Source organism: Podarcis muralis, chromosome 17 (genome assembly GCF_964188315.1).
Source record: "Podarcis muralis chromosome 17, rPodMur119.hap1.1, whole genome shotgun sequence".
Taxonomy (NCBI): Eukaryota; Metazoa; Chordata; class Lepidosauria; order Squamata; family Lacertidae; genus Podarcis; species Podarcis muralis.
Genome location: NC_135671.1, coordinates 39,091,447 through 39,348,700, shown reverse-complemented (window position 1 = coordinate 39,348,700; position 257,254 = coordinate 39,091,447). Strand labels below are relative to the sequence as shown.

The following is a 257,254-nucleotide window of genomic DNA, read 5'->3' as shown; positions in this document are numbered from 1 at the left end:
TATTAAAGTGTTGCAACAGGGTGCTCACCCCCCCATGCAGGAGGGAGGAGGAACCCAGAACATTGGTGTGCAAGTCCTTATATAGACTTTTGAAATCTGCCCGCCCCCCAGTAGCTCAAGGCCACCCCCCAGTACATCTTACATACATCACTCAAGGGGTGGTCTTCCAGAATACCTGATAATAGTCACTGATTGCATTTACCTGGGCATCCTGGCGATTCTTTTGTGATACTCAGTTCCTGAATCCAGGTCACAGGCTCACCCTATTCATCCACATAGATGCCCTAAAGACAGGTAAGCAAAAGACAATGGAGAGGCTTTCCCTTTTCCTTCCTCCTTGCAAAGAAACATTTGAGGTCAATTTGGGAGAGTCAAAATCAGGACTGTTTTCCTGTACTTTTTCAGACATGTGGTTCATGTTTGCCTGGCACATTTATGAACATTTATTTTACATCTTATACCTTATAATTCTCATAACAATGTGGCTGTGTACACATTACCATTCACTCTCGCTTCAGTGAGCTACCACCACTGGTGTTGGAAGCTGTGTGCACATGACCTTAGCCATAATACATTTCTATCTTGTAGTTTCTTGAGAAATACTCCTGTTTGGTTCATTTATTCTCAAACTAGCTTCCATCCGATTTGAAAACGTAAGCTACATTCACTTTGCAGTTAAGCTGAGGTGTGTACATTGAAAAAAACATTGTGCATGCACAAATGATAGCTTCATGAACAGGAGCTGGGGAGATTGCAGGTGTTGGGAAACCAAACAGGCAATGTGCATCAGGTGAAGACATGCCTGCCCCCTTTCTGGTGTGTACAGCAATGTTCAAATGCAATTTGAAAATGACCTCACTTTGTTTTAACAGCCTGTGTTTCTTCTCCATTCTTTCACAAAACCAAGATTCTAACTGCCCTGAGCGAAAGGAACCACCCAAGCTATATTGCTCTGATCTCTCATTGGATGTTTGTTGCTAACACATCAACAGACTCAAAGACTTACAGTATTTGGTTTAAAGAGCCTGAAACCTAGTTCTCAGTGCCGATGAGCACCCACAAAATAAATTTCTTGCATAAAGAAAGCTTGCATGTCAGGAAGAGGGGCTCTATCTAGCATGGCATTCTCTCTGGCATGCTAATTTTCTATGAGGAGGGATTTATTTATATATCTACACTCCATCATCTGAGCCATTTGGAATTGGAAGTGGTATTTCCAGATACAGGTTTACTACCTCAGTGTGAACTTGTGTTTATATCAGTGCCTAAGAATCCAGACCATAAGGTACGTATATTGTATTAGGCTGTTCAGCGGAATATTGTTTTTGTCTGAGATGGGGCTCTTTTGAACTCTCGGCCCCCATAATGTCATCATCAGAGTCCACTAAAAAGTCAAGAATATACAGTATGTACCTTCTGGCTTCTGGCTATCCAACAGGAAGGACCACTCACACTTCTTGGACTCCACATCCCACACAGCTAGAGGACTCTACTACAGAGATGGGGAGCCTGTGGCCCTCCAGATGCTTTGGGATTCCAACTCCCAGCAATCCCAGCCAGCAGGGCCAGTGGTCAGAGATGATCAGAGCTGTGGCCCAACAACACCAGGAGGGTCGAAAGCTCCTGCATCCCTGCTCTATGATATAGTTTGATGGGAAATAGAATATTTTCATGGTATCATTGTGATTTATTGCCCAGAACTTGTTTTTGTTTTTGTGGTACAGGAAGAACTAGATTACTGGATTCTTGAATGGAAGATGCTGTCTCTGGCTTCCATATTTAACACCCACCACAGGTAACCCTACCATGACTCAAGATGTGGTAACTGCTTCAGGATGTGAACTCTGAGCAGCGGATTAAGAAACATTATTTTGAGCGACTGGGCACCATCTCCATTGAAAGCCCCATTTAAATTAACAGGAACTATAAAAGAGCTTTTCTATTCATTTCAGTGAGAACTGCATCTGGTTTGTGCGCCATTTTGAGGTTCCATACAGGCATCCAAATGCCTCACTCTGTCCTGATCCCCATTTTAACCATGTGACCCTGCTGACTCCCCTTCTCTACTTGCCAGTCGGCTCACACCTGCCCTAATTCTCCTCCCCCTTAAACTGCAGTGAGCTTCACTCAGTCCAAGCTGCTCAGCTGATGGGAGGTGACACCCACCCCCTTGGCCCCAACTAATCCAGGGGATTTTTGGGTCACTCCGGGGGAGTCCGATTAAGGGAAACTGGAAACTTTAATCTCCCGGCCACGGAAAAGGGGGCAGAGCCCTAGGAGGCTGAGGTGGAAAGAGCCACGCAGCAAAGGTCCAGGAGGCAGCGCCAGGGGCACACCGCGGGGACCGGATCCTGACAGGTACCTTGGGTTGTTCAATGGATGTCAGGGTCAGTCACATTTAAGGAGAGGACCATTGAAGCTTGCGCTTTGGGGTAATGCTTTTGGGTGGAAGGGGGTTTCAGTTATATTTGCAGAATGTACATTTGTGTGCAGTACAGTGCATGGGGCATATTTAAATGACTTGCGCAACTGTGCACACTGGGGTGGAAGGACCTTGGTTACTTTTTAATATGCAACATGGTGGACGCAATGAAAATGCTTTGCTTGTGTGTGCAATTGCACTTTACTTCAATGATGACATTTCATGTATATATTTTAGTGTGGAGGGGAAGATTCAAAAATGTCTGTCCTTGGATATATTTGTGATTAAATTATGAAAAAACAAAGCATTTACTGTGGCTACCTGTTGTGCCTTCAGCTATAGGTTCTCCTGATGAATAATCACATGTGCTTTGAAAGAGAGAGGGAGGGGCTCACCCAGGGCTATTTTTCTAGAAAAAGAGGTGCCGGAACTCACCATGAACACCTCCCTTGTTCTCTTATAATGGCAATGGTGCCCACCTGACAGGTGTCAAAACTGAGTTCCAGTGAGTTCCAGCTGAAAAAGCACTGGGCTCACCCCTCCCTGCATGACACCTGTAGTTGGTTCTAGGGAGTGCACACACCCAACACCTTTGATCAATCAGCTCAAAATATAATTGTGCTGCTTATGGGATGTTGTACTCTCTTTTTTTGTGAGCCACCAAGGGATAGAGACCACAAGTGCCTGGCAGACTCTGCTGGTATGCATGTATATGTGTAATCAATCAATCAATCAATCAATCAATCAATCAATGGCCATTACAATACAATATGCACACAAATCACACAGCTGCAAAACAGAAAAAATACACTGCATGCTCAGGTTTCTCTTCAGATCGTATATGTGCAACACCCTCCAGCTTTTGCATATTGTGGAGGTCTCTGCAGCTCATCACCTCTTTCCACAGTATGGTGCTTTTTATTCATAATGTTACTGCACATCCAGACCTCTTGATTATCTTGTTTTCCCAGCCAAAGGTTTTGATTGCTCCATATACCTTCTCTGGCTTTGTCAGTTTCTGACATCTAATGGTGGGGTATAACTACGTGCATGTACCTCTGTCAGCTGTGGAAACCTGGCAGAACCTACAGTTTGAAAGCTAAGTATACTTTGTATAGTTTGGGGCCCATGTCCTTCTGTGCTAGATAAAGTGTGGGGGACTGCAAGTTCGCAAATATGGAGACACATGATACTATTTCTGTGGTTTCGGTTATCAGAAGTATCTGTGGATCCAGCATAGTGGATTTTAAGTGGAATCTGAATGGGGAGGTAGAGTATCTGTTTGAGGACTGTTAGGTGGTGGATTACTTTAACAGTCCTTCAGTAAGAGATCTGGGATCCTGACTTGTAGAACGAGTTGCCAAGAGTATTGCTGTGATGAATCTCGTCTTTTAGTTGGGTCTTGCCCCCAGCTTTCTGGGCTCTCGTCAGGAATTCCGCTAGTTCTGAACTATTTACAGTTAGAAAAAGTTCACTACTAGCAGAACTCGGCCGCGCGCCTGACACTCTTCAGGGGGCAAGGCACCAGGGCAAGGCTTCAACAGGAGGGGCTGGGCAAGGGAGACTCCTTCCCCAGATTCACGTTAGCAACTTGTCCATGTACAGGCTCCTTGTGTTTTGAATTCAAGGCCCTTCCTGGACGGGTTGCTGTTTTTTCCACACAGCCCAGCCCCCATCACTCAGAGAAGATGGGGAGAAATTGGGACTTTATCATCACATACTTTTACCAGAAAATAGGGGGTGCCTTTTGATGGCCCAACTCCCCGATTTCATTACCAGTCAAAGATGAATGAGCTGAGGCAGAAAATCCAGTGAAAGCAAAGCTGATCTTTTATTATCTGTTGCAACAGAGCCCCAGCCCGCCCCCCTTGTCAGGTGAAGGACCCAGAACACAGCAAAAGCATTCTCTTCTTAAAGGTTTGCATCTCCTTTCCGAATAGTCAGAAATAAATCACAATAAGGTGGGGTTACAGTGACTCAGGCAGGCCAAGGTGTGACATTCCTGAGGATTAGACAGTTTTACATGGTTCCAGACACAGTTTACACAAAGCATTTGCATTTGATAAGACAATCTGGATGCTGCGCAGGCATCCTCTGTGCAGAGCATCTGGGCAAACACTGGCAGATTCAGGAACTTCCCCTGATGGCTATCTGCCTATGTGATCTCAGGCAAGGGGATTATGGAGGATTTGCCAAAATGCAAGAGGCAAGAGTTATAAACAATTTTATACATTGTTCCATAGGGAAATTCAGGTTTTCCTTGCTTTAACAGGCTAGAGTGAAAGTATCTGTCGTAAGGATGCACTTATTTCATGTGCATCCTGGGGATGTGGCAGGGCACAGGGTGGCACACAACAGGTGTATAGAGAATGGAAAAGGCGGGGTATGCAATGGGCATTTCTCTAGCAACAATATGCGATTGCAAATAATCAGCCATCACTGTGGATTCCAAAGCTGCATCTCCATTGTATTTATTCATGTAACTGGGAGAGACTGGGGAGAGGTATTCCATTTACAAGGTGATAATCATGAAGATAGAAGGGAATTACAGAGATGTGGGTGGACTTTGAGGGGTTATTGGATATTTACAAAATACAACCACCATTGCCCTCAATGACTGTCTGCTTCTTGGGTGTGCTAAAAGGGGGCGGCACAGCAGAGGCAAAGTTTGAAGCCTATCAGCCTGGTTTATCTAGTGCAGAAGGGTGTTGCTCAATGCTCAAATGACAGGGAAGGCAGGTGGCCCTTGACCCCTTGACCTTCCATGACAGCCCTCTCCAGCTCCTGCTATCAGCAGGCTATGTGGGGCATGACTGGCCCCTCAAGCTATATAGACTGCCTTCACTTTTATTCCCTAATGAGTCCTGTTTCTGTTTCTCTCTCTCTCTCTTTTCTACCCTGGCAATGGCATGAGGGGATGACAGGTAAAGAGCAGAGGGGAAAGTAACTTATCCGTCCCCAGAAACTCAAAGTATTGGAGGTCACATGAAGTCATGAGGCATTCTAAAAGAGTAAGTTATGAGGGGGTTTTTTTACCTTGTTTTATTCCTGGCCCTTACTATTTGTTTAGAACATACACTATATGTCAGGATGTTCCCAGTTTTCAAATCTTGATTTAGCTATGAACTTACCAGGTATCCTTAGGCAAAACCACGTTGATCAGCTCTCCTTCAGTAATATAGCTCATAATGCCAGGCTGCCTTATGGGGCTGGTGTTACGATTATTGAGATAATGTATGTAACATGCTTTGAATAGGTTAACATGTTCAAAGCACGTTTGGCTCTTACTTTTGTGGCCTAAGGTGCAGTCAATTGATTTTCTGAGAACTATAAGGAATAGCTATATCTGATGACATGACAGCCCTGTGAAATAACTCCTCAGTACTCACATATCCTGCTACGAGGGGTTGTTAAATCCCCATCCTTTTTAATGGAAGGTTTTAAAATATATTTTAGACAGGAACTTCTCAAGAGGTACTGGTTAACTGGTTTTGTGTCTTCTGACCTGCTGATTCTGAAGACCCCAATGAGTCATTGTGTTAATGGAAGGAATTCAGGAGGAATGGTCCACAGAGCCCAGTAACCTATCTCTGGCATTTGCTCCAATGGAAGTCATCAGGCAATTTTAGTGATCCATGCCCTGCAGCTGCCATGCAAAAGTGTTTGCATTCAGAGGTTTAGGGTTACCTTGAACACAAAGCTCATCTGTGGTGTTGTGTTCTGCTTTGAGGGTTATCAGACCTACTATTTGCAAGCATTGACATACATTTTTGCTGCCTCCTGCTGGAGGTAATGAAATATGGAGGAGGAAGAGAAAGGGAAGGTTGACTTGCAATTTTACTATCTAAGAGGATAAAATTTTCCCTCCTCCAAATCAGGCACCTGTGGCCAGATGTGCCAGATCTGATGCTGGTGAGAAGGGACTGTTCTCTCATGGAGGTGGAAGTAAATGAGTACATGCACTGCAGTTTGTCAAGCTAACCGTTCATAGCACACCCAATTCCTAATGCACATAAACCAGAGCTCAGAAAGACATTCACATATAACCCAGATGCTCTTCTTTTTGCAGATTTGCCAGCAGTGGCAGAGACAAGGAAGGCTGGACCAGCCAGATGTCACTTCCACAAGGCGAGGGTCTTGACTGTTCTGCAGCAGCTGGTAGTGACACCCCTGATTGCCATCCATAGCTTTTCAGTGTGTCCAATAACCTTGCTCACCTCAGTGGGACAGGAAGAGCAGTCCATGAGCACAACAACTGTTTGTAGTGCAACATTAATTGTACAGACAGGTGGAGCAATGCCAGTTGGGGTATGTAATGTGAGCGCCCTGTACAGAAACCAAATGCCGGATGCAACGAATGGAACTGCAGTGGGACCCTTGCAGGAGTAATGCACACATTGGGCGCATCCTGCTGTGCAGGGCAAAGGGTGTTGCTGCATACAGTAGAAGTGTTCCCTGGAGGTAGAGTGGGTGGTGTGGGCATTGCTCATGGTTACGCTGGTGACACCTGGCTGGAAGACACCGACGAGACCTGGGTGGCTTGGGAGGAACCCGAAACATCCTCCTCCTCACCAAAGGGGCTTTTGCCACAGAAGACAAGCTTCAGCATGCAGGAACGAAACTGAAATGGAGAGAGGGTTAATTAGCAGGGATGTCACAGCCCTAGGGAAGAAGGACACAACAGTTTTCTGAGCCCTAGTCCATACGAGAGAGGTACAGTGCTGAATGCCAGGGTTCCAGCTCTGATTTTCAAACTTAAGGGAAGCCTGTTCACATCTGTTCATCTGCCAAGGAACCCCTGCACATTGCAGAAGATTGTGACACATTTGCCGACCTGTTCCATCACAACAGTGCCCCTCTCAGAGCGCAACCCTGAACCATGCCTAACATTATTCTGTGGCTACACATTGCAGGCGAAGACAGACAGTGGTGCAGAAGCTGTCTTTCAGAGAAACTTCTCAACAATTACTGACCTTCTCATTGTCCACTGTTACTGATACTTTAGGGACAACCTAGCAGGGAACCATAGGGTGCTCCCCAAGTTCAGTGTGAAAATCACAAAGCTCTCTTCAAAACGGAAATGTCTCTAAATACATGTACTGCTATGCATACTCTGTAGGGCAGGTAATTTGACAGAGGGGCACTGAGTGCATATCCTGAGATGATACCAGAGTCCTTGATAAGCTCAGGGAGAAATGTTGACATGTAAGCCAAGTGAGGGATTTTATATTCTTTGCGTGAAGTTCTGGTCATAGGGAGCACAAGTCAACATTCAGGGCAGTGAGGAGAGATTGCCAGAGCCCTAAATGATTCCAGGGAAATCCAACAGAGCATACAAGAGGTATGGGATAATAATAATAATAATAATAATAATAATAATAATAATAATAATAATAATAATAATAATATACCCTGCCCATCTGGCTAGGTTTCCCCAGCCACTCTGGGTGGCTCCCAACAGAATATTAATAAAACGCTAAAATATCAAACATTAAAAACTTCCCTAAACAGGGCTGCCTTGAGATGTCTTCTAACATTCAGATAGTTGTTTGTTTCCTTGACATCTGATGGGAGGGCGTTCCACAGGGCGGGCGCTATTGCTGAGAAGGCCCTCTGCCTGGTTCCCTGTAAGCTAACTTCTCTCAGGGGGGGGGGGGGGACCGCCAGAAGGCCCTTGGAGGTGGACCTCAGTGTCCGGGCTGAACGATGGGGGTAGAGACGCTCCTTCAGGTATACTGGGCCAAGACCCTTTATGGTTTTAAAGGTCAACACCAACACTTTGAATTGTGCCTGGAAATGTACTGGGAGCCAATGTAGGTCTCTCAGGACCGGTGTTATGTGGTCTTGGCCACTCCCAGTCCCCAGCCTAGCTGCTGCATTCTGGATTAGTTGCAGTTTCCGGGTCACCTTCAAAGGTAGCCCCACGTAGAACGCATTGCAGTAGTCTAAGCGGGAGATAACTAGAGCATGCACCACTCTGGCGAGACAGTCCGCAGGCAGGTAGGGTCTCATCCTGCATACCAGATGGAGCTGGTAGACAGCTGCCCTGAACACAGAATTGACCTGTGCCTCCATGGACAGTTGTGAGTCCAAAATGACTCCCAGGCTGCGCACCTGGTTCTTCAGGGGCACAGTTACCCCATTCAGGACCAGGGATAAATGTGTCACTCTCTCTTTCTGCCCAGACCAGCTTGGTTATAGATGTTTCCCGTGCTAACCTGCTTGTTCATGAAGACGTAGATGACAGGGTTATAAACAGAGGAGGCCTTGGAGAAGACAGAGGGGATGGAGGCCAGACGAACGTCAAAAGGTTCTCCACGGTGGGTCACTACCCACAATGCAAAGGAAGCGTATGGCAGCCAGCACACCAGGAAGCCCATCACCATCACCACTACCATCTTGGTCACCTCTCTCTCAGCCTTCTGTGTGGTGGCTGACTGTTCCTGCTGCTTGGCAACCTGATGAGGTGGGGAGATGATTAACCATGAGTGAGAATAACTGAAGCCCAGGCGGCAGAGTGCACACAGTACAGGGTTGCCATATTGATGGAGAAAGAAAATGGAAAACTGCAGCACTGGTGTATTGATTAGGTCTACAGTGAGCAAAGGCACTACCTGAGTGGGTGAAGGGGGTTCAATCTGCCGTAATAAAACACTGGCTATGCTTATCACCACAACCTCTGTCTCTCATGGTGGAGCCTAGTACCCATGGAGTAGATTTCTGAATGCAAGGTCCTAGCTAAGAATCACTACATTGGGAGGGACCTTGTGGTTTATCTGATTGAAACCTGGTTTTTCCTCCATAGAGCCTTGCCAAGTGACGTCATTCTACCTTTTATTTCAACCTTCCATGATCAGAGGTTCCACAACTATCACTGCTTGTGCTCTTACGAGTTCGCTAACATTCGGCCTAAAAATCTTCCCTTCAGTGCAAGTCCATTATTTTCTTACCCTACCTCCTAGTTGATATGGAACATAATCCACTGAGCAGCTTTCCTCTACAAACCCCACTGAAATGAATGGGACTCCTCCCATATTTTTATTCCCAAAACAAATATTAATTCCTCTTCCTACTCCTTCCAGTTCCTTCATATTTTCTTCATTGCACTTTCTGCATTAGCTGATACAGGGGGAAGCAATTCCTTAAAGCAGTGTTTCCCAAAGCACGATGCATGGACCCCTAGAAGTACGCAAACAGAAATTTTAATGTTACTTTAACATTGATTTTTTAGCTGCAGCAGACAATGCAAAGATAAAATAGTATTATTAAAACTAACCCCAAATTATCTTCACCCGAAAGGGGGCTGCTGGTAAGTCTAAGCTCTCATAAGGGGTATGCGATCATTGTAAGTTTGGGAAGTGCTGGTTTAGAAGACTGATGGCAGGAACTGTGCATCTGTACACAGATTTGTACACACTGGTGTGCCTTCATATGTGTGCAGTGCACGAAAGTATGCAGATGTAACTGAACACACGTGTACAGCTGCCATTGCAGCCGAATCTGTTGATGCCTTGCTTGAAAAGTATTGATCAGGGCCCTCAGTGTGCACAGCACTTGGCGCAAAAGTTGGCAGGAGGCGGGGCCTCTTCCCCTGGTAACCACAAGAAGGGGAGGAGAAGCTGACCTTTGGGACGCTCGGTGCGCGCCACTTCAAACACTTGACAAGCGCAGGCATGTGACATCACACACGCAATCTGTGTGCGTGACACCAGTCCCCTCAATCGGCTTTGTAAGTTGGTGTGTATGAGCAGAAGTAGTTGCACCACGCTCAGAAGTTCAGGGCATTCACTGTGGTGGCCCCTAAGGTATAGGATTTCCAGCCCACAAAGGGGCATCCGGCACCTTCCTTGTGTAGGTTCTGCTGCATGCTGAAGATGCATATGACTGTGGCCTTTGACACTGGGGATATATATATTTTTAGACCCCATACCATTCTTGTGACTGTAATTTGTTTAAAACTACTGTTAATAATACATATTTAAATTGCTGAGACCTGCCCTGGGAGATGTTTTTAATTCTGTATATCTAAATTGCTGTAGCCCACTTTGGTGAAGCATGGGTAACAAATCCAAACAATCCATCCATCCATCCATCCATCCATCCATCCATCCATCCATCCATAAAAACAGAGTTTGCATATAACCACCCCAATATACAATGTGCATCATGAATGCACAATGAAAAGAATGTCTCCCCCCACAACAGCCCCAATGACTTCTTTTCTCCACCTGAGGGGGAGTATCAGCTAAGGACATTTTAATTCAGATTGCAGAAGCAGGGTAGATAGTTTACGTTGCCTATTTGTATGAAGTAGTACCAATCCTTATTTGGCTCCCTGGCGACAGTTATTTAGAGATATTCAGTTGTATCCAACATAGCACAAAGTAAGTGTACTGCCAGTTCAAGTATTTGTGTTTGTGCAACGGAGTTTTCTCCGCCTCCCCTCCTCTCATGTGCATCTTAAATCTGTTCTAGGGGTTCCCCCAATCCCCCAAGGAGAGGGGGAGAAGTTCCACTGTGCAAGCACAAACCCTTACACTGATGGGATGTATTTGTTGGATACTGCCCATTAGCTAGACACCTTACATGCATTCACACATTTAATATCACATCTCATTTGGCCCTTAGGCATGTGGCACCTACAGAATTTTACATTAACCTGTGTCTGTGTAGCATGGAGGTCAAGAGCATGTCACTTCAGGAAACAACAGACATGAGTTCAAATCCCCGTCCCGGCAGGGGTTGTAGTCCACCAGAGCCTCCCTGTGGGGAAGCAGGCCAAAGAGGGGCCACACTTGCTTTTAATATACAACAGGGGTCAGCAAACTTTTTCAGCAGGGGACCGGTCCATTGTCCCTCAGACCTTGTGGGGGGCCGGACTATATTTTGAAGAAGGGGGGGGAGAACGAATTCCTATGCCCCACAAATAACCCAGAGATGCATTTTAAATAAAAGAACACATTCTACTCATGTAAAAACACACTGCTATAATAATAATAATTATTATTATTATTATTATTATTATTATTATTATTATTATTATTATTTATTTAGTTATTTATTCCCCACCCATCTGGCCACGCTGATTCCTGGACCGTCCGCGGGCCGGATTTAGAAGGCAGTTGGGCCGGATCCGGTCCCCGGGTCTTAGTTTGCCTACCCCATGTTGGATCTTTAGCTTCTCCCACAAAAAGGATACTTGGCAACAAGACTGGAAAGAGCTAATGCTGGTGGGTGGACTGAGGCATTCCACAGCCGCTTCACCTGTTCTTACCCATCCCTTTCTAGACACTCCTCTTCAGTTTGGACAGTTACACACCTGAGCAGATTTTCACCCTGGTGGTGGTGCTGTCTGCTACCTTTCCTTACTTCTGTGTCTCATCAGAGGGGAGCAGAAGGGAGGAAAGAGGTAGTACTCACTGCCCGCAGGGTTAGAAGAAGACGACCGTAAGAAAAGACGATAACAGACAGGGGCACTCCAAAGCAGAAGGAGAAGAGGAATAGGACATAAGATTCATTGTTCCACTTGTTGTTCGTTGTATACCAATCAGGACCACACGAGCACTGCAGCCCCTCAGGAATATACCTAAGGAAGTTAAACACTTTTCAGCAATAGGTTTCCACTAATAGCAGAGGGTGGCGTTAATTTTACCCTAAATACATTAGGCATGGCAAAGAACTGGTGAGGTACCTCAGGCAGAAGTGGGGGGAACTGTACACAACTCAATTCCATGTAAGGTATAAATTTCCGTCTTAGTGCCTTAACCCAGACTGCCTCTACTCCCATAATCTCAGCTCAGCCTTCCCCTCCCTGACATAACCTTATTCTCCAGCACATACCTGCTCCAGCCAAACAGGGGTGGTACTGAAGCCACCAAGCCAAAGACCCATGTTATCATGCAACCAACAATGGCATGGGTGCCTCTGAAGGTGAAGTTTCCCAGAGGCTTGCAAATGACCAAGTACCGTTCGAAGGCCACAACTGCCAGGGACCATAGGCTCACCATGCCTGGTTGGGAGTAAAAAACAGAGGACAGGATTGTCTAGTCAGCCCCCTAGGCATATGGAAATGCAGATGCAGAAAACAGCCACATACCAATTCCTTGCTTTCCCCAAACCTCAGTCTCTGCTGTCTTATTCACAATGTGCAATTTCCCTTATCCGAGCTGTCTCTGGCTTGCTAACTGACAATGTCACTTCACAGTACCCTGAAATCCTCAGATAGCTCCACATACTCATCCCTTACAATCCTTCAGCTTTCCCAGTCTTGTGTCTTCTTGCTCTCTCATCCACCCACTCATCCTCCTCATTCTTGCCAATGCTACTAAGTTTCAAAAATTTTACTTACCCCCCAATGTGGCAGCAAAGCCCTCTATCTTGCAAGCAAGAGGGCCCATGATGAAGTACATGTGGGAGAAGCTGTAGAAGGCAGTGGTAGATCCAATGCAGACCACCACCAGGTTTGACACAGCAAGGTTGACCAAGATGTAGTTGAGGTGGGAGCGGAGCTTCTTGTACTTGAAAGTGCAGAAGATGGTGAGGATGTTGATGGGTACCCCAAGTACAACCAATAGGAACATGAAGGCAGCCATGCTCATAAAGAGGCCTGGACTACCAAGGTGAGTCTGAGGTACCAGAAAAGGACTTAGAGTTGTGATGTTGGCAACATCCAAGGGCACTGGGATGAAGAAATTTTCCGGGAGGTCATCCTGGGAGTCGGAGCGGGCTTTGTGCATGGTGGGGATTGCAGTGGGGACAATGAGATGGAAAGGATGGGGCTGGGGAGTTGAGAGGGTGGTGGAGTGTCTGCAAAGTAAGATGGATTGAGCGGAGAAAACTGAAAGAGAGGGCCTGCTTGGGAATGGGTGGGAAAGGCAGGTTGAGAGGCAGCTATTTGAGATGGGGCAGAAAGAGAAAGAGAATCCGGCTTCAGTTCACATCCCTTTGCGAGGACGGAGTCACAAGCAGCCGGACGGCTCGGGGTACCATGGCGAGCGGGTAATGAGTCACTGTGTGGTTGTACAGGTTGCCTTTATACCTGAGGGGTCCCGAGGTCTCTTCTTCTATGGCTACAAATTATCTGTGCCCCCCCCCCCGGCATTCCTGTCTTCCTTAATCGTCCTTAAGGCTGGAAAGCCTCAGCTAAGCCAAGCTTATCCTCAAGGACTGCAGAGCAGTTGTAGCCAAAGGGGCAAGGAAAGACAGGTTTAGCTGCCTGACAAGCCGCTTTGAAGGTACTTAATCGGACGGTGGAGCCCGATTAAGGACTCAAAGGGGGAGGAGGGCAGGTCAGATAACAAGACCAGCTAAGAAGCTGAGATGCAGAGTTTGAGGAGAAAATGTGCTCATTTCCTCATTGGGCCCCTCCAGCAGAGGCTCTGCTGGCCCTTCCCAAGCCCAGGCTGCAGTCCCTTGCCATCCTAGATCCAAACTTCCTTCCGTTTGAACTGAGGCACTTCAATGAGGCCAAACCTCCCCTTTGCTACCCCAGCCTAACACTTGGAATGTGTGATCCATTTTTAACTCACCTTGTGAGCTTTTCCCAGAACTGAGACTAGCACTCCATCTGCTCTCAACAGCCCTGTTAAAGTCACACCTATGTTTCTAATTTCTGAAATGCAATGTGAATGACTTCTCCGTTGACACCACTATTTACCTTTGTGCTACTACTTACCAGCCCTGATTCAGCAGAAGGGAAAAACTGAATTAATTCCTATCCTAATTCCATTCCTCTGGTCCTATACAAATCAATGGAGTGGTGAAAGTATCTGATTTTGGCAATTTAATGAACCTATCCCTAGCACATGTACCTCCAATTTGGAACTTCTTCCACTGGCCATTCTTTTCCTGGTCATTGTTTGCCACAATCCTACCTTGAGAGCCACAGTAAAATGTACATACATTTATTGCAGCAGTGCTAATTGTGCTTCGGGGAGATAGCTTGTTTTCACCAAGTATTGCTTGAAATACTACATATATGTATAAAACCAATAAGCCGCTCTACCAGGTGGACAGTCTACAGTATATACGACAGGTTTTTTTTAAAAAATAAAAATGTTCGGTATAAACCAATGGCCTCTAGTCTTTCAGTTTTTATATAAATGTCAATCTGTCTTATTCCTTGCTATTTGTTGCTTTCTTTTCCCACCTGCTTGTTTTCCCTCAATCCTAATAAAAATGTAATAAAAGTAATAAGTAAATAAAATGTAATAAATCAATTAATGGTGGTTATTGATACAACACTCATTAGGTCAGTTGAAAATCATCAGCAATTATTTCCATATTGGTCCCACTTTTATTAAAAAGAGGTACAAAAGAGGTGATCTTCTGGAGGCTTCCTTCCTAGTGCAAATAAGAAGGGGAGCATCTTTGTCAGAATCAGGGGGGTGGGGTTAAAATCCATGTGCTCTTTTTCCTTTTACACCATCCATGTTAATTACATTCATACAAGCTTGGCCCTTAGTATGCTTATATATCCACCCCTAGAACTTGTTCCAGTGACATTGTTGTTGTTTAGTCGTTTAGTCGTGTCTGACTCTTCGTGACCCCCTGGACCAGAGCACGCCAGGCACTCCTGTCTTCCACTGTCTCATGCAGTTTGGTCAGATTCATGTTTGTAGCTTTGAGAACACTGTCCAACCATCTTGTCGTCTGTCGTCCCCTTCTCCTTGTGCCCTCCATCTTTCCCAACATCAGGGTCTTTTCCAGGGAGTCTTCTCTTCTCATGAGGTGGCCAAAGTATTGGAGCCTCAGCTTCATGATCTGTCCTTAGTCACCACTAAATTATAATTAAAAGTAAGTCAGACCATGTACCTATTTGCTTACGTAAAACAGCAGTTGGTTAAAAACAAAAACAAAACCATCCACCACTCCCGCCAGCTGTGCATTGTTATTGATCTGATTGGGTCTCTCCCCACCCCCACCCCCCGGATATTGGAAACTTGCAAAATATCTCTAAATAAAGGAATGGTTAGGAAAAGTTGAGTATGTGTTAATTATGACAAAATGAACTACACACAGGCCTGGTTTGCAGATCACAAACAGTAGACAAAATAAACTATAGTTTAATTTGAATGAGCAGTGTGTTGGTGCAGGCTGCGGCCAATAACATATTATACCAGTTCTGATGGAACCACCCTAGCTGCTGGTTTGCTGTTTGTTCTGACATGCAAAGCTGTAACACAGTTTAGGATTTAGATAACTGATGGGTTGCTTGTCCCTATATACACCTCCCTGTTGGCTACAGAATCATAGAGCTGTAGAGTTGGACGGGACCCTGAGGGTCATATGGTCCAACCCTGTGCAATGCAGGAATCTCAGCTAAAGCATCCATAACAGATGGCCACCCAGCTTCAAAACCTCCAATGATATGTCTGGAAACACCCTCTTATCTACGCCATGTTTACCAAGTATTTGCTGTGGGGCATGAGAGGGCCTTCTCAGTAGTGGGTCCCCAATGATGGAGTACCCTGGCATGTCAGGTTTGACTGGCACCAGTTAAAAGCAAATTTATTTGTCCTGGCTTCTGTTGATGTGGTTAATTTGTTTATGGTGGATATGGGCATGCTTGCCCTGCTGGATCAGTATGACTTGGGTTGAAGGTTCGATGTTTTATTTGATTATATACTTTTGATTTTTCATATTGCACCAAGTTCTGGGATTATTTTAAGGATGAGCAGGCTATAAATTTTTGATAGTAATTATTATACACATATCCTGCCATTCTCTAAAATGCTCAAAATGGATGGTACCCTCAATATTGTGCCTCAATATTGTGCATGTTAGTTTTTTATTTGAAAAATTTACAGCTGTTTCAGACTGAAGTCACTGAAAGGGTGTACTACTACAAATGTATTAGAACAGGGTGGTCAAATTTCAGGTTTTCAAGCTGAGCGTTGTTTTCTCATTTCAACCTGTAGATCCACCGGTTGGAGCCAGGTATTTAAAAAGTACTCAGTGGAGAGGAAATTTAGGAAAAGAGTGCCTCTGATTGCTTGCGGCTCAGGAATTTATTTTCCGTACCAGAACTGAGCTCATATTCCTTTCACACAAAAGTCTGCTCTTCTTTTCTCCCTAAAGCTTTCTTAATTTTAGTGGCCTAATTTGGCAGGGTGGGGTGGCTGTCATTGGAAACCCATGCTGATTAATTGTAAATCACCCAGAGACAACAATCTTCCTTTGCTGCACCCCCTGGATTATAGTCCGGCCTTGGTTTGTTCTATTTAGAAAAGCTGCTTTGGGATTGCACGTGTGTGTGTGTGTGTGTGTGTGTGTGTGTGTTGAAAAGGAGGGGGAGGCAATTTGTAGTGCAGAAACTGAAAGGCAAAGGAAGTGTTAAGCTACTCCGCTACTACTTGGCTCTAAATTCCTCACTCCAAAACTGTAATTAATTTTAAAAGAAAATTAAAATACTTGATTTGCATGTTACATGTAGCTAGCCCCTGCAAATTCTCTATTATTATTTAAATTAATTAGTTATTTGACACTTTTTAAAAAACTTCATAGTGCGTGACATAAGAGTATTGCAGTACAATAAAAACCATACAATCACCCATAAAACAAACCAAGTAAAACAGCAGCAAAAAAAATTACAATCAATATTAAAATAATCCTAATCTGTCAAGCGCATGGGATAAATTTTTACCTGGCACTCAGAGGATGTTAATGGTGGCACCAGGCAGACCTCACTGGGAAGAGAATTCTATAAGTAGGGGCCACAATGGAAAAGGGCCTCTTCCTTCCTGTAACCCTCTGAACCAACCTTGGAGGAAGTACCCAGAGGAGGCCTCAGATAATTGAAGGAACCAGGTTGGTTCCAGCTGTTGGGACCTGCTCTGTATCCCTTGTGTTTATTAAGTAAGGTCTCTGAGGCACAGTAGAATGGAGACTTTTCAATGGTGGTGCCTACACTGTTATTTGTTTATTTAACATAATTAACATAATTTGTATACTGCTTAATTCTTAATGAAACATCTTAAGTGGTTACAGAACGACCTCCATGGGGAAGCCCACTAATCTACTTCATTATCTGCCTCCACTCCACTCCCCAGATTTAAATTGCCGTTTTACTTATTTTATGTAAGTTACATGTTTTTATTTATTTGTTCATTTATTCTACACTGTTTAATTGTATCTGCTCTTTTTTCCCATCATACTTTGAGAAATTTCTCACTGGAACAGAATTTCATAAATGCTGCAGATAAATAAGTCTAAGCAGTGATCCAGGGACAATGTGCAAGGTTAAACTTAAAATTAAGAATAAACTTTAAATAAAGTGTAGAATAGGATAGGGAACTTTGGTAGTGATACGGAAGGAGGAAGGGGGGGGGCAACCATCCTCCCCTCCATCGCTTCCTAGAGGGGCCCGAGGCGATGACCTCGACAGTGCCCAGCTCTGCCTAGAACCCCTCAGCCACCACAGCGTTACACAAGCACCACACTATACCCCTGCCTTATGAATAAAAGGCTCTCTTTCCTATCTTTATACGGGCGAAATAAGCCCCATCTTTCTTATGCCTTCCTCTCGCCCTATTCCTAACGTGGGTAGACCGTATCATATTGTATCCCCATTCGCTATACTGAGCCGCGCTTTAGCCAATCACAGCCATGCATTCGCCCTGCAGAAGCTAGCTCAGGGAGCTACTGCACGCCTCATTTCACTCCTGACAAGCTGCTGACGGCCCCCCACTGCGAGAACAATGGATCCGAAACCAGGGACCTCGTAAAACTGTCAAAATCCTGTTACAATGTATCCATTCCTGCTACAATATATCCGTTCTGTTTCCGATCCTGATCAACGGTACGGGATGGGTCGGAAAGCATAGAAACCTTTGGAAATTGATATAAAATCAACCGTAACTGCGATTTCTTTGCTCTTGGTGTCATTCAACTCAGCTCCTTTTGGACTCCATGATGTGACCCCTACCTCCATAATCCCCGGAACGACAGGACACGTACACAGGAACTTCTTAATCCTGTCAGATCGCTTCGCCTAACCCTTCCTCCGGGCAATATTAGGTGGCAGACGATGCATATCTCTGGCCCATTGTCTTGCCACCACCGGTACTCAATAAATGTTTACCTATGTATATCTCTCGCTCTGCATATTCCCCCGTCCCCTACCTCAAATGTTAATTAATGTAACCCCACCTTTCCTAAATATATTCATGACGTGTGAAATATATTCATGATGTAACCCGTGAAACCCAACCTTCCCATAATGTATTCATGACGTTTCGTGCACTGTATTCTGGGAGTCGGAGGGAACTTTTAAAAGTTTATGTCGCCCCATTCTCGGGGTTCAATCTCGTCTTGAACCTGTTGCGCAATAAACTCGGATCTCCGCATCTTGCTCCTGTTCCCGGCTGAGCTTATTTTCTCCGCTAGGACCCGCGGACTCTGTCCGACGAACCGGGTGTCAGGGCAACTCCGCACCCGGGATTTTTCCGTAACATTTTGGCGCCCGAACAGGGACGGGCGGTTCTCCCGTGTTGCTGACCGGGGGCCCCGAAATCTTCAGCCGGCTCCGGGCCATTTTGTCCGGGAAGACCCTCTGGACCTCCGGCCATCTTCCGGGCGGTAATCAAACGTCCCAGGAGTTCAGCCGGGGAGCAAAGGGACATCCAGCCGGCTTCTTCGATCCCGGGATCTACACGGAAGACGCGTGAGTATAGGAAACCCAGTGCACTGGTGGAAAAGGGGGGTGGAAGTCTCCTGGCAACTGAATTCTCTGCCCTTCTCTCTATCGCTCCTTCTCGCCTGTCCCTTGGTCCAAGTGCTGAGAGAGACCGTGGACTGTCGCTCGGCCCGAACGGGGGGCTCTGAGCTCTATCTCTTTCTCTCCTCAAATTCTCCAGTCAGCCGCACCAACTGAGAGTCCGAAAATAAGACGGAGAGACCCGGCTTGAAAAGACAGCCGACTCTCCGCAACGGACATCTCAGTTGAAAGCAAGGGGTTGGAGTTCTTCTTCCGAACTTCCCGAGCGCCCTTACGGAGGGGGCAGGAAGGGGTCTTGCTTTCCTATCAATTAATCCCAGCCGCACCGGTCGGGCCACGTAACACGTGTATCGTGCGTGAGCCCGCGTCCGATAGCAAGGGGGATTTTCCGTCCGAAACTCTATCAAGGGATCACCCGATCTGACACCGCACGGCGCGGGCGTTCAGTAGGGCCCCTCTTCCGAGATTTGGCGATAGGTAGGAGGTTGCCAGGAGGGGTAGCCTGAGAAGAGTTGGGTGGGACTTGGCAGAGTGGAGAGAAACCCCTAAGAAGTTGAAAAGTAGGAAAGGAAGGAATAAGAAATAGGCAAGAAGAGCTCTCTAAAGAAACCCGCTAGGAAGTTGCTAAGCAGCGAAACCTTCCCAAAAGCCCTATATCCCTAACGATCCCTCTCCCTTCTCTTTACCTAGACACGCGTGAATAAAATGGGTACCCAAGCTTCCAAACATGAGCGGGCTCGCTCCGGGAGGAAGGCTTCTAGGAAGCCATCCGAATCCCAGAGAGACCCCGACTCCCCTCTTGAGTTCGTCATCTCTTATTGGAAATCTATTCCCGGGCACAAATTGCTATCCAGACAGAAGTTAGAAGACCTCTGTACACACACCTGGCCCGCTGGAACTGCCTCCGCTAAACCGGAGTTACGGTGGCCAAAAGGGGGCTCTTTTAATGAAGAACGCCTACAATACCTTAGGAAGTACTTGATGGAAGAAAAACCCCGTCAATTAGAATACTTAACCACCTTTGAGACGGTCAGAGGACTGCTCCATGCCACCAAGAGAGCTACGACCTACCAACTGCCTATTTTAAACCATGGAAGATCGCCTCCGCCCCCTCCGTACGAAGGACACCCAGGGGACGACTCCATGGAGCAAGCGCTCATTCCATTTTACTATAGGCAGACTATTCCACCCGCCCCAAGGGAGGATTCTGATAGCGATGGAGACACAGGAGAACCAAGGGCAAGGGGGGGCACGAGCCCACGAATAACCCGACAGCGAGCTAAAGAAATGCAGAACGCCACCTTAGAAAGCTCTAACCTCCTATCCCTGAGACAGCGAGCCAAAGAAATACTAGAGGCCACCTCAGAATACTCTAGCCTCCTTGAAAAATCAAAAGAGAACCCCGAGAGATCTCAAGAGACCCCAGGGACATCCAAGCAGGCGGACTCAAATCAGACAGACTCCGCAGCTATCCAGATGCCCTTAAGGGCCCTGCCGATCCCACCCCTGCAGCCAGACGGACCCCCTCGGATGGTGTATACTCACCAACCATTCTATACGGCAGACCTGGTAACCTGGTCGAATCAAATGCCGTCTTTAAGAGACGACCCGGACAAATGTCATCGCCAGGTCAGCGCTATTTTCTCAACCCATAAGCCAACCTGGCCAGATGTTCACGTTCTCCTAAACGCCCTTTTCAACGAGGCTGAGAAGGCAGATATTCTGGCAAAGGCCGGAGAGGCAATTGAACTCCCGAACTACCAGGCGGGACGCCCAGAAGGGTTAGAGCCACTTACGGCTCAATGCCTGCGCACCGAGCCGACTTGGGATTACAATACCACCAATGGCATCTGGTGCCTGGACCTGTTCAAATGGGCAATCCTAGACGGCATTAAGGCCGCTGGACAACGTACCGTCAACTGGACGAAGGTCCAGACCGTGTTACAAGGGGCAAGCGAACACCCATCTGATTACTATACCAGGCTGGTCTCAGCCATCAAGACTTGGGGGGGAATCGATCCTGAAAACCCCCAACATGAAGTCATAGTCAAAGGCTTCTTTAAGGACCAAGCCTGCCCCGATATAAGAAAGGCCCTGAACTTACAAATAGGGTATGACGGCAAAAGCATTAGTGAAATCCTCTCCATTGCCAACTCCGTCTATAATTCACGAGATGAGAGGAAGAGAAAGGATCCCAAACCTGAAACCGAACAGATTCTTGCCCTGAGTATGGACGTAAACTCCAACAGGGGCAGGGGCTTCAGCCGAGGAAAGGGAATCCGGGGAGGAGGACCCCCCCATTCCCATAGATCATGGGGACCAGCCATCGGAGCCTGTTATTACTGTCAGGAAGAGGGACATATAAGAAGATTCTGCCCCTACCTCAATAATATGGCTTATGGAGCGCCGCATCCAAATGCGACTTACGGGTACGGGAACCAACCACCCATCACCCATACCCCTCAACCAGCCTCTGCCCCATATAAACCTCAATTACCTCCAAATACATCCACCCAGAACCAAAGACCTTTACCAGGACCAAGGACCCAGATGCCTGCTATAACTCCATCCACCCACCCGTGGACTAACGCCACGGCACCTCCCTTGCACCCACCTAACCAACCCCCTCCTGACGACCAAGAAACCTATTGACAATTAAAAGGGAATCCCGACCAAACCCTAACCATCTGCCCAGTCCTAACATTATCCTCGGAAGACCCATTTTGCACCATACAGATTGACGGCCACCCCTATCAATGCCTATTGGACACTGGAGCCACATATTCTACTTTAACCGATAGCCACCTGAAGCCGGGTCAAGAAACCAGGAAGGTCATGGGTCTGGATGGGATACCCCGCACTTGCCCACTATCACGTCCTACCAAGGTTACTCTCGGACCCCTACTGGCTGAGCATACCTTCCTTCTGACTAGCAGTCCGGTAAACCTCTTAGGGAGAGACTTGCTTTGTAAGCTAAATGCTACGATTAAATGCACTAAGGAAGGCATCTATTTATACATGCCTGAAGAATCCATCCCCGCCTTTCAGGGAATAGTTGAGGAAGCAAAAACAGACAGACAATTCCCGAGCCTACCCCCGGAATTGGAACAGGATTTGCCTTCCTCTTTATGGGGCACCGAATCGACCTCGGTGGGTCTCTTATTATCAGCGGCCCCAGTGAAAATTACCTACAGGACTGACTTACCCTTTCCATGCACAAAACAATATCCCTTACCCAAGGAAGCTATCGAGGGGCTAACTCCTATGATCGAAGACTTCCTCGAGAAGGGGATCCTGGTTCCTTGTGCATCCCCATGCAACACTCCGGTGCTCCCAGTAAAGAAACCATCGGCAGAAGGAGCACCAGTCTGATATCGTTTTGTGCAAGACCTGAGACTCGTGAACCAATTTGTAATACCTCGACATCCAGTAGTGGGCAACCCAAATTCCTTGCTAAACGCCATACCTGCAGAGACTAAGTGGTACACTGCTGCGGACCTCTGCTCCGCCTTCTTTAGCATACCCCTAGACCCGGCCAGCCAATTTCTCTTCGCTTTCACCTGGGGACCCAGTCAGCTAACCTGGACCAGGTTACCCCAGGGGTACGTGGAATCGCCCGCCATCTTTTCGGCCATCCTACACCAAGATTTACAAGATATACACCTCCCTGCTGGCTCCGCCCTCTTGCTTTACGTAGACGACCTCCTCCTTTGTTCCACTAGTGAGGAAGCATGTAAAATGGACACTAAGCACCTCCTGGCTGAACTAGCTAGAAAGGGACATAAGGTTTCGCAAAAAAAAACTGCAGTACTGCAAACAAGAAGTCAAGTACCTCGGGCACATCCTAGGAATAGGCACCCGAAGCTTAGCGACAGACAGGATAGAAGCGGTCACTAAGATTCCCCTCCCCAAGACTAAGAGACAGCTGCGTGGATTCTTAGGAATGGCTGGCTTCTGCAGAGCCTGGATTGCGGGTTAAAGCGAGATAACTAAGCCCCTGTCGGCTATGACCCGCCAGGACCACCCAGACACCCTAGTTTGGGAGGAAGAGGCATACAAGTCCTTTGAACGATTGAAACGGGAACTGAGATCTGCCCCCGCCCTAGGCTTGCCTGATTACAGAGTCCCCTTCAACTTGTTTATCCATGAACAGATGGGGGTAGCTTCGGGGGTATTGACCCAGCCTTTCCGAGACCAAGAGAGACCCGTGGCATACTACAGTCTGCAACTAGACACCACCGCAAAGGGGGCAGTAAGCTGCCTAAGGGCTATAGCTGCTGCAGCGATCCTCCTAGAGAAGGCACAAGAGACGGTGCTGGGGCACGAGATCACCATCCATGTGCCCCATTCCGTCTCCACCCTCTTAACCTTAAAGGGCTGCCATCACTTCTCGAACTCTAGACTAAACAGATACGAAGCCATCCTATTAACTCCATCAAACGTCACCATAAAGCGAGTTAACTCCCTCAACCCAGCCACCCTTCTCCCGCTCCCCGATGATGGGACTCCACACCATGACTGCCACACCATAGTCCGGCAAGCTGAAAAGCCCAGGGAAGACCTGGACCACCTACCTTTAGAGAACCCAGATATAATACTTTATACAGACGGCAGCTCAAAGGTTGTTGAAGGGGAAAGGAAAACAGGGTACTCTGTGGTTACTGATTTCGAAGTCATAGAAGCCAATCCGATAAATCCTCAGTACAGCACCCAGGCTGCAGAATTAATAGCGCTCATACGCGCTTGTGAAATTTGTGAAAACAAACGGGCTACAATCTACATGGACAGCAAGTACTGTTTTGGATTGGTGCATACCACTGGCCAAATTTGGTTACAAAGAGGCTTCCTAACAGCTGCTGGTTCAAAGATTTCACACGCTGCCCTGGTAGAGAGACTACTGACTGCTATCCACCTACCTACCGCGATCGCAGTTGTCCACTGTAAAGTTCACACCCGGGGTAGGGATCCAGTTTCAAGGGGGAATAGGTGAGCAGATAGAGCGGCCCAGTCAGCCGCACTCCGCCCCCCAAACAACGATTTGGAATTTCAAGCTCCACAAATCCCACTTAACATAGATACTACGCAAATTTACAAAGAAGCCCCCGAGGAAGAAAAGACCCTCTGGCGATCGGTGGGTGCAGTTCAACACAATGACGTTTGGGTTCTCCCAGATGGCAGGGCCGTCCTTCCAAAAGCCTGGGTTCCAAAATTGGTAAGGGTCCTCCATCAACAAACACACTGGGGAAAAGGGAGACTGATAGAACACGTTAAGAGGTCCTGGTACGCTCCGGGACTTGCAGTCGCAGCCACAACAGCATCAAAGAACTGCGTTACCTGCAACTCTTATAACCCCAAGCGACAACCCAGAACACCACCGGGAGCTAGACTGTGGGCATTTGTTCCATTTGAGAGTCTACAGTTGGATTTTATCGACCTACCGCACTGTCAAGGATTTAAACATGCACTGATCATAGAGGATAAACTCTCCTCCTGGGTAGAAGGGTTCCCTTGTAGAAAACCCACTGCGTCTGTAGTAGCTAGAGCCCTCCTACAAGACATTATCCCTCGGTTCGGAGTGCCCCGTCGCCTGGATAGCGACAGAGGAACCCACTTCACCGCTCAAATAGTGCAATTAGTGGCCAAAGCCCTACGAATAAAATGGGACCTCCATACACCCTACCACCCACAGTCTTCGGGCCAGGTAGAGCGAATGAACCAAGAAATTAAGACTCAACTAGGGAAACTCTGCAGACTCACCGGACTAAAATGGGTGAATGCACTCCCGCTGGTCCTCCATAATATACGGAGCGCACCAACTGGACCATTGAAATTGTCTCCCTACGAACTTTTATTTGGGAGACCCCCTCCCGTCTATAACACTCAATTCCCGCTCTCAGAACTTGAACTAGGAGAAGCAGAACTTACTAATTATGTCATTCAGCTTCAGACACAGCTACAACGACTCCACCAGTACGCGGCCGTCGAAGGACAAAACCTACCCATCGACGTTCAAGCCCACTCCTTCAATCCGGGTGACTGGATCCTCGTCAAAGTCTATCAGAAGGAACCCCTCCAACCTGCGTGGGAAGGTCCATACCAGATACTTCTGACATCACCAACCGCCGTGAAATTAGGTGAGAAGAATTCGTGGATCCATCACACGAGGTGTAAGTCCTCACCCCCCCCTCAAGAGGCCGAGGAAAACATCGGGGAGGACTTCACCTTTTCAACTCCACCCACTCCACCAACTTCATACATTGACGACGACGACGACCAACAGACCGGACCAGATCGGGGTCAGAATCGGGCCCAACAGACCGGACCAGATCGGGGTCAGAATCGGGCCCAACAGACCGGACCAGATCGGGGTCAGAATCGGGCCCAACAGACCGGACCAGATCGGGGTCAGAATCGGGCCCAACAGACCGGACCAGATCAGGGCCAGAATCGGGCCCAACGGACCAGACCGGAGACCACCTCAACCAACTGGACATCCGAGATCGTCCCCGATCCCAATACCATCCGACTACGCTTGAAACGCACTGACAGCGCGCTTTGACAGCTCCTTTGACAGCTCCACTGACAGCGCGCTTTGACAGCTCCTTTGACAGCTCCTTTGACAGCTCCACTGACAGCGCGCTTTGACAGCTTCGTTGACAGCTCCACTGACAGCGCGCTTTGACAGCTTCTCTGACAGTTCTTCCAACAGCGCATTCCCACGGCCTTCGACCTCCTTATACTCCTATGCTTTCCCATCCCCGGACTCCAACCATGAACTTCTTCATTTTTCTTGTCTACCAGACTTTGACCTACTCCTCAGCCATGCCAACTGATCACTGTACTGGCTTACCCACGGATTACCATTTCCTGGACTATCACCGACTCGAGACGGGTGGAAAGTCAAACCCTGATCGAATGGGGGACTTTGACTTTTGCCTCCCCGAGTCTCGGACATTGCTACGACATTCCCTCGTACCCCGGCTAACTGACAACGAGTATTGGGAACTTTTCATCCGGGACCAAACCCTACACCGAATTGGGTCAGCCGCAGTCACCCTCGACCATTCTTACTACCGCCTCACCTGCAAGAACGGGACCCATTTCCTTTTCGGCAACGGGGAACTCTTGAAACTCTTGAGGAACCCAAATTGGACCGAAATCGAGAAAGGGGGGGCAGCACCATCCTATACCGACGCAACCAATCCCTCCGACAACTTGATTTTCGGATTCCAATGTCTCCTCATGACCCCGGAACCCCGAAAACCCCAACTACAAGGACTTTGCCTAAGAAAGTTCTGCTGCCTTTGGAACCTCGGAGTTACCCACGACTGGAGAGGGGCAGAATACCTAGAGGGTTGGTACCATCCAGCACATCCCTCACGCTCCCCCACGTGGGATAACGTTGGACCTTTGCGATGTGGGGGCATAGCCAAAGACAGGCGCCTCCTAAATACCACCGACCCCCTTCATCCACTCGGCACGGCACCACGGAAACTCGGCGCTGACCCTTCCTTCCCAGGAGAAGATCTCCTTTCCTCCTGGGAACAGAACTCTTATATTAAACTCCTCGGCCAGGTGGCCAAGGAGGCACCCTACCCTGAATGCTGGATCTGCGCCCATGCGCCCAGCCACCTCCAACAGAGCCTTCCCCTCGTTCCGGTCCCAGTTACCATAGAACAATTCCGGTCAGGGGACGTCGCCTCCTGGAACCTGACTGCGTTGAACTTGACCCACCAATACCTTTACCTCACTGGCCCGACAAAGGGTCCACTTTGCCGCACCTTCACCGGGGAAGGGACCTTCATCGGCTCCAGTACCTGTACGTCCAACTTAGAACTTTTATCCACCGGCCATGTCACCATCACGGACATGACGGGATCCAGGACCTTTCTAAACCTCACCCTCGCTTGGGCCGCTGTCATCGGCCACCCTCCAACCTGGCAGCCTCAACCCGCCGACGCTATGCTACTGCAAGCCTTCGCCTCGGGACGAATGGAGTCGTATCTCAGCGGCTTGTTTTGGGTATGCGGTCATCGCGCATATACCTGGGTGAGCCCCCATATGTCCGGATCCTGCTTTGTCGGGTACATCGTTCCCGGCATAAGAGTAGTACCACATCTACCCCCCGGGAGACAGAGAAATAAAAGGGAAGAAAAGCAACTGTCTGACTTATCCGATGTCGCTGCAAACGGGGAAACCGTGGGTCGAGCCCTCTTCCCTGCCTACGGGGCAGGATCCAACCACGTCGACATCCTTCGGCTTACTGACATCCTCCTCAAATTCATGCAGGAGGCAACTGAGATCACGGACTCCCTGATGTCGGAACTGTCTGAGGTGAGACAACTAAGTTTACAGACGAGAATCGCTACGGACATTCTGCTGTCCAGCCAAGGAGGGACGTGCGCCCTAATAGGTACCGAGTGCTGCACATACGTAACTGACCGAACTTTAAACATTACTGGACATTTGAATAACATCCACGAGTTAGCAGGGAGGCTAAACGAGATACAACACGAGGGACTGTCTGACGTCGACTTGTGGGGATGGCTGCCCAAGCTGGGGTGGCTCCGACAGTTGATCAAGGTCATATTGCTCACAATTCTTACTGTTGCCTTTTGCATCTCAGTACTCTGCTGTGCCATACATTGTGTCTCTCCCTGCTGCTCTCTTCTCCGCTTCCCTGCTCAATCCGCTCCTCTTTCCTTTCGAGCCTATTCCCGCTCCCACAACGCTCCTGTCTTCCCTGAATATGTACAAATGAGACATCTGGGAGAAGGGGAGTATGAAATCACAGGGGTATAGGGTGCGGAGAAAGGATTTGCAAGTTCCTACAGAACTTTAATGCAAATCTATCTCCGAATGGGGGACTGATACGGAAGGAGGAAGGGGGGGCAACCATCCTCCCCTCCATCGCTTCCTAGAGGGGCCCGAGGCGATGACCTCGACAGTGCCCAGCTCTGCCTAGAACCCTCAGCCCCCACATCGTTACACAAGCACCACACTATACCCCTGCCTTGCTAATAAAAGGCTCTCTTTCCTATCTCTACTATACCCCTGCCTTGCTAATAAAAGGCTCTCTTTCCTATCTCTATACGGGCGAAATAAGCCCCGATGTTTTCCTATGCCTTCCTCTCGCCCTATTCCTAACGTGGGTAGACCGTATCATACTGTATCCCCATTCACTATACTGAGCCCCGCTTTAGCCAATCACAGCCATGCATTCGCCCTGCAGAAGCTAGCTCAGGGAGCTACTGCACGCCTCATTTCACTCCTGACAAGCTGCTGACGGCCCCCCACTGCGAGAACAATGGATCCGAAACCAGGGACCTCGTAAAACTGTCAAAATCCTGTTACAATGTATCCATTCTTGCTACAATATATCCATTCTGTTTCCGATCCTGATCAACGGTACGGGATGGGTCGGAAAGCATAGAAACCTTTGGAAATTGATATAAAATCAACCGTAACTCCGATTTCTTTGCTCTTGGTGTCATTCAACTCAGCTCCTTTTGGACTCCATGATGTGACCCCTACCTCCATAATCCCCGGAACGACAGGACACGTACACAGGAACTTCTTAATCCTGTCAGATCGCTTCGCCTAACCCTTCCTCCGGGCAATATTAGGTGGCAGACGATGCATATCTCTGGCCCATTGTCTTGCCACCACCGGTACTCAATAAATGTTTACCTATGTATATCTCTCACTCTGCATATTCCCCCGTCCCCTACCTCAAATGTTAATTAATGTAACCCCACCTTTCCTAAATATATTCATGACGTGTGAAATATATTCATGATGTAACCCGTGAAACCCAACCTTCCCATAATGTATTCATGACGTTTCGTGCACTGTATTCTGGGAGTCGGAGGGAACTTTTAAAAGTTTATGTCGCCCCATTCTCGGGGTTCAATCTCGTCTTGAACCTGTTGCGCAATAAACTCGGATCTCCGCATCTTGCTCCTGTTCCCGGCTGAGCTTATTTTCTCCGCTAGGACCCGCGGACTCTGTCCGACGAACCGGGTGTCAGGGCAACTCCGCACCCGGGATTTTTCCGTAACAGTAGAATGGCATTGGCTGGTGCAGAGATGCTCTTGGCAGGTCTAATAACTGGTCTTCTCCCATTTTCTCTCTACTGTACTAGGGTAGCATAGTGATTAGGCTATAATTAGACCTGGTTTTGTTGTTAGTGTAAGAGTTATGTTAAGGTACACTGACAGGATGTGTGCGCATTTTTAGTAAGAGACTGATAAAACATCTCCCCTTGTGTCAGGTGTTTCATTAGCTACAGACTATATACTCTGTACTCGAGAACTTATCTCATGTTCAATGTTTTTTCTGGAATGTCCATTGTTTGTTTCCATGCTCCCCCTTACAACACTGCTTGCTTTGTGAAATATTAATCAATCTTTTAAAATGTAAGTTGCTAAAATGAGACCCTATCCAGTTCCAGTAAAATATATCCCCAATTTGGGGGTGGTTTTTGCAATTGTTTTTGTGGGTGCCTCCAAACACAAAACAGTTAGATAAAATGGATCAATTGCTTCATTTATTTAAAACTAATGCTGCAAGCACGAGAACACCAGATTCAGGTTACCAAGTATGCCATTGTACAGATCATCCTTATCTACTTGCCAGAAATAATTTTATGATATTCCTCAATAAAATGCCTCTCATTATTATGAGTAGTCTGCATGTATGCTGGAGAGCTTATATATTTCAAGGACTGTGTGCTATACCAAGGTGTTTGCACACAGAAATACACTGTAATCTCTCCTATGACTTGGAGTGGGAGGCTTAACCTGCCCTTTCTATTGAGAATCAAACCTGCTTGTATTTGTATCTTCACAGCTCCCTCACTTCCTCTGGATACTGCTGGCCATTCCTTCATTTAGTTAAAAGGGTATTGGAACTTGGGAAAGTAGCATAAAGGCATTTCATCACAGGAGGGGCAGCAAAGTTCTATCTTCCTGCATTTCTGACAGGGCTGTTTATACTACCTTTGCCCCAGCTGGGCCATCCCAGAGACGACATGAGCTCATGAGCCCCAAAATATAAGACATTAGCTGCTATATTGGAATATTTCCAGCCTTGGATTATAGAGGTCAAAGTTTGTGGCTAGAAGCAGTGGCAGCAGGATGCAGGATTTCTCTTGCCGCAGAAAAGGGGAAACAACCACCAAATCCACACCACACACTCTTAAATACAAAAGAGCCTTCACACTCAACCTGTTTCCATAGGGTGTATAGTACAAGCTTGCTGTACATAGTGCAAACATATTCCTTTTTAAAAAATAATTTTATTGTTTATTTAACATACCAGTAATTGTTACAAAACATAAGCAAAATATTACATACATATATATTTATAATAAATAAATAAATAAGCACATATATATGAAAAAAGGAACAAAGGGGGGGGAGAATAAAAGGAAAAAAGAAAAATAAAGAGAAAAAAAGAAGAAAAGTTGGAAGAATTTCTTTCAAATTTATTCTACAAATATCTCAATATGAAAATAATAATAAAATTTCATTGATTGACTTCCATCGCTTACACTGCACTTCCTATATACATTTTAAGCAAGATTGTATTTGTTATTTAGTATTTTTTCCATACAATCTCACACAAATATTCTAATCAATAAGTTTTCTAAATCTCTCATAAATCTATTCTAAACATAACCAATACCTTACATTTAATCCTTGTTTACATAGATAATCATTTAAGCATTTCCATTGTTTCTGGCTTATATTTTTTGTCTTTTGTCTTATCAAATCAGTCAACTTTGCTAATTCCAAGTATTCGCATAATTTATTCAACCATTCTTCTTTGGTTGGAATATAATTTCACAGTACTGACAGGCACCGCGGTGGTTGAGTACAACAGCGAAGACAGTGTAGTTCCATGCTGGAACTGAAGCCAGACCACTGCAGTGGAGGAAGACACTTCTTTATCAAGACCAATTTATGTGAGCATCTCTCATCTCAACCTACCCTTCTCTCCTACCCTTCCTGTACCCACCCTCCATTATTCCATGGCCTACTTTACTGTCCCATTGGCTCTAAGCCAGAGGGGTCAGGTATTAGGCTTAGCATCTTTCCTGAGACCCACAGCATGATCCAGTCCACCCCACCCTTTCCACACTAGGTGAGGAACAGGAAGGGTGCCAACCACAAAATGTAGAACAAGAGGATCTCAGGATTGAGGTCATGGAATTGCCCCCTCTCACTCATGCACACACCCCAAGAAAGAAAAGGATGTAGGGATTTAAAATGTGCAAGGGATAGAGAGGCATTATAGAAAAAGCTATAATAAGAGAGATCTGGTCCGGGGCTGTGTAGCAGGTTGGTAGACTAGGGCTGTGAACTGGGAAAGAAGGACAGTGAACAGGTTGAGAGGAAACACTGATCATGAGGTAAATGGCAGCGCACTGCAAGCCAAAAAATAATGTTAAAATTTAGGCCTCAAAAATTGCTTTAACTCAGACAGAACACAGAGACAACAATTGTCCTACAGTGCATTGACATCCTTTGTTTGCCCACTTTTCGTGGGGAATGCCCAAGATGCCATTGCCAAATCATTGCGTTCCAGCCTTTAATGTTTTCCCTGACTTGATTTGTGTATATTTTTTGTTGTTACTAAAAGTGCAATTTCCTTCAAATTTAAAAGTTTCTGTTTACAGTTTCTGTCTGTCTGTATTTCTTTCTTGTTCACTGTGCCTGGGAAATCAGTTATTATTTCCTCCTTAGTTTGCTTTTGCTCTCCAGAAGGATGCATGCATTAAATCACTGGGTTATTTCATTATAGAAAAGTTGTGCTATTTTGCTATAATGGGAAAAGTTTACTATACAGCGGAAAGGAGCAGCCAAGCATACTAGGACTCAATTTCTTGACTTTAAGAAAGCCGACTTCATAAAATTTAGGGAAGTGCTGGGTGAGATCCCATGGACAGTAATACTAAAAGGAAAGGGAGTTCATGATGGCTGGGAGTTTGTTAAGAGGGAGATAGTAAAAGCACAACTTCAGGCAATACCAATGAGACGGAAACATGGAAGGTGCCTAAAGAAGCCAGGGTGGCTATCTAAAGAACTTTTAACTGAGTTAAGATTAAAAAAGGATGTGTACAAAAAATGGAAAAGGGGGGAAACCACCAAAGAGGAATTCAAACAAATAGCCAGCACGTGTAGACACAAAGTCAGAAAAGCTAAAGCACAGAATGAACTCAGGCTTGCTAGAGAGGTTAAAAGCAACAAAAAAGGCTTTTATGGGTATGTCCGTAGCAAAAGGAAGAACAAAGAAACAGTGGGGTCACTCAGAGGAGAAGATGGTGAAATGCAAACAGGGGACACAGAAAGGGCTGAACTCCTCAATGCCTTCTTTGCCTCAGTCTTCTCCGATAAAGAAAACAATGCCCGACCTGAAGAATTTGGAGCAAATGATTCAGCAGAGGAAACACAGCCCAGAATAACTAAGGAGATAGTACAAGAATACTTGGCTAGTTTAGATGTATTCAAGTCTCCAGGGTCAGATGAACTGCATCCAAGAGTATTAAAAGAACTGGCAGATGTGATCTCAGAACCACTGGCAGTCATCTTTGAGAATTCCTGGAGAACAGGCGAAGTCCCGGCAGACTGGAGGAGGGCAAATGTTGTCCCTATTTTCAAAAAGGGGAAAAGAGAGGACCCAAATAATTATCGCCCAGTCAGTCTGACATCAATACCAGGGAAGATTCTGGAGCAGATCATTAAGCAAACAGTCTGTGAGCACCTAGAAAGGAATGCTGTGATCACCAATAGTCAGCATGGATTTCTGAAAAATAAGTCACGTCAGACTAATCTGATCTCGTTTTTTGACAGAATTACAAGCCTGGTAGATGAAGGGAACGCAGTGGATGTAGCCTACCTTGATTTCAGCAAGGCATTCGATGAGGTGCCCCATGATATTCTTGTAAAGAAGCTGGTAAAATGCAGTCTTGACTATGCTACCACTCAGTGGATTTATAACTGGCTGACTGACCGAACCCAAAGGGTGCTCATCAATGGTTCCTCTTCATCCTGGAGAAGAGTGACTAGTGGGATGCCACAGGGTTCTGTCTTGGGCCCGGTCTTATTCAACATCTTTATCAACGACTTGGATGATGGACTCAAGGGCATCCTGATCAAATTTGCAGATGACACCAAACTGGGAGGGGTGGCTAACCCCCAGAGGACAGGATCACACTTCAAAACGACCTTGACAGATTAGAGAACTGGGCCAAAACAAACAAGATGAACTTTAACAGGGAGAAATGTAAAGTATTGCACTTGGGCAAAAAAAATGAGAGACACAAATACAAGATGGGTGACACCTGGCTTGAGAGCAGTACATGTGAAAAGGATCTAGGAGTCTTGGTTGACCACAAACTTGACATGAGCCAACAGTGTGACGCGGCAGCTAAAAAAGCCAATGCAATTCTGGGCTGCATCAATAGGAGTATAGCATCTAGATCAAGGGAAGTAATAGTGCCACTGTATTCTGCTCTGGTCAGACCTCACCTGGAGTACTGTGTCCAGTTCTGGGCACCACAGTTCAAGAAGGACACTGACAAACTGGAACGTGTCCAGAGGAGGGCAACCAAAATGGTCAAAGGCCTGGAAACGATGCCTTATGAGGAACGGCTAAGGGAGCTGGGCATGTTTAGCCTGGAGAAGAGGAGGTTAAGGGGTGATATGATAGCCATGTTCAAATATATAAAACAGTGTTTCCCAACCTTTTTTGGGCAAAGGCACACTTGTTTCATGAAAAAAATCTCGAGGCACACCACCATTACAGCCCCGTGACGTCAGCGCGCAGCGTCACGCCGGGAGGGACGCACGAAAGTGTAAGTTTCAATTTTTTCCCCTCCCCCTTGCCTTCCTTCTGTGCCAACCGCCAAAAAGCCAAGAAAAAAGCCAAGACTTTAGGGCAGCAGGTCGACACGGAAGAAGCTCCTACCTAAGGACAGGTGCGACGGCCGTGTCCTCTTCTGCCACACTTGGCAGCCCTGCCTCACGGTCGTGACTCCCACCCTGATTTCTCCCCGCAGGTCGAGCGGCACAGGCAGCCCAATGTGTCCAGCCCAGACACAAGCCCCGCTTCCCCACTCTAGATCCTGAATGCGACCAAGTGCTCTGGACTCCCGAGCAGGGTGGGAAAGAGGACTCGCATCTGGTAGCCTCCGGGCTCCTCGCCTGCTCGAGGGATGGCATTGCAGGCAAGCTGCCGGCCGTCGCCATCGCCGCCCCCTCATGCGAGTGGACCTGCCCGGAGTGGTGGGCCGGGGGAGGCTCGCTCTCTGTGGGGATGTGGCCCGCACGCGCGGCCCCGCTTCCTCCTGCCCAGGGCTGAGCTCCTTACCCGCGATCTCGGTCTCGCGCACGCGGATCCCACTTATTCTGAAGCTCGCACCACTAGCCGGGGCTCTCACACCGTGCCAGGGCGAGGCGGCGCGGTCCACTGACGTCATCGCGGCTCGCCTCCGCCCTCGACTTCCCTGTTCTCTCCCCTCCCTCGGGTCGCCGTGGTTACCGAGGACTGCAAGCTGCTCGGGCGAGCGTGGGGCATTAAGTGGGAGAAGGAAAATTAAAATTAAAACTCGCCTGAAGGCCGCCTCTCTGGATACAGTGGTGCCTCGCAAGACGAAATTAATTCGTTCCGCAAGTCTCTTCGTCTTGCGAGTTTTTCGTCTTGCGATGCACGGTTTCCCATAGGAATGCATTGAAAATCAATTAATGCGTTCCTAGGGAAACCGCCTTCAGACCAGGTCCGGGGACAGTCTGTCCCCCGACCTCTTCTGAAGGCTGGGGGGGGGGGACAAGGGCTTTTCTTCCCACCCCCAGCATTTTAAAAAACCCCGGGACAGCGGAGGACTTCTCCGCTGTCCGGGGCGATTTAAAAGCCCCTGGGAAGGCAGGCAGGGGGGACAAAGATTTTCGCCCCCCGCCCGCCTTCAGAAGAGGTCCTGGACCTCTTCCTGGACCTCTTCTGAAGGTGGGCGGGGGCGAAAGTCTTTGCTCCCCCCTGCCTGCCTTCCCGGGAGAGCGGAGAAAGGCAGCGCATTTCTCCGCTGTCCCGGATGGCTTTTGAAGGTCCTTGACCTCTTCTGAAGGCGGGCGGGGGCGAAAGTCTTTGCTCCCCCCTGCCTGCCTTCCCGGGAGAGCGGAGAAAGGCAGCGCGTTTCTCCGCTGTCCCGGACGGCTTTTGAAGGCAGGCTTTTGAAAGCCGTCCGGGACAGCGGAGAAACGCAGCGCGCCCTTGCCGCTGCCCCCCGACTTGGCTGGAAGGCTGGCGGGGGGAGAAGCCTGCTCCTCCCCATCGCCAGCCCCGCAAACTCGGGGGACAGCGGGAGAGGCACAGCGCGCCCTTGCCGCTGCCCCCCGACTTGGCTGGAAGGCTGGCGGGGGGAGAAGCCTGCTCCTCCCCATCGCCAGCCCCGCAAACTCGGGGGACAGTGGGAGAGGCACAGCGCGCCCTTGCCGCTGCCCCCCGACTTGGCTGGAAGGCTGGCGGGGGGAGAAGCCTGCTCCTCCCCATCGCCAGCCCCGCAAACTCGGGGGACAGCGGGAGAGGCACAGCGCGCCCTTGCCGCTCCCCCCCGACTTGGCTGGAAGGCTGGCGGGGGGAGAAGCCTGCTCCTCCCCATCGCCAGCCCCGCAAACTCGGGGGACAGCGGGAGAGGCACAGCGCGCCCTTGCCGCTGCCCCCCGACTTGGCTGGAAGGCTGGCAGGGGGAGAAGCCTGCTCCTTCCCGTCGCCAGCCCTGCAAACTCGGGGGACAGCGGGAGAGGCGCAGCGCGCCATCCCGCTGTCTCCCGACATGGTTTGGAGGCTGGCGGAGGGCTTCCTCCTCCCCCAGCCCCGCAAGCTCCCAGAGCGATGCCAAAGCTGCGCGCAGCTTCGGCATGGCTCTGGGTCCCGTTCTGGGGGAGGGGGAAGCTCGGGCTTCCCCCGCCCCAGCCCCACGCCTGGCGGTGGGGGAATAATTTTTTTACCCTTTATTCCCCCCCCCCCCGCCAATTTTTCCCGCGGCACACCAGGCAACGTCTGGCGGCACACTAGTGTGCCGCGGAACACTGGTTGGGAAACACTGATATAAAATATATATAAAAGGATGTCACATAGAGGAGGGAGAAAGGTTGTTTTCTGCTGCTCCAGAGAAGCGGACACGGAGCAATGGATCCAAACTACAAGAAAGAAGATTCCACCTAAACATTAGGAAGAACTTCCTGACAGTAAGAGCTGTTCGACAGTGGAATTTGCTGCCAAGGAGTGTGGTGGAGTCTCCTTCTTTGGAGGTCTTTAAGCAGAGGCTTGACAACCATATGTCAGGAGTGCTCTGATGGTGTTTCCTGCTTGGCAGGGGGGTTGGACTCGATGGCCCTTGTGGTCTCTTCCAACTCTATGATTCTATGATTCTATGAAAAAGTGAAGGGGAGATAGGAGGAAAGAGACCAGCATTTTAACTAAGACACACCCCTGAGTTCAATAAACAAAAACTAAACAAGGGGTAATTAAAGGATAATGTTCATGTTGCACTGTACACTAAAGTAATAAAATGAGCTGCTCCTGCAATGAGGAAGCTTTCAATTAACATTAAGAAGGGCCATTGTTAAAATGAAACTTATTTGTGAATAGATATTATAGAAGGATATCGACTAGGGGAAAGCTATTGCTGTATAATATGCTATATTTAAAATGCTTGTGTGGAATCTTAATTCTTCTTCCAGCTGACTGTGGTAAGGCAGTCCCTCGCCATCACTAAATGTCTCTTATATGGACCATGGACAGCCTGGATTTCTTTGCTTCTATATACCTATCTAGTAACAAATCTGCAGGAGCTAAAAAGTTTGCACAGCTTGTAAGCAATTAGCCACATAAAAGGCACTTCACCTATTTCCAAAGGTAGGTGCATGTCCTATACTGGAAGTTTTCTTTGAACCAGTGCTTCCCCACCCTGGATGCTCAAGTGGGAGCAGGAGCCAATACTGTTTGGACAACTCTATCTGGTGAGCCAGCTGTGCCCTTACTGGCAAGGAAAAAAACGAAAAGAAAAAAGAAGGGAAAAAAAGCTCAAGAACTTTCATGGTGTCCTGGTTTCTACTTTTTGAAATGGCAGCCCTACCTAGTCACCTCCAGGTTGGACAACTTTATTGCAAACTATATGAAGCTACCCATGAAGATAATTCATACTTTTCAGTTGGTTCAGAATGTGCCCTCCCCTAAATTCTGGCAGGAACCAGGATGTCAGATAACATTACTGTTATCCTTTAACAACTTCACTAGTTACCAGCCTGTTTCTTTGTCAGTTTACAGTGCTGTTATTGTCTCTAAGTAGCCTGAGGCCATGTTTTGACATATGAACTTGTTCATTAACTCCATTTCTCTACAGAGACCCTAATCATTGTTTTCCTGCCACCAGAGGTGTGACAAGTGGACAGGGGGAGGGAGGTGTTATAGCACCTGGACAGTGAAACAGCTTACCTGGCTCCTTCACTTCCTGCATTAAAGCAGGCAACAAAGTCTGTTTTATTCCAGGGTGCTTTTTATAAATTCTGACCCATCTTTCAAAATGGTTTTAATTACTTTTTTTTAGTATTTTATTGGTTGTGTGTGATTGTGTGTTTTTATTGCCTTTACTATGTTGAGAGCTGCCTTCAGTTTACTTCTTGTAAAATTGCAGAGTATTATTATTCACAACAGAAAAATACAGAATGAGAATTCTTTTTTTTTAAACAAATCAATATTAGTCTCATGTCTTTTGAACTGCCCTGTGATCTTCAGATGAAGGATGGTATACATAGCCTCCTCCTCCTCCTCATCTATACATCTTAGGAGTGAAGGACAGTAGAAATTTAGAGGGTGGGGTGCAAAGTCCACGGGGTAACGGCTGTTCTTGAAGGAGCAGGTTGGAATTAAAAGCAGGGCCACCAGCTTTTCTTCCTAGGAGTGACGCTGCACTTTAAACAAATGAACAATAGGCAGATATTCAACAGTTGGAAAAAATTAACATCAGTGTATCTCCATGGTAGGAACAATTTCAGCTGTTGGATTCCTTTCTGTTGCGCAACTATTCAAAGCCCTAGAACTCTGTGAGGAAGTCAAGGGTCTTTATGAACAGGTTTGGACTCCAACAAAGCCCTGCAATAGCTAATAGACTCTAACCTTATTGACTCTGAGGAGAGTGTAGAAGAGGTTGTGGCCAAAGGAGGAGTGGATTATCCTTTTGAATCCCCAGAGAGTGGCAGAGAACATGGGAAGAAATTAAACTTGGGGGATTAGCACACAACAGCTGTCCCGGTCCAATTAAAGCCTAGCTCATCCCTGCTTCACACTTCCAGGAAGGGCAAGGAGGAAACTTAACACAACACAGAGCAGGGCCATTTGCAAAATATAAAGGGCATTCCGTTGCCAAAGGTATTCTGCCAACATTATTGCTGGAAGACAAACGTTATCAGGATACATAGAAATAAAATCCAATTTTTGCAATTTAAATAAAACACTTTTCCATATATTTGCTTAATTTGCACCGTCTTGTTTGCAATAATAATGTTTATAAAATAAAGTTTACTCTCCTAACTGGAGGGAGGAAACAACTCTGATAGATAAACTATCTTTGGGTGCCAGGTGATTATGGCTGATTATGGACTTTTAAATGTGTTGGTAGGATGGGAGTTATTGATTTGTCTTTGTTTGTGTTCTCAGTTTGTATTTTTGTGTTGTGAATGACACTGTGATCTTTGGATGAAGGGTGGTATAAAAGTTTAATTAATTAATTATGTAGCTACTGGGACCAGACAAGAGAGGCCCAATCACCTGCTGCTTACTAGAAGGTCTACTTTGTCTTTGCCTGATATGTACTCTTGGGATTTTACTTTTAATTATATATATGTGTGTATTAAATTTACATTCATCCCACTTCCTGAATTTGTAAAATCTTCAAACTGATTGTTGACATTTATTTTCACTGGGTACACATTTTAAAGCAAAGCCATAAGAGCTATAAACTTGCTTGAGTGTTGAAAGAGGAATGTAAGAATTTGTACAGTGAGTTAATTGTCCAGGGAAGTTCACAACCAGGGCAAGATCCACGTAATACACATTCTGTGCTGCTGGTCTGAAATAATCAGAGATAATTTTAAAAACTGGCATCATTTTTAGCCATCATGGCTCACAATCACGGATAGATTTTAACCCCCCTGACAGCACAATTCTATACAACTATAATCAAAAGTAAACCCCATTGAGTTCAGTGATGTTTATTCTCAGGCAAATGTGTACAGAATTGCACTGTAAATGAATCTAATTCTTTCCTGACCCTTCTATGGTACTGGACACACGAAATCTTGTGGCAATTAATTGCTTTGGTCAACTCACCTTTTATTAATTGTTTTAATGGTGTTTAAAATGTGTTTTAAGCAGCAATCCTGTAAAACTCCTGTGTGCAACACCATCTGAGTGCACAAGTTTTATGGTTTTAACAGTATGAATCTTTTTCTAAATAGAACAGTTGGAGTTTCCAATGTATATTAGTAGGGCTCATGGTGTGTTTACTATTGTTTAGGTTGCTTTGGAATTTTTATATAGCTATGTGAGAATGATTAATTAACTTTTAGAATTAATGCATTTTGTACTTCCTATTACCAGTCAATTTCAACTGCAGTGCAAAATTGCTTTTTCCATTGTCACATCCCACTAATTTATTTTTACTTGTTCTTTAATATGTACAAGCTTATTCTCCCCCTACCCAGCAGACAAAACCAAGTTGGACCCCATTTCCACAAGTACAGACCTGTAACTTAAAAAAAACCAACTGCTTCTGCATTTTGCTCCTTTTAAACTTCCTTTTAAACTTCCTTCACCATGCAACCCACATTTCCTCACTTGCTCTAAGCAATGAGATCTGTGCACATAAGCATTCATTGAAATGCATAATCAGGAATTATTATCAGAATCTAAATGTACATTGAAGTCACATACAGCTTACTCACACTATTGTTTGATATGAAATATTTCATCCAATTTATCCTGTGATAATCCAATTTATACTGTGATATCCAATTTATCTTTGAAACTGTGAGGAAACACCCCTTGCTCCTAATGTAAACTACAGTGGTACCTTGGGTTACAGACGCTTCAGGTTACAGACTCCGCTAACCCAGCAATAGTACCTTGGGTTAAGAACTTTGCTTCAGGATGAGAACAGAAATCGCACGACGGCGGCACGGCAGCAGCGGGAGACCCCATTAGCTAAAGTGGTGTTTCACGTTAAGAACAGTTTCAGGTTAAGAACAAACCTCCGGAACAAATTAAGTACGTAACCAGAGGTACCACTGTATCTGATATGGATTTGAAGAAAGTGAACCTTTCCTAATTTTATCTCTTGGAGGAGCAAGCTAACTCCTTTATGACTTTGCTTAAAATGTGAATTATATAGTCACCCACTTTATTTTATTTATTTATTTTTCCAGAATATGATATAGTTCTAATTGCAATTTGAATATTCAGAGTGGATACTCAGTTCTATTTGCACAGTTGAATTTCTCTAAGGCCTCTGCATCTCTGTATAGCTCTATCAAAGTCAGCAGCTATAATGGAATAACAGTGCCCTCTGCTGCAGTGTTAGCTTTTCAGAAGGCAAACTATACATTTGCACATAAAGAACTTGCAATGAAGCAGTAATGATGGTGATGGTGATCACAAATTAAAATCTGCCTTGTGAGGCTACAGGTTTAAATAGGGAAGGGAAATGGTAGAAAGCAGGGTCTGCTTAATTCTTTCTCTGCTGGCTGTTTTTCCTTCTCAGTATCTGTTTCCAGATATATGATAACCCTAAGTATGCATTAGGACTCCTGTAAGGGGAAAGAGAGTGTGGTGTGGGTTAATTTTGAATGGAAAGAGAGTTGGCAGGGAATGGGTTAAGCACCTTCTTCCTCTAATCGCTCTACAGTCTCCCAAGTTTCATTAAAAACCAACACGGTACAGTTAATGTGAATCTTAACAATGCAGTTGACCTGGGCTCAGATTTGGACCCTTATGACAGACAACGGAGAAAACTGGGGACAGGAGCCACTGCTAGAGAGAGCCCTGGAAATACTGGCCCTGTACAATATTTGTGTATTAGGCAAAATTGCATTAAAATGTGTATATTAGGATAATTTCACCTTAAAATGTGGATTTTTATGAGGATTAAAGAAATAATAAAGTATGCAAAGTGATGTGTAAAGGTGAACCAAAATTGAGAAAAATTAGAAAGTGAAACCAAAATTGACATATACCCATTCACAGCTGGGGACAGCAGGAGACTCCCAAACCCTAAAGCAGTAAATGTTTAAGAAATAGAATGTGGTCTCTTTAAGTTACAACTGTTTCCCTCTAGAATGGAAAGCTGGAGACAACCCTTTGTCTTCAAACCTAAACAGCTGGGAGGGAAACCTTCCTGGCTTCTTGATTCCCTGAGTGTCCCTCCAGCATTCAGTCCCTTATTTTTATTTATATTATTTAATAAAATCTATATCTGCGGGTATAGGGTGGTATATTATTATTATTATTATTATTATTATTATTATTATTATTATTATATATTGTTTAAAAACCTCAAAGTGGTTTACAAAAGATAAAACAGCAAAATCAAGAAAAAATTACTTATTCTCGGAGCTGGGCCATTTTGCAACCTGAGGCAAAACTCCCAGTGCCTCTGCACTATGCCCTGCCATCACCTCCTGCTACTTGTCTGCTGGGCACTCATGGCTCCCCTCAGCCAGGTGCCCAGCACCTGCAACTGCCAGGTGCTCAAGTCTCCTCTTACTCCTCTGCTCTATGGTCACCCCACCCCCTGTCCACCATGGCCCTATGTTCTATGCTATGACTGTTTCAGAGTTGTGGGTGGAGTTGTTTAATTGTATTTTTATTTGCTATAACCCACCCTGGAAACTTCTGGTGAAGGCTAGGTAAAATACATAATAAAAAACAAACAAACAAACAAAAAACAAACTTGAATCTGTGTAAAGAAACCAAATAATGTTGACTCTATATCCCCAAAATTCATCTTTTCTCTCCTTCCTGAATTACTGTATACACATAGTCTAAACTGATGAGTGCAATGCATTCGAGAAAATTTAGTGGCCACAGCTTTAAAATCTGCCACTATAAATTGGTGATTGAATACTGGTGTATAACCACTTCCTAATTTTTGATTTACTACAGTCAAGTTTATTGTTGTTACTATTTATAAAAATATATATGTACACTGTCAGCATCCTTTATTTCCTGTTGTAAAATATTTTTAGGTTGAGATATACTGCTTGGTTGTGTTTCTTTCCACTATAGACTGGTACATACAAACCGATTCAAAACATAACAGAACGTAACCCCCACGTAAGTGGGGGGACACCTGTACTGTCAGGCTTCACTCTTGGAAGCCTTATAAGAAGCTGCTGCAGGAGCAACATCATGGGAGGGGGGTTTCTAGGACCAAGGTATAACTGTGAAGCTCTTTTGTTATTTTTGCTATTAAATGCCACATGCTGTTTAAGTAATGCTGTTATATTTATAGTATTGAAATGTGCATGTTTGTATGTTATTATATATTTATTTTGCTAAGTAATTATGAAATTGTTGTGTTATTGTTTTGCTATGTTATGATATTGTTACTATGTTATTGCTTTGCTATGCCATTATGAAACTGTTTTGTAGTGTTTGTTTGAAATGTATCCCTGTTTCTTTGTTGTAAGCCGCTTTGAGCATTTTTGGTGTGGAAAAGTGGCATACAAATAAAATGAATGAATGGATGGTTTCTCTGATTCTCCCCCCCCCCCCGCGCTGCCCCAATGTGAGTTCAGTTTTCACATTTCCAAATCAGTTTGCATTTTAAAAAAAATGTTCTCCAGCACTGTGATTGCAAATTTCCATGCAATTTTGCCTAACATACAAATGTTTGCTTAGCAATTTCCTTCAGAATGGTATGTTATTTTAAGCAATATATGCACTTTTACAGACATTTTACATCAGTGTATGCATTTTTGTAAACCCTCCTTGGCTGAATAACTGCACTGCCAAATTTGAAGAAATCTGAATTTTGAGAGATAGCTGGAGTTCGGTTTTCATATTGTTTCAGAGTTTGTGGATTAGATAAGTTTGCTTTTAAATGTTAATTGAATCAAATTTCATCCCTATATAATTTAGAATGGGGGTGTCAGAGAGAACCAAACATATACAATACAAGTTAAGATAGAGAGATGGTTTTGCTTATTTTTAAACTCAAAATATATCAAAATTGTAGGAAGCCCCATGTATCTATAGACAAAAATGATATTTAAAACAAATAAATGGAAAATAAACAAATAACTTTTTAAAAAGTAATTTTAATACGTCACAACAAAAATAAAATATAATATGGAAAGTTTTGTGTGTGGCGATAGTTATTATTCTCTCTGCTGCTGGAGTGATGACTACTGGAACAATCCTAACCGTATCTGCTTCTATTAAGTAGGATTAGGACTGTAGCCTAAAAAACTCAAGAAAGTGGATAAGATTATATCTTATAATAAGATTTTAGGCTGCAATTTAAAAAAATAATAATTGCCCAAATGTAAAATGCCAATGTATTTAAGACATGTTACTGATCAGGAAAATTAATACTTACGGTGATCACATATAGATAGTTAAATGAATGAATGAATGAATGCAAACCTATGATCAAATAAATTTATCTGAGACACAATATCCAGTGTATGGTAAGAAAATGCTTTTAAAGTAAATAAATAAAGTTTTATTAATTTCCATTATACAGTATAACAGCAGTTATAAAAAAGAAAAAGAAAATCCCAATTTACCCCCTTCCTCACTCTAGGACAGATCAGGCTATTTCTGTCCAGTCTGTGATTTCAGTGGTTGCCATTCTTCAGGGTTATCAATAAAGTATTTTATAATAGGATGTCATATTTCAACAAAATTGTCTTCAACATTTGTGTTTTTCAATGCACAAAATCTCTTTGTTATTTTTTCTGATATAGCAATTGACCATACATTCTGTGTATAGTGAGAAAATACTGAAACCATAATTATGATATTAACATGATTGAAAACCAACCTTTGAGATTTGTTTAACTTTCTATGCTTAAAATGGTATGCCTATGTTGAATGGGGCCTGTTTATTAAAAATAATCCTATTGATTTTAATAGAATTAACAATATGCTCTCCATTTTTTCCCCTTAACAAGAAAAATATCACACACATAGCAGCACTATCCCCGCCCCCCGAAAGCTTGTGCCCAAATTCCCTAGCTGCTTTTTGAATTGTGGGAGTTAAAGAACAATGTTGGGCTTCTATTTGGGCATCTTCCGAGAAAAGAAACTAAAAAAATGAGTGTGTACCGTTACTAAATTAAAAAAAAATAAAAAATAGGGACAATCAGTGGTACTGTATCAAATGACTGTATTCTTTTAATACTGGGAAAGCAAAGGCTACTGTATCAATTTGCCAGTTATATTACAGTGGCTGTTAAATTCATTTACACAGAAGTTTGTTTGTTTGTTTGTTCTTTTATTTTTTTAAACATATTTTAATATTTCACACACACGCACACACATTGAATATGCAAAAAAGGGGGAAAACCACATGCATACATAAAAAAAGAAAAAGAAAGACAAGTACCTCCAAAACAAACATTTTCAATTACACTTCTATGTAATTGAATTACAAGCTGTCTCTTTACGCAGAAGTTTGGAAGACATCAACTATACTAAGAAGAACACAATTATTACAAAATTGTGAGATTATGCCATAATGGATAAATTGTCTGATTATAAGAACACAAGAAAAAACTCCAAAACCAAAACATTATGCTGGTCAATATTGGTTTACTCTAATCAGACTGTGGAAACCTATGCATGTCTACTCTGAAGCAAGACCCACTGAGTTTAATGAGACTTACTCCCAGGTGAGTATAGGATTGCTGCCTATTACTGTAAAACCCAATCTACATTTTTCCCTTTGAAATGCTGTCAGCTCCTTTTTCCTAATCTTCCATGTATAAATCTTGTGATTATGTCTGAATATTGCTTACATAGGTTTTATAGGCTGCTCACTTCTTACCTGTAATTAGTACTGGAGTTTAGTATTTTACTGAGTTGATTTTAAAAATAATAGTATTATGTCTTCCTCTGCTAGTGCTTATTTTAGTGTAATACTTTTGTGTTCTGAGGTTTTTGTTAAATATGTTAAGTATATTTTTTCAAAGGTGTCTACAGTGGGTTTCAGCCATTAAAGGCACCCCATAAATACTTAAAAGATATTATCATTGGAAATTTTAATATTTACTATTTTATTTTTATGGAATAAATATAAAATTATAGCTCTTTATGGTTTGTTCACCCCACTCTCTCACACATTCAATATAAGGAACACAAAAATGTTAGTAGTTAATCTTAAGGATAACATGCATTATTATTTTATTTCTACATAATAAAATTTTATATTCCTCATGGATGTAGTTTTGTTCGCATAGGAAGTTGCCTTACACAGTCTCAGACTATTGTTCCATTTAACTCGGCATTGTTTATCCTGGCTGGCAGTGGCAGTCCTGTGTTTTGGAAACGTCAGTTTAACTTCCTGGTTGACCCTTCATTTATGTGGTCCTCACTGCTGATATCAATTTAACCTCTTTATAGATATATTGCTTACTTTTTTTTAGTATTTTACTAAAGGTTTTAAATAGCAAGAGTCAAAAGGTTGTTGCAATAATACTTTTAGGGGAGAAATAATTTATAACAGCTTTACTAGTTAACTATCAGAGCAATTAGGATGAGAAAATAACAAAAGCATATTCTAAACCTTATCTAGATTGTAGTGTTTCAGATCATTCTAATCTGTTGATAGTGCAGCTCAACTTCTTGTGGGCTCAGTAACTTTATTTTTTTTAAAAAAAATGATATTTATTAATTTTCAAACAATTTCAACACAACACTACAAGAAAAAAGAAAAAAGAAAAAAAGAACAATACAAATGCAATACAAAAACGCTACATACAAAACAAAACAAAAACAAACAAAAACAATTTAAAAACACCTCAAACATTTTCAATATCCTATCTTTCATTCGCTTATTTCCAACGACCTCCTCACACCTCCCTTTTTGTATTCCACTTCTATTTATTGTTTCAGCAATTCCTTTCCATCTTCCTCTGTTTTCTATCCTATAATTATCTTAACACATTCTTGCCTTATTTTTTCCTTTAATTTTCTATTAATCTATTCATACTTAATTCCTTGTAACATTTCTACTAAAGCCATATAACTTCATTCCAACATTCTTCTAACATTCATTAATATTACCATATTTCTATAAATAGTCATTAAACTTTTTCCTGTCTTCTTCCCCCGACTCTTCTCCCTGGTCCCGGGTCTTGCCAGTCATTTCCGCCAATTCCATTGGGCTCAGTAACTTTATAACACTCTCCATCTTGACTTGTCCAGATTCCAGCCTATTGATGTTTCCTATTTGCCAGTCTCACTTATATTCCAGCTACTACACCCAACTTCTTAGCTGATCAAAAGAGCATTAGAACGTGGCTTAGTTTCTGGTTCCCCTCTGTTAAGTTTCAGTCTCCTTCAGAGCAGATTCAGATCTTTGAACCACCTAGCAGGAATAGCTTTTAACTGCAAGGCAATCAGTTTATAAATAAAACCAAACACAGAATAAGTAAAAAGTTTCATTCATTTTCCCCCCAGTTACTGTTGATTGTAATTAGCTTCTTATTATTTTAAATACCTGTTTTAAATGTTTTGAATAAATATTTTTAGTATTTTATTTTATATTTTTGTAAATGGTTTAGAGGTTTTGTTACAGTCAAGTGGTATATATATATTTGTTAAATAAATAAAGTAAAAATGCATCTCACCCGTGAGCTGGCATTCTGTGGCCACTAAGCATGCTCAGTCTTACTGAACTCTTTAGGCTTCTCCCCAAACTTGCCCCCCCTAATTTTTTGTTTGCACTTTTGCAAACTTTGATGTTCTCTCAAGCCTGCTGATACCTCACTCTTGTGTGTGCATGATGCTATTTTTATTACCTAAGGATCAACAATTTGAGAATTGAATTTCCCATTTGTATATAGGATATGACCACCAAAGAGTACATGCATGTATGGAGCCACTAGACTGAAGTGACTGCATTGTACAAATACATTATTTGTTTTATACACATTTATATCTTCTTCAGTACATGTTATGAAAGACTATAGATTGGAAGACATTTGATAGGAAATTATTTTTCTTTTAAAATTTCTATGTAAGAGAAGGATGAGTTTTAGAAAAATAAAAGAGAGAACATTTAAATGTTGTAAGTTGGGCCTAGTCTATGAAATAGGGTATTGTATAAATTAAAATAAATTTTAAAATATGAAAGGCAATTCCTTTGATTTGTGTAGAGACAAGGCAGCATTGCTGCACTTGTGCATGCTCATATTACAGACAACCATTGTGTGATCAAGTTGACATATTGTGTCTACTGACTGACCCAGGAGTGTTTATACAGCAAAGGTGGATGAGAGAATGTGGCTCCAATCTTAGTGAGGTCACGTTGAGAAAAACAGAGGCACTGGCATGTTTGTGGTCACACATGACTCTGCAGTAAACTTTTTGAGAATTGGTCAACTTTGGTATCGTAATGAAAATGGGTTGTAACTGCTTTTCTGGAAAGCTTGTTGTATGTTTTAACAACTGCATGAGAGTCTAGAATTCAACAGGGGAGGCTTTTTCTGGAAAGTATGTACATAGAGGGGAGAAACTCACCTGCTGGATTGTTGTTTTGTCTGTTTTGTTAAGGGTTCAAAAGCCTTGTAAAAAAGAAATGTTGGTAACACGGTTGCAAGGCCATTAGGTAAGGAGTGGGCAGGCTTGGTGGCAAACTGTTGAAGTACTGAGTTGAAAACACTAGGAACAGAAGTAACTAATCTGGTGCTTGTTATTCATCTGTTTTAAAAATAATAATATACACCCCTCTGATAACTAGAAGTGGCAACCCTACTGTGAACCACTATGTGAGTTTAAGTGGCTGCTACAACTAGATTCTGAAGTCTTACTGCGGAACATGTGAAAAGCTTTATCCTTTAGTCTCACTGAAGGGGACAGAAAAGAGACCGAGTGTGTAGAACTGCTTTTATATATAGACTTAAAGGTCAGCACAGTCTTGATTCACCTGGGACATTCCCATTTTTTTGTGTGAATCCCTGGCAAATTGTCTCATGAAAGTACTGGGATTTATGGCTGTATAGAAGCTGGTGCCACATTCTAACTACTTGGCAGAAGCTGCAAAGGGAGCAATTAAAACTTATTTTATTGTTTTTATTCCACTTCTGCCTGAAAGGCACTAGGGGCAGATGCAACTATAGTTAATACACATGGCAAGTCACGGGGATGGGAGCTTACTCTTGTTTTCCATACTTTTTTTTCTTTTTCAAGTCCTGGTCATGACTGCATGCTTCGCTGAAGTGAGGCTCAGGCAAGGAGCTGTCCACCATGGGATGCTACTATCATCCTGGCCAGATTGCCTACTGCTGGCAGCATTATGCAAGCCCTTCACCATCCCTGCCACTGAGTTTTCTTTCCCCTCCTTTTCCTGCAAAAGGAACAAAAATTTGTGGCATATAAAATACTGTAATATCAAATGTATTATGGCATAAGGATAAATGCATTTCTTGTTTGTTTGTGCTGACTAACCCTTTGTAAGATAGTGAATACATTTTTGGATCAAACAATATGTATAAGGTTTTGATTTTGAAGGATTCCTTCCCTCACACATTCTCACTTTTGCATGCACATTCTTCCTTTACCCTTCTTCCTGTGTGGGATGAACTTATGTGGGGCTGTTTTGATATTTCTACTTTGTTTTGGATCATAGAATTATAGTTAGAAGGTTGTCAATTAAAATTAAGTAGATAAGGTTTGTGTCACATGACATTCTTGGAAAACCCATGTGGCTTCTTGTAAACAATCCTCATAGAGTGATTGCTTAATAATCTGTTGTATAATTTTGGTTGGTGTCAACATCTGGCTGACTGTTGTGTATTTTCCTGGATCTGCCTTTCCCTCATTTTTTAAGATAGCCCTACAACTTAGTTCAGTGTAAATTGTGTTGTTGATCTCAAAATACTTGAAGTTTAGCTATAGTGGTTATGTATGAAGTCTAAGTTACACTGCTACCGCAACTCTGCCAATAATTCAAAGAGCTTGAAGCTGCAACCCTATACATGTCTATTGAAAAGTAAGTCTGATTGGGTTCAATGAGAATTACGGTACTTCCAATTATGTGAGTTTAGGATTGCAGTCTAAATTAAACTTTACAAGTGAATTTCATTGTAACGATTGTAATACTTTTAATGTATGTCCTATAACTACTAATTCACCACGGCAGTCAGAAGTTTGATGCCACATAATAAACAGATCAATTTTTTAAGACAAATACATTTATTTCAAACCATAATTTTATAAATATATTTGTTCATCACTACAAAGGATTAAATAAGTAAATTTTACTGTATGAGTAGTTTCAATACTTTTACCAGTGAATATATACTAGTATATAAGGAAGCAACAAGCACAGCCTCTGGATCTTGATGCAAAAATAAGGGTTTTATAAATACAGATGCACCCCTATTTTCCTCTTTGGCAACAGCTTCCAGAGGGATACCTGTATTTCATCTGTTTACCAAAGGAAAACTTAAGCTACCACATGGTTGTTATTTTCAACTTTGAAATGTTAGAGGGCATGCATAGATTTTCTCTGCATTCTCCATCTATAATTGTAACATGGTTATTTCCCCCTTGAGATCTGTGAGCAAAGTCATGCTACATCTGCAGCACAGCACAGAGCAAGGTCCATATACTTATCTGTGTTGAATCTGTTCCTGGCAATCATGATATTGCAGATGCTGTGCTCAAGATACTTGGGCCTGAGCGGCTGTTTTGACTGTTTTGGTTGTTAACAAAAATTGCTTCCATGATATAATAATTTTCTTTCAGATGCTTGGAACATATCAGGCATGGCAGTTGGCTTGCATTCATGTTGTAAGGAGTAGAAAATACGTTGAGACTGTGTTGCTATTTTACTAGAAGACAAGAGTACAATATTTTGAGGGAAGATTTAATGTGTTGGTGCTGCTGTTTCAACATGATAGCTGGGCACTTATCTTTGACTACCTGTACATTTCAGGAACCATAGAAAGGCTTTAAATGAGTGACCGAATTAGTGGGGAGGGATGGAGGAAGGTGGACTTAGCGTGGCGATATAGTGAGTAACTGAGGAAGAGCCTCAGTACAACCGTGCCAGAAGACCTTGGTGTTCTAGGCTACACACATGGCCAGACTGATACATTTTTGCACCTGAGGTGAACCACAAAGCTCTACTTCGGGATCCGCTGCTCCTGTGGATTCTGCCCTCATGGCTGGGCCAACCTGGCTGCACCCACATTCCAGCGGGCCTGGTGGTCCTCCTGGGGTGAGTAATGGCTGCAGAAACATGACCTTGGTAGAACTCGATGGGCACATTCAAGACCAAGTAACAGGCATGGTCTTGGCACCCATTCTCAGGATTTGGAAGGTGCTTTGCCCTGAGAAGGCCAGGATCCTCCGTACCCACACAGAAAGGGGAGGGACCGCCGAGGCACTTCGAGAAAAGGGAAAGGAAAAAACCGTTAGATCCGTTACATTTCAAAAAGCCTTTTACCCGCAACTCTGCACCGCCCTCTTCGTCAGTGAATGATGAACCAACGGGCCTATCATTAGGCAGACAACATTCACGAACCAATCAGAGGCAGCGCGGGCACCTGTCCCCCACCCACTTTTTTATCGTAGTTACTGACAGCACTTCCCGCCAATTCTAACGGCCGCCGGGAACAGGGCAGCCTCGCCCGTGTAGAAGAGCACCGGCCAATAGCTCCGTGAAGGTACCCTGAGTGATGGGAATCGGCATCCAATTGCAGCGAAGAGGGCGGGGTCTGGCTCTCCGGGTTTCCTCTCCGGCTCGGTTTCCCCCCTCCCCCCCCCCGCGGGTTTTTCGCTGCGAAGAAAATGGCGGCGGCGCCGAGCGGAGATGAGGAGAGACTGTGAGTGAGCCGGGGAGAGGGGGTGGGGAAGAGCCGGGCCGGACCATCACACCACTTGCGCAGGGGGCTCGGGCGGGACCATGGCCAGCGCCGGGGAGGGCGGCGCGGCGGGGCTGCGGCCGCTGGCTCCTCTCGGCTGGCAGTCGCTCCTCCTCCCCTTTCCCTCTGCGCGCCCAGGGCCTCGAGTGCGTCACAGCGATCCCCTCTGCCCAGTAATGGGAGGGGCGAGGAGGAGGGCGCGGGGCGCGCCCCCGGAGGGGGGCAGGGGAGGGGCTGGCGTGGGGCGCGCGCTTGAGGTCAGAGGTGACCTGTGCCCGCTCCCTGCTGGCATCTGCCAGCCTGGCCCCTCATCCTGCATCCCTGCCGTGGCCCTCTTGCTTTGGCAGGTGCCTTGCCCGAGCGCCTCATGCCAAGTTGCCCAGCCCGCCCTGGGTCTTCAGGTGATGGGGACACCTGGCAGCCTGCTTCTGAGGCCCACTTTATCTCCATCTCTCACTCCGCTTGCTTCTACCCCATCGTTGCCGACAGAGAGTGGGCAGCGCAGTGGGCAGAGTGCGCGTGTCCCTGTAGGCTGTGTGTGGTATGGTGGTTTGGGCCTCCTTCAGCGTAAGCTGGTGCCTCTGCCCATTTTCTTCACTTTCTTTTTCTGGGTTGTGCAGCAAGGAGGATTGGGCTCCATCCCAAGTGCCATGGTGCCCAGTGTGTGTGTGTGTGTGTGTGTGTGTGTGTTGCTTGACTCACCTGTGCATTTCCACTGGGCAAAGCGGTGGTGAGGATTGGGGTTAACAAGTTCAAACCTCCTCACTGCATCACGCCGAAAGTGAGGCAGGGCAAGGAAACAACAGGGTTGGTGGCTGATGGCTTGCTATGGGTTGGGGGTTGGCTCTACTGGGCCCTGTCCTTTGTGCCACACCACTCAAAGAGAAAGAGTAAGCACCTTGGTAGGGCCTTCTAGATGGCTGACAACGAACTGGAAGCAGACATGAACTTTGCTTACAGCCATGACTTGCCCAATCTCCCTGGTCTCCTTTCCCAGAGCTGGTGGATGAGTAAGGGCAGTGGCTGCTCCCCTACACCCTTACTCAGGGTGGTACAGAAGTAGCTGCTGTCTGTCTTCACTGCCCTCAGAGAGAGAATATGCAAGCAAGAGTAGATGGTAGCTGCTTGCAAGAGTAGTGATTGCCTTCAGACTATCACCATCATTGCTTTTGCTCTGGGAAGCTCAACCTCAGGGTAAGAAGCTTCTTTGGTCCATCAGTGTTATTGTATTCGGCATGACATAGTCAGTATGGCCAGTGATCAGGGATGGTAGGAATTGTAGTCCAGCAACATGGGGAGCACAGGTTCCCGATCCCTGATCCACCCACTTATTTCCTCTCTCCTTAGGGTAGGTGTGGAGAATTGGGCCCAATGCATCTTCCCAGAATGAATGAGCAACCAGAAACGATTGTGTTTTTTACAAGCACAACTGCCAACTCTGCTTACTTGCTTGCTCTCCCTCTTTTTTGGGTGGCACAGTTGGGCTACCTGGGCTGAATTTCAGCTACACCACCAGTAGAAAGATAACTGATGCAGAACTTGCCCTATCTATGATGTCCTTTTGAGTGCTGGATCCAGTCCTATGTCCTGTACCACTGACAGCGTGAGCATGTTCATGTTTGGTCAGCGGCAGCAGCTCACACTGCCTGACTTGGCAGTATCCAGCCTTCCCACCATGCTGCTTAAACAGAGAGTGTGAGCAAGCAGAATGATTGGGAGGTGGTTGCTTCTGCCTTCTGTGGTTGTGCACACACTTTTGGCAGCCCTGTTGGCTCCAGTTCTCCCTGCTGTGTAGTCCAGAAAGAAAGGGCAAGTGGACATCTTCTTGTTCACATAAACTTTTTCGTTGGGCTGCCCAGCAGACTTGGCCCTTACTGTTGCACCTTCCAGAGAGAGAGAGGAGGAAGTAATTGGAGGCAGAGGCAGCGGTTCATTGGTTGAGGGTCGAACCAACTGTGCATGTACTTATTAAACACAAACTTTCCAGTCCGTTTTGAAAATTGGGTGAGGGAGTTAACTTTTAATACTAAAAGCATTTGGGTGATGAGAATTAACTCTCTTCCCCTGCTTTACCTCTCCTTGCCACGTATCTTAAAGATTTTTTCTTTCCTAGCCCATTCCCAATATAGCAAGTTTGCTGATTGGGAGAAAAAGTCAAAGCAATGAAGCCCAGTGAGGTAGGGACAGCGCGTGGTTTGAATTTTGTTCCCATTCCACTTGCACATTTTTTGGTATTAAAAATAAATTCCTCCACGCTTGCTTTATAGCCAGACTGGCAAACACGTATTTCAAAAACACATGGGCATCTGTTTTGGCCCTTGTTAGCTTATGTTTGTGGCCTGGCCTGTACCACTTGTCCTCTGCCTCTGAGCGGGAAGGGGAAAGTAGGTGTCACTCTATTTATGGTAACTGTCATTTTCTTTGTACTTTGATGTTGTCAATCCTCAGATGTCATGATTACCAATTCTTTATCAATTATTTGATGTCCTCTAATGTTAGCTGTCTTGTGTGATCACAACATTTCAGTCACAAAACAACTATACGCAGTCTGTAGGTATATGGAGAGGGATAAAAACGGGTCTTCATCCTTTTTCCTTTTCCTTTTTTTTTGCCTTCACCGCTTGTGCTTTGGGAGTAGGGGAAAAATATCACTAATGATTTTATCCTGAATAACTTTTGAAAGGAATTGTGTTGTTCACATAAGTTATTTAACACTTATTATCTGCTTCTGTTATGTATTGGCTTTGCAGGTATTATCCTATCCTTGCTTAAATTGGCCACAATTTTTTTAAAAAATCCTAGTTGTCAAACTATTTATTTGCAACTTTTCCAGCCCAGTCCATAATATCCCTGCTTGCTCTTTGTAAACCAGGTTCCCAGTGCTATTGCAGTTTTGGTTGATAGTTGCTTCTCCAATTACATCCTCTCCTAGCTCAAGACAACTGAGTGCGCTTATGTCAGACATTGGAGTGGTACAATCATGTTTGTCACCTTCACCCTTATGGATTAGGTGGCATTTCCATCCTTCTACTCATAAAACCTTATAAGCACTGCAGTGCATCTGCTTCATGTTGTGCATATATTCCAAACATAAGTTGGCTATGAATGTTTGCTGCTTCCTTGTGTTAAAAGATCTGCCCCACCTTATCTCGCATAAATCTCTGTACAGTGCTACAAATGTATGTCCTGGAGCCTTTGTTTACTGCATGGTGAAGATTTGGGTGTGAAACAAAAGGTGTGGCTTCTAGTAGGTTGTTCATATAATTCATTTGATATATATCAGGAGTTTTGTGTTTCTAGCCAAGTTTTGCAGAGAGAAACTTGAAAACGTAAAAACTTCAAGCACTTTTCACAAGTGAGGCAGAGGTCATAAGTTTGGGGGAGTTATTTTCAGAGTAGGCTTTTTGTGAAATGTTAATTTAAATTTTGTGTGAGACCTTGTCTATCCAGGTATTGAATCTTAATACCATGTTTCACATCTAACTTGTCTAAAGAACTCAGTTTTACACAGGTATGTTAGTGTTGATGTGGGAAAAACTCTGCTCTCCCATAGGGTTGTAGCTACTCCCAAAGTAAAATACCAGTGCCCTGGGGGACATGATAGATTAAGATCATGAAATTGCTGTGTTGTGAACACTAATAATATGCACGCTTGCAGTGTCATAGGAAGGTGCATAAAATACAAAATATTTGTGACTCATTTTCTGCTGAGCATGCCTCTGGTAGAAATTAGAGGTGGGTGGGGCACTGGGGGTACTCTTCTTCCTCCCCCCCCCCCAAGAATTTCAGTTTCAGTTCTTCTACCTTTAACAGCTGCTTAGCAGGTCCCTTGTTTCTCTTTCTATTTGTTTGCAATTATGTTATTGGGCCACCCATTCTCAATTAAGTGATGTCTCAAACTGTTGCTTCTTTGGTTTATGTTTGTATTTGTTTATTAAAAAGCACTTACAATATTGGTGCTATTTATCTGGTTGGAAATTTATTGTTTATTTGAGGATTTCTAGCCTACTCTTCATTAGAATAATTCTAGAGTGGTAGTAGAATATAAAATATAATTACATGATAAAACCAAATTTAGATAAAAACAATATAACCTTAAAACAACAGCAACAAACAGGTTCTGCAAGGGCAAGTGTATCCATCTCCACCAAAGACTTGAGCAAATAAATGTGTTTTAACTGGTGCTGCAAATGCATCAGGATCAACCCCAGTTAAACTGGAGAGAGGTTTCTATAATTGGGATGTTATTATTGAAAACATCATCTGACATGTTGCTGTGAAACAAATGTTTGGCCTATATGGCACTGTTAAGAGGGTGCCCCCCTTTGGATTTTTTTGGGGGGAACACCCTTTGGCTCTGTTTGGTGATACTCTGCTTCCTAGTGAACATTGTACTGGCAAATTGTTGAAGTGGGTGCTCCTTCACTTGCATCTGATTTGTCAGTGCTAGCAGAATTTGATGGATGGATTTCTCTGCCTGTAAACTCTCCACAGAGGTTGCCTGTACTACATACCGTATTTTTCGTCCTATAGGGCGCACCGGCCCATAGGACGCATCTTGTTTTTTTTGGGGGGGGGAATGAATAAAAAAAATTATTCCCCCCCCCCAGCCGCGGCTGCCGCCCCAAGCCTTGCGTACACCTGCCCGAAGCACGGGGCGCCCTCCAGAGGGCTCCCCATGCTTCGGGCTGCAGACTGCTGCCCGCAAGCCTTGTGAGCCCGCGGGAACTCCTGCCGGGCTTGCAAGGCTTGCGGATAGCTTCCTGAAGCCTGGAGAGCGAGAGGGGTCGGTGCGCACCGATGCCTCTCGCTCTCCAGGCTTCAGCGAAAGCCTGCATTCGCCCCATAGGACGCACACACATTTCCCCTTCATTTTTGGAGGGGGGAAGTGCGTCCTATGGGGCGAAAAATACGGTACCCATCATCTATAGGAATAACTCCTTGCAGGACCCTCCTGGTGATCCCAGGGTGTCTGTTCGTAGAGGCAGTGTGTTTCCCCCATCCCTAAATACGCTGAATTTACTCAGAGGTCATATGTACACAAAAGGTGTAAGGAGAAGGATGAAGGATGATCTTCAACCATTTTGCCCCTTTACTTGAAGTAGGGAAAAATAGCAAGAGGATTGTTTAATTAATTAATTAATTAATTACATTTTCACACCACCCTACATCTGAGGATCATAGGGCAGAATATAAAAATACAAAATACATAACAAAGTAATAAACAAAAACAATATACCCTGCACACATATAGGATTATTCCTAAGTGATGTCCTGTTGTCATCCTGTCATCTTTGGTGTCTTATACCAGTCTTTTATTTTTGAGATTGAGCTTTCCAGACCCTACATACGCTGTCATGTGTGTGCTCCCTGGGTTGACTGATAGCCTGCTGTAGATTGAGGAGACTTCTAGAGCAGAGAACTTTCAAATACTACTCTTTAATTCCATAGTATCAAATCTGGGATTGGAAAAATCAAGATTGCCCAGAGGCCTAAGTAATCTGATGATAAGTTACAGTTCTGTTCAGATTCTTGGAATGAATGTTATGAATATGCCAAATTTATGTCAGTTCCTTTTGTCTCAGCCCTACGACATGGAAATATGACTAATATATCTATCTATCTATCTATCTATCTATCTATCTATCTATCTATCTTTATATTAAATACTGTGTCTTGAGATAAATTAGCAAAGAATCAATTTTTGTGGAAAACTGGGCTATTGGTTTAATCATGGAGTTGTTAATGATTTGTGTAAAATCTAGTTGTGTTGTCATAATGATGGCAGTATATGGCTTCAGTCATGGACCCACAATTACAATTCCTCAGTCACATCCACAAATGCCTCATACTTGGTGTGATCCAGATATCAAAGAAGAGCTGGCTGTGATTGCAGATGACCAAGAATCTTACGTTGCTCATTTAGAAGCTGCAGTTGTGGGAAACTGTATATGTGCCTTTTACACGAAGAGCTGCTTATATAATTTACAACAACAGTGTATCTGTAATTGTGTCTTCCTATATCTAAGTGTGAATTAGGTGACCAGTTTATTTTTCTCATCCCACTTCCTTTTGACTCGCCCCATCCCCACCCTTTGTTTCTAAGTCAAATATATTGGTCCAGTCTCTTGTAGCTAATATAGCCATTTCTCTTATTGTAGTATGAAGACTGTAGTATGAGGGTTGTACCTTTCCACTGGAGCATCATTTAAGACGCAAAGTAATTTTTCAGTTGCTGAGCTAAAATATGTGACAAAGACAAGTACAGACAAGTGGATTTAAAACATATTGAGCACTGTTTTCACATGTGTATTAAATTGGTGTCTGTGTAGAAATATGTTGAGTAACACAGAAGGTAACACAGCAATGTTAAATATTTGAAGGAGAATATAAACTATTTCAGCAAATAAAGGGTATAATGTAAGGTACTTGGTCTTACAATAAAACCAGTTGTCATATACTATTGCATGTAATGCTAAACCATGGTCAAGCACAAATCGCAGTGAGACCCTACTGTTGTTGTCCTCTGGCATAGCTATGAGGGGATTTTGGAAGCTTCCATTTCTCTTTTAGATTAAGCGCAGTTCAGCATTATGCCTGAACCTTAAATTGTTATTAATCTTAACTATAAGTGAAAGCAAGCCAGCTTTGTAAACAATGGTTTGAGGTTAACTTATTTCTTCTAACCCAGGGCGGTCCAACTTTTGATACCAAGTGGACCGCAAGAGTACTTGGACACGCACACTGCCTTGTCATGTGAGGGGGAGCGGGGCCAAAATTTGACACCCACACACCCAGCCCATGCCCTGCCCTCCCAAAGCTGTCTAAGCGAGGAAGCCGGCTTTGGGAAGGAGTAGTGAGGCACTGGCAGCATCCTAGAGCCCTCCCAACTCCTTCCCAAAGCTGGCAAAGTGCTAATTAGGCTTTGGGAAGGAGGTTGAAGGACCCTAGGACCTTGCCAGAGCCCTCAAACCTCCTTCCCCAATCCCAGCACCTTGCTTAATGGCTTTGGGAAGACAGCACAAGGGCTGGGGGGGTGACATATGTTGCTGAGGGCCACACATTGAGGGCCACATGTTAGACCACCCTGCTCTAACCACAGTTAAAACTTCATTTTTCTTGGATTTGATGTCATAGCAAGCTGCGGGTAATCTAAAACAGAAGCTAAAGCTTCTTCAGTCTTCATGGTTGTACGTGAGGATGGGGTGGAATGTGCACAAGCCTGAGATTCACTGTGACCTGCTCTTATAACACTAAACTTTGGCGACTGAGGTAAATTCCATTGCACAGTTCCCTCGCACAATTGGATGTACCGAGACTATGATCTATCTGCCATAGCATATATGGTAACACTTAAGAAATCAAACCAAATCTTTCGGAATTTGGATTTTGACAAATGTTTAATAAGTGAAAGAGTGAGTGCAGGCAATATATAGAGATTCACTTACAGTAACTCTTTAATAATGGAATCAAAGTTGTGGTCTTATCCCTTAAGGATGCCCACAGGGGGTTGAAACGGTTCAGGCCAAACTTGAGTGCTTGATTTAGACCTGAAGGCATTGAATGTAAACGTTTTCCTGTAAACACTAATGATCAGATTCATAGCTTTGTCCGTAGGCCATGAGATTGTAGATTTCATCCTTAGTGGGTGTAACCCCAAACAATACTCATATCCCCCCCAGCATTGTGCCCCTCTGCTCCATGACAAAGTTGGCATGAATAATAATAATAATAATAATAATAATAATAATAATTTTTATTTATACCCTACCCTCCCCGGCCAGAGCCGGGCTCAGGGCGGCTAATAGGGGAGGGAAGAATTAAAATACAGTTTAAAATGCAGCCTCATTTTAATAATATCCCATAGATCAAAACCATAAGGGGAAGGAAACATAAGGGTCAGACTGAGTCCAAACCAAAGGCCAGGCAGAACAGCTCTGTCTTGCAGGCCCTGTAGAAAGATGTCAAGTCCCGCAGGGCCCTAGTCTCATGTAACAGAGCGTTCCACCAAGTCAGGGCCAGTACTGAAAAGGCCCTGGCCCTAGTTGAGACCAATCTAACCACCTTGCGACTTGGGACCTCCAAAATGTTGTTATTTGTGGACCTTAAGGTCCTCCCCGGGGCATACCAGGAGAGGCGGTCCCATAGGTACGTGGGTCCTAGGCTGCAATGGGCTTTAAAGGTCAAAACCTGCACCTTAAACTCACAATTAACTATTGTGAGGCATGATGTTCTTCTCTGTAAACACACACACACACCCACACACACACCCACACACCCACACACCTTTAATTGTTTCCTGTACACATCACTAGGTGAATAGAGCCTGAAATACAAAATATGCAAGCAGAATGTTTCTTCTAGGCTAGCAGTTTGCCTTTTTACTAGATGACTACCAATTACTGACCAGCATGAATTTTTTTCATTTTAGTTGCTAATGTTAGTGTTGTCAAAAACACCTCTGGCATCTGAGTCAGCATTTCAGCATGACCTACTGACAATCCTTGTTTCTGGAAAGTGTATAAGCACCCAACATTGCTTTGTGAGCCTTAGGCATGAACTTGCTAGGTAGCCTTAAGCAAACCACTATACTCTCCATCCCAGCTCCATGTTGGAATAATACCAGCCTACCATATGGCTGGCGGTTCGAATCCCTGCGATGGGGTGAGCTCCTGTCGCTCAGTCCCTGCTCCTGCCAACCTAGCGGTTCGAAAGCACCTCAAAGTGCAAGTAGATAAATAGGTACTGCTCCGGTGGGAAGGTAAACGGCGTTTCCGTGCGCTGCTCTGGTTCGCCAGAAGCGGCTTAGTCATGCTAGCCACATGACCTAGAAGCTGTGCGCCGGCTCCCTCGGCCAATAAAACGAGATGAGCGCCACAACCCCAGAGTCGGCCACGACTGGACCTAATGGTCAGAGGTCCCTTTACCTTTACCATATAGGATTGTTGAATGTGTTACTAAGGTAATGGGTATGAAAAGCTTTGAACACTCAAAAAGGAGCACTACATCAACGCTTATTGGCAAGTTATGATGAGAGAATACCGGGCATCTTTTTGCATTGTGTCTTTCAAAAGTTAATTATTCAGGCAAGATATTACACTTTTGTAGATCTATAAAAATGTTGGCTCAAGGCAGACATGCTTCATTATTGTTAGAATTAACCAGTGGCGTAGCGTGGGGGGTGCAGGGGGGGCCGGCCGCACCGGGCTCAACATCTGGGGTTAGGGCAAATCCACGGGTTAGGGGGCGCAAATTCACGGGTTAGGGGGCGCAAATTACTTGCCTTGCCCCGAGTGCTGACAACCCACGCTACGCCACTGGAATTAACCACAGTTGGCTACCTTAAAAGTAGGATCAACATGCATATCTTGCAGAGAGTGGAAACTCGGGAATTTCTTTTGAATTCTTTGCCAATATGAATCTCTCACAGTTCTGCAGAAATGAGTAGCCTTTAATTGGTCACGCCTCCCAAAAGCACCACTTTTTTTGCTAACAGCCCTGCGATGATAATAATGGGTGAACTGTATCCCCTGCCCTTTTATCTTGTAGAGTTAAATGTGTGTTTGGATACATTTGTCTTTCACAGGTAGTTCAAGAAACTTAGTTTGCAAACAGTGCAGTATTAACTGCCTCTGTTCATCTGAAGGGTTACTCCTCCCTGAGTTAAAACAATAATAAATATCTACAAGTAAGCACAATTGTGTTATCAGTGACCGAGAAAAATGTTGTATCTGCTGACAAAAATGCAGCTGATAAGAAATCTGGTTGATCTCTCTTGAGCAGGGAGTTCCAAAGAGCACAACAGAAGTTACCAAACTCCATGCTCCCAGTATTGTATTTTGGTGAAAGCAGGGCCTTCCCACTTGCTTGAGAGGCTGGGGAAAATATTCAAGCAAAGGTATTCCCTAAGGTACACAGAGCCTAGGCCACCTACGACTTTAAAGATAATAACTGGCATTCAGAAGCAGGGGCGGAGGAAGGGAGTGCAGTGGGGGCACGCTGCCCCAAATGTCACCAATGAGGGGGGTGACAAAATGCCGGGTGGCACTCACCGCCGGGCCTGCAGCCCACCTGAGCTCTCCTGGGAGTGACGTAGTGGCTTGGGCGCCCGCAGGCTCCGCGCTGCCCTAAACGGTCCACCCACCGCCTCCCGCAGAGTGTTCTCTGCAAATGAGCATAAAGAGGTGCAATTGTGTTTTCCTCAATAAAGATGAGAGGGGAAACAAATATTTTTTTAAAGCAAGACTGACTATGAGTGAAGGGACCATGTAGCAAGACAAAAAATACAAGACAAGCAGTGTGGAAAGGTGGGACATCACCAGCTACCCCACAGAACTTGCCTCCTAGCAGGTACAGCAATACTTCCAGTCTACACAGGAGCTGCAGTTCCAGTCAAAGACAAAAAAAATTGCCACAAAGCGGGTTTAGTTTTTTTTTTTTAAAGGAAAGGAAGGGAGAGAGGGCAATGTAGAAAACACAGTAATGCAATGGTTTGGAAGCAATGCCTCCTTATTATATATCAATTAGTCATCAAATACAAAAATGCCTCTAGGCAATTTACATACACAATTTAAAATTATTTTATTTAATCATAGTAAAGTCTTATCATACGGTAACTTACCTAAGAACTGCAATGATTCAATTTCCTTTATTGATTATGATGGTGAAACTTTTATTTATTGTTGTTAACATTTCTTTTCTGAATATAATAAAAGTAGTTGTTAAATTTATTATTATTATTATTATTATTATTATTATTATTATTATTATTACCATGATGTTCCGTGATGACCTAATGAATTAATGGAATCAATTTCAGAGTAAAATAGTTGCATGGAAGCAAACTATTGTGTCAAAAAGAAAGAAAAACAAAAAAAAACAACAACAAAAAATGGTGAAATCACACTGACTAAAAAAAAGGAAATGTGTAATTAAAGGGCATTAAGTGACAGACAACAGCAAAAGACTAACTGACTAAAGGACATATTTCAAACAGGTCGCGTTTACTGATTTAGAAATTTATGGAGCTTAATTATGAGTAAAAACGCTTATGATTTTAAACAAATGAGCAAGCATTGAAGTATTTCAATGGTACTGCATGAACATTGCCTCAGTGGTGTTAAGGGGACCTAGTGTGAAAGGGACCATGCTGTCTATGGCTTGCTTTCATTAAAAGATGGGGTACAAAATTCCATACAAGCTGAAGTCTTTGAACTGCCTTAAAGGGTAGGCCCATGTAGAGTGTGTTGTGATAGTCCATTGGGAGGCTAATAATGCATGTAATGACAGACACTGACTAAAAGCATGGGAATAACTAGGGACTGGATGTCGCTGGCATTCTGCCCAAGGCACAGGCATGCCTTGTTCTGCCGGGATTCTACATTATTGAGTTTTCAGGGATCTGTTCTAAACATGCTCATTATGTTTGTTTGCCTACTGCTTCATCTGCTTGTTTAGGCTACTATGTTCTTAATGCCTTCTGGAGAAGGAAAAGCTCCAAAGCTTAGCAGCATCAATAAAAAATTCCCAGTAGAGGGGATGGCAAGGTATGTGTTTTCTTTGGGCAACAAGGTGGCATTTTGTTGTTGCAACTTGGAGTGTCTCTGAGTCCAATAATTTGTTAACAGCATAACTTGTGGTAAGGGTGGCTTGATTGGCATACAAGTTCTGTGGTTGTTTTTAATGGCAGCTTCAGCTGCAAAGCACCTGCCCCTTTCCTTTTTATCTTCCTTTTCCTCATGCCACACAATTTCCTGTTGCTTTTAGAGTTAGATTACTATTGCATGCTACCCCAATCTCCAAGTGGTATGAGATTCCAGGGGTTCCAGGCACTTAGCCAAGGTCTGTGCTTCCTTTTTAAAATGAGGCACGGTGTACTGTGGTGTCTTTATAATAGTTCGTTTATTTATACATATATACAACCTAGCCATCTGTCATGGATAGTTTAGTTGAGATTCCTTAGGGATGTGGGTGGCGCTGTGGTCTAAACTACTGAGCCTCTTGGATTTGCTGATTGGAAGGTCAGCGGTTCAAATCCACAGAACGGTGGTGAACTCCCATTACTCTGTCCCAGCTTCTGCCAACCTAGCAGTTCGAAAACACATCAGTGCAAGTAGATAAATAGGTACCGCTGTGGTGGGAAGGTAAACAGTGTTTCCGTGCACTCTGGTACTTGTCGCGGTGTCCTGCTGCACCAGAAGTGGTTTAGTTATGCTGGCCACATGACACAGAAAGCTGTCTGTGGACAAATACCTGCTCCCTCCTTCTTTAAAACCTGGACTTGAATAGGTTGCAGCTTAGAGGCTGGCTCCGACTTTAGACTCTTGTTAGCATCCATCTGTTTCAAGAGAAAATGGAGAGCACCTTCACAGGGGAAGTCAAACCATTGTGTTAGCAACACTGAAGTGACATCCCTGGGGCACAAGCCTGGACTTTAGACTAGTGATGGGAAAATCCCCATGTCCCTAAAATACCCATTGAGTCAATCACCCATCTCCTACTACCCTTCTGAGAAAAAACCCATCCCACCCTCCCACTATATATAAGGGTCTGGTGACTTCTGTTTCAGTGTATCTGAAGAAGTATGTATGCACACAAAAGCTTATACCCAGAACAAACTTAGTTGGTCTCTAAGGTGCTACTGGACAATTTTTTATTTATTTCGACTGCATCAGACCAACACGGCTACCTACCTAAATGTCCCTAAAATGTTAATGTTAGAAACTAAAATACTGATTCAAGTGCCTGTTGAGAGCTTGCTCGCTATGGCAGCACATATACTAAAATTGGAACGATACAGAGAAGATGAGCATGGTCCCTGTGCAAGTGCCTGGTGAGAGCTAGTGTGGTAAGGCATGTACAGTGGTACCTCGGGTTAAGAACTTAATTCGTTCTGGAGGTCCGTTCTTAACCTGAAACTGTTCTTAACCTGAAGCACCACTTTAGCTAATGGGGCCTCCTGCTGCTGCCGCGCCGCCGGAGCACGATTTCTGTTCTCATCCTGAAGCAAAGTTCTTAACCCGAGGTACTATTTCTGGGTTAGCGGAGTCTGTAACCTGAAGCGTCTGTAACCTGAGGTACCACTGTAATAGGAAAACTCTATGTGATGTTGCAGATCCTACAGATCCCCACAGAATTTCCCCAATCAAGTAGCAAAAGATGGATCTAAAGAACATACAGGAGGCTACAAGGTTCAGGAAGAAAAGACAAATATGTAAGTGTTCACATGCAGAAATGGTTTATGTGTATGGTAGAGATATGACTGTGAACAGTGTTAAGGGTTTAGGGAAAGAAAGGGGGGTGTCCAAGGGCAAGTGAGGCAGAATAAAGCGAACAGGAAAGGGAGCTATGTGTCATCTTTAAGGCCATATTTCCAATTTAGCAAATTTTACTAGTTTGAAACATTTGTTCAGCTCTTTTAAACTTTCCTGTGCTAGATAAAGGCAGTTTCCCAAGGCCTAGTAAGAGCTTGGAGCCAAAGGCTGCATTAACCCAGAGGTTATTTTTTAAAATACAGTGGTCCTGGCCTACTGAGCCCCCTATACAGTGGTACCTTGGGTTACATACACTTCAGGTTACATATTGTCAGGGGTTCAGGAGCAGAGGGACAGGAGAGGGAGGAAGTAGAGACCGAGGGAGAGGAATCTGAGGGAGAAGTCAGCGAGGGTAGCCATCCGAGGTCTCTAAGTCTCTCCAGTGAATCAGAGGATTCACAGAAAGGGGCCCCAGTGGTCAGAGCCAGGGGGTTGCCAGAGGGAACACCCCAGGAAGGAGGGGCCAGAGGGGACTCAGAGAGCAGCAGCTGGAAATCGGGACCAACTTTCCCACCGGAGAGCAGTAAGGGGGAGGAGTCCCAAACATCGGCAGCAGGCAGCCTTCCGTCAGCGGAAGGACATGAGTCAGGGTTAGCCACGCCTGCATCAGAGAGCGAGGTAACGGTCAAAAGGAAGGTCAGGGGCAGCGCGCGCGCGCCAAGTTCAAACGTACAGGAGGGGGGCGCAATGGGCAGTCCGGAGAGAGAGCCGGGTCCCAAAGCCCGCCGGAGAGAAGGGGAGGAGTCCGAAGGGTCCGCTTCCGAGGCATCCCGGAAAGAAGGCACCCAGGGGGGTAGTAGGACCCAGAGGAGGAAGGAGAAACGTAGAAGGTGGAGTAAGGCTAGAGTCTTAAGCTGGTGTACAGGGGGCGGAGACTCAGACGAGGCTTCGCTGGTCTAGGGTTTAGACGTAGAGACGCACGCTAGTGTTTGGAAATGGAAACTAAATGCCAATAAAGACTTCTGTACAGTTCTAATGGCTAGCGTTGGTCTTCTGTGAGCTGAGACCGGGAGGCAGGCTCTGACAGTAAGCCTCGTCTCAAGTTACCATCGGTTTTCTGCGCCTCAAGCATCGCTAAGGAAGCGAGGCAGGGAGGGTGGAAGACTGGTGCCTTGCGAGCTCACAAGAGTCAGGCAAGATGACTACAGAACAGAAAATAGCTTCCCTGCAAGAAGCGGTGACGCTACTCAACGCTGAAATAATCGCATCCAGGAAGAGAGAGGAAGAAGCGGCAGCTGCATGCAGAGATCTTCAAGCCAGGTTGGAAGGGCTTGTAAAGCAGGGGATCCCAGCACCCAGGTCCGAGGGGATCGGTTTGGGGAAGAGAGGAGGCAGCATTGTATCTCATTTTGATGGGGATTTGCAGCAGTACCCCAATTTCCGAGCAGATGTGCTGTTTGCGCTGCAGCTGCTGGAAAGAGACTTTAGAGATGAGAGGGAAAAAGTGGGGTTTATTTTGTCTCATTTGCATGGGGACGCGAAATCATGGCTGCGCAACCTGTGGAGAGATAAGGATGCAGCGCTCCAAAGCGCAGATGCGTTCATTAAGGCGATGGACTCCTGTTTCTTATCCAAAATAGACCTGGACATTGCCCGGAGGGACATATTTGGGCTAAGACAAGGGAAAGCCAGCGTAAGGCAGTATCATTCCCGGTTTTTTGCATTGGTCAACGCGCTGAATTGGGATAAGGATTCTCCGCCGGTTAGAGACCTTTTTTGGGAGGGTCTGAATGCACAGATCAAGGATGAGATGGCAAGGGGAGAGAGACCCACCACCACTCAGCAAGTGGTTGAAAGAGCGTTGTCTATTGGGGTGAGGCAGGAAGAACGTCCGTGGAGCAAAGAAGAAGGGCGTTGGGGACGTTCACCAGCGAGAGTGCCCTCCTTCTTGCCCAGAGAGGCAGCGCGTGCGCAGTCCACGCCTCCACAGGGAGGGGGCGAGGAGCAGATGGAGATTGGCGGTGCTAGGGCTCACTCAGCTACCAGAGCCTTAACGCCGGGAGCAGTAAAATCGAAGCTGCCTAGAAGGAACAGGAAGTGTTATATATGTGAGAGTGCAGAGCACATGGCGAAAGAGTGTCCCCAGAGGAGTTTCAAGCACACTGCAGCTTCAGTGACAGTATTGGAAACAACTCAGCAGAGAGCACCACAGCAGGGAAACGACCAGGTCTGGCTGGAAGAGGAGGCACTGGGGCCCAGCCAGACGAGTCAGTGAGGAAGTCCCCAGAGATTTTGCAGCCCACAGACCCCCTCCCGCCCAAGCCAGTGGTGCAGCTAACCGCATCGCTTCAGCTGCCCGATGGACTCACCTTAGAAGTGCCTATTACAATTGACTCTGGCAGTAACGCAGACTTTATAGGATTGGAGTTCATTCAACAACACAACGTAGCATTGCTGCCAGCCACACTGCCCCTGAAGGTTGTCACGGTGGATGGCAGGGAACTGCTAGGGGGGCAGGTGGTGCAGCAGACGCCGCCTATGGTGATGCAAATTGGGAATCACCGGGAAGTCATCAGTTTCAATGTCACCCAGCTGTCCGACACGCCTATAGTATTAGGCATGAGTTGGCTGCACAGGCACAGCCCAGCATTGGCGTGGTACCAGCGCCACCTGACTTTTGGCTCCTCCTACTGTGCAGAACACTGCATTATACCCAGCCCGGAAGGGGAAGAGGAGGACCCGCAGTTGCAGTTGGGCACGCTGCAAGCAGTACCCCACAAGTATGCGGAGTTTTTGGAGGTGTTCTGCGAGAAGGAGGCGGACAAGCTACCCCCTCACAGACCCTATGATTGCAAGATTGACCTCCTGCCGGGGGCGACGCTGCCCACTGGAAAACTGTACTCCATGTCTGAGGATGAACTGCAAGAACTCAGGGAGTTCATAGATCACAATTTGAAGCGTGGGTTCATCCGGGAGTCGAAAGCGGTGGGAGGCAGTCCCGTATTCTTTGTGAAGAAGCGGGATACGCCCCAAAAAAGATTGGTGGTGGACTTCAGAATCTTGAATTCGAAAACCAAGCCCTCAGCCTTCCCCATGCCCAAGATAGACGACTTGCTCGCGACGGTGCGGAAAGGACGCGTTTTTACCAAGCTGGATCTACGTGGCGCGTACAACCTGATTCGCATGCGCGAAGGAGACGAGTGGAAGACGGCCATGTTCACGCCACTGGGCACCTACGAATACAGAGTTATGCCCTTCGGATTACAAAATGGCTCTCACACTTTCCAAGCCTTTATGCATCACGTGCTGGCGGGGCTCCTTTACAAGAAGTGCGTATGCTTCCTGGACGACATCCTGATTTTTTCAGAATCGCGAGAGGCGCACGAGAGGGATGTCAGGGAAGTTCTGCAGAGACTGAAGGAGCACAGGCTGTACGCCAAACTGGAGAAGTGCCAGTTCGACGTGACGGAGGTGGATTTCCTGGGCTACAAGTTGTCGGACAAGGGGCTCGCCATGGACAGCGCCAAGGTTCGCGCAGTTTTGGACTGGAAGAGCCCACGCAATCGGAAGGAAGTCCAGCGGTTTGTCGGCTTTGCCAACTTTTACCGCAAGTTCATCAAGGGATTTGCCATGCAGACAGCAGCCATCACCGACACGCTCAGCTCCAAGAAGAAGAAATTCATCTGGACGGAGCAAGCGGAGCAGTCCTTTCAGAAACTCAAGCGTCTCTTCGCGTCCGAAGAGCAGCTGCTGCATGTGAATCCCAGCAGACCCATGAGGGTGGAGACGGACGCCTCAGACAGAGCCGTGGGAGCTGTCCTGTTGCAACAAGACCAGCAGGGGGACTGGAGGCCGTGCGCCTTCTACTCGAGGAAGCTCAGCAAGTCGGAGCAGAATTACACTATCTGGGACAGGGAGTTGCTAGCCATACATGCAGCATTCAAGGCATGGAGGCACTTCCTCATCGGAGCCAGACATACAGTGCAGGTCCACACGGACCACAAGAATCTGGAGTACTGGCGCACGGCTAGGTTCCTCAACCAGAGACACATTAGATGGGCAGAGTTCTTCGCGGACTTCGACTTCAAGATAGAGTACATCCCAGGCGACAACAACGTGATGGCGGATGCATTGTCCAGAAAGCCGCAATACCTGGAGGAGGCGGCACCGTCGGCGGCCAAGCACATTTTCGCACCGGAAGCGTGGGCATGCGCGTCAGCAACCGTGGACCTGGACGCCGTACGTCGCGCGCTGCGGGAAGACCCTTTCGCACAGGCCAAGATGGAGGAGGTGCACAGGGGCACAGCGAGGGCCGACGAGTTCCAGATCCGCGATGGGTTGCTCCTCCACAAGGGAGCACTCTACGTGCCGGGAGACGACCTCCGCGCAAGGGTCCTGCAGCAGCTACACGACGCTCCCACCGCAGGGCACTTTGGCAAAGAAAAGACTGTCGAGCTCGTAGCCAGAGACTTTTGGTGGCCCAAGATGCGGGGGGAAGTAGCGGATTACGTCTCGAGATGTGACACCTGCCAAAGGGCCAAGTCAGTTCACAGACCGCCGGCGGGTTTGCTGGAACCGCTGCAGACACCGTCGGAACCGTGGGAGAGGGTGGCCCTGGACTTCGTCACGGATCTGCCCAGCTCGAGGGGAAAGACAGCAGTGCTAGTGGTGGTGGACATGTTTACTAAGATGGCACACTTCATTCCGTGTGCGAAGGTAGCCACGGCAGAGCAGACCGCCAAACTGTTCATAGACCACGTGTTCAAGGTCCACGGTCTGCCACGGTCTATTCTTTCCGACCGGGGGCGACAGTTCATCTCGAACTTCTGGCAGAAGCTGATGGGCATTCTGAACGTCAAAGTCAATTTGGCGTCGGCGAGACACCCGCAGACCAACGGACAAGCGGAGAGGGTCAACGCCGTCATGCAGCAGTACCTAAGATGCTACGCCAACCAGCAGCCCACGACATGGGTGGACTACCTGCCGCTCGCCGAGTTCGCTTACAACAACACGAAGCACGTGTCGACGGGGGTGACGCCGTTCTTCGCCAACAACGGGAGGCATCCCAGAACCTTCCCGGGTTTAGAGAGAGTGGGGGAGGGGGAGCCACAGGCAGCGGAAGCCTTAGCGTCAGAGTTGCAGGAAGTCCACGAACAGCTCAGGAGGCAGCTAGAACTAGCAAAGCACGCATACAAGGTGCAGGCCGACAGACACAGAAGAGTTGGGGAAGACATACAGGTGGGTGACTGGGTCTGGCTAGCAGCGCAAGCAGTGCCGACCAGATCATTAGCTAAGAAGAAGTTAGGACATAAGCAGCTAGGACCTTACCAAGTCCAGGCGCAGGTCAATCCAGTGGCCTTCCGGTTGGCTCTTCCGGAGGGTTCCAGAATGCATCCGGTGTTCCATAGATCGGTGCTCACGCCCTACAAAGCACCTCATAGGTTTCAGGAGCCAGACACAGCACCAGACCAGAGCAGTGAAGGGCACAGAGTGAGGGGGCCGCCTAGGAAGGGACACATCAATGAGGTCACAGAGATTTTGGACTCCAGATGGGGGGAAGAGGGAGTAGAATATTTCCTAGCCAGAGAGGGTACCCCGGCCAGTGCCAACAGCTGGGTACCGGACTATGCCTTGGAGGAACCGCTGCTCAAAGAGGAGTTTCATGCCCTCTTCCCGCACAGGCCCATGCCAGCAGAGTATTTCGATGACTGGCTTTTCACACCCACTCTTTCAGCCAGCACATTCCTGGGGTTCGACTCGGACGAGGAACAGGTGCCAGTCCCCAGCTCTCAGGTGGGTTCGCCACCGGGGTCTGCCTCAGACCACTCGTATTGGTGGGACGATCAACCAGAGGAGCAGTGGCGCAGGAAGTGGCTGAGGGGTCCTTGGATGGGACCACCCGAAGAGGGGGAGAGGGGCGAGACGGACATGGACGTGTTGGGGGACAACGTGGGGTTCGAGCATGAAGACAGAGAGATGGAAGCAGAGGAGAGCGACGTTGACGAGTACATGGGGGATGAACTGTATCCGGCAAGCACCCCCGCGACGACGGAGCACCCAGTACCCGCACCGGAAGGAGGGGAGGGGGGAAGGGGGGGCTTCGAGGGGGGGATGGATGTCAGGGGTTCAGGAGCAGAGGGACAGGAGAGGGAGGAAGTAGAGACCGAGGGAGAGGAATCTGAGGGAGAAGTCAGCGAGGGTAGCCATCCGAGGTCTCTAAGTCTCTCCAGTGAATCAGAGGATTCACAGAAAGGGGCCCCAGTGGTCAGAGCCAGGGGGTTGCCAGAGGGAACACCCCAGGAAGGAGGGGCCAGAGGGGACTCAGAGAGCAGCAGCTGGAAATCGGGACCAACTTTCCCACCGGAGAGCAGTAAGGGGGAGGAGTCCCAAACATCGGCAGCAGGCAGCCTTCCGTCAGCGGAAGGACATGAGTCAGGGTTAGCCACGCCTGCATCAGAGAGCGAGGTAACGGTCAAAAGGAAGGTCAGGGGCAGCGCGCGCGCGCCAAGTTCAAACGTACAGGAGGGGGGCGCAATGGGCAGTCCGGAGAGAGAGCCGGGTCCCAAAGCCCGCCGGAGAGAAGGGGAGGAGTCCGAAGGGTCCGCTTCCGAGGCATCCCGGAAAGAAGGCACCCAGGGGGGTAGTAGGACCCAGAGGAGGAAGGAGAAACGTAGAAGGTGGAGTAAGGCTAGAGTCTTAAGCTGGTGTACAGGGGGCGGAGACTCAGACGAGGCTTCGCTGGTCTAGGGTTTAGACGTAGAGACGCACGCTAGTGTTTGGAAATGGAAACTAAATGCCAATAAAGACTTCTGTACAGTTCTAATGGCTAGCGTTGGTCTTCTGTGAGCTGAGACCGGGAGGCAGGCTCTGACACATATGCTTCAGGTTAAGAACAGTTTCAGGTTAAGAACGGACCTCCGGAATGAATTACGGTAAGTACTTAACCCGAGGTACCACTGTACATTGTAGCTTAAAGATGCCTATTTTTCTGCATATATAGACATTGGCATTTGTTACTGGCAAAAAAGATGTTTGATAGTTTCCTAGATACCCCAGTGTGGGTGGGGGGAAGTATATGTAACTGGGCCTAAATTGCAGTTCATTTTTAAAGGGCATCATTTCTCAGAAGTGGATGATGCCATAGGCTTCCAGTGTTGTTTTTCACGTTTATAGGTGAAAACCCTTTAGTGCCACTCTTTGGGCATTATTGGTCAGAAGCTTGTTAATGCTGTAGCAGCGACCATTGGTTTATATTTTTGGAAAAGTATGCTTTGGGCCACTAGAATTGGAAGTGATGTTCTCTTGTTGATGAGGAAGAAGACGGTACTGTGAGGCCTGGGAAGCAGGCGAAGAGCTGCTTAAAAGCAAGTTGTAAAGCTGGCTGTGCAAGGGTGCTTGATAAACCAGGCTTTCTGTTGGCTTTGGCAACGTTGTGTGGATTGTATTTTTGCAAGCTGACTAGATCCTTAACAATTTCTCCTCTGTACTATGTACCAAGCTTCCAGCTTTGGTGTCTGTTTATTTGAAAAGATCATACTGTGCTGTAGTGCAGTTTGCAGCTTCTATTGCTGTGCCATCTGTATCATTCTGGTTCTCTGCCTCTCTCCCTGCACAACTGCATCACAAAACACAGTGTAACCATTTGTTAAGAACTTAGAAAAAAACACATTTGAGGATTAGTTTAAATGTTTTAAACTAATGATGGGTGGACTGATGGGAGACTAACAGAGAATCAATATTCAAAAGAAACTAAGGGGTGCCGCAATATCTCTGTTTGCTGTGGAATTGAGGGCCACACACAACATGATGGAGTTAGCCATGTTTTTTCATCCATCGGTTGGCATCAAAACAGGCATGGAGGGAGATGAACTCTTATCCTGCTCAAACTCTTGTCATTTCAAGTCGTTTGTCTCCTCAGCTATTCAGTGTGATGTGGTAAGGTTTGCAAAAGTTGCTTTCTCATGTCCCTGCACCTTTCTTGATGTTGAAAGCAGTCAGCCCCCCCCCCCCGCCCCCAACAGTGGATGCTCCTGTTGTGCTTGGTTAGATGGGTCTCCTTGACAAACAGTTTGGGAGCTAATAGTATAATGTCTTCAGGGCTGCTTTTCATGCTAGTTCTAAAATACATGGTGGTGCCCTCAAGTGTTCCCTATCCGTTGTTGAGAAAAGGTATGAATATTCCAAAGAGAGGAAATTAAAGCTGATGAACCACTTGAGTGGCTTGTCCGACAACTGTCCATCTTCTAAAACAGATTTATATTACCATTTGAGCTTTACAGGTACAGGTGTGCCTATATGGAAATAATGTATCAATTGGTCCTATGTGGTAGTTAGTTACGGTTGAAGCTGTTCTGCAAGTGATTAAATGCTTTAATCTTCTTTCTGTGAGGATGTGAATTGGCATTTTGTAATTGCAACAAGCTGTGTCATGGGTTAAAGCTGAAATCAAAGAAGTGAAAATTCAGAGCAATCTTCTTCTTCAAGCCTCATTTTTAAAAAATCTGGTGCTGTATAATCTGGTGCGCCTTCCCTGGCATAAAAAGTGTTTTGATTTTTAAAATACGTCTTAGTCAAACAATATATTTATATCTATATATCTATATCTATATAAATCTACCTATATATGTGGGAGGGGAAGAAAATGATATGATGCAAACATACGTTTTAAATGTTTCTTCTTACAATTGAACCTGCCACAAAAAAATCATGATGTTACCAATGCTGGCCCGTGGCCCTACAGCCCTGATGCTGAGGCTTTTATAGAGGTAGATGCAGATCAAAAGGGGCTTGCCAACAGAAGGTGAACACTGAAAATCTTGAAAAGAAGTGGTTTGCAAAAAGGGAATGAGCTGGTGTGCAGATGCAGAAGAAATTGGAAATGAAACTCTGCAAGCTTATATATATGCACACACTTCCTGGCCCTTCTACAGCTGAAGCACTGTGTGCATTACTGAAAGGATGTTCAAACACCCACAACCAAAATATGAAAAGTAGCTGTTGTGGGTTCCAGGATGCTGTGTCAGAACCTCTAGCCTAAGGTTGTGTCCATACTCCTGTTTACTGTGTACTCAGTTCTTTTCCAGTGCTGGGTTTTAAATGCATAAGTATCCTGTACTTTTTAATAAAATACTACTGTTTGATGCATTATTTCTCAAAGCAGCTTCACATGGATGGGAGTCCTGAAGCCATTCACACTTTGGCTAGAGACAAATTAGGATCACCTTTGCATGGAACATTCTCCCCCCTTGACATGTACAAAGGAATGAAGCTGTGTTGATGTGAGCATCTGGGGGGAAGTGCTGTGAAAGGCCTGGGGGCAGGCACAACTTATTGGCTCTAAGGCAGAAATGTGAACACATCCTCAGTTCCAGCTTTGTGAAAACTGTTGATTGATCTCTGGCTTCAGTTAACAAGTTGCTGTTGAACCCCTTTTTATGTCAGTGAAAGTATCGTATTTTGAGTTTAGTCAATTAAATAGTGTTGTGCTGACCTGTGGTTCCTGTCATAAATCGGCCTTTTTCATGAGTAGCCACGTTATAGTTTGAATTATGGAAGTGATTTGCAGAAAGACTCCCACACCTTCTGTAGAAGCAAATAGGATATAAAAAAGCTTCCCTCAGTGGGGGGGGGGGCACATCACACTAAACTCATATTGACACTAGAAACAGAATTTGTAAAGCACTTTCATCTCCCATTATAAGTGTTTGGGGGTTTAATAATATAGATTTTTGTGGGGGTGGGGGAAGGGCAGGGTTTTTATATTCGGCTTCTGCAGATGTAGTTATTGAGGCTTTGCAACTTTTGACTGGTTTGTTTGTTTGTTTGTTTGTTTTAAAGTAGTTTAGGCTACTTTTAAAAAGTAGTATTCAGGGCACAATCCTACACTCAAGTTTTGTTGGCTTAGCAACTACAGTGGTACCTCTGGTTGCGCACGGGATCCATTCCGGAGCTCCGGTTGGATCCCGAGGTGTGCGTATCCCAGTGTTTCCCAACCTTTTTTGGGCAAAGGCACACTTGTTTCATGAAAAAAATCTCGAGGCACACCACCATGCCAGATGGGGAAAGGTCACTTTTTACTTATGTAAAAAAAAATAAAAAAATAGTAACAGCATAGAAGGTAATGGCTATCTCTTTGATGTCTTATGGGAGGGCATTCCACAGGGCGGGCGCCACTACCGAGAAGGCCCTCTGCCTGGTTCCCTGTAACCTCACTTTTCACAGTGAGGGAATTGCCAGAAGGCCCTTGGCACTGGATCTCAGTGTCTGGGCTGAACGATGGTGGCGGAGACGCTACTTCAGGTATACTGGACCGAAACCGCTTAGGGCTTTAAAGGTCAGCACCAACACTTTGAATTGTGCTCGGAAAGGTACTGGGAGCCAATGTAGGTCTTTCAAGACTGTCGTTACGTGGTCTCGGCGGCAGGTAGCAGCGCTCACAGCTTACGGACTGCACCGTGTAACAGGTGTCTGGCCCAGCAGCCTAAGGCGGACAAGCCACTGAAACAGGCATTCAGAATCCATTCATTTCATAAAACCTGCAGGGCTCAATCTCTGTGTTTGTGTATGTGTGTGTTTCTGTTTTGCCCAAGGGTCTGGGGGTGGGAGAGAGCTCTTTAGCATGATGCTTTTAAAACAATTAAATTATCAACAAACAAACCTGATGATACGAATAGCAACGTCAGGTGCTACCGGGGGGGGGGGGGAGGGGGCCTACTCGGAAGTAAATACTGCGTCCAGGCGCAATTAGCGCTGATTTAAGGTGCACCAAGACTGCCTAAAAACCTCACCAAAGATATGCAACAAAGCGCTTCGTTGCAGAGGGGAGAGTTTGTGCACCGTGGAGGCTGGAGGGCTTCTATTCTACATGCGGGGGTTGGGGGGGCGAGGAAAATGTGCTCCGTGGGGGGGGCGGGGAAGGCAAGAAAAGGAGCTGAGCTCTAACTATAGGCTCCCACGCTTGAGCAGGCCCGACTCGGTGGGGCGGACCACCCTCTCTCCTGGAGGAGGAGGAGGAAGAGGAGGAGGAGATTCCCATCCACGGCGTGGCCTCCCGCGCTCCTGAACGGGAAATCTCTGCCGACCAAGACTCTCCGCGAGGCAGCTCCTCCCTTCCTGCCTTGAGCCGCCGCCAGCCGCGCCCCCCTCCCCAGTTATCTGCTGCCTGCCAAGCCCCGCCCCTCTTCATTGTCCTCGCCTTCTGTTTATTCCCCTTCCTCCATCCCTCGCTTTTCCCCCTCTCTTTCCTTTTTTTAAAAAAATATTTTCTCTTCCCCTTCTTTTTTTTCCACCCTTTCTTTTTTCTCTTTCTCCCCCCCCTCCCCCCCCTCCTGGGTTAAAGGATTTGAGCAATGGGTCTGGAGGTGGAGCTCGTCGGAGGATTAGCCCGACTCGCCCGCCTCCCTCCCACGGCACACTAGGCAACGTCCGGCGGCACACTAGTGTGCCGCGGAACACCGGTTGGGAAACACTGGCGTATCCGGAGGTGCCGCTTCTGCACATGCACGCGGCACGGTTTAGTGCTTCTGTGCATGCACACGTGGTAAACCCCAGAAAAATACTTCTGGGTTTGCTGCGCACGTATCCCGAAGGATACGTAACTGGAGGTGAACGTACAAGTAGAGGTACCACTGTATGGGATTTGTCAGAAACTCTGCTGTGAAATGCAGAGATTGCCATCCTAAAAGGAATGGGTGGGATGTAGGCATCACAGAGGAAAGGCATACTCACAGCTGCTTATTGACTGTGATGTGCAGGGGGTGGGGAAATAACAGCCCCTATTTGCTAACTCAGCACTGGATATGGCATGGGTAGGCAAACTAAGACCCGGGGGCCGGATCCGGCCCAATTACCTTCTAAATCTGGCCTTCAGATGGTCAGGGAATCAGCGTGTTTTTACATGAGTAGAATGTATCCCTTTATTTAAAATGTATCTCTGGGCTGGGTTATTTGTGGGGCCTGCCTGGTGTTTTTACATGAGTAGAATGTGTACTTTTATTTAAAATGCATCTCTGGGTTATTCGTGGGACATAGGAATTCGTTCACCCCCCCAAAAAAAATATAGTCTGCCCCCCCCCAAGGTCTGAGGGACAGTGGACCGGCCCCCTGCTGGAAAAGATTGCTGACTCCTGGGATATGGTGTAACCCAACACTTTGTCCCGGTGCACCACCACCAGTACACAAACCCACATGCAGTTATATATGACCCCATGTCATGCACTCTTAGAGCTCACAAGAGGGAACTTTGGTGATTGGAAACAGAGAGTGAAAGGGCACTTCTTACATAAAGAACTTCTGTGAGGCCTGGCAATGAGCCGTGCTGGGATCCTACATGGCAGAGCTGGCCTATCAATCTGTGTAGCTCTTCCCCTGACTGGCTCAGTTTCCAAGTGTGGGGTCGTGCCTTTTCTTTGAACCTGGGGATCCCTGCCCAGGCAGGGCTCCTACAGGCTCTGGACTCCTGTTACCTATGACTGGGTCTTGTGGCTGGGCACTGACAGTTCCCTATGATATGTGTATTTCCTGTCTGCTGTTGTGGCTGAGTGATTAGGGAGCTGTTCAGTGTGGGTTTGAGTGCATGCTCTTTTTCCCCCTCAACATTTTTTTAACCAGTCACGTAAAAGGTGAGTAGGGACATTTGTTCCCTTCCCCCTGGTGGCCTTGCGATACCATTTCCTACTTCCCACAGCAGGAGGGCTATGTGGGCTCTTTGAACTGTGGTGGGAGCTGTGTTGCATGGGCTGTCCTTTCCTTTGGTGTCTTGTGCTCCAAATGGTGGTTGTAAGCAGCATAAGAGAGTGTAACCACATAGTGGTTCCTGGCTGAGCTCCTAAAAGTGTTGGAGTGAGGGTGCTGTACTGTTGTTTTGTGGAGCTTTGCAAATGAGCCCAGACAAGTTGCAAGCCTCAGTATGGGAAAAATATAAAGATTTATTACAGGGGTCGGAAACCTAAGGCCCAGGGGCCACAAGTGACCCACGGGGGGTCGTTTAACCAGCCCATGAGCTGCCCCCCAACTGAGCCGCCTGCAGTTTGTGCTTCCACATTAGCAGTGGAGGATGAACTTACTTGTTCCTTCTTTGCTACTAGCCTACCCATTTCTTCACTTGCATGCAATTCTTTTTTCTTTTTTCTTTTTATTAGTTTTCTTACTTGATGAACAAACACAGACAATAAAATAAACCAAAATAGTAAAATGACAACATCAAACAAAAAAGGAAAAAAATACAAAAAGCATACATACAACCATAAATAGATAAATTATTACATACGGACTTATGTCACCCTATTCTTTAATCTCAATTCCTTTTCTTCTCTAATAGGCTTCCGTCCTCAATGTGGGTTTATTTTGTATATTTTTTAAATTGATCCTTTTATCCTTTCTTCATTTCTGCTGTTTTCAGCATACAATACTTGTAATCCATGTTGTGTTTTGCGAAAATTAATCAAAGCAAATCCAGGTTTTGACTTGGGGACACAGTTTTTTAAATAATCTCTGTAAATTTCCCATTCCTTTTGGAATTTTTGGTTAGACTGTCTCCTAATCGCATCTGTCATTTTTGCCAATTCCAGATATTCAAATAATTTATCCTGCCATTCCCTTTTTGTTGGTACTATTTCACTTTTCCAATTTCTAGCTATTAATATTCTTGCTGCCATTGTAGCATATAAGAATATTCTCTTTTTTTCATTTGGGATATCTGAATCTAAGATGCCCAAAAGGAAAGCTTCTGGTTTCTTTATAAAGGTTTGCTTAAACATTTTTTTCAACTCCTCATATATAATATCCCAGAAGTTCTTAATTTTTTTGCAACCCCACCACATGTGAAACAGTGTCCCTTCTGCCTGTTTACACCTCCAGCAAGTGTTAGAGCTTGTTTTATACATTTTAGATAGTTTTCTGGGAGTTATATACCACCTGTAGAACATCTTCAACAGATTTTCCTTTAGTGTATAACAGACCGTAAATTTCCATTCTCTATTCCAGAATCTTTCCCATGCCGATAGTTGGATATTTTTGCCAAAATCTTTTGCCTACTTAATCATTACTTATTTCACCTCTTCATCTTTCATCCCCCATTCTAAGCCTATACATTCTAGAAATTATTCTTTTCTTATTTTGTATTCGTTCTTTATCTATTTTTGATTCTTCCATTGGAAAACCTTTTTTATCGTCTTTCTTGAATATCTCTATTGATACAAAATTAAAAAATTCCTTCCAGTAGCACCTTAGAGACCAACTAAGTTTGTTATTGGTACAGTGGTACCTCAGGTTAAGTACTTAATTCGTTCCAGAGATCTGTACATAACCTGAAACTGTTCTTAACCTGAAGCACCACTTTAGCTAATGGGGCCTCCTGCTGCTGCTGCTGCTGCTCCGCCGGAGCATGATTTCTGTTCTCATCCTGAAGCAAAGTTCTTAACCTGAAGCGCTATTTCTGGGTTAGTGGAGTCTGTAACCTGAAGCGTATGTAACCCGAGGTACATAATAAAGATTCATAATAAAGTTATAATAAAGTTTCAGGTCTGGCAGTGCAAGTCCTCCTCTGTTTTTGCCGTCTATTAATAATTTATGTTTAATTCTAGGTTTTTTGTATTGACAAAGAAACTTCGAAAGGTCTTTCTGCCATGACTTGAAACATCCTGAACCCCCAGTCACTGGGATCATCTGAAACAAAAACATCATCTTAGGGAGCACATTCATTTTTACTGTGGATACTCTTCCCCAGAGCGATAGGTTCAGCCTATTCCATATTTCTAAGTCCTTTTTGATTTCTTATAATTATCTTTAAATAGATTACTGTTTTTATTTTTTAACCAAATTCCCAAATATTTAGCCTTGTTAACTATTGTTAATCCCGAATATATTTGCAGTTGTTTTTTCTCTTATGCAGACATATTTTTTGCTAGCATTTTGTTTTTGTTTATTTTTAATCCCGCCACCTTTCCAAATTTAGAAATTCTATCTAATATTTTTAATACGCTTTCTGCTGGAATTTTGGTAAATATTACCAAATCATCTGCAAAGGCCTTTATTTTATATGATTTACTTCCTACTACTATTCCTTTTATTTCTGGGTCTTTCCTTATTGCAATCGCTAATGTTTCTGATACCATAATAAACGATAGAGGTGACAAAGGGCAGCCTTGCCTAGTCTCTTTCTTTATGTTGAAATCTTCTGTTATTTCATTATTCCTAATCAGCTTTCCCCTTCATGGATCACTGCCTTGCCGTGGCGAAGGGGCTTGAAGAACTCAGAGAAGCTATGAACTATGCCGAGAAGGGCATAGGGAGAAGGGCAATGACAGGCCTAGACAGCATCTTGAGAAGTAGAGACGTCACCTTGCCAACAAAGGTCCGTATAGTTAAAGCCATGGTTTTCCCAGTAGTGATGTATGGAAGTGAGAGCTGGACCATAAAGAAGGCTGATCGCCGAAGAATTGATGCTTTTGAATTCTGGTGCTGGAGAAGACTCTTGAGAGTCCCATAGGCTGCAAGAAGATCAAACGCATCCATTCTTAAGGAAATCAGCCCTGAGTGCTCACTGGAAGGACAGATCATGAAGCTGAGGCTCCAGTACTTTGGCCACCTCATGAGAAGAGAAGACTCCCTGGAGAAGACACTGATGCTGGGAAAGATGGAGGGCACAAAGGGAAGGGGGCGACAGAGGACGAGATGGTTGGATAGTGTTTTCGAGGTTACCAGCATGAGTTTGACCAAACTGCGGGAGGTAGTGGAGGACAGAGGTGCCTGGCGTGCTCTGGTCCATGGGGTCACGAAGTCGGACACGACTAAACGACTAAACAACAACAACAACAATAATCAGCTTTGCTCTCTGATTTTGATATAATACCTCAAGGCCTCTGCTGAAAGTTTTCCCAAAGCCTGTAGTTTCTATAGTTTTTTCCTATAACTCCAAGATATATGCAATTCTTGGTCACCTCTGGCTAGCAAGTCAGTTATTAAATACAAGGTGGGTTTTGTAGGTCTTGTGTGTGTTGATGCTGAAGCCCAGGGTAGGAGTCTTGTTAGAATAAATTATAAACTCAAATAAAAAAGCAGCCAGTGCTTGGCAGGGCCTCCTGGCCAGCTTTGCCTTCAGAGGCCCAGTGCAGGTGTACTCGGCTGCGCCCCCCCCCCCCCGACGAGCCTTCATTGGCTCCCATCAGGCATGGGTGGTATGTGGGCATTGTTGCTGGCACAGTCCCTGACTGGTGGACATTGGCTGTGTTTTCAGGGATGCTTAGACCATGGCTACCCATTTTGTATAGTATTGTCTGGTGGAGTGTTTCCCCCCACAAAAAATCCTCAGGTAACCCTGTACAGTGGTACATCAGGTTACATACGCTTCAGGTTACAGACTCCGCTAACCCAGAAATAGTACCTTGGGTTAAGAACTTTGCTTCAGGATGAGAACAGAAATCGCGCGGCAGTGGCGCGGCAGCAGCGGGAGGCCCCATTAGCTAAAGTGGTGCTTCAGTTTCAGGTTAAGAACAGACCTCCGGAACGAATTAAGTACATAACCAGAGGTACCACTGTATAGTTGTTCCAGTTCTGCTGATATTGTGGTTGTGTTACCCCCTCCCCCCAAAAAAACCCAGTGCTTCACATAATTGGTGTATAGAATTGCTTTGTCAGACTTCCACGTCCTATAGATTTTTAAAAGTTTTTTTTTAAAAAAAAATTCCTTAATGTCTAACTTTGGGTGGTACTTAACCCAAGGTACCACTATAGAATGAAAGTTGTTGGAAAAACACATATTTGAGATGTGCGTCTAATCTTGCCTGCCTCTTCACTACTTAAAAACCCATTTTGACTTTGACATAGAAGGAAGCATTGAACAATGTTGCACTTTTTCCTATAAGACAATCTTTTTGAAGAATGTGTAAGGAATATAGGCTTCACAGTGGCTTTAGGGTAAAAAAAGGTAAAACGATGTGGTTCTAGGAGATTTTCCCTCTACAGCGGTGGTGGAGGGGCCCTAGTTATAAAGCAATTTGTATTTCCTGTTTCACCTGCATCAGTAGCAGAGATCTGCTAGTCACTGAAGTTTGCTTTGCAGCACTATTGATATGATGACACAGCTTCTAAATCTGGGCTGTACTCTTGATGGGCGGAAACATTTGTCCAGGCTGCATTGTTTTTATGTGCAGAAGTTTTACAGCATGTTTGTGTGGCTGGATAAAGAAATGAGTTGCTGTGGTGCCTTAGAGGCTAACATGTCCATTGTATGAGAGGCTTCTGTAGGCATATTAAAGAGGCGTATGTATTTGGTTTTAGTGTATTCTGAGTGGATAAATGGACAACATCTGAACTATCAGGAAAAAGGTATCAATTAGCTTATCAGCACTGTGTATGTGTTATTTTTAAAAGTGAGCTGAAACATGCAAATAAAGAATGTCTGTACAGTGGTACCTCTGGATACGAAGGGGATCCGTTCTGGAGCCCCATTTGCATCCTGAAGTAAACATAACACGTGACTGTGCGTCTGCGCATGCACGGGTCACGTCTCACCGCTTCCGCGCATGCGCGTGACGTCATTTTGAGCGTCTACGCATGCACGAGCCGTGAAACCTGGAAGTAATGCGCTCCATTACTTCCAGGTCGCCGTGGAGCGCAACCCAAAAATACTTAACTTGAAGCTACTTTAACCTGAGGTATGACTGTATACATTTGCTTCATTCACATGATTATGCTTTTGTCAGCTAAGCAGAGCACTGAAGCTTTTCCTCCTGACCACTAGACCACTCCTGACCTGTTCAGCACCTTCTGGCTTTGGAGATTTCAGTAGACATTGTGCAGTTTTCAAGCAAATCTTCTCAGGTATATGTTTAAGAACTTAGCTTTTAAAACAAGACTGCAGCAAAAAGTTGAGCTTCTCAGAATGTTGGATTCTGCAGGCAATATTGAAATCTGTAGCCTTAGTTATACCTGCACAAAATATACACAAACCCTGTTCATTGCACTATACCTGTCCTTTTCCCAAGTGGTCCCCTGGAGCAACCTTCATACTCAGGTTTCCTGTGAACAATCATTGGTCTGGTTTGCATTCTTTTTTGCACCAGCGTGGAAGAGCTATTACTAAATATACACATCATTTATTATTTTTTATGTGAAGCATGGCAGTATGGGTTTTGTTAAAAGTAGTACTTTTGTGTCGAGAAGAAAGCAAAACTCATCAGACAGCACCAAGTTGTAGCAATATTAGAGGTATGAGGCTGTTAATAAGGTATGTAGCCTCAAAGGCTACCCTAAAGTCAGCTAATTTCCATGTCACTTCATCTTCTCTGATCTTCTGCACTTGAGTTACTTGTAGAACTGCTTACCATGATCTGAATTTAATAATAAAAAATGATGAAGGCTTTCTGTATGTGCCTCTTCATGGCAGACATGGTAATGCTGAGCTGTTAACATTTGCATTGATATCTAAAGGAGAGGCATTAATCTTTCCCCATTATGGTTTTGGTTATGATAAGGATTTGCAGGAGTTCGCCTTCTGCTTAAAACTGTAATTTGGAAAAGTGGCCCCACTTCCAGCCCTCCTCTGTCTGAGAGAAGAAGCTAGCTTTAATGGACATTCACAGATGGAGCTCCCCAACAAGTGACACTGTGCTCTGTTGTCTGTATATTTAAAGCCTCCCCCCCCCCCCCTGTTTATGCCTTACAAGGATAGAACAGCCTTCTCCAGCCTGGAACCCCTCCAGTTGCAGTTGGACTCCTACTCCCATCTGCCCCAGCCTACGTGGCCAATGATCAGGAATGGTGGAAGCTGAGGTCCAAAAAATCTGAGGTTACCAGGTTTGGGATGGCTGATATAGAATGTATCTACAGGGGACGCTTGGGTTGTGAACGTGATCCGTGTGGGTTGCGATTCAGTGCTTCTGCACATGTGCAAAGCACAATTTAGTGGTTCTGCGCATGCGCGAGTGCCAAAACCCGGAAGTAACCCATTCTAGTACTTCCGTGTTTCAGCGTGTCCATAAACCAAAAATGTGCAACCTGAAGCATCTGTAACCCAAGGTATGACTGTATTGGTGTTACACAGCTGTACCTTAAGAGCCAGCAGCTATTTTTTAAAAACGAGTCATGTTTTTGAACTGCTCAGAGGGCTAGCAGCATTGATTCTGCATAATGATTATCCTATGACCCCAAAGCAAAGGGCTCTCTAAACCATGTGTTGGCAAACTAAGGCCCGGGGGGTTGGATCTGGCCCAATCGCCTTCTAAATCCGGCCTGCGGACAGTCCGGGAATCAGTGTGTTTTTACATGAGTAGAATGTGTCCTTTTATTTAAAATGCATCTCTGGGTTATTTGTGGGGCATAGGAATTCGTTTTCCAAAATATAGTCTAGCCCCCCCCCCCCCAAGGTCTGAGAGACAGTGGACTGGCCCCCTGCTGAAAAAGTTTGCTGGCCCCTGCTCTAAACCCTTTCTTCTTCACACAGACAATAGCAGAGGCTTTGGAAGATCCCTCTTCACTAGCTCTGGGTGCAGGCAAACACTTCCGAAGTCATCATTTCCTCACCCCCACTCCATTCCTCTTCCTTGTTATATTTGTCAGACTTCTTTCTTTATGTGCCTTGTCAACAAATGTCACCCCTTATACACCCAAATGTTCTGCTGGAGAGGGCTACCAGCAGGATGCCATCTCAGTAGAAGCTAGTATGTTCTGTACAATGTAGGAAACAGACCTTTAATGTGGCACCACCTCCCCTTTGGAATTTACACACACACATCCCTGACAGGCATTGTCCTCATTATCTTTTCAGTGCCTGTTGGAGATGTTCATCTTCCAACAAGCCTTTTACATAGAGATGTTTATGCCAGTCTTTATCTATATTGGACTAGAAACTGAATTTACATTTTTTTTTAATTGTTAATTGCTTTGGGGTGTTTCATGGGAAGCAATTCATAAATAAAATGAAAGAAATATAATTATTGTGACTTGCTTTGACAGCAGAAGAAAGCTTTATGCATGAACTGAGTGGAATGTTGGAGACATCATCCAGTCAGTATTAATGGTGAAGTATGTCTTAAAGGTAAAGGGACCCCTGACCATTAGGTCCAGTTGTGGCCGACTCTGGAGTTGCGGCGCTCATCTCGCTTTACTGGCCGAGGGAGCCGGCGTACAGTTTCAGGGTCATGTGGCCAGCATGGCTAAGCCGCTTCTGGCGAACCAGAGCAGCGCACGGAAAAGCCATTTACCTTCCCGCCAGAGCGGTACCTATTTATCTACTTGCACTTTGAGGTGCTTTCGAACTGCTAGGTTGGCAGGAGCAGGGACTGAGGAACGGGAGCTCACCTGTTGGCAGGAGCAGGGACTGAGCAATGGGAGTCGTTGGCTCTGTGGTTTAACCCACAGTGCCACCCGCGTCCCTTGAAGTATGTCTTAGATATGTTTACTCCTCCACTTAAGCCAGGGCACAAGCAAACGGGAATGGGAAGCTGAGGTGCATGAGGGAAAGAATTCTGACGCTGTGCACACAAGTCCCGGCTTTCTGCAGATTTGAAGGCAGCATTTCAGAGCTGTTATTGCCTATGATGTGCACATTCCTTTTTGGTGCCTTGCCATGGTCTCTGACCAAACCAGCTCTGAGTTTTCATAGTGTTCAGATTTGTACTCTGAAAAATCCAAAGCCAGCCCCTGAAAGCCAATGCGTATTGTAGCAACATAGCTCCGTATGTTTTGGTCTGATTGTCATGAGCCCCTTTATAAATGCACATGTTGGACGTTGGTGCTGTAGGTTTCGTTGTTTATAAGTGGAAGTGTTGGCATATTGCGGACATACATGGTCAAGGGACTTTTAAAAAAGAAGAAAAATTCAATACCACCTGTTTTCCAGGAATACCATCATTCAAAAACATTTTTAAAAGGTTATTTTTTTAAATAAAATAGAGTATAAAAGAGACTGCTTGCAATCATGTCTAATCAGTATTGTCACTCCAATGAGTTGGCTGTAGTTGGAAATTGAGGTAGGGAACTCATCTCTCCCCACCCCAAAAAATGCAGGCTTTCCTTGCCAACACTGTTTTGTACTGTTATCAAACTAAACAATTCTGAGAGGTTTTTTCTGGTTTTTGTTTTTGAATTTTGTAAACTTCAGTCAGTGAATAGATTAAAATAAATGTTTACGGTGAAAATTGAAAAGATGCTGCAGAGCTTTGATTGGATCGCTTGTCTCTTTTAATATTATTTATTAAACAACCAAATGAGGGATCTGATTGGAGCAAAGGAGGGATTTTAATGCTTTCTACACAGTTTTACTAACACACTTTACAGAACACAATAATAAAAACATAATAATAAAATAACCATAAAATAATCATAAAAACAGTGCCCCCCCCCATTTAACAGACCATAGATTATAGAATGGCCAAAGGCATGGGTAAAGAGGAATGTTTTTGCCTAGCACCTAAGACATACGATGATGGTGCTAGGCAAGTCTTTTTGGGAAGAGCGTTCCACAGATGGGGAGCCACCGCAGAAAAGACCCGTTCTTGTGTTGCCACCCTCCAAACCTCCCGGGGACATAGAAAAGTGCCTCAGATGACAAGAACAGAGTCTGGGTCAGTTTGTATGGGGGGAGAGATAGTCCTTAAGGTATTGAGGTCCTGAGCTGTGTAAGGCTTTATAGGTCAACACTAGCACTTTGCATTGGGCCCAGAAACTTACGGCAGCCAGTGCAACTGGGCCCGTAAATAGCAAGCCCCCTGTAGCTGTTTTCAGGGGGAGGGGTATTTAGATTTGTTAAATGACACATGGAAGGAGGATCAAGCCCTGCTATTCCAATTCAGTTTGCCTCTCACCCCAATGATTTTGTTTTTAAAAAAGGAGATCAAATCATGGATCTTCAATTTCTTTTGCCTTAAACAAAGTAGCTAATTGGTGGGACTGAAAATTAAGGGTGTATTTGTTTTTATTTGTTCGTTTTAGTTCTGTAGGTTTCCTCCAAATAACGGAATGAGAAAATAATATTGTTTGAACTTTTCTTGTCTCAATAGTGTTTCTTTCTAGTAATACCTTCAGTATCTTAGAAGAGGCACGGCACTGAGATTATGGTAATATGCAAATTATTTTCCTTGTTTTGTTTATAATTATATGTTTGCAGATTTTTAGAGTGTAATCTACTTTGAGCTTCCCATCTGGATGCAGAGCGCAAACAGGATAAACAATGTACATCTGAGTGTAATGAATTGATCTGTGAAAGGGCAAGACAGTAAATTTAAACACTTAAACTGCTTGACAGCCCTAATTATTATTTCTGTTTATTTATTTATCTATTGCTATTGGTGTATTTGGTGCTTTACATATGATCTCTTGTTTGAGGTGAGTGCAAGGGCACGTGCCGTGATACCATGGGAGTCATCTTGCAGAAATAACTGTAATCTGTTTGACAGACCCTCAGTTGCTATTTGTAATATGGAATCAGAATTATAGAGCCCTTTGCTTGTGCTGTAGAGCCAGTAGCTGAGGTTCATGATACATGAAAGGTTATGTCAAATCTTCTGAAGAGAAGGAGGGTGCTATAGACAGTTGTGTGCTTCCGACTCAGATGCTTTCTCTAGCATGAGCCAAGATGCATGGAAAGTGAAAAGAAGAGGTACCTTTGGGTGTGTGGGTGTGCTAGTGGCCAGATAAGAATATTTGGGGGGGGGGGGTTGAACCTTGAACTCAAGTTGCCTATCCATTCTCCATTGTAACTGCGCTCCACCCCAAACAACTAGATTCTCTCCTGTTGTGAAGCCACCACTTTTCTCCTGTTTCTGTGACTTAAGAAATCAGGTAACCCAAACTACATGTACATTTGATAAGAAGTTTTGAACTGTTCTGACGTGTCTCTGTATAATATACCTATTTGTTAATTTGCTGGAGACTTTTGTCTATAAAGGGACTAACAAATGTAATTAATATTAATAAATAATAATAATGATGATGATGATGATGATGATGATTTATTGACTGCATGTATTACACATGTATTACACATTCTTGTGTAATTTGTATACTTTATGATCAAGTGAAGTACCCCTATGTGCACATACATAGAATAGATACAAATGATGCTATTAGCAGTCTACACAGTTGAATTTACTTACCTAGGTGACAAGCATTCCCGAAGCGGGTACATAGGTAAGCTAAATAAAATAAAATAAATTGAGGCATATTCTAACTTATTTTGAATGGGTCTGCTCTTCACTATTGATACTTGTTGTCCAATCCAGCTGGGTGGATGAGTGAGCTCACTCTCTTTGCTTAATAAGGAGAAAAATAATAATTAAAAAATTGGATTTCATATATATATAGGGTCAGTCATTTTCTCTTAGCCTAAGCTAGTAACCTAGTAACCTTAGCCTAGTCACTGACGGGCTGCCCTTCTCCCTCCTTATTCAACATCTTTATCAACGACTTGGATGATGGACTCAAGGGCATCCTGATCAAATTTGCAGATGACACCAAACTGGGAGGGGTGGCTAACACCCCAGAGGACAGGATCACACTTCAAAACGACCTTGACAGATTAGAGAACTGGGCCAAAACAAACAAGATGAACTTTAACAGGGAGAAATGTAAAGTATTGCACTTGGGCAAAAAAAATGAGAGGCACAAATACAAGATGGAGACACCTGGCTTGAGAGCAGTACATGTGAAAAGGATCTAGGAGTCTTGGTTGACCACAAACTTGACATGAGCCAACAGTGTGACGCGGCAGCTAAAAAAGCCAATGCAATTCTGGGCTGCACCAATAGGAGTATAGCATCTAGATCAAGGGAAGTAATAGTGCCACTGTATTCTGCTCTGGTCAGACCTCACCTGGAGTACTGTGTCCAGTTCTGGGCACCACAGTTCAAGAAGGACACTGACAAACTGGAACGTGTCCAGAGGAGGGCAACCAAAATGGTCAAAGGCCTGGAAACGATGCCTTATGAGGAACGGCTAAAGGAGCTGGGCATGTTTAGCCTGGAGAAGAGGAGGTTAAGGGGTGATATGATAGCCATGTTCAAATATATAAAAGGATGTCATATAGAGGAGGGAGAAAGGTTGTTTTCTGCTGCTCCAGAGAAGCGGACATGGAGCAATGGATCCAAACTACAAGAAAGAAGATTCCACCTAAACATTAGGAAGAACTTCCTGACAGTAAGAGCTGTTTGACAGTGGAATTTGCTGCCAAGGAGTGTGGTGGAGTCTCCTTCTTTGGAGGTCTTTAAGCAGAGGCTTGACAACCATATGTCAGGAGTGCTCTGATGGTGTTTCCTGCTTGGCAGGGGGTTGGACTCGATGGCCCTTGTGGTCTCTTCCAACTCTATGATTCTATGATTCTCCTCGGGGGGAAAAGCCCCCAAGAGCCGCACACACGCTCCACGCGGCTCGTGAAAGGGAGCGCTGCTCTTGGGGGCTTTTCCGGGAGGTGGGAGAAGGACAGTCCCTCAGTGACAGGCTGCCCTTCTCCCACCTCGTAGAAAAGCCCGCAAGAGCCACGTGGAGCCTGTATGCGGCTCTTGGGGGCTTTTCCCGCCTGCCTCCCGCCTGCATTCACGGCATAAGATGCACACACATTTCCCCTTACTTTTTAGGAGGGAAAAAGTGTGTCTTATGGAGCGAAAAATACGGTACTCTATCCTGAGTTCCTTGACAGAGAAGTGGAATATAAATGTAATAAAATAAAATTGAAATATATAGAAAGTGAAATTTCTTCAAAGCTTGGCTTAGATGGAAATTGAATTGATTATAAAAATGTTAAATTTGATGCCTTTTAATATTCATGACCCTCTATCAAATGTACCGGAATTAAAGCCTATTTTTCTACATGGAAAAATATTTTATTTCTGAGGTAAAAACGTAAGTACAGTGGTACCTCGGGTTACATACGCTTCAGGTTACAGACTCCGCTAACTCAGAAATAGTACCTCGGGTTAAGAACTTTGCTTCAGGATGAGAACAGAAATCGTGCTCCAGCAGCTCGGCAGCAGCAGGAGGCCCCATTAGCTAAAGTGGTGCTTCAGGTTAAGAACAGTTTCATGTTAAGAACGGACCTCCGGAACAAATTAAGTACTTAAGCCGAGGTACCACTGTATGCTATAATAGGTGTGTACTTATTTTTGCAGGAAATTACATCGTTTTTATAAGATGTAACTAAACAGCATGGACATTTACTTTCCATCTCATGGAGAAAACTGTCTAGTAATTACTAATCCCACTTTGAGAATGTTCTTGGTATTCAACCCATAATCCTATGAGAATCTAACTATGTTTATGATTGTGGCTCTTGTTTTCATGTTGAGTAGGTTATCACATTGAGAGTGTTTGCACAAGTATAGGGAGCCAAACTGATATATGTTAACTTCACAGTTTAACCCCCTTGCTGCTAAGCAGATACAGTTATTTAGTAGTCTGCATAACTGGCCCTACCGAACATTTTCCAAGATCATAATGACCACTCACATTATACAGAGCTTATAACCCACCTACTCTCAGCAGCCTGAAGCCTAATAATAATAATAATAATAATAATAATAATAATAATAAAAATAAAATAAATAATTATTTATATCCCGCCCTCCCCAGCCAAAGCTGGGCTCAGAGTGGCTGACAACATTAAAATGATACAACATTCTAAAATCATTTCATTATAAAATCAATTCAAATCAGTTTAATGGCAACCATTGGGCTAGAGTTCTGTGAGAATTGCCAAAGGAGGGGTTCAGGCTGTGCCTTGGCCAAAGGCCTGGTGGAACAGCTCTGTCTTGCAGGCCCTGCGGAAAGATGTCAAGTCCTGCAGGGCCCTGGTCTCTTGTGACAGAGCGTTCCATCAAGAAAGGCGGTCCCATAGGTACGAGGGTCCTAGGCCGAACAGTTGTACCTCAGCTTACATACGCTTCAGGTTACAGACTCTGCTAACCCAGAAATAGTGCTTCAGGTTAAGAACTTTGCTTCAGGATGAAAACAGAAATCGTGCTCTGGCGGCGCTGCGGCAGCAGGAGGCCCCATTAGCTATAGTGGTGCTTCAGGTTAAGAACAATTTCAGGTTAAGTACAGACTCCAGAACGAATTAAGTACTTAACCTGAGGTACCACTGTATAGTGCTTTAAAGGTTAAAACCAGCACCTTGAACCTGATCCTGTACTCCACCGGGAGCCAATGCAGCTGGTATAGCACCGGGTGAATGTGATCCCGCAGCGATGACCCCGTAATGAGTCTCACCCTGGCATTCTGCACCCGCAGGAGTTTCTGGGTCAGTCTCAAGGGCAGCCCCACGTAGAGCGAGTTACAATAATCCAGTCTGGAGGTGACCGTCGCGTGGATCACAGTGGCTAGGTCAGGGCGAGAGAGGTAAGGAGCCAACTGCTTAGCTTGATGGAAATGAAAAAATGCCGCCTTTGTTATAGCTGCAATCTGCACCTCCATGGAAAGGGAGGTGTCGAAGATTACACCCAAACTCTTAACGGACGGTGCTGGCACTAATTGCACCCCTGCAAGAGATGGGAGTTGCCCCCCCCCAATCCCATATCGTCCCTTCCCAGCCAGAGGACCTCTGTCTTCGAAGGATTTAAGTTCAACAGGCTCCCACGTAACCATCCAGCCACAGCTTCCGGACAAGCTGGGCGAGGGGGTGCATAAAGATGTTAAAAAGCATCATAGCCAAACACTGGAGAGTCCTGGTACCAAATGGGAAATAGCCTTACGAGAAAAGGTAATCCAACAGACTGAAACTGACACGGGGACAAATAGAAGAGGACTCTTTCACCCCAGTATGGCTTCCCTTTATCTCATCATACACAGCCCAACAAGACTGCAACAAGAATCCCCTGAAAGCATACAAATCAATTTGACCCAACAACCCCCCCCCCCGCACTTCACAAATGCAAACAAACCTCACTGCAGACAACCACAGACAACCATCCACACCCTGGACCCCCCCAATCCCTCTCACTACCAAGGAAATGTAATAAGCAAATAGAAAGAGAACCTACCCAGTTGATGCTGACACAAAACCCCACATGTACACTGTAAAAAAATAAAAATTTCACCGCCACCCACCGCTCCTTTCCCCCCATCTTCTTCCTGGCCTTATACCAGGGGACAGCAAACGTTTTCAGCAGGGGGCCGGTCCACTGTCCCTCAGACCTTGTGGGGGGCCGGACTATATTTTTTTTTGGGGAAATATTGAACGTATTCCTATACCCCACAAATAACCCAGAGATGCATTTTAAATAAAAGCACACATTCTACTCATGTAAAAGCACACTGATTCCCGGACCGTCCGCGGGCCGGATTGAGAAGGCGATTGTGCCGGATGCAGCCCCTGGGCCTTAGTTTACCTACCCAGGCCTTATACTGTATTCAACACTAATGTCTCACAACAAATGTAACTGATCTGTAGAAAAGACTGTACAGGCTGAAAAAAAGAGAAAAGGCATGTACTTTTGTAAACCAAGAAAATTGTTAATAAAAATTATTTAGTGGTCTATATGACCAGAGGCTTTGGATTAATCTCCTAGGTAGTATAATGTTTTACTTTGTCACAAACAGGGTATATGTCAATTGTATTTTGATAGAAACCAGTTAATACACACTCTTATTTAAGAAATGCATGAATTACAAAATTTAACTCCCATTTTAAAGTCAGCCATTTGCCACGATGATTTAAACTAAACCACTTTTTCTTGATTTTTTAGAAATTTTCTAAAATCTTCCCAGCTGTGATCCTGCTGTGCATAGATTCTTCTTCCATGTTGTCTATGTGAGTGCATTCAGGGTTTGGAGTAGATGGAAAGACAGGGAAATGATGAACAATGCTGAAAGCTGAAAAGATGGGAGTGGAGTTAAGGGTTTTTAAGGCAGTTATCTTAAATTGTACCTGAAATCCGTCCATTATGATTCGACTGATTTTTATGAAGGGAGAGTCAAGGCTTGCAAATGGAAGTGTTTTGAAAAGTGATTGTGTGTTTGAGACAAACATATTTGGGTGGTTTTGAACCCTAACACAAGCATCTGCTCATCTCTGAAGTGTGGAGGCAGGGTTGTCCACAGACATCTGTGCTGCAGTGATGAGTAGTAGTGTATAGATGCATAGATGTAAAAAAATTTTGGGTGTGTGTGTTGTTTGTTCTGTTTTAGGCTGGGTATGTTGAAGGGGCAATACAGGTGGTGGGTTCCTCTGTGCACTTAAAAACAACAACAGAATCCCTTCCCATTTCCTCTTTACCCTTATTGGCTAACTAGGTTACACATGGTGCTTATGGTTGTACTGTAATTAGTTGCTGTGGTGCAAACAGTATTAATGGCTTTGTGTTCTGCTTTTGATTTACCACTATGGGAAACCAGAATATTGGACTAGATGGACCATGGGTAGGTGAACAGTCTGGCCCAATCACCTTCTAAATCCGGCCCACGAATGTTCCGGGAATCAGCGTGTTTTTACCATGAGTAGAATGTGTGCTTTTATTTAAAATGCATCTCTGGGTTATTTGTGAGGCATAGGAATTCGTTCATTCCCCCCACCCCCAATATAGTCTGCCCCCCCCACAAGGTCTGGGGGACATTGGACCGGCCCCCTGCTGAAAAAGTTTGCTGACCCCTGAGATGGACCCTTGATCTGGCATTCTTATGTTTATGCATTGTGTTTATACGCTTGGCAAAAATGTGTCTCTCCTTCCCTGTTCTTCACTCAGGCATGTGGAATACGCAAATAGCAGTCAACCAGTTCCTTAACTGGTGTAGGTTGGCTTAGTTGTACAGACTGAAAAATGTCTGTCATACCAACTGGAGTTCAGCTGAGGATATTCAGTCAGCTCTGTGTTTTACATCTTTGTTTTGTTAAAATAAATGTGATTTCACGCAGGCCATAACTTAGGTTGGAGATCTCCTAATTACCAAAGTATGTGCCTGCTCTGGTTTTGCAATTCTCCACCTCTCACAGCAGTGAAATGTAACTTGTGCTTTCTTTGCTTCCGCAGTCTGGAATTTTAAAAGAAAGGACACAGAAAGCACAGGGTGTTTTTCCCTTTTTGTTTTGTTTTTGTTTTTTCTGTGTGAGGGGAATTGAATAGGCTCCCCCCCAAAAGTGTGTGTGCATTACACTTCAGCTGAGTGGCTAACTGGGTAGAAGAATATGTGGGCTCCCACTCTCTGTGCCCAAATTGTTATCAAAGCTTTCACCACTTCGAAAAAACTGGCAGGGCTTGTTCATCAAAAGGCCTCTGTTGCATTGATCACCCCAGGCATTCAGCAATAATGAATTAAGCTATATAAAGCATGAGTTAAACAGTACATTCTGTAATCTTGTTGGGTTTCTGAGTTTTGATCATGCAGTTTCCATGCATCTGTTTTATTCCTGCAACCATGAGAACTAGAAACTTTTTTTTAAAAAAAAAGTAAATCATTTTTCAATTTTATAACAAGAATACAAATTTTTAAAAAATCAAACATACTCTTTATATTTGTTTATTTTTCTTTTAAGATCTCCCTTTCACATATATCTTGACTGCTCATTTTATGTTAACCCTGCTAACGTTTTAAGTTGTTTACAATAATTTTTCAAATAATCCACAATTTTTCCCCATTCTTTATTCAAGGTTTTTTCTTCCTGGTTCTTCATTCTTCCCGTAAGTTTAGCCATTTCTGCATACTCCATCTTCTGCCAGTCCTCCTTAGTCGGAACTGTTTCTTCTTTCCATTTCTGCACATAAATCATCTGGGCAGTCGCTGCATACATAAACGTTTTTTCTGATATTTGGGTTCCTCTGAGCCTATTATCTCTAGAAGAAAAGCTTCTGTTTTTTTTAAAAAAATAAAATATATTTTCAACATTTTGTTCAGTTCATTATAAATCATTTCCCAGAAAGCTTTCACTACCTTACATGACCACCATGTATGGTAAAAGGTACCCTCCTTTTCTTTACATTTCCAGCATGTATCTGATTCCGATTTATACATCTTAGCCAATTTACTAGGAGTCAGATACCATCTATACATCATTTTCATATAGTTGTCTTTTAGTGTATAACACACTGTAAATTTCAAATCTGTATTCCATAATTTTTCTCATGCTGCTATTTCAATGTTATGACCTATATTCCTTGCCCAGTGTATCATTGCTGATTTTACAAGTTTGTCTTTTGTTTCCCATTCCAATAACAACTTGTACATTCTCTATAAGTTCTCTTTCAAATTGTGAGGTTTGATTCATAAATCCATTCATTTTATCTAATTCAAATAGCTCATTAAGTTGATAATATTGTAACATTTTCAAACCTTTCTCATTTTACTTCTCAGTCTACATCCATTAACAAATCTGTATATGTTGCCCATTCATTTTTCATTTTTTCAAAGATATAGCTTCAATAGGAGAGAGCCACAAAGGTTTCTTTCTTTCCAACTGGTTTTTATATTTATTCCATACTGTATATATTTTTTCCTGATTGCATGATGCATAAAACCTTTATGCATTTTAATTTTACCATACAATAAATATTACCAAACTTATTGTCATGTCCTTCCAAGTCTAACACCTTTAACCAGCAAAGAAATGATGCCTCATAATCTGGTCGTAAATCTGGTAATGAGAATCCACCTTTTCCTTTCCAATCTATCAGAATTTTATATTTAATTCTTGGTTTCTTCCCTTGCCAGACAAATCTAGAAATATATTTCTGCCATGCTTTGAAGCATCTTCCATTGCTGATTATTGGAGCTGTTTGAAATAAGAGAAGCATCATTGGTAACACATTCATCTTTATGACTGACATCCTTCCCATCAATGAAAGCTTCATTCTAACCCCATATGTCAGGGAACTGCCATCGGAAGGACAGGAGGTGGAAGGGCTCACTGAGGTTGAGAGAGACTTAGCAGCTGAAGAGGGAACCAGCAGGGGGAGAGAAGGAACTCCAAGGGAAAGTGAGTCGGAGGGATGGCTCAGAGACACTTCCAGCGAAAACAGTGGGGAGGTTTCAAGACCTCCTATAGGGACACCCACTCCTCGCCGGAAACTGTCGCGCCGAGAGTCCAGAAGACGTGTTTCCGTTAAGGAGCTTTTATGCTGGAAGAGATTCCGTAAGCGCCCACTTTCGGATTCTGCTAGCGACTGACGGAGCCATGCTTGAGGGGCTCCGTCGTAGGCAGAGGTTTGCGGATTTGATCAAACTCTGAGGGACTAGGATTTTACGCACAAGCAGCTCATCATCCCATCACACCATACATCAAGACTTTTCCTGATTTCTCTCCATGTCTGAATATAATTTTCTTGGAATATGTTAGGGTTTCTTGATGTTAACCAAATTCCCAAATACTTAACCTTTTTATCCTATTATTAATCCCGTATTTGTCTGTTCATCGTTCTTTACCTGTTTGTCTATATTTTTCACTGAAATTTTAGTTTTACTTTTGTTTATTTTAAACCCTGCAACTTCCCCAAATTTTCTTATCTCTTCTAATAGTGGGAACTAGCAACTTTTCTCTTTAGACGAAAACTGAAATACAAAAGATATAACTTCTGCAATTTTGAGTGTTAGAATGCAAAACACCAGAGCGCATTAAAATATATTTAGCTTCCTTTTACAGCACTGAAAAACTTGGTGGCAAAATAGAAAATCTGGGCTGAACTGTTTTTAGAACTAATACTGGATCGATGTTTTGTCATTTTCATAAAAGAGACTTGCTATTTTAGAAGCTAGCTGTCTTCTGGCTGGAGGAGAGTTAACATTGATTTGAATTGTATCCTGCCCTTCTAGTACATTTATTTCAGTCCTGTTTACAAGCTGCAATGAGTCTTAAAAAGAGGCCATCAAGATAATCCATGGTGTATGTTGTGTAACAAAAATATAGACTTGGCATCTTGTGTTAGTGTCATGCCGTTCTGTTTTCCAAACAGCAGGAGTCAGTGCTATACAAAGGACTCATTTCTTACAGTGTTTTCAGCTGATTTTTGTTTAGTGGACTTGAGTCCACTAAGAGTTTCTATCTTATAACAAGGAAGGATGGGGTTGGTTGGTTGGAATCATCTTTGTCAGAAACAGTGTTAGAAACTGAGATATGAAAGCTAGGAGCTAAATGGCACCTTAAACCTAGGTTATGGGCGTAACAGCAGGATGTCTAGGCGCACTAATTTTATAACAAGAATTCAAAGCTGAAAATGAATGAACTGCAGCTAACATATTGTGTTCATGTTTTACATTGTCTAGTCCTTCCCCTGTGCACCCCCCACCCCCTGATATTCTTAAGAGGGTCTCTTCTCCAGTCTTCAGAGAGTATCTGGAAGTGGAGAGGCAGAAAAAGGTCTTCCTTTCCTTCCACTCTGCAGTTTTAATCTGAAATTTTAAGCCAGGGGTCAGCAAACTTACCGCACCTCGGGCCGGTGTCTCCAGCACCAATCATGCAGCAGGCCGGAGGGCAGAGGAGTGCGTGCCCATATGCATGCGCACACACTATTTCCGGCATACTTCCGGGTCAGAGGAGCACCGGAAATAGCTTGTGTGCATGTGCACAGGCCTCCTCCGACCTGGATGTGCACTGCAAATAACACTTGTGCATGCGCAGCCGATCCAGAAGTGGGCAGCCGTGCAGTGCTGCTCCGGTAAGTGCAGGCAGCAGCGGGCGGCGGGGGTCGCTGTGGGCCGGATAAACGAGTCCCTCGGGCCTTATCCAGCCTGTGGGCCTTAGTTTGGGGATCCCTGTCTTAGGCTCATGTTCTGGCTCGCGCTAATGAAATTCCCTGTCACAAAATGCACCTAGAACAATGGGAGTTTCGAACACTGGGCAGAAATCACCCTTGATAGTGGATAGCTTAAAGCTAACCTTAATGTTAATGCTCCTATTAGCTGGGCTGCTGTGTTGCCTGTATTGGTATTCCTTGGGGTGACATCTGCAGCATCTAGACCTTGAACCACACAGGCAGCAGTTCTGCTACTGTGCAGACCTTGGATGCATATCAGCCAGCCTATAAAGCATTACTGCATCTCCATGGATTCAATTTATTGTTGGCATCTGTGTGGGGGCTATAATGTTTCAATTCAATGTTTTAGACGTAACCCCACTACAAAAGCTACCAACATTTTTTTCTGAGCCAGATATATAATTTGTACTAGAACCAGCACCTGATTTTGCCTGGCCTCATGTATATTGCTCTCAGTTCTTAGGGAATGAATAAAACTGTAACCGGCTATGAAATGTTTGATGGATTGGACCACATGCAAGTTGCATTCTGTCCACAATTGCCACCCCCACCATGTATTGCTTTGTTTTTAAAGTCCAGCATTAGATGCAGAGTTGCTAGTTGGAGGTGGAACTTGGCACCTTACAGGCTCCCCTACCACCAGTTTCCTAAAAATCGTTTTCCCAAGCCTGTACACTATCGAAGGTGTGGAGAGCAGAAGACTGTTTTGGGATAGTTATGTTAATGCTGGTGTTTGTGCTTCACTTGTATTCAGTCCCCAAACAGGCACAGCCTAGTTCAGTGGGTGCAAACCTATGGCACGCGTGCCAGAGGGGGCACTCAGAGCCCTCTCTGTGGGCATTCACGCCGTTGCCCCAGCACAGAGCTGGCAGAAGGCAAGGGCAGTGCGTTGAGTCCTCAGTTGTGTCTCAGTAGAAGCACCTCGGGTGGAGGAGACCGGCCTCTTCTGGAAGAGAGCCCCTGGATTTAAAGCTGTGAAGGATTGGGTGACTGTGCTGCTCTGTGGCAATGCGGCTGCACACTTGATCAAGCCAGGTATACTGTAAAGGTCTGAAAACTCCTGTGCCCTCAAAGGCATAAACAACCACCTGCTGCCTGTCTTCTGGCAGTCCAACAAGAGAGCCTGTCTGACTGCTGCAAGCTCTCTGGACTGGTTCCACAAGTGCTTCATTCTGGAAGTGAGGATTCAGGGTGGATTTGATTTAAATCACAATTTAAATCACTAGTCAATAAGACTTGATTTAAAACATTTTTTTTACAGAAGGACTCATTCTTGCTGGTGTAATCTTAATATTTACAACGTGTAGGTTTCATTTTTTGAATAATAAATTTTCAGAGTAGTTTTTACAGTTAAATCACAAATTACTGATTTGGTTATACCTTTAGTAATACATAGATAATTATGAAATTATTGTGAGGTTTAATAAGTTAACTGTTTATATTTGGACAACTTTTCTGCTACACTTTATTTGAAGGAGAAACACAATCATTTCCTTAATAACAATTTAAACAATTTATTTAACTAAAACAATTACATTATAGCATATGTATCCATGTTTGTTAACTGATGTGGTTAAACTTAAAAAAAAAAAACTTAGACTGAGTTTTAGCACACATGAAAAAACTTAAAACAAATCCTTATTTCCTGATGAATAGCCTTTGGTCTATAATGTAACTTAAATAGAAAACTACCTTTAGAAAGATTTTTCCTCCAGAAACATTTTATTTTATTTAAATAAATAAAAAATCCAATTTAAATATTTAAAATCCGATTTTAAAAAAAAAAAAATCATTGGTTTTTATTCACCCTGGAGGCGTTACTTGCTGGAGAATGGGCTGGAATTCAAAGTGCTACTGCTGGTGGACAGTGTTCCTGGTCACCTACAGGGACTGCAATTTGTGCACGATGATGTCACGGTTGCCTCCCCCCCAATACAACCTCACTCATCCAGCCTTTGGATCAAGGGGTGATTCGCTGCTTCAAGGCTCATGATGCCAGGCTCACCTTTGTCTTGCTGATCAATGCAGTGGATGCTGATCTGGATCTCAACCTCACGTCATTCTGGAAGACCTTCAACATTGCCAACTGCAATCAAACCTATATCAAAGCAGGCAGTGGCTGCAATCAAGCCTGAAACCATGAACGCATGCTGAGGCAAACTCTGGAAGGAATGTGTTCATGGTATCAAGGAATTTCCAGACATTACCACTGAGGTGGAGAACATTGTGAAGATGGTGTTGATGACAATGGCTTTGTTGACCTCATCCAGGAGGAAGTGGAAGAACTGACTGAGGGACAACAGGCCTTGAGCCTGAAAGAGCTGAGATCGAGTTCCAGCTCTGAAAGCGGGGAAGAAGGGGAGGATGGTGAGCAGGATGACCAATCCACCTAGACCTTGGAGAGCTTTTCTGAACTCTTTGGCACACTCAACCATGTGAATTATATCATTGTGCAGTATGACCCCTCCATGGAACGCATCCTGAAGATCAAGCGTGCCATTTCAGACAGTGTGTGACCATACAAGGAGATGTTTGACCAGCTGAAGAGACAAAGCACCAGCTACCTATCACCATGTTCCTCTGCAAAGCGCCAGCAGCAGCAGCAGCAGCAGCAAGTGAATCTGACCCACTGCCAAGCACTTCAGGATACCGGTCTACCCCTCTTGTCGTCATTTCCACATCCTCCAGTGATGATGAAGATATAGAGCCACCACTGCCACCATTCTTGCCAGTTTGGAAAGGCTGCTTCCAGTTTGGAAGGGTTTTTAAAAGGGATTTTCAAGAGTTTCCAGGGGTTTAGAGGGTGTTTACGGGCTTTTTAGATGGTGTTCCCTGCTATACACATTTTCAGTTATATACACCATACCTGGGAACATAACCCCCACGTAAGTGGGAAGTCACCTGTAGTATGTAATATAGTATGGGGCTTTGCTATTTCAGGGAAAAGCAAGTAAAAAATCTCACAGGACATGCTCAGGCCTGAGGTGGGCCTGAAGTAAATCTTTGGAGCCTTGCCACTATCTAAGCTGTTGGCAGCAAGAAACCTGTTCTGTGAACCTTGGCTGGAAGAAGAAGGAGGAGGAGGAGGAGGAGAAGAAGAAGAAGAAGAAGAAGAAGAAGAAATAATAATAATAATAATAATAATAATAATAATAATAATAATAATATAGTAGATATTCAGGTCGGGACGCGGGTGGCGCTGTGGGTAAAAGCCTCAGCGCCTAGGGCTTGCCGATCGAAAGGTCGGCGGTTCGAATCCCCGCGGTGGGGTGCGCTCCCATTGCTCGGTCCCAGCGCCTGCCAACCTAGCAGTTCGAAAGCACCTCCGGGTGCAAGTAGATAAATAGGGACAGCTTACTAGCGGGAAGGTAAATGGCGTTTCCGTGTGCGGCTCTGGCTCGCCAGAGCAGCGATGTCACGCTGGCCACGTGACCCGGAAGTGTCTCCGGACAGCGCTGGCCCCCGGCCTCTTGAGTGAGATGGGCGCACAACCCTAGAGTCTGTCAAGACTGGCCTGTACGGGCAGGGGTACCTTTACCTTTTTAGATATTCAGGTAAAATGTGGTCATGTTGCCTTTTGAATGGGGAAGCGGGGGCTGCATGAAGTTAGAGAAGGGTCCATGGATTATCACATTAACCAAGACAGCTTATTTTACTCTGAGACAAAATCTCTTTAAATCACCCATAGTAGCCCATGGAAGCTACTATCCTGCAGCATTTTTTGCAGGTCTGCTGGGGGATGGCAGAGGAGAGACAAAAGCTGCATTTCCATGCTGAGTGTGTCTCTCCTGTTCATAGCTGTCAACTTACAGATTTGAAAATAAGGGACCAGCAGCCTCGGAAATAAGGGATCAGCAGCCAAAATAAGGGATTTTAGTCAACCAGCTCCTTTCCTTTCCCTCATAACAGTCAATCGAAGGAGCCTCCAAAACAAATCCAACCACCCCCCTGATTGCCGCCCGCCATTGTACTCAACCAGCTCCTTTCCTTTTCCCCCCCCCACCATGTGCCCCGCTCCTGACATACCTTTTCCCCAGCAAGGGTGAGTGGGCCGTCGATGACGTATCCATCCGATTCTGAGCACAGGTATGTTCAACTTCTGAGCCCCTCCGAGCCAAAGGCAGAAAGCCCAGCCAGCAACCAAACGAAGTGGTGGTTCCCACAGCGCAGCAACCCAGCAAAGGGGATGCAGCAAGGAAAACCACCGTCACCTCTCCGCTGGGAAGCGCTGAGCAAAGGCGAGTCCCCAGGCAACGCGGCCGATTTGATCGGCACAAGGCATGCAAGCTCCACCCCCCCGGTCGTTCTTAGACTCCTTATTGGGTGAGCAACGCAGCCAAGCAACACAGTTGGAGCCTCCCTCCTCCCTGGCCGGCAGGGAGGGAGGGAGGGAGAGGAGCTGCTTCCTTTGAAACCCGGGAAATTTAAGGGACATCATCAATCCAGGACAGCAGCGGAAACGGCGGTGGGATAAGGGAGTTTCCCGCCAAATAAGGGATGGTTGACAGCTATACTCCTGTTGCAGCCTACGTACTCTCTATGCTGGGTGCACAGGAGTGACAGAGTGCTCCATCTGTCCTTAGCCTTCTCACTTGCCTGTGTATGAATTTCCTGGTTATATACTAGTCCAGAGCCGGGGGGGGGGGGGTGCTAGCCAGATTTTTTGCTCCGGGTGAAGCCTCCATCGGGCGCCATTGAGGCTCCTAGCCTCTGTGTGTGTGTGCGCACGCGTGTGTGTGCAAATGCACATGGGGAGTGCCAAACTGGGTCTTTGATCCAGGTGAAAGAAAGCCTAGTTTCGCTCCTGTACCAGGCTAGTGCTTAAATAAAAGACTGCTTTACCACAACCGCCCCAAGCCCTTAACCCAGGAGAGGGATTCTGATGGGAAGCTGTGCCTTGTAGCAATGCCACAAGTGAAGTAAGGTTTAAATTCATGGTATCAACTGCTGGTGCAGAGCAGCCCTCAGTTCTGTGAGTGAGAAGCAAGAGAAAAGACATATTGAACATATGAAAACTCTTAATCTGTTTATACTCATTAACAGTCTCGGTTTTCAGGAGCTTGATGCTTCTGCACTAATGTTTGGAAATGAAACTCCATTTTCAAATGATATTTATTGAATTGAAATGGTGACTCAGCAACAAGAACCATCTTAGGTAACATTGTTCGTTCTTCAGCAGCATTTTAAAATACAGCGGTACCTCGGGTTAAGTACTTAATTTGTTCTGAAGGTCTGTTCTTAACCTGAAGCATCACTTTAGCTAATAGGGCCTCTTGCTGCCGCTGCGCCGCCGGAGCACGATTTCTGTTCTCATACTGAAGCAAAGTTCTTAACTCGAGGTATTATTTCTGGGTTAGCGGAGTCTGTAACCTGAAGCATATGTAACCTGAAGCGTATGTAACCACTGTATAGGGGGCTCAGTAGGCCAGGACAAAGGTTAACTTGACCTCAACTCATGGTGTGACCTTTGTGACAGTAGCTGTTTTCTATCCATGTCTTCCATGTGTGCCATATTATGAAGATTATGAAGATTTTAAAAAATGTTACTCAGCACTGAAATTGCTTGTCACAATGGAAACTTGGATGGGTTGGTAATTGGACTGGATCTGAGTAAAAAAATATCCTAGGAGTAAGAGAGTACCATTTCCACTGAGTCACAATGCTGATTGTAGCTGCCCATTAATGTTGTTTGGAAGCAAGAGATAATTTATTGCATGCTACATTGCAGAGGTCTGCTGTGTGCAGAGGGGGGAACTGAGCTATGACATTTTAAAATCTAGAATTTGTTTCGGATAGCAAATTCATGCCTTAGGATATTCTTCAACTGCTTTCTCATTAGGCATCAGATGTGAGGTGGAGACTAGTCCATAGCATTTGCCCAGTTATTGTTTATGGTGTGTATCAACAACAAAGTGTTCGAACCCTTTAGGATTATTATTTGTCATGTGAAAAATAAATTAATTTTCTGTGCATGTTACTGAAGCATAGGCCTGGCTGATCTCAATTTAGCTTTTTTAAAAAACTGACACATTAATTCAGATTTATATCCCACCCTATTCCAAGAGTTCAGGGTGCACAATTGCAGCTTAGGAGCTCCATGTCCCTTAGTCTCTTCTTTTAAAAAGTGGAAAATATGTTTGTCACATAAGCGCACCCAGGAGGAGAACAGGGAGGGATGGTTGTTGTTGCTTTTTTATTATAAAGAAGTACTAATAATTTTGGTTAAACACACATACACATAAATAAGGAGAGCTAGGGAACCTGTGGTCAGGCCTATGCAGGTTGTGGGGCAGCTGGGTCCACTTGCCTTGGGCCTTGGAGGGCTGGGCTGGCCGTGGGGTCCTGCCAGGGGCTTGCCAGACTTACACTGTCATGCTGAGAACAAGATCCTTGCCCCAGGCCTCAGACAAGCTCTGCATGGGCCTGCCTGTGGCTCTCCAGATGTTAGTGGGCTCAAGTTCTCCTCAGCCCCAGCCAGCATGGCCGATGGTCAGGGATGATGGGAGTCATAGTCCAGGAGCATCAGAAGGAACACAGGTGGGGTAGGCCTGGGCAATGTATCAATTCATCAAGGGGCAGACAGCAATGGCAGCTTCACTCAGTGGTATATTACAGGTGAAACAGCCTCCTCCTCAGTTCCTTAGCCACCAGTGCCCAGCGCGCCAAGGGAGAAACAAGCTGCAGCCGGGCACTGGAGGCAGAGGGACTCAGGGGCAGCGGCAGTTTCACCAGCGATATCCTGCTGAGTGAAGCTGCCGTCCCACTTTGCCCTCAAACTGGCGCAGAGGGAGAAGCATGCTGCATCGGAGAGGGGCCAATACAGCTTGTTCCTCCCTTCACTTCTTTAAACTGCTTGGTTGAGAAGCATACATCTGCCATTGCTCAGCCAGGCAGTTTTATGGAGCCCCCTACACGCCACTGGCTTGCACCAGCTGGTGGCAGGATGGGGACTCTGTGAAACTGCTCTGCTGAAGTGCGCTAGGTTACCGCCCACCTCAGCCAAGCAGTTAATGGAGCCCCCAGCTCACTGCTGGCTCGTGAAAGCCAGTGGCATGTCGGTACTCCCACCCCACAGCCGAACAGTCCCGAAGCTTCTCCTGCTTGCTTGCTTGCAAGCAGGAGAAGGATTGGGGGCTCCCTCAGCTGAGGAGCGGGAGGCTTTGCGTTCCCCCGCTGAGCAGCCTCAATTCTTCTCCTGCAATCTGGAGAAGGATGGGTTGCTCAACTTGGGGAGCACAAAGCTGCTTTCTCCCTGGTGCAGTGAGGCACTGGGGTGAAACCACCTCAGCAATTTCACTCTGACGCCTTGCAGTGCTGTGGTAGGAAGCAGCTTTTGGAACATGGTGATGTACCACCAGATCACATTGTTTGCCTGGCGATATATTGTGATGTTGTAAACCTGACATCGCCCAGCCCTTGTTGTGGGGAGAGTGTTTAGCAGGAGAGGAGACTGTAAGTACAAAAATGGGTATGTTTAATGGTGTCATTATCTGTCTCACTTCTTTCTCCAGGCTTTTTTCTACCTGGTGGCCCATCCTTAGGATCAATCCGCATGATCCAAGAGTAGATGCTTGACTGAGTCTTCATCTGCTTTCATCTTTTTCAGTTTGACATTGTGTCTCTTACTTTCTCCTTAAAAGCTGCCATAGGGGTTTCAACTTTGATCCTAGCAATGGTGTGTGTGGGTGTGTGGGTGTTTATATAAACTCTTTCATCTGGATACTATTTTCCAGGTCTGAATTTCCAGCCTTTAGTCATTTTTCATAGGGGATAGCAGGAATCAGTGTTCCGTGTGATTCCTGTGGAAGTCTCTACTGTGAAAGATTTGGAGGAGAGGTTTCTAAGGGTGTCTGAACCTGGGACTAAACTTACCAAGAAATTCCCAGAGGCAGCAAGCAGCTAGTCAAAACCTGCTGGACGCTGGAGCTTTCAGAGCTTTCTAAATTGAGAGCCAGAATTTGATCGACCTCTTCTCTTCTCCATCCCTCCACCCATTCAGTGTGAAAAACTGGTGGTGTTGAAAATTTTCCACTGCTGTACTTTTCCATTTAAAAATGAATTTCTAAAAATAAATAGTTTTGTTAACCTAATTGGTAATGTAATGAATGGAAACAGTCAAATTGAGCAGTTTCTGCTTGTAATAAACTTTTTCAGGTGTCTGTCTTTAGGAACCACACTTGCATGTATTATATGTAGCCAAGCCGACTTTAATGTATTTTTAGGAACCATCAGTTGTACAATTTCAGGATGGTCCTCTGACCATTTAGTTTCTAAAAACGCACACACTAAAAGATACAAAGTTGCAGAGCGAAATGAAATGGAAGTGAACATCATAAGTGACACTTTTGGCACATTATAAAATTAGTATGATAACCATTAAAAGACATTTTAGGAAGTGTATGCTAATGGGTTGTATATCTTAAAATATTTTCATATTTTCAAAACACATTTTTTAATTGTCTTAATATATTATAATAAAATGATATCTTATTTGTTATATTTCTATTTCTGTTTATAGTTTTAATAATGCATTCCAATAAAAATGCTTAACAGTGGTCTAAGAATATTTTTAAGTATTCTAAATAAAAATTAAAGCTTTGAATTTGTTTAGATGTGATATTAAAAAATATTAAGTATGTTTTCTTGAATTTCCAACTTACCTACTTCTGACCATGTGTGGTAGTGATAACAGCTCTGAGTTTGCCCCAGGGGTCAGAATGGGCAGGTCAGAGTACTGATCACCTCCACCTGTTATTGATGTCAATGCTCTTCATACCAAGTTCTGCATTGGATATGGCAGATCTTGTAGGAAGACACAAGTCTGAGGAGCAATTTTAATTTCTGTTAATGTCCCATGATGGTGTCTCCTGCCTGAAAGGAATGTTGATCCAAGATGGTGCTCAGTTCCTTCAGGGAGCAACAAAAGGGTAGGACATTTCCTCATTTCGCCCATCTTCTTCAGTCCCACTATCCTGGCTTCTAAAAGGGGCCACTTTTGCACCCGATGCCATAGGCTCCTGGACGGGGTTCCTTCTCATTGTCCCAAGACCTGACGTGCAGCCACTCTTTTTTGCCAGTTGAAAGAGGCATGCAGTCTTGTTAATCTGAATGCATACTGCAGTTGTTAATCCCTGAATCAAAAAGGCATGTACTTACAAGGTGACTCTGGAGGAGGCCCAGGAGAGTGTATTGTCCCTCTGTCCCCCTGCTGGCCATGGGTCTCTCTCTGCCTTCAGAAAAGGAAGTGGAATTACCAGAGCAGTAGAAGGAAGCACTCCCCACATCACAGCGGGGGGGGGGGGAGTTGTTTGCCTTAGATGAGTGGGGGAAACCCATGACATCTAAATTCAGCAGGGCTGTTTATATATAAAATATCGTACCTAAAGAGGTATTAGAGTGGCTGTCCTAGTCATAGGGGCAGTGGTTCCCATGAGATCAAAGCATATATGCTGCTGCAGATGGGGGTGATAGAGCCTGTTCTATCTGTGCAAGTCTTCTACGGATGCTACTTTGAATTTGTCATAGTAAAGCAAAACAAACGGAATGGAGAGCTATTTTATTTTATATTTATTTTATATTAAAAACACATTTATTCAAAAGTTACACTTCACTGCCATAATACCACAGTATTATGTGTGTGTTTAGATATTTTAGTTATTTTAGATCTAACACAAGTGAATTGCACGCAGTAGCACAAGTTCCTGCTGGAGACACTAAAAGACTGTTTGGGAGAGTCTCTAGTGGGGTGACTATTTTGCTCAATCTTGCATACGTGTAACTGACTTGTTTTAAGGAGCATTTGATTTCTGACTGAGATACCATCTACTTCCACTCCTGCATTTAACTTCAGAGAAAGACACAGTGAAGAATGTTGCATTTTAATGTACCACTTCTCCAGCTCCTGGCATCTCTGCTTTACTTTGTTCTTTTTCCACTGATCCCATCTTCTTCTTTCCCCAAGCTACTTTCAAACTAGGCTTTATTTCATCTTGGTCAAAGACCCAGTTTGGCACCTTCCCCACCTGCATTCAGTGGCACCCCTCTGGAGGCTTCACCTGGGGCAAAAAACCAGTCTTACTCCCCCTTAGCTACGGCCCTGTCTTATGGTAAACACCAATAATCTCCACGCATCCCTCCATCCCTTGAGTTTGTTTTAAGGCAAATCTCTTACTCAGGTGGGGAAAATGTCTTCTTAGCACACTGCATGCTGCTTCTGTTTCTTAAAAACTCCCAAGTCCTAAATTCCACCCCTTGCTTTAGTAATAGCTGCAGCAACACAGGAAGCAGCTGGATTGCTTCTGAGCCAAGCTAAGCAGGCCAAGGAGGCTCTGCATTGCACAGAAGGGGTTAGGAAGCTCTCAAGCAACGGGGTCATTTGAATGTTTTGGATGCTGACAGAAAAGAGAAACATGAGGACCACCTAGAACAGGGCTTCCACAGCTTTGGCTCCCCATGATGTTGTTGCTATGCACAAAGTTGCACAGGGCAGTTAACTTTGGAAACAACAACCCTGAAGCTCAAAACCTGTCACTCTTGAGAACCTGTCACCACTTCAGTCTGCTGCCTGAGCCCTCTGTCTCACCTTATCTCATGGGCAAAAAGATTCCACCATTGGGTTGGACTAGATAACCCTTGTGGCCCCTTCCAACTCGACAATTCTATGATTCTGTGGTAGGGTGCCCTGCAGATACAGGAGCTGGTCCAAAGACTCCGCACTCCCTACATGAAACTGCCTGAATTCTTAGATTATTTTATAAGATCACTCTCTGTGTGCCCCCATCTTCTGAATTTGGGCCAGTTGTGACCAGAAGATAGGTCCTCTTTGGTGGTGGCACTCTACCTGTGGCACCATCTCCCCAGAGAATCTTCTATCTTTTCGGCACCAAGCAGATACTTTTTTTATTCACCCAGGTCCCTTGTTTATTTTATCTGCTTCTCTTGATAATTCCTACTACCTTTTCTTTGTTTGTTTGTTGTCTCCTGTTGCTTTAGTATGTTGTGATTTTGATATGTTGTGTGACTCTTTGAGAGTGTGCATTCGAGCTGAAAGGTGAAAGATTAAATTTTATACATCAATAAATAAAATACGTTGCAGCCATCTTGTGGAACCTGAGCGAGTCTACATCTGGTCAGGTGTCTAGATGGGGAGGCCACATGGGAACCTCATGTATGTCACCTTGAGCTCCACTGAAAAATATAGGAAATGTCATAAGTAGGATTGACTCCTTTTTTAAATATGCTTTTTATTGGAATGTCTAATTTTTTGTAAATTGACTTCAAATTAAATAGTTACATTGTTTCATGTACAGTGGTACCTTGGTTTACGAACTTAATCTGTTCCATAAGTCTGTTCTTAAACCAAGGCGTGCTTTCCCATAGTAGCGGGGGACTCAATTTACACTCAACAGGAAGCGGAACATGTTCTGCTTCCAAGGCAAAGTTCACAAACCAAAACACCTACTTCCGGGTTTGCAGCATTCTTAATCCAAGTTGTTCATAAACTAAACTGTTCTTAAGCAAAGGTACCACTATATTGAATTCCCACCCCTGCCTCCACGGTGTTTTTATCCAAACCCTTTTCTACTGTGTTATTTATCAAACTCTTACCTATTACACAAATCCACCTGATAAAATAACTTTATCATTTTTCTTCCTCTGCTCATATCTCCAATCCTGCCTGCAATTTCATTTGATTATAGTACTTTTTCAAAGAGTCCTAAAAAGGCCTCCAGTCTTCTATTAAAAGTTCATCATTTTGATCTCTTAATATTATTGTCAGCTTTGCCATTTCTGCATAGTTCATTACTTTTAAAAGCTATTCCTCCTTCATTGGAACCTTCTCTTCTTTCCATTCTGTGCATATAAAATTGTAGCTGCTGTTGTCACATACATAAGTAGTTTGGTCATTTTCTTTGGAAAGTCCATCCCTATTATCCCTATATGAAAAGCTTCAAGTCATTTGGGAATAGCCCATTTCAGCACCTTCTTTATTTCATTATGTATCATTTCCCAAAACCCTTTAGCTTTTTTTACATGTCAGGATTGACACTGCTCTCTATTTCCATACAGCCCACTCCCAACCATCACTACTGCTGCTCCCCTACCCTCCAGCAGCAACAGCCTTGGTCTTGAATAGCAGCTGCTTCCCATCGCTTCCTGTCTTCTGGGAACCCAACTCCCAGTTGTCTATTCTCTCATTCTAGTACTTGTGTTGCCCCGACCCCATGAAAGAAGAGGCAGAACCCAAGAGAAGAGAGAGCATATTGGCCGGGAGGCAGCCATGTGAAACTTTGTGGGCATGAGCTATAACTGCTGCTGCTGCTTCTTCCTTGTTTGCCCATGCTATACAGCCAGGCCTGCCTCTCACTGCCTAGTATGCATGTATGGCACGATGTTTGTTTATTCATTTCTTGCAAAACAAAAATTAAAAAACAGTTCTTCACCTTTCTGTCAACTGATGAGAAAACATATTGTTCCCGTCTGAACAGCTAATGCTTATGTTTGATAGAATGTGTAAAGCTTGTTATTTCCAGAAAACTTGGTTTCAAGTTTTTTTTCTTTCTCCCCTTTCCATACTTAATTGGCTCTGTCAGGGAGCCATCTGGTGGCTAGGATCCAAGTGCTTTTCTGGGTCAAGGAAATAGATTTATTTACTTCCAAATTTCTACCCTGCCAGCTACCCCATAAATGGGGTTTTCATGATGGCTTGCAATTTATGATAGTACAATAAGTGGCGTACAATAGAATCAACTTCAACAAGGCAAATTAAGCACAACCTAAACAAAATGTATTGGTAAGGCCCTCCACAAAATAAAATTACTTGTGTGGGTGGTCAGACTGGCTTGTGTGGGTGGTCAGACTGGTAAAAATGTGGTTAGAAGTAGTAGTAGTGGGGTTGGAACTGTGATTAACAGTTGACCCTTTAGCAGGGACTATATTTTGACATGAGCAAAAGCTGAGTCTGGTAACACAGGCTTTGCCTGCTGATGCACTCCTGTTAGCAACTAAGATGCAGGCAAAAGGCTCTTCAGCTGCCTCCTCCCCAGTGTGAGAGGAGGAGCTCCAACAGAGCCTGGTAGGAGGTTAAAGAAAAGGTGGGATATAAATAATAGTAATAAGCCCTTGCCCTGTGTTTCTGCTTGCACTGAGAAGAGCCAGTGAGACTGAGTGTTAGAACAGAGCCAAATGAGATGTTCCCAAATGAGATGGGGATCAAGTTGAATCTCTGGCCTGCCAGTTTTCTGTCTCTAGATTAGAACATCTGGGTTGCTTTCCTGCTTATAACAAAAAGTTGGGTGTTGGGCTGCTTTAATGTTTTAAAGCCATTTCTTCCAGCAGTGGTGAATGTTGCCATTTGAACACTCAGTGCTGAAGCCCCATGATGTAGAGTGGCTCATGGAGTTTGATGAATAAGGAGAACTCTGGTTAAATGATTCTGGCTCTGTAGGTTAAATGCAGCTTTGGAGCTAGTGCTGAACAACCTGGTAGGAACCTTAAAGCTGTCTAAAACCTCCACATTGATAAGCTGTTTATGCATACAGAGGTACAAGCTAATAGACCTTTTCCCCCAACCTTGACTTTCTCATGGCAACTCCATGTTACAGATTTGCACGGAAATACTGAAAGTCATGGGAGGAGGCCGCCTTATTCTCATGAACCTGCTCTCTGTCCCAAGTTGGTGGCTACAGCAAAGCTAGCTGCAAATACGTCATGATCTCAGAATTCTCTTGAAGCAATTCAGTATTGTTGAAACTGGCATTCAGTGCATATGGTCTCCTTGATAAAGAAAGGGAAAAGCTGGGATGTGGAGAGTTGTTTCAGCAACTTTTAGTTTGTGGACAGCAAGCTACAGGACCTTCACAAGTTGAGATTCCTGCATTGCAGGGGGTTGGACCTCAGGGTCCCTTCCAATTCTAAGATTCTATAGCAGTGTTTCTCAACCTTTTCCTGACCATGGCCCCTTCTGACCTTGTTTCCTTCCTGTGGCTCCCCTTTCCTACTGGTAGAAAGGTAGCTATTTAAATGGTTTGTTTGCAAAGAGAATTTTTTTTTAATTTTTATAATTTATACAAAATACAATTACATAAAAAATTATACTTTAGGTATTTCTCGATCAATATGACCCTTGTTCTTGATGACGAGAAGCAAGCTTTTTATATATTCAATACTATTGCTTTGAGGGATGACCAAAGATCACCTCTGTCTATTACTTTAAGGCAGTTCCACGTTAGGCTGAGTAAATAATTCACACGACTGAAACCTGATTCTACCAAATACAAAGTAGGAAATGCCATGAAAAACAATTTTGCTTTATTCCAAAGCTGTGGAAACGTTTTAAATACTGCACTCTTTGTCCAAAAATGGTCTGTGGCAACATACCTCCTTTCTCAGTAATAGTTGCACGAAGAAACAGCACCCCACGCACCTTGCCCGTGACAAATGAGATGTGGACAGCTTAGTGCGCACAGAGGTGGAGTGCAGAAGTGGGAGGGAGAAGGAAGCGGAAGCAAAGTTGCCACAGCGTGTGCATGGTGATCCATCCACTGGGAAGCACAGTCACCTCTTTGTTCACTCTACTTCTCTGTTTTCTATTTTCTTCACTTCTCTGGGGTTTTTTTCTTTTCTGTTTTCTCAATCACTTCTGTGTTTTCTTTCTTCTTTCCGCTGTGGTCCCTAGACTCATGCCGTGGCCCCCCATTTATGCAATTTTCACCTGTGCCCCCCTTGGAATATCCTGGGGGGCCCCGGTTGGGAAATACTGCTCTATAGGAATCAGTTCTTATTGTGAGGCCAACTATACTTGGCCCAGCTCACCAAGAAGGTAGAGAAAAAGGCCAAGACGTGGGGGTATCAGTCAGAGCCTGTATCAGTCAGAGGCCAAATAGCAGCTCAGGATGGTAATATGCATGGCAGATTACTTGGTCAAGCTTCCTGAAGCTGATAACAATAGTGATTATCAGTTGGAATAACTGCCCTTGGGGCCCCAAACCTGTCTAAAATTTAGTTTGAGGGGCTGGACATGGTGCCAGGCTCTGAATTTGGAAGCATAACTCTGCTATGTAAGCTGTCTGACTACCTATCTGTGTTTTGGAGATTCCATTTTGAAAAGACTGTTGGGAAAAGATGGCCTTCCTGCTTCCATATTTCCTGCAGGAAAATACGTCCATTTGAACATGCATTTGTCATTCTACACTTAACAGTGCTGTGTGTGGATTTTGCCATCCAAATTGGGTCCTTTTTGTACTAGAACTCAAAAAGTAAGGTGTGAATTGACCCTATATTTTATGCATAGTGGGCACTACATTTCTGGCTCTAGAAACTCTGTAGACTGTAGAAGAGATGGGCTTATCAGGTGCAGCCAAGGGCTGAGCTGTTGCTTTGTGTTTCTGTCTTATTTATATCCCACTTTTGTTCTAAGGACCTATTTATCCTTGCCAGAAACCTGTGAAGTTGGTTATTCTGAAAGACAGTGAGCTTCATAAGCTTGAACCAGTGCTATGAAATGTTAATTGTTACTTGAAGGCTGCAGAAATCCTGTGTGAATGTTTAAATAGGTTGCCTGCTCTGATCCTGCTGGAGCTTCTAAACAGTCTGCAAGAAGACTTTCAGGGACAGAATGTTGTTATATTTGACCATCAAGACGATTAAGTGCATTCAGCATTCTTTTTACCCTAAAATAAATCATATTGCTCTGAATTGCAGCAAGCTGCTGAAAGCAACAAAAATGCTTTTGTTTGCAAAGGATGTTCTGCACTTTGTTTATGGAAATAATACCATAGTGCCATGTGGTTCAATCTGGAGCTTTGATCTTGATGAGTGTGTGTCTGTGTATTCTAGGCTGGGTTTGGTCAAGGCTGTTAACTTCTATAGATTACAGTGCTTCTGCCATCTTCAAGGTTTTTCTTCTTCCTGTTGTCCAGTGGTTTCAGATTTATTATTAATGTAGCAATTAATGACATGGTGCTAAATTACACACTGTGACTGCCTTTGTCTTTGGACAAAGCTTGACATGCCTCCTTGTCGCTTGTTTTTAGAAAGTCATCCTGAGTCACTTGTATACAAAATCACATGTTTGGTACTCTTGCACACCGCTCAACTTGTTGGCAATAGAACTGTAATGGCTGTAAATGAGTGGGGTGGCGTGCATTTGTTTCTCACTTTCTAAAGTGGGAAGCCAATTGTGCCAAATTAGTTGACAGATGCCTCATAAACTACTTGCATCAAATGAGCTTGGCATTTTTGACTTCCAGTCAACTTCTTGTCCAGAGGTTAATCATGATGGAAGAAGCTAAGCAGTAACGACTGACCTGCATGCACCTGCCAACAAAACAAAGCAAGGCATTTGGAGCTGCTCGTACCTGGGAGAATCTCTGTCTAAAATTGGCAGGATTGCAATGAAACCACAGTGTGGCACTCTTTGGCCTTGTGCTGTTGTTAAAGCCTTTTGACAGAATATGATGCTATTGTTGGCTTCCTATAATTTGTAACTGTGATTTCTCTTTGTCTTAAAACTAGCACAGATTCCTTTTGGACATAGATTCAAGAAGCAAGTTTGTATCCTGGCCCTAGAGCCCCTAGCAATTTGACTCTGAGCAGTCCCCAGTATCAAGGGTGTGGAAATAAAAGGTAAAACCTACAAACTAGGTCTCTTCAGACAACCTGATGGTCATGATACCAGATCCCATACACACAGCAATCACCCAAACCAGGGCTTTGTTTCTAGAAAACAAGGTGCTGGAACTTGTTGACCTTTTGCTAGGGGGAGCACTCCCCAAAAGTTGTTGAGCCAAAAGAAATTCACCAACATTGCAGAGATAAAATTCTGCCAAACAAAATTCAGATACCTAGGGATACAAATAACCACAAACCTCAACAAACTATACCTCCACAATTACAAGCCCCTGTGGTGACAAATCAACTAAGACGTGAGGAAATGGAACAACACCAACTTCACCCTCTCAGACAAAATTAACCTACCTATTCCAAACCTTCCCAATTTGGATTCCCCAAACCCAACTCTGGGAATGGCAGAAAAACTACACTCGTTTATTTTCTCACACAAAAAGCCAAGAATAAGCCCCAAAGGAGGATAGGGAATCCCTAATATAGAATCATATTGCATTGCCAACCATGTGTGCCACATAATCCCATACATTCCATAAAATGAGACAAAACAATGGGTCCACTTAGAGAGAGACACAATCGAAAACACCCCCCACAACAGCATACCCATTTCTCCAAAACAAACTAAAGAAAATCCCCACAACACTAAACAGGTTCACACAATCGGAAAAAGTAAGCAAACTGTCCCCAGCCCCACTAACCCTCCTGGCTCAAAACCCACTACAGTGGTACCTTGGTTTGCAACTGCTTTGGATTACAACCATTTTGGATTACAACCACATCAAACCCGGGAGTGTGTGCCCCTATTTTTGGATTACAACACTTTTTTGGGGATTACAACCAATTTTTTTGGGGGACGCCCCATTGGCGAAAGCACGCCTTGGGTTACAACCTGTTTTGGTTTACAACTGGACCTCCGGAATGGATTGTGGTTGTAAACCAAGGTACCACTGTATTCCAACACACAGCATAAAACTTCCAGATAAAAACCTGGCAGGCCAAAGGCCTATACTGTCTAAAATACTCCTACAGAAACAACAAACCCATACCAACACAAGAAATACAAAACAAACTAGGTGATACCCAAATACGCTGGCTAACACATCACCAACTACACAACCTCCTTAAATAATCCAGCAGTAAAATTATCAGCCACTAGGGGGCCCTTGACCACCTTCGAAAACCTCCTGATAGCAGAGGGACATGGCAAAGGGATGGTATCCACAATATACAAAGTAGTGCTCCAAAATCCTACAAACCCTCTTGTCGCAATCAAAGAACAATGGGAGCAAGGTTATGAAATTAACCCCACCCAATGGACTGGAATGTGGTCTAAACCTCCCTTTAAATCCATCTCAGCCAAAAGAAGGGAACTCTGAAACTCACCTACAGATGGTACCTAACACCACAGAAACTGGCACTAATATGCCCAGGAACCGCACCAAAATGTTGAAGAGGCTGCACCTCCACAGGCCCATACATCCACATGTGGTGGGAATGCCCCAAAATCCAACCCTTCTGGACCTCAGTCCCACAAGAGAGATGGAAAATAACTAAACAGGTATTTGAATTCACCCCAGAACTGGCCGCACTGAGCATTTTCCAGTATAATGACCACTCACATTATAAAGAGCTTATAACCCACCTACTCTCAGCAGCCAGAAGCATCGTAGCCAGACACTGGAGAGACCTCTCAGGAGTAAACATGAACTAATGGTACCAAATGGCTCCCCTTTATCATATACACAGCACAACAAGACAACAGGAACCCACCGACAGCATACGAATCAATCTGGCTTACTTGACCCAACAAGCCCTCCACCCACATCACAAATGCAAACAACTATCCACATCCTGGACTCCCCCAATCCCTCTCACTACCAAGAAATAAGTGAACAGAAGAACTTACCTAGTTGACACTGACACAAAGCCCCACACGTATACTATATAAAAGAATAGAAGTTTCACCCCCTCCTCTCCTCCCTTCTTCTTCCCCAACTTTATACTGTACACAACACTAATGTTTAATATCAAATGTAACTGAACTGTAGAAAAGACTTTACAACCTGAAAAAAGAGACATTGTACATACTTTTGTAAACCAGGAAAATCTTTAATAAAAAATATTTTTTTAAAAGAAGTAAGCTTTGTTGTTGTTTATTACAGAGAAAACAAGACATGCAAACAGGAAGAGTTTGAGAAAAGTAAAATACTTTGAGCAGCGAGTCAGAAAACCCTAACTAGGGCAAATCCTTATTTGGAGTGTAATTAGACATGACAAAGGAAGCATTATATTGACAAATGCATGGTTCTTACAGGGTTGGGAAACTTGTTTTCCCTGAAATGTTGATGGGATAGTAGGGACACGTGAAAGATGATTTCTTATACACTCTGCTGTCAATAAAGTTAAAACCATGTAGCATCTAGGTGAGGTAAGATTAAGGTAAAGGATCCTTGGATGGTTAAGTCCAGTCAAATTTGACTGTAGGGTGCAGTCATCTTCGCTTTCAGGCCAAGGGAGCCAGCGTTTATCTGCAGACAGCTTTTCCATGTCATGTGGCCAGCATGACTAAACCGTTTCTGACGCACAGAGGACCGTGACAAGTGCCAGAGAGCACGGAAATGCCATTTACCTTCCTTCTGCAGCGGTACCTGTTTATCTACTCACGCTGGTATGCTTTTGAACTGCTAGGTTGGCAGGAGCTGGAAGAAAGCAACTGGAACCCACCCGTTACTTGGATTCAAACTTCCAACCTTACAACTGGCAAGACTGAGAGACTCAGGTTTAGACCACAGCACCACCCATGTCCTGATGTAACATCTAGGTTGTCCTTAGCCTGATAGTCTTGCTCTGCGAGGCACAAAGGAGTTGGGACAACCTTGTTTTAATCAGTTGAGAAGTTTTCATGTTGAGCAGACAAATTCTGAACTCTTGAAGAAAAAAGGTCTTTCCCTAGATTTTTACCCTTTATTAGAATATAAAATTTATTATGTGTATACACGTCCTCCTACGGTGTCTTGCATGGATTTTGACAGTGGAACGTACTCCCTCAGAAGATGGTGGACTCTCCTTTATTGAAGGTTTTTAAGCAGAGGTTGGATGGCCATCTGCCATAAATGCTGTAGCCAAAGATTCCTGCATACAGTGGTTTGGACTAGATTACCCTTGGGGTACCTTCCATCTCTACAATTCTATTATTCTATGTGCAATTTAGCACTTAAAACCACATTGTTTGATTAATAAATGTACCTGTCAGGGGTTCAGGAGCAGAGGCAAGGGCAAGGGAGGAAACAGAGAGCGAAGGGGAGGAGGCAGAAGAAAGGATGAGCGATGACGACGACCCGAGATCTCCGAGTCTCTCCAGTGAGTCGGAGGATTCACAGAAAGGAGCACCAGTGGCCAAGGCAAGGGGGGAGTTTAGGGGGGCACCCCAGGGAGATAGAGCCAGAGGGGAATCAGAGGAGAGCAGTTGGAGATCGGGTCCAGCGTCACCGCCAGAGAGCAGGGAAGAGGAAAGGAGCCAGGGGGCAAGCGCTGGCAGCTCACAGCAGGAGGGAGGGCACGAGTCAGGGGTGGCCACACCTCCATCTGGGAGCGAAGAAACGGTTAGACGGAAGGTGGAAGGTTGGGCGCGCGCGCCAAGTTCAAATGCACAGGAAGGAGGCGCAGTAGGCAGCCCGGAAAGAGAGCCGGGTCCTAAAGCCCGGCGCAAGGAGACAGGAGAGTCCGGGGGGTCAGCGTCCGAAGAATCCCGGAAGGAAGAGACCCAGGGGGGCAGAGGGACCCAGAGAAGAACAGTCAGGCGGAAAAGGTGGAGCAGGGCTAGGATATTAAGTTGGTGTACGAGGGGCGGAGATTCAGACGGAGCTTCGCCGATCTAGCTACTAGACGTAGGGTTGCACGCAGCAGCTTGAGAATGGAAACTGTAACTCAATAAAGACTTTTACTTAATGACCGTTGGCTAGCGTGATCCTCTGTGAGCTAGGATCTTGAAGCAACCCTGACAGTAAGCTCCGTCTCTTGTATTGTGGGCATCTACAGCCTCGAGGAGAGGAGAGAAGCAGGTGCCTACTAGTGAGCTCACGAACGGCAGCCGACATGACGGCTGAACAGCAGATAGCGGAACTCAGAGAAGCAGTGTCACAGCTGAATGCCGAGGCTCTCGCATCCAGGAAGAGAGAGGAGGACGCAGCTGCCGCCTACAGGGATCTCCAGGTCAGGTTGGAAGTGCTTACGAAGCAAGGGCAACAGACACCCAAACCAGAGGGGATTGGGTTGGGGAGACGCACAGGCGGTCTGGTCTCTCACTTCGATGGGAACCTGCAACAGTATCCCAATTTTAAAGCAGACGTACTGTGTGCACTGCAACTGCTGAGTAAAGATTTTAGAGATGAGCAAGAGAAAGTGGGGTTCATCATGTCTTATTTGCATGGGGATGCCAGAGCATGGCTGCGCAATTTATGGAGGGATAACGATCCGGCGCTCCAAAATGCGAATGCCTTTATTAAAGCGATGGATGCGTGTTTTTTATCAAGCATTGACGTGGATCTTGCTCGGCAACAGATTCATGGACTGAAGCAGGGAAGGGCCAGCGTACGGCAGTACCATGCCCGCTTTTTCGCCTTGGCCAGTGCCCTAGAATGGGACAGAGATGCGACCCCTGTAAGAGACCTTTTCTGGGAGGGACTAAACAGCTCTGTAAAAGATGAGATTGCGAGGGGGGAGAGACCCCGGACCACCCAGGAGGTCGTGCAGAGGGCGCTGGCAGTGGGGGTACGGCTGGAAGGACGTCCGTGGAGCAGGGACGAAGGGCGTGGAGGGCGCGAACCAGCCAGGGGCTCCTCCTTCTTTCCCAGAGAAGCAGCACGTACGCAATCCACGCCTCCGCCAGGGGGAGGAGCTGAACCGATGGAGGTTGGAGGTGCCAGGGCTCAGTCAGCAACCAGAGCCCTAGCACCAGCAGCAGTGAAAGCGAAGCCTCCTAGAGGGAACAGGAAGTGTTACGTCTGTGAGGAGCCAGGGCATATGGCGAAAGAGTGTCCCCAGAGGCTCCACAAGCTCACTGCAGCCTCAGCAATGGCGACTGCAGCAACGCAGCAAGGAGAACCACAGCAGGGAAACGACGCTGTCTGGCTGGAGGAAGAGGCACTGGGGCCCAGCCAGACGTATTAATGATGCAGTCCCCAGAGATTTTACAGCCCGTGAACCCCCTCCCGCCCAAACCAGTGGTGAGGCTCACCGCGTCGCTCCAGCTGCCCAATGGCATCACCATGGACGTGCCAATCACCATTGACTCAGGCAGCAATGCGGACTTTATGGGGCAGGACTTCGTCAACCAGCATGCTATACAGTTGCTGCCGGCCACACTGCCCCTGCAGGTGGTCACGGTGGATGGCAGGGAGCTGCTAGGAGGGCAAGTGGTGCAGCAGACGCCACCGATGGTGATGCGACTTGGGAATCACCAAGAAGTCATCAGCTTCAACGTCACTCAATTGTCGGACACGCCCATTGTGTTGGGCATGAGTTGGCTGGACAAACACAGCCCAACGCTGGCTTGGTACCAGAGGCAGCTGACCTTCGGCTCTTCCTTTTGTGCTGAACACTGCATCGTGCCCAGGCAGGAAGGAGAGGAAGAGGAGTCACAGCTACTGCTAGGCACGCTGCAAGCGATTCCCCACAAGTACGCAGAATTTTTGGAAGTTTTCTGCGAGAAGGAGGCAGACAGGCTACCCCCTCACAGGCCATATGACTGCAAGATTGACCTGCTGCCAGGGGCGGCGCTGCCTAAGGGGAGACTGTATTCCATGTCAGAGGACGAGCTGCAAGAACTCAAGGAGTTCATAGATCATAATTTGGAGCGCGGTTTCATCCGAGAGTCCAAGGCGGTGGGAGGCAGCCCGGTGTTCTTCGTTAAGAAGCGGGATACGCCCCAAAAGAGGCTCGTAGTGGATTACAGGATCTTGAACAGTGTGACTAAGCCGTCGGACTTCCCCATGCCCCGAATTGACGACCTCCTCGCAAAGGTGCGGAAGGGCAGAGTGTTCACCAAATTGGATCTGCGAGGTGCGTACAACCTCATTCGCATGCGGGAGGGAGACGAGTGGAAAACAGCCATGTTCACGCCACTGGGGACCTACGAATATAGAGTTATGCCTTTTGGATTGCAAAATGGCTCCCACGTTTTTCAAGCATTCATGCATCACGTGTTGGCGGGACTTCTCTACAAGACGTGCGTCTGTTTCTTAGATGACATCCTGATCTTTTCGGAGTCGCAACAGGAGCATGACAAACACGTCAAGGAAGTACTGAACAGGCTGAAGCACCATAGGCTCTACGCCAAGCTGGAGAAGTGCCAATTTGACGTGACGGAGGTGGATTTTCTGGGCTACAAGCTGTCTGACAAGGGGCTCGCCATGGACAGCGCCAAGGTTCGAGCGGTGTTGGATTGGAAGAGCCCGCGCAACCGGAAGGAGGTCCAACGGTTTGTCGGCTTTGCGAACTTCTATCGCAAGTTTATCAAGGGCTTCGCTATGCAGACGGCGGCCATCACTGACACGCTTAGTTCCAAGAAAAAGAAGTTCATTTGGACAGAGCAGGCGGAACAGTCCTTTCAGGCACTCAAGCGTCTCTTCGCGTCGGAAGAGCAGCTGCTTCATGTCAACCCCAGCAAGCCGATGAGGGTGGAGACTGACGCCTCGGACAGAGCCGTGGGGGCGGTCCTGCTGCAGAAAGACCCGCAGGGGGTGTGGCGACCGGGAGCGTTTTACTCCAGGAAGCTCAGCAAGTCCGAGCAGAACTACACCATATGGGACAGGGAGTTGCTGGCCATTCATGCAGCGTTCAAGGCGTGGAGGCACTTTCTGATCGGCGCCAAGCACACGGTGCAGGTTTGCACGGACCACAAGAACCTAGAGCACTGGCGCACGGCACAGTTCCTGAACCAGAGGCAGATACGTTGGGCTGAGTTCTTTGCGAACTTCGACTTCCGAATAGAGTATGTCCCGGGGGACACCAACATCATGGCGGACGCTCTCTCCCGCAAGCCACAGTATCTGGAGGAAGCAACGCCAGCGGCCGCCATGCACATCTTCGCACCAACAGTGTGGGCGTGCGCCGCGGCAACCGTGGATCTGGAGGCGGTGCGACGAGCGTTGCAAGGGGACTCCTTCGCGCAAGCAAAGATCTCAGAGGTGCAAAGGGGCAAAGCAGCGGCCGACGGTTTCCAGCTAAGAGATGGATTGCTCATCCGTAAAGGGGCCATCTACGTGCCGGGAGACGAACTTCGCGCCAAGGTGCTGCAGCAGCTGCACGACGCGCCCACTGCAGGGCACTTCGGCAAGGAGAAGACGGTGGAACTAGTAGCCAGGGATTTCTGGTGGCCTGGAATGAGAAGGGAGGTCGCGGACTACGTGGCGAGGTGTGACACCTGCCAGAGGGCGAAGCCAGTGCTTAGACCGCCGGCCGGACTGTTGGAACCGCTGCAAACTCCGGCCGAACCTTGGGAGAGGGTGGCCCTGGACTTTGTCACGGATCTGCCCAGCTCGAGGGGCAAGACGGCAGTGCTGGTGGTGGTGGACTTGTTCTCCAAGATGGCACATTTCATTCCGTGTGCGAAGGTGGCCACGGCGGAACAAACCGCCAAACTGTTCATAGACCACGTGTTCAAGGTTCATGGTCTGCCACGGTCTATTCTGTCCGACCGGGGGCGGCAGTTCATCTCAAATTTCTGGCAGCGGCTGATGGGCTTCCTGAACGTCAAGATCAACCTGGCGTCGGCGAGACACCCGCAAACCAACGGGCAAGCAGAATGGGTCAATGCCATCATGCAGCAGTACTTGAGGTGCTATGCAAATCAACAGCCTGCGACGTGGGTGGATTACCTGCCGCTCGCCGAGTTCGCTTACAACAACACGAAGCACGTGTCCACGGGGGTCACACCGTTCTTCGCCAACAACGGGAGGCACCCCAGAACCTTCCCGGGACTGGAAAGGCTGGGGGAAGGGGAGCCGCAGACGGCAGATGCGTTCGCGTCGGAACTGCAGGAAGTCCACGATCAGCTGAGGCGCCACCTGGAGCTGGCCAAGCACGCATACAAGGTACAAGCGGACAAACGCAGAAGGGTTGGCGAAGAGCTACACGTGGGGGACTGGGTCTGGTTAGCAGCCCACGCAGTGCCGGCCAGGTCGTTGGCCAAGAAGAAACTAGGGCATAAGCAACTGGGGCCCTATCAAGTCGAAGAGCAGGTCAACCCGGTGGCCTTCAGGCTGGCGCTTCCGGAGGGTTCCAGAATGCATCCGGTATTCCACAGATCGGTGCTCACTCCCTACAAGGCACCGCACAGGTTTCAGGAACCCGGAACGGCGCAGAGTCCGGCCAGAGACAGAACAGGGCACGCAGGAGTGGCACAGAAGGAGCGCATCAACGAAGTCACAGAGATTTTGGATTCCAGATGGGGGGAAGAAGGGGTAGAATACTTTCTCGCCAGGGAGGGCACCCCGGCCAGTGCGAACAGTTGGGTGCCGGACTACGCCTTGGACGAACCTCTGCTCAAAGACGAGTTTCATGCCCTCTTCCCACATAGACCGATGCCAGCAGACTTTTTCGACGACTGGCTTTTCACACCCACGCTTTCGGGCAGCACGTTCCGGGGGTTCGACTCTGACGAGGACCCGATACGAGACGTCCGTTCCCCGGAGGGGTCGCCCTCGGGATCTGCCTCAGAACCCTCGTATTGGTGGGACGACAAACCAGAGGAACAGTGGCGCAGGAAGTGGCAAGAAGGTCCAGGCCGAGCAACGCCGCCTGGAGGAAGCGAGGGAGAGACGGACATGGACATTTTCGGGGACGATCCAGGTTTCGAGCACGGCGGCACAGAGATGGAAGCAGAGGTGACCGTCGTCAACGAGAGAAGGGAGGAAGAACCGGAAGACTTCGGAGGGAGGCCCGCTACGGGAACCGAACGGTACCCGACATTCGTCTCCTTGACGCAGCAGCACCCAGCTCCAGCACCGGAAGGAGGGGAAGGGGGAGTGGGGGGCTTCGAGGGGGGGATGGATGTCAGGGGTTCAGGAGCAGAGGCAAGGGCAAGGGAGGAAACAGAGAGCGAAGGGGAGGAGGCAGAAGAAAGGATGAGCGATGACGACGACCCGAGATCTCCGAGTCTCTCCAGTGAGTCGGAGGATTCACAGAAAGGAGCACCAGTGGCCAAGGCAAGGGGGGAGTTTAGGGGGGCACCCCAGGGAGATAGAGCCAGAGGGGAATCAGAGGAGAGCAGTTGGAGATCGGGTCCAGCGTCACCGCCAGAGAGCAGGGAAGAGGAAAGGAGCCAGGGGGCAAGCGCTGGCAGCTCACAGCAGGAGGGAGGGCACGAGTCAGGGGTGGCCACACCTCCATCTGGGAGCGAAGAAACGGTTAGACGGAAGGTGGAAGGTTGGGCGCGCGCGCCAAGTTCAAATGCACAGGAAGGAGGCGCAGTAGGCAGCCCGGAAAGAGAGCCGGGTCCTAAAGCCCGGCGCAAGGAGACAGGAGAGTCCGGGGGGTCAGCGTCCGAAGAATCCCGGAAGGAAGAGACCCAGGGGGGCAGAGGGACCCAGAGAAGAACAGTCAGGCGGAAAAGGTGGAGCAGGGCTAGGATATTAAGTTGGTGTACGAGGGGCGGAGATTCAGACGGAGCTTCGCCGATCTAGCTACTAGACGTAGGGTTGCACGCAGCAGCTTGAGAATGGAAACTGTAACTCAATAAAGACTTTTACTTAATGACCGTTGGCTAGCGTGATCCTCTGTGAGCTAGGATCTTGAAGCAACCCTGACAGTACCCTAACGGCTAACCCACTGGATTTTATTCAATCAGTAATTACAGACGCAAACAGGAGTTAATACTCACCCAGTTATACCTAAAGCAGATAATAGAAGCCATCAAAATGGTAGTAAACTCACAAAGATTATGTTTGGATTTAGAAATGGTATCTAGACATTGGCATTTCCAAAATGGACTAGCAGCAAAGTTAGGATATTACCCTGACTTCAGAAACCTAAATTCTTTTTTTTTTTTTAATGGAGCATCATCGTAATAAACGATACTAGAATTATATTTGCCTAATAATTTTCTTACTGTGTTCATATTAAATATTAATTAACTTTATAGAAGCTACTTTAAAGGACTAGGACAAGGCTAGCCACTATGGTGCCCTCCAGATGTTGCTGAACTACAGCTTCCATAATCCCTGGTCATTTGCCATGCTTGCTGGGACTGTTGAGCGTTGGACCCCAAAAACATCTGGAGGACATCATGTTGGCTTTGCTTTCTCTAGACCAGCGGTTCTCAACCTGTGGGTCCCCAGATGTGGTTGGACTACAACTCCCATCATCCCTGAGCTCTGGCCTTCCTAGTGATGGGAGTTGTAGTTCAACAATAGCTGGGGACCCACAGGTTGAGAAAGGCTGTTCTAAACTAAGGGATAGTGTCAATAGAAAAGGAATAAGAAAAGCCCTGATACATCAGACCAAAAGTCTGTTTAGTTCAGCATCCTATTTCCCACACTGGTGAATTAGATGCCTCTGAGAAGCCCATAAGCAGAACATGACTGCAGTAGCTAATGCCTGCTGTAGCTCCCTAGCAGCTAGTATTCAAAGGTATCTTGCCTCTGGTACTGGATGCAGCATATAACCATTGTGAATAGTAGTGGTTGATGGCATTATCTTTCATGTATTTGTCTAATCTCCTTTTCAAGCTAAATTGAATCTTGTGGCAGCACTTTCTATAGTTTTCATCTATGCATTCTGTGAAGTGATGCATTCTTTATCATGAATCTCCCAGCATTTGGGTTGCCATATTTCAAAAAGTAAAAACCAGGACACCCTGCAAGTGTCCTTTCGGAAATCCCAGTAATGTGGCACCCCGATAGGGACCCAAGGTGGCTTACAGATAAAATACAGCTACATGGGTTGGGGGAACAATAATTAAAGAACAATTAAACATTAATGGAATACAACTATATAAAATACATTACACCCACACACCCCTGTTAGAAACATCCAGATAATTACCATAAAACAGCATGGCTTTAGCTCTTTCATTAAAAGCACTCAGATCCCCAAAGCCTGTTGGAATAATTTCACCTGAACCTTAGAATGGAAGAACATTTTTTAGGGTGCTAGAAGCTTTTTGTCTGGAAATGCTCTTTGTCATGAGGACTAAATGCTTCTCTAGTACTTTCAGCATTATTGAGATATTTTACTTACAAAAACGTGTGGTGCCCTTAGATTCAAAGAAGGAAGGCCTTTCAGTGCCAGGGACATAATTTATATTTTTGCAAGTTTATGCTGAGCATTTGTGTGCTCTTTTCCTTGATAACTTTATAGCTCTGGCTGATTCACCAACTGCAGCCTTTGCTGAACTAGGATAGTCTGGCCAAAGTTTTGTATGCTTTGATAACCTCCTGAAATGACTGCTGCTGTCCATTCTGTGTAGGGCTGCCCTTGAAGAAGGTCCAGAAACTGCAGCTTGTGCAGAGTGTTGCTGCTGGAGTGCTCATGGGTGGGGACTTAGGTGCACAGTCATAGGACACTGGTCTGCTCCAGCTGCCTGTACATAACCAGGGCCAATTTAAGGTGGTTATGTTGATATAAACATCCCTGAATGACTTGGGACCCTATGTATCTGAGAGAATGTCTCTATCAACACCAATCTGTCTAGGTCAGTATTTCCCAAAGTGGACAGTACAGCCCCCTGAGGGGTGCTGGAATGATCCAAGGGGGCAGTAGTAGCCTTGGGTGGAATTGAGGGGGCATTGAATGAAAATAAGGGGGCAGTGGAAGCAGAAAGAAAGAAGAAAATAAAAGAAAAGTTTGAAAAACGGTTCATACATGTTTAATCTGTTGGATAATGATGCTTTCCGCAAGGTCGGGTGCCGCTGCGGCAGTGGCGTAGCGTGGGGGGTGCAGGGGGGGCCGGCCGCACCGGCCGCAACATCTGGGGTTAGGGCAAATCCACAGGTTAGGGGGCGCAAATCCACGGGTTAGGGGGCGCAAATCCACGGGTTAGGGGGCGCAAATTACTTGCCTTGCCCCGGGTGCTGACAACCCACGCTACGCCACTGCGCTGCGGGACAGTGCCAGCACCTCCCCTGGATCTGCCAGTTGTGCTGGAGGTGAGGGGTTTTCCTGGGTTTCAACTAGGCTCAACTAGGCTCAGGAAATGGATCACAGCTTGCTGACAAAATAGAGCCGGACATTAATTTATAGCACACCAGGTTCATTCTTTTCATTAGGATTATTGTTAATGTTATTCGTAATTTTAATTTTAATTTTATCCTTCGCTATCTGAATTTTCTGTGTGTAATACGAATGTTACTGTGGTTGGTTTTAATTTTATAACCAAGGTATCTTAATTACAACAACATATTTCTTTACTATGTTATAGGATGTAGGTAGAAATATAGATAAATAAAAGAATGCAAATTTGTCACTGCATCTTTCTGTTTGTTCACTTAAAGAAGGTAGATTTCGGGGGGGAGGTGCTGAGTATCCCCCCTCCCCCGAAAAGTGGGCAGTAGGCCAAATAGGATTGGGAATCTCAGGCCTAGGTCTTTATATTAGGAGAGGAGCCCTACTTACTGTATCCCATGGCAAATGTTGCTCACTGTGTGGGGACGTGAAAGGATGAGATAATAATTATAATTATAGTTATAATACTTTTTATTTATATGCCGCCCATCTAACTGGGTTCCTCCAGCCACTCTGGGCAGCTTCCAATGAATTAAAACACAATACCACATCAAATTTTAAAAACTTCATTGAACTTCCGAAACGTTTGACTTCCAAAGCGTGGCTTCTGATTGCCTGCAGGAAGCTCCTGCAACCAATCAGAAGCTGTGGAAGCCCCATCGGACGTTCGGCTTCTGAAATAACGTTCAAAAACTCACTTCGGGAGCCGAGGTAAAAGGTAAAGGTACCCCTGCCCGTACGGGCCAGTCGTGACCGGCTCTGGGGTTGCGCGCCCATCTCGCTTAAGAGGCCGGGGGCCAGCGCTGTCCGAAGACACTTCCGGGTCACGTGCCCAGCGTAATGAAGCTGCTCTGGCGAGCCTGAGCGCAGCACACGGAAACGCCGTTTACCTTCCTGCCGAGGTACGACTGTACAAACACATGAATCAATTAAACAACATCTGGGTTAGGGCCACATGCAATTCTGACTTCTGACTGTAGCTCCGGATGAATGTGGGGCAAACCTCTTTTACATTACTCTTTTACACTAAACCAGTGGTTCTCCAAAGGTGTGGTGCACCACACAGATGTGCCAGGAGAGAATGACAAGTGTGGTAGGAAAACTCAAGGACAATCAAAGAAACATTTAAGCATTTTAGTGAAGCCCCGTATCTGTCCATGTTTACATTTTCCCTGCTCCAGATTCTCTCTTCCACAGTTTGTGGAATGGTGGACAGCAGGGGTGCCTACTTGTCCCCCACATTGAGGGGGCCCAGCATCCTGCCTCGCCTGTTGCACCAGTGCTTCTCTGGCGGTGCAGGAGTTTAGGGAGCATGGAGGGGGATCTCCCTCCCTGCGTGCTCTGCCCAGCACGCGAGTGCTCACCTGATGGCAGCGGGGAATGGCAGCCCCCTCAATATTGGGGGGGGGCTTGGCCCTCTGCCCACAAATATTGAGGGGGCTGAAGCCCCTTCCGCCCCCTATAGTTGGCACCCCTGGTGGACAGGGAAAAGATCAACTGCCCTTTCTTGCTGCTGTTTCTCTGCTCCTTATCACACCATTGGATGAAGTTAATTATGTTTTTGCATATAACTTGTAGTGGTAATTGAGTGCCGATAAACAGGGCTCTCTGCAGGGCTTTTATCATGGCCCGGAGAGATTGATTTTTTGCTTGTTATCTGCATTCCAACTTTACCCATCAAAGTAATGAACTTGCAAGTAGATCAGAGTGCTTTGGTTGTTGCTTTAATGTACAGGTGGCATTTCTGAGCTGTTTTCGTTTTCAGAATTCCTAAGGTTTTTGGTCTTAAGAGTTTAGATTTTCATTGAAAAGATCCTATATAAGAGCACAACACTCTTCATAGCTGCAGAAAACACCCCACTGAGGGTCAGACTTGATGCAACTTGAGGAGAAGGTGTTTTAACCCTTTCTCTGATTTATAGCCACATCTTTTACCCACTACCATGCTGCTATTAGGTGCAACAGGAGGTGGATTTTAATGTGCACCTTCTTCTGGAGTGCTATTTTGAGGCTGCTAATAAATTTAAATAAAGGATGGGGGGGGGGAGATGTCCCTAATCCCAGATTTCCTGTGAAGCTTTTGTTTGACCCTTAGTTCCTCACTGGCAGTGTTGCATTGCAAGTCCTTGGACATCTGGAAAAGTCCTTGTCTTTCCCATACCCCAGTGCCATCTTGTGCTATAAATGTGAATTGCAGCCATTTAGAAATCTCTCTTTTACAGAACTAGATTCAGTCTATCTAATGAGAAGGCTGGCTGGAATTTTTATTGATTTGCTGTGGTTAACCTTCCTTGTAGTATATTTTGGGGTATGCGTTCGTGACTGCATGCATGTAATTGTCCTCCTTTTTTAAAAAAAATAAATCTGATATGGAACCATCCAAATGAATGGACATACATTGTTCAACTGCACCTGTAACCCAACCCCCAGAAGAGAGAAGCATGGCATGTTGTGGTCCAAGAAGGTAGTCCCAAAAAAGTGTCTTTATAAAGTCCTTTTACCCAGTTCCTTCAGAAAATTCTTGGCAGTGAATTATAATTGTGGTGGAATCCAAGTTGACAGCTTGATTTAAAGCTTTCCATATTACCCAGGTTAATAACTACTGTTCTTGTAAAATGGGAATGAGATGGATAGTAGGTTTCCAACTATTGTCGCTATGATTTCAAAACTTGTGGCTTGTATGTTAACCCTTACTTTCATGTAAATGGTTTCTAGGACTGTGCTTCTGTACCATAAATGTTCACAAAGACAACCAGTGGGCTGTATCCATCAGTTATTTGCTTGTTTGTTTGACAAATCATAAGATCTCAGGGTGGATCACAAGATAAATATGACAGGTAAAAGCACAAATAAATAGGTCAAACTAAAACAACAACGCAATAACCCACCCACCCACAAACACATTTAAAAGGCTGTGGAATATTAAACAGCCAAAGGCCTGGTTGAAGAGGAACGTTTTTGCCTGACACCTAAAGATATATAATGAAGGCGCCATGTGAACCTCCCTGGGGAGAGCATTCCACAAATGGAGCCACTGCAGAAAAGGCTTGTTCTCGTGTTACCATCCTTTGGACCTCACATGGAGGAGGAACACGAAGAAGGGTGTCAGATGATGAACACAGACTCCAGGATGATTTATATAGGGAGAAGCAGTCCTTGAGGTATTACGATCCTGTACCATTTAAAGCTTTATAGGTCAAAAACAGCACTTTGAATTGGGACCAGAAACTAATTGGCAACCAATGCAGTCGGGCCAGGATATGTGTAATATGCTCAATCTGTCTTGTTCTGGTGAGCAACCTGGCCACCAAATTCTGCACCAGCTGAAGCTTCCAAACGATCTTCAGAGGCAGCCCTACATACAACACGTTGCATTAATCCAGTCTAGACGTTACCAGAGCATAGACAACAGAAGTTAAACTATCCCTGTCCAGATAGGGGCGCAGTTGTGCCACCAGCTGAAGCTGATGGAAGGCACTCTGTGCCCCTGAGGCCATCAGAGCTTCAAGCAACAACAAAGGGTCCAGGAGTACCCCCAGGCTACATGCCTGCTCCTTCAGAGAGAGTGTAACCCCAGCAAGAGCAGGCAATCTCCCACCCATCCGATCCACTAACAGTGCCTCAGTCTTAGCTGGATTGAGCTTCAGTTTGTTGGCTCTCATCCAGTCCATTACTGAGGCAATTCAGTGACCCAGCACACTCACTGCCTCACCTGCAGATGTAAAGGAGAAGTAGAGCATAATGTCACCAGCATATTCCTGACAATGTACTCCAAACCTCTGGATGACTCCACTTAGCGATTTCATGTAGATGTTAAATAGCATAGGGGATAAAATTGAGCACTCAGCAACTCCACATTGAAGCACTCCTCAAGAATCAGCCTCTGGGAGTGACCATCCAAGTAGGAACTGAACCACGGCAAAGCACTGCTACCTACCACTAAGACATCCAGAAGGATACCATGGGATCAAAAACTGCTGAGAGGTCAAGGAGAAATAACAAGGACATATTTCTCCTGTCTCTCTCCTGAATAAGGTCATTGTGCAGAGTGACCAAATGAGTATCTGTGCCAAAAGCAGGCCTTCCTGCTAGTTTTTATCAGCTAAGATGGGCGAGGGTCCAGGGTGCAAGCAATTGCCCTGACCGATCCAAGCATCTTGTCTGCATCCTTGAGCCTCCAACTGAAATTCATCCAACACAATGGGACTACACTGTGCTCTGGACACCCCTTGAGATTCATCTGCTATCGCAGCAGAGTCACGTTCCTGGTGGATGCAAGCAATTTTATTCTCAAAATGCTTTGTAAACAAGTCACAGTGAGCTGCTGTCGTTTCTGCCACCTCCTTCGGGCCAAACTGTAACAGACCCTGCACTATCCAGATCAGCTCTGCTGAGCTGCATAATGAGGTTGCAATAGAGGCAGCAGAGTAAGGCTTCTTTTCAGCCTTTACTCACTGCCACTAGGTAGGCTTGATTATGCACCCTCACCAGTGTTTGATTGCATTCAACCAGACTTTTCCTCCATTTGCATTAGAGCCATCTCCAAGCTTGTTTCCTCGCCCTAAGCTCTGGAGTATACCTGGGAGCGTAGCTGGGATTTGTGATGTTGCCTCTCCCCTTGATTCTAACAGGAAGAGGAATGCACACAACAGCTCTGGCATTTGGGGTCCATGCCTGCCCCAGTCCCCCCCCTTTTTTTTGCCTTTGCTGACATCAGAGGTTTCTATGGTGGGGAGGAGCCTTAAGCGGTCTGATCTACCTCTCTGAAGGGAGAGCTCTCTTTCCACCTTGTGTGAGAGAGATCCAAAACACCCTTTGGCCCTAGGGACTCTTTAAGATTTTTGCTGATGAGAGTTTCTAGCTCAGTGGATTAATAGGGAAGAGACAAGTTGCAAGATATTCTCTCTCTCTCTCTCTCTCTCTCTCTCTCTCTCTCTCTCTCTCTGAAAGTTCAAAAACTTGAGCAAATTTAATTTATCATTTAAGGACAGTTAAGAACAGTTTTCCTTAGCTGGTTTTGCTTATTTGCTTAAAAATGTAAGCTTTATAAAGCATTATTCACATGTAAGGAATGTCCCATGTTGTCGATGGAGTGGGGCTGTGCGTTTAGCCCCACAGGAAGGTTGTCGTCTTGGAAGTAATAATAATAATAATAATAATAATAATAATAATAATAATAATAATAATAATAATTTTTTATCTATACCCCGCCTCCCCAGCCAAGGCCGGGCTCAGAGCCGCTTACAAGCAATAATAAAAACAAGAAGAATGATTACAACTTAAAAACAAAAATAAAATACAACATTAAAATAATGGAACATTAAAATATTAAAATGTAGCCTCATTGCAGGAGGAGAAGGAAAAGAAAAAAGAAAGAGAGGGAGGGAATCAAATTGGCTCCAAGCCAAAGGCCAGGCGGAACAACTCTGTCTTACAGACCCTGCGGAAAGAAATCAGATCCTGCAGGGCCCTGGTCTCATGAGGCAGAGCGTTCCACCAGGCCGGGGCCAGTGTTGAAAAGGCCCTGGCTCTGGTTGAGGCTAATCTGACTTCCTTAGGGCCCGGGACCACTGGGGTGTTGCTATTTATGGACCTTGAGGCTCTCCGTGGGGCATACCAGGAGAGGCGGTCCCGTAGGTACGAGGGTCCTAGGCCGTGAAGGGCTTTAAAGGTCAAAACCAGCACCTTAAATCTGACCCTGTACTCCACCGGGAGCCAGTGAAGCTTGAAAAGCACTGGGTGAATCATGGCAGAGACCCCGTGAGGAGCCTCGCTGCAGCATTCTGCACCCGCTGGAGTTTGTGGGACAACTTCAAGGGCAGCCCCGCGTAGAGCGAATTACAGTAGTCAAGCCTGGAGGTGACCGTCACATGGATCACTGTGGCCATGTAAACAAGTACTGTGTGTTACATGTAAATTGGCGAGAAATTGGTGGCCCAGCATATTAAAAGCAAACCTGGCACTGAGGATGGTAAAGGCATATACATAATATTACGAATTGCATGTAGCAAAGGTAAACCCTACCCACCAACAGCATCTGACTCCTTAAAGATTATCCACAAGGGAATGCAGCCCATGGTAGAAAAAAGGTTCCTCATTCATGATATAGAGGCTAGAATATAGAGGCTAGAATGTGTTTTAAGAAATTAGTGTTTTGTATAATCCCCTGCCAAAGTGACTATGGCACAAACCATCTGCTTCAGAGTTCCTGTCACTATTGTATGTCCATCTAGATACAGTGTTTTTTTTTTGGGGGGGAAATCATAAGAAACGTTTCATTGTATTTCTGTTGCTAGCTTCATGTGTGCCAGTTATTCTGGGCCAGTGAGGGTAGTCACTTAAGATGTACCCTTACACAGCAAAAGTGGGCAACCTATGGCCCATAGACTGAAGAATTTGTCGATAAGAGCTTTTATTTAGAACAATACTGTAGCAGCAAAAAGCACCCTGTTTGCAACCTTTTTAGTTCCAGAGAGTAGTTTAGAAGTTAAACAATACAAGTTTAAAGAAGCCAACATTTAAGTTCTGACTGTTGAGGGTTCACATCTTTCCTTTAAAAAATGATTCAAACATTTCAGCTAGCACAGAAACATTGCTAAACCTGGGAATTCCCGTTATTGAAAAAATACATTAGGTTTCATTGTACCCTGCAGTGGCTGCTTCTTTAGCGGGGGAAGTTGGTTGTTGGATAGTTCCCCCACCCACAGTGGTTCTTGTTTTTTTGTAGCACTAGTTTGTCTTCCCTGGTGCTTGCACCTGCCTGCATTTTTCAGTGCTTCCAAATTCAAATATGAGACTTTCAATTTGTAAGTTGACCAGCGCTGTGGCAGTATGCAATTGTAGCTCCACTGAGACTCTTTGTATTTTTCCTTGTGCAGAATGATTGTCCAACTATAGAATAACCTTCAGAGGTGACATTTCCCCCAGTAAATTAAAAAATAAAAACCAGGAATCCTTGGTGAAAGTAGCCTTTCCCAAATTTACCGAGTAGTATTTGGGTCAGACCCATCTAATCTAATACTCTGTCCTCACAGTCGCTAACCCAATGCCTCTGCTCCCCAGCAACTGGAATTGAGGGGCATCCTGCCTGCAGCACTGGAGGTAGTCTGCAGCCACGTCAGATGCCAGAATCTATCACCACAGCAGGGTCTTTTTCAGCAGGCTGGCAAGGCAGCTTATTAGTATTACCCTACATACTACTGAAGTAAGCTGAGGCTGAGCGAGTGGCTTACCTAACTCACTCAGTGAGTTTATGGCTGGGGTGAGTGTTGACTTCCTGGCTCATGCACAACTGTTTCCCTATCTATCCTTCTCCCATTAAAACCCACACTTTTATCAATATGGCCATTCGGCTGAAATGTGTATCACCCTGTTTGTTTCTAATTCCTTGAGCCCTGACCACAAAAAGTCCACTCCTTTCCTGATGTTGATCCTAAAGGCTGCTCCTCAAACAGCATCCAGTGCTCTCTACAACAGAGACTGGGCTGACACACCTTTCAGCTCAGCTGGTAGCATGAATGGGGAGTTCCCAGAGACTGAAGACAGCAGCTATTTTGGAGGGGAGGGAAACCCCTCTTACACCAGAAGGCAAGAATCTCTATAAATAGCAAGAAGGAGGCAGATTGAGGTGCTGGGAATGTGGATCTGAGACTTTCAAAGAGCAAAACATTTAACCCTTGTATTGGCTTGCTACTTAGAGCATTTCATTCTACTGTGCTCTGGTGCTGCGTCTTATACAACTGGCTCTGGAATCCCTGCCTGGCACAGATTACAAGTGACCTAGATAATGCCAGCTGGACCAGCGTCTCCCTTTCTGAGCATCCCTTCCTGCCCCAGCTGCTGCCAGAGTGACCCTAAAAAAATCTGTGAGGCCAAGGCTTCCAGCATCACCAATAATAATAATAATAATAATAATAATAATAATAAATTTTTTTATTTATACCCCGCCCTTCCCGGTTTAAAAACCACGCTCAGGGTGGCTAACAGCAAATATAAAACATTGATTGAAATGCGACTTAAAAACAGCATAAAATGCAGCATCAATATCAATAAAATTCTAAAATTCAGGGGTCATTGGGGGGGACCCCAGTCAGTAGACACTGAATGATCACCAGGGCTAACTGGCCAAGTTGGTCCTACTAGGGCCAGCAAGGAGACCAGGGAAGAATTTAAATGTGGGGTCCCGAAAGGGTTTCTTCATAGAAGAGGAAAGGGAAAAGGGAATAGAGGATCAGGCTAATTCAAATTGAAGGCCAGGTGGAATAGCTCTGTCTTACAGGCCCTGTGGAAGGAGATAAAGTCCTGCAGGGCCCTAGTCTCGTGGAACAGAGCATTCCACCAGGTCGGAGCCGTCACTGCAAAAGCCCTGGCCCTGGGGGAGGATAGTCTGGCTTCCTTAGGGCCCGGGTACTTGATTGCATTGATCCGTCATTGATCATGCTGGAGGAAGCAGGTCATAGAATCATAGAGTTGGAAGGGACCCAAGGGTCATCTAGTCCAACCCCCTGCAATGCAGGAATCTCAGCTAATGCATCCATGACAGGTGTCCATCGAACCTCTGCTTTAAACCTCCAAGGAGTGAGAGTCCACAACCTCCTGAGGGAGATCGTTCCACTTTTGAACAGTTTTTTTCCGTATGTTTAGTCAGAATCTCCTTTCTTTTAACTTGGTCCAGGTCCTACCCTCCAGAACAGGAGAAAACAAGCTTGCTCCATCTTCCATGTGACAGCCCTTGACATATTTGAAGATGGCTATCATATCACCTCTCAGTCTCCTCTTTTCTGTGCTAAACATACCCAGATCCTTCAAGCACTCCTCATAAGGCTTGGTTTCCAGACCCTTGATCATCTTGGTCGCCCTCCTCTGCACATGTTCCAGCTTGTCAACATCCTTCTTAAATTGTGGTGCCCAGAATTGGACACAGTATTCTAGGTGTGGTCCAACCAAGGCAGATTAGAGTGGTACTATTACTTCCCTTGATCTGGACACTAGATTTCTGTTGATGCAGCCTAGAATAGCATTAGCTTTCCTAATTAGCATTAGGACACACTGTTGACTCATGTTAAGCATGTGATCCACCAAGACCCCTAGATCCTTTTCACATGTACTTCTAGTAAGTCAGGTATATCCCATCTTATATTTGTGCATCTAGTTCCAATGCATTTTCATCTGTCATGCCAGACTTCTTAAACTTATTCTATACATTTAATTTCTTAGGAAGTACATAAGAATCCCTGTGCACAGTCCTGGGGGAAGTTGCTGGTTGTGCCCATGTCAATTACTGAAATTCAACAACACTTTGGGCCCCTGATATTGCAACTTTGGGGAATGTCCTGCAAAGAAATATGAAATGCTAATTTGATTCGGTTTGCAACTGTTGGCTATCAAAAACAGGTGGTGCAATGCGTTAAACCGCCCCCCCCCCCCCCGGTATCCTCTCAAGTGTACACACTTAATGGGAGATGATGAATGTGGTAAGGGAAAGTGAAATAAATGTAAAAAGGTAAAGGACCCCTGGACTATTAAGTCTAGTCAAAGGTGATTATGGGGTGCGACACTCATCTTGCTTTTCAGGCCAAGGGAGCCGGCATTTGTCCACACTAAATGGGGCACTGTGGCAACTGCCAGAGCGCACGGAAACGCCGTTTACCTTTCTGCTGCAGCAGTACCTATTTATCTACTTGCACTGGTGTGCTTTCGAACTGCTAGGTTGGCAGAAGCTGGGACAGAGCAATGGGAGCTCACCACCATCACACGAATTCAAACTGCCGAGCTTCTGATCGGCAAAACCAAGAGGCTCAGTGGTTGTTGGGCAACCATCAGGCTTTATAGTTTGACCAAAGATGTCACTAGCACAATCAGTCAAAACTGAGATCAACAAGATACACAGATGCACAATTATAAGATGGGATACACCTGGCTTACACAAATCAAACCAATTATTTATCTTTCCATTGGAATGAAAGAAAAATAAATAAATAAATAGGGATGGAGGTCAGATTGCATTTTAATGTGAACCTTCCACATTTGAACTTCCTGAACCGGTACAGGAACTGAAAGACAGCTCTTCTTAAAAATACATACTTCTCGCAATTTTGCGATGCAGATCTCCAGCTGAAGAATATGTACAAAAATACATATACAGGCAACAATCAATTTAAAGGTAAAGGTAAAGGTACCCCTGCCCGTACGGGCCAGTCTTGACAGACTCTAGGGTTGTGCGCCCATCTCACTCAAGAGGCCGGGGGCCAGCGCTGTCCGGAGACACTTCCGGGTCACGTGGCCAGCGTGACATCGCTGCTCTGGCGAGCCAGAGCCGCACACGGAAACGCCGTTTACCTTCCCGCTAGTAAGCGGTCCCTATTTATCTACTTGCACCCGGGAGTGCTTTCGAACTGCTAGGTTGGCAGGCGCTGGGACTGAACAACAGGAGCGCACCCCGCCGCGGGGATTCGAACCGCCGACCTTTCGATCGGCAAGCCCTAGGCGCTGAGGCTTTTACCCACAGCGCCACCCGCGTCCCAAAAATCAATTTAGTTGTGTCCAAATGGTGCGTGATTGCACACACACACTGCACCAAACCCAGAAGTAGCCCCCAAACGTCATAAAGACGCCATGAAAAGGGGTGGAGTGGGCTTACACACACTCTGGTGCAGCACTGAACCCCCGCACAAAATGAGGATTGCCTTTAGTAGTGAAGATAATGTGGGGAAAGCATTCTTTTAGGGAGAGTTGCTTGCAAAAATACGTATACCAGGCAAAATTGTGTTTCAAAATGCATATTGTTACAAAAGTTGGGTGCCCCCCTCCCCATGCTGTGCCAAGTGGTAGCAAGATGGTTTAAAGGTAAAGGTAAAGGTACCCCTGCCCGTACGGGCCAGTCTTGACAGACTCTAGGGTTGTGCGCCCATCTCACTCAAGAGGCCGGGGGCCAGCGCTGTCCAGAGACACTTCCGGGTCACGTGGCCAGCGTGACATCGCTGCTCTGGCGAGCCAGAGCCGCACACGGAAACGCCGTTTACCTTCCCGCTAGCAAGATGGTTTATTCACCTATTTAAACCTTCAATCTGCATGGAGGAGTCCAGATCATACAGCATGGTCATTTCAAGAGGGGCTTGTCCCCCACAGCAGTGCAGTCCTGGAGTCAAAGGCATCTTTCTCAGCCAGCCTTCAGCAAGCCTATCCAAGATGGATCCCAGTCTTTCTTCTCCCCTTCTTCTCAGGACACCTTGTTATAAACACTCTTTTCCTGTCACTTCCCACCTAGTTAACCTGGCATCCTTCTGTCCAAGGTTTTTTCTAGGCCAGCCAGGCTGGTTTGCATAAGCCAGCCCAAGGATTCCTTGTCTGGCACAATTCTGTTGCTTGTACTTTAATCTATATCCCAATTAATCAAAATCCTACCATTTATTAATTTATAGAATTTAGGGAGGTCCCTCCCAAATCTATAACAATATATTACGAGAAATGTGCATGAATTGCATGCAACTTTTCATGTGAACTTCCTCCCTCCCTCCCTTTCTTTGCAAACTTATGAAGAAATGGGGCAAACCAAACTTAAAATTGGGAAAAGAAGAAACAGTGAAAAATGGAAGTGATAGATTTTCCTATCCCAACAGTGAGTTGTGTTACAACTGTTACGCTTGCTTGCATCAGAGGTAGTTTCAGAGAGCGTCAGAGCTTGCTTCAAAGAAAGAAATTATGGGGAAATCATGGAAATTTGACTTAGTCGCTACATCCACATAAAGCTCAATAGTTCAGAGTCTCTCTCACACACATACAGGTTTAATCCACTCAATCACAAATGTTCCATAGTTATTTTACTTCTTTTGGGGAGAAACAGTTTGAAAAACATTACTGAGGAAAACTCCCTCAGTGCTCACTGATGTAGAGTGACTGTATACCCTGCTAGAATTACATCTGTTCTGTAATTATTTATAAAGCTATTGCCACTTTATAAATTATATACCATGCTCCTTTTTATTTTTGTCTTAATAAGTTTGTATTAATTTTGTACAGGAGTTTGAGCTATTACAATATCTCAGCTGTTTCGTATTCTTTGTTATCAATCATTATTTCATGTAGTATTTATTAAACTGGTATTAAAAATGACCCGGGTATCCTAGATACTGCCAGAGGTTATAATACATATTGCCAGAGTGTAACGGAGAGGCTCCGTCACATGGGTGCAGCTACTCAGGACTTCCTGTGGTGTGAGCAAAATGTTATAAAGCCCTCCAGAGTCCTCCATATGTTGCTGGATTCGAACTCCATTCATGGCCACTGGACATGCTAGCTGGGCTGATAGGCGTTGGAATTCAACAACATCTGAAAGACATCATATTGGCCACACCTGATCTAGAGTATGGGCTGATAGGTTCCTGGTAAAAACAAGTGTTTGACCAGGACACTTGAAAGGATACATTTTATAGAAAAATATGTATCTGTGTGTGTCTGTGTTTTTGATACTATTCTTCAATACTATAGCACACTCTGGCAATACCATGCAGATCTCCGCAGGGAAAGAAGCAATACAACCCAGAGGAGGAATAAATTTCTTGGGTTTTTTTTTTTTTTTTTACTAGGATGTTGGTGGGCATTATTGTCCATCTGGTGACACTCTGAAATGTAATCCTACATTAGAACAAACTTACGGTAGTTTAAGCATGAAGTATTTGTTTCCAATGAAAAATATGTTAACTCCCATCTTCTCCCTAGTACAGACAGTGACTGGTTTAGGAATGTTGGAGATAATATTAATATTGGCTTTAATTTCATATTCATGACCTTTTGTTAATGTCTTGGGGTGACTTTTACAATAACAAAATCTTTCTATGTATCTTAGGGTTTCTTCATGCAACCATCTTGTCTGCTTTGTGTAGGGTGCCATATTTCAAAAAGTGAAAATCTGGACACAAAAGTTGTTGAGCTTGTTTTGTTTTGGCAGAAAAAAAGTAAGTTTTTGAGCTATTTTGGGGGGAATTCACCAAAAAAAATCAACACTTCCGATGTGGGCTGCCATATGCTCTGATTTTGCCAGACATTCTAACTGATTTCTGAAAATTCTGCCGGGATGCTCTTTTTGGCAGACACATCCTAGATATATCCAGGAAATTCTGGACGTATGGCAGCTCTAGCTTTGTGGGATACATGTAAAGCATGACCTTACATTCCTTTTTTAAAAAAAATTGATTTTCCAATAAAAACAGCCAATCAGCATATCCGCATCATAATCTAATTAAAAACAAAAAACTAAAATTTAAAAAATGACCAAAGACCTTACATTCTTTATACTCCAGTGGCCATGTGTCCACAACCCACAGTCTATTATAGGTCCTATTAAAACATCTGCCGAAAGCATTAACATATTAATTAAATGTTTATAAATGGAGTTAACGGAGTTAAAGTGTTGACAGTAGTGAACACTGGAGTCTCTAATGAACACAACTGATACTTAAAATTAAGTGTCCCTGACCCTTGACTGATTCTCAAGTCTCTAGGCAGTGTTGTGCAATTTGTGTGTAGGCAAAACTGAGAAGCTTTGTGTATGTGTGTCAGAGAGAGACCAAGAGTGGCACAGAGAAATGGACCAAAGAAACGCATGCTGTGCATTCTCATGTTAGCTTCAAGGAGCTGAGTAGCATCTCAGAGTCTGGGCTCAAAGAGTCTCATAGTACTTGAGGTTTTGATGCTGAGTCTCTTAAGACTGTTCTAGTATTATTTCTCCTGCCTCATCAAAGTCAGCCTTCTGACCGATGAGCACTTGCCATTCTGCCCCACTAAGGAAGTGAAAGCTTTATTGCTTTGGTAGGTGCTGGAACTGAACTCGGGCAGGAAATACAACTGGGTTAAAGGTTAATGTCAAACCTTTCTGCTCTGCCATACGTCTAAACTAGTTTCAAGCCACCTTACATTTTGGAGAAATGGTGTGGAGGAGGGGCATGGTTTAAAACAGGGGTAGTCAACTTTTTTATACCTACCGCTTACTAATGCATCTTTCTTGATGGTAAAATTTTCTTGCCACCCCGCAGTGCTCGATGGAAGGAGGATTCAGCTTGTGCCGTAGAACCCCCTACTGCCCACCTAGAATCCTGAAACGCCCACTAGTGGGCGGTAGGGACCAGGTTGACAACCCCTGGTTTAAACAGAACAGGTTAGGTTTGATAGTGCTGAGATACCACCATGAGTTTCTCTTAGTGTAGCCATTTTTTAGCACAGGATGTCTTAGAAATTTTGATGAATCAGTTAGGATGACTCTGCTCTTCTCCACATTGAGGTTTGGAGTTCTCAACCACATTTGCAAGCGCCTCTTCCATAAGCACAACTTTAGAAACAAGTAAAAAGAAAGTTTTTGGTGTACTTTCCCCAAGTCCAGAGTATACAACCATCAACATTAGCTTGTGAATTTATTTTTAGAACACAAAGGTTAATACCATCTTGGGGAAGATTTAGCAAGAAATTCCACAGAATTTTTAAACTAATGAAGCCAACTGTCAATGTATTTTTATTTAGGAAAGTTTTATTTAGGAAAATGGGACAGGGGATAAAGGAAACAAATCACATAGACTTCCAAATAAAACAAGGAAGTCAGTTAACATTAGCTAGTTGCATCTTACCTATTTAGGCTTCAGAGCATAATTCCTTTCAGAAAAAAATTGTCTGAGAGAGGGTTAGTCCCTTTGGTTAACCCAAGTATTTAACTGATCTGTGTAGTTCCCAAGGAGATAAAAGGCTTTGGGGTGATTCACACCAGTAAAAGCCAAGCTACTTCCTTAGAATGTGGTGTGGACCAATGATAGAAGGAACTTTATTATTGATATCAGGGAACAAAGGAGCCCATGAGAAAGTTACTTGGAGATTGTTCCACCATTCTAACAGATTTGCATTTCGAACATAAAAGAGCTAGCCAGGGGTCAGATGGGCCATTGGCCTGATCCAGCAGGCTCAATGTCATTCACAAATCATATAAACAAAGCCAGAAAAAACAGCCTCATTGTACTAACTGCAGTGTTTCATCTTCCTGATACAGTAAAAAACTCAAACAAACCAAAGGTTTGCCAGTCCAGAAAATAATAACAAACAGAAACCACTCCTAATTATGTGCAGTTTCACAATGTGTGAATATAAAAAGGCAGAGGAGAAGACAATGTACACAGCCTTGAGGAATTTAGGAGGAAAATTAAGATACAAGTATGCAGCAATAGGGAGCAACAAATATGTACAGTTTCACAGCTCTCATCCACCACCCCCCTCAAAAATACACATTTTGCCAACCTTGTTAAACAAAAATCCTTAAAGTACACTCTCTGTGGGGTAGAGAGGCTGCAATATCACAATGTTTTTCCAGTAGGAAGGAAATCTCCTTTATTTCAAGGGAGTTACTTCTGAGTAAAACATACCAAAGCTAACCAGTTGTGTTTTATTCTGTAAAGGCAGTAGACTTGAGGAACAAACGACATAATGTGGATATGAGCAAAGTGCTTAAACAAACATACCCCAGTATCCTGCTCTATCCAGCTTCTCCTATTGCGCTGGGAGGGTCCCCTTCTTGTGTCCTAAGTGGGGGTGGTCAGCATTCCTTCCTCAGGTTGCTTAGCAACAGTGATTAAGTGATTGGGCATCCTTAGCAATAGATGTGCTAAAGCATTAGAGTAGTCTTCACACTCAGTTTTGAATCCCAAGCTGGAATTAAGATTGCCGGAAGAAATATCAACAACCTCAGATATGCAGATGACACAACCTTGATGGCAGAAAGTGAGGAGGAATTAAAGAACCTTTTAATGAGGGTGAAAGAGGAGAGCGCAAAATATGGTCTGAAGCTCAACATACAAAAAACAACAACAAAAAAACCGAAGATCATGGCCACTGGTCCCATCACCTCCTGGCAAATAGAAGCGGAAGAAATGAAGGCAGTGAGAGATTTTACTTTCTTGGGCTCCATGATCACTGCAGATGGTGACAGCAGCCACGAAATTAAAAGACGCCTCCTTCTTGGGAGAAGGGCAATGACAGGCCTAGACAGCATCTTGAGAAGTAGAGACGTCACCTTGCCAACAAAGGTCCGTATAGTTAAAGCCATGGTTTGTATGGAAGTGAGAGCTGGACCATAAAGAAGGCTGATCGCCGAAGAATTGATGCTTTTGAATTATGGTGCTGGAGGAGACTCTTGAGAGTCCCATGGACTGCAAGAAGATCAAACGCATCCATTCTTAAGGAAATCAGCCCTGAGTGCTCACTGGAAGGACAGATCGTGAAGCTGAGGCTCCAGTACTTTGGCCACCTCATGAGAAGAGAAGACTCCCTGGAGAAGACACTGATGCTGGGAAAGATGGAGGGCACAAGGAGAAGGGGGCGACAGAGGACGAGATGGTTGGATAGTGTTTTCGAGGTTACCAGCGTGAGTTTGACCAAATTGCGGGAGGTAGTGGAGGACAGAGGTGCCTGGCGTGCTCTGGTCCATGGGGTCACAAAGAGTCGGACACGACTAAACGACTAAACAACAACAACACACTCAGTTTTATTATTTTCTTTGGAAATTCTTGTTTGGTTTTTTTAAATAAAAAAATGAAAGCTAATAGACTGGACCCTCTATTGGCATGGAGCCTTCTTTATTTGTACTCCCTGTACCCTCCTTCTTTATTTGTACTCCCTGTACCCTCCTGTCAGCAGCCCTGCAGGGAAGTTAAAAGAGATCAGGCCATTTAATGTGAATCATAGCCATGCTAGTTCTTTCTTCAGAAGGAAAGCATTGCTATTTGATGCAGTAATGCTTCTGAATGCCACTCATTGCAAGAGTGGAGAGTGCTGCTGCACTCAAGTTCTGCTTGCAGGCATCCCATAGACATCTGGCTGGGACTGTTTAACACAAATTGTATACTACTTAATCATCAAAACTTCTAAGCAGTTTACATAACCAGATTTCATCAGTATTTTAAATTTTAAGTTATATGCAAAGTTTGTTGCTATCATATAATAGAAAATGCTATTACTATTATTTTTTTAAAAATAGCAATAAAATCAGATGTTTAAAGCATTTGGAACTAAAAAATTCAAAATATAAAAACTTCAGATTTTAAAATATACATAATAAAAATACTTGTCCAATTCAGTCATCTTGTCTCACACAAGGGTTGGCTTGAAGTGGCTCCTGTGCCGCTGCCAGGAATATTGTATAACCAACCTACTGGAACTGAACTTTGCAAAATCTAAAGTGCTTGTTTTCTCAAGATCTTGGAAGCCTCATAGATGGGAGATCAGTGGAAAGCCATTGGAATGGGTTAAAAACTTTAAATACCTAGGCATCCACTTCCAATATAACACTTTCTGGAAATACAATTGTAAGCTTGCACTTAACGGAGCAGATACTCTAATGTAAGCACTGATAACTAGGAAACACTGACCTGTGAGCACTCCAACTGGAGAACAGCCTTTATCAAAGGTGTCATGGGCTTTGAAGACTCTCAGACTCAGGGCAAAAGGGAGAAATGAGCTAAGAGAAGGCACATTTGGCAAACCCTGACCGTGATCAACTCCCACTCAGAAACCTATGTTCCCACTGTGGAAGGATGTGTAGATCTAGAATTGGCCTCACAAGTCACTTACAGACTCGCTGTTCATGGAATCTTACTCAGCTACGAGTGATCTTCAAAGAAGAAAAAAGAAGAGGAATGCATCCAATCCTAATTTCTGTGCAGAATCCTAGGGCTGCCAAATTGTGTGCCATATGCAGCCATGTTTCTGTAAACTGGACAAGGGCTGCTGGGAACCAAAGCGTGGCTCACCATGATAAAATTCTGGCTCCGCCTACATTTCATGTCCGACCTGTTGCCTTTAATTTTCAACATGCTGACAGAATCCCACCACTCCAAATGGTTAGCTTGCATTGAGAGCAAAATCAAAACCTGTGGCCTATCACTCAAGTCGCTGCTTTTGCTCCCACAGTTGGAAGCATTCCAGACAATCAAGCGCAGAATCCTAGAGATTGAATTCCCAACCCTTAGCAGCGCAGGCAATAAAATCTGTTCCCCGTTGGGGTTGGGAATTCCACCCTCGTTTGGCCAGGACACTCTCTGTTTACATCACCTTTACAATTCTCACCTACGCAGAACTCTTTCCTTCACAAGATGTAACATCTTACCAGCTGCAATTTTGCAAAGTAGATTTTCAAAAATCCCATATTCTGAAAGATACTGCCCTTGTGTCACAAAACAGGTCGAATCCATCACACACGTTTTATTTTATTGCCCATTTTATATAAAAATATATGATAATTATTTGGCCCCCTTATTGAAGGAGGGGATTTATTGCACTGACTCTTCCAAGGAGTCTTATCTGCTGAATAATTGAAGGGATGACATTGTGGAGAATGTGGCAAGATTTATTTTTTTTTATTTTTGGCTAATAAAGTCTTTAATATTTTCTGAATGACTAGACAGTTTTACCCTAAAATATCTCCTGCTATATTTCGTTTATTGTGTTGTGTTCTGATCTGTGTATACGATGCACTTTCTCTGTGCCAGTAAAGGAGATTGATTAACATGTCCAATGTACGTGTATAGGTAGGCTTGCCTAAACAAAAAACTGCTTTAGCAGGTGCATAATAATAGGGTAACACTTGGCATTGCTGAATGCTGACTTGCATTCCTGGCTTGTTCAGAATTGTAAACATGAAACTTAACTAATTTACATGATACATCATCTGATACGTTATTTTACTTTTCTGTTGAAATAAATATATGATAATAAATAGTACCTGTGCCCCAGCTAAAAGGCAGGATGTTGTTGTGTGCCAGGGGCTTGTGGTCTAATACAAGCTCTCTGAGGAAGTGGCTGGGTTTCTGCTCATAAGTGGAGTCTAACTGGTTGGGTGACTGCCAGATATCAGCAAGGACTCCCCCTGCCTCCTCCCTTCACTATACCACATGAAATTAAAATAGCAGCTTCCAGCTTTGGCAGTTGCAGGAGTTCCCAGAGTTATTTAATTTAGTACACAGACTGCAAGTGTATCTGTCCATGTGCCTTAGTGAATGAATCTTCAATGAAGATTTTGCCAGAATGCATGAAGAGGAGGATAGCTGTGTTGATGTGCTAACCACTCAGTGCTGTTTTGCTAACACTGAAAGGAAAAACAGATTATCATAGCTTACAAAGATGAAACCATTGCTGAACTGTACCACCACCTCTGATATTAGTGGGAATTCAGCTGTATTCATCTGGTATAGCCAGAGATGGATAGCTCTCTTTCATGTACCACCATTACCGTTTTGAGAGCACAGCAGGCTGTCTTCCATTTGTGAACAAGCAACATCCCCTCTCTGTAGTCTTGCGTGATTTCTGCACTGCTCTGGGAGAAAGAAAGCAACCTGATCTTCCAAATGCTGCTTCTCCAGCTTTATCTACAAACAGCTTGAATTTCTGCTGCAGTAATTATAGCCTGAAGATCTAGGCACTTCCTTTGGAAGACCTCCCATATTTTTAAAACAAAAAAAATTCCTTCCAGTAGCACCTTAAAGACCAACTAAGTTAGTTCTTGGTATGAGCTTTCGTGTGCATGCACACTTCTTCAGATACCATGCACACGAAAGCTCATACCAAGAACTAACTTAGTTGGTCTTTAAGGTGCTACTGGAAGGAATTTGTTTTGACTATGGCAGACCAACACGGCTACCTATCTGTAACTCCCATATTTTTGTTTATCATAGCTGCCAGATTCCCCTCCCTGTGAAGAAAAGGGAGAGGTGGGGGGGTTGGATGGAGGAGGCCTTTATATTAGATCTACCTGTGTGAATTTTGTGGTCTGCATATTCTTTCCATATTCTAGGAATAGATTTCCTGTATGGATATTGTGCTGATCTACTTAGCAAATCTGGACAAAAATTAGTGCCTAAGCACCAGTCTCAGGATTTTCTTCATCCCTTCAGGACTGAAGAGAGCGCTGCAGGTAGCTAAGTACTTGGGTGTCTGAGCAAATTTGCAGCCCTATTTCAGTCTCTGGAAGTTACCGTATTTTTTGCCCCATAGGGTGCACCGGCCCATAGGGCGCACCTAGGTTTTTTTGGGGGGGAAATAAAGAAAAAAAAATATTTCCCCCCCAGGCACGGGGCTGGGGCAGGGGAAGCCCGAGCTTCCCCCGACCCCAGCCCCCAGAACAGGCTGCTATCCGCAAGCCTAGGGAGCCCGGCGGGAAGTTGCGCCGGTCTCCCCAGGCTTGCGGAGAGCTGCCCGAAGTCTGGGGAGCGCTGAACAGCGCGCCACAGGCTTCAGGATGCAGGCAGCTCTCCGCAACCCTGGGGAGACAAGCGCGACTTCGTGCCGGGCTCCCAAGGGTTGCAGAGAGCTGCCTGAAGCCCGGGATGTGCTCCGCTGTGCTCCCCAGGTTTCGGGCTGCAGGCTGCTATCCGCAAGCCTTGTGAGCCCAGCGGCAACTCCAGAGGGCACCCCGTGCTTCGGGCTGCAGGCTGCTGCCCGCAAGCCTTGCAAGCCCAGCGGCAACTCCCGCTGGGCTCGCAAGGCTTGCGGATAGCTTCAGCGAAAGCCTGCATTCACCCCATAGGACGCACACACATTTCCCCTTCATTTTTGGAGGTGGAAAAGTGCGTCCTATAGGGCGAAAAATACGGTATTTTCTTTGAGCTGCTGCTGCCTGTTACTTCATCTTCTTTGCCAGGGCAGAAAAGTTTTAACAGTGGGTGAACCAAGTTCTTGAAGAACCAAGCCTTGTAGTTCCTCATCGTTATGTCCTCCCTCTGAACAGTCAAATGGAGGGTGGGGAGCAAAAAAACCCCCAACCCTGGTTTTTTAGCAGTGGAGAATGGAGCATCAGCTATATAAAAAAAGCAGTAAAACATTTTCTGTACTAATTTTCTGTATGGGGCTGTACTCTTATATGATTTTTTTTTCACTTTCAAAGATGAATAGAAAGGCAGTGATTTAGGGCTGGTGTTTATTTACATTGTTTTTGCTGGGGAAAAATGTGTTCAGTTCTTCCAATACAGGAGTATGTTGTTCTAAAGAAGGCCTTCCTGGTGCCCAGTACAATGGCTTCATTTTAATAGCCCATAATCATTTTGTGCTACACCAGAGTGCTCAAATTTCTTGTTTCTATCTGCTGAATCCCCAGTAGACTGAGACTGTGCTCCCAAAAGATGTGATGGGTGGGTGTGCTTTATAAGCGTTGTTTATAAGCGTTGTTTTGGCTCTGTGCTGACTGTAGCTGTAGTTGGATGAATCGTTCCAGTGCTTTTTTCTTTAAAAATGTTTAGGGGTGCTCTCATTTTCCTACTCATATTGAAATACTGCCTCTCAATGAGGCCAAACTTAGATTCACAAAATGTTTAGGGATATGTGTACCCCTGTGTCCACCCCAGAAAAAGAGCACTGACTTCACCCATACATCCTTTATCTATTTTGCTCTGAGGCATACTTAGAACTAATGTGAGCTTTTCTTTCCCTTGCAGGGAAGAAAGATCTGAGGACCAAGACTTACAGAGTCCCAAGGATAAGTCGCCAAAAGCCAAAAAATTCAAAAAGGAGCGGAAAGAGGAAAAGCAGCATGAGCTTGCACAGCCTTCTGCAGAACCAGCTGAAGCAGGCAAGGCAGAGATGTCGGAAGGAGCTGGGACTGCTCCAGCTGTACCCGAAGCCTCTGCATCTCCAAAACAGCGCCGTTCTGTCATCCGGGACCGTGGGCCGATGTATGATGACCCCACCTTGCCGGAAGGCTGGACCCGCAAGCTTAAGCAGAGGAAGTCTGGTCGCTCAGCGGGGAAGTATGACGTCTACCTTATCAAGTGAGTGACAGTGGAGGATGTGTATTGCTCACAACATGTACTGCTTTTCAAGGCTTAAATTGAAATCAGTGCTTAGGTCTAGTTCCAGAATTTGATTTGTGCCATGCTTCAGCCCTGGAACATGTGACAAGAAGTGCCCCTGAGCATGTGCAATGCCTTCTTCTCACCAGTAAGTAACCATAACTAGTCCCCACACTCTGGCCTTCAGGTCTGGGAGCATAACTTGCAGACCATAGCTCTTGCTGAACATTTGCTTGTTGTGAGCTCAACTAGTTGGTACTTTAATTCTATTGAATCCCACAGTGTGAGTGTATGTGCATTTTAACTCCCCTGTACCGTTTCAGATTGCAGGTGGAGTTAACGTCATTTTCCCCTTAACATTTACCTTCCTTACATTAATAATTTCCTAAAAATGGAAAATTAGTACAGCTGCCAAAGTCTCTAAAAACCTGCTGACAGCCTAAGCATACTTTCTGCTTTGTGTTACTTTTGAAAAACTAATTTTGAATCCATGCACTGTATGAAGGTGAAATTTCAGCCATTGTCATTTGATTAAAAAAGGTAACATTTTTCTTTTTCCTCATGTTTGCCTGAAAGCATTAGAAAGACCACCTGCATCCATTTTCTCATAAAATCTCTGCTCATTCCCCATCATAGGGCTCAAGCACAACTCTATTTGCTCTGCTGCTTCCCTTGAACTGAATCAGACCAAATGGCAATCAGGTTTTCTGTGGAATGTCATTTGTTCTGATTCAGTGGTAAAGAGCGTGTCTTCCAGGGGAAAGCTGCAGAGCAAATGTAAAACTGCTTGGACTTATGCCTAGAAAGCACAGGACAAGTGGAAAACCGCTCAGACCCATCCTTTTCAGGCATGGGACAAGCGAAAGTGTGGATGAGCCCCTAGTTGTAAGACTAGGATTCTAAGTCCACCATCAGGCTCAGCATACATAGGAAGCTCAAGCCATAATAATTGGTCTCTGTAGCCCAGTATTGTCTGTGCAGACTGGCAGCAATTCTCCAAGGTGTTTCCTAGCTGAAGATGATGTGATAGCACCCAGGGCAGTGGCTAGACAGATTTCTCAGTGAGATTCATGAGCAGGGTTATCCCTGTTATCTAGCAGTGGAGACTGGACATTGTTAAATCCAGCAGCTAGCCTTCCTGTGACATTGCACACGAAACACATACACACTCACACCCCCCATTTTAGAAGAAGCTAAATTTACCCAGCAGCGATTGGCTGTCCACTGTGACAGTCAGGAAACCACTTCCCTCTCCCACTGAATTTAAAGTGGGAGGAAAGAAAGGATAGGCCTGAAATAATAAAGCATCAGATAAACTTTTTTTAATCAGATAATATACCAGGTGTTTGTAGGGAAGAAACCCCAAAACAGAATTAACAAACTAGCTGTCACTCTCCTTCCACCACCACCACCCCGCCCCCTCCAAATGCCAGGTACAGAAGCAAAAGTGAGGAGAAACAGAGCCTAGCCTACAGAAAAGCAATCAAACGACCTCCCACCCTACTTCTTTCTTAAGTATGTTTGTTACCAATCTGATGGATTTATTGGACACCTCCATAAATGTTGGATTTATTCAGTTAGTACAGAGCATGTACAAGGTTGTCCACCACAGGGTTTTGTGCACCTTCCTCAAAAGCAGAGACTTTTTCAAGTCAGGAAGTAAACTTGAAGTATGCATTTGTAGTGTAATTCCATTAATTTTCCTTCTGTTCTTCCTCCCCTCTCCCTTTTTCTTTTTGTCCTTTTTCATATCTCCGGCTCTTGCAAATGCAGCCCCCAGGGCAAGGCCTTCCGCTCCAAAGTTGAGCTCATTGCCTATTTTGGAAAGGTGGGGGACACCTCTCTGGATCCTAATGATTTCGATTTCACGGTGACTGGACGTGGGAGTCCGTCACGGCGAGAACAGAAGCCTCCGAAGAAACCCAAAATCACTAAAACGGCTGGCACAGGTCGCGGGCGGGGCCGACCAAAGGGCAGTGGCTCTGCCAAGCCCCGAGGAGCTGCCTCGGAAGGTGTGCAAGTGAAGCGGGTGATTGAGAAGAGTTCTGGAAAACTGCTGGTCAAGATGCCTTTGCAGTCCTCTCCAGCAGGAGCCAAGGCAGAAGGCACTGGTGGGGCCACCACCTCCACACAGGTCATGGTGATCAAGCGTCCTGGGCGCAAGCGGAAATCTGAATCGGACCCCCAGGCTGTGCCTAAGAAACGGGGGCGTAAGCCAGGCAGTGGAGCAGCAGTGGTAGTTGCCGAAGCCAAAAAGAAAGCAGTCAAGGAGCCGGTTGTCCAGGCGGTCCGGGAGACAGTGCTGCCCATCAAGAAGCGCAAGACACGTGAGGCTGTGAGCATAGAGATAGCCAAGCCAAGCCCACCTCCTCCAAGCAACACAGGGGAGCGGAGCCCCAAGGGACAGCGAACGGCTGCCAAGAGCCCAGGGCGCCGCAGCAAGGAAAGCAGTCCTAAAGGGCGGGGTGGCAATGCCGTACCAACCTCTGCCCCTTCCTCCTCCCCTGGCAAGAAGGATCAGCACCATCCTCCCCATCAGCCGCCTCCGGAGGCCCAGGGCAGCTCCCCTTCTCAGTCCCCTGAAAGCCCCAAGGACAGCAGGAGCCTTCCAGCTGAGCCCCAGGACTTGAGCAGCAAGAGCTGCAAAGAGGAGAGGGCTCCGGAAAGTGATGGCTGCCCAAAGGAGCCACCTAAGACTCAGCCCAGCGGCACAGCAGTGCCCTACAAACATGAGCGCAAAGACACTGTGTCGTCCTCCGCGGCCTTGCCCCGGCCCACAAACAGGGACGAGGCCGTGGACACCAGGACACCTGTGTCAGAGCGGGTCAGCTGACTTTGAGGGGGGTGAGTGAGCAAGTGAGCGCCAGAGGAAACAAAGAGAGAGACAGGCACTCCCAGCCCCCCACACCCAGATGAGACTCCAGGCAGCTGCTGGGCAGGACTCCCCTTTCCCCAGAGTGCCCTGGCTTTCAACCATTCAGCTACTCCAAAACTATTCTTCCTCTGTTCCAATCCTTCCCCCATTTTCAATACAGACAAGCACAGTGTGGGGTGCAGAGACATGCCTCCCAGAGATGGAAGCCACTTTGCACTTTTTCTACAGAATGGGGGCACCCTCTTCTCTCCCCCCACACCCCCACCAGCCCCTTCTGCCATGCTTTGCTGCATATACTACTGACAAGGCAAGCTGTTTGGCAGGGGAGGGGCAGCTCCAAACTCTGGCCTGTCGCCCTGATCCTGCTTGCCCTCCATATTACAGAGGCCTGGTGGACAGATTGTGGGGAGGGTGGGCATGTGTCTATTCCACTCCACCTCCCTAGTGCCATGTAATGTAGTTGTCCAGTCTTAGTTGGATTTCTGTAGTTTTCAGTAGGATGTGTGTGTACACACGAGAGAGAAAGAGATGGGACTGTGGCGTACTGGGGAACCAATATCCCCCTTTTGCCAATTAGACCAGCAGATAGGAAAGTTTTTCTCTCCCCCAAGGACAGTTGTGCTGCTAAGAGACCACTGGGATACTGGGGGCAACTTTGTAAGAATGTCCTCCTTTCCTACGTCTATCCCAAAAGGAGAGGCCTTTTGATTTTGTTGAAGCAATCTGAGTGTGCTGAAGCGTGTACGTGTGTGCGTGTGCTTGTCATATGCTAAGAGTTAAAATGAGATGTTCTTCCAGTTCTTGTCAATGATGTTAGTTTAGGGAACTGTTTGCACTAATGGAGGCCTTTGCCCACCTTCTGTGAGGCAACGGCATGAAAGAGTGTGCCTGTGTGTATTGGAGCGGGACATTTTGATGGAATTCTGGCTGACCTCTCCACCTTAGTTCTGGGGCAGGAAGGTAGCTGAATGTTTCTAAAACTACCTGACCTTCTGTGCTGGGATTGATATGTGGCAGTGGCTTCACTGAGAAGCCTAGTATTTGTCATTTACAAGGACTTCCTTATGGCTGGCAACCAAGCTCTTCCATGACAGTTGAGCACACCTCACTCCCCAGGGACAGAGAGCTCAGCAGAAGAGTAGTGTACCTTGGGGAGGGGACTTGGTTTCAAATGGATGTCTCCTTTGTTTTGTTTTTCTGTCTGCAGAAGATAGAAGAGGAGGGGTAGGGAAGCATTGACCACTTACTTCAGTGTGCTTATTTTTGTTTTTAACTGCATATGTAGTACAGACAGGATCTGTGCCCCCCTCCATTCTAGGCAGTAGCAAAGTACCCCAAGAACAAGATGGGGGAGTATGGGTCCAAGCCAGCAGTCTGGGCAGGAACTAGAAAGAGTTATCTCTGAAATTGTTGTCACTTTGTGGTGGTGCAAAAGGATTAGAACAAGCCCCATCTTGTTCTGCAGCTCTTTGAGGGCCAAAATAGATATGATTCTGGACCTTCATGATCAGATTTTTATTTATTTATTTTAAAAAACAACAACTTAAAACCGCAGGAGGCTCTGCTTTTGATCACAGCAGCAGTGCTGAGGAAGAGGGTATTTAACTCTCTCCTTCTCATCCAACCCCTGCGCTGGTTGTCTTTGGTGCATACACACCATACAGTGGTACCTCTGGATGCAAACGGGATCCGTTCCAAGCCCCATTCGCATCCTGAGCAGAACGCAACTCGTGTATGCGCATGCGCGGGTTGTGATTCACCACTTCTGCGCATGCGCATGACGTCATTTTGAGAGTCTGCGCATGTGTGAGCAGCAAAACCCAAAAGTAACCCATTCCGTTACTTCTAAGTCGCTGTGGAATGCAACCTGAAAATGCTCAACCTGAAGCATATTTAACCTGAGGTACGACTGTACATATAAAGCACATGACTTCCCCAAAGACGCCTGCCCCTAAAAAGAGCCACAATTCCCATCATACTTAACAGGTTAAAGTTCCCAGGATTCTTTTTTTGGGGGGTGCACTTTAAATCTTCAATGTGTACACAGCTTAATTCCCATCCCATCCAAGCTGCTATTTTCCCTGCTTGTGAGGGGATACAGGTACCTGCACAGTACTGTCCCATCCCCACCCCCACCCCACCCCCGCATAAGAGGGGCAGAATTTAGATCAAGAAAATGGCCATGTGGCCAGTATAGCCACCCTCTCCCTCAGCACCTCTTTTCCAATAAAAATTGGAGCCTCCTGCAGATTCTTGGAATTAAAAATGTTGAAGGATCTCGCGTTAGGCTCTCTGGAGGCATGCCTATTTTGGGCCCTTAGAGAGAGACCTCAGTGTGGAGACAACTTATTTTTATGTTTCCCCTTTTTGCCTATTCACCAGATAAGTAGAGTAAAATTCCTTCCGTGTGTGGCAACTGTCAAAAGACTCCCCCCTTGCACTTATTAAGTATAGATAAAGGGTAATGCACTAGTCATAACTGAGAGACTCCAGGTTCATAGTGGGAGGACCAGTTAGGATTGGGACTACCTTCACTGCAACAATTTACTGAATTGCTCATTTTTGCTTGGCTTCCTGCGCTGGCACCACAGTCAAAGCCAAATTTTGATTTTTCTTTTCTTCCCATGTATATAACTCAGCAATTGGCAGAAAGGTTGGGGATGGCTTCTAATTTTTGTTCTTCTGGGAGAAATCCTGTGCTAGTGATTGGTCCGAAGTCTGCTGCTAATCACAGACTCTGGAATATACCCACCCACACCCGCTCTAAGGGTAAGGTAACTAGTCTGAAGGCCAGTTCATCATTCACTTGGGTGGAAGTGGCTGTCTGAGGATACTGCTGTGGAAACATGGTAGAAAGTACAAAGAAGTGGGGGAGAAAATGGCTTTGTGATAACTAAAAAAAAAAGAACCCCAACAACTTCTCAAAGGGCTTTTCTTTGATTATTTTTTTTAAAGGCACAAATATAATGGGGTAGGGTGGGAGGGAAATGAGCAAGTATTCACCAGGCTGTGGGAAACCGGGGTGGAGAAAAGATAGTTCCCTTTGGTCTCAAGTTCTTTGGGGAGGTTTTTTCACCTGACGCTGGTCCAGGATGAAACTGTCCAGGCTCCGCATGAGAAACCCTCCCTCATTTACTAATTCTTTTGAGTTATGAAGGGTTTTTCGTAAATAGAGAACAGAACTTTGCACTTCACTCCACTCCGGGACTGCCACTGGTTTGACATGTTTTGAATCTGCAGTGCATTGCCCCTGGAAATGAATAATTGCAGCTAAGGTTTCCACAGAAGTATCATGGGTGAAGTAGCTAGGCATTGCCGTCCTGAAAAAAACAGGGCAACCTTCGGACTAAATAATGGGCAGAATAAAAATAGTGATGGCAGCAACCCTTCCTTTCTCAGAATGGGCCTTCTCTGAAATTCCACTCAGTCCAGCTGATGACTGAGAGTCAGACTAGGTGGCAGCAAATCTGTATTTGTTAAAATGATTGTGTAAGCAGGGGAGATGTGTTTAAAAAAGAAGGTCTGCCACTACCACGTCAGTTTAACCCTGAGAGTGCCCTTGGTCTAAACTTCCTTCAGGTGCAGGCCATTGTTGCATTCCACTACAGTACCTTTCTGGGATTCATAACAGCCTCTCTTATGCTGCAAAGTGGAGATCTAGCTTTGCAGGAAACACACCCAGCATTTGGAGCTATCGGGCAGTATGTTTTGCTACCATACCTATGTCTTCTGTAGACTGCCACAGGGAATCAATGTTGCCAACATTAGGCTTTGAAGAGGTCTCCTCGGGCTTTCCTCACTATTTGGCAGAGACCATTTAGAAAACGTGGCTCTTTCTGTCACAGATAGATGTGACTTCACCTCTGTGTTCGAAAATTATCCCAGCTTCAAAAACATGTACAGGTGGCAGACCTCCCAGCTGCTTCTTACTGTCCAAAAGCAAATTGATTTGTTGAGGCAGGCAATTGCCCTCATGGGAGAAATATTTTATTTCTTTTTAGTTGTTTTTTCATGGAGAGATTGATGCACTTTAAAGTCAAGAGAGAAAAATAGTCTGTCTTCAATGAGCCACAAGCCCATTGCAAACCACATGGTATTGGCAGTGAGGGTAGAAGGGGTTATGAGCCATATGTAGCCAACTGGGGAGACTAAACAAAAGCTACAAATAGAGATCCATATATTTTTAAAAAGAAAGCCTCCGTGTACAACTTAATTGAAGTTAGATGTTTTTGGATAGAAAATGTGTCTAGGGGCAAGTGTACATGTTGGAAGATACCATGCTAGAACAGCAATACCCAGTTCCACACTAGAACCACCCCAATGCCTAATCACATACCACTATCTAGGTTTAAAGAGCTTGCAAAACCATGGAGTATCCTGATCCCATGTGTCTACATTCCAGACAAGTGAAAGGATGGCATCTTCATGCCATTATCCTCCTTCTTGGTGTGATGTAGTCCTGGAAAAAGAAGAGGGGTAGATTTTTGTCAGTGATGTAAGGCCAAACTTGATGTTGGTGGCAGACCTGGGTTTCTTCCAGACAACTACAAAGTGGCCAGAGCAGGGAGTTTCTTTGCACTGGAGAAACAACAACCCGGAAGAAGGTTATAATCCTGCGTGCCTTTTTCCCTTCTCTCTTTTCTCTCCCTCCCCCCAACTGCTGCAGTTGGCATCCTTTCTGCTGCTCCACTTTGCAGTTGTTTTCACATCTGGGTCTTCCACCAAAAATTTAGTTCAGCCCAAAGAAAAAAGATCTTCAAAGTGCAATGAAAAGTTAATAGTGGGGTGTGAAGTAAGTCCTGGCCTCTCCCCATCCCCCACTAACCTAATGATGCTATTGCTGCTGGCTGCTTCTCCCAGAGTGAGTTACACCAGTTGTAGTCTGGCAATCTAGGTCCTCTTATTTACAGGGATAGAGAGTTGTGAGCTCCACCTCTGCTCCCAGCTCTGCCCACTTCCACCCAGCTCAGCCTCAAAGACGAATGTGGATAGTGCCTGGCGTTTGAGAGACTGTGCAAGAGGTTTCTACCTTGTTAGCATTGTGAACCACCCAATGTTTCTGTGTCAAGTGAAAATAAACTTTTCGTCGGTTTCAATTATTATCCAATAATGTGTAGAGTTTAACATTAGGCCTAACTCTTTTGTTTGGGGATTTACTTTCTCTTTGTTTGTTTGTGTGTATGTGTGTTGTTTTTTTTAAGGCACCCAAGTAGACACAGAAAAAATGTCTAATTTTATATATCTGTATATTGCATTATAAATGAGGGGTTGCTTTTTCCGCTTATTGCACCACTATCAAACAAAAGGACAACAGACCAACAAGCAAGGAATGATATGGTCTGTTGAGAATTTATTATATGTTGCTTCTTGACCATTTTTCCTGGTATTTGATATCATAGGACAAGGGGAAATAAAACTGACCCATCAAACCTGCCTGCCAGTAATTTTTCTCCATTACAGAGCTGAACTGCCTTTTAACCCTGGCTGTTTTCCATTTCTGAAAGGGGGTTTCCTCTCTTGTCTCAAGAGAGGAAAACCAACAAGGTGGTTGAGTATAGCCAACATTTTAATTTTTTTGCACTCCGTCAACTTCTAGGGCAGGGCACTCATTTGGGAAAGGAGGGAGGACATAAGGAGGGACTCCAATTGACCATACAAACCTATATCCAGTTGGACTTGAATCTTAACAAGCACCATTAGCATGATTTGTCTGTGTCAGTTAATGGCCACTTCAGTAGCAAAATAATTTTGCATGATAGCATTGCTGTTTGAAAACTCCTTTTGGTTCTCAGCTGAACCCCCAAGTACTGTTCCTCTAATCTAGAGCATATCTCTTCCTCCTTACAGAAAACAAAATTCTTGTTAAATTCCACACACAGAGAGGGAGAGCACTCCTCTGGCATCAGGCATGAATTGGCAACACTCCACATACCTCTCCCCTCCCACCAACTGAAAACATGTCGCACACTCCTTTCCCCCCTCAATTTAGCAGAAGTCCAGATCTCATTTCCAAAGGCCTTTGGCCGGCACAAGTGCTATGTAATTCTCATCTTGCTTACATGCAGAGGCGGCTCCAGAAAAGGGAGCAAAGAAGGAGTGTCTGGAGGTTGAGCTTTCTTTCTCATACTGCAGTCTTTCCAAACAGAAACAACTCATTTCACAATCTATATTTTTTAATTCAGACAGCGTGGACAGGGAATTATTCGAGTAGGATTTTGTGCTTCCCGTCTTCCTGGCGCTGCCCATGCTTGCATGACTGATAATCTGGGGGCATTAGATTTGTTTTCTAATAAATAATTGTATATAAAGTCTAAAATGTCCAAGTGCTGGTAGCACCAATGATAACGGGACCCTACTGGCATTCATCAGGTCAATGGCTGAGTCATTTAAAAGCTTGCTAGCACAACAACTACCAGACTTTTAGAAGACATCTGAAGGCAGCCCTGTTTAGGGAAGCTTTTAATGTTTGATGTATCACAGTATTTTAATATTCTGTTGGAAGCTGCCCTGAGTGGCTGGGGAAACCCAGCCAGATGGGCGGGGTATAAATAATAAATTATTATTATTATTATTCCCTACCCAGATCTCGCCACATCCCACAAGGGACCCTTAGGAAGAGGGCTGGGTAGGACAGTTTGCTCTCTGCCAACTTCCACCCGCAAGTTGCCAAATCAGCAATATTCTGAGGTAGTAGCTTAAATCTGCTGTTCTTCCAAAATAAATATATCTAGACAAGTGCAGATGACACTTCTGGTGGGCGGGGAATGAAGACTATTCTTCTGCACTGAAGTAGGGAGAGGGGATTTCTCACTCCGTAGATCAACTTGCATGAGGCTTTCTTCCAATCAAGGGCCCAGAGTTCCTTTTCCAAGCTCTGCAGGTTGGCCGTGTTTGCTGCAGTTGTGTGTAGCTGCACGAGGAGTAGGTGAACAACTTGGAAAGATGTCTCATTTGGGAGGGGGGGGTTCGTTGTGAGTGCAAAAAAACAAACCTGGCAAACTCCCTCCTCCATCGTACTGGGGCAGGGGGAAGGATGGGGGCATTCTCTTCTCCTGCTTCCGTCAACTGACATGCCGCTAACAACAAACCAACTTCCTTCTGCTTCACAACTCAGTAGTGATCACCATATGACCAAATAGTACAAGGACTGTTATTAAATGTATGCTGAGTGCTTGCTACCCTGTACAGCTCTTAATCCTCACGTAGACGACTCTCTCTCTCTCTCTCTAGCCAGTGGTGTTTCTTTCTCTTTCGGACTCCTTAATTATTATTTTTAAATTCCGGAGACACAATTTTTTGTTGTGGGGGAGGGAGGTTGTATTTCCCTCCTTCCCCCCACCATAACCTTTTTTTTTTTTTTTTTTTTTTTTTGCGGGGGGAGGTTGCAAAAAAAACCTGTGGTGTTTGGGACTCTAATTGTGTGTAGGGTTTTATCTCCCCACCCTCACTCCCCCCAACCCTGCAGGGGGGTGTCAAAAAAGGAATGTCGGTGAAAATCTCTGTGTGTGTTTTTTCCTTTATGGTCCACGAGTGTGTATCGTGAACATTTCTGTAAAGTAATTGTTCCAGGCACAAACGCTTTTGAGTGTTTCAGACGTATGTATATATATATTTTTAAGGGAGGAAGAGCGTATACTTTACTTTTGTCTTGTCTGTTGGCAGTAAAAAAAGGGGAGGTTAACTGGGGATGTGACAAGCAGAGCGTTTTTAAACAGGCATTCCCAGGGTATTTTGTACAGCTTCTTCTAACAGTCCACCACCATGTGGGCCATGTAGCAAGAGGCGGCTTGATTCCGTCACATGAATATTCATTTGGCTGGGGGTAAATAAACCAGAAAGACCTGGCACCTCAAGGGCAATAAAAGGGAATGCTATGAACCTTTCTGCTAGATTCAGAGGTGCATTTAACATCTTGTCAGAGGGGCTGTATCTAAAGGAGGCCCATTGATTTGTTTTTAACGCCAAATGTTACTAATTCCTATTTCTAGGACAGCAAATATCTAGCCTTAGGGGAATAAAAATGTTCCAAGAATCCTCCAGATAGAACTGGGTAGGTGTGGGGATTGACAATTTTAGAAATCAAGTTAAAAATGTTTCATTGTTCACTCCTGTGCTCCCACACCCATACTTCTGGATCGCACCTTGCATTTGGTTGATGTGTTTTTGGGACAATTACTTTTAAGAACTATTGAGTAGATTGTTTAATAAATCTTTAAAACGGATTGCTCTTTTTGTAGGTTTTGTGTACAGCCAAAAAAAAAAAAAAAAGACTGAAAGCACTGACTATATTTAAAAAAGGAAAAAAAGAAATTTATTAAATGAAAATTTGTATTATTTCAGTAAGAAAATAACAAAATCCGTCTGAATGTACATGTATATGTTTAAAGAAATCCACCAACTCCCTCCCTACCCTTGTATCCTATTTATTATATAAAACGTTTGCCTTACAAGAAAGCAGTCCTTTCTTTATGGGTGTTTCTATCTTATTTTGGTTGTTAAAACAAGCAACTTGATTTATCCCCCCCTTCCAATAAAGATACAGTGACAACTGCATTTTTATATATGTAAGGTCATTTAAAAGAAACAAATTCTATTTTTTATGTTAAAAAGAAAGGTTCAGGCCCAGTCTTAGCACTCAGCATGCATTCTACACAGTAATCTAGTTGCATCTCATGTTGGTAAGTACTGTATTCTGTGCTAGAATTGGATTATAAACCTATGTAAATGTTACAGATTTGTTTGAGCCTTTCATTACCAAGGTAGAACTGTTCTGCCCTGCCATTAAAATATAATATTTTTTTCTCTGTTGTGGATGAGGATGTCTTTTAGTTGGTTGCAAAGCGGCCTCTTGTTTGTGCCAGTTTATACTGATGCAGGAGTACATTGTTTCAGGGATTTATATTCTGCTTTTCAAAACATTGTTCCCAAGTTTGAGTTACATAGAACTTTGGACTGAGCAGAAAGGCAGTCTTGACCAGAGAACACACCAGAATACTTAAAAACACAGAATTTGTCACTTTCAGGAAGATCTCTTTCAAATGGCACAAAATGATGACTGTTTCCACACTCAAAACAATACACTTACACAAAGAGGCCTTGTACTGTTAATTATATTATATTATATTCCTTTGCAAAGGCATAGCAAACAGTGTCTTATTTCTTGTTATAGGAAGTCTCTCTTATAGGGAAATGGTTCTCAGGTTAGTCTCTAAGCTGTGATAGCAGATGGAGTCATAAAACAATTGTGGTGTTGTAGCCAAGTGTGTCAGTGGAGTCCTTGCTGCACTATCAAATGTTCATGGGTGGCTATTTGAGAAATCATGCCCCAGGGTTTGTTAGTTCAGTTAGACTGCTTCACAGGACCAGCCCAATGTATTTTGCTGCCTTAGCCAGAGGATGTCCCCCCTCCCCAAATCCCGCCCCCCAAGCCAACTGAACCGAAAGTTGAATCTTACTTCAACAGCCTTAGCATCTGAGAACAGCAGACCATTTCCTGGAAAATTGCAAAATCCACCACCCCCCATTTTGCTACTCACAAAGAGGGTGGCAAAATAAATTTAATTCAGTTCAGCTCTAGCATTGTACTCTTGATTAAAATAACTGGATAAGAAACCTTAGGAATCCTTTGAACACAGTTTGGAAAACCACTGCCTTAGACCAATGGCACAGCCCAATCAGAACACCAGGTATGGAAAACAATTTTCATTTTTGAAAACTTGCAATGTTTTTAATATTTCCCACATCTGTAAGGACTACCCACCAGCTATTACATTCCAGAATTTATCTACCTTGGCCTACCATGGTGGGTAGCGGTGGGGGCACCGCAGAACAGCTGCTTACCCAACAAAATGTTAACTGTGAGTGTGTGTGTGTGAGAGGGAGAGAGAAACTGTGAACATGGAAGCACCAGGTAGTGGGAGCAAGAGATGGTTTTGCACCACTATCCCAGCAACAGTGTCAAACACACACACACACCCATGTGCAGGCCTGTATTTTACTTTTATTTTTTGCTAAAGAATATATAGGTGAAATTAAAGGGGTCATCTCAGGTATACCACCAGAGTGGTGACGAACATACCTCCCTTATGATATCTCCCCCACTTTTTTAACCCCTCAACTGATTATCAGATTCAGAATTATCTGTGGGTTTAGTAAGATGGGAATACACTTGAATGTATGGATGGCCAACATGATGCCCTCCAGCTGTTCCTGGGCTACAGCTCCAATAATCCCTGAGCAGAGGCCATGGTGGTTGGAGGCTGCTGGAGGTTGGAGTCCAACAGCATATGGAGAGCATCATGTTGGCATCCCTACTTTAACAAATACTAGTATTCATAACCTGACTGAGGGTTCGAAGTCCCCATGGTTTATGGGTGGATAACAGCTCTAAAATAAAATTATTACAGTCAAATCTCAGTTGTCTAACATAATCCGTTCCAGAAGCGCGTTCGGCTTCCGAAATGGAGCCTAAATGTTCCAAAATGGAGGCGTTCAGGGACTGAGGTTTGACTGTATACAGGGGTTGCCAACCTTTTTTGTCTAGTGGGCGCATTTTGGATTTAGGGAGTGCTTCGGTGCTAGTCACAAAATGGCTCCCATGGAGAGCACAGCATAACACAAAGAGAGAGAGACCACACCAGACAACCTTATGAAGTCACCTGTGTCCAGATTGTGGTGATCACACAATACTGATTACACACAGAGATGGTGTTGCTGCAACATTCCTCATTTTCAGTAAAAAATAAATGAAGTGGCCATATTACACTTACTCTCATTTCACATAAAATGTTTAGAAGATACCTGCATACTTTGTCCCATAATTTCCTTTCTAGGTGGGTTAGAAGCTGTGTTTTTTAAAAATGAAAGATAATGATGATTATTTATACCCCTCCTTTTTCCTTGACTCAAGGCAACTTACAGAAAAAATAATAATTAAAAAACAATTAAACATTAATAGAATTAAAGCTATATACATATATAAAATCTACTAACACCTACCAGTAATTACAACAAAAACAAAAGCCTGTTGGAATAAGAAGGGCTTCACCTGTTGGTGGAAGGACAGCAAAGAGGGAGCTAGTCTGGCTTCTCTCAGGAGAGAGCTCCAAAGTTATCTGGGAGCAGCTGCTGCCAAGGAGGCCCTCTCCCAAATCCCCACCAAGCGTGCCTGTGAGGGTGGCAGGACCAAGGGAAGGGCCTCCCCCAAAGGTCTCAAATCCTGGGCAGGTTTGCATGAGGGAATAGGGTCTTCCAGATAGCTTGGACCGAAGCCATATAGGGCTGTGTAGGTCATAAGCAGAACTTTGAATTGCGCCTGGATTCAGACTGGAAGCCACTGGAGCTGTTGTGACAAGAGACTGGGAGTTGTCTGCTCCCCATAATTAACCCAGTCAGCAATCTGGCTGCAGCTCTTACAGCTAGTTGAATTTTCTGAGCACTTTTCAAAGGCAGCTCCACATAGAGCATGTTATAGTAATCCAAACGGGATGTGACTAAGACGTGTGTCACAGTGGCAAGGAACTGGCATAGGTGGCACACTAGCTTTGACTCTGCAAATGCAAATGGCTGCTACAGAGACCTGGGCTTCCATGCTCAGGGCTGAGTCCAGGAGCACACTCAAATTGCTAACCTGTGTCTTCAGGGGGAGTGTTACCGCATCCAGCACAGGCTGAATCCCTATTCCGTGTGTTGCTTTCCAACTGACCATTACTGATGACAGACAGACACTGATTTAGAACCAAGACAGCTTCCTTGGGTTTAGGTGGAAAGGATAAATAGATGTGGTGTGAAGGCGCCATGCAGCAATGCTGCTGACATGAGCACACCATGATCTCCCTTTTGCCAACTCATTTTGAAAAGAATAGTCCTCAGAAGTTTTGCAAAGCCCCATAGCAGATCACAGGCAGTCTCTTCTTGCCAAAGCAAATGTCAGGGTTCAACAGTCACAGGTGATAAGTTAGACAGTCACTAAGTGCCTTATGCCGTCTACTGTATGCCAGCACCTAGCCCCAAGTGGCTCTGAGGATGGGCAAAATTCTTGTCACTCTAAAGGACAGTTTCTGAAACATACAATCAAGTGATCAGGACTAAGGAGTGCCTTTCCATGGCAAAGATAATGCTTCCCTCCTCAGTTGGCCAGACATCCTGTCCCATGCCCATGCCTGGTTAGGGTAGCAACAGCCCCACAGAGGATGTGCTGTCCGAAACATGGTTTGGTGTGAGAGGGTAGCCTGTCCGTCATTTAACTGCACCAGACTAGCTTCATTTGGGTCACCCAAACATGCACACATGCAGAGTTGTCAAATGTGCCCTGCTAAAGACGTTTGGTTACTTCCATGTTAAGTGTCAGAGCTGTACAAAGGTGAAGTTCTGACACTTCTGAACTTTTATAGGCATGTGATTCCTCAGTGCACTTCAGTACACTATGACATATTAATCACAACCCTAGCCTAAGAATGTTTTTGAAATTGCATTCTCCAGTTCTTGCTAGCTAACCAGCAAGGTAAACTTACGGCTTGCTAGTAATCCTGAACCTTTGCTGCTATTCCCTTTCTTCTGACTCCTGCGTCTCTGTTCCTGTTCAGAGATGCTGCTATTGCAGCCCACTGCTGTGGGCAAGGGCAGAAACTCTCTGGGGCAGGACAACAAAGTGTAGTGACCACCTCAGGCAACAGGTCCACCAGGGCAGCCAATCCCCATGTCAGTCTTTCTTTGCCACCCCTGCTTGTCCCTGATGTAGACCCTTCCTTCCCTGGTGGAGAGTGGGAGGCACCATTTTGGGGGCTGCCTCAAGTGCCAAAATGTCTTGGGCCAGTCCTGCTCTGGAGAGAAAACAACAAAGCACCTTAAAGACGGACACCACAGCCATGCCTAATGGCCTCTCTTTACAGAGTTAGAGTAAGGATTGCTGAGGTAAAAATTATGAAGGCTTTGAAATCAGTGGTACCTCGGGTTAAGTACTTAATTCATTCCGGAGGTCCGTTCTTAACCTGAAACTGTTCAGGTTACATATGCTTCAGGTTACAGACTCCGCTAACCCAGAAATAGTGCTTCAGGTTAAGAACTTTGCTTCAGGATGAGAACAGAAATCGTGCTCCGGTGGCATGGCGGCAGCAGGAGGCCCCATTAGCTAAAGTGGTGCTTCAGGTTAAGAACAGTTTCAGGTTAAGAACAGACCTCCAGAACGAATTAAGTACTTAACCCGAGGTACCACTGTATTCAAAGCCTTCATAATTTTTACCTCAGCAATACCACTGTATGGAGTTCCAAAGTGTAGGCACTGCCATGCTAAATGACAGAGTTCTTACAAATGTGACATCTGTTGTAATGCCAATTCCACACAAAAATTACCCTAGATTCTACATCCTCTAATATTTGTCAGAGATTCAAGTAGATTTAATTTGTTGACATGAACCTATAGTTAGTACTCTAATACTGGCACTCAGCCTGGCCGTGCTTAATATTTATTTAAAGTCAGAACAACTTCTGTTAGGTTTGCTTTAGATTGCAACTTACTGCCTTATTAGACAGGATGGGACTTTTGATTTTAAAAAGCTGCTGTCCTGTGTGTTTACAAAGAAGCAACTTCAAATGATGGCAATAAAATTTGCTTCCAGGGAAATATGCTTAGGCTTAAGGGACAAAGGAGAAAACAGTTCATTGGCACAAACAGAGTTAAGGCAGCACTCTCATTTCCTTAGCTTTCTGGGTTTACTTTGCCTTATCTGTAACTATAATGGTTCCTGATCATCTGCCACAGCATTCCTTTCAAACAGCTCCTCCTAACCTTAATATAGTCATACCTGGAAGTCAAATGGAATCTGTTCCATAAGTCCATTTGACTTCCAAAATGTTCGCAAACCAAATCGTGGCTTCTGACTGACTGCAGGAAACTCCTGCAGCCAATCAGAAGCCGCAGAAGCCCTGTTGGATGTTTGAGTTCCAAAAGAATATTCACAAACCAGAGCAATCACTTCTGGGTTTGCAGCGTTTGGGAGCCAAAATGTCCAAGTTCCAGGGCATTCAACAACCAAGGTACAACTGTACTATGAAGTTCCTTCTACAGCCCTGCCCTGGTTGGCCCATTGGATCAATTGCATGCCTTCTCAATTCTTTTCTGCCACCTGTCCTAGATACTTCTGTCCATTGTCTGCCCTCCACCCTTCCTTGTCTCTGCCCTCCAAGTCCCTTAGCCTTTATATTGCGTCCTCAGCTAAACTTGACACTTCTCTCTTCCCTCACAGAATTTGGACTTAAAAACTATACAGTTCCTTGAGCAATTGAGCATTCTCTGCCATCACATCAAGTAGTCTCAACAATCATACATGGCAACACAAATGAAGACTTGGTACTTGGAGAGTATGAGAGGATGGAATCTTTGATGAAGGCTGATTCTTTTGTATAGTTATTCAAAAGTAAGTCTCACTGTGTTTGTTAGGGCTTTAAATACAAAAAACTTATAAGTCTGGGTTGTATATTTCATCCACTCAGCTATATAGCTGCAAATAAAACGTTTTAAATGTGTTGTAAAGTGCAGTATGCAAATGTGACACTAGATGGCGACAGTGAGCTATGCCAAATTCAATGTAATTTTCAAAACTTTTTTAAAAAGCATTTTCACAGTGTTTTTATATGTGTGTAGATTCCACCTTCCATGAGAGTGAAATCTATAGACTTAAGTTGTTATGACTAACTTCTCAGTTTGACTTAGTCAGCTATCACCCAATGTGTGTATGTGTATGCATAACTCCATAGAGTCTAGACCAGCCTGTCTCAACCTTTGACCCCCAGATGTTGGACTACCACTCCCATCATCCCTAGCTGGTCAGGGATGATGGGAGTTGTAGTCCAGTAACATCTGGAGCCCAAAGGTTGGGAAAGACTCATCTAGACAGAAGCTGGCTCTAAGGTCTGCCTGCCATTGCACTCTGAGGTGTGAATCCTATGGAACGAAGCAAACCCACTTATATTCTTACATACGCTCCTTTTAATGCACAAGGTAACAAAATATGTTAACTTGCTCCAGCAGTTTTATGTTGTAACATACTGAAAAGACTGTCGAAGTCTCGTGCTCCCCCAGCCTTCGCCAGCCCTGTGGCCTCCGGATGTTTCGGGCTACCAGCCACGCTCCCCTCATATTTACTCGGAAATAACTCCCGCTGGTACAACGGAACTTCCTCCCAAGCAAGTCCATCCTTCGGTTTACATCCAGGAGCTCGGGGCTGCGGCGTCCGGGAGGCGACAGCGGAAGGGAGGCTTCGGCGCGGCGGCGGCCCCTGCCCGTTTCGCCTCAGGCTCCGCGGGGGCGGCAGCGACAGGCTGCGCGGCTCCTCCTGGGGCCGCTAGGCGGAGCCAGAGCAGCGCGGGAGGGGAGCGGAAAGGGCGGCTCCGTTGCTATAGAGACGCCCGCTTGCGTGGCGCTCGACGTGGCTCCGCCCGGCCCGCGAGTCCTGCGTGCGCTCTTCCCCGGGGCCTGCGGCGCAGGCGCAGAGCGGCGCGGCGGAGGGCCGCTTCCCTCCCCCGCCCGGAGCGGCCTTTAAAGGGGAAGTGGCCCCTTTCCCGCGGCCGGCCTCCTCCGTCGTCGGCGCCCGGCTCTCCTATGGCCTGGCCCGGGGCGCGGAGGGCGCGGAGAGTGGCAGTCGGGGCCGGGGGGCCATGGCTGCTCCCGGGGCGTCGCGCTTCCTCTACGAGCTGCCCGCCGCCGTCATGTGCAAGTTCCACGAAGTCATGGACGCGCTGGGGAGAGCCGAGTGGGAGCGCTTCGGTGAGCGGGCGGGCAGGGGAGAGGGAGACAGGCCCCTCGGCCTTCGGGCGGACTGGCTGCCCGGCCCCGGCCCGATGACGGAGGGCTGTCGCTGCCGCCGGCCGCTCTTCCGACGGGGCTCTTCCTCCCCGGTCCGGGGCAGCGCTCCTTCCGTGGCCGCGGGCGGAGAAGCGGGGCTGCCCCGGGGGAAATGCTTGCCGGTCCAGATGCGCTTGGCGTTGCTGCTGTTGCTGTTTATTCAGCTACGTATTCGACTTCTGCACTGCCCTTAGTCTGATCGAACACAGCGCCGTTTTCGTTGAGATCCCTGAATGGCAGGGGGTTGGACCCTCGGGGTCTCTGTGAAACTCGGCCAGCTGCCAGGCATCGAAGAACAGGCAGCTCCAAAGGGGCGCCTTCCATTGCTCTTGCTTTGCACAAACTGAAGATCAACGGTTAGAGGTCCGGGGGGGAATCTGGCCTCCAGGTGGCAAATCCACCCCAGGACAAAAGGGATGTGTGGGAGGAGGAGGAGCAGCTGTGGCCGTGGGACTTTCTGGCAACCCATTTGGAGATGTTGAAGGTGACTGGCCAATCATCCTCCAACCCCTCTTCAAAGTGGCCCTCTAGGAAAATAATTTGCTGGTGATGTGCACAAAACCTTCTTTACAGCTGGAAGGTCTCTGTTTCGAAGGGCAGAAATTGCTCTGGATCAGTTCATGCAGGGATCAAGTTTGCAGTCCATGCCAGCACTGATGGCGGTAGGAGGATGGAGGGAGCTGTTGAGGTGCAGGGAGGATCTTGTGTAAGGTTAGAAGTTCGTCCCCACCTTCACCAGTGAGGAGTACAAAAAGCAGCTGCTTGAGAAGCTACTGACTGGGAAGGTGGGTCTGGTTTGGCATAGTAAGGGGTCACAGGATGGAAGAAGTCTTTAGCTAGAATGGCTACAAGCAAACACCAGAGTCTTCACTTAAGCGTGTGCTGCCTGCACCCGCCACCCCTCAAATAAAGTTTTGAAATGAAATTACTGAAGGGCAGCTGTGTTATCGGGGTCAGCCCATTGTGTTTTGATGTCCAAGCGAGGCAGACATGCCTGCATCCTCGGTTAATGAAGCGCTCTTGTTCAGCTCCTCCTGTCTTTTTTAGTTGGGCTTGCCCAGGAGGCTATCCCAGTGGGGAGTCTCTCATGGGTCACATTTGCCTGCTCCCCATAATGCCTTTAATAGCACTCCAAATGTGCCATTTGAATCGGCTGCCTCAACTTGCCTTTTTGTATTAAGGCTCTGTTCGCATATGGGCTGTAAAAAACAACACAGTGCTGTGGGTGGCCCCTTTATAGGCTACCGACTGAGGCCCAAACTTGTGGGCAGCAACCTGCTTCTCTGGGTGCAGGCACTTCAAGTGGGTTGAAAAAAACCATAGCATAGCTGGTTTGGCATTATGTGGGAGAGCTGCTAATATTGATAATAATAATTGCCAGCTTTCTAGGTATTTTTTCATAACAGAACCAAATGTGACTTTTCACAGGAAACTGCTTAAAAACAACCACCCTTTGAGGCCGGGCATATTCCCTGGCATATTTGCAGCCCTTTGGCATGTGGGCTGAAGCAGCCCTTGAATGAGCCAGGGTTTCCATGTGGTGACTGTCCAGGCCACCACCGCTATTTGCGGGATCTCAACTGCAGAGGCAGGCGTTAGAATCATAGAATTGTAACGTTGGAAGAGGGACACAGGTGGCGCTGTGGGTAAAAGCCTCAGCGCCTAGGGCTTGCTGATCGAAAGGTCGGCGGTTCGAATCCCCGCGGCGGGGTGCGCTCCCGCTGCTCGGTCCCAGCGCCTGCCAACCTAGCAGTTCGAAAGCACCCCGGGTGCAAATAGATAAATAGGGACCGCTTACTGGCGGGAAGGTAAACGGCATTTCTGTGTGCTGCACTGGCTCGCCAGATGCAGCTTATCACGCTGGCCACGTGACCCAGAAGTGTCTCCGGACAGCGCTGGCCCCTGGCCTCTTGAGTGAGATGGGCGCACAACCCTAGAGTCTGTCGAGACTTGCCCGTACTGGCAGGGGTTCCTTTACCTTTACCTAACTTTGGAAGGGAATGAAGAGTTGTCTAGTCCGACCCCCTGCAAGGCATCAACAGCTCACCCCACCCTCCCTGTGGAAGTGCTGGTTCACACAACTGGTGTTTCTCCACAGGTTATCACATGGTTTTGCTGTTTTAATTGTGCCGACCAGGGCTCTGTCTACGTTCACATTGAATGGAGGTGAGGGTGTGGCCTTCACCTAGATGCTGAGATGATACCTGACTCAGAAGCCTCTTTGGTTTCTGTTTAAAAGCTTTGAACAATATAACCTTAAACTTCTTGTAACTCAGCTAAGCTGTAGGGTAAAAATGTGATGAAATCTTTTTCTATTCCTTCTTTTATGATCTCCCCCCCCAATTCCAACTATAACCTCTCTCTGCCATGGAATCTTTAATACTGAAACCAGTTTACAATTGTCTGGGTGCTTTTGACCTTCAGTGCAGCCAGGGCTTTTTTTCAGCTGGAACGCTCTGGATCTCAGTTCTGGCACCTCTCAGGCGGTGTCATTGCCATTCTAAGAGAACAAGGGAGGTGTTCATGGTGAGTTCCAGCACCTCTTTTCCCAGAAAAATAGCACTGAGTGCAGCTGAAAGAGTGACCACAGACATGGGAGCTGAGATAAATGTGGTATAGCTTCCAGTTTCAGGCTGGACACTTCCTTACTGTTTGGATGCCTCCTGGGAATAAGAGTATTTTTTCTTACTGTTGGGAAAATTTGCTTAACAAAATGGTGGCGGCAACCAATATAAATGTAGAAAATGGGTGTGGGAGAGCAGAACCACATCTGAAATTGATTTGGCTCTTCTACACGGCCTACTGTGATTGGGGTAGCCTTGGTCAAACCTGATTACTCAGAGCCCTTGGTCAGTCTGCAATCTGCAAAACCAGCAGTATCCAGCACATCCCAACTTTATAGCCAAAACAGGAGCAGGTAAATAGGTTGTGAGAGAGACCTCTGCATGAGCCCAATAGATTGCTGCTGAAAGTCAAATGATTCTGTGCCCCATAGTCTGACCCTTTCCATAAAGCAACTTCCTGTGCTGTTGATACCTGGGGTGGGGGTGGGGAAAGAAAAGGCATTTCCCCTAAAGATAAACTGCTAAAGTTCATAAGGGAATTGGGGGTGGGCTTGAAGCTAAATTTTCAAAGCTCCTGAGATTGGATTTAGTCGTGTTGCCTATCCTTAGCTTGAATCAAAAGGCAGTATCCAGGTATAGATGTCTTAAGAGTATAGGTTTGAGGAGTTGCTTATAACAGGGAAAGAAGGTTAAGTGGATGATTCAAAATGCAGACAAATATTGCTGTGCCTTGTTGAAATCTGAGTAGAACAGAATTGTAATATAGCACATGGATAATAAGCTTGTTCTCATGACAGAAAATATTGGGATTGCCTCCTGACAGCAGATACTTCCGCCATAACTGGCCTTTCTTCCTTGCTCTCTTGTACCTCAGCTTCCAGGATTGTGCGAGATCAGGTGGAGCTGCGCCTGTATGAGAAGATGGATGGGCGGACGCAGCATCTTATGTGGGCCTGGATGAATCGCAATGCCTCTGTCGGTGACTTGCTGCAGATCCTTGATGACTTGGAGCTTTATCTGCCACGTGATGTCATCACTTCATGTGAGCCCTTCATGAGCCTTCCCTGCCTTCCCTCTTCTAGTTCAGTTTATTGGTTGGTATATCTGGAGCAATTAAAGCCACCAGAACAAGCAACACTTTTTCAGCCTGTTTACTATGAAGGAAGGGGGTGGAACGTCCCTTCTTTCCCTCCGCCCCCATCCACCCCTCTGTAGTGCCTGCAGCCCCAGTCCCAGAATCCTGCTGTTTACATTCTCAGCTCATGGCCGTTCTTGCTTATCAAACTCCTTTCCATCATGACACCTAGCAATTGCCCTGCATGTTTAGAATTTTTAAAAAGGAATTGTTCTTACCCAGGTGCATTTGGATGGGCATTTAAAACTTTTTAAGGCTCAAATACTTGTCTAAAAGGCTCAAAATTAAATATCTTGTTTCTCCTGCTGCATTTGCTGTGCAAGTGTGTGTTATGACTTTGCTGTATCCTGCTTAGAGACAGTTTGTTGAAAAGTGGATTATAAAACTTTTACAATTAATAGTTGCTTTTCTAAAAAGGAACTGTATACAAAGTAACTTAGAAAGTGCCACATAAACTAGGCTAAAAGCTTGAAATATTGCTCTTTGAAGTGTAAAGAGTGAAATGTGAAAAGTCCTATTTTTTTTAAAAGCAGAAAATCCCAACAGCCAATAGTTGGTAAATCTTGTAAGAAATAATAGGGTTCCACCTACTGGTGAAAGGAGGTACATGGTTTTATTTCCTACAGAACTTTTGGGGCAGAAGGGCATTTTGTAAGGTGATGCTGATGCAGTAAAAGCCCCAACTGGAGGCTTTTATAGAGCTTGGTTCATCATCATACAGCTTTTGAAGTGCTACATTTTTTAAAATAGAAAAAGATATAGAAAAGTAATGCAAACAAAAAACAAAAACCACTACCAAAAATACTAATAGAATTAATAGAGTATGGAGTCCTCCCTTACCACCCACAGAAGGTAGTAGCCCCTCCTGGCTCCCACCTTGGATCTTCCTCCTCCCAGCCTCTTGTCCTGGGAGAACAGCGTTTCACTGCCTCCCACCCAGGGTCCTCCATCAACCACCCACCACCGCCATGAGTAAACCATCCCTGGAGCTTAATAAAGACTCTGAGTAGAGGATGCCAAATAAAAAGAGAAGAAAACAAAGAAGAGACACAGCTTTTGAAGTGCTACATTTTGAAAATCTGTCCTGCAACATCTGGGATACAGGGCACCAGTTGCCATTTGAAGCTGAGAGTGTGATTTGCCAGGGGTCACCAGAATATCTGTACCTGGGCTGGGTTTAGTTTAGACTTCCAGGTCCAGCATCCTAGCCAACGGTTAACATCCACGTCTTTAAACATGGCTTTTGCCTTAGCCTTGTCGTGGATAAGTTTGGGAGGTTTTCTAAGTGGTGACTGATGCTAACCTGCAGCTCCCATTACCCAAACCATTGACCAGGGGTGTGTTGTCCATACTTGTCAAGATGTTCCTGCATTGATTGCTTGTGTGTTGATATTAATCCTGCCTGCTGCAGGACACTTTTTCTCTTCCCACTATTGCACGAGTGCTGGGACATGAGGAGGCAGACAGGACACTCGGGCTGAGAAATCAAAGGAGGGCAATGTGGTGACAGCTCCTGTTTTTGGAGGCTATCTAACATCTTTTCTCACTACTTCTTTTTCTAGGGCATCCACCACCACAACCTGCAAAGCCCAGTGCGTTGTCTTCTCATTTTCCGTATGCCTCCCCTAAGCCACCCCCTTCCTTACCTGAGCCCCCACGTGCTGCGCCTGCCCCAGATCCTGGTAGCCACGGCAGCAGCAGGGCCAGGGAATCAATTTGGGAGCCCCACAAACAAGCTTCCTCACCTGCAGCAGGTAAAAATGCATGCCATGGCTAGGGGAAGCCTTTATTTATTGAGGATAGTGAAGGTGTAGAATCTGCTTTTCTCCTCTGATGCAGGCATCTTCACCCTTTTCAGACCCAGGCCCTACGTCTAACCCAAACATGCATTTCTTAATCTTTCACAATATACTTGTATGGTGGCAGTGACCCACCTTGGATCAGGCTGTGACCCACCAGTTGAAGACCAGGGCTCTAGTGGAAATGCTTAATGACCTCCTCCCCACCCCTGTGCTCTGAAAAGCTGACTGTGTTCCAGACTGCAAATAAGTGGTAGCCAATATGGTTTCCTCCAGATGTTGTCCCACCACCCTTGACTTTGCACCATGCTGGCTGAGGCTGATGGGACGTGGGCTGCAGCTCCCATCTGGAGGGTAGCGCATTAGTTGCCTCTGATTTAAAGCCTCTCCTTTCCCAACATAGCATCTCATTATGGGACTTCTGGGCAATGAAAGGGGGTGGGGCATATTGGAAATGGTTTGTGCTTTTTTAATTTCCTTGCCAGAACTCTGCATTCTGCAGTTCTGTGATGATGCTTTTCAAGTACAGGAACTGGTGGCGGCTGTTGAATATGGCTTTCCAAGAGCTTCTCGTTTCACTTGAACCTACATATGTTTCTAGCCTTTAAAATAATGGCTCTGGGCCTGAGTGTGTGCCTGATGAAATGCTGTGTGGAAGGGGTGGGGTAGGCTGAGTAGGAGTCCTGCTTTGTGGGGTGGAGGGTGTATCTCTTGGCTCCTTCCGTGGCCATCAGAAGCAAGATTATGCAGAAAGGAAAATAATGTGCATGCATGCTTAATATGCACAATTTATGTAGGCTGCAGAATTTGGCTTTCTTGGTGTACACTCTCTTTTACAAGAGAGCATATGCATCCCCACTGCTGGGGCTGGGCTATTCAGAACAGCATCAAGTTCAATTCCCTGCTCTCAGTTGGGAATCCCCAGAGAAAAAAAGGGACTTCAGGTTCTAGCAATATGAGAAGCGATGAAATTCCCTTTCCATGGTTCTTATCGTTATACTTTGCATTGTAGTAGAAGGGGGCTCCTGCTTTGTAGTTTACAGGGGTGGGGGAAATTGGGCCTTTAGCCTTTTATCCTGGGGGTTTTACAGTCCCTTGATTACAAAAATGAGCAACAAGAATACTTTTTCTCATTTAGTAAGATTTTCTTCTTGAAATAGGCAAGCCAGAACTATGCAAAATATGAAAACTCCCCTGTCCAGGAGTCATCTATGGCACTATAGAGAAGGATCTTCAATTTTGTAGTGCCACAATTATGCTGGGGGGGGGGGAGGAAGGGTCTGTAGTAATGCTGGGTCACACCCACCCTCCTCACCTGTCCTACAATCCAGCGGGACCCAGCTAAGAGAGGGAAGGTGGTGCCACAGCATTTACTTTTCAGGACAAGACACAACAGAAGGGGTAGTTGCTGCCACCACTCCCTTGTCCGGGGATGGCCCAGAAGATTAACCCAAGGGAGAAGGTTACTCTTCCTTGTTGCCGGCTGCCCCACCCTGCATTGCTTTACCACAAATTGCAGGCAGAAATTCAACAGGTTCAGTAGGAGGCTAAGTGGTCAGACTTTGGATTCAGACTTTCCCCCAGAAAAGCACACAGAACAATAGGAAAAGCCTTTTTAAAAATTTATTTAAAAAACAAGATTAAACATACTTAAAAGTAGGCACATCTCTTACAGTAGTTTCAGACAGGAAAATAAAAACATTGTAAAGCATCTCTAGCTAAACGTACTTACAAAAACGAGAACACAAGAAAAGTTAAGGAAGTTCGTAAAGTTCTCGGCTGAATCTGCATCTCAGGAAGACAATAGGAATTCTTCATCACAAAGAACACACATATGAATGTAGCAAGGTGACTGTCAGCATGGTGGTAAGCCTAACAGAAGGGCGGATGCACTGCGCACTGCAGGCTCCGCTCCTAAGGTTTTTATCCTTAGGACCCCACGTGTAAGCGGACCCCCAAGGACCAATCAGAATTTCTGATTAATTCAAAATTTACCAATGGTCAACTAGTTGGGTAATAACTCGGCTTGTGACAGCTGAAGCTCCTTTGTTCTCAAGACCTTGGGATCAAAGGGTTCCTCCCAAATTCTCAAAGACGATTAGGGTTGATGGCTCATTGACACACAGGCAGCATCTTAGATACCAGGTGTTAAAACACACCACTAATCAACTGGAAGTTTTCCTTCCTGCAGATGCATGAGATAAGTATTCACACTCCCAGAGTCAGTTAGTCTACAACAAGGACACATTTCCCATAAATCCTTTGGCCTTTGGTTCTCCCACAATGCTTCTCTCAGCTTGACCAAAGTTTGGCTAACAAAAATCTCCTAACTTCACTACAGGGTCAAAGTGGAAACTTAAAATTTTCCTCAGCCCTTCAGCTTGATCTCTCCATACATCACATCAAACAAAGGGGTGACTTGATGTCCTGAGTATTATTGTAAGCCACCTGTAGTGTTTTTACTGGAAGGGGAAGTGAAAACATAAAATGCTACTTTTTCTTCAAATCAAACTCATAGGTCCTGGCGGGAACAAAACTGGGGAGTTCAGATAGAAGAATAAGATTGGATAAAGCACTGGTCCAAGGTGCAATATGGACCTCTTTCAGCTCAAATCAATGAACTCCCCCTGGAAAATAGTATGTTGCTGGTTCACAATACCACAATTAGTTTCTTTTGTACACAGGGCAGCTTCCCCCTTATGTTGGAGGGGGTGCCAGGATACTGGAACCTACTGGGATATGTGGTGGGCCTTCCCCAAGGCAAAAGAGTTCTGGATAAAAGTATTTTCTGAGATCTCATTCATAAGCAAACCATTCTTTCCTCCCCTTTTTTTGACTCTTTTGAATTTGTTTGTAGATTCGGATCAAGACCTGAATATCAAGAAACTGATTTTGCTTTAAGTGCCAAGTTTTGGAAGACTTTGATTTAAATAATCTGGATTATTGGTATTCCAAGCCTTCTTGAAAATGTATTATTATTATTATTATTATTATTATTATTATTATTATTATTTCATAAGTTAAAAGTTTCCAGGGCTGAAAGTGCTCAAGATTGAGTTAATTTTCATTCAGCACTCAGGAGCACAGGTTTATGTGATGATCTTTCTTGCACTTGGCCCTGTGATGATAATGCACTTTCATTACTGCTTTCATTGTTTTTATTTTTGACTCTGGCATTGGCAAGCAGAGTACTAATATCTAATAGCCAGTACCTTATTTTCCTACACAGCAACTTCAGCTTTCAGAGTAGGGAGGCAACCTGACTTTATTGGTTGATTATTATTTTTAAAAAGCATACTTATCTCTATTTGCTGCCTCTTTCCTTTTCCTTGCCCCTGCCTTCCCCATTTTGCAGTATGAAAGAGGCACCCAGTTCTGTCTTTACCAAAAGAATGTGCACAAGTTCTGCCTGTGATGCATTTGCTGCTCCAGGTGGGGCATGCAGGTGTGTCTGAAGGCCAAGCCATTCATACAGAAATAGCATCCTGAAGGTTCAGGATGGATTATGAGTTAGAAATACTGTACTAAAAGATGAGCTCTTCCTTGTAACCACCACCACCCATAATAAAACTGAAATTCTCCCCAACTAGCTCAAAGAAATAGGTAACAAAAGCTGTAAGAGAGTTAAATTTTGATTTGGACTAGTGTATATATATTACATGTATATATTACATATATTGCATGTATTTGACTTCTCCCTTTCTTTTTCAAAAGGAAAAGCATTCAGGAATGGCTGGAATCATGGGGGGAAACCTAACCCATTGCAGGAGAGCAGTAGGCAGAGGAGAAAGAGGTGGCTTAACCCATTCTTCTCTGGCTAATGCCGTGTTCACATTTCCCAGTTTGCTCTTTTGTTCCCTGTGGAGAAAAGAGGTGGGGAGATTTCACTAAACACACACACACACACACACACACACACACACACAGAGAGAGAGAGAGAGAGAGAGAGAGAGAGAGAGAGAGAGAGAGAGAGAAGGGACAGAATCATGCAACCACAGACCCTGTTTCCATTGAGAGGCGAGAAGACTTGGGGCGGTGGATTCTCAGTGGATTATGCCATGGGGCATAATCCACTGAGAATTTTTCCTATGTAGCTGCAGAATAGAACAGGGACTGTGGGGAAAAGCATCTTTTCAGAGGAGGCCAGTGGTACGCCATTTGGATTTGTTTAGGTTGAAGCACCAAAATGCTCCATGCTGACCCTGTTGGGAGCCAGAAAAAATGGAACGGTTATTTTTGCAAGCTGTGCATGAATGTGGTGCAGAGTGAGGGTAGTGAGTTGGTCTTTTGAGACTGATAGGGGAGATAATTATTTCCGTGCCCTATTTTTAAAGGTATGCAGGACCCACTTGGATACGAGTTCAGCATGAACTGCTTCGTGCACAAGTAAGATACCAGGGCTCTGTGAACCATGTGCTAAAGGAAAATTCAAATTCTATGCCAAGACTGCCCAAAATTATGCACCAAGGAAAGCTGAGTTCTGCATCTGGAATCAACTGTGTACATTTTGCCTCTCTCCCTCCAATGCTGCTTCTGCCGGTCACAGGAAACACCAAGGACCATACACCAAGGGCCTTGAAGGCACTGGAGATTCTGTGTGCATCCACACATAAACTAGCTTCTGAAATTTCATCAAGCATTGCCTGCACACTTTTCAAGTCTTCCTTGTATGTTGTGAAGGCTAGAAACGTAATTTTAAAATGAAAGTAGAGGTTCTTGGGATGTTGGATTCTGTGCCCACCCAGTTGCCTGTCACTTCCTTCTGCAGGCTCTGTGCCATCTAGAGCAGTCTAGATGTCTGTCGGAACCCGCAGCTCTGTCACTAATTTCAGTTTATTCAGGTGGTAGAATTTCCTTTCATGTAACTTCTTAAGCAGTGCTGAGGAAAAGTGGTGATTCTCCCAGTCTTTCCTGTATCTCCTGCCGCTTTTCAAAACGTTCTGTGTTTCCCACTCTTGCTTCCACCACCTTGAGCAAACATCATTGAGGGGGCTGGAAATTGGAGGAGGCGGACCCATTTTTGTACCCCAGCTATAACGGCATTCATTCCCACTTCTTCCCCATGCAAACAGAGCCCTCCTGTCCTCCGCTATCTCTGCCAGGCCCCCCTCCCAGCAGCCACCTTAACAGTGTCGGCCAGAGAAACCCACCTTTGCCTCCCACCCGCCTTGATGAACAGGTATGGACCTAATTCTGCTGCTGCCTGATGGAACAGTTGGGCTCTGACTGTGTATGTGGTGGTGGGGGGGGTGTATGTGGGAATTCGATGTGCAGGAAAACATAAGGACAGCTGCCTGGTGACCAGGGTGGTGTAGGCTGGGCTACTGAATGATGGAACTAAGTATCTAGCTCTTGAGAATCTCAGCCTTGAGCATTTGTCTACTGTTAATACTTCTAGTCCTCATGGTTTGCAACACGCTTATTCTTTTACATGTAAAAGCAGGTAGTGTCTGTCACAGTTATGGGGCTACCTGGGCTCCTTTGGAAAGTCAAGATCCAAATTCAGTAAATAAGTACCTGTTTCTTCCTCAGTCATATTTTTGTACTGCTTAGTTCCCCATTGTGCACCTGCCGTCCCTCCTGCCATTTTTGGATGGTGGCTTTTTCTTTCCCCTTACTGTTTAAGCCCTCTTCTGATCCCCCTCATGTTTGTACTCTGCACCCTTCCTTTCTCTTTCTGCATCCTTTCAGCATTATCACTTCTGGGCTGATGCCGGATAATTGCTTCTCTCCAGCAACTCGCTGCCAGCAACAAGACCTCAAGGAGCTGGAATCTGATGCCCTCCTTCCATGCAGTTAGTGGAACTCGACTGTCTTGAGGAGCACATGTTGAGGATGCTGCCCTTTTCAAGCTCATTCCTCTCTGTCTTCCCAATTCCAGAGCCTTGACTCTCTGTCCCCTGCCTGCCCCTTTGAGTGGCAGCTGAAGGAGCTGCGCGAAGCCACAGGAGACTTCTCAGAGACCCTGAAAATTGGAGAAGGTGGCTTTGGCTGCGTCTACCAAGCCCGACTGCGCAACACTGTCTATGCTGTCAAACGGCTCAAAGAGGTATAACCAAAGAGTACTGGGCTGGGGGCCTGACCATTTTACTTTGCATTCCCCTCCACCATCCTGGTATCCTCCTGGTGTTTTGAACTCCCATGACTCCTGTCCACACTGGATGGGGCGGATGGAAGTTGTAGCCCAACAGCATATGGAGGACACCAGGTTGGGAGGGGCTGCCTTCCACAGCCTTCCTGCCTCTCTCCCATCTGGTCCATGGAAGGATGAATCAGTTAGCATTCGCTTTGCTCATGTAAGGTCTCAGCTCAAATTCCCAGCATTTCTGACTGAAGGGCCTTCTAGCACCTTGAGTCTTTGGAGTGCCCTGGCAGCAGAGCTTGTGGGACCCTTGGGGTGACTCCTCATCTCCTTGTGCTTGGCTGTGGGGGGTTGGAAGGGAGCCACCTCAGTCCTCTTTCATTCCCACCCCACAAGTGTGGCCTTGCCAGTTCTTCTGAAGGAAGGTGTGCTCCTAGTGGTGATACTGATCATCTTTATCTATTCTCACCCCCCCCCTCCCTAATCTGACTGACAGGAAGCAGAATTGGATTGGACTGTAATAAAGAACAGCTTTGTCACAGAGGTGGAAAAACTTTCCCGGTGAGACCTGAAAACTATGAATTGGAAGGTTATTGGGTGGGGTTTCAGGAACAGGGATTGTGCATGAGGCTTGCTCTTTGTTCGTTTTTTAAAAACTGGTGGGACATAGGGAGGCGCTTGAGCTGCTTCTGCTTAACGCTGCCCCTTGTGTATCCCAGGTTCCGCCATCCCAACATTGTGGAGTTTGCTGGTTACTGTGCTGAGCAGGGGCATTTCTGCCTTGTCTACGTCTTCCTACCTCAGGGCTCCTTGGAGGACCACTTGCGTAGACAGGTACTCACCTGAACTTCTATTCTTCTTCTCAATACTTTTATCCAGGGGTTCTTCAGAAGGTGGCACCAAAGACTGTTTCATTTGCTGATTTGATTTTTGTTTTTCAGAGTGGTCCCTGCCTCTCCTGGGCCCAGCGGCTGCATATAGCAGTGGGCACTGCCAGAGCCATTCAGTTCCTGCACAGCGATTCTCCTAGCCTTATTCATGGTGATGTCAAGAGGTGAGAGAGGAGGAGAGCTTGTCTCCCAGGCTGCGAACAAATGAAAATGGGGCGTGATGTTAAACCAAACTGGAGAATTGTTGCTTTGTGCCGGAGAAGGAAGAGTTCTGCTTTGACTTGGGGAGGAGGGAATCATCACAAGACGTCTGTTGGCACACGTGCTGCGATTCCACAAGGAAATTCATTGCAGAACTTTGCTTTCTAAAAACCCCATATTTTTTATTTATTTTTTGAAAAGTGTGAGCCAAGTCTGCTGAAATGGAAGCAGCCAGAAGGGTCTGTGCATGAGATTTCCCAATGGTGGGGTTTGGGTGCTCTGCTTCACCAGTTGTCCCTCTCTATGATTAACAAAGCCAGAATAAATTACTCAGAGTTAGAGAAATTAGGCAATTTACTAAATCTGCATAATTCAAGCAGGTTGCAGAATTTGGGTTGCCTGAGTGCAGAATTTCAGTTTTCTTGTCCTTAGCATATAAAAGTGTATTAAAAACTCTGGACACATCCTTTGCAAAGGATAGGTCTGTTATTGGAGGGGAAAGGCACTAAGTAGAAATTCTTCCATATCGGTAGTGCTGTTGTGTGCTATTGTGATGGGCCTTTAATAATTAGCAGGGTGCAGACAGTAGAAGCAGGTCAGGGTCATTTCGACGGGTAGAATAGCCAAGCTTCTGAAATCTGTAGCTTTTGAAATCCAAAACAATCTGCTCACCATCCACAAATCTTCATGCTTTTCCCAACACACTGCGGTTTCCTGTCTTCAGCAAGCACAAGAGAACTCTGCTGTTTTTTGGTACATACCTGCCCCAGTAAAAAAACCCCAAAAGCTATATCTCTTAAAGTTCTATTTTTTGGGTGTGTGTGGAAATGTTACAAATCTCCATTAAAAGCAGAGTTGGGGCTATGATTCCAGAAAAAGCACAGAATGTGATACTGAGAATTCAGCTTCCCAGAGATCTCATTTTTTGTTTTTCATAAAGCAAGCTTCTGTTCCTTTTAGGATTGTAAATATACACTTAAAGGTGTGTTTGCAGTGCCTGGTGAAATCTCAGTAGCCAGAGGAGTTGCTGGATTAAAGTATAAGTGGTCAGAGAGCAGGACTTTGGTGCTCCTCCCCAAGCCCTCATCTTCTGGATGATTAACTGGAGCAGAATGGGCAGTGCAAAATAGGCTGAACTGGGATTGATTTCTTCTTTTCTGGGCTCACAACGTGGATGACTGGAACAAAATTCATAGCAACAAGATGAAGAACGTATGCTGCTCAAAATGTAATTGGTACACACAGGAGATTTTGATGAGGCTTATTTTGGAGAATGGAATGTGAGAGGCTGTGTATAGTGGCTGGTTGTAAACCCTTTATTTCTCCCTGCCACTTGCAGCTCTAACATCTTGTTGGATGCGGCACTCACCCCCCGACTGGCTGACTTTGGGTTGGCACGTTTTAGCCGCCGACCAAAGCAGGGAGGACTGAGCAGCTCTCTGGGCCGGACGCAGACTGTGCGGGGCACCCTGGCTTACCTGCCCCCTGAGTATGTCCGGACGGGGATGCTTTCTACCGCTATTGATGTTTTCAGCTTTGGTGTGGTGAGTAACATGGGGAGGGGAGAGGAGGGGCTTAGCAAAGACTGCACCATGAAGACAGGACACTTTCCTTCCTGTCCATTCCGTCTACTTCTAAAATGAGATTTTATTATTTAAAAAATTGATATATCACTTTTCATTTATAAAGGGATTACTCTCAAAGCGCTCTCTCTCGCACACACACGCACACACACAGTTGTAGACTTGGGACCCAAGGGTCATCTAGTCCAACCCCCAAAAGTGCAAGAGTAGATCTCTCTCTCTCTCTCTCTCTCTCTCTCTCTCTCTCTCACACACACACACACACACACACACACACACGTATTTCATCTGGGCCTGCAGCTTCTTTGCCTTTTGAGCACCCATCCCAGGACTTCAGGAGTGTGGGGAGGTTGGCACAGGGAGAATATGATGAGTTAGGAAAATTCCCTCTTTTGGTGTGTTGGAAAGAATATGCTTTGTTTGGAAAGCTGTTCTTTCCAAGAATTCAGTGCTAGGTGAAAATTCTGGCCCTTTGAAGGTTATCTTGCAGGAACACTTACAAGGACTTAACTGTCATAGGATGTGTTGGAGCTATGCCCTTGTTCACCTATCTAGCTCATTCAGAGACAGAAAGTACAAACTAGGAATTGGCAACTTGGGGGATGGGGGTGCCCCTTGACCACTTGATCGTCTAACACACTCCAGCCCAGCAAGAGCGCATTTTTGGGGAAGACTCCTTCCCTGCTATGCACTTTGCCTGTCCTGTGTGTGAGACAAGGCAAAATGGAAGTGAGCTACTACGGGGTGTGAAGGGGAGAACCCTGCCAGCGTCTCAGTGCCATAACTAAATCAGGCCATGAACGTTTTTCTTTAATTTGCAAATATCAATTGGTATGTTTTAATAGTACCCCTTGACCTTTCTAAGGGTTACTATATTTACATATCAGACAAGGGAGTGTGTGTAGCTGATTATATTTTAGGCTCGTCTTCAAATGCAGCATTACCATTCAAGAGCCTTGACAGAGTCTGAAATGGTGGGCCACTCCCAGGCTGAGAGAAGGCTGCAATGGACCCATCAAATTGATTGTAATATCAGACAGATGATGACCACAGACAAACTTCAAAAGCTACATCAGCAAACTCTGGAAAGGACTTGGAATATTTGTGCGCTACATCAGGATATAACCAGGGAATGTAGACCATTTCTGATTCCTATTTCCTACCCTAAAACATCCAAGCACATGGAGTCGGTTTGATAGGGACTGTAAGTCCAAGAAAAAAGAACTGTCCTAATAAGACAAGTTCAGTTTGCCCGTTCAGGTGAGGCTATTTCTCTTCTACAACAGCAATGGCGAGAATATAAAACATTGTTAAGGGAGGAAAAAAGGGTACATTATGAAAATCTTTGGGCCTCGCTCCTATTGAGAGGAACAAATCCAAATTTTGGAACCTAATTCAAGGAGGCTCTGTGGATAAGCTTTTTGAGTCTTTACTCGCACCCCCATAATACCTGAAATTTGAGTTGCCCATTCTAGTGCCATTTTTGGAAGTAAAATGAATATAAACCCTCCAAGACAGAGAACCCTTTCACTCTCCCTAACTGGCTTGGGAAAGCACCAGGAGAAGATGTTTCCTCCGGCGGTTTTCTCTTTGGACGTAAATTGCTGCTCTCCAATTTTGGCAAAACTATTTACATGCATAAATACGACTGGCAGCATCTCTTTAGGGTGGCTGGTGTACCAGTATAGTCCTTCCCATTTTCAAGAAAGGAGACCTTTCAGACCCTCACAACTATAGACCTATGAGACTGCTAGATGTGGCCTCCAAATTATAATCAGGTTATTTATTAAATAAAATCCAAGAATGGGACAGTAATCAAGCCATCATTCATGATGAACAAGCAGGATTTAGGAAGGGTAGATCAAGTTTATGTATTGTATAAGCTAATTTGTAAATTTATCAAAAGTCCATATAAGACCCTCTATGCAGCTTTTAAATCCTGCCCTCAATATTTGTGTGTCAAAGAATACTGCACCAATGCTTTATAGGGCTGAAATTTGATGAACTGGTGTCAAATCTGAACGAGAAGTCCTACAAAAGAAATTTATGAGGCAGGTATTGGGGCTTCCTCCTGGGACTCTGTTGGCTCATCCGAGAGCTGAGTTGGGTCTCCCCTCAATAGCGGCCAGAATTGATCTAGCCTATCTTAGCTACTAAAAGGGACGCAGGTGGCACTGTGGGTAAAAGCCTCAGCGCCTAGGGCTTGCCGATCGAAAGGTCGGCGGTTCGAATCCCTGCGGCGGGGTATGCTCCCGTTGCTCGGTCCCAGTGCCTGCCAACCTAGCAGTTCGATAGAACCCCCGGGTGCAAGTAGATAAATAGGGACCGCTTACTAGCGGGAAGGTAAACGGCGTTTCCGTGTGCGGCTCTGGCTCGCCAAAGCAGCGATGTCACGCTGACCACGTGACCCGGAAGTGTCTCCAGACAGCGCTGGCCCCCGGCCTCTTGAGTGAGATGGGTGCACAACCCTAGAGTCTGTCAAGACTGGCCCGTACGGGCAGGGGTACCTTTACCTTTTATCTTAGCTACTGGCATAGACTTTGAGGACCATATTCTCACCAAGCTCAGCTGGTTGGAGCAGCTAAGGACAGGAGGTTGGGTACAAAAGTGTCAAGACAAACTTAGGGCTTGAAATCTCCAAGAGGGGAAATATTTATCCCTTAGTGAACTTAGAAATTGGATATTTGACCATGACTCCAAGCAAGCCAGAGCATCCACAATCGCTGCCTGTTATTCTGTTTGGGACCCTCAAATTAAGGACAACCATTCAAGGCCTCACTACCTTCCCCACAATTGCATAGGGCCTTTGTTGAGCTTCGGCTTCAGCAGATGCCCTCAGCATCCTTGGAGGGGAGATACCTTGGAATTCCTCAGATGGCATGGAAACGCATTTATGGATGTAATCAGGTCGAGGATGTCTTGCACCATTTGTTGATTTGCCCCTTATAGACGGCGCTCATAACATTTTTAATACTCTCTTCTTTATTGGTACTCTGATAGATCCACCCAGGAAGTGATAGTTGAACTCTTAGCTGATAAATATCTACGAATTACACATCTGGTAACCAAATTTGCCCTGGCAGCTAAGAAGCTTTATTCCAGAATGCATTGTAATTTTAAATTTTATGTTGCAGACTTTTATGCTGTAGAGTTTTATAGATTTGCATTGTGTGGTTTTAGAGGAATGCCTTGCTTTTGCCCTCTGTCGTTCATTGTGAAGGCCTTAGACTATACAGGCAGTGACTATTTTGTGTGAGGATTCTGTTCTGGCCCCCACAGGCATCAGAGGAGTGCGCATAAGCTTGCTGCACTTCCATTCTGCCCTCTTCTGGGTGCAAAAGGACCCACGTGTCAGTGGCCGCGCTTCCATTGGACATGCACAAAATTGTCGCTGGCTGTATGCAATAAATTGAATTGATTGACCCTGTCTCAGTTGCCTGCTCATAATACTGGGGAGGATGGCGGGGGGGGGGGGGGCTTGAGGGGGTCAGGTCAGTGTGCAGAGTTGATGCTACTGGCCCTGCAGCCCAACCCATGTTGACAACAAGCTGCTGGCTTTCAATTTCAATACACAAATTGAGCATTGGAAGTGAGCCCAAGGGATGCGATCCTTAGAGTGCCTGATCCTGTCTGGTTGGCTAAGCTAGAATGTGGGGAAAGAAGGGAAACCCCCCACCCCCGTTTCTCTTTCCCTTCCTTGCTATGCATTCCGGTTTGTTTTAAGTGCAGCTCCTTTTCCTCCCACCAACCCACCCCTACCAGGTCCTGTTGGAAATCTTGACGGGGAGACGATCTATGGAGCTGGATTCACGTGGACACAGCAAGTACTTGGTGAGAAATTATTCTATTCCCCCCCCCCCCGGGCTGCCACTCATTTATTAATGTGCAGCTTGTTTCCTTTCTGACACCGAACAGTCAGTGTTGATGCTGCTCCATCCTTGCTGGCTTTCCCACCTCCTCTTTTTCCAACGGATTATCCCTCTCTCCGCCTTCAGAAAGATCTTCTGAATGAGGAGGAAGAGGAGCAGGAAGCCCAGCTATCCTCGGCCACACCTTCTTCCAGCCCGTCCCAAGTTGCTCAGCTTGGCACTCATCTATACCAGAAGCACGCAGACCCGCGGGCCGGGCCCTGTCCAGAGCAACTGGGCACAGCACTGGGCAGCCTGGCTTGCCGGTGCCTCCACCCAAGGGCCAAGCACCGGCCCCCAATGACAGAGGTAGGTGGCATGAAGGGGGGAGCTGGAGCATTTTGGCCAAGGATGGGGAACCTGTGGCCCTCTGGTTGTTGCTGGACCACAGATCCCAGGAATGATAGAAGTCGTCCACCAACAACTGGAGAGCCAAATGTTCCCCAGCCCTGATCTAGGCCTTTTCTCTGGGAGCTCCAGTAAACTAAGCTGGGTTTGGCTTGGACAAATTCCTGCCTTGGACCCATCTGTGAAATAGGAAAAAGAAGTGGGACACCAGGGTAAATCTGTGATTCTGGTTTTGTGTGTGTTTGCGTTTCACTTCCAAGTTCATTCCCCATTCAGGTTCACATTAGTCTTGGATACTATTTGCTGTTCTGTCTCTGTAGTGTTTGGTTTTTTATAAACACACACACAGATGACACAACATTTACATACTGTTGGTCCACTGCTTCCTTTTTTTCTAAACCCCATCTTTCCATACAGCTTTCATGCTCATTTTTAAAACCTTCTTAGCAGTTGGGATGTTTTTCAACAGTCCATAACAGAGGAGCCATTCGTTAGAAAGGACTTAAGTCAATCAGTTGGAGCCAGATCTCTTACAGCCAAAAGCTATATAAGCATCAAAGATTGCAGCCTGCAATTACATATTTTTCTCTCTCTTATGGTGAAGAATTTGCAAAACCACTCGGTGTGTCTGCAAGTTTTTAATGTGATACTTCATCTGCCTATTTTGGACCGCAATAAATGTCCTAAAAGATGGATATGCAAAGCTTGCTTTGACATTACAAATAGGTCCTCAATAATAATTAGCCATGTTTCATGTTTGCTGTGAGGAAAACTGACACTGGTGGTGCTCACCCTCTTACCAAAGCCATTTGGGCAAGCAAAGGTGTTTATGTATTATTTGTGCCCCCACAATTACAGAATCCCACTCTCAAAAGTCAAAGCCTGGGCATTGTTCATAATTGTTGGGAATCCTCTCTGTGCCAACTTCTGGTGAGCTTGGAGCTGAGCCAGTAAAGAGCTGTGGGTTTTAAGATACTTCCAGTCCTGGCTGAATTTTAGTCTGCGAATTGGAATATATGTGTTTCTTCCTTACCTGCGCATTTCTGTGAGCAGGGCCATAACATTTTAAATAGGTGGGAAACCACAAGCATTAATGGAGGGGGAGGAGACACATACTTATTCCACAGGGCAGGGCTAGGGAACCTGCTGCCTTCCGGAGGTTGTTGAATTCCCATTCCCTCAGCCCCAGCTTGCCTGGTCCGGGTGTGTGTGTGTGTGTGTGTGTGTGTGTGTGTGTGTGTGCCACAGAGGAGCTTCAGCCCCAGGAAGCTGTTCTGGACAAGTCCTTCTGTCCATCAGTCCTGACTGGTCTAACATCCACTGTAACGGGGAGTGCAGGCGGCAGCCAGTGGTCTAGGAACAGCGAATAAGTGTTTTGGGCTCCTGCTTCACCTGCTGTCATATTTACTGTACTTTGCGTTTTCTTTTATACCCACAGCTGTGGGTTCTATACTGGTACTGTGGTTTCTGCTGACTCTAGGCCTCTGACTCTGTTTCCCAGCTTGATGCTCTCCAGATGTGGTTGCACTCCAGTTTCCAACATCTGGGGCTGATGGGAGCTGGAGTCTAAAACCATTTGGAGGGTCCCGGCTGGGGGAGGCTGCACTGTATGTACTGCCTTCTGTCCTTTGGGCATTACCAGTGCCCTGAGTGTTAGGGCCAGCAATGGGGTAGGAGCAAATAGATCCAAGGAAAGAATGTGACTTTCTGTCTGCAAGGGGGTTGCCCCCAACTTTTCTTTTCTTTTCTTTTCTTTTTTGCCTTGCTGGGTATTCTGGGAAATTATTGTGCCTTCTTATTTGAGCCCCCCACCCTGCCAACTTACTCCTCCTCCTGTCTTTAAGGTATACCGAGAGCTAGAGAGGCTCCAGCTACTGCTGTGCAAAGAGTCTTTTCCCACTTTGCAACCCCTGAGACAGCTGCATACTCCACAAGAGGATTCGTACACCTCCAGGCCTCTCAACCAGCCTGAGGAGAGTGATGAAAGCCTGGAGGGCAGCCTGAGGCTGCTGAGCTACAGAAGTGTGCCCAGAGGGAATATCTCTGTAGGCCAACTAGGTAAGGCACTGCAGGCTGCTTCAGTCCCTCCCCACGCTTCAGGGAGGATTGGCCAACTGACTGGACATGTATGGGCAAATAACAAGCATTTTTCAAGCATTGTACTTAATTGAACCAAATATTGAGTAACTGTTACAGAACAGTGACATTCCAATTCTAAATTTTCTATGTTTTTAGCAGTTCTTATTTTTATCTGTAAGCTGCTGTGATAAATGACATCAGCTCATAACCTTGTGCAAACTGAACAGTTCTTCTTTACCATTTTATTTTGAGCCCTAGGGCAGGCATAGGCAAACTCCGGCCCTCCAGATGTTTGGGACTACAATCCCCATCATCCCTGACCACTGGTCCTGTAAGCTAGGGATGATGGGAATTGTAGTCCCAAAACAATTTTTTTTAAGCAAAAGTTACAAATTTGCCTGAAAGGGATGAATAAAGCACACACAGCAATACTAAGACAAAAGTTATATTTAAATGGGGTTGTGACCATAGTACAGGATAGGGGACAGTTGATTCTAAAGCAGGTGTGCAGATAAGTGTATTGCACCCAATTCTGCAAGCCTGGAAGGCCCTTCCTCCTTTTTCTTTCTTTCTTTGTTGGTTTCTTGCTTTCAGATGTAGAAATCATAAAATTAAACAGATGGGCCACTACCTGCAAAAGTGCATTCTTGACTTGATAGAATGTTTGAGGGAAACTGTTTTGCATGCAGGAGGTCCCAGGTGCAATCTAGGGCATCTCCAGGTAGGCCTGACAGAGGCTCCTATTTGAAACCCTGGAGAGCCGTTTCCCATCAACGAAGATGTGATAAAAAGCAGATTCTAATGTAGCCACAGGACAGCTATCTGAACCCTGAAGTGTTCCTCTTAGTTGCATCTGAAGAACTATGACATGTTCAGCTACCCTCTTTGAAACCTGTTAACATGCTTCTTTTTTGACATCTCTTCCCCCTACCCTTCCACATTTCAGACCAGATTGTTCTGTGGTATCACCACCAACTAGAATTTGACAATTCCTGCCCTATTCTTGATTTTAACTTCATTAGTCTATTTCTCTCTTTTTTTAAAAAATAACTGTCTTTCGGTGCAAGATTCTTAAGACAGCTTCCACCACCAAGTTAAAAGCCCTCCTGTATGACTAACAAAATAACAGTAAAATAGCAGACAAACAAACAAAGGGACGCGGGTGGCGCTGTGGGTAAAAGCCTCAGCGCCTAGGACTTGCCGATCGCATGGTCGGCGGTTCGAATCCCCGCGGCGGGGTGCGCTCCTGTCGCTCGGTCCCAGCACCTGCCAACCTAGCAGTTCGAAAGCACCCCCGGGTGCAAGTAGATAAATAGGGACCGCTTACTAGCGGGAAGGTAAACGGCGTTCCGTGTGCTGCGCTGGCTCGCCAGATGCAGCTTGTCACGCTGGCCACGTGACCCGGAAGTGTCTCCGGACAGTGCTGGCCCCCGGCCTCTTGAGTGAGATGGGCGCACAACCCTAGAGTCTGTCAAGACTGGCTCGTACAGGCAGGGGTACCTTTACCTTTACCTTAGCAGACAAACCTAACAACAAAGAATCGTAGAGTTGCAGTGTCATCTAGTCCAACCCTCTGCAATGTAGGAACCTCAACTGAAGCATCCATGACAGATGGCCATTCAACCTCTGCCTAAAAACTTAAAAGGAAGGAGAGTCCCTCCTGAGGGAGTCTGTTCCACTGCCAGAAAGGGAGTCCGTTGAACAGTGTCAGAAAGTTCTTCCTGATATTAAGCCAAAATCTCCTTTCTTGTAACTTGAAGCCATTGGTTCAAGCCCTATCCTTCAGAGCAGGAGAAAACATGCTTGCTCATCTTCCATGTGACAGCCCTTGAGATATTTGAAGATGGCTATCATCTCTATTTTTTTTCCAGGTTAAACTTACCCAGCATCTTCAACCATTCCTTCAAACCATTCATGGTTTCCAGACCCTTGATCATCTTGGTTGCCCTCCTCTGCACACATTCCAGCTTGTCAACATCCTTCTTAAATTGTGGTGCCCAGAACTGGACACAGTATTCCAGGTGTGGTCTGACCAAGGCAGAATAGAGTGGTACCATGACTTTCCTTGATCTGGACATTATACTTCTATTGATGCAGCCTAGCATAGCTTTTGCTTTTTTGCAGCTGCATCACACTGTTGACTCTTGTTAAGCTTGTGGTCCACTAAGACCTCTAGATTCTTTTCACGTGTACTGCTAGTAAGCCATGTGTCCATCATCTTACCTTTGTGCAGCTGGTTCTTTCTGCCTAAGTGCAGAACATTATATTTATCCATATTGAAATTCATTTTGTTAGTTTTGGTCCTTTACCCAATCTGTTAAGGTAATCTTGAACTCTGATTCTGTCTTTTGCAGCATTAGCTACCCCTCCCAGTTTGGTGTCATCTGCAAATTTGATTAACATCCCTTCAATTCCTTCATTTATAAAGATGTTGAGTAACAGTGGTCCCTAGGGACGCGGGTGGCGCTGTGGGTAAAACCTCAGTGCCTAGGACTTGCCGATCGTATGGTCGGCGGTTCAAATCCCCGCGGCGGGGTGAGCTCCCGTCTTTCGGTCCCAGCTTCTGCCCACCTAGCAGTTCGAAAGCACCCCTAAGTGCAAGTAGATAAATAGGTACCGCTTTATAGCAGGAAGGTAAGCGGCGTTTCCGTGTGCTGCGCTGGTGCTGGCTCGCCAGAGCATCTTCGTCACACTGGCCACGTGACCCGGAAGTGTCTCTGGACAGCGTTGGCCCCCGGCCTCTTGAGTGAGATGGGCGCACAACTCTAGAGTCGGACACGACTGGCCCGTACGGGCAGGGGTACCTTTACCTTTAACAATGGTCCCAGGATAGAACCCCCGCTTGTAACTTTTTCCCAGGATGACAAGGAACCCTTAATGAGTACCCTTTGGGTTTGGTCAGTCAACCAGCTACAAATCCACCTGACAGTTACCTTGTTCAACCCACATTTTACCAGCTTCCTCACAAGATTTGTCAAAAGCCTTATTGAAATCAAGGTACACTACGTCTGTAGCATTCCCCTGATTCACCATGCTTGTAACTCTTAACAGTAAAAGAAAGAAGATTTGTCTGGCATGACTTGTTTTTGATAAACCCATGCTCAGTCTAAGTAGTCACAGCACCCTTTTCTAAGTGCTCACAGACCAGCCATTTAATTAATCTATTCTAGGACCTTTCCTGGTATTGATGTCATACTCACTGGTCAGGAGTTACTTGGATCTTCTTTTTTCTCCTTTTTGAAGATGGGGGTCAACATTTTCCCACCTCCAGACTGCAGGGACCTCACCTGCTCTCCAAGAATTCTCAATGATTATAGACAGAGGCTCTGAGATTATATCCGCAAGCTCCTTTAGTATCCTTGGGTGCAGCTCATCAGGCCTAAGAGATTTGAATTCATTTAATGAAGCTAGGTGTTCTCTTAACACCTCTTTTCCTATCTTTGTCTGCAGTTCCCTCCTTACATCACTTATTATGTTATCACCAGGTTGGGCACTGCTTTCCTTTTGGGTGAAGATGGAGACAAAGTAGGTGTTGAGTAGGTCTGTCCTCTCTCTGTCACCTCATAGCACCCGATAGAGGACTCCATGCAGAGGAGCTGTTACTTGCTTACTCTTACTCTTCCTCTTGCTTCAAGGACAGCCAAAGAAACATTTTATTTTTATTATTTTTAGCCAGTCTTGCAAGCCTAAGCTCCTTCTGAGCTTTAGCCCATCTGACCTCCCTGCTGTTGGCTACTCTTGGCTGCTTCTCTATACTTCTCCTTCGTGATTTCCCCTTTCTTCCATTTCTTATACATGCCCTGCTTAACTCTCAGCTCCTGTCCCTTATGTAGCCACACTGGTTTCTATAGAAGCCTCCCACTTTTCTTTCTTGTTGGAACTGTCTGCCTTCAACATTTCACCTTTATGAAACTGCCATCCATCATGGACTCCCTTCTCTTTACTTGAGTTTAAAAGTAGCAGTAAAACCATAGGGATCTTTTTAAAAATCCTGGGCAAATAAAACTCTCTTCAATTAGCTTTAGTCAGCACCAGCTAAACAGATAAGTAAGGGAGTCCCATAAATGTGGTAACACTACTTAGAAGACCTTTGCCTTGGCAAGAACTGCCTCCCATCAGGAGGTAGAGGCACTCAGAGTTGGGCCTCTGATGATGGTCTTAACATCTGGGCCAGTTGTCACTCAGTGCTTGGCGCCTTTCTCTCTCCAGGCGACTCTGCCCCTCAGATTGTCATCAACCCAGCAAGGAGGCGTATGATGGAACGGCTGGCACTCTACCACGACGGAGAGCTTAGCAGCCTGGATGTGCTTGCTTCTACAGCGTCAGGGGAAGGTAACCTTCCTGCTGCTGCTTCTGCGGATGGAGGGTGGCACTAGCCAGTCTCCCAAATGACCCTGTTGGGTTAGGTAGAGACTTGTTCAAAAAGGCAGATCAATTCATCATCACCCCTCCCTCTCATCCTCCATAATGGAATGAAAAGTCTTAAGCAGGTGTTGAGCTCTCTTTGTTGAACATATGTGTGGTGCAAGGGCACTCTTGCCTAAGCCATGCACACTGGGTGTCATGTTTGTGTAGGGACATGTGTGCATAGAATCTGAAACAGACAGGATTGAATCCAGGCATAATCCTACATAGAAGAGACCCATTGAAATCTAGCCCTCATGAGAGTAGAGATTACAAAACCCACCTTGTTCAAAGTCTGCTTTTTGTATCCAGGATGGCTTACAGCCCCTTTCTCAAGGCCTCCAGTCATATCTGCCTCCCCTTAGTTGCTTCTGCTCTTCATTATCTCTTTTCTTCTCCCTCCCCCCCGTCCCCACCTGCAGCTGAACTATGCCTTGTCAAAAATGCCAACCTTTAAAATCTCGAGATACCTCAAACCAATCTGTCAAACTGATTATAATATGTCAAGCAGTATTTATTTATTTTTACTATTGACATATTTTTTCTGTGTAGAATTTAGGTTCCCCACAGATGCTAGGATAGGTGAGGCTAGAAGGCTAATATAATATAGCCAACTGCACTTGAGAGTGGAGCAAATCACAAGAGGGCTTCAGGGTGAACTTGCATTTTTCTGGAGGGGTGTGCAGCCGAAATGGTGCCAAAAAAGAAAAACTTCTGGGTCAAGTACCCTCAGGCTGTACGCTTGACTTCTCTTTTCTCACAGAAACAGATCAAGAACTGCCTCCTTCTTTGATAGAGGAGACAGACACACACACTTACTTCTTCCCAGACTGTAGTTTTGGGCCACACAAAGCCAATGTTTCATGTGGTCTCAGCCACCCTGGGCTTTGCCATGCCTTCCTGTTGTGGACCAGGAAGTTTCTTTTTTATTTTAGAAGGGTTGGGGTCTGCATCTCGGCCTGCATTTCATGTGAAGATGAGAAGAGTTAATGTGGCCAAGGAGGGCAGGAGGGGGTGTCTGCCCCCCACCAAGTCACCTCCTCCGTGTATTGCGTAGTGAGGTTCTATACGGTTTAGTCATTGTAACTAATGGTTACTGAAATAGTGGTCCTTCATAAATTTGTTTAATCCCCCTTTAAAACCATCATCACATCTTGTGGCAGAGACTTCTATAAAACGTGTATTATGTAGAAAAAGTACCTTTTTTGATCATTGGTATCTCTAACCTAACCTAGTGCTGTTTGCTATGCCTGGCGGTGTTCCTGCCCTCCTCCCTCAGATCCTGTAATTCAGAGGTGCCAGGAGGGGGTCCTGTTGCTCTTCAGATGTTGCTGGACTTTCATCATCCCTGGCCACTGGCACTGCTTGCTGGGACTGATGGGAGTTGTAGTCAACAACATACAATCTTATTTTATCTGTAAGCTGCCTTGAATCCCTGTCAGTGAAAAAGGCAGGGCATAAAAATATATAATAATAATAATTATAATTGTGGGGTGGTGAACTGGAGATTGAATGTGAGAATTCATACATGCAAAGCAATATTGATCTACCACTGAATGGGGGCCCCCAATTTTTTTCTAAGGGTGTGGGCCCTTTTGCCTCCCATATCATGAGGACTGAGAAATCAGCCCAGAAGCCCTTGGCACTTATAGCAAGAATCATGCATGTAAGGCAGTTCCGTGGAGCATGGCCAAGGCCAGGCAAATTCCTCCCACCCCATTGCAATTTCTGTGTTCTAGCTTTAGAGGGTAGGTGCCAAACGCACTGTGCTGGCTGTGACCTGAGGGATCATGTACGCTATAAAGGATCTCTAATGAATTCTATTCCCTCCTCCAGATCACCTTGCAGAACCCCCTCGTGAGCCCGAAGAGAGTGATGAATTTGAGTGATGAACTTGAGTGACATGGAAGGATTAAAGTTCTCACAGCGCTGACGGCACTTTGCGTTTTACAGGGTCCCACCATCCCTTGGGGGGGGGGTCACATTCCTTAGCTGGTACCACCAACCCTGTGGCACCCAGGGGTCCTGGTGGAATCCGGCATCAAGTTAACAACACAGCTCAAGCGGGGGGTGGCAGGGGCAATGGAGTGTATTTGAATAGGAGATTAAAGTTTCTACCCCAAAAGGGCAGTAGGAGGAGGGGATTTGTGTAGATTTTTACCCCTATGACCCTCCCTGCAAACGTCTCCGCACTACGTACTCCTTTTTCTTGAAGACAGTAAATAAAACATTTTATATATTTGTAACCTGTCTGTATCCTTTTGGCTTACAAATTGTACTTGGTACTGACAGAGGTCTGTTTTTTGTTTTGCTAGATTCATGTGGTATTAGGCTGAACAGCCAGCCTCTTAGGATATGGCAGTTTGTGACAAGGGAGAAGGAGAAAAGCCATCCCCCCCCCCATGTTCTCAGTGTGCTGCCTGCCTTCCTCTTCCTACTTTTCCAGGATGAGAAGATGAGACAGTCACAAAGGAAGAAGATGGAAGCCAAAATCCCAAATAGGGTGGTGCAGACAGTTGCTTATTCTCTCTTTCTGACCCCTTTAAAGTGTGTGAGAGCAAGGGTAAAGAGGTGTCTGTAGGTGCTGCAGGTGGCCAGAGTCATGATTAAGAGTTGCTTGTATTTCCCCTGGTCTCTCTCCATGCAGAGCTGGCAGTGGAGCAGTCAGTTGTAGCACCAGCAAGCTGCCCAACTGAATCTGCATGGTGGGCTGGCATGCTGAAACATTTTGCTGCCTGAATCAGAAAAGCCAAAGGGCAGCTGCTTCATTCTAGAGTGGCAGAGGACACATTGGAGACCTTTGCCTCTCTCACTCACTAGACAAATGTCTAATAATCTTATTTATCCTATTTGATTTTTCTGTATAGTCTGGTTTATGAAGCATCAGTTGCGGGCCACGGTGGGAATTCATGGAGTGGCTCCAGTGCCATTCTGAGAGCCCAGATACTGGTGAACTGCTTTATATGTGAGTTCCTGAATAGTTTGAATCTAATCACTTCACATAAAACCTAACTTGCAGTCATACGCTATCTGCTGCTTGGACATTTGTGGGGGACAATGCAAGTGACATGATTAGAGGATGAATCCAGACAAGTTTGAAGTAATTTATTTTGACTTGGGAGAGGACAAGGAGGACAGGGAAACCAGGATCTTGCTGGTGTCTCACAGCAATAAAAAGTCTATGTTCCCTGGCTGTTCAGCCATGACTTACAAATCGGGTTGTCAAAAATGCGTTTGTGGCTGGTCTTAAAAGTTACTGTGGAACAACAGGGAAAAGGTGGTCTCTGGTAGACAGAGCACTAAACTTGCTGTGAATAGGATCATGGGAAATGTCAATTCTGCCTAAGAGCATAAGAAGAGCCTGCTGGGTCAGGCCAAGGAGCCATCTAGTCCAGCCTCCTGTTCTCCCAGTGGCCAACCAGGTGCCTGTGGGAAACCAGCAGGCAGAACCTGAGCACAAGAGCATCTCTCCTCTTCTGTGGTTTCCAGCAGCTGGTATCAGGAAGCATTGCTGCCTCCATCCTGGCTAGTAGTCACCGAGAGCCCTCTCCTCCATGAATTTGTCTAATCCTCTTTTAAAGCCATCCAAGTCAATGGTCATCGCTGCCTCCCGGGGGAGCAAGTTCCATAGTCTACGCACTGTATGAAGTACTTTTAAAAAATCTGTCTTGAGTCTTCCAGCATTCAACTTCACTGCGTGTTCCTAATGAGCTCCAGTGTTATGAAGAGGAGAAAAACCTCTCTCTATCCCCTTTCTCCCTCCATGCATAATTGTATAAACTTTGATTATGTCGCCTCTTACTCACCTTTTCTCTAAAAAGTTCCAAATGCTGCAGTCTTTCTTCATTCTATTGATCATTTGGGTGGGTTTGTTTTTTGTTTTTAAACTCTTCCAAATACTTCTGCATGTGGCAGCAATGAAAAGGGCAAATGCTAAGGTTGGAATTATTGGAAACAGGATTGGCAATAAAATAATAAAGGGTAGCCATAAAAGAATATACAATAATAATGTAGGCCCAGAGTTGCAGAGGTGTGAATGGCAATTGCTTTATCTCAACCCAAGGGATCCTTAGAGGTGAGAAGATGACTAGCAACCAATAAACTCCGTCATCCAGAGGTACCCATAGTTGTCTAGCGCAGGGGTCAGCAAACGTTTTCAGCAGGAGACTGTCCCTCAGACCTTGTGGGGGGCCGCACTATATTTTTTGGGGGGGAGGGAAGGAACGAATTCCACAAATAAGGCAGAGATGCATTTTAAATAAAAGCACACATTCTACTCATGTAAAAACACGCTGATTCCTGGACCGTCCGCGGGCTGGATTGAGAAGGTGATTGGGCTGGATCCAGCCCCCGGGCCTTAGGTTGCCTACTAAGGCAACCATTATAGCACTGACTTGGTACTATTTTCAAAGCTCAAAAGTACTGCTTTGGACTTACAGGGCTTGGACCCCCCTTTCTATGGAGATTGGGAGTACAAATATGAAGATTGTTGGGGGAGATAGCAGATCCTAGCAGCACTTGGTAAGAAAGAAAAAGAAAAGCCTCTCACTAAATAAACTCCAGAGCAGGAATACTGACCTCTTTCCCATCTATTTCCCAAACTTATTTATGATGCCTTTATTGGTGTCAGGCTTTCTATCCTCTACAGCACTGGAAAAGGAAAAATGTGTCCTCATAAAACAGTGGTCTAAAGGGGAGGGTGCATTTTCTGGGAGATTATCCCTTGAAAGCCATATGCCAACTAAAGGCGTACACACACACACACACACACACACACACACACACACACACACACAGATTGCCACCAGTATTGTTTATGGAGAATCTCAAGTGAGAGAAAAATAATGTGGAGCAGTGATCTTTTAATCCCCCCTCCCTTGTTCACCTGTGTGAAAGCAGGCTGAGGGTGGCACAAACTTAGGCCAGAGGTTAAATCCTGGTGCCTGGCAGCCCTTTGAGACCATCACCTCCCTGATACTCCATCACAGCTTTTCAAATCAACAGCACACCTTCCTGATGGTACTATGTGTGTATGTACGTACACACACACATTATCTCTGTGTGTGTGTATATGTAGAGAGAGAGGTGTGATTTGGGTGTTTTAATAAGTGCCTCATTGCCTGCCCTGACACTCTGTGGAGGTTGGTCCATAGGGGCAAATAGGGCTCTAGCCTAGCAACTTCAGCCTTCGATTCCTCCAAGCCCACCTGCCTTTACTTGCAATCAGTCTAGAGGGTGTTTCTGGCTGCCACCTTCCTCCTTGGTCTCAGTGCTGCCCTTGTAGAACTAGCAGGCTGGCACTAGAATCAATGAGCTCTGTTTCTACCTACTGCTTACCTATCTCCCTGTCTTCTGCCCTGCCAGTCCCAGTGGACACCAGCCTCCGCAGCTGAGACCTTTCTACTTGGGCAGGAAATAAACAGAGCAAGCAACACTGTAGAAAGAGGTCCTTACCAACACCCCTGCCGGCCCTCTTGCACATGAAGAGAGGCTGGAGAAGTTTCTGTATGCAGCTTTTTATTTCAGATCCAGCAATTAAAAACCCCTCGGCCATTGCAGCCATAGCTAATGTTATGTACTTTGACTGTTAAGTTTATTTAAAAAATTGGCATGTGGCGATTGTGGACTAATTCACTGAGACCAGAGCTGGCGCCTGCTCAGCTGGGTCAAAAAGAGGAAGGCAAAATGGAACTGCAGCACATCGCAGATCTTCGACCAAAAGTGGCCAGTAAGCCGGCGGAAAGGTGCCCATTGTGCCAGCTCCTGGTCCCACAGCTTGAGGCTTACAAAGCCCAGGCAAGAGACCAATCCTAGCACCAGGATCCAAGCTGACCGGGCATTACCCAAATGCCTCTGCGCCTTCAGTGCTCTCCAAACAATTATAAATATATGTCCACTCAATGCCAGCTCAAAGCCTTGGGGGTGAAGCAATGCCAGAACATAGCTTGTCAGTGAAGCTGCTTCCATGGCCAGGAAAGTGCCTGGTTGCCACCCGTGCTCCAGAAAGTGACACCAGACAACACCCCAAGCAAAAATTGGCAATGTCAACCACTGATCTAAGACAGCTGCCCAGTGATGCTGTGTCCAGAGTCGCACCCATTGTACAGGCCCATATGCAAGCGCCATAAGGGCAAAGACCTCCTGGAGGTAGCATGCCTGACCTCTCTGGTCACCTGAAGGCAGCCAGTGCCAGCCCAGAAAGATGTAGGCCAAGTTGACTAAACAATTGGCAGGCATAGCCAGTATGGGAGGCAATCCTGACACAGTTGGTTCAGCATAGTACTCGTACCCAACTTCCGTGTGAACACCGTCAAAGACTCCTGAAGCCACAAGTCCCACACACAGCAGGAGACCTCCAGACACCAGCAAGAGTGGTTCTCTGCCTCCTGGTTTCCTCACAGTCCTTTCCGAAGTTCTGGAGGGTTCTTCCTGAATGACGGCCGAACTGCTCCTGCAGCAACTGTTCTGCTGTAACATGTTGCTTGCTTTGGCAAAAGCCTCCCAAATGCAATTCACAGGTGGTGAGAGGCAGGCTTCCGAGCCTGGTGTTTTCCTATCCCAGTGTGGACTTTGATTCTCCTTCCCCTACTAACAGCACAAAAAAGGCGGAGTGAATGGGCATTCATGACCAAGAGGGACAGCTGTGCTCTTATCTGGCAAGTTTAATGTATTATTGGCCTTTTCTCCTCTTCACTCCACCCCTCCCCTTTCCCCCCAGAGCAGAGATTGGTGCCTGTGTACAACTACTTACATGCATAGGCCCTGTCTGTTTCCTTGGCAGCCGCTCCAGTCACGCTGCTTCCAGTGAATGTGGTTATGAAACAGCTGCAGCGGCAGGATTGGCTGCTGGTGACATCACGGCACAGCGGGGGTGAGGTTGCTTCCTTCCCAAGGTCTTGTGTTTTGTAACCATGGGGACAGCAGCTGCCAGCCTCTAGGTGGTCCCTTGGGTTAGGCCTGCAAGACATCCTGTAGCTGGATCTTTACTGCAGAGGCATTGCTCCCAGCGCCTTTAAAAGAACCTCTACAGCAGCCGTGTCAGTTCTTCAAAAACGACATAATGCAAAACAACCCACCACACAAGAAGTACCGAGTCTAAATATCATTCAGGAAGTGTTTGGTTATCAAGTTTCTTTGGATATGAGGGCAGTATTAATGAGGAATGTTATTTATTATATTTATAGCTTACCTTTCCGCTAAGAAGCTAAAGGCAGTTTGCATTTTATCTTTGCAACAGCCCCATGAAGCAGGTTAGGTACAGGAAGAAGGTGGCTGGCCTGGAGTCGCCCAGGCAGCTTCAGGGCTGAGAGCAGCAATTTGAACCAGGGCAAGTGGCTCCCTAACATTTTCTCCCCTGGACCTCTGAAAAACTGCTGAGGGTCTTAATGATTTTTCTGTAGCAACTGTAATGCGCTTTGCTAGATGCTGCATGGTTTTTAATTCTGTTTTCGTTGCTTCTTTTACTTCTTATGTACAGTGTTCTATTTATTCTATTCCACAGAAGTCAAATTGTAGTGTAATAAAATAAGAAATAAAAGCAATAAAAATGCAATTTAAACTCATTATGAATATTTAACACAATGGATGTGTGGTCTTCCATTTTCAATCACAAATCTAGAGACATGCAGTGGACCACCTGAATGAAGCTTGCGGGTAACCGTTTGGAAACCTCTGAACTAGAGTCTTTCTAGCCCCACTGTGACACACTGGCTCTCTTAGTTTAGGACATGTCCCTTTAAATGTGCAATTTAAAGGGTCCTTTAAATGAGAGAAGGAATGAATTTTTAAGTCTTTTAAACAAATATATTCCTATTTTAATTCATCATTAACAAAAAGGGAAGGGAAAACAAGAAGCATCAGACTCTGGCTGAAATCCTGTACCCAGATTCCTGGAAGTAAGCCCTATGCAACTAAATGGGACATAGTTACATCTATAAGATGATGATCTTATAACTATTATAACATATTCTTCAACATCTGTCATGACTCTTTTAACCGATGAACATGTCCAAAATATCACCAAAATCTGTTTCTCAGCAGTCCTAGTTTTAAGATAGCCAGCCTTTCCCCCCATTAAATCTACATCCCAACCAGCTCTGGATTATTGGAATGCAATAAGAACTTAATTTGTTCTGGAGGTCCGTTCTTAACCTGATGTACCACTTTAGCTAATGGGGCCTCCCGTTGCTGGTGCGCGATTTCTGTTCTCATCCTGAAGCAAAGTTCTTAACCTGAGGTACTATTTCTGGGTTAGCGAAGTCTGTAACCTGAAGCGTCTGCTTTTGTTAGACAGATCTTTGTTGCTAATTAGAAAAGCATGTTGTTCACAAGTTATATATTTTGAAAGGTGTCCTTTGGCTGCAGAAGTCAAGCCCATGCACCACAAAACCATTGTCAATGCGCTTTCGGGGGAGGGGGCACCTTGAGTGAAAGGGATGCAACAGAACTGGAAAGTATTGCACTGTGTGTGGGGCACACGACAAAAGTGTGTTCACACCATGACAAATATGAATAAAATACTACATGTGTATAAACCCTCAAAGATGGTAACATACAGAGATTTGTGACTTTCTGATTAATGTTCATTATTCAGCCCCAAACATCTTGAATGTTTACTTTAAAAATGAAAGACTGTTGGGGGACTTTAGTGTTGTGCTATTATAATTGTTTTGTCAGTGCAAGCATTTCTGTTTGTCAGATGGAATAATCCCCCTCTCCTCCCCGGCTCACTCTTCAGGGGGTTCTCTTGACCCTCCAGAGCAGATCTGTGGGAGGCCGGGAAAGTCTACTTGCATTAGCCAATGTTATTGCGCTGGCTTCCACTAGTGAAAGGGGTATAAGCCCCAGGTTTTTTCAACTTTGTTGAAAATGATTTCACTTTCCCTATAAAATAGAATGGGGACTCTGTAGCCCCCAGATCCTCTTGGACCCCAACTTCCATCACCCCAGATAGCATGGCCAGCACTCAAAGAAGATGGGAGTTGTAGTCCAGCAATGCCTGGAAAGTTGCAGGCTCCCCATCCCTGCTATAAAAAATAATTCAAGGGACTGGCCCATGACATTTAAGAAAATTCCAATTAACACTTGCTCCCCTCCCAGCAAGTGGAAGGATCAACCTAGATAGTCTTCTGCAATCCCCACTGAAATGAGTAGCATTTCAACAGCTCTTGAGATATTTGAAGATGGCTACCATATCTCCTATTTGCCAGGTTAAACCTACCCAGCTCTTTCAACCATTCCTCAACAGGCTTGGTTTCCAGACCCTTGATCATCTTGGTCGCCCTCCTCTGCACACATTCCAACTTGTCAATATCCTTCTTAAATTGTGGCATCCAGGTGTGGTCTGACCAAGGCAGAATAGAGGAGGACTATTACTTCCCTTGATCGGGACACTAGACTTTTTTGCTGTTGCATCACACTGTTGACTCATGTTCAGCTTGTGGTCCAGTAAGACCCCTAGATCCCTTTCACATGTACTACTGACAAGCCAGGTGTCCCCCATCTTGTATTGGTGCAGCAGCTTCTTCCTACCTAAGTGTAGAACCTTGCATTTGTCCCTCTTGAAATTTATTTAGTTAGTGGACTTCTGGGGAGGAACCATGGTGGATTAAATGTATCCTGTTGAAACTCCATCGACAGAGATAGTTATGTAGTGATTGATGACAGCCAAGCCATAAATCTAGGTTAATTCTCCGAAGAATAGACACAACAGGGATTAACTTCCAATGCTCTGAAAAGGCTGCTTTCTCACTGAGGGACAAAGAAACTTTCAAGAGACTCAGATGGGGTGAGTGACTGAGAACAGAAGAACCGTAATCTTGCCCAAACACCGCATAATAGCCCTAAGGGTCAATCCTTAGAGCAAAGATTGACTAAACCTCTCTTTCTTCAATTAATTTTGAATCTGCTATAAATTACCACTGAGACTATCTCCCTGCCAGTTAAAATGTACATCTGAAATATGACCCAACTGCTGTCTTAAGATGAGATGGCACTAAGGGGATGAAAACAAAACAAAAATTATGGTTTAATCATACATATCTAAGAAAGATCCTAAACAGCTAAGAGGCGATCCAAGTTTCAGGAATTTTCATTTAATTTTGTTCTATTTTTAATCCTCCATTTCACTGGTGAATGTGCTGATTATAACATGAAACTACATGTTATAATCATGTGTTGCTGTGAGAGAGGAATGCTAGAAATGTATTTCTGATAAGCAAGGACTGTGTGGATCTTAGAGAAAGCACTCAGTATGATGAAATACTGGGGAAAAACTCCACTGACTGTTGGTTTCATGCAGCAACTACTGAATGAGCAATTGAAAGAGCTCAGAGCGGAGATGCATAAAATGGTGAATAAAAATGGAATGGACAAAGCTGAGGCTGAAGAAGCTACAGAGTGTTTTGGGGGGAAATACTGATGGAGGATTGCCAGAACAGGAGAATGGAATGGCAAAGCTGGAGGTAGTAGATGATGAAATGGAGAGGACCTCCACACAGGTGCCTGGATGAGTGAAACAGCCAAACGATGAAGCTATGATGTTGGAGGAGTAGAATGAAACCATGGACAGAGAGATTAAGAAATACCCAGAGCTGGCAGAGACATTGATGAGAAAGAAAAGACTGTGCATATAATTTGGAGTGAAATTAAGAGGGAAAAGCTCCTAAGCCTCTGGGAACACTTTTGGAAAAAGAATGGAAGAAGAGGAAATGGAAGCCATTAAAAAAGAAGATGGAAAACCTAAGCCAACAGGAAATGGGATTGGAAGATATGGATCTGGGTGTGAATTGGGGAATATACAATAAGTAAATAACTATGGATTACTGTCTCAAAATATGAATGCAGAGAAGAGACTTCTGGGGGAATAAAAATCAAGGATTTATTGTTTCTCAATATTGGATGTAAAGTCATTATATTGGATTGGGGAAACAATATTGTTGACTTTTACCAATAATAGTAATTGGAAAACCTCTTTTAGACTTTTTGTGTGGAAGGGAAAATGAATGAGCTTGAGATACCTGGACTTGAAAACTGGAAAAACATTGCCTAGCAGAAGGAGAAACAGCTGAAAAGTTTTGTTTTTTTTTATGTTCTATGATCTGGGTTAATGAGGGGACTGCACACAGGTGGAGGTGATGGGCGGTTGGTGAAGGACCCTGTGTGAGAGGCAGGGAAAGGAAGATTTCCCAAGATGGGAGGCTGGGAGAAGAAACAGAAGCTCCCAGGTAACAGCTGGGAGGGTTCACCTCTTTCTGTGTGTGACAAGAGCTAAGATCTACCTGTGAGAGAGGATTTTCTATTCAAAAAAAGAAATGAGATTCATCTGGCATGACTTGCTGTAGGACGCAGTGCCATGTAGAATTTCCCCAGATGAGCAAAGTGATCTTGCAGTCTTCCAGGCAACCTGGTCCCAAGTTGTACAGGGTTTTATTTGTTAACAAGACCCCGAATATAGCCTGGTAGCTGATCAGCAACCAGTGCAGTTCCCTCAGCGCACATGTATGTGTGTGCAGGTATTCCACTCAGCCTCGCTGCAGAATTGTGCACCAATAGCACAGAAAGACCGAAATAGAGTGCATTAAAGTAGTCCAGTTGTGAGGACTATTACATGAATCACCGTGACTAAGCTATCCCTGTTGAAGCAACGGTACAACTGGCATACCAGCCTAAGGTGATAATAGGCATTCCATGTCACAGAGGTCACCTGAGCATGGCAGGAGATCAATTTAGTAACACCATCGTATTATGGGCCTGTTCCTCCAGAGGGCATGCAGCCCCATCCAGAAGAGGTGAACTCCTTGGGCATGGGAACCACTTACCCCCAGTGTCTCCATCTCACCAGGATTCAGCCTCAGTTTGTTGGCCCTCACAATGTCTCACTGCATGCAGGCACTGGTTTAGAACAGTCACAGCCTCTCCCGATTCAGATGTTATGGAGAAACAGAGGTGGGTGTCATCAGCATACAGATGACACTGCACCCCAAATCTCCTAATGACTGCTTCCAACAGCTTCAAATCAATATTAAACAGAACAGGGCTTTGCCTTTGTGCATCAAGCATGTTCAGATGGGGGAGAAGAGATAATCTCTCACTGCTACTGGGGTGCTTCTCCCTGTATCTGTTCTCATGCCCAATTGCCACCTGCTACCCAGGAAACTGCCACAGCTGCAGGGTTTGATTTGCCTCAGCATCCACTCCCCACCCCACAAACTAGGGCAGGAAACCCACAGCTGATGTTGCAGCTGCAGAGATGGGTTAGCAAAACTGGAGGTAGGTCAAGGAGGCCTCACCTCACCACTACCTGAGGCTCAGCTTAACCTTTTCTCTAGCCTTGCTCCTGTGTTTGTAACTGCTGCCTGACATTTAAAAGACAGACTTTTTTCTAGCATGCATAGAGATAACTAGGGAGGAAAGCTTTGCCTACTGAAGCACTGTCTACCAGGTGCAGTAAAACAAAAATACAAAATTTAGCAACCTTTGAGGGCAATATGGCAATTCAGAAATGCTGTGTGGGTATGCACTGGGCAGCTGCAGATGGATTCCTAATCTCTCTATAAGACTCAGTGCCCAGCATTCTGTCACAGCATGACTATGAACCTTGAACCTCCACATGGGCCTATGCAGACACAAGAACCCCAGTGGAATTCTCCAGTCTGCCTTTTAGTTTTCTCCTATATAAAGGAACAATTGCCAATTTCTGCTATGAGGAAAGAGTAAGGCACCCAAGGATATGATTGTTGTGAGAGCAAACACCTGTCCTGCAGCCCTGGCTCTCGGTGGCTTTGCCCTCATTTACAGAGACCTGCAGGAGGGACTGCACCCTCTCATGACTTTGCAGCAAAGAAGCTCTCGGACTATCCTCACACTTAGCACTCATACTGACATTTTGCTAAGTACTGTGGTTTTTTAGCATCTGAAACTAGCAGGTGTTGAAACTGATTGAACTCCCCTTCTGCCTTTCTTGCTATTTCTTTTGTAATGGTTTTTAAACATACAGCGGTACCTCAGGTTAAGTACTTAAGTTGTTCCGGAGGTCCGTACTTAACCTGAAACTGTTCTTAACCTGAAGCACCACTTTAGCTAATGGGGCCTCCTGCTGCCGCCGGAGCACAATTTCTGTTCTCATCCTGAAGCAAAGTTCTTAACCTGAAGCACTATTTCTGGGTTAGCGGAGTCTGTAACCTGAAGTGTATGTAACCTGAAGCGTATGTAACCTGAGGTACCACTGTATATATATCAGCAACTTTCCCCCCAGTTCAGGGCGAGCATTTAGTTTTAAACACAGGATTGACTGTTAATGTATTTGTTGTTGTTGTTGTTCTAGATTAGGAAGAACACCACAGAAGCCATTGTGTATCACATTGGTTTTGCTTTATTCGTAGCAATGATTGGATTTGGATTGCATTCCTATGTCTTCTGAGAGTAAGCGCAACTGCACTCAAAGGGACCTATTTGTGAGCAGACATAAATCAAACTGTGATATGAATCAGATGCAACTTCTTGTCATGCACTTTCAGTCTTCAAAATGCTCTGATTCCCACTTCAACGATATATCCAAATCTACATTTATGGGGGGGGGGTAAGCAAGTGCTGCTTATTTGCATGAAATGCTCCTCACACCGCTACCTTCCTAAAATAGCATACTATGGCCACAAAATATATATGTACTCTCTCTCCCCCCCCCCCCCCAATTTACTGAGCGTCGTGTTTGCTACAGAAACAAGCAAACCAGGCGGCTCCCTGCCTGAGCAAGCAAATGTAGGAGGGGAGGACAGTCACAAATGCAGCTAATTGTGGATACAACATTTCCCGCTCCACATCCCCCCCCCCCGAAAACAAACCCCCTGCCGGCGACTTTTCGTAAGGGAGACAACATCGAGGGACCCTTTATCAGTACAGTAGTATTATTTAACCCGAGGCACAACGCTTGAAGTCCTGGCCACCCCTACCTGGGCTTAAGCTTCACTGAACGCACTTACTTCCGTGTAAGGCTTGGGGGGGGGGCGGTGTCGGGAACCGAACTTTTATTTAGGAAAGACTTAAGAGGCTGCAGCGCACCCCCTCCGCGTATTTACACGGAAGCAAATCCGTCCACAGGGGCTTATTCTCACCTGCGCATGCACAGGCTGGCAGCAGCAGAGGCCACGAGAGCAACAAAAGAGCAAAAAGGGTAGACTGCATTTGGACAGGGAAGCTCAATTCCTTGTACCAAATGGCGAGGCGCCGACAAGGAGGAGGGGCTGCCGGGCGGGAAGCAGCTGGAGCCTGCGCGCCGAGACGCGGCTGCCCTAATCGTTTTTTTCAAATGCACCTTGGGCGCGCCGGCTCCGGAACCTCCGCCTCGGCGCTCCTCTCGGCTGCTCGGGCGCCCCAACATTCGCCTCGCGTTGCGCGTCTTCCACAAAGTGGGCCGCGTGTTCCAATCGCGCGGATCTCGCGGTGCTCTGTATCCTAGCAACCGGAGGTGTCTCGGCGCCATCTTGAGTAGGCACATCCGGGCAGCAGACAGCGGCCATCTTGAAGGACGATCGCCCTCCCTCGAGAGCTTTAGGACGCCATCTTGAAAAGCCCGTATTATAAGCCGCCAAAGGGACGATTAGTAACACGCCATGTTTGTTCCCGCCTTCAGCATCCGAGCAATTTAGTACGTCAGCGCCATCTTGTTTGGCTTCTGATTCGAATGGTTCTCGCCATCTTGGATCCATTTTCAGAAGTGCCAGAGCTATCGCCATTTTGGGAGTAACACCCCCCCCCCGCGCGTCATTGTATTGAGCAACTCCCAAGGAGCGGGAGCATCAAGTAGTTCAGCGCTGTGCCATGTTTATTCTTTCTCGACTACATCCGGGAACGTAGTACGGAGGCTTACTGGAACTAGGGTGAAGCCATTTTTGGACAGTGTTCCGCCCATCCGGGTATCCCAAAAGCAGCCATCTTGGATGCGTATATGTCTGCAGAAGGCACATACGGGTATACGGCGGCGCCATATTGAATCCCAGGACGCGGGGAGAGCTGTATACGGGCATTTGAAAAAGACGCCATTTTGGTCTTGTGTTTGAAAAGGCGGAGGCACATCCGGGCAATTTGTGGCGCCATATGTGTTTTCTGTTTTGTGACAGAATAGCAAAGGGGTGGAACCAAGATGGCAGCTTCCAGGAAAGCATGAAACCTAAAGTTTTGATAATTTGTACTCAGTACATAAGCACCGCCGGATCGGGGGTCGAGTAATTAAATGCAGAATGAGGTTCAGAAACGGGGAAGATGCAGCGAAAGCAAGAGAAGCATTTTTAAAGCAAAAGGCAGTGTGCCGGAACCCGGGGCGCGACTAATGGTGGGTGGGTGCAGCAGGTGGTTGAGGGGACTGACATGGACCATTAGGCCTCAAAGGGCAGAGCCACGCCATGTATTTAAGCACGCGACCTCCCGCCCAAGGACTCTTGGGAGCTGTAGTTTTCCCGTCACGGTGCGGCTATCCTCGGCCCCCTTAAACTATGAAGTGCTTGGGAGTTGCGGGGTGGAGGGAGTGCCACGCGCTGTATATGTGCACTGGACGTGCTTTAAACGTCTGGCGCGGATCCGCTGCATCCGCCATTGGCACTGCGAGCAGAAATTTCTTTTCTCATGGAGGAGCGTTCACGTGCTTATGCAAGATAAGCCCTTCATCTTTATCGAAGATGGCGGCGCCCACAGGGTTGCTATAGGAGAGGGAAGCGTATGGAGCCTCCCTGCAGCATTCGTGGCCGGCCTAAGCAAGGAGGCCAATTGCAGGCAGGAGGAGGGGCAGGTGTTGTTTTCGCCCCAAAAAAGCAAAGAGGGCGGGGCTTCCTGTTCAAAATGGCGACGCCCACATAAACGTTTTATCTAGGTACAAAACTTATTGTTAGAAGTGGCTCCGGCGACTCGCGTTAAATTCACAAATTATTATTATTATTTTTTAAAAGTGAGTAAGCGCGGTGAAAATGCGGCGCGCAGTCTCCCGCACAAGCGAAGCCCGCAAAAGAAAAGAGGCGGAGCCCGAATGTCCACAAACATGGCGGTGTCCAGGCTGCCCCGCCCCCCCAACATGGCGGCGCCCTGGTGGGAGGGGTTCCGTACGGAGACCTCGCCGTGGCCCCGCCCATCGCCGCTGCCGAGGAAGAGAGACTCCTCACAGGCGCAAGATGGCGGCTCCCAGGGCGGCGTGAAGGCGCCTGGAGCCCGCAGCTTGCCCATCGGTGCCGTACAGCGGGGGTGGATCGAGCGGCCCGTTGCGCCTGGGAGGCGGAGGGAGGGAGGCCTGGCTTAGGGCTGCGGGTCGCGGGGGCAGGCAGGGTCGGAGGGGGAGACGCGGCGGGTGGGGGGGACGAGGGGGAGGCGGCTTCTCCCTCCCTGCGGCCGCCATTTTCCGTCCGGGCAACACAAGATGGCGGCTCCCAGGGCCGGGCTCTGAGCGGGGGCCGGAGGGGGGCGGCAGAGGGGCCCTGCTGCGGGCGGGGTGGAGTAACTGCCCCGCGCGGGGTAGTTCCCTCGGAAGGGCAATTGGGAATAGTTTTTCGAAAGTGGGGAGGCAACTAGGAGGCAGTTTTTGTTTCGGCCCCCACCCCTCTTCCTGCCACACGGGGAGGGCGTTTGCCCCATAGGGAGGCTGCATTCCGGGGGGGCCGCGCCAGGCGATCCGAACTCGAGGAGCGGAGGGTTAGCAGCTCCTCCGCAAAGGGGCGCCTCCGCTCGCTCTCGGGGCAGCAACCTCCCTCCTCCCCCCACATAGGAAAGAAAAGAATACGTATTTGCTTTTCCAATAGTTTCTTTTTTGTGGGGTATACATTTCTCAGCATCCCATTTTCACAACTACTCCGAAGTAGTTTGTTGCATTAGTTCCCGCGGTGAGGGTTGTTGTAGCAGCAGTAGTCAAGAGAGGACTTGGGGGGTGTTGTGCCCCATTTAAGGCGGGTGTTTTGACCAACCACCCTGGAAAAAAAGTGAAGCAGCCGTGTCTCCTACTCCCACTCTTACCTCGAAAGAGGTAGAGTGCATGTGGGTTGGAAGAGTGCCCCCCCCCCGCTTCTTTTTTAAACCACCTCTAGATAAAAACTGATAGGATTGCCCCTTTGTTGCGCGCTTTTAGAGGACTGATCGCTAGGAAGGAGACTTACTTGGGAAGTGCTTTCCATGGCTGCCGCCTCTGCTATTGTCCCTAGTGGGGGCTCCCCAACAGGTGGCGGGACCACCCCCGGGCTGCTCCAGCCCCGCTGGAAGCGGGTGGTTGGGTGGTCAGGCCCCGTGCCTCGGCCCCGACATGGGCACAGAGCTGTGGCCATCAAAGAGCTGATTGTGGTCTTCGGAGGGGGCAACGAGGGCATCGTGGATGAGTTGCATGTCTATAACACAGGTAAGGGGGGGTGAATGGGCAACAGCGTCTAGGGTGTTCATAGGGTGAGGGCATTACCCCCATTTGTAGCCAAATCATGAAAAGCTTGCCTGTGATAGATCCCAGAAAGACTTGTAATTCTCCATGAAAGCACAAAGTAAAAACTCTGATATCTTGTGTAAATGTATGTATTATATGTATGTATAACAACCCACTTTTGTTTTAGGTTTAGGCTGCTAAGATTGCTATATTGTTTTACTCTTGCTTCCCCAAAGCTGCAAGTTGATATAGTAGGTTGTGTGGTAATAGAGGGGGGAGAGCTAGAAGGGTGAAGTAGTTGTAAAGTCCCTCTTGTTCCTTCGCGGTTAAATTTCTTCCAGCCCTTCGGCTGTGATAATTGGCATGTGCTTGAGTCTTCTCGTTGTAGCAGTCTTCAGTTAGGTGGAAATCAAGGGACTTTACGTTAGGAACTTTTCTTCCTCTGGGTTGGTGTCCGGAGAGGAGCAATTGAACTTTGGGGGTGCAGGAGGGTGTATCAGGGGATGTTGGCAGGGGAGCTCATCTCCCACTGGCAACATATCTTAAATGGATTATCTTGTTGCAGCCACATGAGCCCCAATCATCAGTCTCAGTGGCACTGGGGAGGCTGCGTGGTCTGGCAAAAACAGAGATGTGCCCCAGCTTGATTGAAAAAGACAAATTCCCGAGAATGAAGCCAGTGCACCCAGCTTAGAATGCCGCTCAGGGTACCCTGAGGACACAAGTGCTTTCCTACTTTCAAGTTAACCCTAGTGTGTTGGAGGTAGCTGTGAGATGTTTTCTGCCTCCTCCCGATGTCAACACCCTGGTTCCCACATGCATTCATGGGGGGGGGGCGCAGCTGGCAGAGAAGCTTTTCTTCCCCAAAGTGCTTGGCGGGAAAAATTCAACTTTCAAATGCTGCAGCTTTTAACCCCTTGTTGTCTGGTATCTTTGCTCAAATATAGAGCGCGCAGCAGTACAGTGCCTCTGAAAGTTGTGGTGGGTTCAGAGCAAATGCTGGAACATTCCACCCTGTAGCCATTTGGGAGGGGTCAAAGACCCTTATCTCCAGTGTCAAGAGCTGGAAACATTTACGCCTCATAGTGTCAGTTGTAGATTGAAGTTTGCTGAAACCCTTCCCAGGGCTGGCTTTAATTCCCGCCGCCCCCCAGTGAGTGCTTTTTTGCAAGCAGATTCCCACCCATGATCTACTGTTCCTGTTCTTTATTGGGAGTCTGGGCTCAGGGTGGAGTCTGTTGGCTTCTTCAAACTAAGCTGCATGTGAGCGCATTGTGATGTGGGTTCTGTTTTCCTGCCAAAATGTAAGGATGGGGCAGGTGGGCCTCTGTTGTTCAGAAGCTCCTACTGCTCAGCTAGGGCATTATATATGCATTCTCGGAAGACACAATTGGTGTTCACTCTTTTTTTCCTTTTTTTGCAAGGCAGCAAAGGGGGTGTGTGAATTCATTTCCCCAGACCCATTGTTCCAGCAGGCTTTTAGCCCAGGTGATATACCAGGATTAGTTTAGGGACATCTAGCCTGCCAGTGTAAGCTTGCAGCGTGATCTGAGTTCTTTAAATTACAAAAATAACAGTAGATTAAGAGGTTAGCTCTAAAGATTACCAAATTGAGTATTAATTGGAAGGGTTTTCTAGAAGTAGTCTTCACCAATGTTTAGATTTTGAACAGTATTAAAGGTTATTTCCTTTTCTGGATCAGAAGGTCCCTATTTAGTCTGAAAGGGTTACCATACCATCATTGCGTCTTCAGCCTAGTTGTTTCCTGCACAGTATGGTGATTCCTCTGTCCCTGATCTATGGGTTATGTGGACTTCCTAGCTTAGAATGCACAATTTGGGATTAGTATGAACATTTTCTCTGCTACAGTGAAGCAGATTTTGACACTTGAGCCTTCATTTGTGTTACTCATATGAAATAGAGAAGAGTCCTCATTTTAAACAAAAAGCAACTTTGGATATTTTGAAACACAGAGATCTGAGTGGAATCTATAACAAGGCTTAAGACATTTTTTTCCTCCTGAAGGAAGAATTCTTCAAGAAGCTCAGGAAATGCAAAGTGTTTTACCTTAGCAGAAGTGTTAAATTTAATTTCAAACTTTTTTCAATCCTAGTCATCTCATGCTACTGCTTCTTGTACTGCAAAATCAGTCTTTGCAGGCAAACAAAATGAAAGTGATGTTCGGACACCTTCCTGGAAGCATTGGCTAGTTGTCAAAGCGAGGTGTTAAGAGTGGTGAAGGTGCTGGGTTGGTGTAACCTTCTTTGGGTAGTTCTGGGAGGCCTTCCAGCATAATAAGGTTTTGGTCATTGAGACTAATTAAGTAGGGTTGCAGCTTAAATTCACTGCAGGAATAAATGTGTGGCCTGAAGCTGCATTGGGTTTGCAAGTGCATGTGGAAGGGAGTCTGTCTCTTCCTCCCCTAGAGCTGCTGTGACTGGAGTCTTGCAGTGTAAGGAGAGCTGGGCAGGAGGGGTGGGGGCAGCTTCCTGATTGGCAGTTGCCTCTTCTCTCTGATTTGCCTGATAGGCTGCTTCCTCCCGCTCTGCTCACTGTAAACAGTTCCTCTGGCTGGCAGAAGCCTTGTGCCGCTGAGTGCTGCATCCACCAGGAGCACCACTGGGAAGGAATGCCTCCTCCCTCATTTTGACTTCTTTGCTTTTGTGGCCAAGATGTTTAGCTAGTAGAGTACTTCCTTTATTTCATTCTCACCAGACAGAGGTGAAGCCTCTTCGTGGAGAGGTTTTCCTGTTTCTGGGGTGTTTAGTGTAGGGCTTAAATGCTAGTAGAGGGCAAGGAAAGGGGTTCTGTTACAAATCACGGCATCCTCAGTCTGGAGACAAGGGAAGCCACTGCTGCAGGGAGTGCATGAAGACAGCTTAGGTCTTCAAACCAAGTGGTAATAGATATCTCATTACATGGTGGATTGGCAGCCAAGAGGGTGGAGAGATGAGCCAGATTCGCACATCTGTGCCTCCGCGGCTCAAGGTCTGAGCCCTGCTTGCGTCTGAGCACAGAGTTTAAGGCAGCCCTTCTGACTCCCCTCTGCTTGTCTCTTAGCTACAAACCAGTGGTTCATCCCAGCTGTGCGGGGAGACATCCCTCCTGGTTGTGCGGCCTATGGCTTCGTTTGTGACGGAACCCGTCTGCTGGTATTTGGGGGGATGGTGGAGTATGGCAAGTACAGCAACGACCTCTATGAACTGCAGGTGAGTGGCTGCAGGACACAAGACTGTTCTCAGTTCAGGAAGGGGGGTGGTTTGAAAGTTAAGCAAGGGGCTTGCACAGTACTACTGTGGAAGTCAGACCCTGGTCTACCTTTTTGATTCACCCACATTATTTCCTGTAGCTACTGTATTGGGCCACTAGTCTCAGAAGCAGCAGAGGGCTACCAACTTTTTAACTTCCAGAAGTCTCTCTCTGTGCTCCTTTCCTTCCCAGCAACTCTCCCTGCTGCTTAGATGTTCTGCTTTTAAAATAAATCCTGCACTGCTCACTTGCTTTAACCACATGGCACTTTGTTTTAGGCCAGCCGTTGGGAGTGGAAGAGATTGAAAGCCAAGACTCCTAAGAATGGGCCCCCACCCTGCCCACGACTTGGCCATAGCTTCTCATTGGTGGGCAACAAATGCTACCTGTTTGGGGGCTTGGCCAATGACAGCGAAGACCCTAAGAATAACATTCCCAGGTATAGTGTTTGTGTCTTGCCCTGTGTCGTGATCAAGCTGTAGTGCTCCAGGTGCAACGACTTTGCTGCCAATTTGGACTGGAGCTTCTCATTTGTATTTCCATAACTGGGACCTATGCAAGGGAACCACTGGTCTTGGGGGTGTTGTTGAATTTGAGCAAATTATTCATTCCCACCTCACTTTTCTTTAATTCTTGAGAAAATATTGCTTGTGCTGTCTACAGGAAGGGGGTTGTAAAAGCCTGGGTAGTGTCTGTGGGTACACAGTTGGGAAGCAAAGAAGAGCCTGGCCTGGCTTTCATTTCTGTTTCTCTGTCTCTGCCCCCACCCCAATTACAGGTACCTGAATGACCTCTATATCTTGGAGCTACGACCAGGCTCTGGTGTGGTAGCCTGGGACATCCCCATCACTTACGGTGTACTGCCTCCGCCACGGGAGTCCCACACTGCTGTGGTGTACACAGAGAAGGACAACAAGAAGTCCAAACTAGTTATATACGGTGGCATGAGTGGTTGTCGTCTTGGTGACCTCTGGACCCTTGACATTGGTAACAGCATCAGGAATGGTTTATTTGCTTTGTTTTAGATTGAGGTGGCGTTTGTGGTGCCGACTTAGAAGAGAGTGGGTCTTTTGAGCCCTAACAGGGATGCTAGTTCCAGCCTCAGCATCTTGAAAGGCTGGGAGGCAGGATCAAGCACTGCAGGTGGAGTGATCTCTTTGCTGTGTTTTTCTCCCCCAGAATCTCTAACGTGGAACAAGCCCACCCTGAGTGGGGTGGCTCCCCTCCCACGCAGTCTGCATTCAGCCACAACTATTGGGAACAAGTAAGACCTGTCTCTGACATTCTTTAGCCTGATTTCTCACTGCTTTTGAAAGCCTAATTCCTAGTCCTGCCACAACTTTTGTTCACCATTTCTTCTCTTTGGGACAGGATGTATGTATTTGGAGGCTGGGTACCCCTTGTCATGGATGATGTCAAAGTGGCAACACATGAGAAGGAATGGAAATGCACAAATACCCTGGCCTGCCTCAACCTCGGTATGTGGGAGGATGTCCTACACATTCTTTCATTTCCCCCCATCCCCGCCTGTCTCCAGTCCTTTCCTGTCTGATCGCCTCTGTGTGTATTTCTGTCTTTGCACAGACTCCATGGCTTGGGAGCCCATTCTGATGGACACACTAGAGGACAATATTCCACGGGCCAGAGCTGGGCACTGTGCTGTGGCTATCAATACCCGCTTGTACATCTGGAGTGGCCGCGATGGGTACCGCAAAGCTTGGAATAACCAGGTTTGCTGCAAGGATCTATGGTACCTTGAGACAGGTAAGAGGGTTCAACGTAGGGGCAGGGGCATTATAGAACAGGTGGAGATTTTGAGACTGAAGTTCCATGCAAATTGGCAGAAGTAGACACTGTTGGGGGAATTTCATGTTTGAGTGCTCTCTCCCTCTGCATGTTTACTGTGGGAAGCAGCATTTAATCTTGCCTTGTTCCCAAGAAGCTAACTTTACACATGCAAGGATCTTCTAATGTAGGGACAACAAACAGGTGGTGTGTATTGTAGTGCCATCTTGCATTCTGGAGTAATAAACATAATTCATCTGCTTGAATTCCCTCCACATGAGAAGTTCTTTGCCTTTGAACAGCTAGCTTTTTAGGAGAAGGTGACTATATTTTGACAAGCTAGTTTTCTGGCAGTAGGGGGCGGGGTGGAGAAGCATTCAGGCATGCCCTTCCTCCATTTGCAGTTGGGCGTGATCTGCAATATTACTTTTCTGAACATGTAGGTGTTGCCTTACTATCAGCATCTCTCTTGATTGTTGAGGATGTGGTGGTTTGCCCTGGTTCCCTCTTGTACTGCTTTACAGGGAGTTTGCAGTATATTTAGTTTGTAGTAGACTGAAAAGACAATCTGAATTTGGCTTCTTACTCTAGCAAACTACATTTAATCTGTACCTAGCACCCAAACAGTGGGCATAGTGACTCCACTCTCACTATTTTCCAGACCCACTGGTAGGTGGGATGAAGGAAGCTTCTGGCAACCTCCCTCCCTGCAAAAGTAGGAATGGAACTCCTCCTTCTTCCTCCTCGGCTGTATGCCATTCTGTTCAGCATGCACATGTCAGGGTTCAGATCTTCTCTTACACTGATGTCACACCTTCCCATACCATATCTTTCCCCCTGTAATCATTTCCTGAAGCGCCCCTCCAGCTTCCCCTCCTCTGTCCCTCAAAATCCCTACAGCAATAAAGAAGGCAGTAGCCCCTCCACACCCACTCCCCTGCACTTTCCTGAGTCTTTGCATGTCCCCTCCACCAGTGGATGCTCCGTGACTCAAGAGAGAATGTGCCATTCCCTTCAGGCACTGCTCCTATGGGGAAAGATCCAGATTACCACATCCCAGCCACTTCTGCCTAGGGGAGAGTTTTTTCCTCTGCTCTTAAACTAAATCCAATATTTGCCTGGCATTATGTCGGATGTTGTCAACAAATTGCCACCAATTGCTGCAGAAATGGGAAGGAGAGCTCCATTTCACTCAAAGGAACATTTTCCTGTATCCATAACTATCAACACAGTAGGAGAGGTACCTCTGGCTGGCATTGTTTTGTTTCAGCCTCCTGGTATATGCACTGTTATTCTCCCCCAACTTCCAAATATGTTCACCTGAAAAGGGTCTTAGAATGGGAAAAGGTGAACAAGATTTAGACCATCGAGAGAAACAAGCCGAGGCAATAATGCTGCTTACATGCTGGTGGCTCTTTTTCATCAGCACCTATGCTGCTGCAAAATGGTCTGGGAAGCTAAAAAGAAAATGTTGATGGGGCTGGACTGGTTTGCCCTTGCTTTTAGAGTAGTGTCCAGGTATTGAATAGCTTTAGAGGAAAGGTTCTCTAAGAAATGTGATGGGATCGAGTTTCCTTTGCAGGGTACCTGCAGTGTCCCCTTCCTAATGCCATCTGTTCTTATTCTTCTGTTCCAGAGAAACCTCCGTCGCCTTCACGGGTGCAGCTGGTTCGTGCCAACACCAATTCCCTGGAAGTGAGCTGGGGCTCTGTCCCAACAGCTGACACTTACCTGTTGCAGCTCCAGAAGTATGACATCCCAGCTGCCACCTCGCCAGCTGCCAATCCTGTGCCCTCAGTGCCTGTCAACCCCCCCAAGAGCCCCGCTCCAGCTGCAGCTGCCCCTGTCCCCACAGTGCAGCCCCTGGCGCAAATGGGCATTACCCTGCTGCCCCAGACCACAGCTGTTGCAGCTGCTGCTGGTGCCGTGGCGGCTGCTGCTGCCGCCCCACCTACCACAACCACCATCCAGGTGCTGCCTACTGTGCCTAGCAGCCCAATGCCTGTGCCTGCCGCTGCTGCTGCCGCCGCTGCCACTCCTCGTCCTCAAGGTAAACGGGAAATCCTAGAGGGCAGCAGGGAGCACAGGACTCTTTACATTTTCAGCTAAAACCCCATCCCATCCTTGCCAGGAATATATATTTTTATGGTGCAAGCAGGCATCTTTGTGAGCACACACTTTCTTCCCATTAACATCTAATGAAAGAGCCATGCAGCTCCTCCCGCAGGGCCCTCTTTACAGTAGCCCCAGGTTTTAGAAAGACCTCCCAAAGGAGGAACAGCAGAACACCTTCAACAAAATTAAAATAACATTTATTTCTTAAGATTATTAGCATGTGCATCTTTGAGCGTACGGTGTGTTGGTCTAAATATTTTAAATGAAATACATAAGAACCAAATCCCAGTCTGTATTTGGGGCTTTTAAGTCAATGTCTACCCCCCACTCCCCCAATGGGAGCTCTCAGAAAAATATCTGAGTCTGTTTGCCTAACAGTGAATCACATAAGGGGACATAAGTTGGAAGCGGGAAGGAGCGGAGCTGCGTTGAACAGTGTGTGCTTTTAAGGCCCTCATTTTTGTTTTTAAAATAAGCTTCCAGTTCCATATTCTTCATTGGCGCATATATATTTCCTCACCAGTTCAAGGGGGAGGACGCTGTTTTTGGGATTTTACTTACTGCACTTGGGGCAAGTGATCAAGGGGAAATGTACACTTTCCATGCCAACTGTCTGCTTTTTGCGAGGGCAGCCAGCTTGAGAACCATCATAGTAACTAGGAATCTAGGACACAAACATGTCTTACTTGGTTTTTGTCCTCTTCCTTGGCAGCTGTCCCAGCTGTGCTGAAGGTGACAGGCCCACAAGCTACTACAGGGACTCCATTGGTGACGGTGCGTTCAGCAGGGCAGGCTGGGAAGGGGCCTGTGACAGTTACTTCACTGCCGGCCGGAGTGCGGATGGTGGTACCCACGCAGAACACTCAAGGGACAGTGAGTATCGCTTAAAAGAAGGGGGGGGGGCTGTGCTGGAAGGAACTAATTCTCTGTCCTAAGACAAGAACTTCAGGACATTAACTTCCTGACACTCTTCTCTATCCTTCCAGGTGATTGGCAGTAGCCCCCAGATGAGTGGCATGGCTGCTCTGGCAGCTGCGGCTGCTGCCACTCAAAAAATTCCACCATCGTCAGCCCCTACAATGCTGAGTGTGCCTGCTGGCACAACCCTAGTTAAGACTGTTGCTGTTTCGCCAGGAACCACCACGCTACCCACCACAGTTAAAGTTGCCTCTTCTCCCGTCATGGTGAGTATCTGCACCATACTCTCTGTTAGGAGGCTGTTTGGTTCATTAGCCTGCAACCAGTTTTGCACACAGCAGGTGGCAAGAGGGCAACATCTCCTTGTGCTTTGTGAATGAAACCCTAGATTTCTGCCTCCTGGTTGCCCCTTTTTTAAAAAGGGGGTGGGGGGCTTAAGGCAGGGGCAGAGGACCTTTGGTTCCTCCTGCTGTTACTGGATCATCCCTGTCCATTGACCATTCTGACTGGAGCTGATGGGAGTTGTAGTCCAGCAGCATTGGGGGGGGGGGCACAAGTTTCCCACCCCTGCTCTTAGGGATCTTTGCTTTTCTCATGTTGGCCATGTTGATGCAGGTGAGCAACCCAGCAACCCGCATGCTGAAGACAGCCGCCGCTCAGGTTGGCACCTCAGTATCTTCGTCTACCACCAATACACCTACTCGGCCCATCATCACCGTGCACAAGTCTGGCACTGTCACTGTAGCACAGCAGGCCCAGGTGATGACTACTGTGGTGGGAGGGGTGACCAAGACCATCACATTGGTGAAAAGTCCCATCTCAGTACCTGGAGGCAGTGCATTGGTAAGTATCCAAGGGGGGGGGGCCGAGCTGAGAGCAGATATATCTTTCAGCCCACTAAACACTCCACTCTAGATGAAAGTAGGCAATTGTACAGGACAGTTCCTTCCTTTAGCATTTGTGAGCTGCTGCTCTCCCTCAGTTCTCTACTGATGAAGGTTTAGCAGCTACTTTATTAACCCAGCTTCTCCTCAGTAAGGATGAGAATGGTAAGAGAAAGTCCCTTCATTTTTGGACATGTCAGGGGCAACCCAATCTTGTTTTCTCCTGACAGATTTCCAATTTGGGTAAAGTGATGTCAGTTGTTCAGACTAAACCTGTTCAGACATCGGCTGTGACAGGCCAGGCATCAAGTGGCCCTGTGACCCAGATAATACAGGTAAGAACTTGCAACATAGGATTGGTTGCCATATATATCCCCAGCCCAAGAGCACTTTGCTGTACTGTTGATGCTACTTCCAACCACACTTTTAGATGTGCAAACTGAGGCTCTCTCATTAATTTTCAACACACTTTTAGGCATATACTTGGAGGGACCGAAAGCAATATTAAGTTTTTCTGATCATCACAAATTTTTCCATGGTGGCCTTTGTTACTTGCTTCTTGTGAACAATTTAGGTTCCTGCTCTTCTAGAGCTTCAGGTTTTTTTGTACGGCCTCCGTATTTGTTGAGTGTAAGGACATTGAGATGCTTGTTCTGTGCATCGTTTATTCTCTGTGTTTTCTCTGTTTCTCCAGACCAAAGGGCCCCTGCCTGCTGGCACTATCCTAAAGTTGGTGACCTCAGCAGATGGCAAGCCCACCACAATCATCACCAGCTCCCAGGCAGGCGGTACAGGCACCAAGCCCACCATTCTGGGCATCAGCAGTGTCTCTCCAAATACAACGAAGCCTGGCACCACAACCATCATCAAGACCATCCCCATGTCTGCTATTATTACCCAGTCAGGTGCCACAGGTAGGGCGTTGAGTGTGATTATAAGCAGTACTTCTCTGGCACTGGCTGGGTGGTGGGTAGCGGAACTAGAAGATGCTGGGAAGTGCTGCAGCCATTGGGATCACTCTTAGGATGGCTTCAAGAGCACTTCAGTGGGTCTGTATCCCAAGGGGTTAAAGCTCCCTCCATGTTACAGCTCTGCCTCTTTTTTCCAGGTGTCACCAGTAGCCCTGGGATCAAGTCTCCCATCACCATCATCACCACAAAAGTGATGACTTCTGGCACTGGGACACCTGCCAAGATCATCACGGCTGTACCCAAGCTGACCACAAGTCACGGGCAGCAGGGTGTAACACAGGTGAATCAGCTAGGTAGATGAGAGGGCACTGAGTGCTGCGTTGTCCTGAGCTGCAACTCGAGTTCTTATCATGTCAAATGTGTGCCTTTCCAGGTGGTACTTAAAGGAGCCCCAGGTCAACCTGGCACTATCCTGCGAACAGTTCCTATGGGTGGAGTGCGGCTTGTCACCCCTGTCACAGTGTCTGCTGTCAAGCCTACTGTCACCACTTTGGTTGTGAAAGGAACTACAGGTGAGTGTGCTGGCCTGGGGGCAGGAGTAATAGGCTGGACACTTAGGCTAATGCATTTGCTTTTCATTATGAAGCCCCAGCAGTTGTGAGGGTAGGTTGCCTGTTAGGTAGAATGCTGGCTACACCTTGGCTTGTGCTTCCTGTAAATTGGTTGTCAGCTGTGTTTTCTTGCTGCTCTGCTGCCTATATGTCCCTAGAAAAGCAGCCTCATGGGACACTGACCAGGACCCTTGAAACCCATGTTTACTGCTAGGGGTACAGAACGGGTTTCTGACCCATTGAAACCAGCACACTGTGGAGGATACCAATCACAACCTTTCCGTCTTCTTCCAGGTGTCACAACCCTGGGCACTGTAACTGGCACAGTCTCAACCAGCCTAGCTGGGACTGGGGGACACAATACCAATGCCTCCTTGGCGACACCTATTACCACCTTGGGCACCATCGCCACACTTTCCAGCCAGGTCATCAACCCAGCCGCCATCACAGTCTCAGCAGCACAGACTACCTTGACAGCAGCAGGAGGGCTGAGCACGCCCACCATCACCATGCAGGTATGGAGTGGGTCAGAGGGAACTTCTGGGGAGTTGTTTCCTGATAAATGCGAAGTCCTTGTGGCCTCCCAGTAAAACGGATGAGCCAGGGGTAACTTGTGGCGCTTACTATTGTAACAAGATGGCTGCTGGCTAAGGTGGCTTCAAAAGGGGAACAGACGGATTCATAGATTCTCTTGTTGGTTATTAGCTTTGATAGCCAAATGGAACCTTTGGGTGTCACTCAGCTGGTGATAAGGCTTCTGTCTGCAAAATGCAGAGGGAAGCAATTATCAGTCCCTCAACTCTCTGGAGCATATTTATGGAGGTTGGAGGGGCGGGAGGGGGAGTTACTGGAAATTATTTTCTTCCCCATTGTGCTGACAGAAGCCTTCCCTTCAGCTGAACAACACAGTAGGATACAGCCCACTGTGTTCAGCGCAATGTAGTCCTGTAAACCAGTTCCTGGGAACTAAGCAGGGGGGAAACGGTTCTCTTTGGTTTAGTGGCCCTGGGACGAAAGTTCCCTCTGTTCTCATGGCCCCAGTATTTTAATTTACAGCAGCTGTGGTCTAGCAAATACTTGTTGTCCAAGATCTGAAACCCCAAGGTGAGCTTTATGTCAAGTGTGTATGTGTGCATGAGAGAGAGAGACAATATTCTTGTTCATAAAACCCAATAAAACCCTATTGCAGAATTCATTGTTCTTGGGTTATTATAGCCTCCCTGAACACTAGCCTGCTATTATATCTGTAAGGCCAAGCAAGAAGGAAGGCAGACTTTAAGCTCTGCAGCACCTTGACTTGCTTATTTGTGGTGCTGCAGGAAGGATTTGTAGTCTGTCTTCTCCGGGTGGAGGCTTGCAGACCATTGGTCACCTGAACTAGCCTCTAAACATGTCTCATGTCCACTTTCCCTATGAGCAAGATCAAGGCTGTTATACGGCTTACACAAAATGAGGTGATAGAACTATGGACTGTAGTGCTTCAGATTCAAGGTGAGTTGGGGAGGTTATATTTTTGATGACTCCCCACAAACTAACTTTTTCTGTCTGTAGAGAAGAGTACTATGTTAAATAGTTCTCCGTTATATACTGAGAAGCATTCAAAAACATAATTGCCAACTGCATCCTGAGCTGGTGTGGTTCCACCATCTCATTCTGAGTAATTTGTAAAATTGTTCTAAGACTTATTTTTTAATGGTGCAGAAAAAGTCCCTGGCCGAGGTGTTTATGCTAACGTGTGTGTATTGGTCTCTGCTTATTATCTCTAGCCTGTGTCCCAGCCTACTCAAGTCACCCTGATTACGACACCCAGCGGCGTGGAGGCCCAGCCAGTGCATGACTTGCCCGTCTCTATCTTGGCCTCGCCTACCACGGAGCAGCCCACAGCTACTGTTGCAATTGCTGAATCAGGGCAGGGAGACGCACAGCCAGGCACCGTCACTTTGGTGTGCTCCAATCCACCGTGCGAGACACACGAAACGGGCACCACCAACACAGCCACGACAACTGTAGTGGGCACTTTGGGTGGGCCGACCCAGGTGCAGTTTGTGTGTGAGGGGCAAGAGGGTGGTGGGCTTCAGCCCAATGGGAGAGTCGTGCGGGTATGTTCAAATCCTCCTTGTGAGACCCATGAAACAGGCACCACCAACACTGCCACCACTGTGCGGAGTGCTGGGCAAAAGGTGTGCTCCAACCCACCCTGCGAAACGCATGAGACTGGAACTACCAATACAGCCACCACCTCCAGGACTGAGAAGACAACTGCAGATCCGCCATGCCAAACTTTCCAGACTAGTGCCACTAGCACTACCATGACAGTGAAACCCATTGTGGGCACAGGTCAGCTAGTGTGCTCCAACCCACCCTGTGAAACCCATGAGACGGGAACCACCAACACAGCCACCACTGCCACCTCTAACATGGGCCGAGGGCAACCTGATGGTGAGCAGAAAGAACCAACCAACCCCCCATGCCAGACAAAGCAGACTAATACAACCAGCACCACCATGTCGGCAAAAGCAGATGTGCCCACTGAGCAACCATGTGCAGTCCGGATGGTGAGCTTTACTTCAGCTTCTGGTGTGCCCAGCGTTTCCTCTGGCACCACCACCACAGTGCAGGCCAGCGAAAGACTACCAGCCCCCAAAAGCCTACAGTGTGAATCCCATCACACCCACACCACCAATACTGCCACTACAGCTCGGTCTCTGATGGGCCGAGGGCAGCCTGACGGTGAGTGGGTGGGATCCGCCAACCCTCCGTGCCAAACGCAGCAGACCTGTTCCACCAGCACCACCATGTCTGCCAAAGCAGATTTGCCTACAAAGCAGCTGTGCACAGTGCAGATGGCATTGCCCGATTCAGGTTCAACGCTGCCCCCCTCAAGCACACCTTGCGAGACCAGCAAAACAGGCGCCAAGGATTCAGGCCCCCAGGTGTGCTCCAATCCACCTTGCGAGACTCACGAAACGGGCACCACTAACACAGCTACTGTATCCACATCAAACCAGGGTACTTCACAGCCACTTTGCTCCAATCCACCTTGCGAGACTCATGAAACAGGCACCACCAACACATCTACAACAGCCACTTCCAGCATGGGCGCAGGGCAGCAAGTGTGCTCCAACCCACCTTGCGAGACTCATGAGACTGGCACCACCAACACAGCAACCACCACAACATCAAACATGGGCGCAGGGCAGGGCGAAGGTGCTGGGCAAACTCCTGCTGCTCCACCCTGTGAAACACAGCAGACGAGCTCCACCAGTACTACTATGACGTCCAGCACCGGAGGTGATGGCACCCACATTTCCAGCTCAACCTCTTTGCCGGTGGGGGGCTCTGAATCAGGAAAAGCCCCTGAGGGAGAAAGTCCAGGTACTGAAGGATTACCACTTCAGAACCCAACCGCCAGGGTGTGCTCAAATCCTCCTTGTGAGACCCACGAGACTGGAACGACCCACACAGCCACCACTGTCACCTCCTCCATGGGGTCCAATCAAGGTGAGATCAGGCAGGAGAGGCACCTGCTCCCATCTTGCATTTGGATGCCTTGGGCCAGTGGCTTTCAGGCGGGGGGGCGGGACCCTGGGGATCTCTGGAAGCTTTATATTGTGACACCTTATGGTGTCACAGTAACCAGGAGCACTGCTTGGGTCCCTGTGTCATTTGTCCTAACTTTATACATTCAGTTTTCCTCAATCAAGTACCTCTTCTTGCTTGAGCAGGACTGGGCTCCTTGCACCACCTTTGGCATCCTTGTTTTCATGCAGTCAGTGAAATAAGTCCTGCATCTCTAAAGAGCAGCTGTTTTGAAAACTTTTGTCAGGGACTCAGGGAGGAAATAGTAATGGCAGGCTTCTCTTTTTCAGAAGAGTGTTGGGCTTACCCCAGGTCACATTCTCAGCTCACAGAATAATGCTTAGTCTATAGACCTGCTCAGTGCCTTGGAGAAACAGCATGTGTATTTTTCTAACTGCCCTGAAATTCTTTGTAACACACATAGAAATCATTGGCAGACAAGTTCAGGGAAAATGTGTTTTCAGAATTCAGAGGTCTGCGAAAAATGCTCTGGAGGACACCAGCTTTGATGCAAGTTTGGCTGCCTTATAGGTTCTTCTTCTATAGGAACCTAAGTCTTGGTTTACTGCTGCCTGGAGAACATGAAGAGGCAAATGGAATCTAAAGTTGTGGCTTTGTTCTCATTGCATAACCATTTCCTCTTTGCAGACCAGCCACCTGCCACCAATGGCCAACAGGGGGATCCTGAGTCAACCGTGACTGAGAGCCCAGCTGCCAGTAGCCCCAGTACTGTTACAACCACCGTTGCCTCCACACTGCCCAGGGCTGTCACCACCGTGACACAGTCAACCCCCCCGCCAGGACCCTCTGTGCCGGTAAGAACCACGGAGCGAGAACTGGGCTTGGAATAAAACCTGTTCTTCCACCCTCATCTATTCCATGGGATATGCCAGAAGTTGAGGCTCTAAGGCCCACAGCGGGCTTCGAGGGAGGGAGGAACTTCCAACACTGACCAAAGAGCCATCCTCATTCTGGCTCTAAACTAGCTGGGCTCACAAGGGAGTGGCCACTAGGGCAGAGCATGGAGGAGAGAATCGCCTTTTTATTCCTGCTACTCCTCTCCCCATTGCTCATATGCTCACCTGCTAATACTTTATACGCAGCAATACAAATGGAGTTTAGAGAAACATTTGTTTATTCGGCCTGTTGGCAGTGGCCATTGAGAAGCGCAGCAGTAGCAGCACAGTTCCTCCTTGGAGCCTTCCTTGAACCTTGTCTCCCAGTGCATCATTTTCTGATCCTAGAGTTGCCCCTAGGTGGTTTGCTGATCCAGTCCCTGATCTTTCTCTCAGTTTGAACTCAAAATGAAGAGGAATGTGGGGAACTAAGCTTTAATTCCTGCTGCTTCCTTTATTTTTTATCCTTCTACATGTTACATTTGTGTGTGAACAACTTAATATCCTGCAAAGCTCCATTTCTGGCTCCTCGTAACATACACTCTACCCCAAATGCATGCCAAAAGATCCTTAAGGGGTACCAGCATTCATTCCTCAAAAGCAAGAGAAATAAAATGAGAAAGAAATACATACCAGAGAACAGGGAGCTGAAATGCCTGGTTGCGACTGTTAAACAGAAATGCTGTGCTTGGGGCCTTTTAGGGACAAGTGATAGAATGGCTGGCTCCATCTTGCTCTGCTTCTAACCTTCCCAAAAGCATTTGGTTGACTAAGCTACAAAGTTCTGGGCCAGATGGACCTTCAGTCTGATCCAGCATAAGCAATTCTGCCTTAATGTTGCAAGTTGCCTAAAAGCTGCTAGCAAACCTTGTGAGGCAGAGACAGACTCAGTAAAGTAGCTCTCCAAAGATGATGCCAAGTTTGCCTTTCCATCGCCCAGCCTTCTGATGCCAAGTCCAGCATCCCCAGCATCTAGGCTACTAATACCATCTCCTACTTGTTGCAGAACATTTCTTCTTTGGCTGATACTCCTGCGGAGGAGGCCAGTCCCCCTGCTGAGACACCAGCTGCCACCAGTACAGATTCCCTTACAGGAGCCTCTGAACCACTGCAGCCTCCTGCGGAGATGCAGGCAGCAGCGTCTGAGCCTCAGGAGCAAATCCACGCTGCACCGACAGCAGGCACCCCACCAGCTGAAGCTGCTCCCCAGCCAGAGCTCCCAGCGCCTGTGGTGGAGGCACCACCAGCACCAGCAGCTCCTGCCCGGGAGCCTGTCACCATGGTGGTGGTGCCTCAGGTGACCCCTGCTCCTGCTCCTGCTCCACCGCCACCTCCAGCACCAGCACCACCTTCAGAAGTAGAACAGTTGGCACTGCCCCAGGAGCTGATGGCCGAGAGCCAGGCAGGCACCACCACACTCATGGTGACAGGCTTGACGCCGGAGGAGCTGGCAGTGACTGCAGCTGCAGAGGCGGCTGCCCAAGCTGCTGCTACCGAAGAGGCCCAAGCCCTGGCCATACAAGCAGTTTTGCAAGCTGCCCAGCAGGCTGTAATGGGTAAGTGATCTCATCTCTCTTCTGGTTGGCCCTGGGGTTATTGGGCAGGGAGTGTCCCGCTTGCAGTCATCCCTACATACTTATTCACCCAGCTGAGGTGGGGCACAGCCTCCTGCCCCTCCCTTCTGCTTTGCGTTAGCGGAGCATATATCTTTCCTGCAACCTTGTTCTGCCTCCAATTCCATCCTCTGGCATTTTTGCAGGTCCTGGAGAGGCCATGGATACATCTGAAGCAGCGGCAACACAAGCGGAGCTCGGCCACTTGGCCTCGGAGAGCCCTGAGGGCCAGGCCACCGCCATCCCCATTGTGCTCACCCAGCAAGAACTGGCTGCCCTCGTGCAGCAGCAGCACCAGCTTCAGGAAGCTCAGGCGGCGGCAGTAGCGGCAGCCACGGCGGCAGCTCAGCAACAGCCACCTCAGCACCCGCTGTCTTCCCACTTGCCCACAGAAGCCCTGGCCCCTGCTGACAGCCTCAACGACCCTGCCAGTGAGAGCAACGGCCTCAACGAGTTGGCTAGTGCAGTTACGAGTACAGTTGGGCTGTTACCCCCTACGCCCACAGAGAGTAAGTAGTGCCATAGGTGTCCTGTCGAGTGGGGGCGCTCCGCCTTCTGGTGGCAGGAGGCTATGGACTGCTGCTTGATGCGGGGGGGGGGGTTCCTCACACCCAACCTTTCCCTAAGCTGATGGCCTCCAAAGATGTCCCATCAGGCCTCACCCTTGGCTGCAGTGCCTGGGGCTGGTGGGAATCCAGCTTCCTCTGGAGGGCTCCAGGTGGGCGGAGACTAGTGCTTAGGACACCTTCCGCCCTTTTTCAGTCTCAGTGGTGTGGGTCGCTTGGTTAAGGTGGGTTTAGGTTTTGGAACTTGTACTTTACTCTCCAGCTCTAATGGTGGAGAGATGCTTTGGAGGACAAATGATCAAGGTCTGAAATTTTCATTATTGTCTTCTCTGAACATGATTTTCCTCTTCCAGGCCTTGCTCCCTCTAATACTTTTGTGGCACCACAGCCAGTGGTGGCGGCAGCCAGCCCAGCAAAGCTGCAGGCAGCAGCTGCTCTGACTGAGGTTGCCAATGGGATTGAAGCAGCGCCAGTGGTAAGCTAAGGAGGGTCTAGAGGGGGAGAGATGGGGGGGTAGAGAGATACTGGTTTCTCCATCTGAGGGTGACCAAGGCATCCAGTAGGATAGGATGGCTTATGTCCCCCATTGCCTGGGAAGGCTGGGAAGACGTGTGAAAGGCTTTGGGCTCAGCTGGTCCTGCAGTCACTGCATCAGTTCTTTTCCTGCCTTTGGCCAGGGCAGAAGGGTTTCTGAGCAACTCCTTCTCTGTTGTTGCTTTTTTCTCTCCTCCTGCTTTCACAGAATACTATGCTGTATGCTCCTAGTGGCATTTTGCAGCCTCAGCTTGCATTAACAGGTGGTGGCCCCACAACCTGTCAGATGTGGCCTGCGAATAATTGGCCACTTTTTCATTTGGCCCGCTGGACAAAAGTGGTTCCCTACCCCTGCATTTGCAAGATGGATTCCTTCGCCTTCACAGATGCATTTTTTGGCACAAGCATGCTATAGGTTCTACTGCAGCAGATAATAATAATAATAATAATAATAAATTTTATTTATATCCCGCCCTCCCCAGCCGAAGCCGGGCTCAGGGCGGCTAACAACACTAAAACAGTACAACATTATAAATACATTCTAAAAATTAATTAAAATACAAATTGATGGCAACCATAGACTAAAGCTTTGTAGAGATTGCCAAAGGAGGGAGTCAGGCTGCGCCCTGACCAAAGGCCTGGTGGAACAGCTCTGTCTTACACGCCCTGCGAAAAGATGTCAAGTCCTGCAGGGCCCTTGTCTCTTGCGACAGAGCGTTCCACCAGGTTGGAGCCGCAGCCGAAAAAGCTCTGGCTCTAGTTGAGGCCAGCCTAACCTCTCTGTGGCCTGGGACCTTCAAGATGTTTTTATTTGAAGACCGTAAGTTCCTCTGTGGGGCATACCAGGAGAGGCGGTCCCGTAGATGCCATCCACAGCTCAAATTTCTCCCCGATTCCCTCCTAGAATAGGATAGCTTAGACAAATCCCATTTTATTGGATGCCTTCGTCATCCCAGGAAGAAAAGGGAACTTAGAGTGCTCACTGTGAAGTTTCTAGTCAGATTAATAAGGCACCCAAGCCATATTCTATATGAAATGCACTATACATTTTCAAACTCACAAGTCAATGTACCTTAGTCCTTCAGCTAGTGCCAGGGCCTTCCAGAAGTCCCTTTGCCCTTTTTTTGCTTTTTCTCTATGGTTTTTGCCTCAAAAGAGAGACAGTTTCAGCATTCTGCCTGTCTAAGGCTTGGCAGCAGATGGGAAGAGGAGCCTTCGGGATTGTTACTAAGCTAAAATCTAATTGTGCAGCTTCCCTGCCTTCCAAGGCAGTTGGGAGATATAACCCAATCCTTACCTCAATCACCCAGACAAGAAAGAAGCCTCACAGAGAGTATTGAAAGTTCTTTTTCAGCTTCCCAGAACTCACCCTCTGTTCTCCCACCCTGTTTAGAAACCAGAACCTCCTGCTCAGCCTCCAAAGGTGGTTGTGAAGAAGGAGAATCAGTGGTTTGATGTGGGTGTTGTTAAAGCAACCAACATGATGGTGACACACTACTTCCTGCCTCCTGATGATGCGCCTGCCACAGAAGTGAGTGGCCTTCACCTATCTTTTGCTTTCTTCTAATGATGCACATAGTTTGAAGATTCAAATCTTTGCTGCCATCATGTCTCTCATCCTTTGTTCCTACAACCATCAAGGTGGTCCTAAGTCCCCTTCTCACTGTTCTCTGCTCCCTGCAGGATGACTCGGGCACCATACCCGATTATTCTCAACTCAAGAAGCAGGAACTGCAGCCTGGTACTGCTTATAAATTCCGTGTGGCAGGAATCAATGCCTGTGGCCGGGGTCCTTTTAGTGAAATTTCAGCATTCAAGACGTGTCTGCCTGGCTTCCCTGGAGCACCGTGCGCCATTAAAATCAGCAAGGTCAGTGCTCTTTCATTCTGCCAGTCACCTGCTCTATATCAGCTTCTTGTTCTGGGGTAGCTGGGGCAACCTTTGTTGCTTCTCCTGTTTAGCTAATGCCTCTACCCCAGTGTGGCCGCTGGGAGCCAACTGTCCAAATCCTCAATCTATCTGTTGTGTGTGTGTGTGTGTGTATCTTTCTCAGAGTCCAGATGGAGCCCATTTGACTTGGGAGCCCCCTTCTGTCACCTCTGGGAAGATCACGGAGTACTCTGTGTACCTGGCCATTCAGAGTGCCCAGGCAGGCGAACCGAAGAGTGCAGCCCCTGCTCAACTGGCCTTCATGCGAGTTTATTGTGGGCCCAGCCCCTCATGCCTGGTGCAATCAGCTAGTCTCTCCAATGCCCATATAGACTACACAACCAAGCCTGCCATCATCTTCCGCATTGCTGCCCGCAACGAGAAGGGCTACGGCCCTGCCACACAAGTCCGGTGGCTGCAAGGTGAGTGATTGCTGCGATAGGAATTTGGGGAAGGGCTTCAGAAAGCATCTAGCCTGTTATCTTGCTTCTTCATGGAGAGGTGGTAAGGCAGTTTCTCTTAAATGTATCCCCATCTACAGAAGAAGGAACAATGAATTACCAGGACCCATTGGTCTCTTTCAGTGTATACAGTTGTACCTTGGAAGTCAAACAAAATCCAATCTGGAAGTTTGTTTGAAATGTTTGACTTCCAAAGCATGTCTTCTGATTGGCTGCAGGAAGCACCTGCAGCCAACCGGAAGCTGAGGAAGCCCCACCAGACGTTCGGTTTCCAAAAGAACGTTCAAAAATCTGAACACTCGTTTCCAGTTTTCAGTCATTCGGGAGTCGAAATGTTCGACTCCCAAGGCATTTGGAAGCCAAGGTACGACTGTATATATGTACTATTATGCAAATGAAATATATCTGCATTTTATCTCAGGTTGAGTATTTTTGCTGAGATGTTGGGGGGCATGAGAGTTTAGTGGTTAGTTTAAAAGGGACAGAAGGGTTTTGCAGAATTCCCACCACCACTGCACTGTATTGGCTTCAATTGATTACCACCAGTGTGGCTGAGAGATATTCCTAAGGATGTGTGGGTGGTTGTTAAAAAAAGATCCCAAAGTTCTCAGGTATATGGCCTATGTTCCACATTCTGTTGTAAATGCATGACATATATAACCCAACATCTAGTGGGCAGTTTGCTCCTAGCTTGGGAGTCTTAAGGGCAGCTCAAGAAGTGCCACTTCAGACTGGGAAATCTAGATTGTAAACTGCTTGAGGCAGGACCTGTTGTTTTGCCACTTACTATGTGAAAGCTCAGCAGTCGAGTCCCCGGTTCAGTGCTTGGCATCTCCAGTTAAAAACAGGGTTTTGGGTAGCAGGTGGCTTGAAAGGCCTCTGCCTGAGACACTGAGAAGCCACTGCCTGGCAAAATAGACAAGACTGGCCTGGGTGGGATATGTACAAAGTTAGACTCTATATAAAATGTTGCGTTGTGGAACACGTTCCACTACATTGGTTGAACTGAGGCCAAGAATACTCATCAGTTGAGAGGATGAGGGGGGGAATCAGTTGGGACCCGTAATGGAAAGGATTACTCACCATTGCATATTTCTGCCTATTGGGATGTTAAATTAGACCTTTCTGAGGTTAGGTGATTCTCGGGGTTGGCCAACTAAAGGGTTGCAGACCAACTCCAGCCTGCAATATAACCTTACTGGACCGCATTCTCCCGCCCCCAAGACTGCCAACCCATGAATTGAGGTTTGGGCAGACATTTTTGTCCCCCATTTCTCTTGTAATTCATCACATGTTTTGAGAATGGTCAAGCACATTTGTTGGCAAGTCACACTGGGTGGTGTTCATAGTATTGGCCAAGACAGCTCACGCTTTATAACTGTATAAAGTCCCTTCTTCTTTGGTATGCTGCAACATCGCTATGGATAATGGTCAGTTGTGAGGAGGTCTGTTGATGGCATAGCTAACCTCCAGCTTGTCTCAAGAGAATAGGGCTGCCCTCTGGACTATTAATCTCTGGCTGTTTGCTGTGTGCAAGTACCTGAGCTGGAATCTGGTACCCAAGTTTGCTGTGTGCTCTGGCTCTCTGGATAGGGATTTGCACCTCCAGTATATGCAGCACATTCTTTTCTTCACAGAATCCAGTAAGGATGGCTCCATGATAAAACCAGCCAACAAGCGGCCGCTGTCCTCTCCCGACCTGTGAGTATTTCCTAGTGGAAAGTCATGCAGTGTTTGTGTTTCAGGTCAAAGTGGGAGAGGGGAAGGAATGCATACAGAAAGGGACATCTGGAGTCTGTGGGTCCAATCAAGTTCCTATTTCTTAACCCAGTTGGTCCAAGTTCCTTTCCTGTGTGCTGTGAATGGGCAGAGCCTGGGTGTATGGGGTGCTAGGGGAAGGGTCGTACCTCTGATAGGGGCCAAATCATGCTCCTTCCGGGGTAGTTTGTTCACCTTTGGTCCTCACTCTGCAATCAGCTCTCACCTGTGGCTTCTAGAAGCTGTCAGCATGAGACAGTGGCCACACCCCAGGAACTGCTTCGACTGGCCAACTAAATCAGGTGAGGGTAGTCGATGGGTTTCAAATCCTCAGTGAGTCAGGGACTTTCCCTGCTTGCGAAGACAGGCTCCGGTGGATTGAGCAGATGAGCAATAGTGGGTCCAACAGTCAAGAAGGCGGTTTCTGCATGTGCTGTAGAGGGACGTGAGGGGTAGATGGGGCTTGTCCACCTCAGAAGGGAGCCCATATAGGAGAAGGAAAACTTTGCGGAATATATTTGGGAGAAGAAAAGGCTAAGGAGCAAACCCTGTACAAATCTGGAGTAGAGTCCCTAAGACGGTTGGATGGTGCTTGTACACTTCCTTCTGGCAATTCCTGCAGCCAAGCTGGTGCTCTGCTTTCCTTTGGACCATATCAGTGAGGCCAAGAGGGTAGTCTTGTCCTCTGGGCAGCCCAGGACCTCTGTACTTAATGACCAGGCTTGCACCCTGAGGAGGTCACTTTAGTGCTGCTAGTGCAGCGGTGTGGCTTCACCCCTGGAGGCACACTCCATTGTCTTTCGAGACAGATGGACACCAACAGCAACAAATGGACAGAGCCTATCACGAAGGATATTTTTAGGTGGGAGGGCACCACAAGATGGGATCCTTGCCAAGTGGAAATGCTTCTTCCTGGAACGGTTCTGCATAGGCAATCCAAGGTGAGAGAGATTCACTTTTGAGTGAGAGCGAGCACACACACGTACCTATGCAGATGTGGATTTAGGAATTGATCTCTGAATCTGTGCATCAGGCCTAGCCTAGTATTTGGCTCATGAGCCCAACACATTTCTTTTCCTCTTTCAGGAAAACCGCTCCAAAGAAGCCCAAAGCAGATGGGCAGTGAAGGGCATCCCCTGCTCTCCCCTCTTCCTGCCTGCTCCACAGCCTCCACCTGAACCCCCAGCCAGTCAGCCGCCCCTCTGTGTGGAGGAAGATGGAACCGCTGAAAGCACATTTCACACACCACGGGGCTGGACTCTTGGGGCGGAGGACGCAGAGGCTCAAGTGAGGGAGCCCCAAGCAGGGGCCATCGCTGTGCCATGCCATGCTATGCCATGCCATGCCCCAGCCTAGGGAGGGGGGAGAAGGACTGGAGTTCCTCCCCTGCCCCCTGCTGCTGCCCCGTTTAACATGGACGCTGATGTTAGGGGTGGGTTTGGAGGGGGGAATTGTTATGGGGGGAGGGGGGCTGTTGGGTTTTTTACAAGTTGCAGTTACAGGAATGAAGTTCTTTTTGTATACCCCAGCATCCTGTGTCTTGGGGGTGGGAGGGTTACTCTCCCTGCCTCCATTTCTTGCCTCTGTACAGACCCTCTCCCTCAGTTTAGTTTTTAGTGTCTGCGTTGGTAACGGAGAGAGAGGGAGGGAGGGGCTGTTTGGGGAGGGAGGGGCGGGAGGTGGTTGGACCACCAATGCAGCTACTTTTGGGGGTGGGTGGGGGGATGCAGCTCATTCTACAACAGCTGTTCAGATGCTGAGCCCAGGGCGCTTGTGGCTTCAACCCACCCCCCTCTTCTCTACACATGCAGCAATTCCTCTAACAGCACAAGCTGATTTTTCCCTCTGCTCTTCCCTCTCCAGACCACAAGGCGGCATGTCTAGGCAAAAATGCCTTGCCATTCCTCTCCATCGTTTTATATAAAACCCTTTTTTAGGGGGGAGGGGGAGACATTTTGGAGGGATGGAGTCTGACCCCACAAGGTCAGGGTGATAAGCTAGGAACAAGACTGCGGGACAATACTTTTGCCTGTTGAAGTACAGCTTTCCCTCTGGCTGGGGTAGGGATCTAGGTTCCCTCCCACTCCAGAGGAATATGTACACCCCCTCCACTCGCTGCCTCTCTGTACATTCCACAGAGGGGAAGGGAGAAGAGCAGTCAGGGCTTATTCTTCAGAGATGGTGGGGAATAGGCTATAAAATGAAATGCAAACAGCTGCACTGACTGCTATGTCCTACCTCTCCATTGTCAAAGAGATTTGGCAGGTAAAGCAGGCCCCCTCCAAAAAATAGCAAACAAACCCAGGAGCAGACCCCCTTCCCCATCAACTTGCTCTGTGCCCTGGTCTTTTGTATTATAATGTATTTCGCTGTGTCCCCTTCCTGTTCAGACCCTAAGATTCTTCCTACCCTATTCTCCTACCCCATTTATTTTCCTTTGAGACAGGAACAGTCCTCCTAGGAGTTCCCCATGGCTGTCCACCCCGCCGCTCCCCCTCACCCTAGTGCTGCGTATCTGTCGTTTTTGTGCTATTTTGAACAATTAAAGACCTCCTTTTTTTGGAAACCAGGTTCTGTCTGTGAAACTAGATCTTTCCCTCATCCTCTTCTCGTACTAGGGAGTTTCTGGCTACCTTTTGGGAGAAGAGCCCTCTTACCCTCGTGGGAGGGCTGGGACACAAGTGTTTTCACCATTGAAAAGCACAATATTGGTATTCAGCTTTATTTCCATGTGCTTGGGAAGAGTAGCCTGGGATATGATCCAGCTCTCCCAAGTGCGCTAGGCTGTGTCATCCAGAGAACAAAGGTCTACCTTGGGATCCAGCTCCAGAAGCTGTGTGCTGCAGCCTTGCCAAATGTCCTTGGGGCTGTTCTGTGGGGTTGCACTTTCACCCTTCGGGATTGCAGAGCATGAAGAGCCCACCCCCTCAGACAGAAGGAATCTTCCCATCTGTATTTGGTCAGATCAGCAGCTACACTTCTCTCTGGCTGCCCCTTCTGGTGGCCTGGTCTCCAGGTGAACTGAGTCCGGTTGTGGCTCTTCCGGTACCCTCCGCTGAGGTGAAACAAAAAGAAAAGTGGTGAGGGGGCAAGTGGTTGATGCAGATGGGCAAAGGGCATGAGATGCAGGCTGTTGGGAAGGACTTTGTCTTATAAGAAAGTTGAAAGCTGGGAGAGGTGTTTTTTTCAGGGATAAAAGCAATCTCAAAGGTATGTGGTCTGTCTGGGGCCTTATAAGGGCAGGGCTGAAAATGAGGTTTCTTACATTCTTTAGTACGGCCCGTATGGCCCACTCAAACACCTCCTGCACGTTGGTGGCTTCCTTGGCGCTGGTTTCAAAGTATTTGGCTTCATGAAGCTTGCTCCACATTTCTGCTTCCTCAGAAGACACCTGGAGAAAAACAGGGCTTGGGCATACTCTGCTCTCTTCCCAATTCCATCTGCAGCTCTTAATCAAAAAGCTTGTGGTCTTTTTAGTGTACACAATGAGAGCAAATCTTTAAGATAATATAATTCTTCCCCAGATACCAAATTCTACATCTCTGCTCAACAATTATGCCAAAGTCCTCTGGTGAAGCTGTTCATTAGGATACAATATTCCCTGAACTTTCTGTCCACTCCCCATCTCCTTGAGTCATTGCAAAGAGTTCTTACAGCCCCCTAACAGAACCCCTAAAGAGTTCTGACCCCTAGCTACTCCAACCCAATATGTCTGAGAGCCATACAGGATGTGGACTTGTGCCCTGCACCTGGCTTCATATGTAGCCCTGCCCAGTGGCAGACTTTGGGCTTTAAAATTTCAGCAGTGCACTGTGCAATGCCAAAATCTGGAGGGTGGGGGTGGCGCCTCTCGCCTTCCGCTGTGTGCTATTGTTGCAGGGCCCCCTTAGCTTGGCAGCCAGTGTGGGTGAACCAGTGGCACTCCCCTAAAACCACCTCTGCCCCACCTCACGGTTCTCCAGGTCCATCTTGTTCCCAATGACAGCAGTGGGGAAAGTGGGCTCTTCCTCTGGCTCAATCTGCAACAGGAGCTGCTTGTGCCACTTCTCCAGGGCGTGGAAAGAGCTGACAGATGTGACATCGAAGACGAGAAGGCAGCAGTCTGACCCCCGGTAGAGGGCAGTCCCCAGTGCTTGGAACCTTTCTGTACCAGCTGTGTCCCAAATCTAGGTGCAAGAAGGGGTAGAAGCTGAGACCTTGATTTCAAGACATCCCTGGGTCCTTGGTGACTTACCTCCATTAATCTTGGTTCTCACAAAGGTTAGCAAGCATAGGTTTTGCTGTCTGGGGGCATCAGGGGATACCATGCCATATGACGGTGTGGACTAGAGTCTCCCGTTTCTTTATTCAATTGATGTTCTGGATTCTTCCACCATGTTTGACCAGGGTTGAGTGGCTGCCACAATTCTGCCAACAACTAATCTACACATCAGAATGTATATAATACCAAATGGCTATAAAGAGATGGAGCAGCTTTCTTGAACCCCATCTCCCAAGCTACGTTTCTGGGAGTGCAGAACAATGATCCATACTTCTACATTTCAGGTGCCAGCTGTCCATTGTTACTGGCACCCAGAAAACGAGTGCTGTGATGTGCTGTTTTGCCATAAAAGTTGGCAATCTTGGATTAAACCAGCAGCCAGAAAAAGTACTGAATTAGATGGGGACTGCAGCCCTGTCATGTTGAGTGTTGCTTCCTATGATTAGTGGAAACTGACAATTGTGCAAAATGAGAAACCACACAAGCTGCTGAATTCAGCTTTGTCACAGAACTTGGATCTGCGTGGTGCAGACGTACATGGACACGACTAGTTTGCTATATGGGTTGGAAGCTCGTCAAAGTCTCTCAAGCGTTTGTTCTGACCCATACTTTCCTCAGGCCAAGGATTATACGATTCTTAAAATAACATAACATTTAACACACAACTAAGATAGTTAAGACCACCAGAAGATGGCACCGTGGGTGAAAGCTCCTTGGATGGATAATAATAGTGAAGTTTTCCTCTTCACTGCAGTAAAATCCACTTACAGCATCAGTCTTTCGTGGACACCTCGGACCCAGTTTGCAGAAGCTTTTCACAAGGGGAAGTATTGAAATGTGACAGCCTCAAGATGTCTAGGGGGTAGGGTGCCAAATGTCCTGGCTCCACTGGCCTCTCAGCCCTCTATGACAGCAGCCTGGGCACAAACGATGACTTATCCAGGATTTAAACACCACACAGCGTCTTCCTCTTAAGCCCTCTCTCCAATTAGGATAATGGCGTTCTCTTCTCTTTTAGCAGCCGAGGCCGGCCCGCTCGGCGCCATGTTCCCTCTCACCACGTCCCAGGCTTCACCACACTCCCACACTAACTTCCGGGTTGGAAGCCTTTCCTCAAGCCAAATTGGCTGCTAGCATTGTAAAGGATCTTTGGGGGGTGGGGGTGGGGGGCCCTATCTTGGTTCATGCACTTCGATCAGGGGTGTTTGCTGTAAAGGTGCCTTTTCTGCCATGCTCTTGGTTTTTTTTCCTTTTGCTTTTTTGGATGGATGGTGTTTAATTTTGCCCTGTTGGTATGGCATTGGCCATCATAATTGTCTATGAATTGATAAAACTTTGCATGGAACAAATGATAACATGATCCCAAAGAATGATCTGAACACATGTGGTGTAAATTCTGCTCAGCTTGAGGCTAACCTGGTCTAGCTTTGTAAGCTTTTGCATAGATAGAAGATCACTTTGGAAGCCATATGGTAAGCTCCTTACAGGAAGGGCCAAGTGTAGGTGTGTCACGTTGACCTTGCAGCCCAATGGAGAATTGTGTTCATTCGTAAGAGTTGGGCCACTGCATATTTGGGACTGCAGCAATATTGAAATTTCATTTCTTTTAGTTGTGCATATTGCTTCTGTACAAATTGGGGTTGCAAAAAATGGAAATAAGAATTCAGCATTGTCATTAACATTAATTCTAGAAGGGAAAGGGTGTTTGCTGTAACTAAGAACTGATTTTTAGCAAATAGCTAGAGTCCACATTGTAATATGCTTGTGGCACCCCACCCGGGGCCTGTCTCATGGTGATAGGCTTTAGTCCACAAATGCCTGTATCTTATTGACTCTCTTAAGGCTGCCACAATAAAGCTAAAACAAGGCACTTGTAACGAAACATAGCAGATTTGGGGTGCTCATACTGAGGGGACCAGAGGACCCCTTTTCTAGAATATTCTGTTCCATTTTCCTGTATTTTATTTGCCACCACAATTGCCACTGAGCACAACCGTCAATTCACTTGCCCATTTTAGATTCTCTCCCTTACACACACACCTTTAAATATTTTCCTGAAATAGGTGCTTGTACAGAAATTGGATCCCTGCTACTGCTCCCTCCATCTTGTGCACGAAGGGTGCCATTCTGGCTACATAAGGCACATATAGGATAATTTTAGACCTGAAGTGGGGAACTTGTGGCCTCCAGGTGGTGTTAAGGCTCCCTCCAGTCTCAGCCAGCATGGCCAATGGCTTAGGGATTATGGGAGCTGGAAATGGAGTATGTTGCTAAAATTGCCCTAGGCTGGAGCACAGGGTTTTTTTAATGGGTAACATGGGATGAGCTTAGGGGGCGATCTTTGCCCAACAGGGAGCCTCTGCTGAGCCTACCTGCACGGTCAGTTTGCGTCCATCAATGTTTACTTCCTTGCTGAGGAAATCTGCTCCAATGGTGGCTCTGTAGCGACTGCTGAAGCGGTTGTTAACATACTGGTTCATCAGGGCAGATTTGCCCGCCCTGTGGGGAACGGAGGACGGTTGACATTTTAAAATGCGGAGGTCTAGTCAGTAACCTCCCCCACACCCCGCTGCCTCATCAACCAGCACAGGGCTGCAGAGGTGGAGCTGGTTCTCTGCTCCTGAACTGCCTCTTGCACACATGCACACAGCCTTGTGATAAATCCTTTTTGGTGGCAGCAGTGGGGAATCCCATGGTAAGATGGCAAAGGCCTTTTGAGTAGCAGTCACTGGGGCACAGCAGCAGGATGGGAAGGTCTGATGATTTGCTTGTGGCCTTCCGAGGAATATCTAGTTGGCTACTGTAGGAAACGCACTGTGTGAGGCTCAATTGGCCTATTGAGTACAAAGGTTTGAAAAAGGCATAAGGAATGGCTGATGCAACTCCAAAGGCAAAATAAGTCATCTTGGTAAAATATGCTTAAAATCAAACAATGGCAAAAGCATATCTTGCATCAAAATGCTTTGGCATTGCATGTACAAAGTCTCCAGAAGCCTTTTCTGATGGTGCCCTTTTTTTACTTTGTCACTTTTGTACAAAGCTTTGTGTTTGAAATGATTAGGACAAAAATCAAACAACTGACATGGTTTCAAAATGATATTCAGTGCTTTGCCTGCACTGTGTCTGGCAGTGCTTGAGCCCTTCTCTTCTTGTATGTTTTTCTTCACATTTGGTAGATAAAGGTTAATCCTAACTATCTTACTTTTTGGCATAAAAGGTAAATGAGAAATCTTAAATCCTCATTGCATTGGACAGTTGTGTGCATTCATAATATCTTAAACACATACTAAGGCCCATTTTGAGTTTAGATACAGATATTGGAAATAACCAAATTATTTTACTCAATACATAAAAACTACACTATTTAAACAAATGTTTAAATAATGGTTATAAAAAGTTGAAAGTGAGTGTTAATTATAATTATACAGTAAGGATTATTACTACACTGCCATAAAGCTGTAGTTACTTAATAAATTAGTTGCAACGACAGCTGCTACCAGGCTCTTCAGAGTCAGGTTGATAGGGGAAGGTTAAGCAAGCACATTTTTCTGAGTATTTTGATGTACAGGTGTTTTTGTTAACACTTGTGAAGTTATGCTAATTTTTCAAGCATGCTCGACTAGAGGGGAAGCTGAATAAAAATGCAGTAAGTTCTCATGTTCCATTTAGCTCCCCATGACTAGCAAGTGCAGACTTGCAGCCTGACCCTGCACCTGTCTACTCAGAGGTAAATCCCACTGAGTTCAAGAGGGTTGTACTCCTGCAGTCTAAATTATGCAACATATTTAAAATGGCAAAATAATGTGAAGAGAACAAAACACAGTTGTGCATAAAACATACAGGTTGCAGGCTTTTCTTTTCTTAAAAAGCACCTTTTTATTGCATCGATGCTCTCCGGGTTCAGGCAATGGTAATACCACTGCGTCCATAGGAAAATAGTCACTTGACTTGGCCTCTAGTTATTTGGTGTTGCCTCTTCCATCTGCTTTAATTCTGGGAACAAACAGCTGGTCTAGTTCAGCTGCGCCCCATAAAATTGTCCTGGTACACACGGAGCCCGGGAAGCTGCAACGTGGTCCCACTTGCTGCAGGTACTTTAAGGACTTGGAAGGAGGTGGGACAGGAGAGCGGCGTGCAGCGCGCCGGGATCTCAGAGACTGAGGCGCTCGGGGAGCGAATCCAGAAGACTTCTCCAAGCGGGCGCCGCGCTCCAGGCCGTGGGGGCCGCACGCTTCCCAGCCTGAGCTACAGAGAATACCGGGCGGGTGGTTGTGGAGGCAGCAGAGCCTCGCGGAAGTTTCTCCCCGGGCTGCACTGGACGGGCTGCCCCTGCCTCTGCGCGGCGGCGCCCCCTGCGCCCCCTCCGCCTGCCGCCTTAACCCCTTGGCTGCCAAACGGGGACAGGATCCCGGGAAGCCTTCCTCTTCCCGCCCGCCTGGAGCCCCGACACCCGCTTAGCCGCCGGAGCCCGGCTCTCCCGGCGGGCCTGCCTTCCCCATCCAGGCGCCCCTTGTGCTTACCCGGAATTGCCGATCAGCAGGATCTTGAGGTGGGAACGTCTGAACATGGGGCGTCTGCGCCAGAACCTGCGGAGAGACGGGCGGGTGAGGGCAGCCCTACGGGGGCAGCTCGGGAACGGGAGCCTCCGTCGAGACCCCCCCCCCCGCGGCCAGGCGTGGATTCCCGCGACCTTTGTGGGGGTTCCCTGCTCAGTCCTCGGCCCCGAAGCCCCTCCCCGGCCGTGCCCCCCCCCCCCGAGCCCCCTCGGCGCGGCACAGCCTCCCTCAAACTCGCTCCGAAGAAGGGCGGGCGCTGCTTGGAGCTCCTCGCAGCTGCTCGCTCTCGCCCTCCCCGTCGGCTGCTCGGCGCCAGGGAGGAGGAAGGGCGAGGGGCTGCGCCTTCCGGACACGTTTTCAGGGGAGGCTGGTGGGGTCCGGCTTGTGCCCAGGCGAAGCAAGGATCGTGATGGAGAATCGCATGTCATAGTTAAGTCAATCTTAATGCTTATTAAGATCTACAGAGATGAATCATAGAAATCAGATCAGCTTCACACACCTGTTCACAGGTGCTATTATCCTCACAACAGTTCTGCGGAGATTGGTGCTGGGCGCTTTCAGGAAACGTTGCCCTTGACCCTTAACCTAGTCTCGGAACCATGGGGTGGGACGGGCATCCAGGGTCCGCATCGTGGGGCATTCAGCCCTCCCTGCAGGGCCCTCCCACCCCACTGCAGCCCCCTGCTTTGCTGCCCCTCTTTGCCACCCCTTCACCTACTCCCTCTGAGCAATCCGAGGGAGTGGCAGCCTGGCCTGGGTCCAGAAGGGAAGGCTAAGTGAGCAGGCGGCAGCTGCACAGGAGGGGGGAAAGGAAGTCCGAGCAATCCCCCCCCAGCTGTGCTCATCCAAGTGGTGGGAGAAATAAAAGGCACCCTGCACATGCTCAGATACAAGCAAATACGTGTTTTAACAAATCATTCTGCAAGTACCACAATCAGCCTCTGGTTCTGGCACAAACTAAGTCTTCTTAAGCCCTTGGCCAGTGCCTGCTAACTCTCTTGTTGGGCAGCCCTTTCCCTTCCTGTCTGATTCTGAAACTGCATTCGTATATTCTGTCATTTTCATTTGATATAATAAACCAAGCTTTCTTTCTTAATGTGTGTCTCAAGACTCTTAATGTACAGCTATTTGTTTGCCTCTAAAAAAATTTGGGTTGCCCATCTGGCATTTAAGAGGTCTTTAGGATCGCCAGCTCAGGACAAAATTAAATATTAGGTGTCAGGAGTTTTATTTAAGCAGGGATAGAGGCAAACACATATTCGTAAATGGGTACACATTATAACTCCAGCAAAAGATTCCAAATCTCTGGGTGTGTGTGTATGAATACATGTGAGTGCTGGACATGCATGTGAATTCAGACATATACTGTAACATGGTCTGGAATGCCGTATTAACACCTGTTTTTGATGTGTGAGGAATGCCTTGAGAAGCACTGACCCTGGAAACCTAGCTTGGCTCAGTTCTGGAACAATCCATGGTTGTCCCACCCCACAACCTTCAGCCAATGCTGTGTATGCTCCTCACTACTAGGTAGCTAAATGTGCTTCTGTACATTTGGAATGCGGGGAAAGGTTGAATCTTAGAAGAACAATATGTGCATTGTTACATAATTAAAGTTAAGTGTGGAAAGGCCATGGAGCTTTATAAAGCATTACATATGGGGAAACCCAGGGGCCAGACAGGCCCTGCCTCACAGAATTTGCAAACTACATTTTGATAGTAGGGGAGACCACAGAGGAACAGTCAAGGATGCTCTCACCACTTTCAATGTGTCCTACACACAAGAACTTCCCAGATAATTTTGCACCATATCAGTTAGTGTGTGATGGTTATTTGGTGCTGTTTAAGGCGCACAAGTGTGTCTTGTGTGCACCATCATGTGTGACAAATGCGCATGGATCTATTTTGCCACGTGTGCACATTCATCCAGTGAATGGGGCAGAGGATAGTGAGTGACCTCCCTTGCACCATAGCACGTGTACAAGCCTGCATGGGAATATAGATAGGGAGGGGATCTCTCGGTAGACCACCTGCCTTTCCTTGGATGTCCAAATGCAAAGGAAGTAGGGTTAGGGTGAACAGAAAGAAGAGGAGGACGGCGGCTATTCCTTCACCTTTAACTGTTGTGTAGGTAATTTCAGCCAGAGCAGCTTGTTGTGTAAGCTACATCTGCTGCATTTCCCTTTTCTGTACCGCTGATAAAAGAAGCTGGAGCTGCCTCCAACTTGGTGGGGGGCAGAGCAAACACATGACATCATGTGCACAACATGCACATGTGATGTCACAGGACAGGAGGAGGCCACAAGGCCCAGTGCAGCTACAGACAGGCTGGGTGAGGCCCTTTGCAGGCCACAGAATATTGAGGGAGTCTGGCCCCTCTGAAAATTGGGGGCGGGGAGGGCTTCAGCCCCCCCAGATGGTGCCCCTGGCAGGAACCCAATCCTCTTTTTACCCAGCCTCCTCTTGGGAAGACAAGTCTCTTGCATCTTTAAAAGTTGCATAAAAGAGGGGGGCTGGTGGGGCAGTTTGTCCTGCTGTGGGGCTGAGAAAAGCTCAATCTGCATTCTTTTTATTTGCACAATTGCCTTACCTGACACATGTCCAGCAGACCACTTTGATTTGTAGAACTGGCACTGTGGCAGGTGCTACATAATACTCATTCCACAGTTGAAAGAAAAATCAGTATTTTAGTGCGGCAGCAACTACACTTTGGAACTCCCTGCCTGTTGCCTATTGATAACAGGCAACTGCCTTTACTGTACTTTTTTCAGTACCTGCTAAAAACATTTTTGCTTTGGGAAAGCCTACCTAGACATGTAGAAGTTACATGTTTAGATATTTTGTTGCTGTTAATTTTAACCACCTGCTTATCCTTCTTTGTTTTTATTGATACTTTTAATGTTTTTAAAACTGCTTAAAGGTTTGACTGCAATCAAGTGTTATATAAATGCTGTTAAGTAAAATAACAACAACTAAATTCCTGCTTTCGCCCAATTGTTAAAGACACGCGAGGCCTCCTTCGCATGGAGTCGCCCCCCAGCTGTGAAACGCGGCTCTGAAGTAAGTAGGAGAGAGCAAGAGGTCCCTCCCCGCCTCCCCCAGATTGGCAGCAAGATTATTTGGATGCCTCGGCACCTTGCGATGGTCCATATTTGAAGCGAACCACGTGGACCTCGAGGGAAAGCACACGCACCGCCCCCTCCCCCCAGAGCTCGCCTGGGACGGGGCGGCAGCGGCTGGGCTTTTGCTGCCGAGGGGGATTCCTCCCCTGACGTAGGAGCGGGGCATCCCAGTAGCGGTGCCATCACGCAGCCGCGTTTGGGGTCGTCCCGGCTCCCAGTCGCCCCTCGGCCCTTCCGCTCAGCAGCGGGGCAGGAGGCAGCGGGGAGCCACCCGAGTTAGGAAGCCTTACTGGGAGCCTTTAACTGCTTTGTGCCTCATTGCTGCCCTTTTGTTGTCACGATCACTGTTCTGGGATTCCAGCTGCCGATCTCTGGGCCGGATCACGGCAGTTGTAGGGTTAACAAATGGAAACGGAGGAAAAGGAACAAATCAGGGTCTTGCCCCCCCCCCACGTGGGAGAAAGGGTGGGGCTAGTGTCAGGTGACTCGGGCAAATCATCTGACCAGCAGTTCCCTACTTCTGTAAATTTTAAAGTTTTTTTGGGGGGGGGGGCGTTGTGCGTGGTTTTATGCTAGTTTCCCGCGGACATTGGCAGCGCGTCTCGGGACTCCCCCTCCCCTCTCGGGGTCAGATCCTGGGCCAGAAGCACCTTCGCGCCCCTACAGGGATCGCCGCTGGAGAAAGCAGCGAGGATGGATTTGGCGTCGCTCTTGAGCTGGCATGGACGCATCTCCCGAGAGCTGGACGCCGTGGTGGATTTCTGGCTTCAGCATTCGCACGACGAAGAATACGGGTGATGGATCGCTGCCTGTCTATTCATCTAGGGCCCCCCCCCGGTCGCCCCAGGGCAGCCAGCCTGGGTTGTGGCTGAGGGGGCATTTGAACACGGCTCTCCCGCAGTCCAGTCCTGTACCTACCACACTGACTCCCTCTCACGACATGGGGCGGGGGGGAAGGTTATGTTTATAGGGATGCTATACACGCCATTAAGGAAATCGGCCCAAATGGGGAGGGGGAAGAGGGTATGTGAAACAGGGGAGCCCTTCCCAGGAAGGGGGGGGGGTAGAACATACCACTGAGATGCAAGGAGATACTTCCCCTCCCCTCCCCTCACATGGCCGGAGGCAGACAAATCTACCCTCTAATGCGGGGGGGGGGGGGGACACCTCTGGCTTGGCAACCCTTTTCATTTAGCCCACTATTTTCGGGAGGCTGTGCCCACCTGACTCACACGTGACGTCATGCATGACTTGAAGGGAACTACCCGGAGCTTAGGGCTCCCTGTTGCTCCTTGGACCAGCATGGATGACATTCCACTGGGAAATTCTCCTCTGCAAGCTTCATGGAAACAAATGTGAGCTGTGGGCAAGGTGCTGCTGTCCCCAGATATGCTCTCCTTCCATTTCCGTGGGGCTTGCGGAGCAGAATGTCCTGGCAAATGGTGCTCTGTGAACCAGATCTGCCTGCCCTTCTTCAAGGCATTCCGCGTTTGCTGCGCCTGCTTTAGCTCTAACTCCAGACACTGCCAGAGGCAGCTTCCTGTCTTACTTCTCCCAGGCCAGGGGTGGGGGAATCTCCAAAACTCCTTGGACTCCAGCTCCCATCTTCCCAGGCCATTTGTTGTGCTGGCTGAGGGGCTATGGGGAGCCCCACTCAGCCACGCCCTACGACAAGTTCCTCTTTAGTCAGTAGTTCTCTGCCCGGCCTGCTCTCATCCTTTCCTCTAGGAAATTGTGCCCCCCCCCTCCTGGTTCTCACCCCTGCCTCTTCTTTCTCTCTAGGGGGTTCTTTACATGTCTGGGCCAGGATGGGAAAGTTTATGATGACTTGAAATACGTTTGGCTGCAAGGCCGGCAGGTAGGGGTCCTCAGGGGCCATGGATTTTGGAAACCTTTTTAGATTTTCTGTTGGGATCCCCTTTGTGTGGTTGGGGCTGGTGTGGGAAATGAGGCTGGGCAGGGCCAGCTTCTCTGGAACCTGGCTTGCCAGAATTGACCTCAGAATCTGGTTTCAGTGCTGGCCTTAAAGCTTGGAATGAACAGGTAAAGCAAACTTAATAAATAAATGGCACAAGTCTCTCTGAGCATGTGCAGAATGCCTCAACACTGCAGCTCCCCCATCAGTCCCCCATATTAGGAAAGTTTTTGCACGAGGAATTTCCAAGCAAGTCTGAGGTCCAGCACCTGTCTCCTTAGAGGTTAAGAATAGGCCAGGCCTGCAGAGAGCCACGCTCACAGGCCATACCCTGAATGGCAGACATCAGTGCTGGGGCTTAAGCCAAGGAAAGGAAAGCTGTGGTCCTCCACGAATGGATGGAGTCCAATTCCCATCGTCCCTGACCACTGACCTTGCTGGCTGGGGCTGATGAGTGCTGGAGTGAGCAAATGTCCTCATCCCTGGCTTAGCCAAGGCAGATGTCTGCCATGAGACTAGAGGGCCCAGGTTACCTCTCCATCCCTTCCCAAACAGGTGTGGATGTACAGTCGGCTGTATCGAAAAGTACCAAGATTCCGGCGCCCTGAGCTCCTGCAGGCAGCCCGAGCAGGTAACTTCTTCCACCTTGTGTACAGAAGGGATGGGATTTGGGAATGAAGGCAAAGAAAGGATAATATTGGGTGGGCAGACAGAGGTCTGTGTAGACTGGGACAGGGAGTTGAGATGAGGGCTGAGAGACGCTTGAAAGTTCTGATGCTTTGGAATGGTGGTGGGATTATAGGGGTTGTCTCCCCACAATTAATCATCATCATAATCTAATCAGTTAGCCTTTCCTGTTAACTGAGTACTCCTTGTATGGTAAACCATTCCGCCCCCCCCCCCCCGCCCCCCGAGAGTGAGCCTGAGGCTGAGAGATTTTGCCTAAGGAGAGCCAGTGTGGTGTAGTGGTTAAGAGCGGTAGTCTCGTAATCTGGGGAACTGGGTTCACTTCCCTGCTCCTCCACATGCAGCTGCTGGGTGACCTTGGGCCAGTCACACTTCTCTGAAGTCTCTCAGCCCCACTCACCTCACTGAGTGTTTGTTGTGGGGGAAGAAGGGAAAGGAGAATGTTAGCCGCTTTGAGACTTCTTAAAGGGAGTGAAAGGTGGGATATCAAATCCAAACTCTTCTTCTTCACCTACTGCATCTGTGGGAGAGGCGCAATTTGTACTGGGGCTTCCCAATTCATAGCTCAATCCCTGGTTGTGACCAGCTGGAGAAAGTATAAAAGTTGGGGGGGGGGGTCTTGGCCCAAGGGCTCTGGGTATTTGGTTGCCAGTAGCAGAGAGGGGCAGAGCTGCCTTCCTCCAATCTACTTCTTTCCCTGAGGTGGGGAGTTCCTGTTAGCGCATGCGCGAGTGGCCCCACCTTCGCAGAAGTGTGCCTTTGTCCTGACTCGCGATGGACGCCCTGTGAAAATCCAGCGCACCATTTTCAGCGAGTGCTTCTATGTCCTCGGGCTGGATGAACTTGGACGAGCAACTGGGGAACCTCGTTACCAGGTGAGGTCAGGAGAGCTGGATACAGATGTCCTGATTGCCTGCCTGCCTCCTTCTATGAACAGGGAGCATCTAAACCTGCTTATCCTCCCTCTCTTCTCCCTCTGATTATTACCTCAGCAAAAATACCCTTTCCCCAAAGCTATGGTACAGCTCCTAGCACATGGCTGATAAAACCGCAGCTGTAGGGTTGGGCCCAGAGTGGAGAGACCAGCTCATTTTACCTCATGGTGCTGCGGTTGAGGGACGTCTTCCTGTCTCTATGGATACTGGAGTTCCGTTGATAGAACAAGAAGAAGAATAGCCATCATCTACATAGGGGAAGAGGCTGGTCAGCAGGTTGAGTCTGCTCTTGTGTAGGGTTGACCCTTGTCCAAAGTACTGGTCCATGGGAGGTGCTGTGGGGCCCGCTGTGAACCTCTGCTCCCCCAGGAGGCAGTGATGGCCACCAACTTAGATGGCTTTAAAAGAGGATTAGACAAATTCTTGGAGGAGGCGAGGGCTATCAGTGCCCACTAACCATGATGGCTCTGCTCTGCCTCTGTAGAAGAGCGCTTAAGAACGGAAGAGGAGCCCTTCTGGATCGGACCAAAGGCCTACTTCGTCCATATCCTCTTTCCCACACTAGCCAACCAGATGCCTTCAAGCAACACATGAGAGCGACAGCTCTTTCTCACCCTTTTCTCTTGGGTAGTGGAACTCTACTATAACGCATATCTCTGTTGGTTGGAGGAGTGCTGAGTGGTTGGTTGTTGGGCAGCTATCTGGCTTCTTCACTTGCTCTCTCTCACCCTCCCTGCCGATCAGCCCTGATGAAGCCTGAGCAGTGAGCAAATGAGTTTGGCCAAGGCCTGCTGAGTCCCTTGGAGAAGTGGGAAACCGGACTCCAGGCATGGATGTTGTGGGAGTGGGACCAGCCCTAGCCTTAGGTTTCCACTTGGCTAATGGGTATTTTCGTAGGTTGTAATGATGTTCCTGTTGGCAGAGGGAAGCCCTGGCAATGATGGAGGCCATTGTGCACTGGGTGAGGGAGGATCCCTCTGAGCTGGGACGCCCACTGCTGGCGGGGGCAATCCCACATGACTCCATGGCTGTTCCCATGATGCTCCTCAACCTGGTGGACCAGCTGTCAGAAGGAGATGCAGAGGCTGCAAGCCGGTTCAGTGAGCTGGGAGGCTGGTCTGCTCAGCGAATCCTCATGCACGTGCAGGTAAAGGGGTGGGAATGGTCCCCCCCGCTCCTTAGTCTTGCTTTTGTCTACGTTTGATACATTTTATAATAGAATTCTTATTTTGCTACAGAGGGATGGTGCTGCTGTGTTGGAGAACGTTTCTGAAGAGGGCGAGGAGTTGCCAGGGTGTTTGGGAAGACAACAGAATCCTGGTAAGAAGAGACCAAGAGCCAGGATGCTTTGGGAGTCAAGTGCAGCAGCGTATATTTTGCTGAGGAATTTCATGTTAGCCAGAACACCAGGAATCTAGACTTTTAGCAAACAAATTTCTAGCCTGTTTAGCAGTAGAGCAAAGTTTGAAAATATCTCTGTCAGACCCACAGGTTAGGGTCCTGAATGAAGAGTTGGGTGGTGTATGCATTGCACTCCATTGCTGGGAGATTTGTAACTCTCCAGATGTTGGATATCAACTCCCATCAGCCCCAGCAGCAGGGCCAACAGTCAGGAATGATGGGAACTGTACTCCCAGCAACACCTCAAGGTCCACACATTCTCCAGCCCTGGATTGCACAGGATCAGGCGGTGGAACTCTGCACTGCACCACTGTAGATTGCAGGGACCATATTTTTAATGTAACAAGTCATGGGCTTAGCCAAGAGGGGACAGGGAGGGGCAGCTGCCCCCAAAATCAATAAAAATCAATAAAAATATATAGCTTACTGAGTTTCTGCACTCGCTAACAAATATCCTGGCTACGCCCAACTAGTTCAGATTTTGCCAGCCTGGTATGTCCTGCCCCCACCATAAGATAGGTGGTGACTCCTAGGGGCCGAGACAATTTTGACATCCCCCCCAATGTCAGCCCCCTCAATTTTCAGAGGATGTTTGGCTCTGCCCCCTGGTTTCTTGCAATGTTGCACAAAGTTGCATCAGGTCCCCTCAATCCTCTGGAGAAGTTGGTGCCTCTGCACCAGAATGTTTTGGACTACAATTTCCATCAGCCCCAACCAGTATGGTTGTGCTGGCTGGGGCTGGGGGGTGTTGGATATTCCAAAGTATTTGGAGGTTGCCAGGTTGTTGGGGGTTGGCACGTCAGGGCTACTGTTAGCCGTGCTCACTTGCTACGTGCAGGGAGTCTTTACATGGAGCCTTCAAAAGTACACAGTCCTCTGCAGTCTGAAGTGGTGCAGCCCAGATAGCTACCCTCTCATACTGCAAAGATTGGCACTTAGACCCTGGCACAGCTCCTTACTAGCATCCCTGCCTCCACAGCCCCCTTGCCCCTTGTGACAGTTTTCTTTCTCCCATCCCCAATTTATGCAAGAGAGAGACAGGCTGCTCAGCTGGGAAGCGGGAACAGTTTCACAGAGTCCCCATCCTGCCACCAGCTGGTGCAAGCCAGTGGCGTGTAGGGGGCTCCATAAAACTGCCTGGCTGAGCAATGGCAGGTGTATGCTTCTCAACCAAGCAGTTTAAAGAAGTGAAGGGAGGAACAAGCTGTATTGGCCCCTCTCCGATGCAGCATGCTTCTCCCTCTGCGCCGATTTGGGGGCAAAGTGGGACGGCAGCTTCACTCAGCAGGATATCGCTGGTGAAACTGCCGCTGCCCCTGAGTCCCTCTGCCTCCAGTGCCCGGCTGCAGCTTGTTTCTCCCTTGGCGCGCTGGGCACTGGTGGCTAAGGAACTGAGGAGGAGGCTGTTTCACCTGTAATATACCACTGAGTGAAGCTGCCATTGCTGTCTGCCCCTCATGAATTGATACATTGCCCAGGCCTACCCCACCTGTGTTCCTTCTGATGCTCCTGGACTACGACTCCCATCATCCCTGACCATCGGCCACGCTGGCTGGGGCTGAGGAGAACTTGAGCCCACTAACATCTGGAGAGCCACAGGCAGGCCCATGCAGAGCTTGCCTGAGGCCTGGGGCAAGGATCTTGTTCTCAGCATGACAGTGTAAGTCTGGCAAGCCCCTGGCAGGACCCCACGGCCAGCCCAGCCCTCCAAGGCCCAAGGCAAGTGGACCCAGCTGCCCCACAACCTGCATAGGCCTGACCACAGGTTCTCTAGCTCTCCTTATTTATGTGTATGTGTGTTTAACCAAAATTATTAGTACTTTTTATAATAAAAAATCAACAACAACCATCCCTCCCTGTTCTCCTCCTGGTGGCTAAGGAACTCAGGAGCATTGGTGGTTTCACTTGCAATATGCCACTGAGTGAAGCTGCCATTGCTGTCTGCCCCTCATACCAGTCCTGGGCAATGTATTGATGCATCACCCAGGCCTACTGGAGACAGAGAGGAAGGGTGTATCAAAAGGAAAATGAATTTATACTGGTTTTTATATATTAGTAACTTTGTATTACTGTAACATTTCTGTATGTGTGTTTTTGTAATATTTTGTGTAAGTTGTCTGTTGTTATGTCAATTTTCTGTACACTTATTAGAGATATTTTTAATATATTAAGTGATATAGAAATAAAATAATCAGTCTGCCTTGGGATGGGGTGGGAGCCATTTTTTCCTGCCAAGGGCTGCATTTCCTCAGCATTCTCTGCCGGGAGCTGCATGCCAGTGCTGAGTGGATGGATCACCCCTCCCTCCTTCCCTCCCTCTGCCCCCTGCATGGAATTAGTCTGAGGGCAGTAGGTTGCCTGCCCCAGAACTCTGAGCTAGCACTGGGGTGTTTCTTCTCCATTTTTTGTTTCTAAGGCCATGCGATTGAAGCAGGCTGGTTCCTGCTCCGCTACGCGCAGCGCCAGCAGGACTCGGACCTCGTGGCCCAGGCTGTGGAGAAGTTCATGAAGGAGCCGTTCCGTCTGGGCTGGGACCCTGAACATGGTGGACTCTTTACCTTCCAGGATGTGGATGGCCTCTGCCCAACGCAGGTACAGAAGCTTGGACCCTAAAGCCTACATTCACCGTGCATTTGACAACTGCCCTCCTCCTGGGATCTCTTGGGTTGCTTCCTCCCACCCCCCAACTTTCCCCCTCTCTCTTCTTCAGTTAGAGTGGAAAATGAAGCTTTGGTGGCCACACACAGAAGCCATGATTGCATTTCTGATGGGCTTTGCTGAGACTCGAGACCAAGAGCTCCTGGAACGCTTTGTCCAAGTGGCTAAATATGCCTTTGCCAAGGTAAGCTTGAAGGCTGGCCATGGAGGGCAGGGGGTGCCATTAAGTTAGAGCAGAGGTGGTGAGATGAGGTTTGAAGAAAGTGCATTTCCTGGTCACAGGCTCTGGGGGCTGGGAAAGAAGCGGTGCCTGAGACCTTGCAGAGCTGGGTGCTCCTTGGGTGCAGCATAAGGCAGCTTCCACTGGTCAATATGGTGACCGTCATCTTCCTAACCTATGGGAGTAGCACCAGGAACCTAAAACCACTCCATAGCTCACATCTCACACTGTAGATCATCTTATAATCTGATACGCATAGTTTCACCATCTTTGCTTGTTCTTCTCTTAGTTCAGTGACCCACAGGCAGGTGAATGGTTTGGCTATCTGACCCAGGAAGGCAAGGTGGCTCTCACAATCAAAGGAGGGCCATTCAAAGGTAAAGAGGCTGTGTGGTGGCTTCATTGTGATGGTTGGGGAGGGGGGGCAGTAATAAGATTTTATCTGAGCAAGAATGTCAGCAAGGCACACCTGCAAGGCCTTTTTCCAGTACTGAAGTTCAGTGGTAGAATGCAGAGCACAGTGTAACAAGAGTGGCTCTAGATGGTGTGTTCACTCTGCTACTGATAACCAGACCCACTCACAGCTGCCTAGAATTAGCAGTGTGGGCAGAAAGAGACAGCAGCATATACCTGCCTCAAGTAAATGCTCTCTTGGGATCACCTGCTGCTTTTGGAGTAAAATGACATACTTCCCCTATGACCAGTCTGCCCTTATGCATCCGTAGGGCTTTGAGGGGGAAACTACTACTGCCCTGTTTGAAATGTTAATGCTTCTATAACACTATCATTGCTTCTATAGCACTATCTATAGCACTATCATTCTCCCTCAAGGACATTGAGGGAGAATTGCAATATCCCCATTAGGACTGCAGCTTTTTCAGGTTTTACAACTATTACTCTGTTTTCATAGGCAACCAACGTGCTCTTGATTTAAGTGCTATTTGTTTATAACACATCTAGATTATTTATGAAAGCTGAAGATAGCAGGTCCCATGGCTCAACCCCTCACACAGGAAGGAAGGAAGGAATGCCTCTTTTTTAATTAACTTATTTATTGATATTTATTCATAGATACTACAAAAATACATACCCATTACAAAGTACTTTTTATAATATACTAAGACAGCTACTTAGTCTAAAAAAGAACAAAGTCAGAAAGGAGAGACCTGAAAAACAAAAAAGGGAGAGAAAAGGGGAAGAAAGGAAAAACTACAGAACTATAGAAAAGAGTAAGAGGACTTCTGTCTCTCTGTCCTGCAGCTACATATAATATTTATTCCTTAAAATCCAATCATCTTATCTTCTATATACCAGTATTTTTTCAGTCTTCATATTCTGACAAGTTCATTTTCTCTTTCATGCAAAAAGTCCTTAAGAAATTTCCAGTCCTTAACAAATGTAATGATGTTTCTCTAATTAAAACATGTTAACTTTGCCATCTCAGCCAAATCCAATAATTTCATCAGCCATTCTTCTATAGTGGGTAGGACTATCTTTTCATCTTTGTGCATATAGCAGTCTTGTTGCTATAGTCATATATTGGAGTAATCAGGAATAAAGTTAAGGAGCTACTGGTGGAATTTCTGGAAAAGGAGGCTAGAAATATGGAAGCAGAATTGGATAAAATTTATAGAATCAACACGCTACGGAAAAATAAACTTCCAAGAGATGTCCTGGTCCAATTTGTTAGGATAAAAAACACCTAGAGACGATACAGATTTGACTGTGCTGGAAGAAATTCCACCTAAGATACTACATAAAAGAAAAGAATACAGCTTCTTAACAGATAAACTTAAACAGAAAAGAATCCAATTTAGATAGGATGCAGCAGAAGGATTCTGACTTAATACAGTACAGAGAGCAAGAGAATTTGTGGAAAGATTTAAATCTGATATTAAAGATGTGCAAGTGGAGGAGACTTAAGATGCAGCAATGGGAGCATCAAGTATAGAGGTGACAAATTAACTTGACTGACTATGGATTACAAAATTTTAACATGGAATATAAGTGGGGCAAATGCTTCACAAAAGAGGAAAAATGTATTTTATCACTTGAATACTGTATAGTGAAATTAGATTTAAGATGTTCACAAGAAACACTTATTAGGAAAAAAGACACAAAATATTGATTCAAAAGAAATTAGGGGAAGAATGTATTTCTGCAGGAACAAAGAAAAGAAATGGAGTTATATTGTATATATACATTCCCAGTTTTGTCCAAAATTGATTCTTTTGGATGAACAAGGTAGATTTATTGGGGTGGAAATTAACATTTGTGGAAAAATGATTTTGGATCTAGGTATATATGCTCCAAATGATAACAAATCAGCTTTTTATAAAGGATTCATGGATAGACTGAGGGATTATGCATATGAAAACTGGTGCCTTATGGCAGATTGGAATGCTCCCCCCCAGACAAGGCAGGAGTCAGAGAAATGTATTTTGCAGCCTGTTGTCTAATGTGGATGAAGAAGGGGTTGACCTGGAGAAGGGAGAGGACTTTAGAAATAGGACATGACCTAAGGTTTGGATGGCATGGATATCTGTGGTATAATAAAGTTAAAGTTAATGTAGATTTTAAAAATCACTGTATTCAAAGTGCCATATTAAGAATTTGGAATAAATGCAAACCTCGGTTGCACCAAAAGACACCTGTATGGGTTTCACCACAAGAAGTTTTTCACAGAAAAGAGATGACAGGCAAAGGGAAATGGATAACATACCACAAAATAATGGAAACACCTCAATGAGATGGAGGAGCCTCTTGAAGCAAAGCAAGTATGCTTCCCCCAAAAAACTTTTTGTGTTGTTCATGCACAAATTATGCAATCCTAACCATGTCTACACAGAAATAGCTTATATTGAGTTCAGTGGTGCTTACTCCTAGGTCAATAGGGTTAGGCTTGCATCTTAAGATTTGCCACACTGGAATCCTCTTAGCCTTGGTGGTACAGTGGTGCCTCGCAAGACAAAATTAATTCGTTCTGCGAGTTTTGTCGTCTTGCGATTTTTTTCATCTTGCGAAGCACGGTGTCGGGAAAGTTTTGGAAAAGCTTCAAAAATCACCAAAGTCTTTAAAAACCTCAAAAAAGGCTACCACACCGCGTGCTATGAGTTGCTCCTCAAAGTCAAGTCGCAACTGTATTAATGGTTTTAAGAAAAAGGAAACAAACATGCAAGACGTTTCCGTCTTGCGAAGCAAGCCCATAGGGAAAATCGTCTTGCGAAGCAGCTCAAAAAACCAAAAACCCTTTCGTCTTGCGAGTTTTTTGTCTTGTGAGGCATTCGTCTTGCGAGGTACCACTGTATTTTTTCTGATCTGTAATATGCATTCTGCTAGCTAAACTTGCATTGTTGTGATTTTTTAGTAACCTGCAGGCATTCTGGAGAAAGGAGACCAGGCTTCCTCAGCCTTGGCCCTCCAGGTCTTTTTGGCCTACAACTCCCACGATCCCTAGCTAGCAGGACCAGTGGTCAGGGATGCTGGGAATTGTAGTCTCAAAACATCTGGAGGGCCAAGGTTGAGGAAGCCTGGATTAGACAAATGACTGCTTGACTTCCTTTTCCACCTTCTTTTTACCATTTCCCTCATTTTTATGAAGTTTCTCCACAGCTGTTCAAATGAGCCAAGAGCTGCCCCTGAGGGTTCCAAATCTACTTCCTGTTAGCATTGCTTCTGCCACTAAACCTTGCTGGCTCACTTGCTTAAGACACATGACTTGCAATACTTTAATGCCCCCAAACCAAGCTGTGGTTAGGGAAATGCAGTAAAAGAGGGTGTTTGGGAGACAGGATCCCTGCCTTGTCTCATTTATTTAAAGCATTTTTATCCTGCCCCCTTTCATTCCTCCCCATGTCTATCTTTGCAGGCTGTTTCCATGTCCCCCGTGCGCTCTGTATCTGTGAAGAAATTCTGGAATCGCTCGTAAGGGAAACTCAATTGACCAGCCAGGGATGAAACACTCCACTAACTTTTCTACAGTGGTACCTCGGGTTAAGTACTTAATTCGTTCCGGAGGTCTGTTCTTAACCTGAAACTGTTCTTAACCTGAAGCACCACTTTAGCTAATGGGGCCTCCTGCTGCCGCTGCGCCGCTGGAGGACGATTTCTGTTCTTATCCTGAAGCAAAGTTCTTAACCTGAAGCACTATTTCAGGGTTAGCGGAGTCTGTAACCTGAAGCGTATGTAACCTGAAGCGTATGTAACCCAAAATACCACTGTATTAAGTGAAGGGATGGGTGTTCTCTACTTTCTGCCTGGGATAAATCTTAATTCCAGCCACATTCTTCTTCAACCACGGTAGAAACTAAAGAACCCTTTTCCAGCCACTTCTCACTCCCAGTTCCAGTGGCTATTTTACACTCCTGGCCAACCTTGATTTTGCAGAACTCCATCGTGAACAAACTTGCTACAGGTCCCAGGCTCTGCTCTCTTACAGGAGGAGATAGGCTGTTAACCGCTGGTCACATCCAGACCATACCTTTAAAACATTATTAAGCACTCTTATACCACATTAACAGTCAGGTTTTCCCCAAACAGTCCTGGGAACTGTAGTTTCTGTGTGATGACCCAACAAACCTACAATTCCTAGCACTGTTGACAAACCATAGTTCCCGGGATTCTCCATGACCGTTAAAGCAGTATAAGAGTGCTTTAAATGTATACTGTGAATGTGAGCAATATTTTGGCTCTTAACTGTTTTCAATGTGGGAAAACGTTGGGGTTGTTGTTTTTTTAAAAAAATGCTTTCGTTCTCTCCCTGGTTAGGGAGCCTTTGCCATTTCCTTGCCTGATGTTCACCACTTGCCTTTTCTTCTTTGAGGGTCCAAATGAATCTGTGCAATTGAGAAACAATAAAAAAGATAAAAGATACACACTGAATGGAAAATGGGAGTGTGTTGGGTCTACCCTGTTGTGCTTTTTTCCTATTCATGGGGAGAGACACTACTGGGGGATGGAGCTTGAGGGTCTGCCAGAGGCCTAGTTTCACTGAAGTGACTGGGCTATATACCATATCTGACTGGGGGGGGGGCTCACAAAAATTGCCTCTCAACATATAACCTAAGCATGTTGGAGTGACAGGTTCTAGCCTAGCCTTCTCCCTGACATGCCTGTTTTCTGTGTGAAGTGATTTGTTTTTAATGGAGCCATCTGTCATGTGAAGACCAACCTACAGCCTAGACTCAGAAGAAGTTCTAAAGAGACAGAGAGAGCAATCCTCTCCAGGGAGTCGCAGGGGCTACTTGGATGGGTGCAGTGGGGGGGGGGGGAGCATGCCACATTCTATATTCTCCCAGTCCAGAAGGGGCCTTGGCCAGGTGGAAGAGCTCAGGTTTCACAGGCAGGAGCCTCCCAGGTTTAAAATCCAGGATCATGTCCTCCCACTTAGGTATGTCTGGGAGGACTCTGTCCCAGCTTCTGCCAACCTGGCATTTCGAAAGCATACCAGTGCAAGTAGATGAATAGGTACTGCTGTGGCAGGAAGGAAAAGTAAAGTGTTTCCGTGTGCTGGTCACATGACACAGAAAGCTATCTGTGAACAAGCGCCGGTTCCCTCGGCCTAAAGCAAGATGAGGGTCGCACCCCATAGTCGCCTTTGGTTGGACTTAACTGTCCAGGGGTCCTTTATCTTTATGTCTGGGAGGGCCCGCAGGTCCACCTGCGAGAGTGTCTCTGAGGAGTGCAGAAGCAGCAGCCAATAGGCTCTGGTGTGTACCAACCATCCCTTTGGGGCCATGATGCAATGGCACCCCCTTGCTATTTTGCCTGATAGACCAACCCAGCGAAGGTGGCCCATTCTCCACCCTGCTAACACAGCAGCAGCAGTGATCCCTGGTATGCCTAAGTACCTTACTGGGCAGAGAGTGACTATCCTGGAGTCCTAGGAGCAGCTCGATCAGGGAAGTCCAAAGCATGGCCCAAGGACTGCATGTGGCTGTTGAGGACTTTTGGCAGCCCTCCACAGCATTTGACACCTCTCTCAGCCCTCGCGCTGCCTTCCCAAAGCCTGGTAAGCAAGGTGCTGGGCTTTGGGAAGGAGGTGTGAGAGCTTTGACAGGGTCCTTGAGTCCTCCTGCATCCTTCCCGAAGCCTAGTTAGCACCTTGCCAGCTTTAGGAAGGAGTTGGGAGGGCTCTAGGGCACCGCCAGAGGCTTGCAACTCCTCCCCAAAGCCCGGCTCCTCGCTTAGCCAGCTTTGGGAAGGCTGGGCGGGGTGTCAAGTTTTGGCCTCGCTTCACCCCACATGACAGCCCACAGGTTCTGTGTCAAAAGTACTGTTGTGGGCCACTTGGTATGAAAAGTTAGACTGGCCTGAGCTAGATCCTTGCCCACCACTGTAGAGTCTCATGCTGAGGCCAGCTGGAAACAGGGTGGAGCACAGGATGTGGAGAAAGACTCCTACCCAACCCTGGCAACATGAGGCACAGTTATACATGTCTCTCTTCTTAAAGAGCATTCAGAATGGCGTGAGTTTTGAGAGTAAAAGATGGTGTTCATGAGGTGGCCCCTGCTCAGCCCAGTGAGGCTCATGTGGCTAGTCCCAGTTGTCCTGTCCCTTGTAGCTTCATCCCCACACTAGGGAGGCCATTACCTGCTGCATAACTCCTTGTTACAAAGCTTGCAGAGGGTTAAGGACCCTTTCTTGAACAAGTAGGTTGGCAACTCCCCAAGGGATCAGGGAGCATCGCTGGCAGACAAACAATGGTGACCTCCCGGGTGGCCTGTGT

The 257,254-nt window shown here is 46.3% G+C and overlaps 7 protein-coding genes, 1 long non-coding RNA gene and 1 pseudogene across 17 annotated transcripts; 5 read left to right on the top strand and 4 right to left on the bottom strand.

Annotated features, from left to right (window-relative positions):
• Positions 1-6,888: 6,888 nt before the first annotated feature.
• Positions 6,889-13,161, bottom strand: LOC114587876 (blue-sensitive opsin-like). The gene is made up of 5 exons (XM_028712723.2): positions 12,771-13,161; positions 12,263-12,431; positions 11,843-12,008; positions 8,641-8,880; positions 6,889-7,043 (listed from the first exon to the last, which is right to left on the bottom strand). The coding sequence occupies exons 1-5, from the start codon at positions 13,156-13,158 to the stop codon at positions 6,915-6,917; spliced, it is 1,092 nt and encodes a 363-aa protein (XP_028568556.1). The 5' UTR covers positions 13,159-13,161; the 3' UTR covers positions 6,889-6,914.
• A 34,857-nt stretch (positions 13,162-48,018) lies between these two features.
• LOC114588153 (uncharacterized) lies at positions 48,019-51,221 on the bottom strand. Its single transcript, XR_013391086.1, has 3 exons — positions 51,102-51,221; positions 50,525-50,817; positions 48,019-50,260 (listed from the first exon to the last, which is right to left on the bottom strand). It is a non-coding gene; the product is annotated as an uncharacterized LOC114588153 (long non-coding RNA).
• On the top strand, positions 51,006-159,550 carry MECP2 (methyl-CpG binding protein 2). 4 transcript variants are annotated; one of them, XM_028713114.2, is made up of 4 exons: positions 51,006-51,097; positions 64,410-64,508; positions 147,518-147,850; positions 149,645-159,550. In XM_028713114.2, coding segments are annotated over exons 2-4 (1,395 nt in total). In that variant the 5' UTR covers positions 51,006-51,097; positions 64,410-64,506; the 3' UTR covers positions 150,705-159,550. The 4 variants fall into 4 exon arrangements, with proteins under 4 accessions (XP_028568947.2, XP_028568948.2, XP_028568946.2 ...); XM_028713111.2 differs by lacking the exon at positions 51,006-51,097 and adding an exon at positions 51,160-51,256; XM_028713115.2 differs by lacking the exon at positions 64,410-64,508 and having other exon boundaries at positions 51,010-51,097.
• On the top strand, positions 64,051-64,121 carry LOC144326040 (U6 spliceosomal RNA; annotated as a pseudogene).
• Positions 159,551-166,220: 6,670 nt separating the features above from the next.
• IRAK1 (interleukin 1 receptor associated kinase 1) lies at positions 166,221-193,826 on the top strand. 3 transcript variants are annotated; one of them, XM_028711512.2, is made up of 14 exons: positions 166,221-166,509; positions 170,026-170,193; positions 171,849-172,040; positions 177,158-177,264; positions 177,967-178,134; positions 178,664-178,728; positions 178,887-179,001; positions 179,109-179,221; positions 180,598-180,802; positions 184,604-184,672; positions 184,837-185,058; positions 186,942-187,155; positions 191,386-191,508; positions 193,417-193,826. In XM_028711512.2, exons 1-14 carry the CDS (start codon positions 166,401-166,403, stop codon positions 193,467-193,469), a joined length of 1,923 nt encoding a protein of 640 aa, XP_028567345.2. In that variant the 5' UTR covers positions 166,221-166,400; the 3' UTR covers positions 193,470-193,826. The 3 variants fall into 3 exon arrangements, with proteins under 3 accessions (XP_028567345.2, XP_028567348.2, XP_028567346.2); XM_028711515.2 differs by lacking the exon at positions 177,158-177,264; XM_028711513.2 differs by lacking the exon at positions 191,386-191,508 and having other exon boundaries at positions 166,222-166,509.
• Positions 193,827-197,080: 3,254 nt separating this feature from the next.
• On the bottom strand, positions 197,081-200,719 carry TMEM187 (transmembrane protein 187). The gene is made up of 2 exons (XM_028712850.2): positions 198,332-200,719; positions 197,081-198,168 (listed from the first exon to the last, which is right to left on the bottom strand). Exon 2 carries the CDS (start codon positions 198,055-198,057, stop codon positions 197,212-197,214), a length of 846 nt encoding a protein of 281 aa, XP_028568683.2. The 5' UTR covers positions 198,058-198,168; positions 198,332-200,719; the 3' UTR covers positions 197,081-197,211.
• Positions 200,720-207,961: 7,242 nt separating this feature from the next.
• HCFC1 (host cell factor C1) lies at positions 207,962-233,341 on the top strand. 2 transcript variants are annotated; one of them, XM_077920942.1, is made up of 26 exons: positions 207,962-208,339; positions 212,024-212,172; positions 212,491-212,651; positions 212,991-213,199; positions 213,392-213,476; positions 213,584-213,690; positions 213,797-213,976; positions 215,634-216,047; positions 216,825-216,985; positions 217,099-217,296; positions 217,646-217,873; positions 218,145-218,249; positions 218,609-218,828; positions 219,023-219,165; positions 219,259-219,397; positions 219,731-219,951; positions 221,203-222,937; positions 223,664-223,830; positions 224,918-225,467; positions 225,671-226,033; positions 226,444-226,565; positions 228,018-228,155; positions 228,308-228,493; positions 228,678-228,975; positions 230,652-230,715; positions 231,859-233,341. In XM_077920942.1, the coding sequence occupies exons 2-26, from the start codon at positions 212,128-212,130 to the stop codon at positions 231,896-231,898; spliced, it is 6,279 nt and encodes a 2,092-aa protein (XP_077777068.1). In that variant the 5' UTR covers positions 207,962-208,339; positions 212,024-212,127; the 3' UTR covers positions 231,899-233,341. The 2 variants fall into 2 exon arrangements, with proteins under 2 accessions (XP_077777068.1, XP_028567877.2); XM_028712044.2 differs by having other exon boundaries at positions 207,962-208,945.
• Positions 233,342-233,478: 137 nt separating this feature from the next.
• LOC114587587 (ras-related protein Rab-7a-like) lies at positions 233,479-243,120 on the bottom strand. 4 transcript variants are annotated; one of them, XM_077920945.1, is made up of 6 exons: positions 243,002-243,120; positions 239,554-239,619; positions 237,406-237,532; positions 234,720-234,938; positions 234,038-234,163; positions 233,479-233,827 (listed from the first exon to the last, which is right to left on the bottom strand). In XM_077920945.1, exons 1-6 carry the CDS (start codon positions 243,028-243,030, stop codon positions 233,738-233,740), a joined length of 657 nt encoding a protein of 218 aa, XP_077777071.1. In that variant the 5' UTR covers positions 243,031-243,120; the 3' UTR covers positions 233,479-233,737. The 4 variants fall into 4 exon arrangements, with proteins under 4 accessions (XP_077777071.1, XP_028567882.1, XP_077777070.1 ...); XM_028712049.2 differs by lacking the exon at positions 243,002-243,120 and adding an exon at positions 240,089-240,677; XM_077920944.1 differs by lacking the exon at positions 243,002-243,120 and adding an exon at positions 239,799-240,032 and having other exon boundaries at positions 239,554-239,621.
• Positions 243,121-243,153: 33 nt separating this feature from the next.
• Positions 243,154-255,390, top strand: RENBP (renin binding protein). Its single transcript, XM_028712047.2, has 10 exons — positions 243,154-243,505; positions 244,494-244,569; positions 245,182-245,257; positions 246,016-246,188; positions 247,171-247,395; positions 247,487-247,568; positions 250,066-250,241; positions 250,360-250,491; positions 250,817-250,904; positions 254,396-255,390. Exons 1-10 carry the CDS (start codon positions 243,405-243,407, stop codon positions 254,482-254,484), a joined length of 1,218 nt encoding a protein of 405 aa, XP_028567880.2. The 5' UTR covers positions 243,154-243,404; the 3' UTR covers positions 254,485-255,390.
• Positions 255,391-257,254: the final 1,864 nt, after the last annotated feature.

What these genes read in the sequence shown, in the direction of transcription:
- LOC114587876 (XM_028712723.2), bottom strand. Translation starts at nt 13,158, where the DNA reads ATGCACAAAGCCCGCTCCGACTCCCAGGATGACCTCCCGGAAAATTTC. An exon ending in CTTTGCTGCCACATTGGGGG is followed by an intron (nt 12,432 to 12,770) that starts GTAAGTAAAATT and finishes ACTCCCAACCAG; the next exon opens with GCATGGTGAGCCTATGGTCC. An exon ending in TTCTTCTAACCCTGCGGGCA is followed by an intron (nt 8,881 to 11,842) that starts GTGAGTACTACC and finishes CCACCTCATCAG; the next exon opens with GTTGCCAAGCAGCAGGAACA.
- MECP2 (XM_028713111.2), top strand. Translation starts at nt 51,222, where the DNA reads ATGGCGGCGGCGCCGAGCGGAGATGAGGAGAGACT. An exon ending in AGCGGAGATGAGGAGAGACT is followed by an intron (nt 51,257 to 64,409) that starts GTGAGTGAGCCG and finishes GTGATGTTGCAG; the next exon opens with ATCCTACAGATCCCCACAGA. An exon ending in TATGACGTCTACCTTATCAA is followed by an intron (nt 147,851 to 149,644) that starts GTGAGTGACAGT and finishes TTGCAAATGCAG; the next exon opens with CCCCCAGGGCAAGGCCTTCC.
- IRAK1 (XM_028711512.2), top strand. Translation starts at nt 166,401, where the DNA reads ATGGCTGCTCCCGGGGCGTCGCGCTTCCTCTACGAGCTGCCCGCCGCC. An exon ending in GAGGTGGAAAAACTTTCCCG is followed by an intron (nt 178,729 to 178,886) that starts GTGAGACCTGAA and finishes TGTGTATCCCAG; the next exon opens with GTTCCGCCATCCCAACATTG. An exon ending in GTGGACACAGCAAGTACTTG is followed by an intron (nt 184,673 to 184,836) that starts GTGAGAAATTAT and finishes CTCCGCCTTCAG; the next exon opens with AAAGATCTTCTGAATGAGGA.
- TMEM187 (XM_028712850.2), bottom strand. Translation starts at nt 198,057, where the DNA reads ATGTTACAGCAGAACAGTTGCTGCAGGAGCAGTTCGGCCGTCATTCAG.
- HCFC1 (XM_028712044.2), top strand. Translation starts at nt 208,726, where the DNA reads ATGGCTGCCGCCTCTGCTATTGTCCCTAGTGGGGGCTCCCCAACAGGT. An exon ending in TGCCACTCCTCGTCCTCAAG is followed by an intron (nt 216,048 to 216,824) that starts GTAAACGGGAAA and finishes CTTCCTTGGCAG; the next exon opens with CTGTCCCAGCTGTGCTGAAG. An exon ending in CTGTGACCCAGATAATACAG is followed by an intron (nt 218,250 to 218,608) that starts GTAAGAACTTGC and finishes CTGTTTCTCCAG; the next exon opens with ACCAAAGGGCCCCTGCCTGC.
- LOC114587587 (XM_077920944.1), bottom strand. Translation starts at nt 240,017, where the DNA reads ATGACATGCGATTCTCCATCACGATCCTTGCTTCGCCTGGGCACAAGC. An exon ending in AGGGAGGCTGTGCCGCGCCG is followed by an intron (nt 239,622 to 239,798) that starts AGGGGGCTCGGG and finishes CCGTCTCTCCGC; the next exon opens with AGGTTCTGGCGCAGACGCCC. An exon ending in CTGCTGATCGGCAATTCCGG is followed by an intron (nt 237,533 to 239,553) that starts GTAAGCACAAGG and finishes CGTTCCCCACAG; the next exon opens with GGCGGGCAAATCTGCCCTGA.
- RENBP (XM_028712047.2), top strand. Translation starts at nt 243,405, where the DNA reads ATGGATTTGGCGTCGCTCTTGAGCTGGCATGGACGCATCTCCCGAGAG. An exon ending in TTTGGCTGCAAGGCCGGCAG is followed by an intron (nt 244,570 to 245,181) that starts GTAGGGGTCCTC and finishes CTTCCCAAACAG; the next exon opens with GTGTGGATGTACAGTCGGCT. An exon ending in CTGGGGAACCTCGTTACCAG is followed by an intron (nt 246,189 to 247,170) that starts GTGAGGTCAGGA and finishes TCCTGTTGGCAG; the next exon opens with AGGGAAGCCCTGGCAATGAT.